Source organism: Miniopterus natalensis, chromosome 9 (assembly GCF_054644295.1).
Source record: "Miniopterus natalensis isolate mMinNat1 chromosome 9, mMinNat1.hap1, whole genome shotgun sequence".
Classification (NCBI taxonomy): domain Eukaryota; kingdom Metazoa; phylum Chordata; class Mammalia; order Chiroptera; family Miniopteridae; genus Miniopterus; species Miniopterus natalensis.
The window spans coordinates 25,067,841-25,348,046 of NC_142089.1; the positions used below are offsets into that span (position 1 = coordinate 25,067,841).

The 280,206-nt window shown below is 48.0% G+C and overlaps 14 protein-coding genes, 2 long non-coding RNA genes and 4 pseudogenes across 22 annotated transcripts in view; 11 read left to right on the forward strand and 9 right to left on the reverse strand.

The window, feature by feature from the left end:
- The first annotated feature begins 1,682 nt into the window (after positions 1-1,682).
- On the forward strand, positions 1,683-2,630 carry LOC107542713 (olfactory receptor 2A12-like). Its single transcript, XM_016220148.2, has one exon. The coding sequence runs from the start codon at positions 1,683-1,685 to the stop codon at positions 2,628-2,630; it is 948 nt and encodes a 315-aa protein (XP_016075634.2).
- A 7,547-nt stretch (positions 2,631-10,177) lies between these two features.
- Positions 10,178-11,118, reverse strand: LOC107542714 (olfactory receptor 2A12-like; annotated as a pseudogene).
- A 6,741-nt stretch (positions 11,119-17,859) lies between these two features.
- On the forward strand, positions 17,860-18,807 carry LOC107542711 (olfactory receptor 2A12-like). The gene has a single exon (XM_016220147.2). The coding sequence runs from the start codon at positions 17,860-17,862 to the stop codon at positions 18,805-18,807; it is 948 nt and encodes a 315-aa protein (XP_016075633.1).
- A 23,633-nt stretch (positions 18,808-42,440) lies between these two features.
- LOC107542712 (spermine synthase pseudogene) lies at positions 42,441-44,157 on the reverse strand (annotated as a pseudogene).
- Positions 44,158-44,355: 198 nt separating this feature from the next.
- On the forward strand, positions 44,356-51,149 carry CFAP144 (cilia and flagella associated protein 144). 2 transcript variants are annotated; one of them, XM_016220160.2, is made up of 4 exons: positions 44,356-44,511; positions 47,170-47,229; positions 47,693-47,796; positions 50,960-51,149. In XM_016220160.2, exons 1-4 carry the CDS (start codon positions 44,379-44,381, stop codon positions 51,068-51,070), a joined length of 408 nt encoding a protein of 135 aa, XP_016075646.1. In that variant the 5' UTR covers positions 44,356-44,378; the 3' UTR covers positions 51,071-51,149. The 2 variants fall into 2 exon arrangements, with proteins under 2 accessions (XP_016075646.1, XP_087676499.1); XM_087820373.1 differs by lacking the exon at positions 47,170-47,229.
- A 2,841-nt stretch (positions 51,150-53,990) lies between these two features.
- On the reverse strand, positions 53,991-60,715 carry EBNA1BP2 (EBNA1 binding protein 2). The gene is made up of 9 exons (XM_016220159.2): positions 60,534-60,715; positions 60,368-60,451; positions 59,966-60,135; positions 59,293-59,416; positions 58,116-58,205; positions 56,463-56,538; positions 56,163-56,256; positions 54,390-54,552; positions 53,991-54,247 (listed from the first exon to the last, which is right to left on the reverse strand). Exons 1-9 carry the CDS (start codon positions 60,597-60,599, stop codon positions 54,197-54,199), a joined length of 918 nt encoding a protein of 305 aa, XP_016075645.2. The 5' UTR covers positions 60,600-60,715; the 3' UTR covers positions 53,991-54,196.
- Positions 60,716-61,206: 491 nt separating this feature from the next.
- CFAP57 (cilia and flagella associated protein 57) lies at positions 61,207-114,407 on the forward strand. Its single transcript, XM_016220146.2, has 22 exons — positions 61,207-61,363; positions 64,202-64,518; positions 65,939-66,225; positions 67,997-68,204; positions 70,128-70,280; positions 72,579-72,718; positions 73,581-73,746; positions 74,272-74,385; positions 77,072-77,284; positions 78,703-78,876; positions 81,375-81,536; positions 85,296-85,451; positions 86,550-86,643; positions 87,250-87,440; positions 91,073-91,246; positions 92,175-92,333; positions 94,667-94,810; positions 97,933-98,049; positions 99,432-99,566; positions 99,642-99,785; positions 106,837-106,969; positions 114,172-114,407. Exons 1-22 carry the CDS (start codon positions 61,207-61,209, stop codon positions 114,405-114,407), a joined length of 3,774 nt encoding a protein of 1,257 aa, XP_016075632.2.
- A 5,966-nt stretch (positions 114,408-120,373) lies between these two features.
- Positions 120,374-121,030, forward strand: TMEM125 (transmembrane protein 125). Its single transcript, XM_016220150.2, has one exon. The coding sequence runs from the start codon at positions 120,374-120,376 to the stop codon at positions 121,028-121,030; it is 657 nt and encodes a 218-aa protein (XP_016075636.2).
- A 4,462-nt stretch (positions 121,031-125,492) lies between these two features.
- C9H1orf210 (chromosome 9 C1orf210 homolog) lies at positions 125,493-137,963 on the reverse strand. Its single transcript, XM_016220161.2, has 3 exons — positions 137,483-137,963; positions 126,426-126,541; positions 125,493-126,279 (listed from the first exon to the last, which is right to left on the reverse strand). Exons 2-3 carry the CDS (start codon positions 126,442-126,444, stop codon positions 125,957-125,959), a joined length of 342 nt encoding a protein of 113 aa, XP_016075647.2. The 5' UTR covers positions 126,445-126,541; positions 137,483-137,963; the 3' UTR covers positions 125,493-125,956.
- Positions 132,353-133,885, forward strand: LOC107542724 (eukaryotic initiation factor 4A-II pseudogene; annotated as a pseudogene).
- A 5,657-nt stretch (positions 137,964-143,620) lies between the features above and the next one.
- TIE1 (tyrosine kinase with immunoglobulin like and EGF like domains 1) lies at positions 143,621-161,809 on the forward strand. Of its 2 annotated transcripts, XM_087820374.1 has the most exons (23): positions 143,623-143,820; positions 146,586-146,903; positions 146,974-147,084; positions 148,480-148,635; positions 148,781-148,912; positions 149,077-149,217; positions 149,438-149,566; positions 150,373-150,518; positions 150,737-150,881; positions 151,984-152,142; positions 152,503-152,640; positions 152,810-153,106; positions 153,577-153,867; positions 154,182-154,372; positions 156,883-157,093; positions 157,259-157,369; positions 157,574-157,764; positions 158,642-158,755; positions 158,841-158,911; positions 160,004-160,044; positions 160,131-160,227; positions 160,310-160,409; positions 161,346-161,809. In XM_087820374.1, the coding sequence occupies exons 1-23, from the start codon at positions 143,763-143,765 to the stop codon at positions 161,415-161,417; spliced, it is 3,420 nt and encodes a 1,139-aa protein (XP_087676500.1). In that variant the 5' UTR covers positions 143,623-143,762; the 3' UTR covers positions 161,418-161,809. The 2 variants fall into 2 exon arrangements, 1 of the variants encoding a protein (XP_087676500.1); XR_015715027.1 differs by lacking the exons at positions 160,004-160,044; positions 161,346-161,809 and having other exon boundaries at positions 143,621-143,820; positions 160,310-160,399.
- A 7,614-nt stretch (positions 161,810-169,423) lies between these two features.
- MPL (MPL proto-oncogene, thrombopoietin receptor) lies at positions 169,424-183,027 on the forward strand. Of its 2 annotated transcripts, none has more exons than XM_087820375.1 (12): positions 169,424-169,502; positions 169,617-169,782; positions 170,056-170,234; positions 170,755-171,053; positions 171,460-171,622; positions 171,871-171,997; positions 175,813-175,994; positions 176,169-176,311; positions 178,638-178,797; positions 178,988-179,084; positions 181,034-181,121; positions 181,331-183,027. In XM_087820375.1, the coding sequence occupies exons 1-12, from the start codon at positions 169,424-169,426 to the stop codon at positions 181,616-181,618; spliced, it is 1,971 nt and encodes a 656-aa protein (XP_087676501.1). In that variant the 3' UTR covers positions 181,619-183,027. The 2 variants fall into 2 exon arrangements, with proteins under 2 accessions (XP_087676501.1, XP_087676502.1); XM_087820376.1 differs by having other exon boundaries at positions 169,650-169,782.
- A 2,957-nt stretch (positions 183,028-185,984) lies between these two features.
- CDC20 (cell division cycle 20) lies at positions 185,985-190,114 on the forward strand. Of its 2 annotated transcripts, XM_087820377.1 has the most exons (11): positions 185,985-186,226; positions 186,272-186,529; positions 186,648-186,796; positions 186,885-186,981; positions 187,165-187,293; positions 187,391-187,587; positions 187,701-187,795; positions 187,944-188,172; positions 188,326-188,451; positions 189,362-189,479; positions 189,869-190,114. In XM_087820377.1, exons 1-11 carry the CDS (start codon positions 186,067-186,069, stop codon positions 190,045-190,047), a joined length of 1,737 nt encoding a protein of 578 aa, XP_087676503.1. In that variant the 5' UTR covers positions 185,985-186,066; the 3' UTR covers positions 190,048-190,114. The 2 variants fall into 2 exon arrangements, with proteins under 2 accessions (XP_087676503.1, XP_016075642.1); XM_016220156.2 differs by lacking the exon at positions 185,985-186,226 and having other exon boundaries at positions 186,295-186,529.
- Positions 190,115-190,285: 171 nt separating this feature from the next.
- ELOVL1 (ELOVL fatty acid elongase 1) lies at positions 190,286-195,195 on the reverse strand. Of its 2 annotated transcripts, none has more exons than XM_016220157.2 (8): positions 195,089-195,195; positions 192,424-192,483; positions 192,049-192,239; positions 191,794-191,874; positions 191,599-191,655; positions 191,402-191,507; positions 191,176-191,312; positions 190,286-191,000 (listed from the first exon to the last, which is right to left on the reverse strand). In XM_016220157.2, the coding sequence occupies exons 1-8, from the start codon at positions 195,177-195,179 to the stop codon at positions 190,779-190,781; spliced, it is 945 nt and encodes a 314-aa protein (XP_016075643.1). In that variant the 5' UTR covers positions 195,180-195,195; the 3' UTR covers positions 190,286-190,778. The 2 variants fall into 2 exon arrangements, with proteins under 2 accessions (XP_016075643.1, XP_016075644.1); XM_016220158.2 differs by having other exon boundaries at positions 192,049-192,123; positions 195,089-195,118.
- A 420-nt stretch (positions 195,196-195,615) lies between these two features.
- MED8 (mediator complex subunit 8) lies at positions 195,616-211,988 on the reverse strand. Of its 2 annotated transcripts, XM_016220154.2 has the most exons (8): positions 211,947-211,988; positions 210,341-210,459; positions 209,525-209,669; positions 208,868-209,008; positions 208,596-208,677; positions 207,993-208,241; positions 207,096-207,156; positions 195,616-198,102 (listed from the first exon to the last, which is right to left on the reverse strand). In XM_016220154.2, the coding sequence occupies exons 1-8, from the start codon at positions 211,950-211,952 to the stop codon at positions 198,096-198,098; spliced, it is 810 nt and encodes a 269-aa protein (XP_016075640.1). In that variant the 5' UTR covers positions 211,953-211,988; the 3' UTR covers positions 195,616-198,095. The 2 variants fall into 2 exon arrangements, with proteins under 2 accessions (XP_016075640.1, XP_016075641.1); XM_016220155.2 differs by lacking the exon at positions 195,616-198,102 and having other exon boundaries at positions 200,054-207,156.
- Positions 211,989-212,076: 88 nt separating this feature from the next.
- On the forward strand, positions 212,077-263,464 carry SZT2 (SZT2 subunit of KICSTOR complex). The gene is made up of 72 exons (XM_016220151.2): positions 212,077-212,179; positions 220,290-220,415; positions 220,717-220,890; positions 221,187-221,357; positions 224,867-224,998; positions 225,748-225,889; positions 226,291-226,397; positions 230,247-230,457; positions 230,673-230,843; positions 231,288-231,522; positions 231,695-231,824; positions 232,584-232,726; positions 232,968-233,120; positions 233,261-233,375; positions 233,571-233,788; positions 233,864-234,079; positions 234,472-234,550; positions 234,740-234,834; positions 235,090-235,258; positions 235,447-235,561; positions 235,664-235,777; positions 235,992-236,162; positions 236,330-236,424; positions 236,654-236,777; positions 236,883-237,047; positions 237,134-237,338; positions 237,618-237,733; positions 237,852-238,098; positions 238,591-238,732; positions 238,862-238,954; positions 239,110-239,188; positions 239,292-239,585; positions 239,742-239,883; positions 240,062-240,169; positions 240,257-240,320; positions 240,551-240,736; positions 241,099-241,266; positions 241,353-241,440; positions 241,562-241,633; positions 241,814-242,015; positions 242,831-242,930; positions 243,644-243,773; positions 245,797-245,949; positions 246,033-246,135; positions 246,224-246,329; positions 246,416-246,527; positions 247,153-247,271; positions 247,382-247,546; positions 247,818-247,902; positions 248,054-248,218; positions 248,306-248,473; positions 248,831-248,964; positions 249,396-249,562; positions 249,684-249,781; positions 249,864-249,996; positions 250,119-250,249; positions 250,359-250,459; positions 250,533-250,709; positions 250,909-251,176; positions 251,279-251,358; positions 251,445-251,570; positions 251,697-251,896; positions 254,226-254,316; positions 254,555-254,635; positions 254,718-254,792; positions 257,005-257,218; positions 257,578-257,731; positions 257,882-258,004; positions 258,112-258,517; positions 258,639-258,755; positions 260,110-260,178; positions 260,322-263,464. Exons 1-72 carry the CDS (start codon positions 212,153-212,155, stop codon positions 260,463-260,465), a joined length of 10,299 nt encoding a protein of 3,432 aa, XP_016075637.2. The 5' UTR covers positions 212,077-212,152; the 3' UTR covers positions 260,466-263,464.
- Positions 217,268-217,843, reverse strand: LOC107542717 (DNA replication complex GINS protein PSF1 pseudogene; annotated as a pseudogene).
- LOC148092404 (uncharacterized) lies at positions 244,673-248,995 on the reverse strand. The gene is made up of 2 exons (XR_015715028.1): positions 248,760-248,995; positions 244,673-245,288 (listed from the first exon to the last, which is right to left on the reverse strand). It is a non-coding gene; the product is annotated as an uncharacterized LOC148092404 (long non-coding RNA).
- On the reverse strand, positions 261,145-263,862 carry HYI (hydroxypyruvate isomerase (putative)). Its single transcript, XM_087820378.1, has 8 exons — positions 263,610-263,862; positions 263,399-263,510; positions 262,298-262,412; positions 262,010-262,088; positions 261,872-261,921; positions 261,699-261,768; positions 261,430-261,564; positions 261,145-261,307 (listed from the first exon to the last, which is right to left on the reverse strand). The coding sequence occupies exons 1-8, from the start codon at positions 263,806-263,808 to the stop codon at positions 261,234-261,236; spliced, it is 834 nt and encodes a 277-aa protein (XP_087676504.1). The 5' UTR covers positions 263,809-263,862; the 3' UTR covers positions 261,145-261,233.
- Positions 263,863-264,075: 213 nt separating this feature from the next.
- The window catches only part of LOC107542726 (uncharacterized), a 79,472-nt gene continuing 63,341 nt past the window's right edge, over positions 264,076-280,206 (forward strand). The window contains exons 1-2 of the long non-coding RNA XR_015715030.1: positions 264,076-264,237; positions 264,906-265,583. This is a non-coding gene — a long non-coding RNA (uncharacterized LOC107542726). The remainder of the gene's footprint in view (positions 264,238-264,905; positions 265,584-280,206) is intronic.

The following is a 280,206-nucleotide window of genomic DNA, read 5'->3' on the forward strand; positions in this document are numbered from 1 at the left end:
ATAAATTTGTGTGCCATTTCATTATTTTCCACTCTTATCTTTATTATTTCATTCTTTCAACTTCCTTTTGGATTTGATTTGCAGTTCCTTTTCTAGCTTCTTGAGATAGGAGGCTAGCTAATTAATTTTTAGCCTTTCTTCTTTTCTAATATGCATTTCCGTCATGAAAGAAGGAAATAAATTCCCCCCAAGCAATGATAATGTTTTATTTTCATCATTATTTACTTCAAACTATATTAATTTCCATTTTTCTTTTTCTTTATCCAATACATTATTTAGCAGTGTATGCTAATTTCAAAGGAGCTGGGCACTTCCCCATTATGTTTATTTTGAAATTGATTTCTAGCCAATTTTATGGTAACCAGAGAATATAGTTTAAATGATTTCCATTTTTTGGATTTTTTTTTAACTTACATTTATGATGCAGCATCTGATTGATTTTGACAAATGTTTTATGAAGCTACAACTTGATTCTTTTAGCTAGTATTTACATGGCATATTTCTTCCATTCTTTCTTCTTAGTGTGTCTATGTCTTTCTATGAAGGAGTGTTTCTTTTCCTCCCAGCTTGACTGAGATGCAATTGAGACAGCATTGTGTCAGTTTAAGGTGTACAACATGTTGATTTGGTATATTTATATATTGCAAAGCGATTAAGGTGTATTTCTTGTAAGTAATATGTAAGGTTTTTTAAAGCATCTTGAAAATATGCATTTTATTAAAATATTTAGTCCATTTGCATTTAAAGTAGTTATCTACATACTAAAGTTCATATATACCATCTTCCCACTTAATTTCTTTTTCTTTTTTCTGAAGTTGCTTTATTTGTTAAATGGAAATACCTGTATGTTACCTACATGGCCAACAGCTAGAAAATTTATATTCTTTAAGATATAAATTACAATTACATATCATGCTTTGGCATTGACTATGTCAGATTTTAAATTTAGGATTTTGGAGCCGTAGTTCTACAATCATCCAGGACCCAGCCAGGCTCCTTCTATCTGCAGCCTTGAACATCCAGCTTCATCTAACGGTTCATGATGGCTGCTCGAGTTCTCAGGCGTTGTATGGTTCAACTCTTACTCTGCCCTGTAAATTTGTGTCTCTTTTTGACCGACTTGTTTTATGTTTGAAGTAACTTCCTTCTGCTATCACATCATAGTGTCCCTCTAGCACCCTCTATTGACAAAGCCTTACATTGTCAACTGGCAAAGGAGAAATGATTATAGGGTGACATGTAAAACATTCAGACAAAGGGTCTCTAAGGCAGACAGACACTCAACCTCTAAGAGTTTGGGGGCTGGAACTGATGTGATGTAAACTGATTGTTAGGCATGTGAGGGGCCAGTTTGTCCACTGTGGGATGTAAAGTAAGACCGGGGAGATTGCATATGAGCAGTTTTACTGTTATTTATTGTTTTAAGGTATTGTGTTAGATGTTTCATCTACAGTGCCTCTACTCATAAAAACCCTGAGAGATTAGTATTAATATTAGTATTAGTCACATTTTACAGATGAGGAGACTGAGACTCAGAGAGGTTAAGTAACTTGCTCAAGACAGCAGAGTAGTGGGGCCAGAATTTAAATCCTAGTCTACCTGCCCCCAGGGCAGATACTTTTATTAGACTACCATACTTTAGAAGGCAGTTAAATGAGTGTGATTCTCTTATAGACCCCACCATGTGGATGTCTCCAGTGAAGAACCAAAGTTGGGTTTCTGAATTTATCCTGCTTGGCTTCTCCAGCGACCCCACGTCCAACAGGATCCTCTTCGTTGCCTTCCTTCTCCTCTACCTGTGCTCAGTCCTGGGCAATGGGCTCATTGTCACCCTGATCTGCCTGGACCCGCACCTTCACACTCCCATGTACTTCTTCCTCTGTATCCTCTCTCTGCTGGACATGAGCTACGTCACCACCACCATGCCCCAGATGCTGGTGCATCTTCTCGCTCATTCTCAGACCATTTCCTTTGCTGGCTGTTGGCTACAGATGTACATGTTCGGTGCCCTGGGCCTGGCCGAGTGCATTTTCTTCGTAGTCATGGCTTATGACCGATACGTAGCCATCTGCTCCCCGCTGCGTTATACTGTGATCCTCAGCTGGAGCCTGTGCCGGCGGCTGGCAGCTGGGGCCTGGGCCTGCGGTTTCTTCTTCTCTCTGATCCATACTTTCTTCACCATGCGGCTGCCGTACTGTGGGCCCAACGTGGTCAACCACTACTTCTGTGAAGGCCCCGCAGTGCGAAGCTTGGCTTGCATGGATACCCACCTCATTGAGATTGTGGACCTGGTTATCAGTGTGCTCATGGTTGCTGCCCCACTTTCCCTCATTTTGGCCTCCTACATCCATATTGCCCGGGCCATTTTCAAGATCAAGTCCTTAAAGGGCCGCTGCAAGGCCTTCTCCACCTGTGCTTCCCACCTGACTGTGGTCTCACTCTTCTATGCTCCAGCCACCTACATCTACATGAGGCCCAACTCCAGCTATTCCCCTGAGCAAGACAAGCAGGTCTCACTCTTTTATAATGTCTTCACTGCCCTGCTCAACCCTGTGGTCTACAGTCTGAGGAACAAGGACATCAAAGGGGCTTTTCTCAAAGTGATGGGGCGGTGTAGGGTAGCCTGGTGAACTGGGAATCAGGAGAGTCCTGAGGTACAATATCCATTGACGATGAAAGAGACAACATCTATAATGTGTGTAACCAACATTGTGCATTTGAGCCAACATAGTACTTGGTCAGTGGAACAAATGTGGGATATGAAATGAACATGGATATTTTGATTAACTGGCTGCCTTGTGGCACAGTGACAGCTCCATAATCTCATTGGCTTACAAAAGCTGATTTACTGTTCATGTTTTATGTCAGTTGTAGGTGAATGAAAGCCTTCTTCCATTGAATTCTTGAATCCATCCCGAAGGAGGAAGCCCTTTGTGGAACATGGCGTTCTTATGACAGAGAAAAGGGAACACAGGCTGAAGTACACAATGACTCTTAAAGCGTCAGCTCAGAAGTGAAACACATCCCTTGGCTCGCATCCTATCAGCCAAAGCAAGTTAAATGTTCAAGCCTGGTGGCAAAAGGGCAGGAAGCATTTTCTTCTCCCAGAAAAGTAATGTCAGTCATTTGCCAGTGGGTATGGATGTATAACCCTCCTCAGTGAGAGCAGCAAATAACGGAGATAATACTATAATTCACTATAATGGCACTGGAACCAATAGATACATGTATAACCAACATGAAACATGGGAACTGTGAGTTACTTGGTATATGGACACAGTAGAGGGTCTAAGTAATGTAGGTAATCAGAGTGACATGTAAACAATAGATATCTGTAGACATTGAGAACAAAGCCAATGGTATATGGAACCAACGCAGCCCACAGACCTGACTTAGTGCATGGAGCCAATGTGGTTCATGGGGCTAACACGGTATACTCTGTATTGTGTTGTGGAAGGACACGGAACTTAACATTAGGTGACCAGGGTTCTAGTTTCAAGCTTGCTAACTTGTTTTGTGACTTTGGACTATTTGTCATGTGCAACAACATAATGGACCTAGAGGGCACTGTGCTGAGTGAAATAAGTCAGACAGAGAAAGACAAATGTCCTATGATTTCACTTGAATGTGCAATCTACAGAACAAAATAAATGAACAAGCAGAACAGAAACAGGCTCACAGATACAGAGAACATTTTTAACATTTGCCAGATGGGAGTTGGGGAGATATGTGAAAAACGTAAAGGTAATTAAGAAACACAAGTTGATAGTTACAAAATAGTCATGGAGATGTAAAATACAGCATAAGAAATATAGTCAATGATTACTGTAGTAACTATGTAAGGTGTCAAGTGAGTACTAGATTTATTGGGGTGATCACTTCATAAGATGTCTAATTACTGAGTTGTACACCTAAAATTAATATAACATTGTATGTCAACTGTAATTGAAAAATAAAAAAATATTAAAAAAATATTAAAGACAAAGAGAAAAAAAAAAGAATCACCCTTTTGAAAAGCTGCAAGGGATGTGGTGTTCCAGGGAGAATTCCAGATTGAAGTTGTTGGGAAGGGCAGCTGCTGATTATGGTGCTGAAGTTGAGATGACAAAGAGGGAGAACTGGGGAAAGAATTGGGAACTCTATGCTTAGAATATACATTTGTTTATTTGTACATAATCATTCTCTCCTTATTTCTTATCACTATTTTAAAATTATTTAACACACGTGTTACTGGAAGTTAACACAATAATGTTGTTGCTAGATAACAGAATATTCAGTGAGACTGGCACTGAATTTGAGGAGTAATTAATACACTCTATGATCTTCACTTGTAAGGAGAGATGTGTCTTACTAGGTAGAAATATAGAGTTGTTTTGTTTGCTGTAAGGGAGTTTGAATGTTGATAGAGGGTTGCACATGGAAGCTGAGTAGCCAAAAGGCTGGACTGTATCTGTTACTCATTTATTATCTCAGTTCTAAAGGCAGCTTTCAATATATGCTCTGTAATAAACGACACAAGTGCCTTAAGTATTTCTTTTTTTAAAGTGAACATGAAGTTAAACTTTCTCAGTGGGCACTGGAGGAACAGTGCAGCATGAATGAGATTTTCTGCTTTTCCAGCCTGGGCCACAGGCAGCCCATAATGCACAGTGACCTCGCAACTTCAGTCTGGCTGCCCTTTCATCATGGAAACCACAGCGCCCCACAGCCTGACACCCTCAGCATGCAGCCACCTGGTGGACTCCTTCAGTAAGCCCCACAAGTGTGCATGTAGCATCTGTAGCCTTCAGGGTCACAGAATGAGCTGTGCTATCTACAAGCCCACACACTATGGAGGCTTTCTGTCCCCATTGGCACCAGCATCTAACTGTATGTCCACACCACTGTTTGCTACTTGCCCTCTCCCTTACCTACACTCTGGAAGGTGACTTATAGTTTGCAACTCCAGACCAACTCTGGCGTGGCTAAACCAGTGAACTCTTCTGCAGTTCAGCACATGAACCACACCTTCTCCAATGAGGTCTGAACTCCTCCCAAGTCTGTCCCAACTTGGGTACTGTCCCTTGGTCCTTGGGTATTCCTTAGAGTTTCCTTACATCTGATAGTCACTCTCTTATATTATTTTTCAATTACAGTTGACATACAGTGTTATATTAGTTTCAAGTGTACAACTCAATAATTAGACATCTATATAACTTATGAAGTGATAGTTACTCTCTTAACACTTATTTATAAAATGACATCCTATAAAATGTGTTGATAAATATGATCTCATCAGATTATCATTACAACCTTTGAGGTATCAGTATTTTCACTTTGTAAAATCAGCCATCCAAGGTCAGTTAGAGAGTAAGTGATAGTCAGGACTCAAACTCCAAGTCCCAGCTTCTTACCACCACATTAAGCTGAAATGTGTCTCTCACAGCATCAAATTTCATGAAGGTTTTAACAGGTTACCAAGCACAAAATAGGTGCTCTTTAGGTGACATTGTGAGAGAAAACTAACCTGTGTACTAACACTTTTAGAGGGCAGAAAATGCATATTGTGCAGCATTGAAAATTGACAGGGTTGGTTTTTTTTGGTAGAGAATCCCAAAATCTTGGATCAGAATTTCAATATCTGAGATAGTGCACTGATCATGAAAAGACAAATAGCTATCTATTTGGGTTAAAATTATGCCACATAAAGCCATGGACAAGACTCAGTCTCAAATGGATGAGAAAAATGATATTATTACATTATTACTCATGTTATAGGCAGTATGCAATACTATTGGAGTTAGAAGGATCTGAATTTGGGTACAACCTAGGCTATAAATACTAGTATATGCTGATAAATCTGAAATATATCTCCATCCTGGATCTCTTAATTCATCTATTCAACTGCCCACTTGACACCTGTCTTCAAGTGCATATCTAATAAGAATATTAAAATTAACAGTTTATGAAAGCCAATTTCTAATCCTCTATAAACCTGCTCCTCTCACAGTCTTCCTCAACTCAGTTAATGGCAATGCCATCTTTTGATGTGGCTGAGGTTGAAAAAAGAACCTCAACGTCTTCCTAGCTTTTCTTTCTCCCACATCCCACATGCAGACACTGTCAGTTTCCTTTAAAAGATATATCCCCAAGATGATCACTTCTCATCTATGCCGTTGTTACCTGGTCCAAATCACTGTCTTCTCTTACCTGGAATATTGCAATAACTAGTGTCACGGCTTCCATTCTCTTCCTCTATAGTTTATTCTACTTTTTTTTTAACCCTCACTGAAGGATAAGTTTATTGATTTTAGAGAGAGAGGAAGGGAAAGAGAGAGAGAGAGAAACATCGATGTGAGAGAAAAACACCAATCAGTTGCCTCCCATATCTGCCCCAATGGGGGATCAAACTCACAACCTAGGTGTGTACCCTGACTGGGAGTCAAACCCGCAACCTTTTGGTGTACAGGATGACATTCCAACCAACTGAGCCACCCACCAGGGCCTCCAAAGCCTGTTTTGAGCACAGTAATTAGAATGATCCTATCATGATGTAAACACTATGTAAATCTCCCTATCAAAACAATCCAGTGGCTTCTTGTAGTGCTCAGAAGAAAAGCCAAAGTCCTGATGAGGGCTCTGAAGTCCCTCGTCACCTCCCTGGCCTTATATCTTACTTCTCACTTCTCACTCCAGCCATACAGCTGTTTGCTGCTTCTCACCCTAACTCAGAATCTTTTGACTTACTGTTCCCACTTCTAGAAAGTCTCTTTCCCCAGATATATTTATGGTTTACACCCTCACCTCCTTCAAGTATCTGCTCAAATGTCATTTTCTCAGGGAAGAATTGAGTCTTTCCTGACCATCCTGTTTAGCACTGAAATATCTCACATTCCATATCACTGTCTCCTGTTTTATCTTTCTTTGTGATAGCATCTTCTAATGTACTACATAATTTTTCCAATTATCGTTCACAAGAATGCAGAAATTTTCATCTTTTTTTGTTCATTGTATATCACTAGATTCTAGAACAGGGCCTGGCATATGGTGGACATTATATACATGTTGGGTAAATGAACTGAATCCAGAGCTGTGGCCCTGAGGGATGAGCGACTGGTGTTACATATGGTGGAACTGTCCGTGGTGCTGAACTTTGTTTCCCATGGAGTTAACCATTTCGCTGACTTGTTCAGAGCTTTCCCTTGGATTTACATAGCTCTCAAGATTTCTAAACAGAGAGCGATCCAGATCATTTACATTAACCATAACCATCCTTTAATGCTGCAAAAAATTAATACCTACTATTAACTGCATATTACAACCGAGAAAACTGATATTTATCAAAGTTAAGCAAGAGCCCAAGAGCTACCCAGAGCACTGTTTTTAGTTTTTATTTTATTTTATTTTATTTTTAAAATATATCTTTATTGATTTCAGAGAGAGGAAGGGAGAGGGAGAGAGAGAGATAGAAACATCAATGATGAGAGAGTCATTGATCGGCTGCAGCCTGCACACCCCCGACTGGGTGCCGAGCCTGCCACCCGGGCATGTGCCCTGACCGAGAATAGAACCGCGATCTCCTGGTCGATGCTCAACCTCTGAGCCATGCCCAGCCCAGCTCAGAGCACTGTTTTTAATTCCTGGACCTACAATTTAAGGGATAAATGACAAGCTAGAGTTTGTCTATACTGAGAAAAGATATTATCAGTAAAAACCTGTGAAACCATGTTATTTGAGGAGCAGTGGAAGAGACTGAGGAAGCAGAGCTTGAAGACTTAGGAACTTTAGAGATCTCATCAAATACTTCAACAGTTGTCATGCAAAAAAAAAAAAAAAAAAAGGTGGAAATGTGTATTGTATGTTGACAGGGGAAATAATTAGAAATAATTGGTGAAAGTTGCAGGAGGATGGGGCAAACTTTAAAGTCAATTTACAAAAAATACCTCTGGAGATTAATGCTGCCCAATAATGAAACATTCTGCTGTCAGGGAAAGAGTGAAATAGCAAGCAGATTTCATTTTTAGAAATGTTCAAGGAGTCCCTAAGGGTACAGCCAAATATATTCCAGTGTTACCTTAAGACGCCCCTAGTCCTGAGAGACCCCATTACTCAGGAGAAGATTCAGTAATTAAGGAGCAATTGGGATAGAGAGAAGAGCTGCATGTGCCTCCAAAGGAAATGTAAAGCTTTGGGGAACTAGAATTATATGAGAGTATTGGAAATTGGACTTTTAACTCACATTTCCCTTTTGGAGATCCTAGGTGAGTACAGCTAAGAGGTCAAAACCAGGACTCAAATTTTAGCTGCTCTGCTAGTCTGATTTGAACTTTATTTAAGTCCCTCATAAGGACAAAAATGTCAGAATTGGAAAGCTCTTAGGTATTGATTCCCAAACTCACATTTTAGAGGTGGAGAAACTGAGGCCTAGTGTCCTGAAATAACTGTTAAAAGTCACACAGACAGAACTAAGACTAGGAGTCAGGTATCCTGATCTCACTATGTAATGCTGTCTCACCTCTACAATATCAGTGTATCCCACTGAAGGCTGAGCTGCTGGCAAACCTGACTTTGGTCTCTTCCCATTTTTATGCCTGCCCCACCCACTTTGAGCTCTCTTTTCTGGGGCCCAGGAAAATCTCTTCCCATCTTTGTCCTTACTGACTAAAGCACAAAGTAAGTATTTGAACAAGGTGGGTATTGGATGGGAGTGGGGTCAGCAAAGGATTGGGGATGAAGCTAGAGAAGTTATTAAGGTCAGACCATGGAAGCTCTTGTAGGCCAGCCTGAAGAACTTACAGTATATCCTGAGGGCATCAAAGGTCTATCGGAATTTATGATTCATGATACATCTTGTTGAATGCTTTCCATTTGTTGATATTTTTATTAAATGAATATGTGTAAAATTCTTAACTGTATTGGCACATAAATGTTTAATCAATAGAGCCATAATTATTAGTATTATTACTATTCATTTAACAGATACATTGAGCCTCTGCTATGTGGAAGACACTGCTCTGGGAAGGTAGAACCAATTATATTTTTTTCAGCAAATGTGTGTGTCAGTATCACTACATCCTCCGCAGCATTAAGTATCAGCATTTTTCTAAACTTTGCTAGTTTGACAGGTGAAAAATTATATTCCAATAATTCAATTCATGTTGATTAACAACAAAAGAAAATATTTTTCTCATACGATTATAGATGAACAACACTTAACCCTCTTTATCCCCTCCCTCTTTTGTACCTGCTGCCACTTCTGCATTTGCTATACTTAATTTATCAACTCTCCCAGTCACAGCGGCCAACTGGACACCCATGGTCCCTGCCCAGTGAAACTTGCTATCAGAGAACTTAGATGCTGCACCACGTGTCTTTATTGCAATGAGAGAGAGGTACAGGGTGCTTTGGAAGGTTAACTCAACGCTGAGGGCTCAAGGAAAGGCTTCTCTGAGGAGCTGCAGTTGAAGCCAAGGCCTGACAATGAACAGGAGTTAATGGGATAATGGGGCAGGATGGAGGTGGGATGGGGTTAAGGGGGAAGAGAGAAGGAATAGCAAATATGGAATTCCTGAAATGGGAAAGAGTATGGCACATTCAAGGCAAAGACAGAGTTCAGTTTACCTGGAGTGAACGGAGAAACAGGGTGACCTAAGATGGGTCTGGGAAGGTCGGTGGGGACAGATTGCATGTGGCCTCAAGCCTTTCCAACTTGTCTCCCTCCTGCATGCCTGAAGCAAGCGCACAAAGTGACTGCAATGGCATTTACCCCTTCCTCCTCACTGCGCCAGGAATCCTCTGACATCAGTGCCCTTGCCATTCTCTCTACCTAACTTAATACCATGTGTGCCATCTCCAGAAGGTAATGAAACGTCCTCAAGATTCAGACACAAAGCATACCCCAAAGCTATTTGCTTTGTCTCAATAAAATATTTTAATGGCTAGATACCTCTTTTTTTTGTTGTTAACTACTAAGACTCTAGAACAAAAGGGAACTAAAAGACTGATGTGCCTGGAAGACATTTCATGGTGTCCATCTGTCACCCAAACCATGGGCTGTCCCCCAAGGACCAGTGTAGAGTTGAGATTGGGGCTGAGGAAGAGTGTGTACTGGTGCTACTGAGTCATGTGGATGGGTGTTCAGGGCACTGACTGCATTGTGAGTCTTGTTTCTCTGTCTCCCAGCTGTCCTCCGAGGGACTCATTCTGGGGCCCGGCTCCAGCCTGTCACCTTGAGGAAAGCCCTCTTCACATCCTTGTTTCAGAGGCTCTAGATGATGGGGTTGAGGAAAGCAGAGACCAAGCTGTAGAACAGAGCCAACTTTCTGTCCTCCTTTGGGGAGGCCTCAGAGCCTGGTTTCATGTACACGACCATGGCTGGCACACAGAACATGGTGACCACAGTGATATGGGAGGCACAGGTGGAGAAGGCCTTCAGCCGCCCCTGGACTGAACGGATCCTCCAGATGGCAATGAAAATGTTGATGTAAATGATGACAAGGATAAGGGAAAGTGGAACCAGGATGACACTAAAGCCGAGAATGAAGTCTTCCCTATCATTGACTGAGGTGTCTGCACAAGCCAGCTTTATACTTCTGGGACTTCACAGAAGAAGTGATTGATCTTGTTGGGGCCACAGTAGGGCAGACACATGGCAAACACAGTGTAGACAAGAGCCAAGATGACACCCCAGAGTACACAGAAAATGGCCATTACCCCACACAGCCATGGGTTCATGATGACCTTGTACCTGAGTGGGTGGCAGATGGCCACATACCTGTCTATAGACATGATGGCAAAGAGCCAGGACTTGGTGATGCCTAACACCAAAAAAATGTACATTTGGCCCACACATCTGGCAAAAGATATGGTCTTCTTCTGGTTGGCCATATGTGCCAACATCTGGGGCACAGTTGTAGTGGCATAGCCAAGATTCAACATGGAAAGGATGCCAATAAAAAAGTACATATGTGTGTGAAGGTGTGAGTCCAGGCAGATGAAGATGGTGATTAGGTTGTTGCCCAGAATAATCATCAGGTAGGTCATCAGGAAGTCTGAGAAGAACAGAGTCGTGGTCCTGGGACTGAAGGAGAAACCCAGAAGGATCAATTCAGTCACATAGGACTGGTTAGGCTTTTGCATTGTGCTCTACTTCTAAATGAAAAAGAAAGGCACCAATTCAGACAGAGGACTGGCTAAAGTGTGCACCAGCATGAGGGTTATTGATGAGGCTGGGGTAGTGGTCAATGTCCAGTTATTATGAAACACCATGATCCCCCTCAACATGACAGCCCATTTCACCTGCTCTTGACTATTGCCACCATTCCCAGGAAATTTATGAAGAAGAAAGGGCTTTCACATCTGGTCCAGGCTCTGCCTCTGACCCACCAGTAATTACCCATCTAAGCCTCAGTTTCCTCAGCTTTGAAATGAAAGCATTGGGCTAGCTGATCTCTACTTCCCCTTAGATCCTCTTCTCCTTAGTTAGGCAGCCAGGGGTTTAGAGATAAATATTAGCGTACATACTCTATGAAATTTAGCAAATTTTAGTGAGAGAAACTACTTGGTCCTGTTGAAGACATCAATTTATTTTTCCACTCTCATTTTACCCTCAGCTGTTGAGCATGGACCTAGGATCCAGGAGATCGCGGTTCGATTCCCGTTCAGGGAACATGCCCGGGTTGTGGGCTCGATCCCCAGTAGGGGGCTTGCAAGAGGCAGCCGATCAATGACTCTCTCATCATTGATGTTTCTCTTTCTCTCTCTCTCTCTCTCTCTCTCTCTCCCTTCCTCTCCCTGAAGTCAATAAAGATATTTTTTTAAATAAAATAAAATAAAAATATAGTGATTCAGCAATTTAATATCATATAATTATTTATAATAGTTATTTTAATAATTTGATACATTATATTATATTATTATTGTTGTTGTTGTAACAGCTTACTATGTGCCAGGCGCTATGACATATTTTACATGCATTATTTTATGAAAGATTTAACAATAGTTATGGGTACCCTCCAATTAGAGCAGACACTTGTTGTAGGAAACAGGAGAAGCTGTACCAGAACTCCTACAAGCTGAACATGAGGCCTGCACAGACCCACCCCGTGAAGCAGGTATTATTGCTATATCCATTTTACAGATAAGAAAAGCAGTGACACAACTTGCCCAGGGAAACAGCTGTAGCCAACTGAAGAGCCTGTGCTCATAACCACCAAGTGACACTGTCTCTCTGAGCATCTGTGATGAGAATGCGGTTGGACTGACCTGCCTGAACACAGGTCCTCCCTCTTCTTCCATCACTTACTTTCTCACTTGCTCTTTCATTTCCTGCCTCCTCCAGGACAGAAGCTGAAATAAAAGGGGGCAAGAGGAGCAAAAATCATGGCCAAAAAGTAAGTGAATGATGCTGGGGCAGACAGCTGACCAGGCCAAGGATATGCAAGGAGACAGTAATGCCAGGCTGCTGATGCCCACTCCCTGCACAGCGACACAGCCATATGCTGTGCTGACCCTCCCTGAGGCTGCACATCCCCCTTTTCCCTCCAGACCATGGTCTCCTTTTCTTTAGCAAACTGCATGAGGGGAAGGTCAGAGGCCAGGCTGGTGATGCCAGAGCTGGCTCTTCCCTATGTCCTGCCATATCCAGAAACCCCCGTAATTCTCAATGCTGCCTGGGAAGAGGAGAGAACACTGGCTCTAGGCCCAAGGGTAACCAGGTGTACCCTCCTCTGAGGGTCAGGGGTCTGCTGGGCCAGGGGATAAATGGGGTGAGCCCTAAAAGCCTGGTGGGGTCTGGAGACCCTGGGAGACTGAAGACAGAGTAGGGGTAAATGGGTCTGAGTCCCATTTCTGAGATGCAAGTCCCCATCTCTGAGCAGCAAAGATGGACCAGAACATAGGCCAGCTAGGCTCAGAGAGGGAGGGTGATTTGCCCAAGGTCATAGGGCAAGGAAGTGGTAGAGTCAGCATTCAACCACCAATCTGTCCGGCTTTTTTTTTTTCTGTATTGCACAACAAACACTGGCTCTGTGTCTTGGGGGTTTCAGAACCTCAGTCTGGTGAAGGGAATGATATAGAGAACAGACAAATAGTCACGAGAGAAAATCCAACAAAATCTCTGACCATCCTGGGCAATGTCTACTGCCTGTGGCCCTGGCAGGGGCTGTCCCACGTCAGGCAGTTACAGGGCTCACAGTCTCCATATCTAGGAGACCATATAGTGTCCAGATACATTTTGAGAGTGAAGGACAGTATTGAAAATAATTATAGGAGTTCATTGGTCTACAAGAAGAATAAATCAGAACTGTTCCATGAAAACTAGGATATGTGATCACCCTACCCAATCCCGTCCTTGGCTTCCCTGCTGTCTCCCAACAGTTGCAGCTGACCACTGTGGCTGATAGTTATCAGACCTAAAAACCCGAATGGCCTGAGTGACTGTGTTACGTCTCTGGTCACCTCAGCAGTCACAGTCCCATACTCTGCGACAGCATCCAGTCCTGCTCAGCTGCTGGCTTGTTCAACTTCCTGCTCCAGCTATACTAACAGGACTTCTTTGGACTTTGCCTTGAGAACCTGTCCTTTAAGATGACTTGATGTTTCCAGGACCTTCCCAGTTACCAGGACTCATCCAGTTCTGCCCCTCAGGTCCCATCTAGTGGCCCAGACCCTACTCCTGCACACACACACCGTTTAACCCTTAAGTATCACTTGACCTGGATTTTTCATCACTGATCTCCACCAAGGTAAAAGTATTCCCCCTTGGCCTTAAGTCCCCCGGTGCCCAAACTGAACTTCACCTTGCCTTAAACCTTCATCTCCATACCCTTCAGAAGTTAAGTTCTACCTTGCTGGACTGGACCACTGCTCACAGTTGGCCAGTGTCTCCCACCCATGAGGCAGGCTCTACCAGCGAGCTCAGTCCAGCAGCTGAGCCAGTCTCCCGCCTTTCTCTCTTGGAATTCCAGAAGGACCCAAGAGAACACTTAGGTAGGAGAAATGTCCTCCAAATGGGTCTGAGGAAGATTATACACCTGTCCTGGCCTTTGACCACCTGGCTCCTCTTTGGCCTGACTATACATACCCTGTAAACCAGCACTGCACCTTGATCCTAGAGATCCTGCAGTAGAATGACTTGGAATCTGACAGATCTAGGGTCAAGTTCAAACTATACAATATAACTGCTATGTGGTGTGAGCAGGCCACTTAATTCCCTGAAGCTCCCTGTGCCTCCTGATCTATATCACACGGCTTACTGAGCTTGTCGTGAGGCTTAATTACATAATATGTAGTGCCTGACACAGCATCTGATAAGGGTGAATGTTCAATAGTAGGTAGGTATGCTGTAGTAATTGGTTTGGTAGCATTTACACCACAATGAGGTGTGTGGCCATGGATAATAGGTTTCAATAAATGATAGTTATGAGGACATTGATAAGTATTAGCAGCATTTATATCGCCTATAGTCAAGTCTTAGTTTTACTTCTACTAGGTGTGTAGCCTTTGATAGAATCCTTGAGGACATAAAAGACACACAAAAGTGCTTTGAAAGGAAACAAAGCACATCTAAGTATTATCTTCGTCACACAGGGATGTGGCAGCTCAGCCATAGGACTCCTCCCTCTCCTAAGTCTCAGTGGGCAGAAATTTCAGTGCCCAAATGTAAACTTCACAAGGACGCCCAGCTCATTTGCTCCAGGGGCCACTCCTGAAATGTCTCGGGGGCATCAACTTCCTGGCTGTGTCTTTCATCTGCCCTGAAGCTCTGTCCTGCATTTACCAGCACAGACGGGACATCCTCAGGCCTTTTCAGGGACTGGAAATCCACTCTCCAACCCCATTTTGATAGAAGAGGACCCCGGATGCCCCTTGGAAGCCCTTCCCTCTGGAGCTGCTCTGTGTCCAACACACTTAGGAGAGGTGCACACCTCTCCATAGGGCCACCAAGCCAAGGAGCAGGGGTGAACTGCTTTCTACTGCATCGCACAAAACCAAGAGGAGCGAGGCTGCTGCTGCTGCAGGAGTGAAGGAGGCGACTCACGCAGAAGAACAGGGTGCTGGTCATTTATAGGTGGGACTGAGGGAGGGGCTGGGGGAGTTCGTTCCCTGGACATCCCCAAGAGTGGACAAAGGATCCCCAGCCTTGCCTCTGTCCACTCACTGGGGGAAGAGAGAAGGGTGCGCACCTGCCCTCACTGAGCAGGAGTGGGATCTCCAGTATACTTCCCAGACTTGCACCCCTGATGAGGCATGTGCTCCCCCTCTTCTCTACCAGGACTGCAGAGGCAGGTGGAGAAAGGAGAGTGAATGTGAATATGGCATTTTCCTGGTGCAAGGTTTTGACAATTGTTTCTTCATGGGTGCCTTTGAGGGAGGTGGCAGAGCACAGTGGTTAAGAGCCTGGCAGGCTACGCAGCCAGAGACCCAGGAGTTAGGCCTGGTCCTGCCACTTACTAGCTTGGTGGAAGGCAGAGCAGATTTGGTGTTAAAGCAGGAAAAACTAGCACTGGAGCAGGGCTGCAAAAGCAGTCTGCCAATCCCTACTAGATCCTGCGGAGAGATCTCAATGAGACAGCCTCTGCCTACAGCCTGGCTGGGAAGGTAATACACGAATCTGCAAGACTAGGCTGGCGGGTAAAGAGGAGGAAGCCCGAGCTGAGCCTTGAAGATTGCTGCGATGAGAAGAAGCAGAAAGGATTAGGGGAAGCATTTGAGCAGATAAATGCTTGAGGGAAGGGTGGTGGAGGCCTGCCTGGCACGTAGGGCAGATATGGAGAAAGTCACTTGGCTTGGAAGGTCTTTGGCTCAAGAGGAGACCACCCCAGCCCAGACTAGGATCCTTTTGGTAGTTGTGCTCTTAACAACATGGCTCAGAAGTTTCAGAGGTACTGGTGAGTCACAGACTTGAAAATTGGTTAGAACCAGATGGGAAAGACCTTAAATTCCAGTCTCAGGAGGCATGAGAAGAGAGGAAACAGTACCTGCTCATGGGCTCACCAGGAAGGGAGGCCAGTAGAAGGCAACTGAAAAAACCGAGGTGGGGTGTGAACTGGTGGACAGGAGGGTGTGAGCAGCCCTTACCAGCCTGGCTTCACCGTTTGCCATTTGCAATGCTGGCCGATCCTTATTTCTTGAAAGTCCCTCCTCTCAATGTCTAAGGCTCTGTGCTTCCCTACTCCTCTTCCCTTGACAAACATTTCTGATCTGGGACATTTTCCTTCTTCATCCAGTTATTGATGTTTCCTAAAGCTCAGCACAAAAATATCACACCATCTTCTTTTGCCCATACGTCCTCAGGCAACTTTTCCATCTCCCAAGCCTTCACCATCATCCTGCAGCAGTCAGTCCTCACAATCAGGTTTTTAACCCTGTCCTCCGGAACCCCAGAAACTTGAAAACACCACGATAGCTTCTCTCCCCTCCCTCTCCTCTTCCTTTCCCTCAGTTTCCCCTTACCTAAATTGCTGTCATTCATTGAGCACTTTCAATACACCAGGTATATTCCATGCACTCTTCACTATGGAGGTGCTGCAGATGGCAATCATGAGACTCTGAGAGGCTAGTGACTTGGGAGTAGGTAAAAAGGCTGCAAGATTCAGGTGTGTTGACATCTGAACCTACACTCTCTGCACTCTCCTATGCTCTGGTCTCATGTCTCCAGCTCCCAGAAGGAATCCTCTGCCAGCCCAATCCTGTTCAGCTGACAGCTCATGGCACCGATGCAATCATAGGGCTCTAGCCTGGCATTCCTGGTATTAAAGAACAGCAGAGAAGGAAGGGTCCTTTGGAGTGGTCAAGTCCAACAGCTTCAATTAAAAATGGGGCTTTGAAGTTCAGAGGGGTGTGGTGTTACCCAAGAATGCACAGCAAAATCAGGGCAGAGTCAGGACGAACCCCTCGCTCTTCTGATTTCCAGACTCATTCCACTTACACACTTATACTAACCCACTTTACTTGTCTAGTGTTTATATAAATATATATGTTGCACAATGTCTTGACCTACAGTATCTCATATGCTCCTTGCCATTACTCTGTGCCATAGATGTTTCATCTCTATCTAACAGATGGGGAGACTGAGGCCAACGCAGGTAAAGGGATTTGCCTGAGGTCACGCAGCTGGGTAAGTGACAGCCATGGGACATTCAGGAAGAGCTGGATTTAAAATAGGTTATGGAGTGGTAATTGTAAGGATTTAACAAAAAAATCCCACAGATATCCAAGCACAAGAAAGAAAATTCAGATAGGCTTCAGTGGGGCTGGAGGTAGCAAGTCGGGAAGCAGTCACTCTCTCTGCTGCTCAGGGCTGTGAGGTCTCTCTTCTCTGCTTCCCCGCATGTCTGCTCTTTTATTATCAATTCAAGGCCTCCCCTTTCCTTCTCTATAGCTTCAGCTCCCCTGTGACTGTGGTTGTGGGTTACCATCACACCAGCTCTGGGTTGACAATATCTCAGGCACCCATAGCCCACTGACAGACTTTCAGTGTCATTTTAAATTCTCAGCAGAGAATTGCCTTCTAGTTTGGGACAAGTGTACACCCTTGGTAGAATTTGACAGTGGCCAGAGGTTGGCTGGGTCCCCTGCTACAAACATGGTTACCTGATGCCTTCTGTGGGTGAGGGTGGTTTCCAGAGAAGTGCCTGTGGGCAGCCAGACAGCCTATATTCTATTACAGGTATGAACCCGGACCTTCCGACTTGTTTTCCGGTGCCAGGGCTGCCTTAGCTTCCTTCCCTTCTCATCCAACTCAACAAATGTTTGACCAAATCTGTGCAACTTTCTGTGCAAGGTGCTGTGCGTATGACTCCTGTCAACTCTGCCTCCCTCCCACAAGGCCAAGGACTGAGCAGGGAAGTCCTGCTTGTCTTCAGTAAGCAGCTCACCATGCAGAGCCTTGGCAAAGAGAACCACAGCTCCGTGTCCGAGTTCATCCTTCTTAGCTTCTCCAGTGAGTCACAGGTCCGAATGGCCCTGTTCACTTTCTTCCTCCTCCTCTACCTCACCACCCTTCTGGGCAATGGGCTCATCATCACCCTGATCTACCTGGATTCACACCTCCACACGCCCATGTACTTCTTTCTCAGTATCCTCTCCTTGGTGGACATGAGCTATGTCACCACCACCGTGCCCCAGATGTTGGTTAATATGGTGTGTCCAAGGAGGACTATCTCCTGGGGAGCTTGTGTAGCCCAAATGTTCATCTTCTTGGTCCTGGGCATTGCTGAATGTGTCCTCTATGCCATTATGGCCTATGACAGGTATGTGGCCATTTGTTTCCCCCTTCACTATACCCTACTCATGAGCCGTCCCATTTGTATCAAGATGGTCATGGTCTGTTGGTCCATTAGCATAGCCGGGGCCCTTATCTACACTGTCTTCACCATGCGTCTGCCTTATTGCGGCCCCCACGAGATAAATCACTTCTTCTGTGAGGTCCCTGCTGTCCTGAAGTTGGCCTGTGCAGACACCTCCCTCAATGACCGGTTGGATTTCATCTTGGGTTTCATCCTGCTTTTGGTCCCACTCTCCCTCATCTTGGCCTCTTACGTCCGCATCTTTGCCTCCATTTTAAGAATCCGTTCATCCCAGGGGAGGCTCAAGTCCTTCTCTACATGTGCTTCCCATGTCACTGTTGTCACCATGTTCTATGGGCCAGCCATGATCATGTACATGAGGCCTGGCTCCTGGTACGACCCAGAGCGGGACAAGAAGCTAGCCCTCTTCTACAATGTTGTCTCTGCCTTCCTCAACCCCATCATCTACAGCCTCCGGAACACGGATGTGAAGGGGGCCTTTCTGAAAGTACTTGGTGGCAGAGGGAGAGCTCAGTGACCTAGGATGTTTCATAGTTGTCCAGAGTCATGAGCAGATTTGAGGGGGCTCATTTGGTTTTATAAAAATCCATCAGTTCTGATCAATCTGGGCTTTCTTGGGGTTGTGAGCAGCTGGGAGAGAGTGTGGCCACCCCTAAACTGAAGGTTTCACCATTGGTTGGAAAACGTTCAGCTACCACCACCCAATGACTCAACTAGTTAAGTATTGAAAGCAAAGGATTTCTTCTACAAAGACTATGTCCTTATGGATCAAGCCATTGCTTTATTGTTTTTCCTGGGTTCTTTCCTCACCTTTGTAAGTTTGTCAGTACAGTAGGATTACAGCCAAATGTTTAACATGTGTACATGCTTTTCTACAGTGTGAAGGGTTTGGAGATGAAAATGGCATAAAGAGTAGACAGATTATTCAGGAAGGTAGTCTTGCGTTACTGTCTGCCATGCACTTATAGATAATATTTAGCATTGCTTTTAGCACTACATGCTATAAAATCTAAGCTACAATTATTGTAGACATAGCTGTGTAACAGTATGGCTAATAACTGATCTGGTCTGGACTCAACTGGTGAAACTGACTCTGACCTGGCTTTACATTTTAAATCTCACTTTAATTTTGAGAAAATAAATAAATAAATAATATTTCATAAAATAAAAATATATGTGTTTATATGTATATCTATATATCACCACATATGTCTGTATGCACATATCTATATCTCCATGTCTATATATAGAAAGAGACACATACAGAAGAGACAGAGACACATAGAGATTATAGAAAATAATATAACAAAGACTCCAGTTTTCCACATCCCAAATGAACACATTAATATTTTGCCATATTTAGTCTCTTTTTTAAAAGGCTTAAATAACTGCGAGAAACTGAAGCGTTCTTTGAATATTCCCAATTCCCCTGAATCAATCACTATGATTAAACTGAAGTTTATTCAGTGTTTTTTTAAGTTTTTGCTACATACAGTCAAATCAATGAATAATTTATAAAATTGTTCTTGTATAAGTTTAAATTGTTTTTAATGGTAGCATGTGTCAGTATCATTCTGACAAAATTTTAACTCAATATCATGTTTCTGACATCTACTCATTTAATAATTATAGGCCTCGCTCATTCCCTTTGATATGCATTTGAATATACCACATTTTATTTATCTACCATTGAACATTTGTTTATTTATAATTTTTCACTACTTAAGTAATTCTGCAACTAATGTTTTTGAACATTTCTCCATATATAAGTTTTTTCCCTAGGATTTATGTATATGTGGACTTTGCAGATTGTAGAATCAAAGAAATTTTAAATGTACTAAATACTCCTAAGTTATTCTTCCAAGTAGTTACACCAATCGGCACCTTTCATTCCCATCAGCACTTGATATTGTTTATGTATCTCAAACACCCTAGTGTTCTTACCTAGGGCATAGATGGAAAGTGGCAACATCATTTTTTGTTTCATTTGTAATTCTCTGGTCACTAGAGAATTTAACATCTTTTCATAAGGTTGTTGGTAGTATTTTGAAGTGAGTGTAGTAGGTTCTGAAGTCAGGCTTCTGGGCCCTAATCCCAGCTCCCTCTGCCCTCTACTAACTCGGGGGTGATGGGCAAGTTACTTCCTTTCTCTGAGTCTCAGTTTCCTCATCTGGTAGTGGAAAGAAAATAATACACTTCAGAGAGCTGTTGGGAGGAGCAAATAAGATAATAATGTGAAGCACTTATCACAGCGAGTACCGAACACTAGGTGTTCAATAGTGTAAGATAGTTAGCTTTTTCTTTTCTTGATTTGTAGTTTGTTATATATTTTGGGTATCAATTCTTTGTCTATTGCATTACACTCATTGACTATTTCTTCTTTCAGCTTATTATTTGTTTTCTTTATTGCAAAATCAGAGACAAACAAAAAGAAGAACATGAACCCCATCCATTACCTTAGACCTGGAGATAACTACTGTTAACGTTTTAGTGCCTATATCTCAGGGTTTTAAATCTTTAAAAGTGCTTTTATTAATGTTTTTGAAGATGTATATTATAACACAATTCTTAAACAATTTATCGTTTGTTTTTATAATTTTTAAAATTGAATTATACAGCATGGGGTTTTCTGTAGCTTGATTTAATCACTCAGTAATAGGTTTTGGCATGTATACACGTTGATTTGTTTTTATTGCTGAAGATTATTCTTTTCACTTTCTTTCAACAAACAGAATAGAATAATAACAATAAAACGATTTTTTTCTTGATGTTTTTTCTTTTTTTAAAAAAAAAAATATCTTTATTGATTTCAGAGAGGAGAAGAGAGAGATAGAAACATCAGTGATAAGAGAGTCATTGATCGGCTGCCTCCTGCATGCCCCCGACTGGGGATCTAGCCTGTTCCCCCAGCATGGGCCCTGACCGGGAATTGAACTGTGATCTCCTGGATCCTAGGTCCATGCTCAACTGCTGAGCCACACCCGCCCAGTTGGGTCAGGAAGAATCTGACTTCCAGAAAATTATGTTTTCTCCTAAACATTTGCATTGTTATGAATACGAGTCATTTGTATTCCTAGGGACAGAAATCACTTGCATTGCTCTGTTTTCTGTAACTTCACAGCCACACCTGCTGAGTTGTAAATATCTTCGTCCATAAAGGGTCAATGAAAGGAATGCACCCCTATAAAGTTAGATAATCCTCAGAGGATCTGCGAGACGACACCAAGAAGGCACTAAGAAATCTCTTTTGCTTTTTTGCAAGTCTTAGATGATGTTTTCTGACAATATCCACCCTTGTGATCTTAAATAATCTTCAAAGATTATTCCTAATCACAAAACAAAACTGGTCCTTGCAAACAAATTTCAAACAGGAGGAATGAAAAAGAAATCCACAGATGGGTGCCCCATAGAGAATCTTCAGAGCATTATAGTTAGAGACTATCCTAAATGCAGCCACAGGAGGGGGAAATGACAGATTTTCTTTAAAGAGTTGATAACAGTCAACATTCTTCTGAGCAGCAACATGGAAATGTGCTAAAAAAACAAACAAACAACCACAACTACCACACGTATCTTTTATTTATTTATTTATTTATTTTTGCCAAAATAAATTATTTTGAAAGTCATTTGAAAGATACTAAGACTCAATGGCTATGGATTCCAAATTCATATTCTGTCCAACCCCCACCCCTGGTCTCTGTCATGCCAAAAAGTTAATTCCTTTGGTAATTCCTATTTTTAGCTTCCTGGAAAAGAGACCTTTTTCCATAAGCCATCTTCTTTTTGGGGAGGGGGTGGGTAGCAGAGCTTTATTTCCAGGAAAGAGTGTCCTTGTGGGAGATAGGTATTTTTTAAAAAACATCAAGGCAGATCTAATATGTTCAACAGAGTGGGGGGCGAGGCCAGAGGAGAAGGGGGAAGGGTTTCTGTTATTTGCTTATCACCTTTTTAAAAATTTGATTTTAGCGAGAGAGAGAGAAACACCAGCTTGTTGTTCCACTTACCTTTGCATTCACCGGCGGAGGCGTGCGCGCCCTGACCAGGGACAGAGCCCTCAGCCCTGGCGCATAGGGACAGCGCTCTAACCACTGAGCCACGCCGCCGGGCTGTTTCTCATCACCGAGCAGCACGGAACCCACGCTGGAATGCGCCCCCCCCCCCAAGTTGTTCTGTCTTCGCCGCGTAAACGTTAGTCCCTGGTCCTCCTGGTGGCGCTCACACAGCGCGGCTCCTCTCCGGGCCTGATCTCGGCAGGGGCTCTATAAACCTCCAGTTTTAACATTGACGGCAATGCCATAGATTATTGGAAAGCGGTTTTCATTTTCTTCCCTGTCATTTAATTCTGTCGCACATGTTGTCACTAAGGGAACGTCATCGTCTTGTGTGCCAAACTCATGATGAAGCTGATGAGTAAGTTTTGGTGACAACTGCTGTCATCACTGAAGCCGCCACGAGGTGCACTTCTGAGCGTGGTGAGAAAAGGGTTTTTTGGAGTTCGTGATCAAGGGGACCTCAGCTTTGGTGCTGGTTCCATCATAATGAGTCACTTTAACTGAGTAAATTAAAATTTTAAAAACGATAACGTTTGTATCAGGAGTGGGATAAATGGAAAAATATTCTGAATTTCTTATATTATCTTGGAGGCTCTGCTCTGCTTTCTCCATTTATCAAATTCCTGTTCATCTTTCAAGGGCCACCTCAAATATTGCCTCTTCCATGAGCTCTGTCCCACATCCCCTGTTACCACGTAATCGCGTGTGTGCCCTTCCCCAGGCGCCAAGCACACCCGCTTCCATCTCCAGCCCTCCCAGCCCTCAGCCAGCTCGGGCAGGGGCACGGGCAGGACCAAGTGTGTTCATCATTTGTCTCCAGCGACTGGTAATGTCTGACACACCATCGGCACCTTGGAGTGTTTGTCGAATCCATCACTTTGTTAGTGAAACCATGGCACCAACAGAGAGGAATCGAGGAGCAATCCTGGAGGGATCTCATGAAGGGACAGCTGACAGGTGGGCACGGGTGTGTCCGGGAGGAGCTGTGCAAGGCAGGAGAGCGGGGTTGTCCAGGCAGCAGGCTGTGTCAGGGCGTCCTAGCTGTGTGAAGTGGGGTGTGTCTGGGGATCTACAGGTGGTTCAGGCTGCAGGAGAGCACAGGGTGCGAGACAGGATCGGAGGCTGGATCGGTGGGCAGAGTCAGCTCCAGAAGGACTTTGATGGCTGCACAGAGAAGCTGCTACTGAATTTCAGGGACGGGAACCATTGAAGGTTCTGGAGCAGGGGACAAGCAACGCCAGAGCTGCAGGTTAGACAGATGATTCTACCACCCATGTGGGCGATCACTTGCCACCTACAGAGCCTGGCTGTTGAATTCAGGCCCTGCCACTTGGAAGGGAGGTGGATCACAGACCTAGAGTCCCCGAGCTCTCAGGCAGGGCAGCCAGGGAGAGAGCGTCGCAGGCTGGGCCAGGGAAATGCTGGAAAAGGAACAGCCCTCCCGAAGGAGGGGGTTCCCTATGGGGGGGCAGAGGCCTCCAGCTCTGAGGGCCTCGGGGGGAACCTAAGTCAGATTCAGCTGGTTATGGACACCACCACGTCCCGAGCTCCCCTTGAGTGGAGAAAGAGGCCTCCATGGCCCCGTGAGTGCTGCCGTGGGCTCCATGCTGGGGTCAGGATCAGGAGAGGAGAGCAGGGAACAGGAGAGAGGCCCTGTCATGGAGGAGAAAGTGCCAAACCCCCAGTGTGGCCACAAGGATGGCCAGAGAGGGGGAGAGAGGGGGGACTTCATTCGGGCAGTGCAGGGTACATTGAGGCTCCAGGGCTTGCCGCCATCCTGCTGTACCCAGGAGGCAGGTCAGCATGAGCTGGGGTGGCCCAGTCTAAGGAGCCCCCCTGTCTCAGAAGCCAGGCTCCTGGGCTCAGCTCTCGCAGGCCTCTCCCCGGTGTGGCTCTTGACTTCTTGCCCAGGCCCCAGTCTGGGTCCTGCAGGGGTATATCTGGCCAAGTTCCAAATGTAACTCCACTCCCCCTGGGCTGGCTGTGTGGCCGTCTCAGGCTCAGAAAGGATGGGACCTGAAGTGCCTTCGCCCTCCAGGCAGGACCGAGCCCCTCCCTTTGGCCAGAGGGGACTCCAGAGTCTCTGCTGCTGTCTCGCTGTCTCAGGGTCGCAGGCTGCAGGTTCTATTACGTGTCAAGTCCTTGGTGCTACAGTCCTCGGGGAGCGTGGTGCCACAGCAAGAGCTTGGCCCCCTCTCTCCAGCTTGAGAAAAGCTTCTCGCCAAGGGATCTGAATGCCAGACAGAACACACCTCAAAGGGCCGAGACCTGAGAGGCCCCTGGGCAGTTAAAGACCACTATGGGTGCCGTCCTTCATAAGATACGTAATGTACCCATAACCACGTTCAATATAATTAATCTATCACTGTATAACTATATAGTAGCTTACATAATTATATACCTTTATATATAATCTTACAATTATATATCTTATATGCATGAGTTTCATGAGCTGCCATTGACTAACTGATAAAATGCCATATTAATAGTCATTTAAACATTTTCTAATTTTTATTTTGCGGGATCTCTATTTTTGAGGCAATAATCTTTTCTTTCAGGTCTCCAACATGTCTGTAGACTAGGAAAACTCAAGGGCCCTAGACACTTTGCCTAGAGTACCTACTGGGCAGAGGATGCCACCTGGCAGAGGAGGGGACAATTTCTTGGTCTTCATCATCCTAGACACCCCCCACCCCAGGGTGCTTTATTTTCTTTCCTGCAGCTGAGAAAAGATGCAGCGCACAAGCCCCCAGCATCCACACTCCACCCCCAGCCGATCCTTCCACAGCCCAGCCCAGCCCAGCCCACCCTGGGCCTCCAGAGGGCATGGCCTGGGCATCCTCGGGAACTGAGGTACCAGAGCTGGAGCCTGGTGTTTCCTCCCGGGCTAAGGGTGACTTCAGGAACTGTCTTGGCCAAGGCCCTGGGAGTGGCCCCTGAGTCTGAGGGAGCCCTGCCCACCCTGAAGGGTTGTAAGCTAGGGGCGGCAGTGCTCCCATCCTGGGGAGAAGGCTCAGCTGCTGGCTGCCAGCCCCGGCCAGGTCCAGTCTTGCAGGAGCTACGGGTAGGAGCCCAGCCTGCTCCGCGGCTCCCGCCCACTGTCTTTCTGTGTCCCTCGGTCTCCTTACCAATCTCCTTTTGTGCCTGTGTCTTGTTTTCCCCTGTGGCTCTCTCCCACTGAGTCTCCCGGCTCATTGACCTTTCCTATTCTTCCACAAAGAAAAGAATAAACGGCATTCCGCCCTCTGCCCTCCGCCTCCGCCTGAGGCCTCACCCTTCTCTTGCCCACGTCTTCTGAGCTCCCCACGGAGTCTGGCTCCTCTGCCCCTCTCTGGCCCCTCGTGGCTTGTGTGTGTCTCTCCCTTCTGGGTCCTTTTTTCTATTCTCTCTGCTTTTGTTGCTTTCTAGTTTTACCTGTTCTCTGGGTCATTCTTAGCCCCTGCAGGTCTCTGCCACTACTGTGTGTGTGTGTGTGTGTGTGTGAGAGAGAAGGGGGTTGGGGAAATGGAAGGGAGGAGAAAGCATATATCTTCAGAACCTGACAATTGGATATTATTGCAAGCAACCTCCCCCCCCCCCTTTTTTTTTTTACCAAAAAGAAACAATTCCCTGGCAGTAAATGGTAAAAGTGAAAATCCAAAACTGTCGTGAGTCTTTCATCTTGTAGCCTGCAGGAGAGTAGAAATGAGTGGAGATGAACATGAGGATTCAAAGCGAAAAAGCAATGAGTTTTCCCCGATTTGCACTACATGCTGACGACAGCTCCGAGCCTGGCCAACTTCAGGGCTAGAGGTTCCCCCCCCACCAGGACCTTGGGTTCACACAATCCCTTTCTGTCTTCTCATTGGTAACAGGGCATCATCAAAGCTGGCTGTGACAGAGTCAAAACCTAAGGCTCAGAGATGCCAAGCAACTGACCCTAAGACATTCAGCAAGCCAGCCAAGGAAAGCAAGAATGGAAAGCAAGACTGGATTCCTCTTTGGACAAAGGCATAACCTCATCAAAGGACAAGGGGTCCTGGCGGCCAGAGACCTATCACTCATATCTTCTCTGCTTCCCCTGCTCTCAGCCTGGAGGCACAAGCTGGAAGTAGGAGCTGGGCAGCCTCTCACACTGCACCCTCCTTTAAGGATCTCCATCGCAGGAGCTGGGGAGAGAATGCAGCTCGCAGCATCAGCTTCTCTCTGTCCCTAAGGCCCATTTTCTGGCTCATAGTTCATCTTTGAGAGCAGTGCTAGGTAGTGCAAGAGCCTGAACGAAGGGTCGTGGGAGAGCCCAGCTGCCTCAGCCTCTCTGACAATAGTCCCTCCTCCTTCCTGTGTCTCCACTGGCAACTGAAGGCCAAATGCCTTGAGGGAGATGCGTACACAAGTCAGATAAAGACAGAGAGGGACCAAGGGCAGTTGGACAGAGATAAGTAAACCAAAAAGCAAGTCGGAGAGACAGAGGTGAGCAGAGAATCAAAGGACAGAGCAAGAAGCACAGGCAGGGAGGGACACACAAATGTGAGGGTGAACAGACAGTAGAGGGAGCCCCTGCCACTCTGCCTGCTGTTGGACTCTCTAAGAGGTGGGTCTGGGGTCTGGGGAGCTCTCCTTTGAAACTCTGTGCCTAGGAGCCCTGATTCCCAGGGCGACAAACCCAATGACTTCCCAGTGAGCTCCCTGAGCCTTTGAATTCCCCAAGGTCTGAATATGAAGCATGAACTTCAACACCTAGTACTGAAGACAGTGTACAGTCAGACCCCCTGAGCCTCCCAGCCCAAGCCTCACCTGCCCCCGCAAGGTCCTTCTTGCTCTTGAAGGCTTGGTCAGGCCAGCCTTCTGCTGGCCCATGCCCTCCCATGCTCCATGTTTTCTCTGGGTTAGTGTCAGGCTGCATGGGTTGGGTCCCTGGTTTCACACAGCTACCAGCTGTGTGACTTTGGGCAAGTTTCAAAAACCTGTCTGCGCCTCTAGGCCTTTTGACAGTAAAACAAAACCTGCTTAATAGGGTCTTAGTGAAGGTAAAATGAGTTGACATGTATAAAGCTTTTAGGACTGTGCCTGGCTTATAGTAAGTGATCTGTAAAGTTATTAATGTCCCAATTTTGCACCTTCTGTGCTCCCCACCTGAAGATCCTCTTCCCTCATATCCCCTAAATTTCGGGTTCATATTCCTCAAGAAAGCAGCCGTGAACACTCTGACCCTTTCAGTCCTCCTGCTACCCTTCTTCTCCATCACTGCTCTTGGGATTCCTGGGTGACCTGTGAGGGCTCCGAGGAGCTCATCCCTCTGAGGGGTCCAGCTTCCCTAACGCAACCGAATGGCTCCTGTCTCACACACACCAGCTCCCTTGGGCACCTCCACTTTCTATCTTCCAGCACACATTTCACATCTCTCCCCTGGGCCAGGTCTTATGCTGGAGAAAGATAATTTAGAGCCAAGAGGAAATTTTTCCTCATAAATAAGCACTTACAAACCAGTTTCTTTAGGGTGTTCAATGAGGTTCGCACCCAATGCAAGGGTTCTGAAGAAGTAACAGCTGAATTTGTCAAAGGGAATGGCATTTACATTAGGCCTTTAGCATGCAGTAAAATATTCTATATGGAAAGAAATGGGAATCTTAGACACAGGCAAACAAAGATTGAGTAATGTCAAAGTACACAGCATGTTTGGGGAACAGAAAGTACTTTGGTGGGTTGATCTGAGAGTGTATATCTGAGTTGGAATTACGACATAAGTTGAAGAAGGAAGCAGGGCTAAGTTTAAAAAGACTCTTAACCATGATAAGAATCTAGCACTCTACCTGGGCAATCTAGCACTCTATCTGGAGCTCCTAGATTAAAAAATGAGTAAAGGGTCCGAATAGATATTTTTCCTTGAAGTCATACAAATGGTGAACAGGTGTATGAAAAGTTTCCTCAACATCACTAATAACCAGGGCAATGAAAACCAAAACCATAATGAGATAGCACCTCACACTTTTTAAAATAGCTATAATGAAAAAGACATGAGATGACAAGTATTGACAAGGATGTGAAGAAAAGGGGACCCTGGTGCACTGTTGGTGGAAATATAAATTGATGTCTCCACTAAGGAAAACAGTATGGAGTTTTCTCAAAAATTTTAAAATTTAGAAGAATATGATTCAACAATCCCACTTCTAACTGTATATTGAAAGGAAATGAAATTAGGATATTAAAAAGATATCTGTACTCCCACGTTCAATTCATGATAGCCAAGATATTGAAACAACCCAAATGTCCATCAGCACTTGAATAGGTAAAGGAGATGTGGTATATATACAATGGAATATTACTCAGCCACAAGAAAGAAGGGAATCCTGCCATTTGCAACAACATGGATGGACATTGAGGGCATTAAGTGAAATAAGATGAATACTATATGGTAGCACTAATATGTAGGATCTAAAAAAAAAAACAAAAAGAAAAAAATTCAAAATCATAGAAACAAAGGGTAGAGAAGTGGTTGCTAGGGTTGGAGAGTAGGAGAAATACGGAGAGTTTGGTAAAAGGGTAAAAAATTTTAGCTATTAGATGCATAAGGTCTGAGGAGCTAATGGAAAAGATAATAACTATAGTTGACAAGATAGTGTTGTAGAACTGAAATTTGCTAAGACATTAGAACTTAAATGCTGTCATCAAGAAAAAAAAAGATATGTGAGTTGATGGATATGTTAATTAACTAGTTGGGGGGAATCCTTCCACAGTGCATATGTATATCAAATCACCATGGTGTACACTTTAAATATTTTATAATTTTATGTCAATTATACCTCAATAAAGCTGAAAACAAATTTTAAGTATATATACCTTTGGACCTAAGAGTAAAAATGTCATTTATATCATTATTATGTTATGATATCACTATATCTCTCCCCCTTAAGAAAAGGAGAATACAATTATATTTCTGTATGTTCATATGTATGCAGAGTTAAAGCATAGTTTAAAAAATCTGCAAGCAGACTTAATTTCTGGTGTGGGGACTAGTATTGAAGAGAATCAAAGGGGACTTTTACTTATCTGTATTTTTAAATGTTTATAATGAGCATATTAATGTTTACTTGATAATTAGAACAAAATTTTTAAAAATTACAAGTAATAGCAATGAAAACACTTTAGGGGTTTCTGATGTAACCAGGCCATCACTATCACCTTTAAGGCTCCTAATAGCTCTGATCTTGAGTAACTGATTTGTATGTCAAGGCTAGTTCAAGGTGAAGAAAAGCTTCTCAGTCAGTGTAGCCACCTGAATTCAGGGCCTGCCTTAATATTGTGTATGTGGATTTCCAAGAGCAATCATAGACCCCAGACTTTAAGCTACTGAGGATTCCCCATAAGCTCTGCATTAGCTTGACACTTCCCAGGAGGGTATAAGAACTATCCATTATACAGAGAACTACTCTTCTTATCCCAATTAAGCTAGATATAATATCTTAATCACTTTTCCTCCCCCACCCCACTGTGAGTTTCCAAGTTTACTCCCCAGTTACTGGGAGCCACTCCTAAGTTCCTCTGCCCCAGAAGTCCTTCTTCCTGGCTGTGGCCCAATTAAGCCACAGGTGAACTACTCTAAAATGAAGTCCTAGGAGGCTTGTTAAATTCAGTGCTTAGGAATATGGAAGGATCATTAAGAACTTCAGCTTATTACTCAGCTGGGCCAATATCAGCAGCTAAGCAGGAAGATCAGAAGTGACTCAGTGTCCCTCAGAGGCATCTGAAAAAACTTGTTCTAACTTTTACCTAATTTTATCCCAAGTGTGTACACCAGCTACTAAGCACATACCCAAAGTACCTTCACATCACCACCACCATCGTCCTCTTATTTTCATCATACATTACATCACAATAACCTCATCACTTCATTAGTATTCTCATCATGTTCATTCATCATCAGCCCCGAATATCATCCTTTCCCTACTGCATTATCATTCTCGACATTACTGCCTAACTCATCTCACCACCATCATCAGTATCATCACCATCCCCCTTATCACTGCCAAATCACTCATGCCTTTCACCATTAAGTATAATTTCAGCTGTAGAGTTTTTATAGATGCTCTTTCTCAGGTTAAAGAAGTCCTATCTATTCCTGAGAGTTTTTGTGAGAATTGGATGTTGGATTTTGTCAATGCTTTTTCTGCATCTATTGAGATGATCATATGGTTTTTAGTTTGTTATTATGATGAATTACAGCGATTGATTTTCTAATGTCAAATCAACCTTGCATTCCTATAGTAAGTCCCACTTGTGGTCATGGTGTATTTACTTTTGTGGTAGGCAGTTAGACAGACATGAGCTGAGCAAGGATCATGGGCCAGGTACAGAGGTCACCAGGGTGGAAAGCCCTGGGCGCCTAGCAAAGAACAATTGTAGGGTGGGACATCACCCCAAGGTGACCTTTCTTCCCCTAGCATATTGCTGGTCATGCCGTTTGGATCCCCTGACCTTTCCTCCCTAGAGATAACATCTAGGCCTCAGTTGTATTTCAGCCCCAGGCCCAGAAATGCAGTAAAACCAGACCAGTGACCCAAAGGCTGAACTCAGGACCAGCTGCATTGGATAATCACCCCCTGCCTTGACGCTGACCAATCAGTGGAGACCCTGACCCTGAAAGGACACACCTGGAACGCTGCTAAATATTCTATTGAGATCTTCCGCAGGGGATCTCTCCTAAAATCTCCACCCTTAAAACCTTAGGACAGAGGACCCAGAGTGCTCTCCCTCCTGGGAGCAGCCACGCCTTTCCCTTCCCCCTCCCCTCTCCCCTCTATTCCCCCAGGTGTGTCACTTTTACCTTCTTCACTTTTAAGCTCCAAGGGCCCCTCCTTTGCCTCTATAACTTGTTTCCTAAGCCCATTTCTTCTACGAATTACTTCTTCTACCTCTGTGGTTTTATAAATAAATGTTCTCCTAAGTTTGAGTCTTGGCTCTGAATTCTTTCCCAGCCAGAACCTGAGTACTGAGGTTGCTGAACCCAGGCCCAGTCTGACTCTACCAGTCTAACACCTGGTGACATTCTCACCACCCCAACAATATGATTGTTTAACCACTATGCTGTACACTAGTATGTTAGAAAAAATATATAAATGGAGTATTATACTAACTGAAAAAAAAGAAAAGAATTCATTGTGTGTCCTGAATCAGGATTAATGAGCTTTACCATTTCTGGAACAGACTTATTTATTATCACTTCAAATATCTCTCTTCTCATTCTCTCTAGTTTCTCCTTTTTGGCCTCTTATTTGACATGCTAGACTTTTAAATTTTGTTCTACATGCATCTCAATATTACTTCCATGTTAAATGGTTCTTATCACCAAATTTTGATATGCGGGGTGGGGGCAGTGTTCACCACCAAGCAATTCAATGCCAGCTGGTGTCCTACCATTCAACTCAATTCTGACACCATCTACCCAGAGATAGCATCAAGCTCCACAGTAAAGTACTCAGTCCCACAAGACTGCCCTCCACGTCAGATGCCAATTGCTAGTCCAGGGTGTCACATGTACTTCTGACCCACTGGCTATAGATCAGAGGTTCCCACAAAACCCTTCTTGAGTTCAGTTAATTTGCTCAAGAGGCTCACAGAACTCAGAGAAACATTTTACTTATATGAGCACCAGTTTATTATAAAAGACATATAACTCAAGAACAGCCATATGAGAAAGGCCATGGAGCATTTATGTCCTCTCCAGGCATACTGCTCTCTCAGTACCTCATGTGTTCACCAGCTCAGAAGCTCTCTAAACCTGGTCCTTTTGGGTTTTTATGGAGGCTTCATTGCACAGGCACAACTTACTAAATCATTGGCCATTCATAACTGATTGAACCTCCAACTCCTCTCCCTTCCTCGGAGGACGGGGTGGGTGAGACTGAAAGCTCCAACCCTATAATCACATGGTTGATTCCTCTGAAAACCAGCCCCCATCCCAAGGTGCTTTCCCAAAAGTCACATCACTGATGAACAGCCAGTTGTTGTGGAAAGGGTTATCTTAAATAACAAGAAACCTACTTCACTTCTGTGGTTCTGAAGGGATTTCAGGAACTAAGGACAAGTCACCATATATAGAAAAAGGTGCTCCCATTGCTCTTATTGCTCAGGAAATTCCAATGGTTTTTGTTAGACTGGCCAGGTACAGAAACTCAGGTACAGAAACTTGGGGATGGAGACTCACCAGGGCAGGAAGCCCCAGTTGCCTAGCAAGTGGCAAAACTGGGAAAACAAGAACCTTGTTCTTGGGGTAATCTGTCCTCCCCTAGCTTACGGCTGGTCATGCAGTTTAGACCCCCTGAGCTCTCCTCCCTAAAGATAACATCTAGGCCTCGATTTCATTTCAGCTCCAGGCCGCCGAGAAAAGCAGCCAAAGAGTGTCAGATATTCTTCAGGTTGGTCTTCAGGAGCTGCTGAATGCCCTCTTTCCTAATCCTATGGATGATAACTTCCTTTGTGTGGTAAAATGACTGAAGTTGACAGGTCAGTTTGGGAAGATGACATGGAAGAAATTATTCAGAAGATCAAAAATGTTGTCCTGGGTGCACATTGCAGCAGAGATGTAAAACAGATGCTCTCAAAGCTTGTAGAACTCGGGTCAGTAACTGGGGTAGAGTCCATGTAACCTCAACACTTGAAAGTGATCCTATTTTTTGAATGAACCAACATTTTATACATCTGATGGTGTTCCTTTCACTGCAGTTGATCCAGATTACCAAGAGAAATATCAAGAGTTAGTTGAAAGAGAAGAATTTTTTCCAAATTATGAAGAAAACGGAACATATTTATCAGGGGCTAGTGATCCATACTTGGATGATATTGATGGTGAGATGGACCCAGAGATAGAAGCAGCTTATAAAAAATTCTCTTTGGAATCAGAGCATAAGCGAAAACAGTTAAGTTAAATTTCAACATACCAGTTTTATAAAGCAGTTTAGGTTATGGTGATTTAGCAGAACACAGGAAAGCAAGAAAATGTGTCACACTATGCCAAATCAAGAATGTTCAGTTATGTTACTAATGTATGCAACTTTAATTTTGTTTAACACTATCTGCCAAAATAAACTTTATTACCTATAATTTAAAATGTGTACATATTAAAAACAGTTTATTACATACAGTTGATTCTGCTGTTTTGACTGCAATAAAATCAATTTTGAAATAATCAATTCGAAGTAAATTTGAAAGTGAATTTTGCTAGCTGGTTAGAAGCTTATCTTTTAAATTCGGCTTTTCTTGAGGGAACGTCTTAGCCTGGAAATATATATGACTGAAAAGATGTAGCATCCCTTTTTAAAATATGAGTATATAGCTTTCATTTACTTTTATATCTAGTGTCTCAATAAGTTGGGTTTCAAATATGAATCACAATCATAAAAATATCTGGCACTAAAGTCTTAGAATATATCATTAACTGATTTACATATCCAGGAGTTATTTGATACCAAGGGCTTTTAAAATGCCTTTTTTAAAAAAAGTTAGAACTCCCAACTAAACAACCAAGATTCTTCATTGAGGATTTACTGCAATTCTAAGTAATTCAATTTTTTCACCTAACTTCATTACCCAAAAGCCTAGGACATTATTCTGCTCTATTTATATGGCTTCCTCATTTTTATTTGGTAGCATGAGTTACATTGACTTTTTTACTAGAGAATTTTGCTAGATCTTTGTCATTCAAGTTTTCATCTGCTCTATGATTGATACACCTTGAGATCACTTTTCTAATACTTTTACTATAATGTGGTACCACCTCAGTCCTATTTTTACCTAATGTCGAAAATCTTTTTCCAACTAACTAAAAATAAAACTTATGTACAAAAGTATTGCTTGTAAATATGGATGTAAGTAGTTCAGCTAATAACGCACTATTTTACACTTGGTGTACCTGCGTCTGCTAGTGCAGTTAGCTTTTGCAATTTTCTGCTTCTTTGTTCAGTCTGGATTAAAATTAGACTTTGAAAATAAAATTGAAATATTTTGTTTTCTCTAAAAAAAAAAGTACAGAAAAGAATAGGGGACCAAAGGGGCTTATGATTTGGGTGGTGCTCAAAGGAACCAGGGATTTTAAGGGGAGAGAATTCCTACATCAGACGAAATAGAGAGGGAGGGTGCAGTAGCCCCTAAACATCTGACATAAAGCCGGTGTCTCGAGTAGTGAGCAAGAAAGTAAAAAACTGGCCACTAGGCATCCGGAGTGGGCAGCCATCCCATCGGCTTTGGCCCTATGTTTCTGGTACCATCTTAAGGTCAGGCAGCAAATCTAGGAACCACAAGGACTAACCAGAAAGTATACTGTAAAATTCTGCTCTAAAGCAGCCCTATAACATCCTGCCCAGAAACGGGAAGGGGCCATGCTGACTCTCAGTGCTCTGAGCCATTTTCTGCCTCCTCCTACAATGTCCCCTACCTTCTGATCTGGGGCCCAAGTTCTAGCCCTACCTGCTTTGTCATCCACTGCCTTCCTATACACTTCCTTCTCTGGCTTCATAATGTGGACATCTCTTCTCTGATGCCTCATATTCATGGAGTGATATAAATGATAGGAAAGGCCTTTGAAAAATGTAAGTTAAATAAATGGAACACTGAGATCTCCCCATTTTGTCCAATCCTGCTTCAGATCCGTTCTCCTAGGTCCCAATCCCCTAAATCTATCCTAGCTCTTTGATCAATCTTTGCTAATTGAGGGGCATAGATACATGTTTTCCCAGGGAATGTGAACAAATATTACAGCCCCATTTCCACTGTTATTTCCCATGATCACTAGAAACTGGGACCATTTCCCTGGTTGGATGGGGCCTCACTGATTCGCCCAGTGGGTGGGGGTGTATGCATCATAATGGGCATTATGTCACAAGATGAGGGGAGGGCTAGCATGTGAGATAACTGTGGGACTAGGTCAGAGCTTACATCCAGTTACTCCTTTTGATAAGATGAGTAAGATTTTGGAAAAATGAGAATCAAACTGCCTCGCATTTCCTCATTTCAACCCCAGCCTCCAACTCCTCCTTACATTCCTAAAAGAATTCATCTTCTAAGCAACCTTCCAAACCTGGATCCTAACTCTTCTGGCCCTACTCCCGTGTGGCACTCGCCTCTTTGTGTTTTCTGCCCTACCGCTCTCCCTCCCCTGAACAGTAGCAACTCTTTCCACTACCCCACCCATGTTATTTACCTACCCAGTTCCTGTGTTCCTCCCAGACAGCCCACTTTCCCCCCTGTTCATCATGATCCCCTTTCCAGTGATTCCTCTATCTATGCCCCTTCTCAGCCCTACTAGCCCCTCTTTCTAGTATATAGGTCTCTGCTCCTCACCAACACTCCAGCCTGTCCCCACCATCCAGACCTGCTAATTCATAAATATTACCCTGGAGAGATAATTTCCCTATTAGTGGACAGTTTTTGCGCAGTTCAGAATTTCCAGGACTGTGAATTGCAGTAGCCTGACCTGGAAGACAAGGCATTCCAGATGATGGCCTACCAACATTCAGCTTGCAAGGTAAGCTCAGTTACTTACAGCACCCCCGTTTTCAGCCGTGACCTGATCCTTAATCTCATTTGTATTTTGCCTTCATCTGAGTCCTATCAATCCTCCTCAGACCCCAGAGACACCTTCAACAGGTTCCTGTTTCCAGGGAGTCTGTTTCTTTCTCTCTTGCCTGTGGAGGCCTCTGCCTTTGTCATTGGCTTCTCCATGGAACTGAGTCTGTGACCACAGAGAAAACAGCAAGAAAAGTGAAGAATGGAAAGCATCTAATCTGATCTCTAAAAGGGTAAATCCAATTGATTTACCCTGAGTTAAACTGAGTGCAAGAATGGGTGGCCCCCGAGAACTCACACACAGGGCACAAAAGTCCCTGTTATTGATACATAAGGACCCAAGGGGTTTTTTAGTCCAGTTCTTCTAAAATGCCTTTTTTTTTTTTGGCATCTTAATTCTTGAGCCTTGGAATTCTAAAAATTTCTGCCCTTAAAAAATGCCTACTGCAATAAAGGGGGGGCCCTCCAGTGTGTTCTCGTCACGGCTCTGGCTTGCTGCCTGTGCTGCAGAATGCGAGGCAGCAGAGTCTCTAAGGAAAGGACATGTTCAGGGTCTCCCAGATGATAGCATCAGAAGAACACTATATGTATTTTTTAAAGTACTCTCCTCAAAATGGTTTAAAGATTCAATATAATTGCAATCAAACTTCTAATATATAGTGTGTGGAACTTCACAAGCTGATCATAATTTATATGGAAAGGGAAAGTTTCAGAATAACCAAGACACTTTTAAGAACTAGTAGGAATAACTTCCCTACCAAATATCAGAATTTATCACAAAAATTACAGGAATTAACATAATGTAGTAATGGTGCCAGCATAGATAAAAGGCAAATGGCCTAGAAAAGAGTCCAGAAACAGACTCACACATATGTGAACATTTGCTTTAAGACAAAAGTAACAGTGAAACAATGGGGGTACAACTATCTTTTTGATAAATTGGTTCTGGGTCAATTGGAAACTCCCACAAAAAAACATTCACTTAGACTTCTAGATCACACTACTCTCAAAAGTCAATCTCATGTAAAACAGATCTTAATGTGAAAGGGTAAAAACAATAACTCTTCTAGAATTGCTGTGGTCATGTCTGACTGCTGAGTACTTGAGATGTGCTATTAAGTGTAAATTTTTCACTGGATTTTAAACACTCAGCATTTTAAAAATCTCAATAATTTTTATATTGAATTGTTGAAATAAGAATTTGGATATATTGGGTTAAAGAAAAAAGTTTGAAAGTTAATTTTCTGTTATTTTTGCTCTTTTATTTAGATATCAGAAATTTTTAAATTACATATGTGGCTTCCTTCATATTTCTGGTTAAACAGCACTGATCTAGAAGGTATTATAAAAAAAATCTTCACATATCAAATTAGGAAAAATGTCTTAAGTGGTATTTACAAAGCACTAACCATATAGGGAAAGACTGAGACATTTGGGAACAATTAAATGTTAAAAAGACAATATTAAGTATATTTTAGTTATCAAAATGCACTGTCCAGGGACTAAAATGGTAATGGGAAAAGAAATTTGCAGCACACTGAAAGGGCCTATATCAATATACAAAGAGCTCCAGCAAATTGATAAAGAACATACTATTTACTGGCTGGCTGGCATGGCTCAGCGGTTGAGCATCGACCTAGGATCCAGGAGATCTCGGTTCTATTCCCAGTCAGGGCACATGCCCGGGTTGCGGGCTCCATCCCCGGTGGGGAGGGGGGGTGCAGGAGGCAGTCGATCAATGACTCTCTCATCATTGATGTTTCTATCTCTCTCTCCCTGTCCCTTCCTCTCTGAAATCAATAAAGATATATTTAAAAGAAAAAAAAGAAAATACTATCAATCCAAGAGAAAAATAAGAAAATATTTGAAACAGGCACTTCACAAAAAGAAGCTACTTAATAAGCAATACATGTGCCAAAAAAACCTTTCCTAGTCAATAGGAAAAGGCAAGTTGAAACCATAATGAGCCCAGCCTGCTTGGCTCAGTGGTTGAGCATCCACTTGTGAACCAGGAGATCATGATTCGATTCCTTGTCAGGGCACATGCCCAGGTTGTGCGCTCGATCCCCAGTAGGGGACGTGCAGGAGGCAGCCGATCAATGACTCTCTCTCATCATTGATGTTTCTCTCTCTCCCTCACCCATCCTCTCTCTGAAATCAATAAAAACATGTTAACAAAAACACCAGAATGAGTTGTCACTCAGATGGCTGTGATTCAAAAGCCCTACAATGCCATGTGTTGGCAAGGATGTGGAACAACAAGAACCCTAGTGGTAGAGTATATTAGCTCCATCATTTTGCAAAACACTTGGTATCATTTACTAAAAGTCAACCATAGGCATTCCTTATAATCTAGCAGTTCCACTCCTAAGTATATAGCCAGCAAAATGTTTGTACATGTGCACCAAGAGACATCTACAAAAATGTTCATGCAGCATTTATAATAGCCCTTACTGAAGCAACCCAGTGCCATCTGTAGCAGCATGCATAAATAAGTTGTGGTTTAGTCAGGAAAGGGACAAAATGAAACCGCAGCTCTGTGCAACAGCACAGGTGAATTTCACAAACATCATGTTGATGAAAAGAAGCCAAACACAAAAGCATGTATAGTGTATGATTCCATTCATAGAAAGTAAAAGAGTTAAAGTATAATCCATGGAGCTGGAAATCAGGATAGCCCTTACATTTGAGGAGAAGGCAGTGTTTGGTAAGGGGCATGACAGAGGCTTCTGAAATGCAGTCGATGTTCTATTTCTGGGCTTATGTGATGGTTAAATATGTATACTTTGTGGTAAATCCATGTGAGCTACAGTTTGAAGGAAAGCACTTTTCTGTCTATGTGCCATATTTCACAATAAAAAGTTTGTGGGGTTTGTTGCTTTTGTGTTTTTTAAGTGCAAGTGCTTCCTAGGAATCCCTGACTTGTGACTGTAAGTTCTGACAAGTTGCAGTGTCAGGATGTAGGTGCAAAGATGTCCTGTAAACATCCCAGCAGTTCTCCCCTTTTCCCTTCCCTCCCCATCTGCCAAATGTAGAGAGGGTCATATGACTTTCTCCTTTATGTATTAATATGGTGATTGGGTATTTCCAAATATTAAACCAACCTGGCGTCTGTTTGTCAAACCTCATTGGATCATGATATAGTATTCTTTTTATACATTGCTGGATATCATTTTCTAATACATAGCTAAGGAATTTTGTATGTACGATCATGAGAAATATTTTAGTTGTGCATTTTGTAACAATTTTTCTGTTTCAGTATCAAGCTAATCCTGATCTCATAAAATGAGTTGGGAAATGTTCCCTCCACTTGCTTTCTGAAAGAATCATGTAGGATTGGTGTTTTCTTCATTATATGTTTGACAGATTAACCAGAAAAGCCATCAGGGCCTGGAGATTTTATATTGTGGGAAGTTTTTCATTAAAAATTAAATTTTTAAATAGATATAAACCATTGCAGATTTTCCACTTCTTTCAGTTCTGGAAATTTGTATTTTTACAGAAGTTACCCATTTTGTCTAAATTGTCAAATTTGTTGAAAAAACTCTTTGTAATATTTCTTTATTGTCCACTTACTGTCTGTATGGTATATAGTGATGTCCCATTTTTATTCATTATAATGGTCCTTTGTGTCTTCTTTTCTTTATTTTTCCTTAGTCTAGCTTATCCATGTTGTCAGTATTTTTTTTAAAAACCTGTTTTTGGTTTTCTTGGTTTTCCGTATTGGTTGCCTGTTTTCCATGTAATTGATTTCCACTCTTATCTTTATTATTTCTTCTACTTATTTTTTATTAAAATTTGCTCTCCTTTTTTCCAGCTTCCCATGGTAGGAGCCTGGTCCACCAATATTGTACTTTGGTTCTTTTCTTATACCAGTATTTAAAGCTATACATTTCCCTTCTCCTCTTCCCCCTCCCTTTCCCTCTCCCCCTCCCCAGTTTACTGCTCCACAGATTTTCAGCTGCCTCACAGTTCTTGAATCTCATATGTGCTGTCAACAATGCTCAGCTTGGGTTCCCCTCTCCTGCTTATTTCAGAGTCTCCAGGCAGAACTGTAAGGCAACTGTAGAGATCATTTCATTTCCCTTCGCTCTAGAAATCACAGCCCAGCACAGCTTGTTATCCAATGTTGTTATCCAACAGTTGCTTCATGTATTTCGTCTAGTTGTTTACAGCAGGAGGGAAACCCAGTCCCAGTTATTCTACTGAGGTTAGAAGTAAAAGTCTTGTTTTATTTTGTCACCCTATATTTTGTCTCCCCAATCTCCTTACCCAAACAGACATTAACTCTATACCATGTAGAATTGGTCTTATACAATCTAGATTGATCTATTTGTAGTTTGTTTTTTTTTAAATTACTGATTTGAGAGAGAGATCGAGAGAGAGAGAGAGAGAGATCAGTTTGTTGTTCCACTCATTTATGCATTCCTTAGTTGATTCTTGTATGTGCCCTGACTGGGGATCAAACCCACAACTTTAGTGTATGGGGATGACACTCTAACCAACTGAGCTACCCTGCCAAGGCTGTTTGTAGTTTTAATAGTATTATATTTTAAACCTTAGCCTTTTCTAGTTTTTTCAATCAACATTGTTTTTAAAGCTCTGTCCATAGTGCTGTAGTACATCTAGTTTGTGGTTCTAACTGTTGCAATGTTTATTTCCTTATTTATCAAGATCTTTTATGTTATGAAATTGTATTTTTTCTCATTCCTTGTTAGGTTAATTCCTAGATAATTCAGTTTGTTGCTAATGTGAATGGTATTTTATTTTCTGGTTGATTTCTCTGTTATCTGGGTGTCAGCATCTGATCCTAATTGAAAGGTAACCCAGAAGTTTCAAGAAAAATCTGCAACCTCAGACACTGGATGAGATAGAGGGTCAGGACAATTATGTTCTTCAGCTCTTCAGTATTTCTCAATACATAGTCTTGGAATTTAGAAGCAGTGATGGCCTGGAATGAACTAAGATAAGCAGAAACTAGCCCCAGAGGCACTAGAAAGGCCTGCACTGGGCTGGGCTGTTATATGTTTAGAGCTCATATCAGGTCGTCATATCAGGGAAACAAAAATGTGGAGCTGGGGTGGAGAGAAGATGAAGCTACAGCAATTCCAACCCCTCTTCCTCTGAGCCTCCACCTATCCCTAGCCCTGTGTGGAGGAAGGGCTAGACCACTGGGCCCAGGCTGAAAAATATGTCAGTTTGGCTGGGACATATAGCCTTGCTAGTTGTCTCAAAGCTAATAGTGTGGCTCCTTAGCAGAATGATGGTTCATTTTATCCTCAGTCTTAGGAAGTTAGTGAAGATTTCAGGAGAATATTTGAGCCTCACTAGGAAAAGGGACCCAGGCATGTCTCACAATGACAAGTAACAAAGGCACTTCTCCAGCTCAACCAGCATGTGATGAAATCAGTATCTGTTTCTGAACGTAAGAGTCTATGTAATGATGTAAACAGAAGAAAACCACAGTGCAAACTGGCCAGACATCCAGTCAGCCAGCAAACATTTAACAAATACCTATATCTGTCCATATTGTGCCAGGTACTAGTAATATAGAGATGGACCAGATATAGTTCTTGTTCTCAAGTAACTTAGATATAAACAAATTAGTTTAGTAAAGTATTCTAGTAATTGTAGATTTGGAGTAGAGCATGGCACAAAGAAAAACAAGACTAGGAGCTATAGATTCCAGAAAGGTTTTGAAAGATGATTACATGTGAGCTCATAAACACTGAGTACGTGTTCCCCAGAGAGACAACGTGGGAAAGAGCCTTCTAGGCCAAAGAGCAGGAGCTGGAGCAAGGAGTCATGAAGTCGCTTGCTGGGCTCAGGCAATTGCAGACATGTTCACACAACTGACATGTTCAACACTGTGTACTTAGACCTAAATACATCCTGGAACATAATGTGTCATGAATGTATGAGTGTGGGAAGGAAGGAAGAGAGAGAGGGAGGGAGGGAGGGAGGGAGGGAGGGAGCACAGGCTCTGGATTCAGTGTTTAGGTGCTTACTTTTAAAACCAGGTGAGGCTCCTTTCTTTATGGTAGGTCTATTTTTGTTCTTTTAAAATAAACTATATATATAAGGTATCTAGAGTCAAATTCATAAAAGACAAAGTAAAATGATGGTTGCCGGGAGCTGGGGGTAAGGGAAATGGGGAATTGCTGTTTAATGGGTATGAAAAGGTTCTGAAGGCTGGTGTCTCACACAATATGAATACACTTAACACCACTGAACTGTGTACTTAAGAATGGTTCAGATGGTAATTTTTTATATATATTTTACTACAATTAACATTTTAAAAAATAAACTATAAAGTCTCCCACTTACTTAAGTTAGGAAAGAGGTATTCGGTCTATACTATCACATGGATGATCTGGGTCAGAATGTCTTCTCAGATATGAGACCCTTGCTGTTTTGTGAGATTGAGAGATTTCTTTCATATTTTTTTCTCATTTGTAATTTTAATCAAAGCACTGCTAATTCATTCTTTTTTAACTCTGTCTTATAAGCACCAAATTTTAATATCTAAGTAAACTTTTTGGGAAAGAAACACCATAGAGACTTTTCTCTGGAACAAAACAATGATATTCATTCCTCCAAACATTCAAATACAAAGCCTAACAAAACAAAAACAAGAAAAGCCCACACATTTTTAAAAAGTAACAAAATCACATTCTAGGGGTTCAGTGTGCATTTAGCAGCCTTCTCCCAGCTGTCTCATTATCTTCAGCTGGCTTTCAAAAAAAAAATAAAAAATAGCACCCTACTTCATCAAAATATACATTTTCCATTTCCTTTCTTAAATTAAAAGTAATAATTAGAAAAAGAAAACTTGAAGAAATTCACCATCAATTGCCTGACTCAACTGGATGTCATGGCAGCATATGAAGATCAGGAAGGTTATTTGCAGCATACAGGATAACGGCATGCCGATCTTCAAGGTTGAGCTTTCTTCCAAACAGTGTAGAACACCCACAACTCCAAGTATGAAGGGACGCAGACGATCTCCTTCGAGAATTCCACAGGGCAATAGAGGCACCCAAGTTGTTGTTCATAGAGTGAGAGGGCTTCCGTCAGATTGACACCGTTGCCCTGTGTAAAATATTTCCCATCCTGCTTCATTACTTTCATTGAGAGGTCAAGAATCAGCCTGAGAAACTCCCATGTGGAATCTTCTTCCGGAGACGTGGAGATTGGAACAGCTGTCAAATCATTAATCACATAATCAAACTTTCTGCCTTCTCTGACGTACCTCTTCAGTACCGGAATACAGTCTTCCACGAGAACCTGGTAGCAGTCTCCGGTAAGGTTGTCTAAGACGTCGCCACACGTCTTTCGCATGTATTTCTTACATCCGTCAATCACCATTTGGTCAATCTCTACCATAGTGGCCATCTTGGGTTTCAGTTTGACTATTTCACATAATATGCCCCCGTCTCCGCCGCCCAGGATCAGCACGTCTTTGCCCGTGTAATCCTCCTTGCCACCGCCCATGATGGCGTGGGTATAAGCCCAGTCACTCTCCGCCAGGTTAACATCCCCACTCAGGATGAGGATATTTCCATACTGCTTCGAGTGTAGAATCTTAATATTCTGGTAAGGTGAATCTTCATCATATACCACTTCATCTATGTCGTACTCGACCAGGCGGCCGTCAGCAGTCGGCCAGTATCTGTCGATGGCCCCTCCTCGAACGATGGGTGGCAAATGCTTCACCCGCCCAGGTCTGTCCTGACTCAGTTCTTTCATTCTTTCTTCTACTTTGTTCAAAAGACTGTCAACTTCTTTGGCTGGCGCATCGCCATCGTAACTCTGAAGGTCCAGCGACACCAATCCATGTGGGTAAATTCTCAGGTTGGCGAAGCTGCCGTTTTTGTTGATGTAGGTCGCTAAATAGCCGTGGTCCTGCCAGGCGTGCAGCGCCTCCGTCATCCCCTGCCCCTGGAAAACTGGCCGGAGGCCCTGGAGAATGGTCTCGCCGTCCTCCTCGGCGCGGAGCAGGAAGTCGAGGGTGCGGTGCCGCGCGGCCGCCATAGTGCGGCCGAGGCCTGAGGGGGGCGGCGGGAACCCGGGGCCCTCGCAGCGGCTCAGGAGGCGGCCGGCGTGGGCTCCCTGCTCTGGGAGAGCTTTCGCATCCCGTCCAAAATCTCTGGTAGCAAATGACTGACCAGGGTGAAGTCCAATCGTAAGTCCACTACAGCCCCGTCGGCCACTGCGTGGCGAATCCATTTCCGGCCGTACCCAGGGGCGGCCCTAGTAACCAGGCAACGCCCAGAGAAGCGGCGGAAGGTACAGGCGAGCGCCCCAAGGGGGCGGAGCTTGGGTAAGATTCTGGGAGGCGACGGTGGGCGGGCCCGAGTGAGGCGGGTGGGAGGAGAGTAGCCCAGGACGCTGTTGCCTTGGAGACAGCCAGGGACTGCGGGGCAGAGCACAGCGGGTGGCCGGCGGCGGGGCGAGGGTCGCGAAGGCTGAGAGAGGAAGCAGGGCCGGACTCAAGGCCATGGCCGGACGCCAGAAGGAAAAGGAGATCCCGGATGAGGTGCATCAGAACCAGATCTTGCGGGAATTGTACCTCAAAGAGCTACGAACCCAGAAACTCTACACGAAGTACCACGTGAATCCCCTGCGCAAGGGTGAGGGGCGCCGTGGGTGGAGGAAGGGGACAGAGGCGCGGGGGGCGGGGGCGGGCGCAGGAGGCGCCGCCTGGGGGCGGGGCGGGGGGAGGCGGGGTTGGGGCGGGAGGCCTTCTCGGACCTCACCCCATTCCTAGACTTCGGGAACTAGAACTTTTACCCGGGGAGGAGGGTAGGGGGTGTCTCACCGCGCGTCACGTCAGATAGTAGATATATTTAAATAGTCGCGATGAGATGTTTTTGTTGTAAAAGAGTTAAAAGGCTTTTTATCATTTTGCTTTTGAAGTAATTATATTTGGCAGGGTTTTATGTATTTTTGTCTGTAGTTTTGGTCTGCTTTTAGCGAGCAAAGGTTTGGGGGGGGTTTAGGCTTCTAAATTGTCTTCGGAAAGTTCAGGGGTAGTAGACTCAGGGCCCATAGTGTCCCCCTAACAAAATATCGGTACCCTCTGCTCCTGACTTTGCACATTCCTTGGGTGGTTTCATCCGTCCTGTAACATCATCGCCCCATTGAGGCCCCAATGGAGTCCCAGACCCATTTGCCCAAACACCTGCCAGCTCCCACTTCCCCTGGTCAACCCAGGGGTGCCTCAAACGCACCAGTTCCAAAGTTAGGCACATCCTGCTCCCCTCCCTACCTGCTGCTACTGCAGAATATCCTTTCTTAGCAAAAGTCACCACAACCATTTGCTCTCCCAAGTTTGAAGCCTAGGAGTCATCCTCAATCACTCCCTCACCCCACACATATAAGTCCTCCCACTCCTGGTTGTTAACATTTCTCTCACCAGCCTCTTCCCATGTTCCTACCTCAGTGGAACACACCGTCATGCATGTGGAGGCATCTCCACCTCTCCTTGCTTAATTCTGCCCTCTAAATAGTGCTTGAGTCTGCCCCTCTCCATGCTCATCCCCAGGCCTCAACAGAGCCCTCCTCACTTCTGCCTGGATTGATCTCATGGACTCTTAACTACTATTTTCTTCCAAGCCCCACCCCCTCACCTCCTACGTTTACACTGCTGGCAGGCGTTTGATCCTGCCATCCCTCTGTAAAATCCTCAGTGGCCCCACAGCTTCTGAGCCGAGATTTGAACTGATGTGCAGACCCCTGTAGATCTGGCCCTGCTGCCCACCAACTTAACCCTCATTCCCCTCCCCACCCACACACTCTGCCTTGGAGAAATATTTTAGTGCCTGCTCTGCACCAGCCACATGCTCCCTTCTTTCCTGCCATCTAAATAAATGGATTTCCTAACACATCTGGTCATTCCCAACCTCTTTCCCTTTATAAACATTGTTCCTTCTTCCTGAACTTCTGCCCCAACTTCTAAACTAAATTAATTCTAGTCCACTGCAGCCCACCTCTACAGACAAAAATGTAATGTCATTTTTAACATAAAAAAAAATCATGTTTTTGATATACATAGTGAAATGATTACAACAGTCAAGCTAAGTAGCATAGCCGTCTCCTCACAGTTACCCACTGTGTGTGTGTGCGCACACATGTACGTGCATGGGTTTGTCTGTGTGCACGCACAAAAAATCTAATGCCTTCACTTTTCTTACAATTTAACCTGGTTTTCCACTAGAGTCCCTAACTGCTAATTTCAGGAAAACAACTTTATGTCCAATTTTGTTTAAGTTGGTCCATTCCAGCAATTTAATCCCTCAGCAGCCTCAGGCTTTCTAGGAAAAGTGCTGCTCTCCCAACTTGTGCCCCTTGAAATCATGATTAATATGATCCATTGTGGTCTAGTGAGAAAATATTAGAACTTGTATTTATGTTTACTTTTACGTAGAAAAAAAAGAAATTATGCTTTGTTAATATACTGGTAATCATAGGAATGCAAACTCGGAGGTTTTTTATTAGAAGTTTGACATAAAGTCACTTTGGAGACCAGTGGTTCCTTCTCGCCTCTGCTCATTTCTTCCCACTGTCTACCTAGGTCACTCCTCTTGAATTACTCTGGCATTTTAGGTACTTCTCAAACTCACCAGGATCAACCTTAGATTCTTTCCATATCCTCACCCAGCACAACCACTCACTTTATGCAGGACTCTGCTCTAATGTACCTCCCACCCCCACCCACCATCAACTCTCTATCCACAGAACCTGCTTTACTGTTGTGCATCTCACCTGTATTTGCCTGAAATGATATGATTGTATATTGTTGGTCACCTCAAATAGAATGGAAGCTCAGGGAGTATGGAGACCTTCTGTTTAAAGTCCTGCCAGTGCACCAGTAATTACAGGTTGAGTGGATGTCTGTGGATTCTGTACCTCTATTATCATGTGGCCACCTGGTATAGGTCACTCTCTGTCTAACCTCGTTTGGCTGACTGGTGTGTCTGCATCACTAAACACTAGTGCTGTCCAATAGAGATTCTGCCATGATGAAACTGTGCTGCCCAAAATGGTAGCCACTAGCCACATGTGTTATTGAGCACTTGAGATGTGCCTAGTGTGACTTTGGCCACAGAGCTGGACAGTGAAACTCTAGACTGTCAGGTCCTCGAGGGCCTTATTCCCTCATGTCCAGCACAATACCTGACATGTGACAGACACTGAGAAAATACTAAGTGGTTGTATGGCCTAAGGTGGGTCTTAGGGCAAGGAATTGGCGTTTTAACGGAAACTTGTGATGCTATTTTTTTCTCTAGTTCACACAATCACCAGAAAGCCCATGTCTTGGCACGATAACCTGGAGGAACCTGCAGATGGTAGGTTCTGGGGTTTGAGAACACCACTGAGATAGAACAAAGAGAGGCGGACAGCTGCACAGTCCTCTCGGGGTAGTCTGACCTTGGGGCAAGTAACAGTCCTCTGCTTTGATCATCTGAAAACTGGACTCAAACTAACCAAGCTCACAAGAGGCTGACATATTCCGCCATATTTTATTTATTAACTCTTAAGCCAACAAAAATGTTCCTAATGACCTGAACATTGCATTTATTCATTCACCAAACATTAGCTGTTACAAGCACACATCTTGAAATTATACTTAGTTTAAATCCTGGTTCTGCCACTCTGTGTGACTTTGGACACCCTTGGCATGAGGCCTAAGCAAGCCTCTGAGCCCAGGTACTCTGTCTCTAAGGAAGGAAGTGTCCAGAGTAAAAAGGGCACAGAACCACATGTTGTTTTCAAAGACTGACTCTTAATAACTCATGCCCCATCCTCCAGACAAGTTTCTGAATCTCGTTCACCATGCTGCCCAAGGACCCAGGAAGAAATACCCAGAGACACAGACTGAAAGCCAAGAAATTGGATGGTTCTCAGGGCCCTTGGTAAGTGTGTCTACTTGACTTAGGAAGCACAGAGGCAACAGGTGGGGGCTGAGATAGCAGAGTATGGACCTGATGCCTGATTCTGAACTCTGGCTACCACTTCCTAGCTGTGTGACGTTGAATAAGTGACCAAGCTGTTTTATGACTCAGTTTTCTCAGTGTAAACTGGAGATATTACAGTACATATCTCATAAGGTTATGAGGAATAAATGAGGTAGGATCTGTAAGGTGCAAGAACAGTGCCTGCCACATAGTAAGTACCATGTAAGTGTTAAATGAACAAAGTTAACTGATAACAGACTGCCTGAATTTGCTCTGCTAGTAATTAGTAGGCTGGTCTTGGCCACGCCACTTAACATCTCCAAGTTCTGTCCCCTTACCTGTAAAGTGGGAATGATAGCAACAGTACTCACCTCATTTGATTGGAAGGCCCCCACTACCTACAAGGAGCCTTTAGCACATCATCACCCTAAATGAAAAAGGGCTTCTGTTACTAAGGAAAAAATGTAGACTTCTAAATAGACATCTTGAAGAACTTTCTGCCACCCATGTCTTTCAACTGTGCCTTAATGTCTTTCATCACATAGGTTTTAGTTTTTAAGGAGGCATTGTGCCAATGTTTTCTATTATGGTTTCTGGGTTTTGTGCCTTGCTTAGGAAAACCTTCAACATCCTGAGTTACAAAACAGCTAACTTTTCTTCTACATTTTCCCCTAAATGTTCTGTTTTATAACACTAGGCTTTTAGTGCATCTGTATATTTTGTGAGTGATATGATGTTGGAGACCCTGTTCCACAGCTGTATCAGAACTTCCTTCATGGCCCCAAAGGCACTGCAATCTTACACACCCTGTACCTCCACATGTGCTGCTCCTGCAGCCCAGCCTTGGACCCCTAACCACTGCTCCTTGGGGAAGTCTTACTCATCCTTCAGGACAGCTCAGGAGTCACCTCTTTCATAAAGTCCCATTACGGGACTTCTGCCCCCCCACTCTCCACCAGGCAGAGTTGGGCACTGCCCCCTGTGCTTCTATAGTACCGTGTGCCTCCTGCTGTTACAGCTCCATTCAATTCAGTGTTTCAATATAATATGGTGGCTCTGGAGCCAGACAGCCTGAGTTCAAATCCTAGCTCCACCACTTTCTAGCTGTGTGAATGGAAACTCTGAATCTCCATTTATTTACTGTTAAGCGGGGATAAAAATATTGGTGCTTGAAGGTTTGTTGTGAGGATTAACCAGAAATGTATAAAACTTGCTAGGCTAGCACATAGTAAATGCTCAATAAGTGTGGGCTACTATACTGTCACTGAAGAATAGAAAGGGGGGCACATGGCCCTTCCAAGGGCCAGCAGGTGCCTCCCCTGGCCCCTTGGCTTGTGCTGGGTTGTCTTTGTCCATTGAGTAGTTACATAGTGTACACCCTTCCCACCAACTCCCCATACCATTCTCTTATTTTTACTATGGGGACCTGGCCTTCTCCCCCATTTTTCCAACTCCAGTCTGGGGCACAGGGCTCTGCTGCAGGGTGACTGCATGGACATTGGGTAAGTGTCTCAGTAAGTCAGCTCTTCCAGTGAGGAGAGCTAATAGCTGCACATTTTTAGCAGCTCCTCTTCAGACCCAGGGCATCGCCTTGGAGAGGGGAGACAGGGCAAGGGTCCCAACGGGAACCCCACCACTTTCACAGAGGAACTGAGTCCAAGAGGCAGAGGCCAGGTAGACAGCTGGGGAAGAGACAGATGTTCAAAGGGAAATGGGGAGGGGGGGTGCAGGCGGGGAGGGATTCACTTATAGTGAACAAAAGAAGAGGGTTGTGAAGGAAAGGTGAAGATGAATTAAAAATCATCCAAGTTAGATAACTTGGCAACTTCCAAAAGTATCACAAAGCACAATAATTTAGCTCATTGTTCATTTTCTTAAAAGCCTGACTGCCACAGGTACAAATTGTGCATGTGGAAATGTGGCAAGCACATCTCACAGCAGGCTCACCATGCCATGGCAGGAAGGACTAGTGTGACTGCCCTGGCCAGCCTGCCCTGCTCGACCCCCTGAGGCCTTGCAGGTAACTGCTGGGATGTCACATCAGGTATCCACCATGGAGTTGTAAATAAGCTCAGCATGTTCATCATTATAAACTGGGGGCACTGCTGCCACTAGACGGCGTTGGTGGCATAGTAAACTATACCACACTACCATTACATCCAGTTGTGCAAACATAAAAGTTAATTATGCTGGAGTTTCAGAGTGATGCGCTAGAGGGCAGAAAAGGTTTGGTCAATCCTAACTTCACTTAGGGTTCCCGGCCCCTGGCAGGACCTCAGCCTGCACAAGCAGAGAACCCCCAACCCCAGTAACAGGACACCGGGGAAGCACACTCAATGAATACCACTCAGCCTCTGGTCTCCTAGTAACATGTGCTAACAGTGTGTCCTTTAGGTTAATTGCACAGTGGAACTTCTACAAGATTTACAGGTCAGCCCTGGCTGGTTTGACTCAGTGATTAGAGCATAGGCCTGCGGACTAAAGGGTCCCAGGTTCAGTTTTGGCCAAGGGCACGTACCTTGGTTGCAGGCTCAACCCCTAGCCTGGTTGGGGCACGTGCAGGAGGCAACCAATCGATGTGTCTCTCTCACATCGATGCTTCTCTCTCTCCCCCCTCTCTCCCTTCCACTCTCTGTAAAGCAATGGAAAAAATATCCTCAGGTGTGGATTAAAAAAAAAAAAGGAAAAAGATTTACATGTCAGAGTTCTCATGCTTACTCAGCTCTCTGTGTAACTACAACACACTCATTCACAAATATGTACTGAGTCCCTAGTGTGTGCTGCATACTGTTCCAGGTGCAGGAATAAACAGTGACTAAGCAGACACAGCGCCTGCCCTCCTGGAGCTCACGGTCCAGTGGGGGAAAGAGTCCACAGGCCTCCAACTTAGGCAGTGGAAAGGGAAGGGCAGCAACTTTGCACAGGATCTTCTCATTCAGCCCTGCAACTCCTTTGATGTCAATGTAGTCATCTTAGTTTTGCAAACTGGGCTTAGCAAGGAAAAGAACCACCAGACATGCATCAGCGGAGTGGCGCCTGGTTCAGGTCCAGGACCATTGGCTTGAACCCAGGTCTTCCCCCTTCCCCACAGGCTGCTTTCTGACACTTCCATTCTGTTTAGATCAACCCAGAACGTGATGACCACAGGCTGAATCACTTCAAGGTCTACAATGACATCACTCTGTACAAGGCTAAGATGTGGAGCTTGGGAGAAGATGATCGCCACAAGTAGATTGCCAGCAGTGGTGTCTACCCATCTTTAATGCCCAAAGTGTGCTTCCCAGATAAATAAAGATACTTTAAAGCCCAAACTTCTCCTATATAGAGTATCACATTTCTCCTTTCTGCCCATGTGCACTGGTTCAAATCCTTCATCTTATAAACAAGTCAGAGAAGTTCCCTTAAAGATGGAAAACTAGCTGCAAACAGTATCTCCTCTGCCTCCCCAGGCCCTAATAAAGGGATGCAGAAGGTATGAATCCACATCAGAGAGAATAAGAGAACCATTAGCAACCAAGAAAACTGAAGACATTTAGAAGATGGAAAGCTGATGAGAGGGTGTAAGAAGCCACGAATGCAAGCTAAATGGGGACACCTCTCAGCATACAGCCCATGTCCCAGTCCTCCCTGGATTCAAAATGGAGTGTGAAGCAAGGAATGAAAGTGGACGTTGGTAGGGAGTCTGCAGGAAGGTCCACTCCACACACCAGCATCCAGGCATTTAACATCTCCCACACTGGAGGAAAAGCCCAGGGTTCAGGGAAATTAGGTAAAGCACAGGGTAGGAACGAGGTATGAGGCTGAAAACAATCAATTAAAATGCACCTATATTGCATTTTTACCCTGGGTTTGAAGCTAATGGAATCCTCTCTGAAAAAAATAAAACAGCTCTAAAAGAAAAGATCCCCACATAGACCCACTTAAGTCTTTTTTAAAAATAGCCAAGAAACATCCAGTCTGGGAACACATGGAGGTGTTGGGAGAGTGGTGTGCCCAAAGGGCATGGAAGCTCCATGCACAACTTTTCCCACATTTAAAGTTTTGTCAAAATTTATTAAGATCACTTTGCATGGTTTCAGCAAGTGGTAACTTTGTGGTCCTGCAATACTGTGCAAACTGAAGACTATATAATTTTTTAGATGAGTTGATGTACAAAGTAAAGCTCACTCACGCACACTCTCTGGTGACACTAGGAAGATGAAAACAGAAGAAATGTGGTTGCTCTAGTTAAAGAAACAGACAAACAGGAGTACCAAGAGCACTTCCCCTTTCAGAGCTAATGATGTAATGAAAAGGAATCCCGAACCTAATCTATTAATAATTCACACTAGATCATAAATAGCCTCACCTCTGTATACCAACGAATCCACTTTTTATGCTCTCCTCAAAATATATTCATGATGATAAATTTTTAAATTTTTGTCAAACTATTAAACATCTTACTGTTAAATGCATAAGAAAATAACATAAAACATTGAGAATCAAGTGTGTTTCTATAAAAAAAAAAAAAGGGCTTCCCTTTTTTTTCTTGTACATGGCATGGAGCAGGCATCATTTCTACACCTCTGCAAATTGCCTCACTCGTTTCTAAATTAGGATTGGCTTCCAACATTTTATCATTTCTACTTTCAATGTAAGAGTATCTCAGTCCCTTCAATGAGATTTTTGCCCATTGTTATTTCTGGGACACCTTCACCCTCTTCGTTTTCCTCATTATGTCCATAAATTCTCTGGCTTCACAGCTACTCTCTAGAAAGATAGTGCAGCCGTGCCCACCTCAGCTGACTTCAACTCCATTTGCATACTTCTGGCCTTACCACTTTTCATTTCTTTACTGTGCTTTCATCTTTGTTCATCAATTCTCTCAATTATCTACTTTTGTAAAATGCCATGTAGGTTCATTGCTGGACCAAAAAAAGGCATCACAATTCCACACGTTGCTGTCTGTGCAGTGACCAATCACCTAGAGACTTTAAAATCATTATGCATCTGTGATTCATTCCTGTAGTTTATAAAAGCTAAATTCATTCTTTTTTACTAGAAACTCAACATGAAAAAGAGGAACACAAATGTAGGAAAGAGACTTGCGGAATCCCAAGGTAATAGGATGAAGGCAACAGAAGAAACCTCTTTTCAAAACCAAAACTGTAATTCAGATTCTGAGAGAGATGACTAGAGACCATCTATAGAGTGAGAGTAAAATGATGTGAGAAAAGATCAATTAGGAAACAAAGACCTCTGGGTATAAAGTGAAAAATGAATCTAAAATAAGTATTCAATATGATGATTAGAAATAATCAAAGAAATCGTCCTCCACAGTAGAACAATACAAACACACAAACTTAGGTCATTAGGAGAGGTTCAACATCTAACAGAAATTGCAGAATGAGAACAAAGAAAATAGGGGGAAGCTACCCAATATAACTTACCAGAACTGAAGACCTCACATTCTTCCAAAAGCCCTAATCAAAGAGTGCAAACAGGCACCCGCCAAGGCATGGCCTCATGGCATTTCAGATGACAGGGAGAAGAAACGCTTCCAGAGACAATGAAACTGGAATGGCTCGGACTTCTCAGTGGCAAAACAGGAGCCGCAACACAAAGAAGCACGCCTGCAACATTCGCAGGGAAATTCCTACCTGCCATATGAAAGGCAATTCAAGAAATGCAAAGAGGTAAGAAAGTCACCTCCCATGTTCCCTTTCTTAGGAAGATACTAGAAAACAGTATAGAGCAAAAGGAGGCACAGGCTAAGACAGGAAAGTACAGGATCCAGGAAATCATGGATCCAACCTAGAAGGTCTAGAAAAGGGAAAAGGTGACAGTTGTATGACAGACCTCAGTTACGGTGGGAAAATTATAAGGTGGTTAAAATGACAAAGCATCTAGAATAAAATGATGTAGAAGGAAAACTGGCACACAGAAATATATAAGGAGTTAAATATATTAACTCAAGGAAAACCAAAAACAGTGCCACAAAGGAAATATCATAGTTCAACCAGCACTCCAGTGATTGTTATTTAAAGGATATTCATAATATAAACACTGATTATTGATATATCTAAAATGATATAACTATTTAGGAGGATAGGGAAGAATGGGGGGGCATTAAGTCATCTCTCATGAAAGGAAGACAATTTGGATTCAAAGTCTAAATTATCACTGTATAGAAGTATTATTTAATATGTAAAAGTAACTTCTAAATCTTTTAGTCTTAATTGAGTTTTTTGCCCAAGGGTGTATGTTTCTTTGAGAATTTCTTAGTTTATTGAAAAAATATTTTACAAAAAGAAACCAACATAAGGGATCAATTGCATTGTGAAATCCCAAGTCTTCAACTTTTTCTTGGAGATGCTGCTTAGCGTGTTCTGCTCTTCATTTTCTCTCTTGTCCGTTTTCCAGGTCTCTTCTACAGAAAAAGAAACACCAGCTGTGGTCACAGAGCAGCTTGGCCTTCCGCCCCATGACCAGGATGCACAGAGAGGAAGGAGGGCGGAGGTGGGTTGGAGGAGGCTGCTCCAGCGCCTCACCTGATCCCCAGGCCCACTTACATTTGATCCTTTCTTTCCAGGCCTCTTGAGGCCCTTGCCATGAGCTGTCTTGGCCCGGAAGCTGGATACATCATCGTAGCTCTCACGAGTGTTCCACTTGGAGCCTTTCTTCTTACCACCAAAGCCAAACTTCTGGTTTTTATAACGTCGTTTGGCACTGGGACTGGCAAAAAGGGCGTTTTACAGGTTACAAATCAGCACTGCAAATCCCGATGAATCTTATGGCCCAACAACACCCTCAGTATTCTGTCTGTAAGTAGACATTATGTTCCCTAGAATCTCATCCTTGGCCCAACATTCCTACTCAACAAACTCCCCAGGCAAGCTCATCTATTCACAGGTTTAACCACCAGAGCAGGACAACAAAGCAAGGACCAGGAAAGGATCCACATACATTTTGTTGCTCACCACTTATCTTTGAAAAGTTTTCTATTTTAACTAAATCTTGTGAAATCATCCTCAGTTGTTTCTATTCCTCTCGGGAATATATACATGCAGGTAACATTCAAATGTAATCTTAAAACTGGTCATCCCACAGGAATCTGACTCAGCATTCTGAAATCATGTTACCTCCCTTCCTACTCTGGTTTCACCTTCTGTGCACATGCTCTAAAGACGCTGGCAGTGCTGCCATCTACCCAGACATCAGGCTAAAACCAAAGGCAAACTAAAGCCTGGGCGTCAGCCTCAATCCTTCCTTTGCTCACTCTCCACACCCAACTCAATGATGGAATCCTGCTAACTGAGCTCCTGGATACTCCTTCAATCTATTGTCTCTTCTCTACTCCCATGACCACTTTCAGGCCATTATCATTGCTCAGCTGGACTTTACTGGTCCCCTAATTAACTTCCCCACCTCCCTCAAGACTATCATTTGCACAAGAACCCACTGTAACTTTTAAAAACATGAATATGACCTGCACATTATTTTGAGTAAAGCCCGTCAGTGTAACCCAGGCTTCTCAACAAGACAGACAAACTCTGCCTCTGTGACTCAGACAGAGTCCCCTCCAGCTACATCTCACCACTCCTTGCCTCACACGGTATTCCCAGTGATACCAAGTGCTGGCTGTTCTTCACACGCAAACCTGCTGCTCTCATCCCTAAGCTTTTGCTCATTCGTGTTCTTCTGGACTCCCCAGACCTGCATCTCTCCTATTCTATTAATTCTTACTCATCCTTCAGACTAAGCTCAGGTGGGATCCTCCTCCAGGAAGCCATCCCCAGACCCTGATCCCCAGACAGGTCAGATATTTCTACAATGTGCCTCCATACTACTCCCCAAATGCCACATCTTAGCATTTACTACATTACACAGAAATGATCATCCCCCTAGGCCTAGTGTCCAGGAATGCATAAAGGTGAACTAAAAAAAATAGTAATATCCAACATTACCTCTTTTAATCTTTATAATACTATGAGGCACACACGATTCATTTTAATAGATGAGGAAATTAACATTAAAAAGGTAAGGTAACTTGCTGAAAACTACCCTCCCAATGAGGGGCAGAATCTCTGGATCTGAACTCTTAACTGTACTCTTAACCATCACACTGTTTTACTAAACATTCACTCAAATGTGCCAAATCCTTAAATCACCTTCCTTTAATCTTCAAAGACTGACATGGCTAAAAGGACCATCACATAGCCTGGTCAGTCTTAGCTACAAGCAGCAGCAACCTTCTCTGAACCCTGCAGCTGCTCCTATGGCGGTCCCTGCCACACTCGTGACTGCTGCCCAGTATACACAAAACCAAACCGAACACTTCATACCCCTTCTTCATCTGCTGGCCTTTAGCTCCTTCCTTTGAGCTCCGTGCCACAGGTTTCTGATCTCCGTCAAGAAAATCCAGTTTATCTGAGAAGCCTAGGAGTGAATTGTATTTGATTTAGTGCCATCACATTTTAAGAAAAGCTTAAAATTCAAAAGATTGTTGCTTAATGAACTAATTTTAAGAGCCACATCTTCTTCCCTCACCTTCTCTAAGCTTAGGTCCAAATCAATCAAGGTTCCAGAGCAAGGTGTTAGAATTAGCAGGCACCCTGCTCCCTATATGAGAGAGAAATACTGACCTTTCTGATACTTCTTAATGGCACTCATCATGTGTGCTTTCTCCCGCTGCCTCTTCTGAAGGACCTCTGTTTGCACCTGGGACATGGACACAGGCCTGTTACACCCATTCCGAACCATTGCTGTGAGTGTCTATACTCTCCCAGTATCAACACTGTGATAATACCACCGCCACTGAACGTTTACTGAGTGCCAAAACTATGTGAAGGTTCTAAGGACATTATGAGTTTAGCTTCCCAACAAACCAGTGAGGCAGAAATTCTTAATATTCCTGAAACTGAAGCACAGAGAGGTAAAGTAACTTGCCCCAGTCACACAGCAGGAAAGTTCAGAGCTGAGATTCACACGCAGGCAATCTGCATTCTTCCTCCATTACACAATCCTGCCTACAAAACTGTAGTGAATCATGTTTAGGTCCACATTCAATTCTCCCCATTGATTGTATCTGTGCCAATTAAATACTTTATTGTTACTAGGCATGAAAGTACCAACAGAAAAAAAAATCTCCCCCCAAATCAAAAGAGAAAAGAAGCTTTAAGGACAAAAGGAAATGCATTTACTCTAAGGCAGGTTTCTCAATCTCAACACTACTCACAGATCAGGCAGGATAACTCCCTGTTGGGGGTGTGCAGCCTGTCCTGGGCATTGTGGGATGTTTAGCAGCCTTCCTGTCCTCTACCCACCAGATGCAGCTGCACACTCCCCACAAAGACGCAGCAACCAAAATGTCTCTGACATAACCAAAAAATCCCTGGGAAGCAAAATCATCCCTAGTTCAGAACCAGTGCCCTGAGATTCCTCAAATTAGAAAGAGTGAGATAATTGGCCTGAATGAATTTTTCTTTGCTTCTGATAATTTATGTTAAACCAACTGCCCATGTTTTTGAGTTGATCTCAGCCATCAACCACCAGATCAATCCAATAAATCCATAGCTCCCTGTTTGCAGAGGACAGGATGCTCATCTAGTCCTACTCCACTGAGGATTCCAAATGAGGACAGCAGCTCAACACCCCAGATCATGTTTATTCTCACCCACAATGAACCTCCCCACACGCATTTTTCCCCACAACCCTTTAATTTCTGTCACCTTTCTTAAGTGACCATGAAATAAAGAAGAAAAACCAAAAGTTTCAGGGTATGCCTGCTCTGATTTCACATTAGAACTCAGTCATAGTTCAAACTCACGGGTACCATTTTTTCCCCACTGATTAAATGACAATATGATTCTTTCAAGGACTTTACAATCATCTAGGCCAGTGATCATCTGAGAAGCTTTTGGGGGAAGGGAAGAAAACATACACCGATTCCCAGAGATACTGAAGCCTAGAAATCTGTTTTGAAAAACTTCTCCAGGTGGTTCTGCTGTGAGATCAGGTTTGGAAACCACTGATCTGGACCCCCCAACTCTTCACTGTATAGAAATACAAACTGGAGAGGTAAATGACTTGCTACAGTTACCACACTACTCCTGGTAACACACTGGCGTCAAGGGAAGATTGTGCTCATGAATACTAGCATACATGCGCACACTCCACTATGAGATAACAAACACATGATCGAACACATAAAGGTCATGGAACCAAATCAGACCGGGGCAATCTGGCCTGACAAACACACCCAGCATCATTCTATCCCGCGCCACTTTCCTTCTCACCTTCTTTCCGTATTTCCTAAGTGCTCGAAGTTGCTTAGCCTTTTCCGACTTCTCCATGGCAGCCTGTTTAGCCTGCAGCTTTTGTCGAATCTAAAACACAAATGTTAGTGTATGTTATTTGAATCTGGGATGACTGCTATTTTGGGTACATTGGAGCAGGAAACAGATATTCCCTGTTCTGCAAACTATGGAGCTCAAAGGAACCTTGTAAATCATCTATTCCAAGATGATTTACACATGAGGACAATGTGGCCCAAAGACTGAGCACTTCGTCCAAGATACCAAACATATCAGTAGTGAAGCTAGAACTTGAAAGCAACCTTCTCACTCCTAGTGTACCATTTGTTCCATTATACAAAACTGCTTGCTTGCAATTTTGCCAAGAGAAATTAACTTCTGTACATCTCTATTGTCTGCAGACTGAGGTTAAACCAGCAATGCAACCCCAGTTCCCTTCTCCAATATACCACATACACATTAAAACTCCAACAGATATCAGTCAGCCTTTTCCATGAAACATACACATTTCAGTTAAAAGATGAGCAGTTGTTAGTGTGAATGTACAGAGATGTGTCTGGGCCCATCTCTAGGTTAGCTTCCCTAAGTACCACCAAGATAAGAGCTCCCTAAAATCGAGCTTGAGACCCAAGGGAACTATTTCAATACATCTTGGATCAGATTTTGGCAATTCTCTTCCTCACAAAGTTAAACAAGGACCAAGTTCTACCTAACTCTAAATTATACTACATCTGAGCCATACCTGAATCCCTCATTTTATAGAAAACTGAAGCCCAGAGAAAATGAATTGTCTACAAGTTGTAGCACTGCCCCCTGGCAATAGGACAGGATCTGTATTTTTTCTACATACCATGCCATGATCATGCCAGCCAGGAAATGCAAAACACCATCTCTACCTTAGGGACCACACTTCTTCCAGTACTTTTCCTTCCCTTAACTGTTTAAATTAGGAAAAAGTCACCCTTATATTTATCTAACTGGTGGTGACTGACATGAGTCTGAAGTAGACAATAGAGATAATAATTGCCCTCTGACAACCACTTCCCTATTATTAGGCTTCGTCTTTTTTTAAACCTTTTAGGAGATTAGCCAGCTAAATATACTTAAAAGTACAAAGCCCCGGCTTTCCAGAAAAAAAAGAACCCTCCCTGTTTCTTACCTTCTGCATCTGCTGATCAGACTTGGCCATCTCAGCAAAATAATCAGTGGGCCGCTTAGTAGGGACTTTGAGCTGATGGAGACGAGGTAACACTGCAAGCACTGCAGCCTGGGCCTGACGGTAGCTGAGGATACAGGATAAAGTGTGAAACCAGCTAAGCGGGAGAGGGCTTACATTCCTTCTCACTGCCTCTCATGAGTTATCCGAGGTCAGAAGGGCTCTCTCTCAGCATCTGACCTCCGCTAGCAAGAAGATACACACAAAGACAAAAACGGTAATAAAACCTCATTAACTTGGTATCTGGACGAAATTTAACTGTACACTCTTTTAAAAGGGAGGTAAGGACTACTGAAAATTAGTAGTTTCAGAGAATGACCACTCTAAAAGTACCTATGAACTTCAAGCTAATGACAATCCAATTATGATTCTTATGTAGTCACTAAAAGAGTCTATATAAGAACTTTCTATAAGAAAAATCTTCTAATAATTGTCCACACAAGCAAAAAAACCCACAAAAAAACCTTCAACTCTTTTTAATCAAAAGAAGACTTCCTCCCTGCTCCCAGGCTTTTGATACCTTCTGAGGAGTACAGGCTCACCATTTTCTCCCTCCCCCATGTAGCACAGGGACCCCCAACTCCTCCCACATTTGAAATCAAATATACAAACATACAAGCTCATCTCCCGCTGGAAGTCATCTTCTGGATCAACAGCTTTCTGATCCTCGTTCTGAGGTGTTGACTGAGTTCCATTGATTTCTGGCACTGGACCGAGGGTGATATCAAGCCTTTCAACCCATTCCAGATCCCGCTTGAATTCTGCCAAACAGTGCTTCAGGCCATTCTAAGAAATTCAGACACTGAGCTCCTAAGAAGGGAACCCTTAATATGTCTCTCCCAAGCCCTGGGTGCCAGGCCAACCGACAAAGTGCTAACCCCCTGCACCCCAACAAGTAACTGACCCTCTTGGCAAGGCGCAGGCTGCGTCCTTCCTGGGACAGGACTCACCCACCCGAGCGCAACCGTCCCTGGCGCTCACCCCGTGCCCAGCACCCCGCCCTGGCGCCCCAGCTCACCACGTCGTTCACGGCTTTTTTCGGACCCTCTAGCACGACATTGAGGCCTGGCTTCAGGAGCCCTCGCGAAAACGCATCCTGCAACTGCGGGGAACGACTGGCCTCAGTGCCAGGGGAGTAAGGACGCCCCCCCTCCGGCCCAGCCGCGCGGGTCGGCTGCACCTACCTCTCGGTCAGTGACGAGAGATTCTTCAGAATCCGAGTCGGAGCCCGAGGGCAGGGGAGTGTCCATCTCGCGCGCACGCCCGACAACTACCGGAGGAAGCGGCGCAGGCCCAGGCCCCGCGGCTGGAAGAGGGCGCCTCCGCCGCCGCCCGCCTTCAGGCCCCGGCCCTCACCGCGCGGCTCCACGTGCACCAGAACCGCACCGGCGCTCACTACCCGCCGCGGCGGCTGCCGAACTCCTCGATCGGACTTCCGCTTCCGGTCGCAGACACACTTCCGGCTTCCCGTTGCTATAGGAACCGCTCAGGCGTCTGAAAGTGCCCAAGCGCTTGGGATCTGTAGGACTGCCCCTGGATACACGTGTAGTCCGCTGACTCCGAGAGGAAAAGCGTAAGGTGGGAGGGGTACCCCGGAGTCACCGAGGAGCAGGAAGCCTCGAGGGCGCAAGGAAGGGGAGAAGCTGGCAGCAGGGTGGGGGTGAGGGTGAGGGGCGCTGGGGATGTAGGGTGGGGCGGATGCGGTGGAGCCGGGCTCGGGTCAGGGGCGGGGCGACGCGGGGCGACGCGGGGCGACGCGCTTCTCCGGGCTCCTCCGGGCTCCTCCGGGCTCCTCCGGGCTCCTCCGGGCTCACCTGCTGCGCTCTGTCTTCACAGAGCAAACTCTGGCCGGGGACCATGTCGACCGTGGTGGCACAGTCGCTGCACGCTTTTGGTCTTCGATCCCACGTGGCCAACAATGTCTTCTTCTTCGATGAACAGATCATTATATTTCCTTCAGGAAATTACTGTGTGAAATACAATATGGATCAGAAATGGCAAAAATTCATTCCAGGTAAAAAAAACACACACAACCCTTTCTATCCTGACACATTAACCTTATGTGGCAAATATAACCTCATAATTCCAACATGACGATTGAAAGGAAAGTTTTCTGGCCAATTTGAATAAATGTATAGTTCTCTAAATGTAGAAGAAATACATGTCTACTAGCATTACATGTAAAAATCACATGTAAAATAATGTTAATTTAAAAGTACTTTTTCCAGTGTGATTTAATGAAAAAAAAATATTTTAGAGAGTCTCTTCGTGCTTCTTCAATTTCATTGCCCTTGTCATCACCAATGCCACTTTTTGAGCACACCACCCTCATTCCAGCACCTTTTGAATTCATGTATGATGAAGACAGTGGAGATTTTATCTCAAGTCACAAATATAACCATTTGTATAATGTTACATTTGTTTTGGGTCACATTGGTCCTGTTGATGATATACATGATTTCCACAACTTAATCACTTATTCTCTCTTCCTACTCTTTGTTGCATGTAGTTTTACCATATATGTGTAACTCCATGGGATATACTTTTGTTTTTGCCATTTACTACCTTTATAGAAATGGAATCATAGCATATACATTCTGTGACTTGCTTCTTTTGTTCAACATTATGCTTTTTAGATGGTGCATCATCATACATATTACATGCATCTTGAGTTCATTTTATTGCTACATAGTGTTCCATGGTATGAATCTAATGTCTCAAATATATCCATTCTGGTGTTAATGGGCATTTGGGAAACAACAGTTTTTTGCCATTACATGTCAGTATAAAATGTCTTGCATTCATGTATGCTCATCCACTGTGCAGAGATTCTCCAGGGCACACAGCCAGGACAAAAATTACTGGGTAATATGGTAGCACAAATTTACACTCCCACCAGGAGACCTGCCATTCTTCCACAACCTCATCAACCCTTGGTATTGTCCAACTTCCTAATTGTTTGCTAATCTAGTGGTTGAGAAAGGGTACCTTATTGGTCATAGTGTGTATTTCTCTATTACTAATGAGGATGAATATTTTTTCACATGTTTGCAGGCTATTCCTATTTAGTCTTCTGTGAAATGCCTTAGTCATGTCTTTTACCCATTTTTCTATGGGATTTTTTGGGTAATTTTCTTACTGACTTATGAGCATGCTTTCTATATTCTGTATACCAATCCATTCTCAGATATATGTATTGCAAATAATTTCTACCAGTTTGGGGCTTGTGTTTTCTCCCTCCTTATGGTATCTTGATGGACAGAAATTCTTAGTTTTAATGAAGTTCATCCACCTTTTCCTTTTTGTATCTTGCTCAGGAATTGCTCCCTAACCCAAGATTATTAATATATTCTCCTATATTATCTCTTTTGTGCATTATACTTCTGTCTTTCACCTTTGAGTTAGGAGGGTGCTCAGTGTGTTAAGGGAATAGCAGGGAAGCCAATGTGGCTGGAGTGGGGCGAATGGAGGAGTAGAGAGTGAGAGGTGAGGCAGAGCAGCATCGCATGGGGCTTTGTAGGTCATAGACTCTTCCTGTGAGTGAAATGAGAAGTCATGGGGCGATTCTGAGCAGAGAGAGTAAGATGATCTGACTTATGTTACAACAGGTTCATTTGGGCCACTGTATAGAGAATAGATTTAAGGAGGGAGCAGGAGACCAGTTGAGAAACTATTGCTATGATCCAGGTGAGAGAAAATGGTGTCACAGAGCAGGCTGTAGGTAACAGGCATGGTGAGAAAAAAATCAAATCCTGGGTATATTTTGAAAGTGGAGGTGACAGGTTTTCTCAGAGACCTAATGTGGGGTGGAAGAGAAAAAGCAAGATTTCTGGCCCAGTTAACCAGAAGGATGAAGTTGCTGTTAACTGAGACAGAGGACTTACCCATAAAGCACAGTAGACACAGAGCCTAAGGCCCATGATATATTTAGGGACCCCATAAAATGTTTTAATTTTAACTTACTTTAAAATCAGAAAAAAATAATACAATAATAATGAATATATCATAATGAATCCAGCCTGGATATATTTCTCTTTATACCAATGCAATCACAAAATGTACTTTTTAGCATTCTTTAATGGAGGAAGAGGCTCCTGAAAGCAATAGTACCATGAAAATCAGGTCCATGAACATCATAACATGGCCCTGATTGCATTTCCCAAATAAAGTATTTGCACTTTCATCTCTGCCTTAGGTGCTGTAGTGTAGAGGACCATAGCTTTCATTCTCATACTTCTTGCCTTGTGGTTGCAAGATGACTGCAGTATCTCCAGATATTACCTCTGTATTCCAGGGAAAGGGAGACAGAATCCATCCATCCCTGGTTTTCAGGAAAGCGCAAGCTTTACCATAAAGCCAGTCAGCAAACTTCTGCATCTATCTCATGGCCAGAATGTCACATAGATCTACCTAACTGCGAGGGAGGCTGAGGAATCCAGTAGGTAGCATCCCAGGCTTAAAAGCTGAGGAAGGGTATTGAGTGTTGCCCACTCAGGGCATAAAGACCTATGTGACCTGACCCTATTCCACCCCTCTAGACCTATCTGACAGTGGCCATTCCTGGCTCCAGCAACATCCCACTTTCTCACATCCACACCTTTGCTCTTCCTGCCACCTGCCCTGTCCCACCTTGTCCTCCTTCAGGTATCAGTCCCTGACTTCTCCTCCCACCTTGGCCTCAGGGAGGTGCCTATCCTAGTCATTTTCATGATATCCCAGATATACTTGTTTCAAGGATCTTCACGGGTTGATAATTACCTGTTTCTGCACTTTTCTCCTATTGCGTCAGCGGTGTCTGTTCATGTGGGATCTTGGCGATCTAGCCTCATTATTCCATTTTACCTGTTTGCAGGCTCAGACAAGAGTCAAGCCATGTTAGCCTTGTCCATCAGCCCCAATCGGCGATACCTCGCTATCTCTGAGATGGTGCAAGAGAAACCTGTCATCACCATTTATGAACTGTCATCCATGCCATGCCGGAAGCGCAAAATCCTTAATACTTTTGACTTCCCAGTTCAGAAATTTACTGGCATGGCTTTTTCTCCAGACTCCAAATACCTGTTGACTCAAACATCACCTCCAGAGTCCAACCTTGTCTATTGGCTGTGGGAAAAACAGAAAGTAATGGCCATTATTAAAACCGACTCTCAGAACAACACTGTCTACCAGGTATCTCCCCGGCATAAAAAGTTATCGTGCAAATTATAAAAAATAGCACAGGCTCTCTTTTATTGAATGCTTTCTATGTACTAGAAGCAGCATTAATTTCTTAACATGCATTTTTTAATTTAGTTTCACAATAAATGGTATGCATAATTATTATCCCTAATATACTGATGAGGGAACTGAGGCTTCAAAAGGTTAAGTTACCTAAGATCACAGAGATAGTGGATGGCAGGACCAGGAGTCCCTGACTCCAGTGCCTGTCTCCTTTACTCTGGCCTAGAACTGCTTTCTGGTCACAGGTCAGCCCAGAGACGAATTGATGAAACTCGCTCACTCTTTCTGGTTCTGGTCTATTTCCAGCAGCACTGCTAGGCAATGAGGAGACTTCGGGGATGTAATGTGAAGTGGTAGATCTTTAAGAAGCTGTCGATGAAATTGCAGTCATTTGGGGAGCAGAGTTCTCTATTGTGTTTTGAAGGCAAACTAAGGAGCACTTGTTAGGAAGATGGTTTACTGCTCAGGCAGTGGGTCCCAGGGAGTTTTATCCTGGTGCAGTCAACCCAATCTAGGGCCTAGAACTCAGTTTTACAGGTTTTCAGGAACTCAATTCTGTTCACTGTCTCAGGCATGGACTCAGTTATTCTCATAAGAAGCTGGTGTATAAACCAGCATGTCAGGACCAGAGCACTCACATTTACCCAGTGTATTTCCTCCCTAGGAATAGAGAACTTGGAAGGTGAAATTAGCAATCAGAAGGCTGCTTGGTGATCACAGAATCAGGTGGAGCCGATAGATCATTTCTTCCAGGTCACAGTGAGGCCTGTGCAGCGTCCCCATTCAGAGCAAAGCACCTTGGCTCCAATAGATTCAATGCACATTTATTGGATGCTTAATATGAACCCAGCACTGGGACTGCAGAGATGAAAAAACCACAGCCCCTCAAGTTGCTCGCCATCTAGTGGAGGTGACAGGTTGACTGCCCGTTACTGTATATTGGGAAAGGGAACGGATAAGGGAAGCTCATTTGGTAGAAGACCACGTAGCAGTCCCTGACATTTGTTCCTTCCCCCTGGACAGGGCACATAAACCTGCCACACCCTCATGTTTCTGTGTTTCCAGCTGAGCCTTCCTTCATTCCGTTTTGTTGACACAGTATTTGGCCGTTGTCCAGACCTGCTCATTTTGCTTTTGGCCTTTGTAAAATGACTTTTGTAGGTTTCCCTGTTTAAACACAACTGGCCCCACAAATATAATGGCTATAGATCTGTGCTCTTATCAAATATGGTATTAAAATTATATGATTTAGTGATAGTTCAAGGGTACTCTGAGCTACCTGAAATAAATATTAATTAGTAAAATGAGAAATAATTCCAAAAAGATGAGTTTTATAAATCTTTGTTTTTCATTCTTTCACATTTTACAGGTGAGCTTCAGTCCTCAGGACAACACACAGGTTTGTATCACCGGAAATGGAATGTTTAAGCTTCTCCGCTTTGGCGAGGGAACCCTGAAGCAAACCAACTTTCAGAGGGGAGAACCCCAGAACTACCTAGCCCATACCTGGGTGTCTGAGGACAAGATTGTTGTTGGCACTGATACAGGCAGGCTCTTCCTCTTTGAATCTGGAGATCAGCGCTGGGAGACCAGTATAGTGGTCAAGGAGTCCGGCAGTGAGATGAAGAACCTGGAGATGATGCAGGAATCGGAAAGGTAATGGCACCCCTCTGGGCTGCGCTCTTATAAAAATACGCTCCTTGTACTAATAGCACTACACTAAGACCAGCATTCTTTAAAAGTCACTCATAACCTCTCTGCCTTCAACATCAACCCTTCACTTTCCTTCTGCCTTTCTAGTGTTCCTCTGTATTCAAGCACAAACTTGACAGTTATGACCATAGCCTAGATACAGTTCTGTTTACTTTTCTACCTAACCTCATTTTATAAGCATTTTAGTATGACTAGTCTTCAAAGCTACAGATTTTCCAAAATATATTTTCTAATGGCTGCCTAATTTACCGAATCAATGTCCACCGAGTGCTTGCAGTGTGCAAGGCATCTTGCAAGGTGCCGAGGACACAGATCCTCCAGGAACTTACAATTTGGTAGGAGGCAACAGATCAACAAAAAGGTGCAAGGAAATGTCATCAGTAAGTCCGACAGAAGCATATGGGCTAAAGTGGGAGCTCAGGAGGGCACTGTCAATTTTACCTCTACTACAGCCAATAATCTGTCACCCACATTGGACTGTACCATTGTATGTACTAGGCACTGCCTTGAGCACTTTATATATATTCTCATTTGAGTCTTACCCTATATAGTACATATTAGTGTCATGCCCATTTTATAGACACAGAAACTGATACTCAAAGAGGTTAGCTGGCTCACCCAAGATCACAGCACTAAGAAGTGGCATGGCCAGAATTCAAACCCAGGTCTGTGTCATTCCAGAGCCTGAGCCCGCAACCACGTGGCATAGATCCTTCTTCCTCAGTAATTTTCAGTCCACCATTTTCACCATCCCCCATGCCAATGACATCTCTTCTTTTGTGATTCGGTTAAGGGCTTCCTAATAAGTCCCTATGCCCTCCAGTTGGCTGAGTTCACAATCCTTCATTGGGTCCAAGGCTCTAAGAATAAAGCCCAGACTCCTGAACTTGGTCCACACATCTGCTCCTCTGACCCTTCTTTACATCTAGAGCCTTGGCTCTGGCCTCTAGGGACTGTGCTCTTGCCTCTGGGCTTGGTCATGTTTAGTTCCCCTGCCCCCCCCCCCCCCGACTACCCCACTCCCACGGACACATGCACTTACAGGTCGTACTGTTGCTCGTTCTTCAGGTCTCAGCTGGGAGCACTCAGCCTCCCATCTGGTCCCTGATAGGTGCACCTTCCCTGGGGCTATCCTCAGAAAATCCTCGCTACCCGCTGACCAGCCGCCCTGTCCTATTCAGCTGCCCCCTCACAGCCCTTATTACATGCACCCGAGACTGTAGCCTTCTGAAGGCAGGAACTGCATCAGTCTTATTTACCATTGTCTCACAGAGTTGTTAACAGTATAACACCAGCACATATTGTTCTGTGCATGCATGGTTTGAATGAATGAATGAATGAATGAATGAATGAATGAATGAATGAATGAGGGGGATAGAGAGGGAGGGAGGGAGGAAATGGACACCTTGATTCAAATATCAGCTCTTCCACTTTTAATTGTCTGATTTTAGAAAACTCAATCCCTTGAGCCACTTTTTTCTAAACACCAAAACGAGGATAATAGTAATAACATAATAAATGTGTAACCTTCCAGTCCTCCTTTGGAGTTTGTGTAGCATTCCCAGGGCAAAGGGTGGCGTTTGAGCTATGGGGAAAGGGCTTACACTGGGTGGTTTCTCCCATACCCAGGGACAGCCCTTCTTTCTCATTCCTGGCAGAATTAATCTCCTTGGGATTGTCTCTGTAAATTTTACATGCTATTTTCTTTTTCTAGCTTGATCGAATTTCCAACACTCAGTTCCCCAGCCCCTTCCTATGAACAGGTCTTGGAGAACAGTGGCCACAGCCAGCAGGCCATGCCCCAGGTGTTGGCCATTGCAGCCTACTCTAAGGGATTTGCCTGTTCTGCTGGGCCAGGGCGAGTCCTACTGTTTGAGAAGGTGGAAGACAAGGACTTTTATCATGAGAGCAGAGAAATCCGGGTAAGGAGGGGAGGGAGAAGCAAAACGGGGTCCTCCTGACATTTGCTCTCCAGCAGCTGAGTACTGACAAGGAGTTTGATGTGGGGGTGGGGGGTGGGGGGGGGAGTTGCTATAGCGCTGAGCAGAAATGGGGACTTGAGCCATTTGTCCTGAGGAAGTTTTAGGGTAGGTTGGGCAGAATTAGGGTTTAGAACTGGAAAGACCTGGATTCGAATCTTGGGAGAGAACTTTGGCAAATTCTATTTTCTCTTTGAAGCTTAGCGCTCCCATAAAAAATTGTATTTTTATGATATGTATTGATATGTAATGTCCAGCATCCTACCCTGCACACAGTAAGCGTTCAGTAAATGTGTGTGGAATAAACGATACACACTGCTTGGAGAAAGAGCATATCTGGTTGGGGAAGAACCAGGGAAGGCTCCTGGGTGTTTAATGATAATCTTTGAGGAAAGGCCCTAGAGGGTGGGCAACATTTAACAGAAAGAAACAGATTAGGAGTTCCAGATGGAAGGAACAAATTAAACAAAGGCACCACTGACGGGGGCAGGTGGTGCATGTGGGGTACCTTCTGTTCCCCAGTAGAGAGGGACTAGAGTCACTCGAAGGGAAGGGATAAGAGCTCAGGCGGGTGAAAGATCTTCGGCGCCAACCTGAGGAGTGTGTGTAACTCACAGACAACCTGCTCTCAAGAGGACAGTGCTCTGCCTAGGAGAGACAGAGGGGCCCGGAGGGGCCCTGGACACGAAGCAGCTAAAAACACATTGAACGAGTTAGACTTTACTGCGGCTTATTGGCTGAGCGGCTTGAAATGAGCGGCTGAATCTAGCAGAACCTGTGTATCTTCAACTTCTGTGGGAGACAGTGGCAGGACAGTGCAGACAAGGTCCTCCGTCTGTGGGCCCCCATTCTACTCTGCACAGCGTGACACATGTGACAGCAGAGGGAGCTCTGGGATGCTGTGGGCACAGTGAGGGAATGTCAGTGCCCGCCCAGCCTGGGCAGGTCAGAGGGTGTCCCAGAGCCTTCGTTGTCCTAGGGAGCAGGGGGAGTTGACCACGTGAAGAAGGGTGAAGGGGTATGTAGAAGACAGAACTCCGGGCACAGGGAGGGAAACACGAGAGCCCAGGGTCCTGGACCTCAGGGAGGCGGTTCCTCCATCACTGCTGCAGGGTCTAGAGAAGTCAAGAAGATGAGAACCAGGCAGGGGCGTCTGGCTCTGGTGACAGGACATTTCTAATGTGTATGAGGATAGCTTCAGTGAATGATTCAGTGGAAGGAAAATTCATCTATCAAATTAGAAGGAATTAAGAAGTGAGTGGGTGATAAGGAAGTGGAGATGGTATGTGCAGGCCAACCTTTCAAGAAGTTTGGTCGATAATAGAAGAAAAACAGTAGCAGGGAAAAGGGAACCTAGTTTTATAATGTCTCCTTGGGAACTCCAGGCCCTCTCGGAGACTGCTGGCAGGAGCTGTGTGACCCCTTCCCTTTTCTCTGCCCTGGCACCCACCCGTGTGGAGGAAGGGCCGTCACCTTCCCCTCTGCCGCCTGGAGCGCGTGCTGCGCTGGGTGCAGGTGGGCGCCTGCACCGGGCTCTGTGGCATATCCCACGCGAATATGGGAGTGGGAGGGAGTGGGAGTTAGATGAACACTTGTTTTCAGAGGAGAGCTCAACTGGGCATGTGCAGATCGATCATTTTTACATACGCTGCTGTCTTATTATTCAGCCACTAATCACTTACAGGCGAGTACAAAACCTGTAGAAACAGAGGCAACTCAAGCCCTCCCTTCCCCATGTCCGAGGTGGATCCGGAATCGTGCTGGTCTGGGCGTCCCTAGTTCATAGCCCCTGCGAGGACTCCGCAAGCCCAGGGACCCACTGATGAGGCAGGCACGTCACTCATAGCTGTCTTGCGTCTTGGGCAGATTCCTGTGGACCCACAGAGCAATGATCCCAGTCAGTCCGACAAACAGGACATCCTCTGCTTGTGCTTCAGCCCCTCGGAGGAAACCTTGATTGCCAGCACCAGTAAGAACCAACTCTACAGCATCACCATGTCCCTGACGGAGATCAGCAAGGTGGGGCCCTTCTGGCCGCCTATACTCAGGGTCACCATGAATCCAAGGCTGTTTTAAACCTGCAGGTTTAGAAACTATTTTTATCATTTTTCCTGAGGCAACTGATTCACATAGACTCAAAATAGACTAATTTGATGGCTGGATCTCTAGTTTGTTCGCCTTCTCTGTCTGGAGGGGTGAGCTCATTGCAGAGCCTCTCCCCTCCAGATGTGGGGCCTCTGAGAAGGAAGCCTGCAAGGGGAGGAGAGAACTAGGCCAGAGCAGTTGGCTCTTCTGTGGAGGGAAGTGTTTCCACTCTCTCTCCTCGGCTGTGATAGTCTTCCCATCTCTGCACATACACTCTGCCTTCCTGCCCCTGAGTTATACTCCAATTTGATGTCAAAGTGGTGGTTTGTTTTTTTAAAATATATTTTTATTGACTTCAGAGAGAGGAAGGAAGAGGGAGAAAGAGAGAGAAACATCAATGAATTCTCATCATTCGGCTGCCTCCTAAAGGCCCCCTGCTGGGGACCGAGCCCACAACTCGGGCATATTGCCCTGACCGGGAATCCATCCGGGATCTCCTGGATCCTAGGGCGATGCTCAACCGATGGGCCATGCTGGCCTGGCCAAAGTGGTGTTTTCAAAACCCATACCTGGTCGCTGCAAGATACACATCCTCCACCACCACCACCATCACAGCTGCGATCCTTCTGTGGCCTCCCTGTGCTCCGAGAGGAACCAAACTTGGGTGCCCAGGGCTGGGTGTGGTCTGGCCCTGGCTGCCCCAGCCTCATCCCATCATCCCACCTAGTGGGGTTGACCTTTCCAGCCACCGTGGACCTGCATGTTCCTTCCTGCCAGGAGGCTTGTGCAAACACTGCCCTGTCTGCCTGGAACACTCTGCCCCACATTAGTTCTTGCTCACCCTTCAGGGAACAAATAAAGCTAACAGGAGTGTGCTGACAGAGGCAGGGAGTTTGACGGTATTGGAGAAAGGAGGGGTAACAGATGCAGAATGGAGATAATCTGTGCCTGCCCCCGCCCCAGTGCAGCACCTCTTTTTCTGAGATAGTAGAAAAGGGTGGAGCGATGCGGAATTTGAAGGAATTCGCACCTCAGCCTTTGCCTTGTCTTGTGAACAGACTCAAAATATGTATACACCTCATTAAATTTCCCAGTCATCACTCCTCATTCAGGTGTCCCAGGTATAACGCCCCTGGAACCTACACAAGCAGTGTAATAGGATACGTTTTAACTTAAAGTCATTCACCCGAGTCTCATTGCTGCGGGAGGTAGGGTAACATGGCCTCCCTGGGGAGAAGTTTGGCAGCATTATCAAGATCCTTAAAATCACTCATACCATGTTTCCCTGCATTCCACTCTACAACTGTATCTGTTGTGTCCGTCCCAGCCAATCGATAGTCATGCTGTCAGCTAGGAGAGCCCACCACACTGGCCCAGGCCCACATGTTCCCCCCCAAGGCCAGTGTTGTGGCTGGAACTGGCCTTTATGGTTTTTATTATGATTGCAGGATGCACTTCAGAGAAAAAACATCAGGGAACTTTGAGGGACAAGACTTATTACTCACAGGTCCTGGTAGGTACATAGCATGCATGCCCAAGGGCCACACAGAGAGGTCACAGGTAGAGAGCACAGACCTGGGGCTCTGCCTTTATTGGGGCCCATGGGTGGGGTGTCTAGGGTTTTTTGGGTTCATTCTTTACTCCCTAATTTATAGCCTAAGAGTGGAAATTGGGGCACAGGAAGAGAGAAGCAGGGCCACTGAGGCCATCGGTTATCTAGGCTATCCAGGGTTTTCTGGAAGAAGGGGGCAGCCTAAGTCCTTATCTGGCTGTTTTGCTGTGCCATGCAGCTGACCATATGTTTATTCAAGATAGATGTCTTAAAACGTATGCCTCGGCCATCACAGCTGACTCTCACGCTCTTATGTAACAATAAAAAAGCTTAACCTTGGCAGTATCTAAGGATGTAATCAGAGGGGTACACAGACTTACCTGCAAAGAAATTTAGTTTTTCCTAAATAACAAAAATCAAAGACCACTTCAATGTTCCCACAGTAGAGGAATGGCTAAATTAAACTCTGCCATATTTGGGGGGTAAAATACTTTATTGCCATTGAAATGTTTTAAAATAATAGTGGCTTAGGAAAATATGCGTAATATTAAAACAATTTGTTCGCAGTCTGATTTCTGTGCACCAGGGCTAATTAATGCCCATTGGTAGTAAAAAGTGCTGAAGTGCACAGCCAGCCTTTTGCTAACTCTGCCAGGTCTCATTCTGTATGATTTCTCCAGGGGGAGCCGGCACACTTTGAGTATCTGATGTACCCATTACACTCAGCATCCATCACTGGTCTGGCTACTTGCATCCGCAAACCCCTCATTGCCACCTGTTCTCTGGATCGATCCATTCGCATCTGGAATTACGAGTCCAAGTAAGGAATGGAAAGGTTTTGCTACTTTAATATGCAGAATTTGGGTTGTTAAATTTTTCATGTGAGTTATTTTAGAGAGTTTTAAATTTTAATTACTTAGAAGCTTTCCATTGGAAAAAAAAATTTAATCAAGTCAGTCATCCTACCTTCTTTTTCACTTTTGCATAAGCTAGAAAATTACTTTGTGATTTATTAAATGCTTGCTCGATGCCAGACATTGCACTAGACTCTAGGGACACAGAGATAACACTCTAGTGTCTCACCTTCTTCCACGACCTCCGGTGTCCTTCCAGCTTTCCTACCCCCTCACGCCCTCTAGATCCGCTTTTGACCTCAGAGAGTTTGCCAGACTGTTCATCTGTTTTCTGCCCATCATTGCCTGCAACCCCCCTCCACTCCCTAGTGCTATTTTTCCCTCCAAGCATAGCTTCCCTGAGAATCTCTGACCTTGATTGGCCCCACCCTGTAATTCCTTTGTTCTTGCACACAGTTGCTGGGGTTGCTGAAAGATAAAATGTGCGATCCTTCTGACTTGGGGAATCTAAATGGAGCTGTGCGTTCAACATCCCTAGACAAACCCCCCACCCCGATCAGTCCCCTGCTCGCCATACTTATTGCTCATATCTTCAAATAACCAAAATCTAGAAAAGAGGGGAAGCAATCATTGCAAGTAACAAAGTATCTCTCAAATGCTCTGATAAAAATACATACCAGAAAAGGGACATCTGTAATATTTTAAACAAAAATAAACAAAAAAAGGGAAACATTTAAAATTTTTAAAAAAATACAGACCAGCCACAGCAGAGGGCTCGAGGGATTTAGCAGGCTGCACTTATGGTTCAGTGATTGACCTTTCTCGCAGCAATCTGGAGCTCTATAAGGAATACCAGGAAGAGGCCTATACAGTCAGCCTCCACCCATCTGGCCACTTCATCGTGGTGGGGTTTGCCGACAAACTCCGCCTCATGAATCTGCTCATTGACGATATACGTGCGTTCAAAGAATACTCCATCAGGGGATGCAGAGAGGTAGGAACTGCTGGGGGTAAAGGCCCCGTTTCTTGAAAAGCGGGGCTGAGATATCAACTCACATGCTCTAGGGAGGTGGGACCAAATGTGTCTTAGAAGACTTTAGTGGCTTATGGTTGTGGAGTAATACAGAAGCACTGAAAAGGGAAAGTTACCAAAGAGTCAGAGCCACAGCTGGGAAAGTGAGGCTGGAGACTGGGAGAAGCCAGGGAAAACGAGCGAGGGGCAATAAGCAGCGAGGACCTGCAGAAACGAGACGGTGACTCCAGGAGTCACTGCCCCACTGAAACTTCTCCCACGGACAAAGCGAGTGTTCCACTCTGTGATCCAAGCAGCTTCCTACTTGGCGCGCGTGTGGCAGTGTGAGCTACATGAATAGTGACAGGGCCTGAAGGTCGTGCTTTCCCCCCATTCCCACCTCCACACATGGCTTCGGCCTGAGCTGAGGAAAGGAGCTCTCGGTGGTGACCTCCAGTGCAACTGCTCTTTCCTTTCACGCTTGCTCTCCGCTGTATTTCCTCGCAGTGCGCCTTCAGCAATGGGGGTCACCTGTTTGCTGCAGTCAATGGAAACGTGATTCACGTCTTTACCACCACAAGCCTGGAGAACGTCTCGAACCTGAAAGGACACACAGGGAAGGTGAGTGAGGAGCGTGCAGGGGCACAGAGCCAAGGGTTGTGCTGGCCAGCGGCACACGAGCAGAGAAAGAGAAGTGCTTCCTTTCCTTGGAAGCCACTGTCCACTTGCGGGAAGGGACAATAAAATAAATGCACAGACAAGTTTAATTTAATTACTAATTGCAATAAACTCCATGAAAGAAAAACATGAGGTGTTATGAGAGGAAACAATGAAGGAATTGGCATAATGCAGGAGACCGGGGTGTTCACAGAGGCTGGGTCCTAAAGGAATGGGTAGGGATTAACCAACCAGCTGGGGGGATAATCGTTGCAGATGGGTCTCCAAAGACCTGAGGGGGCAGATCGCATGGGGTGTCAGAGGAACTGAACTGTCTGGGGCTGGAACATGGGTGTCAGGATAAAACTTGAGGTGAGCTGAGATTGACGAGGTTAGCAGAGGCCCAGCTACATGGAACCTTGTAGGCTTTTAAGGATTTTTATACGTTATCCTTGTTCCTCAAAATCACTGAAGACTTTCAGGGCAGAGAATGATATGACCAGATTTGCATTTTAAAAGATCACTTTAGCTACAGAGTAAAGAACGTGTTGAAAGAAGTAAGGAGACTATTGTAGATGTCTGCACAATAGAAGACAGTATTTTGGACCAGGGTGGAGGTGGTAGAGGGTCGGGAGAAGGGGGTGCATTCTAAAGATACTCAGGAAGTAAAACCAATAGTTGCTGAAGAGAGAGGGGACATGGGGCATGAAGAAAAGGGAGGGGCCGAAGATTGAGAGGCGTCAGAGGATGTCAGCAGATGATTTTGGAGAGAAAAAGCAATTGAAAAAGAAGGCATTCTAGGCAGAAGGACATGATATAGGTGATGGAACTGGAGTATAAAACAGGCATGTTATGGTTGACATGTCCAGGAAGGACATGGACATGGAGGCCAGGAAAAAAGGGCTGGAAATTAAGATCCAGGGGATTAGGTCACAGTGGAAGTCAGAGGCATGGATTATTAGATCAGCAGGGGCCTGTGCAGAACCTGAGAAGAATCTGAGGAGACAGGTGGCCAACATTTAAAGACTGTTAAGGAAGGTACAGAGAGAACCGGGAACCAGGGACTTGTACCAAAGAGGTCAGGAAGCTAGTTTCCATAGAGGCAAAGTGGTTGCTGGTATTGTTAGAGAGAGGTCCTGTCAGGACTAACAACTGACACTGCCTTTAGCAATGAGCAGGTCGTGAGTGTAAGCGCTGCACAGACACAAGTGTTACTGAGAGCCGCCTCGCAGTGGAATTATCAGTCTCCAAGCCTTCAGGCGACTGTGGAGACCCAGATGAGAGCACACCGCGCTCTGCTCCAAATAAGTCAGTCCCCTAGCAGAGCTATAGAACTCTTATTTTATGGCCTGACTGCCCCCTGGGCAGAATCCCAGCTCCACATTTCCAGGAGTGACGTCCCCACTCTGAGTGACATTTGCAGAGGGGAGAGGATGGAAGCCCCTGGTCTTTTCAGCTCTCCCCTCATGGCATGGAACCAGTATTCTCAAGCCATCGATATTCTTGGCCTCCTACACTGGGAGTAGAGCTTCCACCAATAGTGGGGACTGGCTGGGGGAAGGGAGGCCAGGTCCTCTTGGTCATGCCTGCCTGGAATAGAGCTTCTGAGTGGGGGTAAGTAACACCAGCAGTCTGCCCTTCCCGGGGTGAAACCGTAGCCAGAGACTGAGAGCTGAGGGAGAGGGAGCCCCATCGTTTGGTCACACCTACCCAGAGTGCACAGGAATAAAATTCTTGGAGCAGAAGAGGTTTATAAAGGAGCAGGTCATGACTCATATGCCACAGATTCTGTTCTTACTGAGACTGAGTAGATTTTTCTTGAATGAATGTTTCTACATTTGCTATATGCCCTTAGAATAATTTCCAGAGACTTTAAATAATGGCTTGTATTATTATTTTTTAAATAGGTAATATTTATGGGGCAGAGTTTGTGTGATAGGTACCATGTCCTTTATTTATTTATTTATTTATTTATTTATTTATTTATTTATTTATTTATTTATTTAAATCCTCACCTGAGGATATTTTTTCCATTGCTTTTCAGAGAGGGCGGAAAGAAGAAATAGAGAGAGAGAAACATCAGTGTGAGAGAGACTCATTGATTGGTTACCTCCCTCATGCCCCCAAACTGGGGGCCGGGGATTGAACCTGGAACCCTTCAGTCCGCCGGCCAATGCTCTAACCACTGAGCCAAACTGACTAGGGCTTGCTTGTATTATTTTTAACAGTTAACTTATTTTGTTGGGAAAAAGGCCAGCTAAGACCCTTACTCTGCTATTCCAGAGGTTCCCCCCCTTACTATTTTTACAGCTTCCTGTGAGTATGTAATTATTCCCCCCCAAAAGTGTTTTTGTTAAACAAACCATAATTGAATGGTTATAGCATATGGGAACCATTACAATTCAGTTCTTGCCATTCTAAGGTAAAAAGGAAATGGGAGCATTTCATCTTCCATATTTTGCAAGCACCTTGGAAAACAGAATATTAATAGTCCCAAGAAGCTATGTTTTGTGCTTGCTGGAGGGGGCGTACCAGGAAAGGACATTCTGTCTTCGTCTAGCGGAACACGGAAGAGTTCATCTGCCTTTTCCATGGGGGGGGGGTGCATGTGTGTGTGCGCTGCTCACTGGGCATCTCTCATCCCCTGTAGATTCGTTCCATTGCGTGGAATGCCGATGACAGCAAACTGATTTCTTGTGGCACAGACGGTGCTGTGTATGAGTGGAGTGTGTCCATGGGAAAGAGAGAGACAGAATGTGTGCTCAAGTCCTGCAGCTACAACTGTGTAACCGTCTCCCCTGATGGCAAAGTTATCTTTGCTGTCGGATCTGACCATACCCTCAAGGAGATTGCAGATTCTTCCGTGAGTCCACCCCTGTCCTGCCTCTGGGCTGCTACAGTGATCTGCAGGGGACAGCCCCTGGGTTTCCAGCAGAAGGTGTAGCGGAAAGAGGGCCTGTGAGAACAGAACAGGGTCCCTTCTTCATGGGGTAACACCTGGCTCCCTATTCCTTTTCGGTCATCTCAGTTACTGTAACTTCTGGAATTTTCTGCCCAGTGCCCTACCTGGCTGGACTAAATTGTGGTGGCCTTTTCACTTTGATTTTGCTTGCTGTCTAGAACTTCTCTCCGCCCTCCAGGCAAGGAGCTCAGCAGCATCTCTAAACTGCACTCGTATGCTTGATCTACACTTACTTTCCTGGGGTAAAAACAGAACTATAGTTATTGCTGTCACCTAGGCTTGCCACTGTATTCGCTTGACACCCTCAAACTCTGAAATTGTAGAATTAGCTCCAAATAGTTGAGGGAGGAGAGAAGAGTTCAGCAAGGACACTTCATGCACACGTGGCTGTGTCCTCCAGGAGCCCAGCAGCAGCTGGTCTTCATTGGTTTCTCTCGCTTTCCTTTGGTGCTTGTCACTCTCCTGGTGCTGGTACCTGGGGAAGTACAGAGATACCATGGCAGCAAACTGACCTGAGGCAGGTTTCCCCATGATTGGAACACAGCTTGGAGTAGAGTGTCTCACCGTTGTGCCCCCAGGCAGCTTAGGCCTGGTTCTGGGGTGGCTTTCACAGTGCTGCACCAGGACAAAGCTGGGTAGGGCAGGGCCATGGTTCTCCCCTCTTGATGTGCCTACCAGCTAGCTTCCACTGCATGGCCCAACGCACACATTAGGTCAATGTCTGGTGGGTAGGCACATGGGTGGGTCGGTGATTTAATATATGAAGGAATGAGTTCCCTGATAGTATAGTTTTGTTTATATAATGGACATTAATTAATGTTTGCTGAATAAATTTATGATCCACATCCCGTTCTGCATTTGAGATGCATGGTAATATAGCAGCCAAGAGCAAATACTCCGGAGCCTGACTGCCACTTTCTAGGTGGATGAGTTGAGGCAAATTACCTGCCATCTCTGTGACTGTGTTTCAGGGGTAACAGTAACTCCCTCAAAGGGGTTTTTGAGGATTTAATGAGTTACGACGTATAAAAACCATAGAATGGTCCTTGGCACCTAGTAGGTGCTTTTTGAAGGTTTCCCTTTATTAGTGTTATTCCTAACTTGTAGAACTGTTTGTTATCTGTCAATCAAGCAGTCAAGAAATGTTTAGTTTGTGCGTTTTATGTGCTGAGCACTATTGCAGATGCTGTCAGGAACAGGAGGCACCATTAAACAGGGAACTTGCTCTAGTGTTGCTAGTAGAAGAGAGGAAGAGAGTGGCTTGGGAGCCTGGGGACATGGCTCAGCCCTCACACTGAGCAGAGCTGTCTTTTCTCCAGGTCCTTCGAGAGATGTCAGCATTTGATGTCACCTACACAGCCATTGTCATTTCTCACTCGGGGCGCATGATATTTGTGGGTACCTCCATGGGAACCATTCGTGCCATGAAGTACCCTCTGCCTTTGCCCAAAGAGTTCAATGACTACCAGGCCCATGGTGGTCCTATCACTAAGGTGAGAGGGGGCCCTCCCTTCAGGGGCCCAGCCCCAGAACTGGCCGTCGAGAGGTCCATTTGATCCTGCCCCACATACCTTCTTCACCCCCATCAACCCCCCAGTGTCTTTTCTGTCTCCTTATTTATTCATCTAGCCATCCATTCAGTAGACATTTATTGGCTATTAATATTCGTTGTTTAAACTATTCCCAGGAATTTATTCTAGAAAATCATCAGAGATGCACCTAAAGATTTATGCGCACAATTGTTCACCACAGCATTATGGAAAATAAAGGGCCGTTTGAGAGATGCTGTAGGTGCCCCACCAAGACCTTCTCTCCCGTCCATCCCAGCTCTGAGTGTTGGCTGATCACAGCTTTCCTTCTCCTCCTCAGAAGTGCCCTGGACTGGAAGGAGTCCTAGCCCAGGAGATGAGCCCCTCTCCCGTCCTGAGACTTTCCTGGGTGTAGCAATATGAGCACACATCTGTAAACTTTCCCTTCTAAAATAATAGTGTTTCTGTTTACATGGAGTTCCGAAGAGCAGGCACTGGGAAAATGTGTACCTCCTTCCCCACTCCTCTCTTATTCCAGATTGAACAAGACCAACGTCTGAGGCTTTTGATTATGTCCCAAACCCTCCTGGCTTACCTGAGGACACTATCCTTATTAAGAAAGGACTTTTCATTATAAACTGGAACATTCCTGTGCTAAGCCTGGCTCTTGGGTCCAAAGTAAATTACTATGACAGATTCCCTCCCACCTTCCCTTCAGATCTCCTAAGTTTTGTGGATAAGAAGTTTACTTTTCTGATTATAAAAGCAATGCATGTTTATTTTAGAAATAGAAATCCTTATAATAATATCATCATTAATAATTTGGTGATATTAAACTTCTACTCTTTTATGTATAAGGTGTGTGTTTTACATAAATTGAGGTTATACCCATATGTACGCTCTTTTGTAGCCTTTTTTAAACTTAATGCTATTACAAGCACTTTGCCATATTCAGTAATTAAATAGTCCTGAAAAGCATGATTTTAGTAGCTACACAAGTATTCTGCCATGTAATGGACCATATAACTGGGCATTTGAATTATCTTATAAACTCTAATGAATGTCCTAGTCTACGGATTTCCAAGGACATCTTTGACTATTCCCTGAGGCTAAATCCCTGCGCAGAGAGAGAATTCCTGAGGGAAAGAGCATTGCCATCTTTAAGGTTTTTGACACATACTATTAATTGTGGCAAGATATTTTCACAGTTAGCTTTTTTGTTTTTTTGTGTTTCATTTTGAAATAATAATAGATTCGCAGGAAATTTTAAAGACAGCATAGAGGTCCTGTGTTCCCTTCACCCAGTTTCCCCCAGGAATTACATCTAATGCAACTATAGTATGATACCAAACCAGAAAGTTGACATTGGTACAATATATGGGTGTATAAGCCTCTGTCATTTTATCTCCTGCATAGATCTGCGTACCCACTGCTGCACTCAAGATACAGAACTATGCCACCACCACAAAGAGCTCCCTCACACTGCCCTTTTGGAGTCACTCCCAGCCCCTCTCCACCCCCGTCCGGAGTCCTTGGCAGCCACTCATTGAGTTTCCATTTCTAACATTGTATCATCTTGAGAATGTCGTATAAATGGAATCATACAGTATGTGACCTTCTGAGAGTGGCTTTTCCCACTCAGCATAATATCCTCAAGATCCATCTAAGTTATTTCACGTATCAATAGTTTATTCCTTTTCATTGCCGAGTAGCATGGTAAGGCCTTACCATAGTCCTTCTAACTATCTACCTATTGTAGGATATGCTTATTTTCTCCCAGTTTTTGGCTATTACAAATAAAGTTGCTATGAGCAATCACGTACAAGCTTCTGTGGGGACCTAAGCTCTCGTTTCTCTGGGGTAAATGCCCAGGAGTACGATTGCTGGATCATATTATATGTTTCATTTAAGAGCCTGTCAAGTTATTTTCCATTCCCACCAGCAGAGCACAAGAGAGCCAATTTCTCCACATCACTGCCAGCATTTGGTATTGTCACTATTTATTTTAGCTGTTCTAATGGACGTGCAGTGATATCCCATCATGGTCTTAGTCTGCAGATCCCTATTGGCTAATAATGTTGAATGCCTTTCATGTCCTTATTTGCCATCTCTGTTCATTCTCTTCTGTGAAATGTCTCCATAACTTTTGCCCATTTTCTATTTGGATGGTTTGGGGTTTTTACTGTTGAGTTTTGAGTAAAGTCTAGATAATACTTGACTCTTTGTATAGTCTAGATAATAACTGACTCTTAAGATTCCAAATCCATAGAATGTAGACATAGTCTGGCTTCCTTTCTTCCTTACGAGAAACCCGTGAGGGCTCCTGTGTCATTCTTACCCAGGGTCGAGTCTCCCTCCCCACGCAGCTGTGCCTGGGCTTGCACAGAGGGAGGCCTTGCACAGTCGCGAGTCCTGGCCATCCAGGGCCTCAGAAAGCCTCCTCTCCATGGTGTGTTCCTCAGATGTTGCTCACCTTTGATGACCAGTTCCTGCTGACGGTCTCCGAGGACGGCTGCCTGTTCACCTGGAAGGTCTTTGACAAGGACGGTCGGGGAATCAAGCGAGAGAGGGAGGTGGGCTTTGCCGAAGAGGTGCTCGTCACTAAAACAGACATGGAAGAGAAGGTAAGAATCGGACCTGACAAAGAGGGGTGTGGGAATTCCTTACGGCCGCGTCCAAGCTCCTGGGCCGGCATTCCAGGCCCTCTGCAGCCCCGCGCGTTTTCTCGGCCCGCGTGGCCCGCCGCCCTGCTCCCTGCCGCCTGGTCTGTTCCATCGCACCCCGCCTGCCGTTCGGCCACGCGGTCATCTCGTGCTGCGCTTGGCTACTGGCCCGCGCTCTAGCTCTTCTCTTCCTGCCCTTTGAGGGCGGGACCCAGGACATACTGTTCTCTTGTATGACCAACAGTATCTAGCCCATGGAAGACAATCAGTGAATATTGATAAAACTGGACTGACACACTGAATATCCCAGTTATATCTGTGAAACTTAATGATTGCTAGTATATGGAGCCTTCTTCAAAAAAAAAAAGGTATTTTGAAAACATTCCTGAAAACCATTTCTCTTAATAATGAAACAATAAAAGTAATAACCAACCATTTTTTAGGTTTGCCACAAACCAGGCACTGTGCTAATTACAAGCATTTTCTCATTTAAAGCTCACATAGTATCTGTGAAGAAATACTATTATTCTCACATGTTTCAAGAAATGGTTTCAGACAGGTTGAGTGGTGTGTCTGACATCACTGAGCAAATAGGTGGCAGGACGAGAGTTCTGATCCAGATTTAGTCTAGAGCCCACTCTCTATCCCAAGGGCCTTCCCTCCTGTGTTCTCACCTCCTCTCCCCCCGTTCATGTAGTAAACATTTTGTCCAGATGCGTTTTGAGGGTTTCGAGTGCATAGCTCTGTGCTTTACTCCGTAAGGGAGAAGTTGAGTGGATGATAAACTGAAGCAGCTTGCAGCAGATGGCAAAAGTATACACTCAGTGCTGTTCACCCAGAATCCAAAGTGCATTTACTGAATACCTACTGTTTACTAGGCCCTGGGGATGCACGTGTAAAACTGGCCTGGGGCCTGTGATCAGGAAGCTCACAGTCAAATGAGGGATGGAGACAGGTAAAACCATCAAACCAGCAATGCCAGAATGGCCCTACAGCAGGAAGATGGGCCCCTGGCATTTCCTGGGGGTCCCTCCTCGAGCTCCCTGGAACTTTCTGCAGGAAAGGCACAGTGGGAGGAAAGGAGGAGGGAGAGCCTTTGAGAGTTGGGGTCTGACCTACTGCAGGCAGGCAAATATGTCTCCTCTCCCTTCTCTGCTTTCTTCTCTCTTCCTCCCAGAGGGTAGGGGAGGAGACCAAATAGGATACCAGGCTGCCCCAAAAGCCTGAGGTGTCTGGGCTACCTCCTGCCCCTGCCCCCAGTGGGCCCGACAAAGTGCTGGAAGTGACTAGTGTATGCATCACTCATGCCGGACCTCCCTTCTCTCCCGGTGTCCATGAGATTATTCCCTGTGAGCCTCTGACTGCTCCTCCCGGGCTCTTCCTCCTCCTGACCTTTAAAAGCCACATTCCCCAGAATCCCTAGCTCCTTTCTTCCTTTATATTCTATGACATTCTGTGTCACTCTCTCTCAGGCCATGATTTACCCACTCATTCAGCTGTTCGTTCATTCATTCATTCATTCACTCATCCAGCTGGCACTTACAGAGGGGTCTGCTGTGTACCATACACTGTAGTAAGGTCTGCGATCACAGAAATGAAGGACATAGAGGGCCCTTTAGCCTATAGCCTGGGAGGAAGTACAGGTGAAATTTAAAAAGGGAATTAAGGGTGTAAAATATGTGCTATGAAGGAACAGTGCCATGGGGCACAGGGGACGGTCCCTGACCCAGGCCAGGTGGTGCCAGTGGAAGTGCGCCTTGGATGGAGGCTTCAGAACAAATGGGAAAGGATCTTAACACCGAGGAATAGGGTGTACAGGGGGGTGAGAGAGGGTTGCTCTGGGAAGATGCTCCTGGCAGGTGGGGCTGGAGGAGAGGGTATGTGGGAGGGAGGGGTTGGAGGTGCTAGAGAGAGATTGCAAGGGGCCTTCTGCACCATGTTTTGGACTTTGGGCATTATTCCTAAGGCCCCCTGGATAGACTTAGGTTGGGGAATGACTTGATAAGAGTTGTGTCTTGGAGAGACTACTCTGCAGCAGCAAAGAGAAGGGGCTGAGGAAGGGTGGTGAGCAAGTACTTAAAGCACATGCCAAACACCAGATCATCTCCACAATAAGTGTATATGCTAGTCCAAGGCAGATCTCAGGGTCATTTATTTACTTGATAGATATTTATTTAGTGCTGACAGTGTTGTGGTCCTGTGCCCGGCTCCCAGGACAAAGCAGGGAAGCAAGACAGACCAAGTGCACCCACAGGGAACAATCTAGCCGAGAAACAGCCTCCATCCTCAGTCCTGTCACCTTCACCCAGCACCCAGTCAGGCCCCACAGGCCCTAAAGGCCCTGTCTCGAATCTTTCCATTACCCTCTGCTCCCCCTCCCCACCTCTGATCACGCCCCTGCCGTCGCCCACCTGGCCTGTGCAGTAACCCTGCCCTCAGTCCTCTCACTGAGCCCGTGCTTCCCACTGCCATCACAGAGATCTTTTTAAGGCCACAGTCAGCTTAATCAGGTTAGACAAGCGCCTTCATAGGCCCTCTACAGTAAAATCCAAATTTCTTAGCATGGCCTACAGGGACCTTGATGGTCTGACCCACTCTCAGCCTCCTTTCTCGCCCTCTGCCTCCTACCTACACCAAATCACCGGACATCCTTGCTCTTACCTTTCTGACTTTGCACATGCAACTTGTGTTCATCTCTCGTCTCAATACTACCTGTCTGCCAGATTCACACTAGTCCACTGGCCAGGAACTCAGAACTGTGCATAACATGTTCCTTGTGCTCTGGTCATCCTCGGCAGTAGGGGGGACAGATCAGAAAAGATGAATGGAGATGCAGAGTGTATCCACTGGTGAGCAAGAAAACACCTGTGTTCTCACCTCCTCTGCCATCAACATTAACTTTTTATCTTAATGAAGAGTGTATGCAGTACAGTATTTTCATAAAACTGGAGCAATGGTGAATACTATGGTTGGAGGAAGAAGACACTAGACATAGAAAGACTTAGGACCTAAATTAAACTAATAACAGTGAGCCAGACAAGGCATAACAGACACTGAGAGGGACGAATGAAATGCCTGGCTTTGGGCACTTAGCACAGTTTATGATGCTATGTTTATTTTCTGACTGTACGTTCCATGGGGCAGGAATCATGGTTCAAATATTTCCAAGTGTCTGCTAAGTGTTGGACACTGTTCTGGGTACTTGGGATATATCAGTGTACACGCCCAATGAAGATCTCAGCCTTCTTGGAGCTTAAATTCCAGTGGGGCAAGAAGGCAAAGACAATAAACAAAATAATAAAGTATGTATTAGAAAGCACCAAGATCTAAAGAAATAATGAAAAGCAGAACAGAGTGGGGATGGGTGGTCACGAGTGCTGGGAATAAGAAGGGGAGAGTGGCAGGGTTAAGTAGTGTGGTCCACACAGACCTCACTGAGCAGGTGACATTTATGTATGTTTGAACGAGATGAGTTAGTAGCATAACGCCTGGCACACAGTAGGGCTCACTAACTATATGTTGTGAAGGTAGAGGCAGAAGCTCATGTGTCTCCTAGTCTTTAGTCTGTGTGTCTTGTGGGAGACAGACACCAAGTTCTAGCTGAGACACGGGTCGGAGGCTGCGCAGAGCTGCGGTCTCAGAGAGGTCAAGGCTGCCGGTGGGAACAGGCCGAGTGACCCACACTGCAAACGCTCTTGACTCAGTGCTCTTCTCCCCAAGGCCCAGGTCATGCTGGAGCTGAAGACCCGTGTGGAAGAACTGAAGATGGAGAATGAGTACCAGCTGCGACTGAAGGACATGAACTATTCTGAGAAGATTAAGGAGCTAACCGACAAGTTCATCCAGGAGATGGAGTCCTTGAAAACCAAAAACCAGGTCTGTCTGAGACAAAACCAGCGACCACAAGTGCCAAGACATTCTCTGTTTACTCGGGCATGTGCTCACACACTAAATGTGAAGATGTGTCACTCGAAAGCATAGCTGGTAACGTCAGAAATGATCCAACAAAGTGCTAAGCGAAAAAAAGGCAGAATATAAAACTCGGTAGTAAATAGAATTAAGTGAAATAAATGCACATGGAACAATTTTTAAGAAAATAGCTAACAGTGTGATTATCCCTGGAAATTGGAATTATGGGTAATTTAAATGTTGTTCTTTACACATTTATATAATTTCCAAATTCTCTACAATGAGAATATATTACCTTTGTAATAAAGAGAAACTTATTTAAAAATAAAATGGAAAGGTCACAAGAGAAACTAAGTATAGAAAGAAAAAAGTTAACCGAGTATTGATCTCTGAGTTGTCAGTAGGTTAAATAAAATTAGTCTACGTGGTCCTTCCTGTAATCAGATTTGGCCTAGGACTCTCTCAGAATAATTTCCTTGTTCTGCACTAATCTGCCTGGACCTTCATCCAAAACTCCCTATTTTTGGTTCAAGGGATATGTGTTATTTTATGTTATCTCCATGGGTCACAGAGTTCGGCAAAAACAAAACCCCTGGCTGTTAATTTTTTATTTCATTCCTCAGCTTAGTACAAACTTAGGTCCTGGAGATGGCACCTCCCCTGCCTGTAAGGAGCCTCCCTGCTCCATCAAAGGAAATATTCCTTCCTTCCAAGCTGACACATTAACACATCCAAGGATTTTGTTAACAAAAGTGTGCTGACAACAACGGATTCCACTGAATCCTTACTGTTTTCACCCAAAAGTGCATTTGCCACATGTCCCAAACTGAACTCATCATTAAGACTCACCTAGAAGAAGCTTATAAACAGTGAAAATATAGAACTTTTAGAGCAGAAAATAATGTAAATACAAAGTGGTAGCTTGGTTGTTGCTTACAGAACAGTGCTTGGTACAAAATACGGGCTTGAGAAATGCTTGTGAGTGAGGGTGGATGTCACTTGTAAAGTGTGTTGTGTGCCTTCAGCAGATATGTAGAAATGAGAACATTTTACCCTGTGTTTTAGGTTTTAAAAACAGAAAAAGAAAAGCAGGATATATTTCACCGTGAACGCATGGACGACCTCCTAGACAAACAAAGCCGGGAGCTGCAGGACCTGGGTGAGTCCACAGTGGAGCACGTGGGCAGAGGGTGGCTGGTTAGGGACAGAGATCTGAGAGTCCCCAGACCTGGAAAAAGTCCCAGGTGATATGGCTTCATCTATAAACAGGCTGCACTTACCCCCTAGAACTCACCGTGGTCTTTACTCCTGTGTATTTTACTCATTCACTAAACACAGATTAAACACAAGCCAGGAGGAGATATGGAAAGTGCAGGTTTGGAGCCTGAGAGACTGTCCCAGACTCAACATGTACTCGCTAGGAGCTCTAGGAAGTCACCTAACCTCACCGGCCTCAGTTAAATGAGGATACTACCACCTATTTTGCCACACTCAGGACATTCTTCTTGGCCCTGAGCCCCCAAGCATCCCCTCTTCATTTTCTTTGAAACCTTTCTGCCTAGATAGCAAGGGGGAGGGACCTGGGTGACTGATGAGACGATGGAGTTGTGGGTAGGTGAAGAAGACCGTCAGGCATCTGAATCTTGGCTTCGGAGAGATGTTCTAGCTGATGCCAGAAGGGGGTGGGAAAGCACCCAAGGCTCCTAGGTGTCCCCAAGGTTGGTGCTACTGTCCCCCCTTAAACACCTTCCTTGCTTCTCTTCAGAATGTTGCAACAACCAAAAGTTGCTTCTGGAATATGAGAAGTATCAGGAATTGCAGCTCAAGTCCCAGAGGATGCAGGAGGAGTATGAAAAACAGCTTCGGGATAACGACGAGACCAAGAGCCAGGCCCTGGAGGAGCTGACCGAGTTTTACGAGGCCAAACTGCAGGAGAAAACCACCCTTCTGGAAGAGGTGCTCACAGGGAGCCAAACCATGCCCCCCTCCCTCAGTGCAGCCTGCAGGCCCGGCCTGTGAGCCCCCCAGAGCCGTGGGAAATCTCGCTTGACCTTCCCCAACTCCCTCAGCATGGGTGCCCTTGCACCTGACCTCTGTTTCGTACACTTGTTTCTCTGGAGACCAGGGGACTCCCTGAGCTAGGAGGGGCTCTGGTTTTGAGACAAATTCCTTGGATAGATTGAGTTCATACCTATTGTTCTTTCTTTTTTTAAAAAAAATATGTCTTTATTGATTTCAGAGAGAGGAAGGGAGAGGGAGAGAGAGATAGAAACATCGATGATGAGAGAGAGATAGAAACATCGATGATGAGAGAGTCATTGATCAGCCACCTCCTGCACACCCCCAACTGGGGATCAAGCCCACAACCCGGGCATGTGCCCCGACCAGGAATTGAACTGGGATCTCCTGGATCCTAGGTCGATGCTCAACTGCTGAGCCATGCCTGGCCGGGCCCTATTGTTCTTTCTTAGCTGTACCCTCAGGCCTTAAGAACTGGGGAGGTACTAGGGCCCTGAATGATGGGGAAGGTGGTTGCCTGAAACCCCTTAGTAATGTCTTATGTCTTACAAGATGAAGTCGTTCCCTTACTGGGTTAGCAAACATGGTGTCTTGCTGGTTTACCAGCCAGAGTGCTGGGTGACAGAGAGAAATAAAACAGGCCTAGTTCACAGCTGGGTGAGGGAGGCGGTCACACACAGTGACACTCAACAGTGTGCACACAGACAAAGGGCAACAACCAAGGGCCTGGGAGGTCAGGGAAGGATTGCAGGAGCCAATGCAATCCAGGAGGAACATAAGTTAGCACAAACCAGGAGATGAGAAATGCAGGGGCGAAGGGCATCCAGCAGAGTGATGATAGAATGTTCGAGCAGTTCGGGTTGCCAAAATACCTAGTTTCCCAAGATGAAGAGGAAATGGAGAGAGTCCAGATGGGCTCCTTTTCAGCATGAAATTGTGGCAGATGGTGTGCTGAGAGTGAGGGGGCAGGAGAGTCACGAAGGTGCGGAGTAATTCTTGAAGGGACCGAGGAACAAGGAAGGGAGCAACCAAGAAGAGGACTGGCAGGTGTGTGGCCAAGAGCCCAGCGCAGGTTTGAGACATGAATTCTCAACATTAATCCACCAGTCTGTGCGCTTTTCCACAGCCCGGCGCAGCAAGTAGGTGTGTGGGTGAGGGAGACAGCAACCTGATTCGTGGCTGGGTTTTTATCGAGTGGTGCCACAGAAAAGAAAGGTCAGCCGGTGACCAGCCACTTGGTCCAGGCTGGAGAGGGGCCAGTAAAGGAGACATTATAGGATCCTCTATAACGAGCCCCAGTTATGGCAGTGAAGACCGGATTGGCATCCGAAAGTCTTTGGTGGACTGGGAAGGTGACCAGACAGTGAGAGATAATCGTGGTGAGGAGTGGGGCTGGAGACCTCCCAATGTCAGGACCCTCAGAGCAGGCTGAGCCCTGACACGGCTGGCAGCAGGAATTCCACCCCATCTGAGCCCCACATGGTTCATTTCGATTCCGCCGTGTGAGGGGTGCTCCCTGGCACAGCTGGCACAGCCTCTCTGACTCGGATCTGCCCACCTTCCTGGCTCCATTTCCAGCCGTCCCTGGCCAGCTGCCTCCCATCTAACAATGTGGAGCAGCTGGGAGTTTCCCACACAACCTCCGAGCCTCTGGTCAGCGTGACCTCTCTTCCCAGGGCTCCCTCCCCTTCCTCTCCTGGCCACTGTGCTCGCCTTACAGACTCGGGACAAGAGCCAGCTCCTTGAGGAATTCTTCCCTAACCCTCCGCCCCTCTCACAGGCTGAGCAGCCTTCCTTTGTGATCTCAGGGCCCAGACCGCTTTCTCCCACGTGGCTGACACAGTGGCATCCTGCAGTCAGAGCTCTGCCTTCGGGGATACTGAATCTATCCAGAGGGAAGAGAGGCTGGAACTTCCTCCTAGGGCCTCCCACAGTGATCACAATGCATTTCTTCTTTTGAATCAGTAAGATTTCAACTCAGAGTTTTCCTAGGGAGCTTTCACCTGACATTGCCATCTTAACTAGCCTGGCCGGGCTGCTTTTATTTTTTAGCAACATCTACCAGAAAAAGAGCAGGCGTTTGTGGGCCACTTTAGGCTTCAGACAGAGCTGACCTAGCCAGGCTTCTCTCTGGCAGGGGTGTGGTGAGGTGTGATGGGCAAGGAGAGAAGCCTTTCTCAGGAGGCCATTGAGCCCATTTTTAAAATCATCTTGTCTCTCTTAACCCTCGAAACACACAGTCCAGGGATGGCACACACAGCCTGGGAGAGTGCCAGGATTGGCGTGAGAGGAAAGCAATGGATTCTGACATAATCTGACATTTCCACCACTTGGTGGCAGTGAGCAAAGAGGAATCATGCCCTAGTCACCTGCCGAACTCCACCGGGCAGAGCGCGTTTTCCAGCATCAGGGCTCTCTGGGCTTTCGTTCAGCACCAGTTATGGACCAGATGTGCAGGGTGTTTGCAGTGGTGAGCAGAGAGAGGTGGTCCTGCTATGGAGGAGTTTCCATTCCCGTGGAGGGGTCCGCCAAGCAGGCAATTACAACGTAACAGCGCGATGGGGAATGGCCAGAAATGATAGCTGAGCAAGAGCTGAGGAAGAAGAGTAGAGAGCCGGGGGAAGAGGGCTGCAGACAGGCACAGCGCGTCGCCGAGGAGCAAGCACGTTTGGGGAGCTGGGGTTAGTTTGCTCTGGCAAGAGCCTGGGGTGGAAGTGGGGGCTGAGGCTGAGAAGCGAGCCTGTGCTGACTCCTGCGCAGCCTTGTAGACCCAGCTCAAGAGTCTGGACTCTGTCCTGAGGACAAGGGTGAGCCCAGGAAGGCTTTCAAGTTGTGGGGGGCATGATCGGGTGTGTGAGTTAGAAAGCTCCCCGTGAGTAGAGAGTGGGAACAGACTGGAGGGAGGCATGGCTGGAGACGGGAGACTGGTTGGGAGGCTGAGATGGCAGCCCAGGCGGGAGGTGACAGTGGCTTGGGCAGTGATGGAGGCCTAAAGGGAAGTGGATGGGTTCAAGAACTACGTGGGGGGTGAAAGACCAGGATTGGTTGAGTTAAGGATCCGGAAGACAGAATTAAAGATTCCCATGCGTGCAGGTATTCAGTGCGCACCTGCTGTGTGCTGGTGTGTGTTGTACACTGGGCGCTCAGTGGTGGGCGTGACAGGGTTTCTACCCTCGGGGAACTTACATCTCATGAGAGAGACACTCAAGTAATTTCGCAAATAAATGTAAAAGTACGAGTGTCCCAAGTTTAGTGAAGGAAAACTAGAGGAGGCCTGGGTGTCCGTGTGAAGGCTAGGGTGTGGGGGTGTTGGTCAGTGTGAAGAACAGGGTCTGGGGGTGTTGGTAAGGCAGTGGTTGAAGGGATGGAGCCTGAGGCCTAATCTGGTAGGAATAGAAGGAAAGGTAGAAGGACAGACAGGACGAACGGCCTCGGTTTCCATCTCTGTGATAACACTCAGTCTCCCATTCCCCGAGCGGGGCCCCACGTGCCACCTCGCCCCAGGCCCCGGTAGCACAAAGGTGCCGTGTGCCCCTTACCCGCACGCGCACTCCCTCTCTCCGGGCCAGGCGCAGGAAGATGTCAGGCAGCAGCTCCGGGAGTTTGAAGAGACCAAGAAACAGATTGAAGAAGATGAAGACCGAGAAATCCAAGATATCAAAATGAAGTACGAGAAGAAGCTTCGAGATGAAAAGGAGTCGAACCTTCGGCTCAAAGGAGAAACAGGCATCATGAGGAAGAAGGTATCGGGCTGTGCCCTGAGGGGCCTGGCGTGGGCGAGGGCAGCACTGCCCGGGGGGGGGGGGGGGGGGGGGGGGGGCAGGCAGCGGGGCCCTGAATGGTAAGCGGGCCAGGAGAGGAGCGCAGCCTGGGGTCAGGGCTCTCGCTGCACCGTCAGGCACACAGATCCTTACCACACCCCCTAAAGGGGTGCCCACCGGGGCTTCCCCTTCTCTTCTGGGCATTCATTTAGTGACAAGTAGGATTTAGTCAGTTCTCAGAGCTAAACCCTGATAGGAATGGAAATGAGGCCTGGGGGTGAGAGAGTCCTCACCTGGGGGTGTCCTCAGGCTCCTGGTAGGGAGTCCTGGGTGGCTCCTGTTCAGACTCCATGGGTGGGAGAGGGCTTGGGGGTGGAGGATGCTTCGCTTACAGGGCAGGGCACATGTGCCTAGTTACTGATGGCTGGGGTGAGGAGGGACTCAATTTGCAGGTCCTTATAGAATTGCCACAGTTTTCCCAAAACAGCGACAGAGAAGCCAAGTTCAAAGCAGGCCCCCATTCCTTCCTAGTAGAAATCATGCTACTACTAGTCAATCCAGGGAACAGCCATGTCTCCCCTTCTTGGACACGGCTAAGTAAACTCATCAGTTAGAGCTCAATCTCTGTGACCTTGGTGGAGCATGGGGTCCAACCTTTCAAGGCCGGCTGGTGGTGGGAAACTCTGGGTCCAGTTGGGGAGCTGGTCTCCGGAGCCTCTTGATGCAGACAGTCCATCCTCACGTAGGGGATGGGGCTGGATCTTATCGACAGAATACTACAGCATCCATTTGGCCTGGGAAATTCCTGACTGTCCCCAATTCTGATGGGGAGCCCCTTAAATCTACAGCCAGTTGGGAGGAATGGAGATGAAGACTTTGTGGTCTTTGTTGTTGCCATTTGTATCTTTAGTTCAGCAGCCTGCAGAAGGAGATTGAAGAGCGAGCCAATGACATCGAGTCCCTGAAGGGAGAGCAGGTGAAGCTGCAAGGAGTCATCAAGTCCCTGGAGAAGGACATCCTGGGCCTCAAGCGGGAGATCCAGGAGAGGGACGAGACGATTCAAGATAAGGTGAAGGCTCATCTCCTGTCCGCCCTCATCTGCAGCTAGATGGACCCAGGCAATGAGGCCAAAGCCCAAGAGGGAGGGTCCCTGGCTTCTCAGACATATTTATTTAACTTGATGAGGGATAAGTGGTCAGTGAAGTGCCTACTGTGTGCTTGGCACTGGGCTGATTGCTGCAAACACATCACAACCCAAGGGGACATGAGTGACCCAGTTGTAAAGCTCAGGAAACTGAGTTCCAAGTGGTTAAGTATCTTGCCCAAGGTCATACAGCTAACAGGTGACGGACTTGGGATAAGATCCTGAGTCAGCAACTGCAAGGTCCCTGCTCTCCACTGCTCCAGGTATCCCAGAGTGACCGTCCCCGTGGACTAGAGCAGCTAACTGGCCCCACTGCCCACATGGCGACCCTGGTCAGAGAGGAACTCCCCTCTGTTGGCCCCATAACTGCTGGGCACCTGGAAGGCTGGTATTATTCAGGATGCCTTTTCTCACAAATGCTTAGAAGACAGACACATTGTGTTTTGTGAGACATATTGCTTGAATATCCAGAATTTTGTGTTTTCCTCCTGAGCGAATCCACGCTCCACTGTTACTGCCTTAGGCCGAATTCTCCATGTTGAGAACACATGGGCTTTAGCCTAGTTAACTAGGTTCCAGCACAGGCTCTTCCATTCATCAGCCAAGGGACCTTAGGCAAGTTCTCTAAGCCTCTGTTTTCTCACCTGTAAAATGGGGCCCGGCCCCTCGGGGCATCTGATAGGATGAAATGAGACAGTGCCTGTATGTAATGTCTACATGTGAGCGTTTATGTGTATATCTGGGCATTTTTTAAGGGAAGATGTAAAGCTCTCTTCAGATTCTCAAAGGGAGGGTTTGACAAGAAAGAGGTTTATACATACTGACCTAGAAAACTGCAACAGCCTCCTGATCAGTCGAAAGGCCTTTCTTCCCACCTCCCACCCCTGCTCTCTGCCACCATACTCTGTAATTACATCACTCTCCCACTTAAGATTCTTCTCCAGCTCCCATTGCCTATGGCAGGGGTCAGCGAACATTTTTCTATAAAGGGCTATGTAGGAAATATCTTACTCTTTGCATGCAGTATGGTCTCTGTCACAACTACTCAACTCTGCCATTGTAAAATCAGCCTTAGACAACACCTAAATGAACTGGCTTGGCTATGTTGCAATAAAATTTTACAAAAACAGGCAACAGGTCAGAATTGATCGGAGCACTGTAGTTTACCAACTCTTAGCCTCCTGGATAAATTATGAACGTTTTATCCAACACACAAGACCCTTGCCTCCTTCCCCTACTCCCCCCCAGCCTCATTCGTCACTTCCCCCATGAATCATCACCTTATTTTCAGCACCCTCAACACACACTGCGCCTTCCATGCCTCCCTCTTCTGCAACACCTATCACAGCATAGGGTACATTTGTTGACACCCCAGCTTCCCCAACTAGTGTTTTCTCCTCAAGAGCAGGGGCTGTGTCATATCTTATTTAGTACTGCAGACCTTGATAAAAGGTCTTCATTTAGTAAATGTTTGATGGATAGATAGACCTACATTTTAGTTACTATTGCCTTGCAACAAATGATCCCAAAACTTAGTGTTGAAAGATAACTCTTTTATTATGCTCACAGATTCTACGGGTCTGGAATTTAGGCTGGGTACAACAGGATGGGTTGTCTTTGTCTCCAGTGTCTGGTGCCTACCAGGGCCTCAGTCAGGGGGACTCAAGCAGCTGGGGGTGGGAAGATCAGCATACAAGGTAGCTTCTTCATCCACATGCCCAGCCCCTTGGCAGGGACAGCTGGGAGGCTGGGATCAGCTAGGACCGTCCGCCAGAGCACCTAACGTGTTCTCCAGCCTGGAGGTCTCAGCGCAGTGGGACTGCTTACATAGCAGATGGCCTCCCCCAGAGAACCAGGTGGGAGCTGCTTGGGCTTTTCTGAGCTAGCCAGGGAAGCCACCCAGCATCGTGTGAGCTGCATTCTGTGGGTTACAAGTGAGCCGTAAGTCCAGCCAGATGCAAGGGGACGAATCAGATCCTCCCTCCTGATGGAGGAGCCTAAGGTCATGGTGTACAAGAGCATGTGGGATGAGAAATGCTGTCGAGGCGACCTTTGGGAAACAGCCGGCCACGGCCTGTACATGAGTGAGCGAGTGAATGCGTGGAGCCCTGGCACAGAAGCCAGGGAGTCAGAGCCACAGCCTCGTATTCCCATCGAGGAGAGCTGTCTGTGGCCTCATCAATCAGGAGGGCACGGGATGCGTGTTCTTTGCCAAAAGGGCCTCCCAACATCTCCTTCCTCCCTTGTGTCGCCTGCAGGAGAAGAGGATTTATGACCTGAAAAAGAAAAACCAAGAGCTAGAGAAATTCAAGTTTGTGCTTGACTACAAAATAAAGGAGCTAAAGAAGCAAATAGAACCTCGAGAGAATGAGATCAAGGTGATGAAGGAACAGATTCAGGAGGTGAGACAGCACCTGCCACACCCTGCCCTCTCCAGCCCACAGCCGCCTGCCAGGCTATTCCTGGCTGCCCCCGGGGGAGGTGGGCTGGGAGCTAAATGCTTTGGGATCTGGCTTGCCCGGGGCCCTCGGGGGTGGGCTCCAGCTCTGCTGGCACCTCAAGGTGCATGCTCTGGGCCCTCCAGGGGAAACTGCGGCTGTTGGGCCTTCAGCCACCAGGGGGCGACATGTGCTCAGTCACCGGCCTTGGGCACCCGGAAGCACAACCCTCCAATTCAACCTTTTTCCTCGGACTGGAAATGTTGGTTGGGACCCTATACAAGGTTTGGACTCCATCTGATAAGGAATGGGAGGTCATCAAGGGCCCTTGAGCAGGGGAGCAGCATAATTAAGTGTGTGTTTTAGGAAGCAAACAGGATGAAGGCAGCTAAGAGATTAGAAGCAGAGCAACTGGAAGAGGGCTGCTGAGAGTCCTGGGAGGTACAAGTGTTCCCACTTGGCCCCTCTGCCCCTTACAGTGCATTTCCTTCCTTATGACATGTGTTTACCTGTCAGCCCGCCCTCACTAGGCAGAGCCGCTGGCATTAGGGTTCATGGTTGATTGAAAACTAAATCCCTGACTTCCCCCTTCCTTGTCTCCCGTTTTAGTAAATGGCACCATTACCCACCCAGGTGCTTAAGGCAGAGATGTGGAAGTCTCGTTGGTCCTTCTCTGCCTTTAACCCGTATATCCAAATCATCACCAATGCCTATCTGATCGATTTCCAAAAGATACCTCAAATCCAACCCTCCTTCCTTTCTACGGGCATCCCCCTGGTCCAAGCCTCCATCATCTCTGGTCTGGACTCGATTCCAGCCTCCAGTATACTCTCCACCTAGAGGCCACAGCGAACCCCCATGGTGTGCCATGAATAAAATACAAACTGCCTACGAAGGCCCAGGAGGCCTCTACCAGCCTCTCCAGCCTCATCTCAGGGCCCTGTCCCCTTCTCCAGCCCGCAGACTTTCTGTCAGTTTTAAAGATAAACCAAGCTTTTCCCATCTCAGGACCTTTACAGTGTTCCTTCCTCTGCCCAGGAGGCTCCAGGTCTTCACATGATTGGCTTCTTTGAGTCTTTCAAGGCTTCAGCTCCTAGGTCACCTCTTCAAGGAGGCCTTCCCTGACCACCCTATCCAAAATCACCTCCTGCTCCCCCTCCAGTTTCTCTAAGTGTGCTGAGCAAGGATAATAGGGTGTCAGAGCATTGGTGACCCAGCTGGAATTGGATGCACAAGAGCTATGGTGTAGAAAGGCAAAGCCTTTTCTCCAGGAAGCCCAAGAAAGAAGCCAGGTATAGGATCAGTCCAGGGCTAGGGCGGTCCAGAGAAGGTACATCTTTTTGTCAATTACTTTCTCCTTGGCCTGTGGGATAAGAAAGGATGTCCTCAGCTGACCACAGAGCTGCCTCCTCTGGGCCTCTTGCCATTCTTGAGTAACTTTGGGGCCCAAAAATGGTAGCCAGAGAATATGAAAGAGAGAGCAGAGGTTCCCCCTGCCTGGAATCAATGTGCTGCAGGCCCCTGGAGATCACTGCCCCACTCTCCCTCTTCATTTGACATATTTGTCAACTGGATTTAAGATTGGGTCAATTGCCCTGGCCAGTGTGGCTAAATGGTTAGAGCGTGGACCCTAGTACCAAAGGGTAACAGGTTTGATTCCCAGTCAAGGGCACATACCTGGGTTGCAGGTTCGATCCCCGTGTGGAAGGCAACCAATCAAAGTGTCTCTCTTACATCAATGTTTCTCTCTCTCTACCTTCCCTCCCTTTCACTCTCTCTAAAAAAATCAGTGGAAAAACTATTCTCAGGTGAGGGTTAAGAAGAAAAAAAATTGGGTTGGTTACTTTCTACCCCAACATACCTGAGAGCTTATTCATTTCCCTTCAGTAACTGGGGCCAACCATGGTATTGATTCTCAGCAGGGGATGTGCCCAAACCTGGGGAGCAATCAAACAGGGCCCCTCCTACCCCACCCTGGTACCAGTTGCTGCCAGGGCTGATAGCTGGGCCTTACTGCTTCCGCAGAGGCCTCTGACCTCAGGGCTTCCCTCTGGGGTTCAAAGACACATTTGGGCTTCTCTTTCTATACTAAATGCTTTCAATGACTGGGATAATGTTCTTCTAACACCTTTCCCTTTGTGTTTAGAATATGAGTGTGGCTCATGTTCAGACATCCTGATGCCCCAGAGGGTGGCCCAGAGCATTGAAATCTGAGCAGAGGGCCTGAAATAGACTAGAGGGGCTACTCCAGCCAACCATGAACAAAACCAGTGACTGTCCCACCTCCCCAAATGGTGAACCTCTCTATTAACAGGAACACTAGAGCCCACCAGATCTAGTATGTAAATCAACATCATTCCTCCCCTTTGGAAGGACTTAGATCAACTGAGAGTTTAGCTGCAGCTGGTCTCACCCTGACCAGATGCCAGTCACATCTTTGGTTAATACAAATGCAACAACAAATTAAAAAATCCTTCAGAAGCTCCTTGTGGCTTCTGCTTCTTCTTTTGAAGATGGGACACTCTCCTCAGTTGTACTTTTTAAGACCTTTTCAACAGAGCAGTGAGGCAGAGGTTCCTTCCCAGCTTCCTCTTTCCTGTCTTATGCCTTTGACTGGGGATGCGGGGACCCCCTTTTCCACTTTAGAATCCACTCTGATGGGTTGTGGCTCCGGAGAGTCAAGAGCCACTCACACAACGTCACGAAGTGGGCAAGGAAGCTGCTTCCCTGCGGGACCCCACCTCAGGTTGAAGTTGAGGTTCCGGTGCTTGACAGTGATCGATTTATAAGGAATGTAAGCAAAGAAGGTTACCAGCATGGCTGAAGGAACAAGGCAACTCGGAGGGGAAAATTCATAGCCCGGCTACAGCCACACATGACCTGGGTTAACATGTCAGCCATAGGGGGTGGGGGCCTTGGTGGGTGGCAAGGAGTAAGAAGAAAGGTTTTGCTCCAGAGAACAGGCAGGAGCTAGAAAAGACATGTCCTGGTATCAGGGGAGACACTCCCATGGAAAGACTTCGGTTCAAACCTAATTTTCATTCTCTCGCTTTCTTATTCCTGACTCTGTCCCTTGTTCTCCACAGATGGAAGCTGAACTGGAGCGTTTCTATAAGCAGAACACGCAGCTGGAACTGAACATCACGGAACTGTGGCAGAAGTTACGAGCCACTGACCAGGAGATGCGCAGAGAGAGACAGAAGGTGTGAGGATTTGCGGCATCTGGCGGGTGTCGAGTTCAGGAGCTGGCCCCTGTCCACAGTGAGCAGCTGGCTTCCAAGAGGCAGAACCAGCCCATTGCTAAGATACATCCTCCCCCCCCCCCCTTTTTCTTTTAATCCTTACCCGAGGATATTTTTTCCATTGCTTTACAGAGTGGAAGGGACAGAAAGAGAGAGAAACATCAGTGTGAGAGAGACACATTGATTGGTTGCCTCCACATGAGCCCCTGATGTGGGCCAGGGATCAAGCCTGCAACTGAGGTACATGCCCTTGGCCAGAATCGTACCCAGGACCCTGCAGTCCCAGGGTTGGAGACCAGTTTTGTGGGAATCATCTCAGCATTGGCTTGTTCGTCCTGGGAAGGAGCATGCTCAGAGAGGTCATTTGTAGTCGGTGGTTAAAGGCCTTGATTACCAAATCAATGCTGAGGCTGAGAAGACCTCAGATCACCTATTCCAGTCTCTATGTAAGAAAGAAGGAAAGCAGGGCCAGAAGGATTAGGAAGTTAAGAAATTTCACCTGGCACCCATAGTTAGTTAGAGCCAGTACTGGGAACCAGGTCTCCTGGCCCTGGGCCAGGACTTGGCTGCACCTTCACCCACTGGCACAGGGTTGGATTGTGTTGTTTGGATCAGACTGAATTTTTCTATCCCCCGCATTAAGCACTGGCCCTGTACTAGGTAATGCTAGAAGCTGCCACACAGCTACAAATGTGAACAGACACAGATCCTGCTCTTCACAAACTTGAAAGGTTGACAGGTGATTAGTGGCATGTGCATAATTATAATGCACAATGGAAATTATGGAATGTGAATAAAGGGCTATGGGAGCCAGGAGGAAGGAGGGACTCTCTATGCCTGGGGTAGGGGAAGGTGGGTACCAGAGAAAGCAGGATGGAAGACGGAGGGTCTAGCCCAATTCTGTCATTTTCCCCCTCCCACTCCGGGCAGCCCTCAGGAAACATAAACCCTGGGGTGAACTCTTATAACAAGGGGGCCTGGAAGCCCTGGTGCAGGGCCCTGCGGGAGAGATTCGGTGCTCCAGCTTGGCTGAGAAAGGAGTAATAAGGGTGGCTACTGCGCTTCCTTCACCCTTTAAGGCCTGTGGTCCTGAAAGGAACCCAGAGCCCATAAAGGAGTCAGCCTGTGTGGCCTCTTAAAGATGACCTGTTCAGGCCAGGTGCACGGAGTTTTAGGGCCTCCACCTCCGGGCTGTGTGCACATCTAGGTCTCTGTGCCCAGTGTGGTCAGCTGTGCGTCCCAGATGAGGTGCCTCTCATCCCTTTCTGCAGCCATTAGCCTGCAGCCTCTGCCCCTGGAGAATTCATCCCTTCAGTGCCAGGAGTAAGCACCTCTGATTGCAGGAGCGGGACTTGGAGGCGCTGGTCAAGCGGTTTAAGACGGACCTTCACAACTGCGTGGCATACATCCAGGAGGGCCGGGCCCTGAAGGAGAAGGTCCGCGGCCTCTTTGAGAAGTACGTGCAGCGGGCAGACATGGTGAGCTCTGCCTCCCTCCCCGCCCTCCCCGCCCTCCTGGTCCCCCTTCACTCAGAGAGCCCTCGTGCCCATCAGGTGGAGATCGCAGGGCTGAACACAGACCTGCAGGTGGAGTACAGCCGCCAGCGGGAGCACCTGGAGAGGAACCTGGCCACTCTCAAGAAGAAGGTGGTCAAGGAGAGCGAGCTGCACCGCACCGATTACGTCCGCATCATGCAGGTACCTGCACGCTCCCGGTCAGCTCCCAGGAGGCTCACAGACGGGAGAGCCTGTCAAGGGCCCCTCGGAGACCACCCGATACTCAGGGCTCCCCAAGTGTCCAGGGGGCCCACCAGCTTTCCCCCAAATGTTCTCTTTGACTCCTCTCCTCTGACCTCCCAGAGCTGGTCCGTGGCCCAGAGTCTGCCCTGTCGAGGAGGTTTCCTAGGCATCTCTGCGCCAGGCCTGCCCCACCCATGCCCGTGCATTTCTCCCCCCTCGCTTCACCCGTTTCCTTTTCTGCCCCATCTTTATCTGAAGCACTGCTGTGTCCTGCCTCACTCCTCCCGTTGCCCCTGTCCCCTCTGGACCCTCATCCATGTGCTTTTAGCTCCCTCGAGTCACACTCTCCTTTTCCTTTCCCGTTTCCAACTCTTATTTCACCGGACTTTGTTCGGCTGCTTTTTATTGTGCTCCTCGAATCACATGGTCCCTGCTGGCCAGGTTCTCTCCTCTGAACACACCTGTCTCCACCCACCTCATCTGACTTTTCTGGTGCCTCAGGTCCCTACCCTTATCTCTTGGGTGCAGAGCTAACCACACCTACCCTAAGAGTTGGCCTCACTCTGATTTAATGTGCTCCCCACACCCACCTCCCGAATTCTCCATAGGCCATGCAGAGAGCCTGACCCCATTACTGCCGCCTCCACGTAAGCGAGTTATCAGGACTTCAACCAGATTTCTGTTTGGGCATCAGTATCGTCTGAGGCAATTAATGTGAATTAATCAGAATCCCATTTATAAGGCACATACCTTTTTATGCTTATATTTCTTCAATGCCATAATTAAAATACTGGAGTGGGGATGGGCTGCAGTTGGATTGAAACAAACCAGCGGCCAGCTTGGCCAGCCCATACACCACTGGGCAGAGCGCACTGCAATTCAGGCCAGGCCCAGGTAGGTCTCATGCCATCTTACAACCAACCCCTGCTTAAAAGCAGCCCATGCCATCTATAACCACTGCCCACTGCAGAGCCATGAAAGCAGCTAGAGACAGGAGTGGATCCAATTGGTGGGACCCTTAGGCATGAGCAGCTGGTACACAGAGCCATGGCTAAGGGTCTCAAGCGCCCCCAAGCAGGAAGAGCCCACCAGGGAATGCAGCATGCTGAACAGTGGGACCAGTGGGACTGCAGGAGCAGTTGTCAGCAGGTGACATTGCTGAGTTCCTGTCTGTGCCCTGCTACCAGAGCACAGGCCTGAGGGGGCTCCTGGAGCTGGGTGTCTCTCTCCATGCCAAGCAGACATGCCGAAGCAAATGTCAGTCCTAGGAGAAGGAAAAGGAAAGAAAGTGGAGACCTCAGGCTGGCAGAAGGTGCCAGCATCAGCCTGAGGCTGCTCAGGGCAGACATAATGTCCTCTTTTGTTCCTCAATACCCCAGAGGCTTTGGGCCCACTCCTGCTGGGCCGGGGTGCAAGTTGAGGTAGAAGGGGAAGAGGAGACCCAGGCAGGACTCCTGCCCAACCCTGCCACTCCCTGATGGCTGGCAGACAGAAATCCCTGGAAGAGTGTTTTCCTGAGCAGCATTGCAAACCTGTGAGCTATGGAGTGGAGCCCGTAGAAGTGCCCAGCAAGAGGGGGCCCGGGAAGCAGGGCTCTGCCACCCCCAACCAGGGGGACTCCTTGCTTATTACAGCAGGCTCTGTGTAAGCTTTTGTTTGGAAGATTTTTTTAAAAAAGGAAAACTTTCAATACCACTGGTCTGGGTTTTAAAAATGGTTCCTTTTTTTGATCTTGAGTTGAAGCAGAGGGGCTGGGCCAGGGCCAGGCACTGACATTGTGCAGACCCCATTTGTCCCACCTTAGCTACTCTTGGAGGACACCTTGAATAAATTCCTTAACTTCTTCAGGAGCTGCCTTCCCTGTCTATAAAATGGGGGGGGGGGGGGGAACCGCCAACTTCAACAAGTTAATGTGAGGTTTGAGTGAGAGAACTAATATAAAGCATTCAGCACTGTCACAAAGCAAAAGATCTACTTAAGAACCAAGGTGTAAGTCCAGTGGGAGAGCCTGGAAGGCTACCACAACACAAACCAGGGGTACCTGTGGGCTGAGAGGACAGGAGAAGGGACCACTCAACTGGTCCCAGACCCCCCCAGCTAGTGGCTGCGGCACCTGATGCCTTGGTATGCATCAGTAAGGAGCTGTGTCTGCACGTTCCAAAGCCCTGACACTTGAGTCCAAAAAAGGCCAAGGAAGGCCAGGGCGGATGTGGCATCCAAGAGAAGCTCATTAGGAAACAGAAAATGAGGCCACTGTCTCATTTGTATGTTCAGATGGGAGCGTGGGGCCTCCCTGCTCACTCTCCAGCATGCTCGCAGATATGAAAACCAGAGTTGCTATGGAACACAAGCATCTAGGACACATACTTGGTTCACTCAGTATACGTGCTTTGAGGGCTTCTTACGTGGCAAGTTCTGTGCTGTCCATGGAGGATTCCGAAATGAGTGTGATAGCATGCCTGCCCTCAGGGAGCTCACCTAGGGAGCTCGAGCAAGGCCCAAGTCAGCAGTGTACCTGGTGCTGTGAGCTCCCCGGGAAGGTGGGCTTCAGTTAGGGGGCGTGGTTTTAGAGCTGGGCCAGGAAGGCGAGTAGAGGGTGGACTGGGAGCAAATGGGGGAAAAGCCTTTCAGGCAGAGGGCACAGGCTGAGGACAGGCAGAGAAAAGGAAGGCCTGTGGGGTGTTTGGGGACCCAGGAGTCCACAGACCTTACTTTATTGCCCAGCGTGGGGGCAGAGAGAGAGGGCCCCCTGGAACAGTAGGTAGCTTAGGGTCCCATTGAAAGGGCTTTCCTTGCCATACCAAGAAGCATAAAGCTTATCTTATAAGCAGGTGCCATCTAAGGTTTCTTAAGTAGGAAAGTTATCTGTTCCCAAAAGGTTAAGTCAGTTGGCAGGTGGGAAGGCTGGTAGGGAAATACAGTGGCAGGAAAACCCGTGCTAAAGGGGGATGAGAAGGACTTGGAAGTGGGAAATGTCAAAAGACGTTTCAGAGTAGAAATGATTGATAGAAATGTCAGGTTAGAAGTGTGAAGGCTGAAAGAAGAGCATAGAAATGGCTCATTTGTTCAACTAGGCAGATGACAAGACCTGTGGGTTCCAGAAAAACGCCACTGATGCAGGACTTCCAAGTTCACAGAATAAATCAGTTGCCTGTTCTTTCCACACAGCCATATTCTTAAAGAAAAAGCCAGTAGGGGGTGCTATAGGCATTCTTTCCCTTCCCTGCCAACCGTGGGTGTTATTTCTGCCAGTCAGTTCCCATCTGTGGCTCTCTGGTGCCAGTCTCCACGAAAGGCAAACCTGGACAGCTTGGTGTAGCCCCTGCATGTAGAAGGCTTTTTATATAAACAGACGTTAGCATTCCCAGCCAGTCTCTCTTACATACCCAATGACTTGGCACCTGATGAATCCCCAGCCAGCTTCTCCCTGCCACACAGTTGCTAAGTGCGCATCTGGAGAAGTGGAGGGCCAACCTGACTGAGGAGGGATATGAAATAGAAGGTTCAACAAACCTGTTGTGTTCACATTTTAAATTCACAAAGCTACCCAAAGCACATACAGGCATACCTCACTTTATTGAGCCTCACAGATACTGTGTTTTTTACAAACTGAAAGGAACCCTGCATCAGACAAGTCTGTCAGTGCCATGTTACCAACAGTTCAGGTGGTGGCTAGCATTTTTGAGCAAAGTATTTTTTACTTAAGGTCTGTACATTGTTTTTAGACATAATGCGATTGCACACTTAATAAACTCCAGCGTAGTGTAAAAATAACTTTTATATGCACTAGGAAACCAAAAAAGTCATGCGACTTGCGTTGTATTATTTGCTTTACTGTGGTGGTCTGGAGCCGAACCCATATCTCTCCGAGGCACGCCTGCCTGTACAGTTGACTTCTGTGTGACCTCTGGACCCCTCGGAGCACGAACCACCCCAGAAAGTACTCTTTAGGGAGCCCAATTGACCCTTGAAGTTATGATTCCTCTTGTTATTATTGTCATCAAGTCTTTAGTGCCTCAACTCCTGCTTGTCCCCTCTTGACTCTGGACCTAAAATATTCTTCCCTGTCCCCTGCCACCCCATGGAGCCTTCCTCACACGGGGTGAGCACCCCTCTTCGAGCTCTCAGGGCATCTCTTGGCATTAGATCCAAGCTAGACCTCCTAGATCTAGCACCATGACCAGTGCCAAGTAGGCTTTTAGGAACTGGTCCTTAAATGATTTTTTACAAATGAATGAATGTATGAATGAACTACCGAACGAAAGAATGAACACAAGACAGGAATCAGGCTGCACTGAGTCATGGGTCTCACTCTAATGCGGACTGAGCCGTGTCCTGGAGGTCCATTAGGTGACCAGCATCATGGAGGTGTCCAAGGCTGGTAGTGGGGTCAGAAACGGGCATTCACACCAAAAGGTAGCAGGAGCCAGAAGTCCCAGTCATGTGACAGGGTTGTAGAGGGTGGAGTGGGGGAAGAAAATGAGAGCAGCGTCCGCTTGGGGTCTTTGCTGTAGCAGGGGGACAGATACCGGGAGCTGGTTACGAATCACAGCAGGAAGGGTAGATGAGACATTCAGTTCGGACACAAAATCCACAGGATTCAGTGACCAAGCAGATGGAGATGACCAAGAAAGAGTAACTGAAGATGTTTATGGAGAGAACTGGGGGAATGGACTCTCAGCCTCTGGTTTTTGTTCTGATTACTATGCCTGCGCTGAGTGGGGCAGGAGAGTGAAGCCGCGTGATGGCCACTAAGGGGAGTGGAGAGCGGCCCTGCGCCTGCCGGCTGCCCACGTACTCGCTGCAGCTCTCCTGAGACTCCTTTCTGGGCTCCCCAGCCCGACCTTTACCCCCTGGTTTATAATTTCCTCGTTAGTAAGAATCTCGTCTTACTCAGCTCGGTATCCACAGCATTCGTTATTCATTCCACAAATATTTACAGAGCGCCTCTTACAGGCAAGGCAGAGTCCAAGGTCTTAGAACCCCATAAATATGCATTTAATTGATCGTGTCATGATACCAAGTTGGCATGGAGAAGGTCCAGGGCGAGGAAACCCGCAGAGAGTTTTACTGGAGAGCGTCCGGAAAGGAAATGTGGGCAATTCATCACCCAGGCCTGGGTGGGTTGAAAGGGTAAAAGATCAGATGGAGAAAAGCTGCTGACTTTATACCAAAACAGGCACAGGGCCCAGCCAAAAGCAAGGGATTGGCAATGATCGGGCATTTCCTCCTAGAAGGCAGAATGAGGAATACTGAAATGAAGTGATGCACTGAAAATCTGAAGGGGCATCTGACATGCCCAGACAAGGAGGCCTGGAGGGAAAGAATATTATGGGAGCTCCCTGTTGGGCTCCCCGGGCATGCCCCATAACCCAGAAGTGCCTGTCAGGACTCAGAACAGTGCTTGGGACCAGCCCATTGTCTGGGCTCAGGCTCCACACTCACCACTCCGGAGACCATGTCCCATGTGGAAGCACAGCTCGTTCCAGGCACGAGCCTGCTTCATGTAGGCTTGGCCCGCGTTTGCCTTTTTTGGTAGTCAGACCCTCAAGGCTTTGCCCACTAATGGCCCAGCTCACAGACAGCATCTCTCAGGAGCTGGTTAGAGATGCAGGACCAGCTCCAGACCTACTGCATCAGAAGCCACATTTACCAGGATCCTCAGGTGATTCTTTTGCATGATCATAAGGGAGGTGCCACTGTAGACAAGCCGAGTACAGAGGCTTCGGACTGAGAGCAAAGTGATCAGGTCTCTCTGAGCCTAAGGTGAAGGGGACACCTCCACAGAGCCCTCGTGCTGACTCTGAAAAGGAAGCAGTGATTCAAGGTGTGGTTAAGGAAGAGTGTTCCCAGAGTGCAGAGCCCCCCTACCTAGCATCCAGCAGGCTCTTCACCCTCACTCCCCTTCACTCCCCTCTCGCACTTGGCGTTCCATACAGAACTGCCTGTCATACTTCTGTGCCTTTATCCTGCTGTTCCAGTTGTCTGGGACCCCTTTTCCTTCTTCCTTCAAGCCTCAGCCCAAGGACCAATTCCTAGTAATCCATCCTGGTCATTCAGGCAGAGCTAAGCCCCCTCCTGCATCACAGCAGGGCAACCACCATGCTAAACTGTGCCCAGATCCCCCATGAAACCCTAAACCCCTCAAGAGCAGGGGCCAGGCCTTACTTTCTATATACCTCAGGGTCAGCACAGTGCCTGGCACATTACTCAGTATATTTTGGATGGATGCTGCATTGATGGATTGATGGATGGTTGGATGGTTGGATGGATGGATGGATGGATGGATGGATGGGTGGATGGATGGATGGATGGATATTGTCAAACACAAGAGAATCAAACTTCCAGTGGGTGTCATGAATGTTAATTATCCATTTACTCCTCTGTGTTCCTCACTAAACAGTGTGCTATTGGAGGCAGAAACCATGTATTTTTTCTGCCCACCTCTCAGGGACATGGCAGATACCCTATAAATGTAGGTTCAACGGTTAGTGAAAAAAATAATAAAGTATAGAGCAGTACTTAAGAGCTTGGAGCTCTGGAGCCAGGCTGTCAGACAGAATCCTGGCTCTGTCACTTGCTATCTATGTAATTTGGGAAAGTTACATAACCTCTCTGTGCCTCCATTTCCACTTTTGTAAAATTGTGATTATAATAGAATCTGCTTATAGGGTTATTATGCTTCTTCAATGCATTAAATTCATATGAAGGTCTTAGAAAAGTGTTATTGCTGTTGATGTCAGGAAGAGCCTGGGTGGTTGGAAACAGTCTGCAGAGTCTATATCTTATGTTGCCAGAGTTCACTTGAAGGTAAGTTAGCTGGTACCTCGCGAGGCTGAGCCATGAGCTAGGATAAAGACTCTTGCCCTAGTAGAGGAACCAGAGAATTAATCTGGGTCCAGGACCAACCCACCCATTCCCCACACCCTCAGCCCCTGGCCAGGGCAGGCCCTGTGCCCACTGATCACTCATCCATCCATACTCACTCTCTTTTCCTCCTTTTCTGCAGGAAAACGTCTGTCTCATCAAGGAGATTAATGAGCTCCGCAGGGAGCTCAAGCTCACCCGCTCCCAAGTCTATGACCTTGAAGCAGCTCTGAAACTGTCCAAGAAATTCCAGCCACAAGAGTTTCCAGAGACAGGTACTGTCACCAGTGGCTAAAGGAGAAGGGCATTGGGACAAAGAGACCAATGGCAGCAAAGAGCAGGCCTCCCTTCGGCTTCTGAGGTTGCCTCTCCCACGTGTGTTCCTGTATCAGGTCACATCCACCCTGTGGCCTTCTGGGGGCCTCTTCATGCCACACGCCTGTGCTCTAAAGTGTCTGCAAGGACCCTGTCACATTCAAATATATGCAGGTCCAAAACCCTTGGGGTTAGCTACAGTGTCAGAATTTAGAATCTTTCAGATCTCAGAGCAGCGATTTTCAACCTTTTTCATCTCGTGGCACACAAAGTAATTACTAAAATTCTGTGGCCCATCAAAATACATATATATATTTTGCTGATCTGACAAAAAAATAGGTATAATTTTGATTCATTCACACTGGACAGCTATTGTGTTAGCTGTTGTCATTTTTTAATTTCACAGTCTAAGGGAAAAGAGGTCAGCGCCCCTGACTAAAGTCAGATACTGCATGTTTTAAAAATCCTCATGGCACAGCAGGTGAAAATCACTGTCTTAGAGCATCCTGTGTACTATCTAGTACATGACAGCCCTAGAGGGGTCTAGGGCAGTGCCCTGAAATCAAACACATTAGTATTTCTGTTGTGAAACAGATGAATACTCACATTAAACTTCATAATTTAAAAATGCTTTTCATTTTTAGAGCTGTTTGCCTTTTAGAACTTTGGATAAGGGATTGTGGACCTGTACAATTAACGACAAAAAAAAAATCAGAAGTTATTTAAAAGGAAAGGAGAAAAATGATATCAGCAATTGTAAATGAGTTATGATTGCAATTATATCCTGAAGATCCTCTGCATTTCTGTCAGGCAAGGCAAAAAAGGAAACAAAGAAATATGATTATTTACATAGTTTTCATTTGTAGAAAAGGAAGTTTCTTCTTTTGGAGAAACCAACCTTTCCCTGTCACTAAATTCCATGAAAAACATCACATGATGCTCATGAAAGGGATGTTGAATAACATCATTGATAGTCTGTAACTGTAGGTCTTCAGACAATAAAAAAAACATTCTTCAGGTGTCCGTTTCTTATCTGGACACTCAATAAAAACCAAGAGTGAAAGGTATTTCTATGGAAAGTTAAGCTGACATGGTTCAAGTATATTGTTTTTTGGTGATTTACATTCAGAAATCAAGCAGAGAAACCTTTTTTTTTTTTTTTAATTTTATTTTTGTTTAAAATATTACAGATGTCCCTTTTTCTCCCCAATGACCCGTTCCACACCTTCCATCCCCCTCCCCAGTCTCTCTCCCCACCATTGTCCGTGTCCTTGGGTTGTGCATATATGCATATGAATTCTTTGGTTACTCTCTCCCCCTCCACCCACCCGCCCTCCTCCATCCCTCTGACATTCGTCAGTCTCATCTATGCTTCCATGTCACTGAATCTATTCTGTTCATCAGTTTATTAAGTTCTTTAGATTCCACGTATAAGCGAGATCATGTGATGTTTGTCTTTCTCTGCCTGGTTTATTTTGCTTAGCATAATACTCTCCAGGTCCATCCATGCTGTCCCAAAGGGTACAAGATCCTTCTTCTTTACAGCTGCACAGTACTCCGTGGTGTAAATGCCCCACAGCTTTTTTATCCACTCATCTACCGATGGGCACTTGGGCTGCTTCCAGATTTAGCTATTGTAAACTGTGCTGCTATGAACATCAGGGTGCATGTATTCTTTCTGATTAGTGTTTCAGGATTCTTAGGATACATTCCTAGGAGTGGAATCACTGGGTCAAAAGGCAGCTCCATTTCTGATTTTTTGAGGAATCTCCCTACTGTTTTCCATAGTGGCTGCACCAGTCTGCATTCCCACCAGCAGTGTACCAGGGTTCCCCTGTCTCCACACCCTCGCCAGCACATGTTGTTTGTTGATTTGTTGATGGAGCCATTCTGACAGGTGTGAAGTGATACCTCATTGTGGTTTTAATTTGCATCTCTCTGATGGTTAGCAACATTGAACATTTTCTCATGTGTCTCTTGGCCATCCGTATGTCCTCTTTGGAGAAGCATCTATTTAAGTCCTTTGCCCATTTCTTAATTGGGTTGTTTGTCTTCCTCTTGCTGAGTAATATGAGTTCTTTATACACTTTGGAAATTAGCCCCTTATCAGATACATCCTTGGCAAATATGTTTTCCCAGACTGTGGGGTTCCTTTGTATTTTGAGGCTAAGCTTAGAAACCTTGATGAAACATCCCATGCCTGAGGACTGGGTCTTTCAGATATCAGCTGTCTCACGCACTGTGGTTATGTAAGATGCTGTCACTGGGGGGAGGTGGCAGAAGGATGCAGAAGAACTCTCCGTACTATTTTCATGACTTCTTGTGAGTCTTAAACATATATATGTATGTGTGCATATATGTATAATTTTGTTGTCTCCTGTGCCCTTTTCGTTAGCACTGAAGAGAAATTGACACAGTGGTAAACTCTCTGAGTAGTACCTGAAGTGGCAATATCAGGCACACAGAATGACATAAGAGCACAACTTGTGTTATAAATACCCAGATACTTGACTGCTTGGAGGTGAAACCATCTCCAGCAGGAGCTGAAGTATAGATGTGCCTGTGAACAACTACAAAACTTCTCTTTAAAAAATATTTCGAATATGCCCAAGGATCCTAGCAAAAAATTAATTGAGACCTCCCCAGGATGATGGATGATGCACCTAGGTTCTTCTTATTACAATCATGGAAATTTTCAGATATATTCAAAAATTGAGAGAAAAGTCTAATGAATCCATCCCCCAACTTCAACAAGTATCAGTTTCTGTCACTATTGTTTTATCAGTATCCATACCCCCCAGTTACTTCCCTCCACATCTGCCATGGATTATTTTTAAACAAACCAAACATCATATCACTCCTGTGCTATAGTTTTCTCGTGGGAGATATGTATTGTTCACAACTGTTGAAGACATATATTACCAATTGTCTGCTCTGATCACAAAGAACCTAAGTCAGACCTCTGATTTTGAACATGGGCCCACCAAGACAAGTTAGTTCAAACCTGTTTGAAGAGATGATGGTAGAAAACTTCCCTAACCTGGTCAAGGAAAAAGTCACACAAGTTCAGGAGGCACAGAGGGTCCCAAGCAAGAAGAATCCAAAAAGGCCCAGGCACAGACACATCATAATTAAAACGCCCAAAATTCAAGTCAAAGAGAGAATATTGAAGGCAGCAAGAGAAAAGCAATCTGTTACCTACAAAGGATCTCCCATAAGGCTGTCAGCTGACGTCTCTTCAGGAACTCTACAGGCCAGAAGGGAATGGCATGAAGTATTCAAGGTACTGAAAAACAAGTATCTGAAACCAAGACTACTCTATCCAGCAAGGCTATCATTCAAAATGGATGGTGAAATAAAGAACTTCCCAGACAAAAAAAGGCTAAAGGAGTTTATCACCACCAAGCCAGCATTGCAAGCAATGTTAAAGGGACTGCTGCAATAAGAAGAAGAGATAGAGAAACATAGGCATAAATAATTAAAATGGCAATAAATAAGGACCTGTCAATAATACATGTAACCTTAAGGACTTCAAGGGAGAGATCAACAGCAATACAGTCATAGTCGTGGACTTTAACACCCCACTGACTTCACTGGATAGATCTTTCAGACAAAAAGTCAACACAGAAACAGTGACTAAATGGCACACTAGATCAGATGGATTTAATTGATACTTACAGAACATTTCACCCCAGAGCTGCAGAATATACATTCCTCTCAAGTGCACATGGGTCATTCTCAAAGATAGACCACAAGTTAGGTCACAAAACCAGTCTCTACAAGTTCAAGAAGACTGAAATCATATCAAGCATCTCAGATCACAAGGGCATGAAATTAGAAATCAACTACAGTAAAAACACTCAAAAACATTCAAACACATGGAGGCTAAATAACATGTTATTAAACAATGAATGGGTTAATAAAAACTTCCTGGGAACAAATGAAAATGAACACACAACAACCCAAAATCTATGGGACACAGCAAAAGCAGCCCTAAGAGGGAAGTTCCTAGCACTACAGGCCTACCTCAAAAAGCAAGAAAAATTTTTAGTAAACTATCTAACCCTACAACTTAAAGAATTAGAAAGCTCCCCTGTGAAGCCATCTGGACCAGGGCTTTTGTTTGCTGGAAGTTTTTTTATTACTGCTTCAATTTCATCAGTTGTTACTGGCCTATTCAGGTTTTTCTGACTCTTCCTGATTCCATTTTACATGATCTCACTCACATGTGAAATCTAATAAACAAAATAGACTGAGGAACAAAATAGATCCAGAGACACAGAAGCATGTAACAAACTGATGATTCTCAGTGGGAAGGCGGGGCTTGGGGAGTGGGTGGGGAGAGATTAATCAATAACTTATATGCATATATGCATAACCCATGGACACAGACAATAGTGTGGTGAAGGCCTGGGGGGGGGGGTAGATGTGGGTTGGAGGGGATCAATGGAGAAAAAAGGGAGGATATCTGTAATACTTTCAACAATAAAGATAAATTTAAAAATAAAATAATAAAAATAAAAATAAAAGATGTCAATACTACCCAAAGCAATATACTGATTCAGTGCCGTACTTATCAAAAGCTCAGTAATGTTTTTTGAAAGAAATAGAAAATCCATTCTGAAATTTATATGGAATCTCAAATTACCCCAAATAGCCAAAACAATCTTGAAAAAGAATGAAGTTGGAGTCTCATACTCACACTGATTTTCAAAATTTATGCAAAGCTATAGTAATTAAAATAGTGTGAAACTGGCATGAAAACAGATGTACAGATCAATGGAATAGAATAGAGAGCCCAGGAATAAATCCTCACATACATGATCAGATGATTTTCAACATGGGCACCAAGACAATCTTTTCAACAAATGGTGCTGGGAAAACAGGATATCCACATGCAAAAGGATGAAGTTGATCCTTACCTTATATCATATACAAAAATTAACTCAAAGTGGAACAAAAGATCTATACATAAGAGCTAAAACTATAAAGCTTGTAGAAGAAAATATAGGGGGAAATATGGCAATGGATTTGGCAATGATTTCTTAGGCATGACATTAAAGACACAGGCAACAAAAAGAAAAATAGATACTCTGGACTCCATCAAAATTTAAAACTTTTGTGCATTAAAGAAGAAGAGTGAAAAGGCAACCTACCAAATAGGAGAAAAATGTTTACAAACCATATATCTAATGATACCCAGAATATATAAAGAACTTCTACAACTCAACAACAACGAAAAAAAAAAAAAAAAAGATTAAAAAATGGGCAAAGGACTTGAATAGATATTTCTCCAAAGAAGTATATACAAATGGCCAACAAGCACATAAAAAGGTGTTCAACATTACTAATGATTAGGGAAATGCAAATCAAAACTACAATGAGATACCACCTCACACCCGTTACAATGGCTACTATCAAAATAAACCAAACAAAAACAAACAAACAAAAGAAAATAACAGATATCATCAAGGATCTGGAGAAACTGGAAGCCTCGTGTACTATGTTACAATGGCATAGCCACTATGGAAAACCGAATGGCAGTTTCTCAGAAAGTTCAAAATAGAATTACCATTTAAACCAGAAATTTCACTTCTGAGTATACACCAAAAGAATTAAAAGTAGGGTCTCGAAGAGATGTTTGTACACCCATGTTCATAGCAGCCTTTTTCACAGTAGCCAAAGGTGGAAGCAGCCCAAGTGTGCACCACAGATGACCAAATAAGCAAAATGTGGTATATACATACAATAGAATATTATTGCATCAGAAAGGAAGGGAATTTTGAAATATGATACAACATAGATGAACCTTGAGGACACCATGCTATGAAATAAGCCAGTAGTAAAAAAAAGACAGACACTGCATGATTCCACTTACCTGATGTGCCACTAGAGTAGTCAAATTCATAGAGACAGAAAGTAGAATTGTGGCTGCCAGGGGCTGGGGGAAGAGGAGGGTGGGGAGGTGCTGTTCAGTGAATGTGGAGTTTCAATTCTGCAAGATAAGAGGAGTTCCAGGGTTTGGTTGCAGGACAATGTGAATATACTCAACATTGCTAAACTATACACTTAAAACTGGTTAAGATGGTAACTTTTATGTTATATATATTTTACCACAACTTTTTTACAAGAGTGGGGGAGAGGAGTTAGAGATTGACATTTGGAAGTGCTGCTGTGGAGGGTGAGTTTGCAGACTATGGACATAAAGTCCGTCTGGGGCTGGAAAGCAGGAATTTGAATCTCACGTGTTGCTTTCTCAGTAGCGCACATCAGGCCAGATGTACAAGTGGAGACACTGGATGGTTGCGTCATCTCAGGCTTGAGCTATGCGGGGCACATGGGCAGAGGGATAAGGCATCTGGAGTACCGAGGGTGCTGCAAGAAAATGGTGCAAGAAATTTACTGTGGGTCTAACTGGACAGAGAAGGGAGTGGATGTAAAAGGATCCCATTTGGTAGGGAAAAAATGGAGTTGTCCAGGACGAAGAGGTCCAAAGTCATGAAAGAATAGGTGTCTTGAGCACAAGGCTGTAAGAAAGGTCATGATAGGAAAGCAGAGTCCTCGTGTGCAACGAGGGAGGGGAAGCCACAGGAGTGGGTGCTGACACAGCGTGAATGCCAAGGACATTCGTGCTGAGGGTCTGGCCTTGTGAGGCTAGGTAATGGCTGAGCCCTGGACCCTGGTGGACACCAGCGTTGCCCAGTATGATGGTAGCACCCAAGGATGATGGGGGGTCGCGGGAAAGTCCTCAAGCAACATGAACGAGCGGTCACACCAGGAGGGGTGGAAAGGGATCTGTCTTCAGGAGCAGGGGTTTACCTGAGAAGGAGCACTGGCAGTCTGGAAGCCAACCAAAGTCAACAGGAGAGTGCCACCCTGCTCGGGACATGGGGGGTGGGAGAATGAGCAGCCTGCACTGGAGGGGGCCTCAAGGCCGGCAGATTGGGGGGCTCAGGAGAGGGGCTGAGCTAAGGTCATGCTCAGCTCAGCATTCGTCTATCACTCTCAAGTGTGTCTCTCCACCTCTCCATCTCTATATCCGTAGCATCTGGGACTGAGTGTCTACCCCCCTAGTAGATGCTCAATAAAAGCCTGAGGAGGGAGGGAGGATATGATGCAGTCCAATGACAGGCCCACACTTGTCCCGCTCTGTCCCTTACAGTACCCCATGAGGACAAGCTCCGCATTGCTCCCACCATGAGACTAAATGAGCAAGAAGAAACCGGGAGAATTATTGAAATGCAACGCCTAGAAATCCAGCACCTCAGAGACCAGATCCAAGAACAGGAGCAGGTCCCAGGGTTCCACCCCATCTCTGGCGTTCGGCTTCCCTCCCTCGGAGTTCGGTTTTCCTCCCTCATCAAGGCAGAATCGGACTCTCAGGTGCCGACCAAGTGACCCCCTCCAATGAGCCAGCTCCAGCCACACTAGAAGAAGCATTGCTCATCTGCCCCCAGGACGACGCGGGGCTGCAGTTCCTGCGGCCCGCCGCACCAGCCTCTTTCTCCTGCCCTGGGGAATTTGAGACTTGGGCAGAATAAAGGTGTTTGCCCACACTGTGTCCAACTCTTTGCTTAGACAGGGAGCTGGGGAAGGAGGAAGGGAAACGGGACCCTGAGGACTGGGGTGGGGGAGCGGGGGCTCCAGCTCATCCAAAGCCACTGCTGCCGGTCCCTGCGGAAATCACACAGACCTTGGAGCTGGCTTCCTGCCACTCCCGCTCCTCTTGTCCTCATGGGCGGGCTGCCTGCTCCCACTTTCAGAGTCACTGCCCACAGGCTGACCTGGCTTTCCTCTCCGCCTGCCAAGACAGGACCAGATAAAGCCTCCTCCATTTGTGTAAAGATCAGAGCAAAAGAAAGAACAAGGCAAAGTTTCCCCGAGCCTCCCCGATCTGCTGACCCTCTTAGAACTATAAGCAGAGCCCTGCCCTTCTCTCTCTTACCTCCAGGACACTCTAGACTTGTCATCCTTGTTCCGCAGGGTCTTGCCCAGCCCCTCCATTTCTGGGGGAAGGGGGTAGCAACACTCAAATGACACACTTTTCAACTTAAAAACACCTTAGAATCAAAACATCACATTTCACCTACAAGATGGGCCTTTGATTACAGATGAGGAAACCAAAGCCAAGTCACTAACCCAGGGCCATCTACCCAATGGCCTCCACAAAGCCTGCTCTGGAGAGGTGACCAAACAGCACCAGGCCAAGTGCTGGTGGTGCGAGGAGTATGACGTCTGGAGAGTCGAACCAGAAGTAAAAGGAGCTGACACCGGCCAGCTAAGCTCACCTAAGCCAGAGGCTGGCTGCGGCCCAGCTGGTAAGGTGGAGGTGGAAGAGAGAGCCCAGCCAAGGACAGCCGCACCCAAGCAGAGCCTGGCCCTGTGGCCAGCAGGTCAGCAGGGTGTTTTCTCAGCTGCACAGGGTGAGCAAAGCTCCTTGCTAGCAAATCCGGGGCCAGAGGAACAGTCTTGTTTACCTCTCCATGTCCTGTCTTGCGTATTACTACACAGACCTGTCGTTGGCGTTGATGGGGTAGCTGCTGCCCCTGAGACCTCCTTCCACTTTGCCTCTGCTGACCCCATGGGAGGTTTTCACCTCACAGTGCCACCTGCTCCTTCACAGGGTCCCTTTAGCCAGTTGACTCCTCACTGATGAAGTGGGCCTGGCAGTCACCTCCTCCTGCAGCAGCCTCAGGAAACTTGCTGGTCGCTCAAGTGGCCAGGCGCTGGCATATGGGCTCCACTCTTACTCTTCTGGTTACAGGCCATCATTGAGCTCTCAGGCTCATTCAGTTCTGGTGTGACCGCTGGTGCCTCTGGAGGCTGCCCTCTCTCTGGGCCCAGACATCCATTGGCTCCCGTGCCCTTCTTCTAGAGTCAGCATCGGCTCTGGCCAGACGATGTGAGCTCCTAGCTGAGCCTCTTCTGCCACCCTGTTCTCCCAGCACCAAAGACCCTGCCCTGTAGGAGGTTCTGGCATCAGCATCTACCTTTCCCCATATAAAGCGTGACTGGTCATTACCAACCAGCTGCTCCCAAGTAGTAAGTACCTGAGGGACCCTGGTGGGCCTCGGAATATCCATGTGTCCAGGTAAGACCCCCCTTGAGCTCATTGCTCTGGATTTGGAGTGAGAGGTGAGAAAGGAGGCATGTCAGGACTAGGAGTGGGGAAAGGGAGGGGAAACCTCATGAGTTCCCTGCCTCAACTCTATCTGGGACAGCTGGACCATGGGTCTGCCTGGGACTGGCCCCTCCTTGGGACCTCGCAGATAAATAAATGTCAGACATGTGCAAGAGGAATACACAGCCAGCGAGCCTGCCAGGACCCCTGCTCTCCTGCTCCTCCCAGGGAAAGGGACACCTTTATAGTGCTTTGCAAAGTGGCAACCCCACATGGTTTTCCCCCTGAGACCCAGCCTGCCCCATAGCAGTCATCCTACCCTGACTTTTTCTTGAGGGAGAGAACCACCCAGAGATGCATTGTCTAGTAAGGGAGCTGCGAGCCACATGTGGCAATTGAGCATTTGAAACATGGCTAGTGTGAACTGAAATGCACTCCAAGTACAAGATACACAACTCATTTGCAAAACTTCATACAAAATGAAAGACTGAAATAGCTCATTTAATCATTTGTATATTAAAATGAAAATATTTAGGGGTTAAATAAAAATTTTAATGTAGTTATATCTCTTTCTTTTCACCTTTTTAACATGGCTACTGGAAATTTTAAATTACATATGTGGCTCATGTTCTATTCCTACTGGACAGCACTGCTCTAGAGTCAGGACTGGCCCCCAATTGTCTCCACAGTACAGAGCAAAGAGAAGCATGGACAGGTCAAGCATACTTTCTTTGTGGGCTGCTAGTGGGAAGATAACTGATTTTGCTTTTCTTGTCTCTTTCAGACACATCAGGAGGAGAGAGAGCAAGAGGCATTCTTTATAACGGCCCAATCCAGGAGATGGGTGACGGCCTACAGCCATCTGCAACCAGCAACACCATTAGCCCATCCAGACCACGTGTGGTGTGTGGTGTCCAGTCCACCTGTTAGAAGCAGAGCCTTGGCCATGTCCCAGTTATATTTCAGGACCCTCCACGGGTGCCTCAAATGAGACCCAGTGCCTCACCACGGCATTCAAGGCCCAGTGCAGCCTGAGCCACACTTGTTTTTCAAGCTTCATCTCACATGCTCCCTGTTCAAAACCCACATACCTGTCAGTTCACACTTCTGTTCACTCAACAAACATTTATTGATTACTTCCCATGTACCAGGCACAGTGCTGGCTGCTGAGCTTGTTAGCAAAATGGGCATAAACCTGTACCCTCTGAGGACCGACCACATGTCTAGTGGGGAGTGATAGGTAACTAAATAAGGAAAATTATAGCACATGCAGCATGAGCTGTTGTGGAGGAAGGACAGGGACCATGGGTGCACAACAGAGGCACTTAAAGCAGCCTTGAGGTCAGGAAGGGCTTCCTGGAGGAGGTAACATCTCAGTTAAAGAATTCATGTTGGCCAGAGTGAGGCTGGGGTGGTAAATATCCCAGACAGAGGGAACTCTGGGTTCAAGAACCAACAGAAAGGGCAGATCAGGGGTGCGGAGCATGCTGAACTGAAGGGCATGAGTTCTGGCTGGAGGGCAGGGACCAGTGGCAATTAGCTGGCCTGGTGTGTATGACAGGGGCCTGTGAGCCCTGTGAAGGAGGGTGGCATTTATCTGGAAGTTTATTCTGCAAGTATTTTAAGCAAAGGACTCCTGTTTCCCACAGGAAGTGCCTTTACCCCTCCTCCCTATGTGCTCAAATCCTGCCTCGGGAGGTTTCGGAGGTTTTGCAGGAGAGTGAGCAAGGGCCTGTGGGGGCCTCGGCCCAGGGGAAAGTGCCACAGGATGGAGGGAGTGGGGCTTGGAGACCAGCTGTGGAATTTGGGGCTGAGGCACAGTCTGAGTCTGGATTTAGGATTTGGGGGGCTGCATTCAAGAACAGGAGGCAAGGTTGGCAGTGAGGATGGGTGAGGTCCAGGACCGAATCCCAGGAAGTGGAGCTGAGGTTTCAAGCCAGATATGGGGTTGGGATTTGGAGCTGGGACAGGAATCGAGTTTGGAAATGAGACTGGGGGTTGAGATTGGGATTCGAGAGCTTCGGGGGTTGAGGCTAAGATGGGGGGTAAGATCTGGGGTTGGAGCTGGGAGTTCTAGTTAGGGTTTGACACTGCAGCTGGGGCTAAAGCTAAGATGGGGTTGGGGCTGGGGGAATGGCTTAGGGCCCAGGCGCTGGGGCGGAAAGACGGCAATTCCGCTGCCCAGGTCTGGGAATCCTGCGGGAGCCCTGGGAGCAGCTGAGAGAAGCCCCTCCCCCAGGAATGCCTCTGCCGGCAGGAGCGCCACGTCGGCCAATGGGCTGGGCGCTGACTAGGAAACACCTGTCGTTGCTCTCCCGCCCCACAGGGCTCGCGGGGTGCGGGTTCGGCAGGTGAAGCACCTCCCCGGAAACGGAGCTGGAGCGCTCCAGGTGCCCGGCTCGGATTGGATCCAGCACCTCCAGGCTCCTGGTGAGTGCCCCTTCACCCCCCTACCCCCAGCCGCCCCACCTTCTCCCACTGGCTCACCACCTGGAACCTCGCCTCACCCCTAGCCTGGACCCATGGTCCCAGCACACCTGTGCAAGCACTTTCAGGCCGGTGAAGTCACCGCCTGGAAAAGTGGGACTGACTCCAGGGCCCCTCCCACGGCCCCTTCTCCACCTCCCTTAGGGGCGTTTGCACCTGCCCCTCCTACCCGGTTGCCAGGCAGCCCCAGCAGAGGGGATGTGGAGGACAGATCCCTCATCAGGGGTGTGACCCACGTACAGCCTCATAGTCGCATTCCTGGAATGATCCAGGACCTGCGTCCTACGTACACAGCAGGAGTCCTGTCCTGAATTGGAGGGGAGAATGAACATTGTCTTTCATTCAAAAAGCATGCTTTGGGCATCCATGCAGGCCCCAGAATCCCCACTGAAATTCTGAAATGGAGATATCAAATGCCCCCCCCCCCAGATGGATGTTTTTGCCCTCCATTTTAAGATAAGGAGCCTGGGCTCCAAGAAGGGATTCTCCCCCAAACCCCTCTTCTGACTAACCCACACCAGCATTCATCACATGAACCACGAATGTACCTGCTGTAACTGGGGCTCCTTGAGGGCAGGGACCCTGGCTGCTTTATTTTGCCCAGTTCTGCTGACTGGCTTCTCCAGCACACATTAAATGAGTAACCACTCTGAGGTCCCTCACCCAAGCTCCCATGGGTGGTAAGGACTGCAGCTGGGGTTCAAATCCAGAGCCCTCCTTTCCCTTTGCACAACTTTAGAAAAATCTTGGAGGAGGACAGCATGGGGGTGGTGAGAGGGAGGAGAGCTGGGGGACAGGAGGACCTGTGAGGAGGTGGGGTCAGGAGGGTGAAGAGTCAAGAAGCAGTGGTGACGAGGGCAGGGAATGGGATGGAGAAATGTTTAGAGGTGGCCTCGCCGGGATGTGCACAAGTGAGGAACACAAGAGGAGGAGCAGGTTTGGGTGAGATGACGAGCTTGGGTTGGACCTGTTGCATCAGAGGTGACTATAGGGCATTAACGTGACAGTTGACTTATGGGCCTGGAGCTTGGGAGGAGATCGGGGTTTGGGGGGCCTGCGGTGACTTAGGAACCAGCAGCCATGGATGTGAGATTGGATGAGGTGTTAGGGGAAGGAGGGTGTTAGGGATTAGGTCCTAACCTGCAGAGAAGGAGCCACAGCCCTAAGAGAGAAGATTCAGGGTCTGGCTGCTGGTTGCAGAGGGTTAAGTCATCGCCCCCTCCCTCCCCACCACCCTCCCCCCAGGAGCTAGCGGTGACAGCTGAAGCCATGTGAGTTGGATCCTGAATGAGGCTTTATCTCCGGCCTTTCGTCATCGTCCACCATGGCACCAGCTCCCTCGGCCAGCCGGGATGGGACAGGCAACTGAGAGAGCCAGAGAGGTCAGAGGCTGGGCAAGGGGGGTTCCCTGGAGGGGTGGGGGTACTTTATATGGGGAAACTCTCTGGGGTCATTGGGTTGGCATTCCCAAGTGGCAGCGCTAGGGAGGGGGCTTTCCTGGGGCGTGTTCCAGGGGACACAGGAGGATTCCCAGGGATCGTCACCACAGCCCCCAGGAGAGACCATGGGGGCAGGTGGGCTGGGGAGGTAACAACTGTGATTCTCCCCCTCAGGTGATGGTGACATCACCCTGGACTGTGAGAGGACTAGGACTCTGGGCTTCCAGCTGCCAAGCAGGTGGTAGGGGCTCCGGGCCATGATCCGCACCCTCTAACCGCTGGTGCTGCCCTCTGCCCTCACTTCCACCAGACCGGCCATGTCTGAGGCAGAGGCTCAAGCCCCGGGTCGGGGGCTGCCCCCAGATGTGCTGGCAGAGCAGGTGGAGTTATGGTGGTCCCAGCAGCCGCGGCGCTCGGCGCTCTGCTTTGCCATGGCGGTGGGCCTGGTGGCTGGCTGTGGGGCCGGGGGCGTGGCACTGCTCGCCTCCACCAGCAGTCGCTCGGGCGAGTGGCGGCTGGCCGCGGGCACTGTGCTCTGCCTCCTGGCCCTGCTGGTGCTGGTTAAGCAGCTGATGAGCTCAGCCGTGCAGGACATGAACTGCATACGCCAGCCCCAACATGTGGCCCTGCTGCGCAGCGGTGGCGGTGCCGATGCCCTTGTGGTGCTGCTCAGCGGCCTGGTGCTGCTGGTCACCGGCCTGGCACTGGCTGGCCTGGCCACCGCCCCTGCCCCTGCCCGGCCACTGGCCGCCATGCTGTCCGTGGGCGTTGCCCTAGCTGCCTCTGGCTCACTCTTGCTCCTGGGCCTGCTGCTGTATCAGGTGGGTGTGAGCGGACACTGCCCTCCCGTCCGCGCAGCCACCCCCTCCAGCCACAGGGATCACAGCGGCAGTGGCAGCATCTTCAGCATCTCAGGACGGCTGTCTGCTGGCCGGCGTCACGAGACCACGTCCAGCATCGCCAGCCTCATCTGACCACGCCGGAGCCCTTGCCACAGCCTGCCTCGGCCTCCACAGCGCTGCCGGGGCACGCGGGAGTGAGCGTGCGTGCCACTGCATGTGCACGTGTCCCAGGACCGTCCAGCCCTTCTGGGGGATTATGTGATGCGTGATGAGACACTGAGTGTCCCCACACAGCCACACCGTGGGAAGGGGAGTGTCTTCTTGGAACTGGGTGCTGTGTCCATGGAACTGTCAGAGGCTGCCTGTCTGTATCTGGGTCTCCAGGCATAGAAGTGTCTGGGATTCCTGGAGATTCTTGGCTCCTATTTCCAACACCCCTCCAAGGCAACCCTGCCCTCCAACACTCATCAGGGGCTTCCCCAGGAGTGACTATTTCCCACCCCAGAGACTGCACCAAGTCTTCACTGAGGAGAGTCACTGGTGACAAAGTAGAGAGAACACAGGCCCTAGAATGTGACAAGCCTTGATTGAAATCCCCCCTCTGCCACTTCCCAGCTGGGAAACTTGGGCAAGTGACTTAACCTCTCTGAGCCTCAGTTTTTGAGTCATGGTCATGGTCATGAGGATCAAGTGACATGTATGGAACTGGTACGGTACAGATGTGCAATAAAAGTGGTGGCTGCTATTATTGTTACTGTCTTTACATCCGCATCCCACCTAGAGACCCTTCCTTCCTTTTCCCCACACCCGCCCCATCCAGAGTGAACACTCCATGCCTTTCTCCGTGACAAAAGCACCTTGAAGGTGTCTTCAGTAAGGCCTGTGGTTTCTCCTCTCAGGTACTATGAAGCCAAAGGGGAGATGGCGGTTGGGGGAGCTCAGCTTCAGGAAGGTGGTGGGTTTCTGGTCCCAGGGAGGGAAGTGAGCTGAGTCCTTGGCATTTGTTCACGTGCTGGTTCAAGATGAAGCCTTGCCCAGCAAGGCGTGGCTCAGCAGTTGAGCACCGACCTAGGATTCAGGAGATCGCGGTTCAATTCCCAGTCAGGGCACATGCCCTGGTTGTGGCTTGATCCCCAGTCGAGGGCGTACAGAAGGCAGCCAATCAATGACAACTCTCTCATCATTGATGTTTCAACTCTCTCTCTCAAATCAATAAAGATATATTTTTTAAAAAAAGAAAAAGATGAAGCCTCAAGTATTGGGGTTTTTATCTGCTGGTTGCTCGAAAGGCCGCAGCTCCCCACCCCACCTCTGAAACCAGAACATCCTGGTCCCTGTAGTTGCTGCACTGGCTGGCCTGCCTCTGGGTTCCTGGGCATGAGAGGGCTATTCAAAACCCCTTGGGTGGTAAGAGTCACTTCCTGAGGTGCACCCTGGAAGGGATCTCCCCTTCTATGGCGCAGGAGCACTTCCTGGGTGCCCAGGGCAAAGTTCCACGGGGAGAGTGCTCTGTGCTCAAGAGCATTTCATCACTTCCTGCTTCACAAGGTGCAGATTACATGCAGCCCCTCAGCAGATAGCAAGGTCTGGACCAGAGGTGTCTCCTAAGAGGTGTTAAATGTAGACCTACAAAGGTCCAGCAAGAGAATATTGCTTTCAGCTGCCAAGGTCAAGGGCCTTAGGATTAAGACTGGTTGTGGGAGGAACCATTGTGGGGAGCTATTGCCCACAGGCAAACAGCTAACAGTTGTACATGCTGGCTCTGGTCCACTTCACTTATATAACTCGTTTAATCCGTCTAACAACCTGTGAGGCAAGTACTCTTATGATCCCCATTTTACTAAGTAGAAAATATAGCGCTGAGGGAGTAAATAACTCGCCTAAGATCACACGGCCCATAAATGCAGAGCTGGGATTTGAATCCAGGGACTCTCAGCTCTCAACTCACCTGCTATGCTGCTGGGGCTTCTTAAACTTCATATCTGTGGCTTGTGTGACCCCTGTCTTCGGCCTCCAGATATGGACAAGGGATCTGGCTCTGCTTTGGGGACAGCAGGACAAGGCAGCCGGGAGCTGGGTTGTCCTCTGCAGTCAGGTCTGGGTTGGGGTTCCCAGGACAGAGTGGGTAGTGGCAGCTGCTGGGGGATACAGTTCAGGGTGCAAGGCCAGAGCAGAGGCAGGCTGGGGCCAGGTCCTAAGCCAGGGGAGGGCAGACCATAGCCAGTGCTGGCTGAGTCCCAGGCTTCCCAGCACTTTCAGCATCCCTGGGCTCTTGAGCCTGTGGACCCAGGTCACGTGCCCTATTTGTGCACGGGGCCAGGCATGTGGAGCACAATGGCAATGATTCCTCAGAGGAATCCAGCAAGGCCACTCAGGCCAAGGTCCAAGGTACTCATGACCCCAGGGTCCTGCTCAGCCAGGCTTGCCCCCAGCAGGTTCTGGGAGGGAGCCCTCACTGCCGACCCTGGCTGGGTGCAGGGTTTAGGAAAAACAAATGCTCATCTGGGATCAGGCCCATACCTGGATCCCTCACATTCTGACTCAGTTCCCAAATAATGCATGAAAACGGGGCCAGCTAAGCTGCTTTCTGGCCCAGAACTGCAGGTGAGACAGCCCTTCCAGGTGGGCCTTTGGGAGCATTAGGTCAGGGACAGACCCACTGCAATTGCAACAGCTCTTCCCTCAGAGGCCAGAAGATGTCCTTGGTCCCTTAGTTCATCTGCTCAGGATCGTTTTCCAGGTCTCAGGCTGGGGCAGGTCCGACCATCTCTGGACTCAGGAGAAAACGCTGGAGTTGGGGCTGTGTGTGCTGGGCTCCCCTCCTCCCTGGCTGCCTCTCACTTGCTGACAAACCCTTAGATGTCAGCATTTCCCTATTCAGTTCTCATTGCCTCTCAACTCCACTCCCATGACCTAAATCACTCCCAGAGTTTCAGTGATCCTATCAGGGATGACTATTCCCAAGCCCAGATCTACAGATGGGACTTCTCCCCTGTGAATCCCAGCTGCCCCTGGGCACCTTTCCCTAGAAATCCCACATCCGGCACTGAATGCTCATTTCCCAGAAACCTGTTCCTCCAGCCATCAACCCCGAAACCAGGGCAGGTCCATGGAATCCTTCCTGCCCCACACCTAGCAGCCAAGCAGTACTGTCAGCCCCACCTCCTTCAAATGTCTGGAATCTGTTCCCTGCACATTAGTTGCCTCTTAGTCACCTCTCTCTCTTGGTCTCTGCCCTCCAACCCATCACTATGCATCCAGAATGACTTTTCTGTCATGATTACATTGCTCCCTTGCCCAAGAAGTTCACAGATGAGCCTAGGTTGCTCCCAGACTAAAGTGCAAGCTCTCTATCTTGGCACCAAGGTGTTAGCTAACCTGGTCCACTCTTCAGCTTCAGCACTGTCATGGGCACCCCTCAGGCCCTATGCTCCAGCTCCAGCCCCCCTTGACCTCCTGCCTTTTTCTCAAGCACCTCCCTACATTAGTCATCCCTCACTTTCCTTCTCTGCTGGCTCTTTCCTCAAAGGCTAACACGGCATCCAGGTGGACACAATGTGGGGTGGTTGCCTGACTCATAACTATCCCTTGTCTGGGAATGACCTGGAACAAACAGGTGGGCTCCCCAAATCACATATGGGCTATAGGAGGCTGCTCCCACTGGTCACAGCTGGCAGGGCCTGTGGTGGATACTGGACCCAAACTGGGCCAATCAGATTCTCTCGCCTGTGTTACTTGAAACTTAGAATTGAGAGTGTAGGCCCTGGCCGGTGTGGTTCAGTTGGTTGGACACTGTCTTGTGCAAGGAGGGGTTGCTGATCAGATTCCTGGTCCGGGCGCATGCTCAGGTTTAATCCCGTTGGTGGGTGTGCAGGAGGCAGCCAATTAATGTTTCGCTCACTCTCACATTGATGTTTCTCTATCTCTCTCTCTCTCTCTCTAAAAAAAAAAAAAAAAAAAAAAATTGGGAGTTTAGGAGTCCCAGGCATGGAGTCTTATTGATACCCATAAATGACAGGGCATTAGAGGTACCATGACTGACCTCAGGCTACTGGGACCACCTGCTTCCTGATCTTCCTGAGCCAGCTGTCCCTTTAATTCTTTCCATTGCTTGCAAAAGAAGCAAAGAACCAAGCAAGCTTAACTGACTCCCTTGACCCAGTATCTGCACCAGCAGCTGTGAGCCTATTCTCCTGTCAAGTTCTTAAGTCTTTCACAGTCGACACCACTCCCTTAACTTTTACCTACTTACTCCTGAGCCCACAGTAATCCAACAAATTTTACAAATACTTATTTAACATCTGCCTTGTGCAAGACTCTGGGGACACAAATAAGACATAGCCTGTGGCCTCAGGGAGTTCACAGTCTAAGTTGCAAGGACAGGCACAGTAAGGGACAAGTGCAAATTGCAATAAAGATTAAGGTGAAATGTGGCAAGGGTAATGGGAGAGAAGCTCACAGGGTTTTATGAGAGGGAGGGACTCATTGGCAGCTGGGCAATTCCAAGCAGCAGCATCCAGCTATGTGACAAGGAACACTTTTATGCACAAGTTCCAGTTCAGGAAAATAAATATTAGCAACTTTTAATTTTTATTTGAAATGAAAATAGATTTTTTAATACCTGTGAAAAACAGAGTATGTTATAACTATTTAGATTACCCACTTTATTGATAGGAAAAAATTTCAATAAGAAACTTGGCACACTGATTTTTATCTGCTAAAATGTTGTCTCCTGGTATATAATAATAACTAGTTAAGTAGGGAGAATAGTAGGGAAAGGTAAGGATGGAAACGAAGAGGCTGACAGAGGCCTTATTTACATAGTTAGGTCCTTGGTAGGCTTTATCCTGAGAATAGCAGGGAGCCATTGAGGGTTATTGAGCAAGAGAGGGTCATTGTCACTTTGGTGGCTAGTGTCAGCAAAGCAAAAATTGCTCAACCCTTGGTCAGCTCTTAAACCTTAGCCACCTCCATCCCTGAGGTTCATGGCTTCCATGTAGTATTCACAATCCTTAGCTGTCAGGCATGAGGGGGCAGGGAATATCCAAAGACTGGGGCTCAGAGGGAGAATTGGTGCCTGCTACCTTCCGTCTCCAGCCCGCTGGCCCCAGGCTGAATGTAATTGTCCTCAATGAAGCCATCATCATCCTCATCTTCACCCACCTCTGGACAGATCCCCTTCCTTGTCCTGGAGAGCCGGCGGTGCTGGTAGCTGATACGGTATTTGCGACAAAGGTGGCATCTGGCAGCAAGTGCAATGAGGAGAGAGAGGACCACAGCTCCCAGCACAACCCCTACAAGCACAGGCCATGGCCGGGCCATGGTGCTTGGTCCAGGGGACGTGGCTGATGCCGTGGGGAGGTCCGAGGGCCCCACAATGGCTGCAGAGAGAGGGACAGCATTATGAATGGGGCTCCAGATGGGCTCCCTAGGGAAACCAAGAGGAGTGGGGGCAGGGTCCTTCCCCCAACCCCAGCATCTAAGGGGAAACCACCCCCTCTTCAGTTTCCCTCTCACTGCCACTCACTTTGGTTTGTGTCACTCATGGAGTAGCTGGAAGACACCTGTGAGCCTCAGCCTTGGCCAGAAGAGCCCTGGCTCCAAGCAGATCCCCAGGTGCCAGGCAGCCCTGGGGCACAGATCCTGAAACATACACATACATGTGGCTGTCAGGGGTGGCCACAGGGCACGTGTTGCAGGCCACACTCACAGCCATGTTAGGGTGCTGCACAAACACTGAGACTGGACAACTGTCCATAACCAGTTGTTCAGAGAAGAGAAACAAGCTGAGAAACTATTTGTAAGGAAATATTGTAGGATCCAGTTCTGGAAGCAGCTGAAAAAATAAATCAATGCTGGAACTTACGCTGAGCACACCTTATGATTCAGACACCAGGCACCATGCTCACAGCAATCTGTAAGGTGGGCGTAAACATAACCCACCTTTACCCTCAGCCCTTCAGGCGCATCTCTGTCCATTCACCTGTGCCCTCAGAGGGAGGCTGTATTCAGGGAGTACCCAAATACAGGTCACTTGAGTCAGGAAATCATCTGGGTGAGAGTCGCTAAGGCTGGAGAGGATCTGGAGAAGGGGCACCTGAATTAAGGGAGTATCTGGAGGAAGATCATGTAGGCTCGGATACCAGGAGGAGCATCACCTGAATCAGAGGAGTTGGGGTGGGGGCAACACCTGAATCCGGGGAGTACCTAGAGGAAGAGCAGCTAGGTTAAGGAAGTACCTGCTGGAGAACCGCAGGTGGAGCACCTGAATTAGAGGACTACCTGGGGAGGAGTATCCAGGGTGAGAAAGCACCTAGGAGAGAAGTGCCTAGTTTAGGGAAGTACTGCACCAGTCTTTATACTGATGCCTTAAGGAGACCTTCCCTCCGCACTGCCATTTTGTCACCAAGTCCGTCAGTTCTTCCTCTAAATATCTCTGGAATATTTCCCTCTAAATATTCCCCTCCTTTGCACCCCACTGCTACTTCCCCAGCCTAAGCCACTTTCATCTTGTACCTTAACTCTTACAATAGCCTCCCAGCTGGTCTCTCCCCATCTCTAGCCTGTTCCCCAGAGGGATGGGCCTAAAGTCCAGATCTGACCCCATCACTCCCGTTCAAAAATCCTTCAAGAGCTCCCCATACCAGTGCTGCAAGCAAATTCCTCAGCCTCACGATCCAGCACGTGACCCTCAGGCCAAACCCTTCTTCCTCTTTCCACAGTCCCCTCCCCCCGCCTCCCCACCCCCCACACAGCCGCCTCTCACCTCAACGCCCCTCCTTCCCAGCCACCCCTCCCTCCTCAGTTTTTGGAGTCACCATCCCTCACGACCAAATCGGACCATGCCAGCCTAGGAGGTTGTCCCAGGACCCTCTGGATGACCCCCTTCACTGTCCTACCCCATGAACTACCAGTCAGAATTGGCCAGTTACTAGATGGGCAGGGCCCTGGGGGCAAAGACTGGGCTGATTAACCTGTGCCCTGGGACTGCCAGAGAGCTTGGCACTTGGCTGCTCAGTGCCAGTTAGTGAGCTGAGTGAGGAAGAGAGCTGAGAGTGAATACGGGAGTGGGGGTGGGCAGGAGACATTAGAAAGGAGAGGTAAACGAGTAACGCTCATGAGCGCCTGCTGTGGGCCCCACGCTGTACGCTGAGTCCTCAAAAACTAAGATTTTGTTAAACTGAAATGAACAGAATTCAGTTTTACCTTTCTTTTACCCCTATTCCTTTCCTTCCTGCCCTGTCCCAGTGAATTCTTCCCAAGGACACAAACCCACGCCCACAGGCTGTCGCCCCACCCCCTCAGGTCACATTTCTCCCAACAAACACTCCCCCCCCCCCCGATCTTCACAGACGTGCCCACCCACCGTGACCTGTAGCTCCTTTCCTGCTCCCAGGGGCCCTCAGGGACTTGTGGGCCCCTCCCAGCCCCCCAATCCTTCCCTCTGCTCCCCACCTGTCAGAGCTGTGCACAGCCGGCGGGGGAGGCTTCCGGCGGGCGGGCAGCGGGGCGGGCCCGAGCTGCGGCCTGACGCACCTGGGGAGCCGCAGGTGGGCCGAGGCTGCAGGTGAGGCGGCGGGCGGGAGCCAACCCCACCTCTCCCGCGTCTGCGCAGAACCTTGGGGGCCCGGGACTGGGCCGGGGTGGGCCGGGATCCTTAGAGGGCGGGGGTGGTCCAGCGCGCCCCAGAGGGCGGGCACCGCCGCGGGCTGCGGCAGATGCTGATAAGCAATGAATTTCCGGCGACAGGTACAGAGTCCGGGGCTGAGCGGGGAGCTTTGCAGGTGTGAAGGCGGGGGCCGCCACCGGGGGCGGGGTAGGGCATGCTTCCCGGGCGCAGCCAGAGGGACCCAGGGCACTTACAATTGCCTGCAAATGTGTGTGTAAGCGCTCCTGTGTGTGTGCAGGGGGGATGTGCAGGTCAATGGCGGGTGTGAGTTCAGAGGCCTTTTGAGGAGTGCATGTGTGTCTTTGGGGGGGTTATGGTGTGTATGTGTATTTACCTGGGTAGAGGGTTCAAGCCTTCATCCAGAGCTCAAGGATCCTGTGACCCCACAAAGCTGGCTCTGAAGCCCCCTTTTGTTCTACTCCCTGTCCTTGAAGACCCAGTTCAGGAGTCACTTTCCCTGAGCCCTCAGTCTACCCGCAAGCCCCGCCTCCTCCGTGCCCTGTGCACCCTTCATCGCAGCATTTCTCTATCTGCTAATGATTTCCTCTGCTGCCTCCCCCATTAACCCAGGAGCTCTCCCAGGGTGGAGCCAAGTTTTGAGTCTCTGGGTTGCCAGCACTTGGCACAGGGCAGGCTCTCGGTGAACATCTAAGGGGGGAAGTTGCATGAGCTCAGCCTCACAGGCATGGGAATTCACAGGGTCCCTCGGGCCACAGCCTGAGCAAGAACTGCGCCAAACCTGTGGTGCAAAGTGGAGGACCTTGCAGGGCCTTGGATGTCTTAGTGTGGAATCTGAACTCTTACTACCAATGGCTCCTTCCTACGTCTCCCACCTCATCTGGTAGCTACCTTTCGTACTTTCTCCTCCAGCCACACCAAGCTGTTCTCTACTCCTAGAACCCACCATGCTCTCATCTCCCAGGCTCTAAATGCCCTGTTCCTGGGACCCCTGATTTCCCCCAACCCTCACTTCCAGCCCCTCCCCCTGCTTGTCCATCACCCACCTGGCTGATTTTCCTCCCAGGCCTACTCGTAGCTCAGGCCCAAGTTTCAGTGCCTCTTTATATAGATGGCCTCCCCTAACTCTCCCTAGTCTGGGTCCCTCCTCCCACTCTCTGTGTCCCTGCAGACCTGGCACTTCTCCCCCATTGCCCTGATCACAGGTATTGTGGTTTTCTATTTATTTGGCAGGGCCTCTTCTGAGCCTGGAAACTCTGGGGATAGGGTCTGCATCTGTCTCATTCCCTTTCAAATCCCCAATGTCTAAAACAGCAGCAAGAAATCCTGAAATAAATGAATGAGAGGAAAGTGAATCCTGCCCAGGGTGGAACAGTGAAGAGTCAGGAAGTTTGGGGATTTTGCTTTGATTTTGAAGCAAGGAAACCATAGGATTCAAAGGATATTCACTGAACACCTACCATGTCCCAGACCCTGTGCTGCTTTTTGGTTTTTTTTTTATTTATTTTTTAAATTTATATATATATAAATATATATTTATATATATATATCTTTATTGATTTCAGAGAAAGGAAAGGAGAGGGAGAGAGAGATAGAAACACCCATGATGAGAGAGTCATTGGGGATCGAGCCCGCAACCCGGGAATGTGCCCTGACTGGAAATCGAACCTCGATCTCCTGGATCCTAGGTCGACGCTCAACCACTGAGCCACGCCCGGCCAGGCTGTTTTGTTTTTTTTAATTGAGGTATTTATATAATATAACCTAATTCACATCACCAAAAATTCACCATTTTTAGACATTTTAGTACACAGTTTAGTGGCATTTAGTATATTCAAAAGGTTGTACAACCATCACTGTGTCTAGTTCTAAAATATTTTCATCACACCAAAAGGATACGCCCTACCCATTAAGCAGCCACTCATTGCCCCCTACCTCAGGCTCCAGCAACGACAAATTTGCTTTCTGTCTCTACGGATTTGCATACTCTGGACATTTTATACAAATGAAATCCTATCTGTGCCAGCTTTTGAATGAACTATTTCATTTAATCCTCATAGCTGCACTATTAGATATTAACTAGCCCCTTAACAGATGAAGGAATAAGGCCATAAGAAGGGAATTAGCATGAAATCCCACAGAAGAAAGCAAATAAAGGTCTGCACATCTATTGGTGAATTATTCAATGAGTGTTTATGGAACACCCATCACAGAGCCACAGCCCCCCACAGGCATGCATCCAAATACGGCAGAGGACAACCTACTAGGCGCCCCCGTGGCATGGAGAGCAGAGAGCAGGCTGGATCGCAGCACCCACTGGCCTTCAGCCCAGGGCTCTGGTGCAGTGAACAACCTTTACAACCTCCCATGGCAGCCCTGGCAACCATGTGGTAGGCACTGTGCTAGCTGCTGGCGACAGAGTTCCCACCACCATACAGCTTTCATTCTGGTGGGGAAGACAGAAAATACACAAGTAAAGAAAGAAATAAGATCATTTCCGATAATGGCGAGTGCTATGAAGAAAAGAAAATAGCTTCAGATGATAGGGAGCTGTGGAGGGGGCTGCTATTCTACATGAGTCAGAAAAAGAGGGGACTCACTGAAGAGGGGATGTTTGAGCTGAGGTCTAAATAAGGGTGAGATAGCGACCATGCTTTTCTGGGGGAAGAGCATTCCAGAAAGAGGAAGCAGCCAAGACAAAGACTGAGATGTTGGCTCGCTTGTTCAAGCAACATCAGAAGGCCGGCTGGATGGAGTACAGTAAGTGGGAAAACGTGGGAGGAGCTGTACTGGGGGGGGGCTGTCAGCTCACATGGGTCCTCATCAGGTCCTTCCTTCCATGAGATAGGAAACCATTGATGATCTAAGCAGAGGACTGAGGGATTCTCCTTCTATGGCTTCTGTGAAAAGAATGGATGAGAGGAGGCCAGGGTAGAAGCAGGGAGGCCAACTGGGAAGCTGTTGCTATCATCCAGGAGAGAGGGAGCATAGCCTCAGGGTGCTCAGGTAGAAATGGGGAGAAATGCTCAGGTTCTAGATATATATTAAAGGTGAAAATCTCCAAAGTTTTGTCCTGGGCAGCTAGTAGGATGGCGTTGTCATTTATTTAAGTAGGAAGACTCCGGAAGGGACAGTTTTGGGAGGGCAATCAGGACCTCAGTTTTGGACGTTAGATGTGAGATGTCTATGAGACATCCAGGCAGCATCCTAAGTAGGCAGTAGCATAAATTTGGCCAGAATGCAGGGGGAGATAAAGTCTTGAAATATAAATTTGGGAAGCCGCAAAATGTGGATGATTTTTAAAGCTAGTCATCTAGGTGTAGAGAGAGAGGGCTGAGGCTGAGCCCTGGAGCACAGCTGGAGGAGAAGGGGGAGAAGCAGGACAGGAGACTGAGGCATGGCCAGCAGCATGGTGGGAGGGAGACATGTGAGAGAGGTTTCCTAGAGGCCAGAGAAGAAAGTATTTCAAGGGCAAGGGCTTGGTCAGCTACATCAAATGCTAGTGATAAGTCAACTGAGATACAGACTGAGAACTGACTTTGAAATTGGCCACAAAGAAGTCACTGGTGACTCTGGCAAGAGCAGTTTCACTGGTGTTGGGGACAAATGCCTGACTGGACAATGCACCAAGTATGGGAACAGAGGAAGTGGTGACCACTTCTTCAAAGAATTTTGCTATAAAAGGAGCAGAGAGACTCTGGCCAGGTAGCTCAGTTGGTTAGAGCATCGCCCCAATATGCCAAGGTTACAGGTTTGATTCCCAGTGAGGGCACATACAAGAAGCAACCAATGGTTTTTCAGTCGGGCGCTGAGTGGTTTTTCAAAACATGTCTGGTGGCTCTGCAGATTATAACAGAGAACGTGGTGGCCCAGAGGGAATAGACCCTGATGGTGTCATCAAGAGCAACTGGAATGAGATTGTTGATAACTTTGATGATATGAATTTAAAGGAGTCTCTTCTTCCAGGCATCTATGCTAATGGTTTTGAGAAGCCTTCAGCTATTCAGCAGAGAGCTATTATTCCGTGTATTGAAGATCCAAAAGGTAATTCTGGCACTTGGAGACTACATGGGAGCAACTTATCATGCCTGCATTGGTGGAACCAATGTTCGCAATGAAATGCAAAAACTGGAAGCAGAAGTACCACATGTTGTTGTTGGTAAACAGGGAGAGTGTTTGATATGTTAAACAGAAAATATCTTTCTCCAAAATGGATCAAAATGTTTGTTTTGGATGAAGCAGATAAAATGTTCAGGCAGGGATTTAAGGATCAAATCTACAAGATTTTCCAAAAATTAAATACAAGTATTCAGGTTGTGTTGCTTTCTGCCAAGATGCCAACTGATGTGTTGGAAGTGACCAAGAAAATTCATGAGAGATCCAATTCGAATTCCGGTGAAAAAGGAAGAATTGACCCTTGAAGGAATCAAACAGTTTTATATTAATGTTGAAAGAGAGGAATGAAAGTTGGACACTCTTTGTGACTTGTACGAGAAACGATTATATTGTTTTTCTCAATATAGGGCCCAAGGTGGACTGGCTCACTGAGAAAATGCATGCCAGGGACTTCACAGTTTCTGCTCTGCATGGTGACATGGACCAGAAGGAAAGAGATATTATCATGAAAGAATTCTGATCAGGGTCAAGCTGTGTTCTGATCACTACTGACTTGTTGGCTTGTGGGAATGATGTACAACAAGTGTCATTGGTTATAAACTATGATCTACCTACCAATCGTGAAAACCACATTCACAGAATTGGCAGAGGAGTCAATTTGGGAGGAAAGGTGTCGCTATAAACTTTGTTACTGAAGAAGACAAGAGGATTCCTCATGACATCGAGACTTTCTACAGTACTGCAGTGGAGGAAATGCCAATGAATGTGGCTGACCTTATATAATTCCTGGGATGAGATGGTTTTGGATGCAGTGCTCGCTATTGCTGAATAGGTGATCCAAAATGCATTGTGCTTCTCTCTTTGGGAATATTTGAATCTTGTCTCAATGCTCATAACGGATCAGAAATGCAGATTTTTATAGCATATCGACTTTAGCTATGAGCTCTTGTGAAGGATGTCATTGGCTTTATGCTCTTTAGAGTTAGACTGCTGGGGCTGGATATAAAAGATGGAGTCTGTAAAATCAATCTTTTTAGAAAATTAGTTTCTAGTTTTGTAGAAATGGTTGTATTAGATGTTCTCTATCATTTAATAATATACTTGTGGACTAAAAGATATAAGTGCTGTATAAAATCAGCCAATTATGTTAAGCTAGCTTATCTCTCTTTATTGTATTTGTCATTAGCCTGAATAGAAGGCCTTTAAAATTGATTTTTTTTTTTTAAAGAAAGTATTTGAATGCATTTTGTTTGGTATTGTATTTATTCAGTTTGTTCTCTAGCCAATTCAGGTGCAGGTGGGGAGAAGATGGTTAGAGGGATTTAACCAGGATGGGGATTTGCTGGGCAAACCTGATGAAGGCAGAGAGGTAAAAGGGAGCCAGCTTTGTAGGCAAGGGAGTGGTTGCCACGATAGCCAGTGAAATCTGGGCTCAGTAAAGATGGAAGTGAGGACAAGGTGGGGAGGTGTGAGAAGCCCTGAAAAAAGCGTAGGATCAATGGACTTTAGGAGCAATTGCTGGTGGACTAGAGATAGTAAGTTGAATAAATAGGAAACGGTGAGCAGATGGTGGCATACAGAAATGGAGGTTACCAGGGGATGCCATCTTGATAAAGACAAGCCCGGGGATATGAACCATGGAGTGGTTCTGAGGTGGGGGTTTTAACTATTATCTGAAGCGCCTAATTAACTCAACCTTCTGCATCAGAGGTCTCAGGATAACATGCTAATCGCTCTACTAATAAATGGCGGAGGCAGGATTCGAACCCAGGTCTTCTGACTCTAGGTCCAGCATCTTTCCAGTTATATATCCCAACTACATCCCTCTGCTCTGTTAAACTGAAAATTTTTAACTTCCATGTTACCTGAAAGTCTTTTTGTAGGTAAGGTTTTCCTCAGCCAGAATTGCTAGTCAAAGACCGGCCTTGGGGCAGGGAGTCCAAACCACCAGGAGCATGGCTGCGTGGAATGGACAGCACCCCCCTGCCCAGAGTCTTGCAAGCTTTTTATTGATCGAGTAGGGGGGAGGGAGAAGAAAGAGGCAGTCTGAAAGAAGTTACCTGAGCTACAGGGGAAGGGGTGGGGGAAGGTAAGGAGGGCCTGCTCTGGGACGGCTGAGCCCACATAAAGAAATGCCCACTCCTATAGGCTGGCTGGGAGCAGCAGCCCGGAAAGCCCTCTTGTAAACAAGCAGGGGGAGGGTGCGCGCTCCTGGAGTGAGAGGGGGCCTGACCGAAATAACCTGCGGAAACAGCCACCTGGAAATCATTACAAAATTCCAACTAGCAAAACAGGAACATGAGAGGTCTTACGCTAGCCGGTCAGCAGCCATTAATAGACTAACAGTTCCGTCTCTTTCTCTCTCTCTGGCCACTGTGAATTAATTTAGAACATCTCAGAATTTTTTTCTTCTCAGCTCCTATGAGTAAAATTTGCCGTCGAGGTATTCGATTCCTCACAATCACTGCCTTTGAAAGATTTGATTATATTTCCCAAAGGAAATGAATGCTGAGCAAGCAAAAGAAGGGGGTGTCTGGGTCCCCACCTCGCCCCACTTCCTTCTCCATCTGACCCAACCCCTTCCTGTGGCAAACAGGGGGGGGGCGGAGGTTCTTAGCCTTGGGGGAGTTGTAGTCCCCTTTTGAGAAGCTGATGAGAACAGGGAAATGCATATGTACATCCAGTCACACATATGCTCACAGTCCTGGCATGTAGTAGGTGCCTGATAGAGGCCTGTCCCATGAATGGTTAGATTTCCAAGGGGCTCACTTGCTCCCTCCAGGTTAAGAATTGATGTTAGATTTAAAACAACAACAACAACAAAACCCACAAAACACAAAACAAAACAAAAAACAGCCCTGGCCTGTGTGGCTCAGGAGTTAGAGTGTTGGCCTAGCACCAGAGGGTCATAGGTTCGATTCCCAGCCAAGGTTACATACCTGGATTGCAGGTTGCATACCTGTCCAGGTGTGTGCAGGAGGCAACCGACTGATGTCTCTCTCTCTCTCCCTCTCTCTCTCTCTCTCCCCCTCCCCTAACCCTTTGCACTCTAAGTGCAGGAACCTCTCTTCTATTGTAACCAGATGCCTCTTTGAATAGGCAGAAGACTCCTTCTTTGCAAGCCTCTGGAGGGAGGCTGCCCATTTCCTCTTTCCAGTCACTTCCAGCCTCCTGGATGTAGAGTCAGCACCTCTGTAGGACACCCTCCATTCCTCCTCCTTTATTCAGCCCTCGCCTTCCCCGGAGGTTGGTCTTTCCCCACTCCTGGCCTGCCATTGATGCCATCCTGGAGATGCCCCAGCATTCAGAACATGGTGGGATTAGTCCCAGAGGGGACTGGGCTTGAAGCTTGGCGAAAACAAGCCCCCTGACGCAGCCACCACTGAGAAGTCACCCCTCACTAAGGTAAGTTCAGAGGTCACATCCCCAGAGGAGCTTCCCAGACCCAGGCTGAGACGAAGGCAATGCCTCAAGATTGCAGCTTCTGGGGTTTCCTCACTTCCTCAAGGTGGACGAGTCGGTCAGGTATTCCATGAAGCCCTGAGGGAGAGATCACCGAGCCTCCTACATTCCCAAACACACCACCCTGAAACTCCAGTATAATTACCTCATGTGGCCACCTTATCAGATCCAGCAGCCAGGCTCATGGGATATCGTTCCGAGCCGCCAGCTCCATCTTGCCGCCTTGTCAATATATTCAGACATCGCGCGCACCCAGTGTGATTAGGCAGCAGCCTGTGCCCCCGTCTGTTCAGTTATCTCTGGGGTAACTGGGTCTGGGAGAACAGAGCACAGCAGACCTGGCAGGGAGCCCCAAACCCTCTCCTGAGGGGTGTCATGCCGGGCAAGTGGTCAGAGGTGGCAGGCCAGGGGACAAAGTGGCCCCATCAGGGTGCCCCCTCCTGGTCCCGCCTCCCCACGCAATGGAAATAGTCGTCTCTCCCACACTCCTGCTTTCTCATGGGTATCAGAAAAGTTGTTGCCCACCTGAGGCCCCTGCGTTCCTCTGGTGGCAGGCCCCACTGACGCCTGGAAGGAGGCGTCTCTCGCCGTGGGGACTAGAAGCCCACCAGCATCCCTTCCGCAGGGTCCAGCAAGAGTGGGGGTGGCAAAACCCCAACATGCCTTCAGGTAAAAAGGGTTAACGAAATGGTGGGAGTTGGGGGGCCCTGCCCTCAAAAGTTTCCCTGTCATCCCTGTGTCAGATGAATGAATCACAAGGTTCATTGTGCTGTTGCTGCTTTTTATCCTCAAACATTTAAAGTGAGATTGACCAACCAGGAAGCAATCCTGTGATTCACCCAGGCTGCAGGAATGTGTGGCTGTGGCCTGGGGTGGCAGCTTTCTCTCATAAAATGTGCTTTGTATTCTAAGTAGGCTTGCTGTGGTTGAAGCAGAAAAACAATGAGTCATTTGTGTCCTATGCTATGGGTTCTAGGATTTCTGAGTGACCTGGGGTGAAGCAATGACCTGGTGTACCTTATTGGTGCCTGCCCATCTCTGCTGGTCCATCTTTGCCTTTTAAAGAGGCCCCACTCGATCATAACACAGCACAGAATTGATCTTATTATTTTTCCAGAATAAAATCTCTAATGCTTTTTAAGTACATAATGATTGGCCTTCTTAAATCATTTTAAGAGTTTGGGGGGTGACATTCATAGCCACCCACCTATAAATGCTGGCAGAGACTTTTAACCTGCTTGCTATCTGGGTAGGACCATCTAGCAGGCCTGGTTATGGGTCAAATTATCTGGGTCGGAGTTGAGCTCTACCACTCAGCTAACCTTAGAAAGCACTGATGTCCTCATCTGTAAAATGAATATAATAATAATGAAACCTACCTCAAAAGGCGGAGAGTCCATGAAGGCGGCATGAGCACCGTTTCCTGCCACCTGCAAATGTTCCATAACTGTTCTTCATTGCGGGTGAGGTGTGTCGGTGCTCTTCAGAAGGCCGCTGCTTGCGTGATCAGGTAAATCTCATTCTGCTCAAGTTCAGTAAGAGTCTGTTATGTTTTAAGTAGGGCCTGAGTTTTGAACTGTCTGAGCCCTCTGTGGGGTGTTGATTCCAGCTTCTGGCCTCAATGGGCTCCTTGGGGCCAAATGGTTTTTGTCAAGCAGTTTGTATGAAAGGGAATTTATTCAAAGCTTTGTTGGATTAACTGGGGCTTCCTTTAAATAAGGGCTTGTTTTCAGGAGCTTTCTTTTTCCAACAAGGAAAAAGAATACAATGGATTCCAAGTAATCTACAGTCCTCATCGCAGCCCTTGTTTAAACACCTGGCACATCTCACAGGCCCAGAGTGAAAAACACGCTTGCTCGCTTGCTCACCTCAGGAACATAGCTCAGCCCGATGCTCGAAGAGCATCTGCTGACAGCTTCCTCTCACTATGGAAGTGTTTCCGGGAAGAACAACAAAAACTGTTTTTGAATTGACAGGTGGCTTTAGTTGCTACTGGAGTTAAGTGAAAGTACCATTGTTGCCAACTCTTAACCTAAAAAAAAAGGAAAAGTATTACTTTTTCTTTTATTTTCCTTTGCTGATCAACATGAACAATGACTTATTGGTAAAGTGATTTCAGGCAAAGAGAGAACTTAGGAATTGGGTCAACATGTTGCTTATTTCAACCAGAAGAAAATTTTGTAATGTTTGGGCAACATTTTACTTGGTTCTTCAAAAAGCAATCGTGACAAACAGTAGAGAGTTAAAGCACTTATGAAATATATAAAGACACCCGCATTTGGGGTTACACATAACAAAGAAATATCTTAAATACTTTTCAAAATATTCTAGGAGCCAAGACACAAGGGCATGCTTTAGGAGAACATAGGAATGTAAAGGGGGTGGGGGAGGCATATTGGAACTACCCATTTCCTTTAAAATCACTGAGGAAAACAAAGCAGCATTCAACTTCACATACTGACTTTACGGTTTATATATAATAGCTTGACTGAAACCCACAAAGCAAAGATGGAGCTCTCACTCTGTTTATTTTGAGAAATAACTGCAGGGACACCCAGGTAGTCCACCCTTGTCTGGCAGGCTTCCTTAGAAGGAGTCTCTGCTACTTAGAAGAGGAACCACTTCACACCTCTATCCAGATGGCCTTGATGTCAATTTGGAGGGGCAGTTGGAGAGCATAATTGCCTTCCCCTAAGTCAACCCAGCCTTAAATTTCACCAGTGGTTGTGTGTGCGCATTATTTGCATAACAATTTCACTCAAATGGGTCTCAATTCCACCACCATATCTGCAAGACTAAAAAGGCCATTTGTATTTACTTTTCTATAAACTTTCCATAATCATAAAACTGTGTTAACATGTTATCTTTTTCATCATCTTTGTCCATTCATCCATTGGATTTTATGTTTTTATTGATTCCTAATCTGTAAAATGAGTTATAAATATTTTTTACATTTGTCTCTTACTGTTGCCTTTCAGGGTTTTTTTTTAAATATATAGTAAATTTCATTAATCTTTTCTTTTAAGGACTGTGGATTTTGAGGCTTAGTTAGAGATGTTACCCCCTCCAAAGTTATAAGGTAGTTCACCCATGTTTTCTTCTAGTTCTTTTGTGGGTTTGACTTTTTTGTTTAAATCTTAGATCCATTTGGAGTTTATCTTAATATGCATGATGTAAACTATAGATCCAACTTTATGTTTTATAGACTGGCACCAGTTGTTGCAACATCATTTATTAAAAAGACCAATTTTTCCCGCTGATTTGAAATGCCACTTTTTATGTATGCTAAATCCCTATGTGCATTTGGGTCCATTTCTGTTTTTTCTCTTCTATTGGTCTATTTCAGTGCAAGTACCACAATGTTTTAATTATTGAGACTTTATATATAATATGTTTTATGTTCCAGCAAATATTACTGTGAAATAAATCACCCCAGAGCTTAGTCATTTAAAACAACAATTGTTTGATTATATCGCACAGTCTCCTTAAGTCAAGAATTCAGGAAACTCTTGGTGGGGAGCATCTCTTTCTCCTCTCGTAGCTTCGGCGTTTCTTGATGTGGCCTCTCTGTATGAGCTAGTTTGGGCTTCCTCTCAGCAGGTGGCTTCAGAGACATTGGACTGTTTACATGGCAGCTCAGAGTTACAGTGCAAGTGTTTCCAAGAACAAACTAGAAGCTGCCTCATCTTTCTGACCCATGCAGCATCACATCCTCTGCCTTCATTTGATGACAAGTGAGTCAATGCCATGCAAATCCTCTCAGTGGGACAAATGTCAAGGTCACACTGTAAGAAAAACGTGGCACAGAACAGACTGTCTTGGCCGATTTGGGAAAATACAATCTGCCATATTTTACTTTCTGATGGGGCTGACACATCCTTCATTGATCTATTTCAGAGTTTTCCTGGCTAGTCTTTACCAGGAGAAAACACTTCTCTTTCAAGTAGCCTTTTTATAAATCTGATACTTGAGGTGAATTCACTGATAATCATGTGTTAACATTTTTTCATTTACTTTTAGCATTAAAAAATAAACTTTTTTCATTTTCAAGAAGTACATTTAGGTCTAATTATGGGTAAGCTCTCACTATCAGATGTGACTCATTTCTGAAAATATGCTTCCAAAAAACCAAACAATAGGGATGAATGTTGTGTTTGGTGCGGGAGAGGATGGTTCTGAGATAAAAAGCACTGCCCCTGACCCATGTGGTAATGAATTAGAGTTGAAGACATCCTTTTGAACTCATGCCCCGCTTAATATAAATTGTTAAATAAATAAGTATTTATAGATATGTGTATATGCATGCATTGGTGTAAACACACATATTTCCTTGCTCTATCAGCTGAGAGGGCCTAGAAGCAATGACACCCCAACAGCAATGAGCACACCTGGCACCCTGCTCTTGGTTTCTAATGTAATTTTCAAAAGAAGCCAGAGGGCCTCGGAGATATGGTTGATTCTAGGATTGGAGCAGGAAATAGACAAGACGAGCCTGGAGTGTCTTGTTAGTGCCAGGAAGTAAGGCACAAACAACAACAAACCTACATTGGTGGGATATGTCAAAAGCACACAGGAGCCAAATGAAAGAGTTACTGTTGGCCAAAGGTGGAACAGTATGAGCAACAAAATAAAGTCTGAGGAACTGTTATGCTAAGAAGAGCCCAGGAGAAGTGACAATTAAATGTAATACGGCGTCGGAGATAAGATGCTGGAACAGGGAAAAGACAGAAGGGAAAATGGAGGAAATCTAAAGAAACTATGGACTTCAGTTAATAACGTGTCAATAGTGGTCCATTACTTATGACAAATTTATCATACTAGTGAAAGTTGTTAATAACAGGGGAGACTGGGTGTGGGGTATATGGGAACTCTCTGTACTACCTTCTCAATTTTTCTATAAATCTAAAAATGTTGTAAAAAAAAAAAATCTATTAAAAAAAGAATAAAGGCCTGCCCCCTCCCGCTCAGGAGAACAAGATTCACAGAAACCTGTAAGCTGTGGCCATGGGTTGTACAGCCATTGCCCCATTGCTTGCCCTGGGCCTGAGGAAGTCCAGCCAGACACCGCCAGCCCTATCCCTGACTTCTCATAGGGTCAAGGTGAAAGGATGAGGAAAAGGGAATTTCTCCCAGGACCACCACAACCTAAAGCACAAACTAGGTGCAGCTTTGGCCGGCCAGCCCTCATCCCTAAGAGCGAGCTCCCATCTAGCCTCCTGCCCACTGCCCAGCAATGTCTGCTGCTCCCTATTTTCCCCAGGTTCTCCCCTTGCCTGTCCCCAACCTCCATTCACAGAAATGAATGGTAGAGGCCAGATGGAAGTTGGGGGATGGTCCAACCTGGAGAAAAGCAGTCCTCAGCCCCAAATAAGCAAATACAGCAGGTCTCCCGTGGTCTGGGGTCCTCTGAGCGCCCCAAGGTCAAGTAAGACACACATTGATCATACCTAGCAAAGGAGGCCAGCACTGCCACCCTAATGCTCATCATTTTAGAGGAGGTCTGTCCTTCCCATCACCACACTAAGAAAGCTTAGAATCACTCTGAAGAATTGACAGAACTCCATTTTGAGGGAGTTTAAGAGTCTTGATGTGTTACAGCTAAAGTGCAAATCATACACAGGTCAGGAAGGCCAGTGTCGGGAAGGCCCAGTGTAGAGCCTCTATATGCCTGCGTGTGTTCTGAATGGTGTGGTGTCACAGAGTCTCAAAGTTTATCTAGAGCAAAAACCTCCGCCATTATCTGTCATTTTCTTTCTTTTTTTTTTTTGGTAACTTTTAAAGAAATTATTGTTTTTTCTTAGAGAGAAACATGGATTTGTTGTTCCACTTATTTATGCACTCATTAGTTGCTTTTTGTATGTGCCCTGACCAGAGATCAAACCAGCAACCTTGGTGTATGGGGACGATGCTCTAATCAACTGAGCTACCAGCCAGGGCTGAAGTATCTGTCATTTTCAAGAAGAGATGCTCATGCCCAAGTGCTCTCTGTACTTTTCCAAAATGATATCAGGCCCTCCAGAACCAAGGAGGAAGTTCCATAAATGTGTACTCTGCCTACAGCCCTGCCAGAAAAACTGCCCCAGCATTTCCCTTCTCCTTTTCTTGTGCCGGATTCAAAGATCTTGGCACCAAAATAAGCTCAAGTCTAAGGAATAAACCACATCCTCCCTATTCCCACTCCCACCTGAGTCTTGTCCAGAGAAAGCTCTTCCCAGCCTTGGACCTAGGAATGGGGTGTCTTTAGGCCTCTACAGTGAGGGTCTTCCCTGATCTTTTTTCATGCTGTCCCAGGAGTCCCGGGGCTTCCCAAGGTTTTTTGGAAGAGCCCCAGGACTAAGCCAGCTCAACCCCCTGTAGGGATTCAGCTTCCTCAGGACAGTGAATTGGAACCTGGCAGGTCCAAAGGAGAGTCAGTCTTCACCCAGGAACAGACTCTGGGGAATATGTTCCAGCCCCAGAGGGAAGGTTTGGGTTTCTAAACCCAAGTCATCTAAGCTGGCATCAGGTTTCATCCCCGCCCCAACCATCCACTCCAGGCCAGGGGGTCACAGATCTCACCAGCAAGCCCTGGACATCTGATGGCTCCAAGACCTCTCACCCTGCTCCCTGGGAGGACACATACACCCTGTGGGCATTCCACACTTGCAGGTCATGATGTGCTCTAGAAATTGCCATTGGTGGTGCCAGGTGGAACAGTGGTGCCAGGATAGCGAGAGATGAGGGGGCACAGCAAAGGCGAGATCCACAAGGCTTTGCCAAGGGGCTGGGACTGCCCCGGGCTGTGGTCAGCCCTCAAGAGTGAGCCCACTCCCTGGGCAGACTTCTGCATCCCAGCACTCGGGCACAGGCAGGGTTTGCTGCAAAACAAATGACATCAGGCAAAGAGCTGAAGCCTCCGTTAGTGGCTGGGCTGAAGACTAAATGCAAGACTCCCTGGGTCTGCTTAACTCATGCCCTTGAGGAGCGACTAAGAAGTTCTCGTCCCAGCTTTGCCTTGACCGCAGAGTGCCCTCAAGCACTGCAGCCTCAGTTTCCCATCTGTAAAATGAGAGTTACACAAGATAGAATCGAAGGTCCTTTTTGCCCCAGTGTGAGTTGTTTTGCTCCTCTCAGTGCATACATTCCTGGGCCCACAAAGATCCCTGTGTTACATACGTGAACTGCTCTCCAGGACACCCATGTAACTGTGTCCTGGGGCACATGAGGAATCAGTGGGCTGTACTGTGTGCATGCGCTGAGTGGGAGGGGAGACCCCAGAACAATATCCTCCCCCATCCCTCCTCAATAGGCGGAAACCACCGGCTCCCTCCCTTTCCTGCCTCCTGTGTGCTGGCAGGACTGAGGATTGAGAAGAGGAAAACTCAGCCCAACAGCCTCCACGTCTGTCTTCACCACAACCTCCCCCCACCTTGACTGACACCCATTCCCCCCTTCCCCGCCACCCCCTGCCTGTGGAGATCACACTGGGGGCCTAGAGGCCCAGAAGCAGGATCAGTCCTTCCTACCCCTGTCCCCTGCCACCCCTCCCACCCAAGACACCTCATTTCCTTTTCCTCCCCAGCAGCAACACTCACTGACCAGCACAGGCTGAGCAGCCAGACCCAGAGTCACTGACCACGGGCCTGGCTTGTCCTGGTTGGCCTGGTCAGCCTCCAGAGTATGGTCTGGCTGGGGCCCCCTTTGCTGCTCCCCATCGTCTTCCTGGCTTCTCATGTTGGTAAGTCTCCCCCAGGCCATCCCGCCCCCCAAGGCCCTCATTCTCCCCCCAGTAAACTCTATCATCACTCATCACTTTTGTCCATATTGCAATCAGCTAGAAAGTGGGATCAGGCTAGAAATCACTGCAGCCTGGGGTTGAAGGCCGGGAGGGGAGGGGAGAGGAGGGGAGCGAAGGGGGGGAAATTGACTGTGCTGGATCTTAGGATCAGTGCGGTACAGGAGGGCCTACAAAGTTTTCACCGAGTGCTCCTCTGGTCATTGTGTTGTATTCATTTAATTATTCACTTGACAAACATTCGTCAAGAACCAACAGTATTCCAGGAGCTGTGCTAAGTGGTGGGCCATTAGTTGAGAGGCAGGCAGCCTCCAGATCTGCACAGTGAGATAAACCGATGCTGACCTCCTATGGATTAGAACACAGAGGCTGCCTTTGAGTGGTTCACAGTCTGGTGGGGGACACAGGACATGGGGTGAGGGCTAAACACACAGGCATAAGGAGCTCCAGAGTAGCACTACTCCACCTCGGGCAGTAGATAAAAAGGGGTCATGAAAAACTTCACTAAGACCAGCAGACTTTGTTCTAGACAGCCAGAAACAGATGCAAGTTTCAGAGGCATGGATGTGCCTGGGAGAGAGGGTTCCTAAAGGGAACACAGCAGGAGGGGCAGTGTGTGAGCAGCAAGGGGTCCGAGAGCATGCACTCTATCCTGAGGGCAATAGGGAGCCAAGGGAGGTTGTAGGCTAGAGAGCCACAAGGTCTTAGACAGACGACTATGGAGAATGAGTTGAGAAAGGAGGGGTGTGGCTGTTGGGATGGCCCAGGTGAATGTGGGTGCAGTCTAGGCAAGGGCAGACTTGGAGATGAGAATGAAGTCAGGAGGCTTTGAGGAAAAAGGATTTGCAAAATTTTGTGACTGATTAGAGCAGCCACAATGCTTAAAGGTGTGGACTTTAGAGTCCAACAACCTGGCTCTGCCAGTTACTAACTGTATGACCTTGGGCAAGTACTTCTCTGAGTCTTCCTTCCCTGGCTATAAAATTGGGGTAATAACACCCTCCCCCCCAAGATTAGGATGATAAATTGAGAGAACATAAGTAAAGTGCCTGGCGTACAACTGACCTCCAATAAACATTAATTATTATGACAACAGGAGTATGCAATGACTCCGAAGTTTGTGTCTCAGGTGGCTGGTGTCATCCGCTGAGTCAGGGAGCACTGAAAAGAAGCAGGTTTGCCCTGGTCAGGTGGCTCAGCTGGTTGGAGGATCATCTCCAATCAAAAGGTTGTGGGTTTGATTCTTGTTGAGGGCACATACCTAGGTTGCAGGTTCCATCCCCAGTTGGGGCATATACTGGGCACATAATGTTTCTCTCACACATCGATGTTTCTCTCCCCCCAATTCCAAAAATCAATAATATATATGTATATCCTCAGTGAGGATTAAAAATATATATATTTACCCAAAAAAAAGCAGGTTTGAGGAAAGCTGATGGACAAGCAGGCCCAGGCTGAGAGGCTGTCCCAGGGTTATTGACCCAGAGGTGATAACAAAGCCAAGGGAGTGAATGAACTTGCTCAAGGAAGCCTGTAGGGTTATTATCACCCTCCTCTGTGAACGGAAAGTATGAGGATCCCTTGGAAACCAGGTGCTCGGCACATGGCAGGTGGTCATCAAATGCTAGCTTCATTTACTCCCGGTAGACTTTCGAAAAACGTTAATTGATAAGCTAAGAGGCATTTAAACTAATTACTTGGCAGTTCGCAGGCAGGGTCAGAGAAGGAAGGGCTCAGAAAGGTGGGGGGTCATGGGGCTGCGGAGTCTCGCAGGGCCAAACGTGGTGAGGCCTGGACTCCAGCTCTGCGTGGCCTGTCCTATGCTCTGCCTTACATCGTATGCCCGGCCACACTGAACTTGGACATGGCCCTGTCGCGCCGCGGTATTTTTCATTCCATGTCTCTGCTCAGGCTGTGCCCTCTGCCTAGAATACCCTTTCCTACCACTGACCTCTCCCCTTCGGAGTCTCCTCACCCTTCCGCGTCATCCTGCTCAGCTTTAGGGCCCTCCGGGGGGTCTCCATCTCCCAAAAGGCCTCTCTCCGTCCCCCGCGCTGGGTCAGGCCCGCGCCCTCCGTGCTCCCCGCAAGGAGCCCTGCCCCTGACAGGAGGGTCCAGGTCCGTCCTCCAGCGAGGCCGGGCCTACGGCAGGCGACGCCCCAGGGACGCGTGCCTGCGCCCGCGCAGCGCCTGCCCGGCCTACCCTCGGCCTCTGGCTTTTCGGGGGCCCACGGCCCTCTTCCTTCCTGCCCCGCAGCCACCGAGCCGCAGACCTCGGCCTCTCGGCCTTAAACCCCAGCCCAGCAAACATGTCTCGGTTTCTGGGGTGGCGGGGCAGGGTCCCTGCGAGGCCCCGCTCCCCTCGGCTCTGGCGGCCCGGCCTCGCAGTGGGGGCAGGGGAGCCGCTCCCTTGGCAGAGCGGTTTAGGAGACAGGTGGGGGGGCAGGCAGGGTGAAAAGGAAGCGGAGACAGGGGCGTCCGTCATTCTTTCCGAAGCCGCGCCGCAAAGGGAAGCCATCTGGCCGGGGGAGGGCGCCGGAGAAGGGGCGTCGCGTTTGTTTTGCTCTTTCGGGACGGAGGGGCCTGAGGAAGAGGGGTCGGCGCGCCCGCCCCGGAAGGGGCAGGAAGGGACGGAACGGAGAGGCCGCTGCGGTGCGGTGCGGACCCTGGGGGGGGGACCCCGAGACCTGAGGACTGCGCCCCCGCAGGCGCGGCGGTGGACCTGACGCTGCTGGCGGACCTGCGCCGCCCGGAGCCGCAGCGCTTCTACCTGACGTGCGTGTCCGGGGAGGCGGGCGCGGGCCGGGGCGCGGCCGCCTGGGGCCAGGCGCTGCAGCTGGAGAAGGACGACCGCATCGTGCGCACGCCCCCGCCCTGGCCGCCGCGCCAGCTGGCGCTCAACGGCTCGCGGCGCGTGACGCTGCGCGGCTTCGCGCGGCCCGCGGACCTGGTGGGCGTCTTCTCCTGCGCGGGCGGCGCGGGCGCGCGGCGCGCCAGCGTCCTCTACGTGCACAACAGCCCCGGAGGTGAGCGCCCCGGCGGGGGGCGGGGGGGGCGGGGCTGCCCGTGACCTCTGACCGCGCCCTCCGCCCGCAGCCCAGCTGCTCCCCGACAAAGTCACGCACACGGTGAACAAGGGCGACACGGCTGTGCTTTCGGCGCGGGTGCTCAAGGAGAAGCAGATGGACGTGATCTGGAAGAGCAACGGTGAGGGGAGCCTTTGAGCTGGTTGGGCAGGTAAACCCACAGATCCGACGCCCAACACCTCCACGGCCGTGGGCATCCCCAGCTTTGGCCCCTTACATACCTGTCGTTCCCATACACCTGTTACACACACACACCCTTAGTCCAGGGTCTCCTCTGTCCCGGACTAAGTCCATGGAAGCACCCGCATCCATCCATAGCTCCGAGCTGTCCTCCTCCTGCACCCAGAAGACCAGTGGCACCGTGGTCACCTACCTACCACCCTGTCACCCCCAAATTAGCACTGTGTTAAACCTTCACCTTTGACTCTCCCCAGGGAGCTAGCAGGTGCATTGCCCACATGGCGGGAGCAGCAGTCCCCCTGGGGAAGAAGAGAACTGGAACCAAGTCCCTGCGCAGACAGGGAAAGTCTAGATCAGTCCAGGTGTGCTGGGGCCTGGCCAGACCTGGGGAGCTCAGCCACCCCATGGGAGGAAGCTGTTCTCCTCTGTGGTCCCAGACATTCCTGCCTCAGCCCTCAGACCTGCGGCCCTTTTGGGTCCCTGGGCTCCTGAGGGAGGAGGACTCTTCCCTTGGGCCAAAGGGGCTTGTCTCCTGAGCTCCAAGCCCTCTGAAGTGATGTGGAGAGTCAGGTAGACCTGGGCTCCCTAGAGTCTCCATTCAGCCCTGAGCAAAGAGCCAAGCAGGACATGAGGCAGGCACAGGGACAATCGTCTAATATCACTGTCTGCAGGTACTGAAGGGAGACCTGGGAGAAATTCCAGAGTAGATGACAACCAAACTGTGCCCCAAAGAAGGAATGAGAATTAGACAAAGGAGGGACAGCAAAGGCAGGAAGAGAAACCAGCAGTTCAGGAATCCAGGAACGTTAGGTGTCAGGCAGGCTGTGGAGAGGTAGGGGCTAGAGAGCTGTGCAGCAGCCAAAGGGTGAAGATGAAATGATGTGCTAGGGTGTTAGTTGGATGTGGTCCTGAGGGCAGTGGAAAGCTACTGAAAAGGTGAAGCCGGGAGCTGCAGAGGAGTCTGCAGCAGGAAAAAAAACACTGGCTGCTGAGTAGAGGGTGGATGGGGTGGGGGGAGACTGGAAGTAGAGAGACCAACCACTTAGGAGGTGGGGACCAGGGTGGCGGGTGGCAGTGGGCCTGGAGAGAAGACGATGCTGTAGGAGATGAGCGGAGCAGACTGAGCAGGACCTGTGATTTACTGAGCGGCTGGTGGGTTGTGGAGAGAGGATGCTTCCCATCTTCCTGGTTTGGGTACAAACACTCACTGGTGCTTTCCCCCAGGTCGGATCACAGTGCATGATGCACATCGATGTGACCTGGGCAGAGATGAGCAGAGGGAGGGGACACCAGCTCTCACATGGTGCTGAGGCCCCTGACCTGCTTATGCCCCCAGGATCCTACTTCTATACCCTGGACTGGCACGAGGCCCAGAATGGGCGGTTCCTCCTGCAGCTCCCAAACGCACAGCCCCAAATGAGCGGCATCTACAGTGCCACCTACCTGGAAGCCAGCCCCCTGGACAGCGCCTTCTTTCGGCTCATCGTGAGAGGTTAGAGGCAGAGAGCAGAGGTGGTGGGTGGTGTGGGAGGTTGGGAGCCCTGTGAGTACTTCCTGTGGGTCCCTAGGGCTGCCCCACTCCTGGGCAGCAGTGGTCAGGTGGGTGAGGGTCATCCGCTGAAAGCCCATTCCTCCAGGCTGTGGGGCAGGGCGCTGGGGACCAGGCTGTACCAAGGAATGCCCAGGCTGCCTACATGGAGGTGTCTGCCATGACCAGGATGGCGAGTGTGTGTGCCCCCCTGGATTCACCGGTACCCGCTGTGAGAAGGGTAAGGAGGAGGGGAAGCTAGGGCCTAGGCAGGAGAGGATGCCTGGCTAGGGGAAGGCCCTTGAACCATGGGGATCGAGAAACCATCTTTAAAAATGAGAGTGCCAGGTAGGTCCGGACCTTGAGACCCAACAGAGGCCCCTACACCACATGCCCTCTTTCCAGCCTGCAGAGAGGGCCATTTTGGGCAGAGCTGCCAGGAGCAGTGCCCAAGTACATCAGGCTGCCGGGGCCTCACCTTCTGCCTCCCAGACCCTTATGGCTGTTCCTGTGGCTCTGGCTGGAGAGGAAGCCAGTGCCAGGATGGTATGCACTAACCTACCCTCCATGGTCCCTGACCCAGAGAGCTGGCCACAGGCTTGACCTGGACCCTTAACTCTGGCCCTGACTTGCATGCCAGGCCTTCCACAGTACCCTGCTCACCTGACCAGTGCCCTCTCCACCCTGCCTGTTATTACCCAGTCCCCAGTGTGCCTGTGTTGCCCCCTGGCCTGTGCCCTTCTAACCACACCCCTTCTGTTCCCAGCCTGTGCCCCTGGTCATTTTGGGGCTGACTGCAGCCTCCAGTGCCAGTGTCAGAATGGCGGCACTTGTGACCGCTTCAGCGGCTGTGTCTGCCCGTCCGGGTGGCATGGAGTGCACTGTGAGAAGTCAGGTATGAACACAGGGGTCTCAGATCCTTCAAGACAAGCCAACTTTCACCAGACACATCTCCCTCTTAATGCTCTAAGTCCTGCCCTAAGGGAGCTCATGGTCTGGAAGGAGTTCTCACCACCCAGCCTATACTATCCGTACAGAGGTGAACAGCAGCCCAGAGTGGGTGGTAGCCCAGAGGAGGCCCTGACCAGTCTGAGGCGGTCAGAGAGGGCTTCTCAGAAGAGGCGAGATCTGAGATGAAATATGAAGGACAGAAAGAGATGGCGGGGAAAAGACATGGGCAAAGGCTCGGGTATGAGACAGAGTAAGGGGAGGCTGGGGAGTGGTCAGGAGAGGTCACATCTTGAGGACTTTGAGTGGCAGGCCAAATGGCTTGCACTTAATATTATAGGGGCAGGAAGGAATTGTTGAAGAGGCACAAGGTAGGCAGAGTTATTTGAGAAAGGACCCTGGCTGCCGGTAAAGAGTGAAATGGGAAGCCCCAGGTGGTCTTTGGCAAGGCCCAGGAACAAATGAGGCCTGAACTGGTGTTCTGGCCACGAGGCTGAGGCTGTGAGGGCCCCGGTTTCGGTACGAAAGGATCTTAGGAGGTGAGGGGTGCAGGAGTTAGACTCTGTGGCTGATCAGGGGTGGGGCATGAGGGCCTCAGAGGCCTCACATTGGACTTCGCTGGCCTTCAGGCTTGAGTGACTGGGCAGATGGCAATGCCTCCACTGAGGTGCATGACACAGGACAAAGGGCACTTTGGTGGTCATGTGTCTGCCCCCGTGATGGCTCTAGAATGAGTGTCCTTTCTCTCCCCAGACCGGATCCCCCAGATCCTAGATGTGGCCTCAGAACTGGAGTTCAACGTGGGGACGATGCCCCGTATCAACTGTGCAGCTGCTGGGAACCCCTTCCCAGTACCAGGCAACATGGAGCTCCACAAGCCGGATGGCACTGTCCTCCTGGTCAGCCCTATGAGCCCAACCCAGGTTCCCCTGACCACCCACTTCATAGTTGGTCCCTCAGGGCTTTCTGCAAGCTTTACCCATGGCTCAAATGGGGTCTAGATGATTGTTGAAGGGTTGCCTCCTGTCCTCTGTCCCCTCATCAGTCTAGACAGATGTGCATCTGCCACATGGATATACATTGTCTTTGGTTTGTCCCTTACCCCTGTCCCTCTTAGTCTACCAAGGCCATTGTGGAGCCAGATAGGACTACAGCCGAGTTTGAGGTGCCACGTTTGGCTCTTGGGGACAGTGGGCTCTGGGAATGCCGCGTGTCCACGTCTGGTGGTCAAGACAGCCGGAGCTTCAAGGTCAATGTCAAAGGTCAGTGAAATCCATGGAGGATGGGCAGCAGGCAGAGTAGGCACTAGCCAATGCTGCTCAGACTGGGAATCATAGCAGGAAGAGCAAGTCTAAGGTCACAGCCCAGCACCAGGCAAAGAAGAAGGCATATGGTCCACCAGAGGTCTGGGCTGGGCAGTGTCAGGGTGGGGGCACCACTCAGTCCCACCTGGAAAGGACATTGGTGCCCAAGAAACGGGACACCCTCTGGCCTCACCCAGCCTCCTGTCTGGCTGTGCCTGTCCTCTCCACCTTCCACAGACACACACAGTGGCCTTTAGCTCTGCCTCTGGATGCTACTTCCCCCCCCCGACCCACGCATCAGGGCACTCAGTGCCAGGACAGGGTGACGTGCTCAACTTCCCAGAGGTGAAATGAGGAGGGAGCTGCCAGTGCCTAGGACTGCTCGGAACAGAGCATGCCCACCTGGTCTAGGTGTCCCTTTACCTTCTCCAGCACCGGGAGCCTTGGCCATGCACAGCCCCTGCCACCTCTTGGTTCCTCTGTCCCTCTGCTGCCCGCACTCCCTCCCCCACGTAAGCCCAGGCTTCCCTCTCATTCCTCTTTCTCCCTCTTCCCACCTGCTCACATCCTCCCCCCACCGCTCAGCACCTCCCCAACCCCCCCCCAGGAAATATCAGGTGGCCCCAGGGCTCCACCTCCAGCCTTTCTCTTCTCACCCTCCCCATGCTTTGGACCCAGATGACCTGGGTTCTAATCCTCACTCTACAAATTCCTAGCGTCATCACCTTAAGTGGGTTACTTAGCCCTCATAGCTTGTCTCTCTGTAAAATGAAGATATCAGTGCTCACTTGATAGGGTTGCTATGAAGAGTAAATTAGATGACGCACTTAAACGTGTATCATAGTGCTAGATCCTCGTGCCGATGCTGCCCGGGGCAGAACTCTGTCCTCCTTGGGCCCTGGCCACTCTTGTCATCTGTTGAAGTTGGTCTTCCCAGTCTACGTCCAAACCAAGACCCAAGGGTCTTTGTCAGCCAGAACACAGAGTCCTCTCGCATTTCCAAGGACTGGGGGGGGGGGGGGGCTTTCTGGGCTATGCCTTACTCTGAGTCTCTTGGCAGTGCCCCCGGTGCCCCTGACTGCTCCTGGGCTCCTGGCCAAGCAGAGCCGCCAGCTTGTGGTGTCCCCGCTGGTCTCTTACTCTGGGGATGGACCCATTACCTCTGTCCGCCTGCACTACCAGCCCCAGGACAGCACCATGGCCTGGTCTGCCATTGTGGGTGAGTGGGGAGAGAGCTGGGGTGCGACAGGGGTGTTGGGTAATAATGAGGAGAGCCCGGCTGGGCATGGCTCAGCAGTTGAGCGTTGACCTGGGATCCAGGTGATCCGGGTTCGATTCCCAGTCAGGGCACATGCCCGGGTTGTGGACTCAATCAATGACTCCCTCATCATTGATGTTTCTCTTTTCCTCTCCTTTCCTCTCTCTGGAATCAATAAAGATATTTAAAAATATAATAATAATAATAATGAGGAGAGAATTGAGGGGAGGGAGAGTGGAATAAGGGCAAGAGAGGGCTGAAGGGAGAATGGTTGCTTCTGGAAAAGACTGAACGATGTATATTGCTGCACCCCACCCTCAGTGGACCCCAGTGAGAATGTCACGTTAATGAACCTGAGGCCGAAGACAGGATACAAAGTCCGAGTACAGCTGAGCCGACCAGGGGAAGGAGGGGAGGGGGCCTGGGGGCCTCCCACCCTCATGACCACAGACTGTCCTGGTGAGAGGCCAAGAGTCATCCTTTCCTGTCCCCCAGGGGTTACTGTCCTGTGCACTCAGGGGTTGTCAAGCTTATCCACCCCACGGGCCCCTGCCTTTCCACTGGAGGTTGTCCCACCCTGTCCCCTGAGGATCACTGTACCGTTCTAACCCCTCACCTCTGGCCCCAGAGCCCTTGTTGCAGCCATGGCTGGAGAGCTGGCATGTGGAGGGCCCTGACCGGTTGCGAGTGAGCTGGTCCTTACCCTCGGTGCCTGGGCCACTGGTGGGCGATGGTTTCCTGCTGCGCCTGTGGGACGGGGCACGGGGACAGGAACGGCGGGAGAATGTCTCATCCCCCCATGCCCGCACCGCCCTCCTGACTGGACTCACGCCTGGCATCCATTACCAGCTGGATGTGCGGCTCTACCACTGCACCCTCCTGGGCCCTGCCTCGCCTCCCGCACGCGTGTTTCTGCCCCTCAGCGGTATGCTCAAGAAGGGGGGAAGTGCTCAGAATGAGGGGAGGACAGGAGACAGGGGACACATGAGACCCAAAAGGACACGAGAGGTTAGAGGAGACTGGATGGATGTGGAGAAAACCCAGGGCACATGGAAAACATGGGCATAGGAGGACCTACAACTTCAGGCAGACATGGGCACAGGGAAGACATGGGACAGGGCAACACAGGGCATGGGGGGGGGCACAAGGAAGACCTAGGACACTGGGAGGATCTGGAACACCAGGAGGACTTGGGATATAAGGAGAATAGGGGAAGCTGAAGCTTCAAGGGTGAAGAAGACCATAGGGAGAGGAGGAGGGAAAGAGGAGTTTGGCAGGGTAGCTCCCTTTCTGGGGTCCCAGAGGGGACACCACTAGAGTGGATGATCTGTCTGACCCCACAGCTCCATAACTTGGTTCTGTCTGAGCCCTGCCTTTCCATCCCCATCTCTTCAGGGCCCCCAGCCCCCCGACACCTCCATGCTCAGGCCCTCTCGGACTCTGAGATCCAGCTGACGTGGCAGCGCCCAGAGGCTCCGGCTGGGCCTATATCCAAGTATATCGTGGAGGTGCAGGTAGCTGGGGGCTCAGGAGACCCACTGTGGATGGATGTGGACAGGCCCGAGGAGACAAGCACCATCGTCCACGGCCTCAATGCCAGCACACGCTACCTCTTCCGTGTGCGGGCCAGTGTCCAGGGGCCTGGTGATTGGAGCAATATGGTAGAAGAGTCTACCCTGGGCAACGGTGAGAGAGCAGGACCCTTGGGGACTCCTGGACCCTGGGGTCAGTCTCAGTAATCCCTCCCTTCACATGATCCCCTGCCTTGGAGCTAGGGCATCCCAGGCCCCTCCCAACAAGTGACATGAGTCCTGGTACTGGGGACCTTGGCCCTTCCCTTCTTATGACCTGCTATCCTAGTGCTGGGAAAATCCTGTCGCTCTAGTTGCCCATTGTCCCTAGGCCTGACATCCCTGATCCATCCCTGGGACTGGGATCTCTGACCTCTCCCTCTGATGTCCTGACCCAGATGTCTCTATGATTTGTCTTATTGTGTCCAGGGCTACAGAGCGAGGGCCCAGTCCAAGAGATCCGGGCAGCTAAAGAGGGCCTAGATCAACAGCTGATCCTGGCCGTGGTGGGCTCCATGTCCGCCACCTGCCTTACCATCCTAGCAGCTCTCTTAACCCTGGTGTGCATCCGCAGAAGCTGCCTACACCGCAGACGCACCTTCACCTACCAGTCAGGATCGGTCAGTCACCTACCTGGACCAGCCCTGGGGCACATGCATGCAGACCCTATGTATATATGTTTGTGGGTGTGTGTGTGCATGTTTGTCACAGGTATAAAACTACACCTAATGATACTCAAGGGCATAAAATACAGTTTTCTTTATTTCTCTAAAACTAAACTCAGTTTATGAGCCCATTGCTATTAGTAGTGAAATATTTCATATTCCTAGTTTAAAATAACTCGGTTGTGTCTGTTTCACTATGATCAATTCAGGATCTCCCCCTTCTCTATGGAGGTGATCTAAGCCTACACAGCATGGTGATATCATGGAGGGGCACGGGGCTTCATGCTCGCCTCTGTCCTGGCAGGCCCTCCCCAAATTGGGGGCTGACTTCCATCTGCATACAGCTGTGGCTGATGGTCTCAGCCCTTCTCTGGCCTCCTGCCTACAGGCTACTCATTCTGCGAGCTACTCATCCCATCCTCCATCTTTGCAAATCCCAGGACTTCCTTGGAGAGACTTAAGGACTCTGCGGTGCTTCCCTGTACCTTGCGGAGGAAAACATAGCCTATGCCCCTCAGACACATTGCTACAACCCCTTATATAGCCGTTTCTACCACGCTAGAGTTGTGCTGGGCCTGCAGCCTCACCCATAGCTCCTTGAGAAAGGAAACACAAGCCTCCACTCTTCCTGGCTTCCCTGCAAACCTGCGTTTACTGTACTTCTGTCATCCTTAGGTGTGAGGACAGGGGGCTGGTTCATCTTTCTGCACCCAGGGTCACTTCATCTTGTCACCTCCCATTTCTCACCTCCCCCCACCTGTCTCTCCCACCCCCTGGTCCTCTGAGACCTGCACTACTTTTGCAACTTATGACCTGAACTCTGCCCTTGGTCCTCCATGCCTGGGCTCTTGATTTTTACAACCAAGCTTTGGCATTTCAAAAAAAGACCCTCTTCTCTCTCAAGGGCTGATCCTTGTGATAGAAAGCCTAGTGTCCAAAGCTATTGTCTCTGCCATGCCTTTAAAAACTCCTTTCAGAGATTCAATTGGCGTCTTTGTTCGGGCTGCGTGGGTCCTCCCTCTGCTGCCAGTGTGCACAGAAAGCTGCCACTGCTATGGTGGGGGAGGGTAATGGGTACAAATGTTGGGAAAAGGAGGAGGGAAAGCAGCCTTTAATATATATATATATATATATATATATATATATATACATACACACACACACATATATATACATATGTATATATATATATTTGCTGATATATATAAAGATATACCTCTGCGACATGTGCCTGCATGTGGGTGTGTGCCAAGTGTGTGTGCACATGTATATCCCTGTGAGCACCCCCATGTGTGCATGCCTCTGTCCCTCTGCTTGTGCTCCTCCATGTGCACATGTCCATGTGGACCTCTACATGGATGCGCCTGCATGGGGTACCATGGCTAGAACATGCATGTGCACCCTGGTGTGTGCCTTCAGCTGTCCGTGTCTCATGCAAATCCAACTCATCCTCATCAAACTGGGCTCACTTAGGAAGCCTCACCATCCTGGCTGTCTTAGCACCTCTTCCAGTTCTCATATTAGCAGCTAACCTTGTCCTGTTCTACTATTTCTTTTTTCTTCTGTCAACCTTGCCCAGGTGGCCAGCCCTTACTCAGTTTCGAGGAATGGACATTCCTCTTTGTTATGGTCTTTCTATCTTTAGGCCCCAGGGTGGTTTTAGAGCTATGGGTAAATGCCAAGTGGGTAGACGGTGGTAACTCCGCTTCTGCTATTTTGGAGAAGTCCCTCCACTGGCTCTCAGCAGCTCAGAACTTAGCATGTAGTAGGTGCTCAATAAATGAACCCTAGCCCTGGCCATTGTGGCTCTGTTGGTTAGGCATTGTCCCAAGCACCAAAGGCTTGCCTGTTTGATTCCCAGTCAGGGCACATGCCTGGGTTGTGGGCTCCATCCCTGGCAGGGGGAGTGCAGGAGGCAGCCAATCGATGTTTCAATCTCACATCTATGTTTCTCTCTCTTTCTTCTCTCTCTAAAAATCAATTTTTTTAAAAAAATTAAAATAATAACTAAATGAACCCTAGCCCACTGCCCAAGGCAGGAATCCTCTCCAGGGCATCCCTGGTGACCAAAAAAAAAAAAAAAAAAGCCTGGTGGTGGGGTCAGCTCCCTGCTTCCCATCACAATTCATTCCAATTCCTTTCTATTTTAAATGTTAGAAATATCATCCTCTCATTGACTCAGATTGTGGCTCCTAGGGACATTACACATTCCTTGTTTTTCCGTACACCTGACCCCCAGCCTACAGCCTCTCTCCCTGGACATCTGTCTACCCAGTGGCCCACCCATGGCCCATCTCCTATGATTCTGCCTCAGTATGTGTCCTCTGCTGTGTGTGTGTCCCTGGCTGACCACCGGGATGCCTTCTGAGTCTCCATTTGTCTGATCACTCTTTGCCTATCTGTGCCTCTTACTGACCCCATGTCTCTTACATGGACGGTCTGCCCACCTGTCCCATCCTGTGAAGGGCGAGGAGACCATCTTGCAGTTCAGCTCAGGCACGTTGACGCTGACCCGGCGACCAAAACCACAGCCCGAGCCTCTGAGTTACCCAGTGCTGGAGTGGGAGGACATCACCTTCGAGGACCTCATCGGGGAAGGGAACTTTGGCCAGGTCATCCGGGCCATGATCAAGAAGGACGGGCTCAAGATGAATGCAGCCATCAAGATGCTGAAAGGTCTGCTGGGAGTGACCTTTGACCCCAGCCCTGACCCTCTCCTTTGTCCCACAGATCCCAGGCCCCACCTGGCTACCCCCAGTAACTGACCTCAGCCCTTACCAGCTCATGCCCTTTCTCCAGAATTGTTTCTGGAGCAAAAGTGATACTGGATTCTTCACACAGAATATGCCTCTGAAAATGACCATCGTGACTTTGCGGGAGAACTGGAAGTTCTGTGCAAACTGGGGCATCACCCCAATATCATCAACCTCTTAGGAGCCTGTGAGAACCGAGGTGAGCCCCCAACCGGTCACCTACTCCTTCTTCGGAATCCCCATCACCAGCCATGTCCTCCTCCACATCGGTACCTCTTCGGGCGCTCCCGGTCACCTAAACATCACTACTCGTTCTCTCGTGCTTTAGGCTCTGTTTCTGGGTGCCTGCTGCCGCCAGGCTGCCTGTACCTAACCTACCTCCGTGCATCTCCCCACCTGCCAGGTTACTTGTATATTGCTATTGAATACGCCCCCTATGGGAACCTGCTAGATTTTCTGCGGAAAAGCCGCGTTCTGGAAACAGACCCAGTTTTTGCCCGAGAACATGGAACGGCCTCCACCCTCAGCTCCCGGCAGCTGCTGCGCTTTGCCAGCGATGCCGCCAACGGCATGCAGTACCTGAGTGAGAAGCAGGTGTGCGCGGGTGCGAGGGCAGGGCGGGGGCGCGCCGGGGGGCCTCGGCAGAGAGAAAGCAGCCCTCTGATGGGATGTGGGATTGAGGAATCCAGAGAACATGACCCCAGGGTGCTGGCCTGGGCGAGTGGGTGAGAGGACAGGACGAGAAGTTTGAAACAGTTGAGAAACATCTTGGTGGAGGTGTCACCCCACAGGAGGTGACGCTAATGGTGAGGGAAGGGGTGAGACTCACCAGGAGAAGGTCAAGGAGGAGCAGAGAGTGGAGGCTGGAACCCAAGTCTAAGGCTACTCTGCCTGAGTGAAGGGAGAGAGGGACAGCAGTAGTAGGGGAACATGAGTCTGAGGGAAGGCACTTTGAAGGCAGTAAAGTTTTGCATCTTTGAAAGCAGAGGGGTGCAGCTCAGAGGGAGGAGTTGATGGCTAGAGGTCTCTGAGGAAGGTGGAAGGTCGAGTGGAGAGCACTTGGAACTCAAGGGAGAGCGTCAGTTTAGGCAAGAGAAGGGCCTTCCGCACTCTCGTCAATTAAGGGAGAGGAGAGGTTGGGAAAGAGGAAGGTAGGGAGCATGTGAAGAGGGGGAGGTGCAATAAGGTCACCAGGGGAAAGCCCACCATTGCCCTAGCAAGAGGGTTACAACTGAGCTTGGCCATGGCCATATCACAGAAAGAAGGGATGACAGCAGCCAGCACTGTGATTTTTCTCAGGCAGGAGTCGCTGTTCCAGGAGGAGGCCCGGGTGGGTGGGAAGAAGAGTAAAGGGCTGCTAAAGAATTGAGGGCGGCCATGCAAACTGGCTGTGGGATCAGACCCCTCACTGGCTCAGGAGTCCCAGGCTCCCCCATCCCCAGTCTTCCCTGACTTCTGACTGTGCCTGCAGTTCATCCACAGGGACCTGGCTGCCCGAAATGTGCTGGTCGGGGAGAACCTGGCCTCCAAGATTGCCGACTTTGGCCTTTCCCGAGGGGAAGAGGTCTATGTGAAGAAGACAATGGTAAGTTTCAGTCCTCCCTGCTCCCCAGAGCCCTCTAAACAGGCCCTTCCTCCTCACCTAACCCCTCAAACCCACTCTCTCCCAGGGGCGTCTCCCTGTGCGCTGGATGGCCATTGAGTCCCTGAACTACAGTGTCTACACCACCAAGAGTGATGTGTGAGTGTGGAGCAAGAAGGGGTAGGAGGGCTTGGTCTCCAAAGGATGAACACAGACATGCCTGGACACATCTTAGACATGTGTCAGGTAGCCCAAGGCATGGCTTAGATGTCCCTAGGGTGTGTTCCAGGTGTGGCACAAGTGTGATGCAGGTGTATCTTGGGTATGCCTTGGTGATGCCCAGCATCTTAGTCAGAAGGTAGGGGAGCTAGCTGGAAGGACGTTTCGTCTTAGAAGGTGTTTCAGGGGTAGAATTAGGGTAGGGGTAGTTTAGAGCAGTTTGTCTGAGAGACTGGGGGATGCCTTAAAGAGGTTTGGGGATGCAGTTCAGGAATGCTCTCACCTTCCTCTCTAAAGGACAATGTCATCCCCATATGAGGACCTAACCAGAACATGACCCCTAAGACTCCTTCTCTGTGCTCCCCATCCTCAGACAACCTTCTTGGTACACCCCTCCCCCTCTCTGGGAAACCTAGCCTGCCCCACCCTCCAGCCCTGGCTCTGCCTATTTGTTCCAAGCCCTGGCCTACCCTGCTCACTGTCAACCACACTGACCACCCCTCTGACTATCACTTGCCTACTTCCTTCTTTTGCTCCCAAACCTCCTGGATGCCCTCCCCCCAGGAGAACTCCTATCCTGGCCTCTCCTGACTCTCACATGCGTGGAGGTTGTTACACTGTAAGAACCAGAACCATTTAAGAGCAAGGGCCTTGGAATCAGATTGCCAGGGTTTGAATCCCAGTTCTGTTACTTACTAGCCATGTGACCTTGGGCAGATAGCTAGCCTCTCATTGCCTCAGTGTCTCCATTGACAAAATGGGGATGACAGTAACTATGTGTGAGGGTTAGATGTATTAAATGATTGGTGCCTGGCCCACAGTAAATGTACGATAAAAATGTTGGCTATGATTACATTGAGCCTGGGAGGAACCATGAAGAAGGTTCAATGGAGCAGAGACCACAGCTGGCCAAGGCCAGATACTGAGAGAATAGACACATGCAGGGGCTGGGCTGGGCTGCAGACCTGGGGTAGGTGGACACTAAAATGCTGGCCGTGGGCCAAAAGGTAACTAAGTGCATCCTCATTTCAGCTGGTCCTTTGGGGTCCTCCTCTGGGAGATTGTGAGCCTTGGTGAGTCCCACATCCCCACTCCCCAGGGTGCCCCCACCTTACCCTTCGGGGGTGCTGGGCTGAGGGAGCTCTGTTCCCTCCTGCAGGGGGCACACCCTACTGTGGTATGACCTGTGCTGAGCTCTATGAGAAGCTGCCTCAGGGCTACCGCATGGAGCAGCCTCGGAACTGTGATGATGAAGTGTGAGTTGCCTCAGCCTTGAGCCCTGGGACCCCATCAGCCCAACTGGCCCGACCCCTCATCTCAGCAATGCCCCATCTGCAGGTACGAGCTGATGCGTCAGTGCTGGCGAGACCGTCCGTACGAGCGACCCCCCTTTGCCCAGATTGCGCTGCAGCTGGGCCGAATGCTGGAAGCCAGGAAGGTGAGGAGACTGGGGGTGAGGAAGACTGCTGCTCACCCTGCATGGGAGCCAGCATCAGCCGCTGGGGCCCTGTCCTTACCACTAGTTGCCACTACAGCTAGGCCAGGCCTCAGGATGCAGCCCCCCTTTCCAACTCTCAATAGGTTGGATATTAGGTCCTTCTGAACTTTTCCATGGCCATTGCTAGCCTCAGCAGCAAATCCCTCTCCAGGTCCCAGGTCCCAAACTGCTTGCCTGTCCTCTGCTGGAGGCATCAACCCATTCTCATCTAGGACACCTCTCCTCACCTATCACAGAGCCAGAGTGCAATGCATGAGTGGTCAGCTAACAATATAGGTGGGTGGATGGATGGATGGATGGATGGTACAAGAACTGAATGAATGAAGAGAATTCGTGGATGGATGATATAGTCACATGATATAAACATATGAATAAACACATAATTAAACAACTGAATCTAATAGCCAAGTGAATAAACGAATTATCAAATAAACAAATGAAGAAATATATAAAAATAAATGTATACATTTGTAAATGCAAAGAGTTCTTCATATGAATTAATGGCTAAGTATCTATAGGAATTAGTAAAGTATCTTAAGAATTAAGGAATGATCAAATAAATAACCATATAAATGGGTAAATTGCCAAAAATAGCTTTATAAATGAATGAATGTGTGAATGAGCAAACAATCCACTGGATGAGTGCGTGAAAAAGCTCCTAACAATTGTGTCAAGGGCCTCTCACCCAAGCCTCCAACTGTGGTGTAATGCCCCGCTGCTCTGTGCTGGTGAGGGCTGCCCTTGGCGGTGGGGCCATCCTGAGTTTCCAGCACAAACCAGCGTCTTTTCAGATACCCCAACCACATGGGAGTCAGGGACCTCCAGCCAGAGCTGCCCCCCTCCCTGGCCCCCACTAAAGCTTGCTCTGCTCCCCAGGCCTATGTGAACATGTCGCTGTTTGAGAACTTCACTTACGCTGGCATCGACGCCACAGCTGAGGAGGCTTGAGCCACCGCCCGGGCAGAACCCGGCTCTGCTGGCCAGAGCAAACCCCGCTCTCCAACCTGTGACTTCTGACCCTTGTGGCCTCTGACCTGAGCTGCCTCAAGGATTTTTTTTTTAACTTAAGGAAGAAACGAGGGGATCGAGGGAAGGGGTGGGCTTAGGGGAATTGGGTCCTCACCCTTTGAAGTTGCCCCCCTGCCTTCTGCATGACTCTTCAGCTACCTTCACACTCTTCCTTCTCGTTAACCTGCCCCACATGTCTTCTCCTCTTCTGCTCCCCACGCTCAAACCCCTACTCCGCCCCTCCACCGAGCCAGCACTCATACCGCTAACACGCCCTGTTCAGCTACTCCCCACTCCCGGCCTTGTAATCAGGAAAAATAAATGCTCTGAGAAGCTCCACCCAGTCTTCCTTTTACTGCTGGCCGATCCCAGGGAAAAGTTGAACCAAAGACAGAGGAACTAGACTTTCCAGGAAAAGAAATGCTGTTCCTAGTTAATGTTGTAGACCCAGTCCCTCTGTTGGGGTCGCCTCTCCATGATGGGTGGGGTTCTGGGAGAACCATTTGACACCTACACCACCCCTACACCTTGATCATATGAGAAGTCCAGTTTCCCCAGGTCTCTTCGCTACTCTCCAGCCCCAACACCAACATGTCTCCCTATATCTCCAGGTAGCTGCCAGCCTAGCATCCTTTGCTCTGTCCAAACAGAACATGCCAGGATCAGCTGTAGCCCAGCCTCAGCTCAAACTGACACCTCAGCACCAGACAGATTCTGGCCTGTCTGGAGCTCCCACTTTTCTTCTGTCTCTAGGCAGCCTTTCCTGGCTTGGTAGCCACCTTACTGCCCAGCTTGTGAGCAGAAGAAGGCAGAGGTTTCTCCCATCTTCAGCCAGCCACGGTAGGATTCCTGCACCTTCCTCAGGGTCCCAGAGCATGCTGGGAGGTGCTCCCTTCCCTGAAAGCTAGTCCCACATCCGACTCTATGCCATGTGGCCTTCAGGTTTGCCTATCCTTTTGGTTTGTCACTGCTGGCCTCTCCCACTGGTCCTTAGGAAACAACACTTGTCTGCTTCACACAAATTTTTTTTCAGTGAATCAGATGAAATAAAAGAATACACAACATGGCGATATAGTTAAGAGCACAGACTCCAAAATCACACAGACCTGTGTCTAAGTCCTTGCTATATCACTTACTTCCGTGTGACCTTGGTCATGTCACTTAACCTCTCTGAAAAATGAGGTTGGTGATAGCTACATCACTGTTATTAGCACTAAATGAGGTTACACAGGCACATTTTTCATGGCACTGGGCCTGGTACATAGTGCTCGGTGTCAGCAGCTAATACATACAAATGCAGGAAGATGAATGGGGGGGGGGGAGTTATCAGAACCTGTATTCCAAAAAGACCTGCATGGCTGGCATGCGGAGCTGCATTTAAGAAGAAATTAACTAGAGTAATTTGGAGGCTATGCAGGATGAGGGAGATGGGATTTGCTAAAATAAAATTTCATTTCAGATACACTGCAGGGATATTGCCAGGCGCAGGATGTGGGGATTACAAAGTTGTCCCTGCTGGGGACCAATATATAAACAAAAATGCCCCTGTGGGGTGAGAGATATGTAAACAAACAGAAAAATAGGAGAGTATGCTGTAAGAGAGGGAGGGTACCTGGGTAACACATATAGGAAGGAGATGGAGTCAGGAAAGCTTTCCCAAAGAAAGTGACATTTTGATCTGGGCCATGAAGAAGAAGTGGAGGCTCACCAGAGGAAGAGATCCTGGCAGGGGAGACAGCACCTGTGACGTGTGGATGTTCAGGAGCTGCAATGAGTTCCATGTGGCTGGAGCAAAGGGAGAACACAAAGAGGTGACGGGCCGGCCCGTGCTGGACCATATAGGCAGCACGAAGGATACAGGTCTTTATCCTAAGGGCAGAGAGCAGCTGCGGAAGAGCTGAAGCAGGGCTATGTCAGGGTCAGATCTGTACTTTTTGAAAGGTCACTCGGGCCCCTGTGTGGAGAATGGATGATAGAGTAAGAGTGAAGGCTAGGGAGTATGGCCGTAAATTAGATACCTGAGGTGAAACTGACAAATTCCTAGAAAGAAAGGAACTACCAAAATTGACTAAAAAAATAGGCAAACTGCATAGACCTATGACAAGTAAAGAGATTAACTTAGCAACTTTAAAAAACTACCCACAAAATAGCCCAGGCCCAGATGACTTCACTGGTGAGTTCTACCAAACATTTAAATAAGAATAAATATAAATTCTTCCCAAAAATAGAAGAGGAGAGAATAGTTCTCAATTCATTCTGTGAGGCCAGTATTGCCCTGATACAGCAGACAAAAACATCGCAAGGAAACTACACATCAATATATCTTATGAACAAAAATTCTCATGAAAATCTTAGCAGACAGAATCCAACAACATATAAAAAGAATTACATACCATAACAAAGTGGAATTTACCCCAGAAATACAAGGTTAGTTTAACATCCAAAAGTCAATTAATGTAATATATCATAGCAATAGAGTAAAAAACCAAAACCATATGATCATCTCAACAGACACAAAAAAGGCATTTGACAAAATCCAACACCCTTTCATAATTTAAAAAATAAATAAACTAGGAATAGAAAGAAACCTCATTGACCTGAATCAAAAACCCACAGCTAACGTCATACTTCATAGTGAAAGACTGAATCCTTTCCCCTTGTGATCAAAAACAAGACAAGGATATCTTCTCTCCCCACTTTTATTCAACATTGTACTGGAGGTTCTATCCAGGGGATTTAGGCAAGAAAAAACAATAAACAACATTCAGAATGGAAAGGAAGAAGCAGAACTATCTCTATTTGCAGATAACATTATTGTATATATATAAAGTCCTAAGGAATCTACTAAAAAACTATTAAAACGAATACATGAGCCCTGGCCAGTGTGGCTCAGTCGGTTAGCATCCTCCTGTGCACCAAAAGGTCACCAGTTCGATTCCTGGTCAGGGCATATGGCCAGGTTGCCGGCTCAATCCCCAGGAAGGGGGCTTAAGGGAGGCAGCCAATCAATGCCTCTCTCACATCGATATTTTGCTTTCTTTCTCTCCCCCCACCCTCTCTAAAAGTAAAAACATTTTTAAAAATCTTTAAAAAAAAAAAGAAAATACCATGCTAAGTGACAGAAGCTAGGAACAAATGACCTCATATTATTTGCATATAATTTATATGAAATGTCCAGAATAGGAAAACCTGCTGCATTGGGGCTGGGAGGAAGATGGGGGGCTAAGAGGACAAGAGTTAAAAGATATGGATTTCTTTCTGAGGTAATAAAAAAAAATCTAAAATTGACTCTGGTTGCCTATATCTGTGAATATATTAAAAACCACTGAATTGTACACTTTAAATGGGTGAATCATATGATATGTGAATTATATCTCAATAAAGCTATTAGAGAAAGATAGAGTGAAGGCAAGGAGATCAGTGAGAAACTATTCCAGTAGTGCTGGTGAGAAATGACGGTGTGGTGGCGAACTGGAAGAAATACACCGGTAAAAAAATGGACAGGTTGAATATGGGAATGTAGAGTCCATCTAGGATTACTACCAAGCTTCTGCTTAGATAACTGGGTTGCTGGAGATGCCAGTCACTAAAAGAACAAAAGCATCTAATACTTACAGGGCACTTAATTGCCAGGTGCTATTCCAAGCACTTAGCATGTATTAATTCCTTCAGTCTTCAACAATGTATTAAGTGGTACTATTATTATGATCCCCATTTTACAAAAGAGCAAACAAGCTCAGAGAGGTTAAGTAATGTAGCCAAAGTGTGACAGCTAGTAAATGGCAGAGCTGGGATTCAAACCTAGATACTCTGGCTTCAGAGTCCCTCTCTTAGCCATAGTGCCATGCTGCTTCTCTGGCACAGTGAAAAGGGTCAGGTTGGAGTAAAATACAACTTCCAAATTCAGCACAAATACATTGGTCTCATACTACATGCCAGGTCCTGGGCTAAGGGCAGGACCCAAGGGGCACCCTTGCCCAACAGAAGATCCCCACATTTCCACTGTGGCCCCATCGCACCCACAGCTCCCTACAAACAAGGCCCAACCTGCAGGCACAGAGCACCTAAAGACTCAGCCTGGCTGCCCCACACCTGTCTGCTTCTGTTCCCACTGCTTCTCTCTACAGCTATATTTTCACAGGGGATGGCCCGGGTGGGGCAGGGGTTGGAGCAAGAGACCAGTCCAGCAGCACAAACTTGCATCCAGAGAAATGATGGAAAAGAGAAGAGGAAAGGCCAAGACACATCTCTCCAGGCCTCATTAGGCAGGCAGCTGGGGAAGGCGACCCTGAGCTTGCTGCCCAAGGCGCCTCACTGCAGCCGGCCGCAGAAACGGAACTCCCACCAGCCAGCCCTGAGTCATTCCCTCTGGGCCCCCCAGGAAGGAGTGATTTCCTGCCTGGCCCTCCAGGCAGCTCAGGCTCCTCCTAGGGGCTGTGCATCCTCTTATCTCACCCGGCCCTCTCCCGGGGTGGGACAGGCCAGAGTCTGGCTGTAGTAGGCTGGTCCTCATGTTTCCGCAACAGGAAACATGGATCCAGGGGTCAGAGGGAGCCTGGCAGCTCAGTAAAAGCAGCTCAGAAACCGAACTGGGTCCCTGCAACTGTCTCGCTTGGCGTCACTGCTGGGCAGCTAGCTACTGGTCCTTTTCCCATTTAATTAAATTAAGTCTCTCCTGATGCCTGTTTTGAACTTCAGACCCTGCAAGAGATTCACGTCAGGTCCTGTGCCAAGCACACGACGTTGAATCAATGAATAAAATGGAGGAATCGGAGGTCTGGTCAGGGGTGTCTGTATAGTAGCTAAAGAACAGACTTTGCAGTCAACCAGGCCTGAATTCAAATCTCAGCTCTGCTCCTTAATAATGACTTTAGACGACTCATTTAATCCATCTCAGCCTCTATTTTCTCTTCTATAAGTAAGGAAAAGGGCACCTAATAGAGTCATTGCATGAAGAAATGAGACATGCAAGTCTCAATGGTAGCTGGTCGGATAGGGAATCAGGGAGGCCCACTCCCACCCAACTTTTACCCCAGGAGGAGGAGTGTTAAGATAACAATCCCACTTGGCAGGGTTCACCTCTTGTCTAGCTAAAGGTGGAGTCAGCGTGGCTGTTTATGCACCCCAACAGAGGCACAAAATTTTGGGGCACTTAGAGGAAGGATGGATTATAAGTATGCAACCCAAATATCCTCAAGGCAGCCCTTTGGAGTAACCTTTTCCATTTATATTCAATTAGAACAGCTCAGTCCCTATTCCACATTCTCAGGGAAGTCCACGCCCTCCTCTGTTTCTACTAGGACTCTGCCAGGGTTTGTATCCTCATGATCACCTCTCAATCTGAATCCCTGCTCTTGCTAAATTCTTTTCTTTTCTTTTTTTATTTATTGTTGACAGTATTACAGATGTCCTCCCCTTTGCCCCCTTCACCAAGCCCCCACCCCACCCCACCCCAGGCCTTCTCCACACTATTGTCTGTGTCGATGGGCTTTGCATATATGCATATATGTCCTTTGGTTAATCTTTTCCTGTCCCCCCACCCCCTTCCCTCTGAGATCTGTCAGTCTCATGCTTCCACCGCCTCTTGCTACATTCTTGATCACTGGGTTGCTCACTTTCCATGGCTGCAACCCTCTCTCAACTCCACAGGTGTCAGAAAAGGCATTTCTCCCTTTATTCCCCAACCACCACAAATATCAGGTTTTGTGTAGAGGACACTTTTACTGAATATCTGGGGTGCTATAGGGAAGCTAAGCATTTACAGAATAGGGTGTAAACTTAAAACTGAATATTAGGCATCACTGTTCTAAAATTTTCCCCCAACAGCCCTCTTACTGGAATTTCTCCCTGGTGAAGCCTCTCCTCAGATCCCTGTCTGTCACTTACTAGCCCTCCTCCTTTTTCTCAGGAGTTAGCATAGAACATGCCAAAATTCCCATCAATTCTATATTCAGCAAATTTAGCTCTCTAATGTCTTCCCATCAAGGTCATGCCCAAAGGCTCACCAAGTTGTTTCTGATCACAAGAGAGCCACTAAAGCCTCTGAAAGGAATGTGGGATTGCATTTCTCTTTGTAAAATTAGCTTTTTCCTCCATTACGTATAGTTGGGAGATAAGAAAAGTCTCCCCAAGAAGTGACTTGGGGACAAACCTTGAATCACAAAGAAAGTTCCAGCAGGCTAAGAGGTTGGAGGGTTCTGTGCCTGGGGAAGCAAGGAAACAAGGCTCTGTGGCAGGAAAGGGGAGAGAGCCCAAGAGCTGGAAGATGAAAGGTCAAAGGGCTGTGTTCTAGCATTAAGAGGTGAGTCTTGGGCCAAAGGAACATGTAGACACGTGAAAGGATTTCAAGCAGGGAAAGAATAAAAGCAAATTCGAGCTTCAGAAAAACACTGAACTCTGAGAATGGCAGACTTAAAACAGCGCTGATACAGGTGTGGGGGAGGCAGAGGGCTCTAACACGCTGCTAGAGGTGTAAATGGAGCCATCATTTTGGAGAGAAGTCGGGCAGTGCTGGGAAAGCGACGGGGAGATGGAGACTCAAGTGCCTGGAGCTACCTATCTTAGACTTTCTGACTGGATAAAAACACAGATGTTGGAAATCTGGGGAAATGGTGAGACAAGGGCAAGGGCATAAGGGAGCCAACTCTCTTCCCAATCACTGCTCAGTGACATCCTGTTAGTAGCTTGAAATTGGCCATGGTTGGGTATTTCCATCACAAAAAGCAGCAAATGCAACAAATGCAACAAACCAAGACTTCCCCTCTCCCTGCCCCGAGAGAGCAGTTTTAACACCACTCTACATCCTGCCTGAGCCAGTCCCCATCCAGCAGCCCCTTGAGTTCCTTCAGCAACGGATGCACTGCGATCTTACATGCGGACAGCAAAGCCTAGGCCTGCTGCCTGGGCCGGACCTTAGAAGCCTACTGGACTATTTGGCCAAAGAGTAGATGGACCTAAGTGGTCTCCCTAAGCGTGTTCCAGTTCCTGCTTGATATCCTAAAGAAGTGAAGGACTGGGGGAAGCACCTCTCTCCAGCTGTGTGGGAGCAGAGAAAAATGGGGAAATGGCAGGGACAGGTAGCTGAACCTCTTTCCATGAAGGAGCAGAAAGCCCTCATCTCAACCCTCTGCCAGCCATGGGCAAACCTCTTGTCTTGTGGGCTCTGCACCCTTAACCACTATTATACCACCTCCCTGTAGAAGTCACAGGACCTGGTAAAACTTGAATGTAGAAGTGGAGGGAGAGAGAAACTGGGGGTGGGGAGGGTCACTGTTACGAGAGTAGGAGGAACCAGGAGAATGTGACACATTGTAGGATCCAAACAAGGAGAAGAATATCAAATGCTGCAGAAAGGCTGAGCATGATAAGGGTTAAGATGAGAGACACAATGAGGTTATTGTGGCTGGGCCAGAGTGAGGACAGCGGTAGGAGATGAGATTTGAGTAGGCAGGGGCCAGTCGGGCAGGACCTTGTGCATCTGGATTAGGAGGAGTCTGGGTTTTATTACTCTAATGGGAGCAATAAGACTATTGTGAAGATTAGCTGAGTCAACAGATAGAAAGCCCTTAAAGCATGGCAGCATAGTAAGTGTTCAGTAAATGCTACTATTCTTGTTGATAATACACCCTTCTAGAATAGTCAACGTAGACACACATGGAAGCTTGTCTCTTTCTGGTACATGGTCAAAAATACAACCCTCATCTCCCTCCCACCAAAAGGCCTGCCTCCTCTCTTTCAAATTCCTCCTACCCTCCTGTCCCACTCCCCCTCCCCTGGCCTCTGGCCCCTGGCCCCAGTGTGGTCTAGATGGGCCCCACAAGGGCAGGGACAGGGACAGGACGTGGGGCTGTATCTGACAGGAACCTGAGGGGCTGGCCCGGGAGGGGATTGGGGCCCGGCTTCCTGAAGGGAGGATGGGCTAAGGCAGGCACACAGTGCCGGAGAAGATGCCCTCCTGGGCCCTCTTGGTGGTCACCTCCTGCCTCCTCCTGGTCCCCCAAAACCTGGCACAAGTCACCAGCCAAGGTGAGGTGTGTGGAGGGTGGAGCTGACCTACAGCCAGAAAGAGGGAGCCCTGGGAGGGGTGCAAGTTAGGAGGCTCCCACTGGTCCCCTACTCTTTCTCAAACATGCCTGGAAGGACCCAGAGCCCAACTCACCAGCTGTTCCTCAGATGCCTCCTTGCTGGCCTCGGACCCAGAGCCCCTGAACTGTTTTTCTCGAACATTTGAGGACCTCACTTGCTTCTGGGATGAGGAAGGGGCAGCACCCAGTGGAACATACCAGCTGCTGTATGCCTACCCAGGGTATGTGCTGGGCTGTGCCCCACTCGCCTGCGTCTGTCCTGTTCTACCTTTGGCCCCATAAGAGAATTACTGGAAGTGCATGCCCTAAGGAGCCACTTAATGAACCGGTGTGCTTTGAACAGACCCAGCTCAAGCCCCTACATAAACCTTCATCCCACCTATCCCAGGCATGGAGAAGAGCAAGGCAGAAATGGAAAGAAAAGTAGGGCTTGGGGCCAGCCTGGGTCCTGAGGGTGGTCGGGTAGGTAGGATGGACTTTTCCTATGCCCACAGGGAGGAGCCCCGTGCCTGCCCCCTGAGTTCCCAGAATATGTCCCCCTTTGGAACTCGATATGTGTGCCAGTTTCCAGCCCTGGATGATGTTCGTCTCTTCTTTCCACTGCGCCTCTGGGTGAAGAACGTGTTCCTGAACCTCAACCTGACCCAGCGGGTGCTCTTTGTGGATCATGTGGGTAAGGGCCATCCCCATCACCCTGGCCCCTCTGTTTGCTGCCCCCAGGCTAGATCATAGAGTCATACTGGTTGGTGCTCCTTCAGGACAACATGCGTGTGCTCCATCCCTAGGCCCCCAGAGATACCTCAAGATGACCTTATCATTCCTCCCAGCCTTGGCATCGAGACCTAGACTTCATTTCACATCAGAGACACCTGGCCCTCCTGCCATTAACCTACTCATTTATACACTCATTCAACAGTTGCAGAATACCTACTATGTGCCAGGCACTGTGGTAGGTGACAAGGATACAGAGGTCCTTGCTCTTGATGAAAAGAAGTCCCTGTTCTTGAGGATCACTGAGTCTGACTAAGCTAGAATGAGGTCACTGTCCATATGAGGAAAGGAGAACAGGATGAGGCCCTGCCCTGCCCTCCAAGAGAGCCAATCCAGCCTCTAGCACCCCTCTCTACAATCCACAGATTGAATTGTAGACTGTGGCACTCAGAGAGTTTTGATGTGCCTTGTCTTGCCCTCAGGCCTACCAGCTCCCCCCAATATCATCAAAGCCATGGGTGGGAGCCAACCAGGGGAACTTCAGATCAGCTGGAAGGCCCCAACTCCTGAAATCAGTGATTTCCTGAGGCACCAACTCCGCTATGGTCCCAAGGATCCCAGGAACTCCACTGGTTCCACAGTCATGCAGTTGCTGTCCACAGAAACTTGCTGCCCAGCTCTGCGGAGGCCAAACCCAGCCCCAGCTCTGGATCAGCCTGCATGTGCACAGCCCATGAGGCCCCAACAAGACAGACCAGAACAGACCTTCCCAACTAGAGAAGTATCCTGGCCTTCTTCCACTCCACTTCCTATCTCCTACCCCTAATTTTGCCCCAAGAAAGGACAGGCCATGCTTTGGGGATTCCAGACTGGGTTGGTCCTTGGGGAATTAGTACAAACTCTGATTAGTCCCCAGGAACTATGTCTATTTAAGGATCTCCCACTTTGTGTCATTCATACCAACAGAATTGAGAGTTTCAGGTCTCCAAATTAATGGGGATTTCCCTAAAAACCCTTGAACACCACCTGAAACCCACTGACTTGGCCCCCAGTCTGTGTGCATATCCATCCAGTAAGGAATTGAGCATCTCTCCACAAGAATGCTGTGGGGCTTCAAATGTAAGAGATGGAGGCTGCCTTGGCTGAGAGGTAGACCTAGATTCTGAGGCTGGAATTCTTCTCTCAAGGCTCCATCTCTGACAGTGATGAGTGGAAGCTGCCTCATCTCAGGGCTCCAGCCTGGGAATTCCTACTGGCTCCAGCTGCGCAGCCAACCTGATGGGGTCTCCCTCCATGGCTCCTGGGGACCCTGGTCCCACTCTGCAACCGTGGACCTGCCTGGAGATGCAGGTGAGTCAATAAAGGAATGAGGAGATGAAGTAAAAAGATCTCTAGGGAGGCCTGGGCTAGACATGGAAGCTCTGATAACCATGGTCCTTCCTGATGACCTTGAACCTGCCACCGGACAGAGGGAACTATGTTCGTGGAGAAAACAAAGAGTAGGAGTAAATGTTCCAAGTTATGAGTGTAAAGATGATCTGGATACCCTATAGAGTAGGAGCCTGTGGGCCCTGATGGGACTTCCTTCTCTGATTCAGTGGAAATTGGACTGCAATGCTTCACCCTGGACTTGAAGAATGTTACCTGTCAGTGGCAGCAACAGGACCACGCTAGCTCCCAAGGCTTCTTCTATCACGGCAGGCCATGGTGCTGTCCCAGAGACAGGTGAGCATTAAACTGGTGATTGAGTTTGATGTCATGGGAGAGAGGCACAAACTTGCAGAAAGAGGGGAGAGATTGTTCTTGGTCTTCTTTACTCCACTCCCTGTCCCACAACCAAATGGCCTCCATGCTCTCATCTTCCAAAGGGTGTTTTATCTTCTCAGCTTCTCTCCATTCCCACGGGGAATGCCTTGGTCTAGTTCAGCTTTAATCATGTCACCTGGAGCACTGCAACAGCCTGTATTCTCATTCATCTCCAACTTATGCCTGGTGCTGCTGACCGAGTTAAACTCAGACTTTGCCTGGCCTTCCCCCACTCGGACACATCCTGCAACTTTCCACTATCTGCCACATCCAATGAAAACTTTGCCTGGTCTTCAAGAATCTCCACTAAACACCTCACTGATTTGTCACCCCCACCGTGTCCAATCTATAACCAAACCTTGTTGATCTTACCTATTAAATATCTCTAGAATCCGTCTTTTTGTTCACCTCTGGCATTATCCTAGTACAGGCCATTGCCACCTCTCACTTGGGTGACTGAGAATACTTAACTGGTCACTTCTTGAATCCTCAAATCATTCTCCACACAGGAGCTGGAGTGATCTTTTAAAAGTAAAAAGAGGAACATAACACTCCCTACTTTAAAATCTTCAATAGTGTCCCATTGATCTTAGGGTAAGGAACTCTGTCATGGCCTTGCAAAGTTCTGAAAGACTCAGCCCTTACCTCGGCCTTCAGCCTCGTGTTACACTGCGCTGCCCTTTGCTCTCTACGCTCCAGTACTGGTCTTCTTCGGTTCCCTCTTATCTGCCATAGTCCCTCCTGCCTCTGGGTCTTTGCCTGTGCTGTTTACCCAGCTCTTCTGTCTCTACTTAACTTTTACTTATCCTTCAGATAGACCTCAACTCAACTGTCGCCTCCTCAGGGAACCCTCCCCTGACCTTCCAATAGTACTACTATACATCCTTGTTGTACCACGTGACTTTCTTTCTTAAGTACTTATCATAGTTAGAATTTTACATTTATAATGTGTGGTTACTTGATTGATAATAAAATTTTCTCTCAGCCCTGGCCAGGTGGCTCAATTGGTTAGAGCGTACACCAAAAGGTTGCAGGTTTGATTCCCAATCAGGGCACATACAGGAGGCAACTGATCGATGTTTCTCTCTCACATCAGTGCCCCCCCCTTCTCCTTCCTATCTCTCTAAAATCAATAAACATATCCTCGGCTGAGGATTAAAAAAATCTTTTCTCTCAGAATTCCAGTTGGAAAAGGCTGATCTTGACTAAACATGATCCATGAGGGCAAAGTCAGTGTCTGTCTTTACTCACCAACGTATTTTCACCCATCACAGTGCCTGGAACATAGCAGGTGCTCAGTAAAAAACTGCTGAATGAGTGATGAAAGAAAACACTATGCACAGTTTTAATGTATTCTTTCAGTTTTCTAAGCATTTATATATGTCTATACATAATACTTTTCAGCATAAATTGCGTGTGTGTGTGTGTGTGTGAACTCACTTTTTTACTTAAAAATATGCCTTGGAGGTCATTTTAAAAATGCAACTGATTGTTCTTAATAACTGCATAGATTTCCATAGTACAGAGGTGCCTTGAATGGGTTAAACGGTGGCAAAACTGGAGTTATCATTCCCTCTTTCAAAACCTGCTCCTTTTCTTATTGCCCTCCATCCTACCACCAGCTCAGATTTTCAGACCTGAAACATGGAAATTGCCCTGGACTTCTGCCATTTCTACATCCTCGGGGTCCAGTCTTGTCATTTCTACCTCTTCAGCATCCCTTGAATCTATCTATGCCCCTCTACCCCCATTGCCGCAACCCTATTTCAGATCCTCATCACTTTGCACGTGGGAACCATAACAGTGTCCTAATGGATTTCTCTCCTTCTACTTTACCCTCACAAATCCTTCCCTACAAACTAGTTAGAGTGGTCTTCCTAAAGTACAAAGCCAATTATGATAATTCCCTGTTTAAAATCTTTTAATGTCTCCATAATTACTACAAGATTGAGTTCAAGCCCCTTAGAAAGGCCACAGGGCCACCCGTGACCTTGGTCTGCCCTCTCACATTTACCACTCACCACCAGGCCCTGTGTGCTAAAAGCATTCTGCACCACTTCAAACTTCCCACAAAGCACCATATCTCTTATCTGTGCCCAAGCATGTGCCTCGGATGCCCATTTCTCCCCTTTGCCTCCTATTTATAGTCCAAAACTCAGTTTAAGCAATGCCTTGTTCAGGAAGTATTCGCTGACCCTCCCATTCTGGGTAAGATCATCCTTCTTGATATTCCTGAATCAGTCTGTGCACAGCACAGAAAAATACCATCCATTTGTTTTCTGCCTCTCCCCTGAAATGAGAGCTCCTTAAAGATTTTTCCTCTATGTATTCCTAGGGCCTAGCACAGTGCCAGGCACATAGTGTCAATAATTTGGTGAATAAATGAGTAAACATATAAATACATAAAATGATAAATAATTTTAGTAATAACAAGCCATTTACGGACTATAATCAGGAAGGCGACACAATTCATTTGTTTAATAAACAATATCGAAGGTGACTATGCCAAGCACTGGAGATAGAGTGACAAATAAAACAGAAAATTTTCCAGCATTTGGGGGGCTTACATTTTAGTGGAAGAGAGGAGGTGACAAACAATAAATAAAAAAACTAGGTTATGTAATAGAGGCTGTGTGGGAGGATAGGGCAGGGTTGCTAATTTAGACTGAGTGATCAGAGAAAGCCTCACCAAGGAGGTGACAAATGAGCTAAAACCTAAGTGGCAAGAAGGAATAAGTCACGTGAAAATCTAGAGTCAGAGCAATCCAGGGCAAAGTGAAGTGCAAAGACAGTGCATCTGGCCTAACTGTAGGACAGAAAGAAGGCCCGTGTGGATGAAGGGTGGGAAACTGGTATGAGAATTGTGGGACAAGGAAATGGTGAGGTAGGGAGGAGCTAAATCATATAGAGTACTGAAGGTCCTGGTACGGAGATTGGATTTTATTCCAAGTGGGATGGAGAGCCATTAAAAGATTTTAAGCTGAAGAGTGACATGATATGATTTACATTTTCAAAAGATATGTTTCTTTGTGAAATTATAAAGAGGTAAGAGTAGAAGCAGGATCACCAGTTAGAAATTTGCATTAATCCAGGTAAGAGATAATGGTGGTTGCATCTAATGTGGCAGTGTTCAAGATCAAAATAAATGGACAGATTTGTGATATATTCTGGACATCATTAGATCAACATTTTGGAAGCAAATTTCAGTTGCTGTGTGGAGAATAAATTGAAGGGAGTGGCGAAAATGGAGGCAGAAAAGCTAGTTAGGAGGCTGATGATTAAATAACATATGGAGGTGACTATGAGGGTTGCTGTATGAGAACAGATTTAAAACATAAGGATGTTTTTCTGCAGAATGATGAGGCTTTTTGACCTTTGAAACAATCCTGTGAAGTAGGTACTATTAACCCATTTTACAAATGAGGAAATCAGGACAGAGATAAACCAAGTAATTTGCCCAGAGTTATACGCCAACAAGCCAAGACCCGAACTCTATACTCCATGCTATTTTCATGTATTATCTAGCTCCTTCCTTAAGGGGAAGAAGCTGGACATCAAAGCAAACTTCAGAAAACAAAACATTATGGAATGAAGACAGAGAAAGCTCTGGTGGCCCATCCAAAAGAGGAGTTAGATTATAATCCATGCAGTGCATAGCCCCTGTGGGATGGAGAATGTCAGGATTGGTCTCTGAGGCAACCCTGATTCAATGATTCTATGGGGCTGATTCTTAGGGACCCCATCTGGGAGAAGTGTGAAACGGAGGAGAAAAATCCAGGATTACAACCCTCCCAGTTCTCCCGCTGCCACTTCAAGTCACAAAATGACAGCGTTATTCACATCCTTGTGGAGGTGACCACAGCCCAGGGTGCCTTTCACAGCTACCTGGGCTCCCCTTTCTGGATCCACCAGGCTGGTAAGAACTTTCCTCCTTTCTCTTCCCACATACTCTCCCCCTCTCCCACCCACCACTGCATCTGACCCTATGCCCAGAATCACCACCAACTCTGACACTTCTGACCCACGGCCCTGGTGGCATGATGTCTCATGCACAGAGGGCTTAGGCCAATCCCTGATGACATCCCTGCAGTGCTTATCCCCACGCCAAACTTGCACTGGAGGGAGGTCTCCAGCGGGCAGCTGGAATTGGAATGGCAGCACCCATCATCCTGGGCAGCCCGAGAGACCTGCTATCAGCTCCGATACACAGGAGAAGGCCATCAGGACTGGAAGGTAAGGCCAAGGAACATATGCCCACAGACCTCACCACACAGGGTATTCCTGAGTTTCACCATGCCTGTTACCAGGGGTGAGGGTGTCATGTGTCCATGTCTAGGCTTGTATATCTGTGTTTATGAAGCAGCTGGTATCTTAACTTCTCTTTGGCATCTCCCACTTAATATTTTCTCTTCCCTTTGTCGCTGGGATATCAGTCTCTTCTGATTACCCTACTAACTCTCTGACAGAACCTTCTCACTCTCCTTTCCTGGCTCTTCCTTTTCCACTCTACCTTAATATGTTGTGCTTCCTACAGGCCCATCCTAGATTCTTTTCTAGATAAATATACGCCTTCCCTAGGTGAGTGCTTCAACTCCATGGTTTTAATAATCATACATTAACCATCCCAGACTTACCATATGGAAAGGAACGTCTATACCACAGGCAAATTACTTAAACTTTTGAAGTCCCAGTTTCCTCATTGGTGAAATTAGAATAAAGCTATCTACCTTCCAGAGTTACAGGAAAGGTTAATTATATAAATATCTAGCATACTGCCTGACAGATAGAAGGTACTCAAATACATTAGTTAAATCTTTCTTTCTGTACTTTTATTCTTATTTATCACATATACAGTATATACAACTTCTTACCAGATAGATCTACATAAAGCCCCCAGGGGCATTTCAGACTCATACAGTAGTCCCCCCTTATCTGTGGGGATACATTTTAAGACCCCTAGTTGGAGGCCTTAAAAACCATGGATAGTACCAAAGCCTATATATATTATGTTTTTTCCTATAAATACATACATATACTTTATGGCTTCTCTTCAGCATATCCAAATTACCAGCATCACTACTCTTGCACTTTGGGGCTATTATTAAGTAAAATAAGGGTTACTTGGACACAAGGATTGTGATACCTTGACAGCTACATAGAAACTATCAGGCAGGACAAAGGGATGATTTGAGTCCTGGGTGGGATGGAGCGGGGCAGTGTGAGTTCTCATCATGCTACTCAGAATGGCAGGCATTTAAAAACTTACAAGTTGTTTATTTCTGTAATTTTCCATTCAATATTTTTAGAATACGGTTGACTGTGGGTAACTGAAACCAGTAACTGAAACCATGGAAAGCGAGACCGTGGATAAGGAGGGACTACTATATATCCAAAACTTAATTCATCCACAGTAAAGTACACAAATCTTAAGTATGCAGTTGAATAATTTGTAAATGCGTATACACCCATGTAACCATTATCCAGATTACAGTGCTATTTTTAGCAGCCCTGAAGCTCCCCCTGCCCCTACAGTAGCACACCTCCCTTCCAAGGTAACCACTATTCCGACATTACCATTGATAAGTCTGACTGTTGATGAACTTAATAAAGTGGAACTATACAGTGCTTACTCCTCAAACTTACTTCTCCTCTGTACCCTGTTTCTGACAATGGCACCACTGCTTACCAGTTACCCAAGCCTGGAATCCTTGACTCTTCTTCCTTTTGCCTTGTCTCTTCTCCTTAATTATCAACAAGCAAGTTTAATTTATTGTACTAACAGTCCTCCAGTCCCTCCTACCATTGTCTTAGCCTCATCTTTGACCATCCAGCCTGCCTATCCAGCCTGCCTGCTAAACTACTCTGTAGTCCCCAACAAGCAATTCAGGCAGCACTAAATGCTCCTTGGTGCTCCTGGTGCCTTACTTATATTACTATAGCACTAATTACTTGTAATTATTTACTTGTTTGCATGTCTTCCTTATTAGACATGAGAGAGACCATGTTTCATTTCCCCTTTTCCCCAACGCCTATAAATGCTTGCTAAATTATTCAGTTAATAGTTTCCCTGCTTGTACCCGCGATGCTTGTACCCTCTACTTGGAATCTGCCCTTGTGGCGCCAGCACCTGGCATAATCCTGGCATCCTCTGCTGGGTGCGCGTGATTTTCAAAGGGCCCTGAGTATCTGAGCGTCTGGGATTTCACTGCTTCTGCGGGATGTCCGTGTGTCCGGGTCAGGGGGCATCGTACATATGTGTGTCGGGACGAGCAGCTCCCGCGCCGATGAGGCCTGTGTGTCGGCGCGTGGGGCCCGTTTCCCCGGAGCTGGGCTCGCCTCGGCAGGGGAGGCCGCGGGTGCAGCGAGCCGCTCTGTCCCTGTCGCTGTTCTCGCTCTCGTTCCCGCCGCGAGGCGTGCTTTCCGTCAGTGAGGCTCTTTGAGGTTCCCCTGGGATTCACAGTGGTCGGCTTTAGGTGCAAAAGCTGCCGCTCTCTGGAGGACCCGGTGCCCGCCCATCCACACCCGGCGCCGGTCCACCCGCTCGCTTCCCTCTGCGCAGGTGCTGGAGCCGCCCCTGGGCGCGCTGGGGGAGACTCTGGAGCTGCGCCCGCGCTCCCGCTACCGCCTGCAGCTGCGCGCGAGGCTCCACGGCCCCACCTTCCAAGGCCCGTGGAGCGCCTGGTCCGACCCGGTGCGGGTGGAGACCGCCTCGGAGACCGGTGAGGGCCCGCGGCTGCGCGGACGGAGCGCGCGGGCGCAGCCGGGGCGGGGCCCCGACCGCGCGGGTCTGCGGCTGCGCGGCCGGACGCGGCGCCGAGGGGCGGAGGGGCGGGACCGAGGCGGGGTTCGCGGGCCTGGGGGCGGGCTCCGGCCGGGGGCGGGCGGGGTCTGACTTGTCCCGTCCCTCAGCCTGGATCTCCCTGGTGGCCGCTCTGCTGCTGGTGCTGGGCCTCAGCGCCCTCCTGGGCCTGCTGCTGCTGAGGTGGCAGTTTCCCGCGCACTACAGGTACCGCCGGGCCCCCAGGGCCGGGCCCGAGGCCTCTAAATAAGCGTTCCGGGCGCTCGCACGCGGTCCCCAGCTGCAAGTCCACGCCTGAGGCTCCAGCCGCTTCCCGCAGGGCTTCCTCGGGGTCGCACCGCTTCCTAACGCGCTGACGTGCCCGCTGTGCTGAACGCCTCAGACGCCCACCCCCGGCTCCGCGTGGCGGGAGGAAGCCGCCGCCCGCCCGCCGCCCGCCGCCCGCCCGCCGCCGGACCACTGAGGCGCCCCGCTCGCCTGGCCCGGCCCGGCCAGCTCCCAGGCCTCGCTCCCACGCCGCGCTCCGCGCCCTGCCGGACTCGCGGACGCTGAGCCTCCTCCTCCAGTTTGCCTCACACACCACCAGAAAAGTCTTTCTAAAATGCGCCCATAAATCTCCTTGTTAGCGGCCCAGGATAGAGTTCAGATTATGGAAGGACAGGCAAAGCTCTGCAAAGTCCGGCCCTGCCAGCATTTCCACCGTCTTCCTCCCCGTGCGTCAGCCTTGCCACATTGTTGGCGATCTTCTCCGTGTCTTCTTTCCTCCACAGGCTTTATTTCCCAGTGCCTTTGCGCAGAATGTCCCCTCGGTCAGGAATATCCTCCCTGGGTGACTAATACCCACTTATCTTTAAATAACTTCCTCTACCAACTGCTGGGAAACCCTTCCCAACCCTCCCATGTTGGCTACTCTCTTTGTGTCCCTATCATAGTACCAGCAGCATTTTACTGCATTTACTTCTTTATATGTCTTCCCTATACCTCACTTGGTCATCTTTAAATCCTCAGCGCAGAGTATGCCAAATAGCATGCCCTTAAACAAATGTTACTAATGAGTGACTTATGTGGGAAGACTGAAGTTGAGGAGAATGTCATTGGAAGTTACTAACAGAAAGGCTGGAATCCATACCATCTTAGTCCTTCAGCTGGTGACATCTCTTGATTCTTGAAGACTCAGAAGGCAACTCCTCCAGGCAGCCTCTTTTGACTGCCCCAGGCTGTCATCTCTCTTTCAACATGTCTGTCTTTGGACTTTTAACCTGCTCACATATATGAGCTGACTGGAATGTAGTCTCTATGCACGTAGCCAGGACCAACAAAAAAGTTAGGGGGGAAGGATGTGATGCTGCTGAACCTTTTCCCCAGTTTACCAGGTAACTCACTCCTCTTCCCCTGGAGAGAGATGAGTGAGGTCACAGAAGAGGCCCGAAGTGTTGTTCAGCTAAAGTCCCTCCATGTGGAAGTATGAACCTGAAGAACTGGGGGTTCCCCAACATATCTTAAATCCATTCTCTTCCCAGATAGATCACCTTCCCAGTAACTTAATAATAAGTCCCACTGGCTCTCTTCATTCATTCATCGAGCTAATTATTGAGCACCTATTATGGGCCACACACTGTTCTACACACTGGAGATACAGCAGTGAGCAAATACACAAACTCTTTGCTCTCATGGAGCTTACATTCTAGTGGGATGAGACAGACAAAAACAAATATATATAATAATAGTAAATATATAATAGGTCAAGTGTTACAAAGAAAAATAAAGCAGAGCAAGAGAAAGAGTGACAGGGAGGTGGTACGATTTTAGACAGGGTAGTCATGGAAGACCTCTGTTACGATGGCGTTTGAGCAGAGACCTAAATGCAGTGAGGGAGTCAATTGAGTGTCCCAGACAGAAACTATAAAGATCCTGAAGCAGAATGTTTGAGAACACTGTAGCACTCCTGTTTTGAACCTCCCACCACTAACTTCCCTTCCCCACCTGAGGTTTCCTTTGCACCTATGCTCTTACATTATTACCTTGACTACGCTCTCACCTCTCCAAGCTTTACTCACCCACCTCACTGCCTTCCCCACTGCCCCACTTCAGTGTTCTCCCCCCCCCCCCCCAACACACTCCCATGACTCAGTCTCCTTCTCTCCCTTCTCTCCAAGGAACCTGAGGCATGCCCTGTGGCCCTCACTTCCAGACCTGCACCGGGTCCTAGGCCAGTACCTTAGGGATACTGCAGCCCTGAGTCCGGTGAGTGCACTCCCCTCCCTACTACCCGCCACTAGTCCTATGAGGAGCTGGATCTTTGCCCCTATAACACAACTTTTCCAAGGCCATTGCCCACCAGCATTCCATTGCCCTGGGCCCTACCCCCAGCCAAACCCTTCTTCCTATACAATCTGTGTCTTCCTCCCATAGGACCTGCTAATCCAGACTCCTTTCCCTCCCATCTTTCCCAGCCCAAGCCTGCAGTCTCAGATGTCTATGAGGAAGTGGAACCCAGCCTCCTTGAAATTCTACCTAAGTCCTCAGAGAAGACTCCATTGCCCCTATGTTCCTCCCAGACCCAGATGGACTACCGAGGATTACAGCCCTCTTGCCTGGGGACCATGCCCCTGTCTGTGTGCCCACCCATGACTGAGTCGGGATCCTACTGCACTACTCACATTGCCAACCATTCCTACTTACCGCTGACCTGTTGGCAGGCCCCTCATTCCCAGTACCCTGGCCAGATCCAAACTCTCTAGACCTTTCTTCCCATTCTCTCTACCCACCCTACCCCATCCCATCCCACCCCACCCCAACACCATACACATCTCAGACCTCACTTTCATCCCCCTTGTTGACCCTCATAGCTGGGCTTCACAACACTGATCTTGCAGTATTGCTGCTGACATAAATCCAGGACCCTCTTTCCTCAGGAGACTCATTTATTTGACTAAGCTCTAACTTCCACCTTCTTTCTCTCTCCTCTTTAATGCCACGCTCCTTGAAAAGAAGTCTTCATGCTTCCCCACTTTTCATTTGCTCTTTAGACTACTTCAGTTAGTTCTTCTACCACTTTGCTAATTAAACTGCTCAGAGTTCACCTCAAACTCTCTAATTGCAAGATCCAATAGGAACCTTGTTAACCCTCCATTTATTTGATCTCTCTGTGGCATTTGTCATGGTGACTACTTGTTTCTGCTTTAAATTCTCTCCTACCTTGGCTTCCATAACATCACAGTCTCTCCTGGTTTTGCTCCTCCAGTGCTTAAGAGCATAAACTCTGAAGTCAGCACTGAGTTCAATTCCTGTCATCTCACTTACTAGCTGTGGGCAAATAAAGTCTTTGAACCTTAGTTCCTCACCTATAAAATAGGGGCAGTGAAACCCTACAGAGAGTTGTGAATAGGATTAAGTGAGATAATCTAAGGAAAGCACAGTGCCCAGGACATAGTGTTTAATATACCTGAATGGTTAGAATTATTCTTTCTTGTTCTCTTATCATGGCATCTTATTTATAGCAGTCCCTCAAGAGTCCATTCTTAACAGTCTCCAGTTCCATCCATTTTCATGGCTTTATCCTGACCATCCCAAAATTCTTGTCTCCAGCCCAGACTTCTACTACAGCACCTGTGATGCCTTATGCAAGTAACTGTTTACATGTCTGTCTCCCACTACTAGATTGTGAGTTCTTTGAAGGCAAGGGCTCTGATTTGTCTTTTCTCCCCTGAGTAGTGCTTGGTGCACGGCAGTAAGCCTCCAATAAATGTTTTCTAAATGAATGAAATATTTCTGGACACTACTACCTTAACTTCATGCCAACCTCCCTCATCCAGTAAGCCATTCACATACAGCAGTAAATGTGCTTTGGCCATTCTAGCTATGGATTCCCCTGACAAAAGTGTTTTTGTTTTTTGCTTCTTTTTTTTTTCCTGGCTCCAAACATACCCACTGTACCAGTCAGGGTCTTGGCAGAAATAGATGGCACACCCAAACTGGGTATCTTGATGAGAGTTTAATAAAGGGAATATTTATAAAGATAAGGCAGGATTTAGGAAAACTCTCAAGGAATAGTGCAGTACCCCAGGGCTAACAACAGCTTGGGGCCAGTTCCACCCCTAGGCATCAAAGGGTAAGGTTAGAGAGTGGTTACTATATCTAGGGAGAGTCGCTGTGAGAGAGGGCTGCCTGGCAGGAGCTGTGGCCTTAGGTAGAGAGATAGGGCAGGGCAGGGAGGGAGCCAGGGGAATAAATAACTCAAGCGCACTCTTTTCCCACCCTCTCATCTCTGTATTGGTTTGCTAGTGTTGCTGTAACAAAGTACCACAAACTTGGTAGCTCAAACAACAGAAATGTATTGTCTCACAGTTCTGGAGGTTAGGAGTTCAAGGTGTCAGGCAGGGTTTGTTCCTTCTGAGGGCTGTGAGAAAGAATCTGTTCCATGCCTCTCCCCTAGCTTCCAGGGGTTTCCTGACAATCTTTTCTGGAACAGCACCGTTATCCCTGCCTTCATTTTCACAGGGCATTCTCCCAGTGTGTCTCTGTGCCTAAATTTCCCCATTTTATAAGGACCCAAATGACTTCATCTTAACTAATTACATCTGCAATGTCCCTATTTCCAAATAAGGTCACACTCTGAGGTACTGGGGCTTAGGAATCCAACATAGGAATTTGGGGGCACACAATTCAACCTATAATATCCTCCTATGGGTGGAACCCAAACAGAAACCAGAGCCCAAGGGAACCCATTGATACAGGCACATGAATCAACCTCACAGGGCACAGGGCAGGGTAGAGAGGGATGCGTCTGGGTGGGACAAATAGGTGGCATCCAGTATAGTCATTTTCCATCATTCTATGCTCAAGGCTCCAACTTCACTCCTAGGGATTCAAGACGAGGATTGACACCCAAACCCCTGAACCTCTCACCTTTCCAGCCACTTAGCCATCATGTCCTGATCACTTTTACTTCCTAAATTCCATCTCTATCTCCACTGAACTACGACCTTTTAACTAAAATCTCTGCCTCTAGTCTCTCTTCATTTCTCTCCAGTCTCAACCTGTATGTTGCCTCCAGATTATCTCCCTATTAATCTCACTCCTGACCTCTAAATCTTTAGTTTGACTCTTCAGAACCTTTCTTTCTCTTCCATGATTTGCCAATGTGAGGATTACAAATGTTAACACAATGCCAAGCATAGAGTGACTACTCAGTGTTTCCTGAGCTATTTTTATTATTATCCCAACTAAGTTGTTCCACCCCCTGAGTATTACCTATATTTTATTCCTTCCATGTCCTTTGCTTCCCTAGATTCAAGTCCTTCATGTGGGAGTTCCCCCATCTAACCAGCTCCTCGGCCTCTATCCATCTCAAGAGCCTTGTTTTCCTTCCCTCAAGCCTAAGAGGAAGTGGTCTTTCTTTCCTAGACTGGAAAGGCTCCCTGTGTTTTCTATCCCATTTCTTTCTGTCAGCTGGCTCATTCACCTCCCCTGACTCTTTTGCCTTCACCTTCAAATAGACATAGGCCTCCTGGCGCTAGTATTCCCTCAGGCTCCCATGCACTGTCCCTGTCTCACTCCCAGGTTTCTCACCCAAGGAGCCCGTGCTTGCTGCCTCCACATTCTCCCCACCCTTCCTTCTGCAACCCTTTCAAATGGAACCCGAACACCCACTCTCCTGATCCCACTCTCTCCAAGGTCACCCATGATTTGTTTCCCAGTGGCCAAATCTGACCTCTTCTGTCATCATTCTGCTTAACTTGTTGGCATCATATTAGAATTCCTCCCACTTCAAAGTCCATGTCAGTATAATTTGGCTTCTTTCTTTCCTTTTTTAAAAAATGTACGAATTCCCTGAGGTTGTACCCCTATTTACCCTATCCTTTTACTCTGCAGTTAATCCTGTTCCAGAAGCTGCAAACTGCTAGCCATGTCCCACCCTCAGATAGGTTTTGTTCACCCCTTCCCTATACAGAAACTCTCACTGATTCCACAATGCCTAGCTTCTGGCCAAGGCCCTGACCAGCCTGACTCTAGACTACATTTTCTGCATAAATGGGACTCCCCATTTACAACCCTAGGGCATCCAACTCCTTGTTTTCCAAGGAAATTGGAAATAGAGAGCATAAACACTTCAAAATCAACAATAATAACAATATTAAATTTGGGCTCAGAGCCCCAGAGTTTTCTCTGTCATCATCAGAGTTCATGCCACTATTTATTATTATTGGCTATGTGCCTTTGGGAAAGTTTCTAACCTTTTTCTGACCCAGTTTCTTTTTCTGTAAAAGATGACAGAGTGTCTGCCTTAGAGGAGGAAGGATTAAATGCAACAATGTATGCAAACTGTTTAAACAGAGCAGTTAGCGCATGGTCAATAAACGGTTCCCGTTATTTTTTTTTATTATTGCTTCTTCACCTTTAAGGATATTCACACAATTCATTCAGTTCATTATTACAGCACTGGACTGAATGGGTTTCAGACCTGGAGGTGTGCTGCCAGGATAGGGGGGTGCCTCACTGCAGATTATACTAGGGGATCTCTAAAATTCCTGACACCGCTAAAGCCCCCACGGGGTAAGCCACAGACCCCCTCGGGGCAGTCCACCCTTATCTTCCAGGCAGGGCTGAATCCTGACCCTTTTTCTGGACTATAAGGAATTCACCCCTTTCAGCTTCATTTTCCCTGCTTGTAAAACAACCACCACCAAAACAATTTTAAAAAGCTAACAAACGTTAGCTTTGCTCCTACACTGTTTCCAGCAGTGCTCCTACAGGCACCAGGCAAACAGCGGATTCACCCTAACTAGTTCTGGCCTCCTCTCCGCTCTTAAGCTTCCCAACCCTTTCAAACCCTCCCACCCCTGCCCGCCGGCCGCCCGGCGCCCGCTGCCTTTCTGTTCTCTAAAGGGCTCAAAAGCTTTAGGTCGCTCCACGGAGTTCTGCGCTTAGGTATCATAAATACAATACAAACGCAGGATTTAGATGTGAAGGCGGGTGGGGAACCTGAGGAATGAATGGGAGAGAGCCGGGCGGGCGGAGGAGCGCCAGCCCCGCCCCCGGTGCTCCCGCCCCGCCCTCTCGCTTTCAGACGCAGGTTCTCAGGCGCTGGCTGAAGGCCCCTTACCCTTCAAATCGCGCTCCACTGCTGGACTCTCGTGAGATCTGTACGTTGCCCCGGAAGACCCGCCCCCCAGTGCCGTAGAGGCCAATGGGAGAAGGCGACGGTTACGACGGTTGGGTTTTGAAGAAGCCAATGAGTGCCGGGAGCGGAGAGTTTAAGCAACTCGGGCCGGCGTTTCTAAGGGCTGTCCGGGATCGCTACCTGCTCCGAGCTGAAGGCAAGAGGCGGCTGGGCCCGACCGGGGTGGGTTCGCGGCCGGGGGGGCCCTGGCTGTGGGCCGGCTTTTCCTGAGCACGGTCGCCTGTCTTCTTCCAGGGCTCGGCGGGCACCCACTCCAAAGACCCTTTCCCCTCCGGACGCTTCGCTCCCATGGCGCAGTTCGTGTTCGACAGTGACCTGCACTCGCTGCTGCAGCTGGACACACCCATCCCCAATGCGCCCCCCGCGCGCTGGCAGCGCAAAGCTAAGGAAGCCGTGGGGCCGGCCCCCTCACCCATGCGGGCCGCGAATCGATCCCACAGCGCCGGCAGGACCCCTGGCCGAACCCCCGGTCAGTGGGGTGCGGCGGGACACGGGGAGGGAGAAGGAACGGCTGGCGGCAGCCCGCGTGCCCCCTCACTCCCGCGGGACACTAGGCAGACTGTCTGGCTTTCCTCTCTCCACCCCAGGCAAATCCAGCTCCAAGGCTCAGACCACTCCCAGCAAACCTGGCGGGGACCGCTATATCCCCCATCGCAGTGCTTCCCAGATGGAGGTGGCCAGCTTCCTCCTGAGCAAGGAGAACCACCCCGAAAACAGCCAGACGCCCACCAAGAAGGTATGTGCCCCAGAGGAACGTAAGGCAGGGACCCGTCTGTGTACTTTGCATAAGGCCGTCCTGCCTCACCACCACCCTTATGTGCCAGGAACATCAGAAAGCCTGGGCTTTGAACCTGAACGGCTTTGATGTGGAGGAAGCCAAGATCCTTCGTCTCAGTGGAAAACCACAAAAAGTTCCAGAGGGTAAGACCTTAAGTTCATGGGTTTTGGAGGGAGGTGTCAGCCCATCCCCAGAGCTGAGGGGAGATTCCCGTCTGCTCTTCCCACCTGAGACTGAGGGGAGGGAAGCGTTTATCTGGCCTTCCAGGCTAGGGCCAGGGGGAGGTTTCAATTCTCCCAGTGTCTAGACTCACTCCACTGCCACAGGTTACCAGAACAGGCTGAAAGTACTCTATAGCCAGAAGGCTACCCCTGGCTCCAGCAGGAAGACCTGCCGCTACATTCCTTCTCTGCCAGACAGGATCCTGGATGCCCCTGAAATTCGTAATGACTATTGTAAGTGCAGCCTGTTCCTTGCTGCGTGGATGGGAAAGAGGGCTTTGGGACCAGGCAAACAAGGAAGCTTATATTCTCCCCTTTGTCCCTCTGGCAGACCTGAACCTGGTGGATTGGAGCTCAGGGAATGTACTGGCTGTGGCGTTGGACAACTGTGTGTACTTGTGGAGTGCTAGCTCTGGTGACATCTTGCAGCTGCTGCAGATGGAGCAGCCTGGGGACTATGTATCTTCTGTGTCCTGGATCAAAGAGGGCAACTACCTGGCTGTGGGCACCAGCAGTGCTGAGGTTCAGGTGAGACTTGTCCCTGTGCTGCAGCTCTATTGTTCCCCAGACCCCGGGAGCTTGCCTGGCAGGAGGATGTTATGCCAAGGCCCAATCTCTGACTGTAGTGGTTCTCTCTCTAGCTATGGGATGTGCAACAGCAGAAGCGGCTTCGGAATATGACCAGTCATTCTGCCCGAGTGAGCTCCCTATGTTGGAATAGCTATATCCTTTCCAGGTCAGTGGTTTTTGCCAATCTGTTGCAAAGTCAGGCTATGATTTTTGCCCTTTTCCCCAGACTGTACACCTCTGAAGTGAAGCAACTCTGGCCTACTGGTGGCATGTGACGCTGCCACAGAACCTGATTCCCTTCTTCCTTCTTGCAGTGGCTCACGCTCTGGCCACATCCACCACCATGATGTTCGGGTAGCAGAACACCATGTGGCCACACTGAGTGGTCATAGCCAGGAAGTGTGTGGGCTGCGCTGGGCCCCAGATGGACGACATTTGGCCAGTGGTGGCAATGATAACTTGGTCAATGTGTGGCCTAATGCTCCTGGAGAGGGCGGCTGGGTTCCCCTGCAGACATTCACCCAGCATCAAGGGGCTGTCAAGGTGAGAGAGCCTGGGCTGGGGCCTCTGCAGACCCTCACCCAGAACCTGGGGAATATTACAGGGAGATGGGATGCTGGGATTGGACTAGATTAGTCTGGGACCCTCTATAGCTCCTTGTGTAGTACCTGGTGATCCCACTTTTCTCCCATCTAGGCTGTAGCTTGGTGTCCCTGGCAGTCCAATATCCTGGCAACTGGAGGGGGCACCAGTGATCGACACATTCGCATCTGGAACGTCTGCTCTGGGGCCTGTCTGAATGCTGTGGATGCCCACTCCCAGGTAGTCTTTTACCTATTCTAGCCTCTCACTCCCAGATAAGTTCTTACTCTTTATTTTTTTCTGGGCAACCATGTCCTCTTCAATGGCTTCACCAAGTCTGTACCCTGATGATTTCCAAACTTCTATGTCAGCTCTCACTCAGAAGCTCCAAACCCGTATTTCCAACAGTTTGTGGCTTATCTCCTACCCCATGTCCTATAGGTAGCATCACCCTAATATGTCCCAAATTAAACTTGCTACTTCCCCTTGCTTCCCTAAAATGTGTTCCTTCTCCTCTTCTTATATTCTTTGAGGGGACAGAGCCTACTCAGAAATCTGAAAAACCTTCTAGAATCCCTTATCCTCATCTAGTCACCAAGATACCAGCTTTAACCTCAAAATGTCATTCACATGTGTTCCCTTCCCTCAGTCTCATCCTTCTTCCCGGCAGAGGCCCAGTGCACTGGTCTCAGCATTCTTAGCTCCTCCAGGCTGTCCTCTATACTGTGTTCTGGGTGGTATGTTACTGTTCTCCTTAAACCCTGCATAGCTCCCCATCACCTACAGCATTTAACCCAAATCCATTAGAATTTGAGGACCTTGCTGGTGAGCATCCCTGCAACTACTCCAGCTGCTTCTCCTTCCATTTACTACCCTTCCCCCAACCTTCACTCTAGATTTGGGCTTTTGAGCCAGAGTTCAAATTCTGGCTCTGTCACCTACTAACTTAATTTGCATGTGATCTTAGGCAACTTGTTGAACTTCCTTCTGCTTGACTCCTCATCTGTAAAATGGATAACGATTATAACTCTCAAAAGGCTTTTGTTAGGACTATGGTCACTCAAGCCTGAGTCCATAGAATAGAATAGACTTAGTTCTGATTTGAGTAGCATTGGCTCTATGTCATACCAACGCCATCCCCTTTCCACAGGTGTGCTCCATCCTCTGGTCTTCCCACTACAAGGAGCTCATCTCAGGCCATGGCTTTGCCCAGAACCAGCTGGTTATTTGGAAGTACCCAACCATGGCCAAGGTGGCTGAGCTCAAAGGTAAGTGCTAAATGACAGAAGCCAGACACAAAAGACTTCATATTGTATGACTTTTTATATGAAATATCCAGAAGAGGCAAATGCAAGAGACAAAACAGACTGATGGTTGTCAGGGGCTGGAGGGGAAGGGTAATGAGTGACTTTCTTTATGGAGTGATGAAAATGTTCTGGAGTTATAGTTGTGATGATGGCACAACTTTGTGACTACACTAAAAGCTAAGGAATTGTATACTTTAAAAGAATAAATTTTATGGTATGTAAATTATCTCAATAAAGCTGTTATAAAAAACAAAATCCAAAAAAGGTAGGTTGCCCTGAAAATTGGGAGAGTAGTAGTAGTATGTCTACATTCAGGTGCTGCTCTCACTTTTCCCCTCCTCATGCCCCAGGTCACACAGCCCGGGTCCTAAGTCTGGCCATGAGTCCAGATGGGGCCACAGTGGCATCAGCAGCAGCAGATGAGACCCTTCGGATATGGCGCTGCTTTGAGTTGGACCCTGCACGGCGGCGGGAGCGGGAGAAGGCTAGTGCAGTCAAAAGCAGCCTCATCCATCAAGGCATCCGTTGAGGACCAACTCATCACTTCAGTTTTTTGTTTGCTTATTTTATTTTTCTAATAAAGTCATGTCTCCCTCTCTTGTCCTTTCGTGACCTCTGTCCCAGTAGTTTTCCCCAGGGGCTCCTCTCCTGTGTTTGAGAGCTAGAAACGTCCATCCTGTGGGAGCCTTGACTGTACCTCCTGTTCTTAGACAGGGCTAGCAGGCTTTGTACCCACCTCCTCCATTTATATACACGTACACACAGCCTCAGTGGTTTCCTCTGTCACTTTTAATGAAGACATAAGTGAGTGAGCAGCCTCTACAGGCTGTATTCCCAGGCCTCCCACCCACTCTGACCTGTGGGGTGGAAAAGGAGGGAGCCTGAGTCCACTGTGACAGATTATTGCTGACCTCTTCAGAGTGAGGAAAAAGGCAACAAGACCCTGGTGGGGGCCAGCCCTGAGTGCTCCTCTCCCAAGTTTAAGGCAGGGAGGGGGAAGTGAGCGTCCAGCCCTTTCAGCCCCCAGCTCGAGTGGCAGAGGGCAATGAGGCCATGTCCCTGGGGCTGGCTGGGAGAAGTGGGTAAGGAACGGAAGCTGTGGTCCCTGTGTACCAGCTGTGGGGAGCGGAAGGCTTGTCCCCTGCTCAGTCCTGACCACATAAGCCCTGGTCACAGGTATAATTGGGGAGGACAATGACGGATGCTGCCCAAGGTGCAGTCCTGAGGCACTTAGGTGGGCGCCTAGCAAGAGCATGTTTCTCAGTTGGCCTTGACTTTGGCAGTACCTGGAACTCCATTTTGCTGAACTGCCCGGGGCAGTCGTTTGCCTTTGGTGTAAGAATGATACCAGAAATTGGAGAAGAGCACGAAGAAGATGGTACCGTACATCCAGATGAGGTGGATGATGACTGGGTACTGGTAGTTACAGTTGGGCATGAAGTAGTACTGGGAGATGTGCAGTGAGACCAGGACAAACTGGATCTAGAATAGAGAAAGGCAAGGGTCAGAGGGAATACTGAGAGGACTGGAGGGAAAGAGGGTAGAGAGACTGAACACAGACAGGGAACAGTGTCAAACATGAGAGCGGTTGGATAAAAGAAGGATCCAGACTAGGAATGTTGGGGGGATGGTTATAGACCAGGTTCAGGCCCCTTACCAGCTGGATGGCTGTCATGTGCTTTTTCCACCAAAGGTAGGGTTGAGCCACAGGGCCAAGGGCAGACAATCCATAGTACAGGTACATGATGACATGCACAGAGGAGTTGACCATGGCATGGAAAGAACCCATTCCTCCTGTGAGTGGACAATAAACCGGGTCAGGAGAGTGGAACCTTTGATCCCCAGTGCCTGCCCCTCTTTCCCCAATGGCCTTCATCACTCACCTGGAGCAATATTTACTCCCCACCACCAGCTCCAGGGAAGCACTGAGTGGTGGAAGACATGTAGGAAGGTCACCTGTCCATCTTTTTTCCGGAGAATAAAGATCACCTGAGAGAAAAGTGGGGAAAGGAGTTTCAGAGTCAGGGCCTCTCATTTGTTTCTCCCCCACTCCAAGTTCTCATATTTCATATACTCTCACCGTGTCCATCAGCTCAATGAACTTGGAGAAGAGGAAGAGCCAGGCCACTCGAACCATCTGCAAGAAGTCAGGGAAGCCTTAGGAACCCCACACTACTAGAGCCTCCTTAAACTGGCCCATGAGCACAGGTCACACCCAAATTGCTCCTATCCCCAGGTTGCTTATGACTTGCCCCCCATCCCCGCTCCTACTTACCCTCAGTGCCTCAGGGTTGTTGGAAAAGTCCACAGGGTCACAGCGCCAGGTGTAGCTACTCAGCCAGCCAGACATCAGGAACTAGGATGGGGTGTGGATTAGACCACCAGAATTTCCTCCCTCCCCCCAGTCCCTCCCACTTTCTAGTTGAAGAAATGGATCTGAGCCTCTGGAAAGGAGATGCATGCTCTGGCTCTAAGGCCTGCCCCTTATCCTGCCTGCAGGAATTAAAGCCTAGGCATCCCAGGATCCCACCTCATAGACAATGTAGAGGGAGAGTGCCACCAGTGAGAAGTTGTAGACAACCATGAAGCCACGCAGCTGGAAGGGCTTCCGATTGGCCATGATTCGAGGCCCAAGTGAGAGAACGAAGTACACATAAGTCAGGAGAATGGAGGTCATTAGCAAGGGGGACCCCATCAAAGGGTAGCCCTGTATCCGGGGATCTGTAATAAGGATCAAAGGAGTCAGGAGGTGCCACAGGGTTCAAAGGGTCCCCATCAGATGTACAGATATAAGATCAGATCACAAAGGGTCAAAGGGGTTCACAGGGACTTTCCATTAGGAGACAGCCCTAGATCCAGAGATCTCAGGACAGGAGGTAGGAAGGGCAGGTGGACAGCATCTTACCTCCATGCTTCAACATGTTCTGGTACAAGTTCACCACAGCCTCCATCCCGGCTAAGGTCTCTGGGGAGGTGTGGAAGGTGGGTGTCAGCCAGAGCTATGTCCTCCCATCTCACCCGACCCACAGATAGGACACAGACCAGAGAACTCCTGATGCCTCATTGCAAAAAGGATAGAACAGTGAGGGGGAGGAATAGCTGGGGACTAGGGGTAGGAGGAGGCAGTTTGGCGGGGGCATCTGCTTCCCACATATCCTGCCTGCCTGGGAAGGGCTGTTCCGCCCTTCCTTTCCACACCTTCCTCTCCTCTCTTAACTCTCATCTCTCCTCTGGAGATTTTTAATTCGTAACCTCCTCTCCCCTCTTCCTCCACAAGAAAACTCTCAATTTGATCTCATTCTAGAAAGTCTTACCTCTCACTAACAGAGAATTCATCACCAGAATGAACTGTCTTTCACCTCTCCAGCTTTCGGTCTTTCTTCTTCCCCAGGATCCTCCCCTTCAACCTCTCCTGGCCCATTCCTCCTGTCCTTTCCAGGACTCTCCTCTTCCCAGGGTCCCTCCTCTCCCCTGCTGGGACTCTCACTTCCCAGCCCGTCCAGTCCCTTCCCAATGGTCCCTCTGGCCCCTTCTAGGACACTCACCTCCCAACTCCTTCTGCCCCTTCCTCTTCTCTGCTGGGATACTCCCTAGGGCTCTCCTCTGCCCTCCTGAGTTCTCACCTCCAGCCTCTTGGCTCCTCTCCTCTCCGGTGCTCTCCTCTTGCCCTTCCTCTCTGGGAGCCTGGCTCTTTGAGACTCCTGCCCTGGCAGCTCCACCTGTCTGACTAGATCTGGCAGCAGCTCCGCCCTCCGCCCACCCCCACTGCACTGCACATGGGGTGGAGGGTGGGTCCAGGCCACAGGTCAGTGCCTGGAGGAGCAGGAGCCACGAGGATTGAGAAAGCCAAGTAAAGCTAGGACTCACCATCCACCCACCCACCCTTGACCAGCCAGATGGTCTAAGGTTCTAGGTTTTAAACCACAAACCTGCTGAGGCTCCAGCCCCAGCCCAAACCTTGGAACAAAGAGAATTGCAGAAAACCAACACCCAGCACCTGCTAAACTAGCCATAAATTCTCAGTTTGTCCTACTTCAGAATGGGTACAATCACCCTTCTCTCCCAGGGAGGGGCACGGAAGCCAGTGGCATGTGAGGAGGTGGGGAAGTGGAGGAGGTCTCAGGAATCTTCCCCTCCCACAGGGAGGGGTCTAATGATCTAGGCCCTCTCCTCCTCAGGCCCTCCAGGAATGACGGGGGAGGGCTCACTGGGACACAAAAGCCAGACCCAGGGGAGCCTGGGGCTCTGAGGCAGTCCCAGAAGGACAAGGCAGTCCTTGAACGGCCCGGCTGCAGACGCTCTGAGAGCCAGCACTCCAGTCCACCAGGTTCCTTCTATCCAGAGAACACTCTATGCAGATACTGAGTGAAGAACACACTTTATGACACATCCACAGAGGCTGCACATCACAGAGGCTGCACATGCACCCCTCACACACACTGACTGGGCACACATCTCACAGATGCTCCCTCAACCTCCATGTCAACCCCTAAGTGCCCCACCATGGTCAGGCTGTCCTCCCATACACACGCACCATCTCATACACACCTGCCTCTCATGCAGCTCTCCCCTCACCCACCCAAAGACCCATTCACCAATGGCTAGTATACATATGCATACACGGAGCCCACACACCTCCTGCTGGCTGCAATTGCCCTTCTCTGCCACACCACCCAAACAAGCCTCCGTGGACTCTGACATGCATAGTTTCTAATACTCAGACCTGCTCCAAACTACATTCACACTAGTGAACACACCCAAAACACACATCCTCCTTCATAGGTCCCGCATTACCATGTGCAAATACTTATGCGCACACATATGTGAGTCACAGATAAATGTGGTCATATACATAAACTCATACAGCCCACTTAGCAGGGAATGAATATAAAATCACCCACAACACATGCAGATCCACACCTGCCCTCGGTCAAGCACACAGATCTCTTTTCACAGATGACAACCACCATTCACTCATTCATTCATTGACAATCATATTTTTGTTGGTTGCCTATTCTGTGGGAGGGCCTAGCAGAGGAGGGGTAGCATGTGCTCTAACACACAGTTCCTTCCTGACTCATGTGAGTTTGCCAGCTTGTTATCTCTCCCAACCACCATTCTCGCAAGCACTCTGGAGGTCAGGAGCCGCTCAAGGCTTCTGGAAAGGACCTCTCTCCAAGCTAGAGAAGAATCTGGGTGTGTCCTGGGTAGGGGAAGTCAGTCCAATCCTTCCTTCCTTTAAGATGGATGGAAGGGGAAAGGAAACAGGCAGAGGAAGGGGGAGGGGAAGAGAGGAGGGCAGAGGAGGGAGGAGAGAGGGAGGGGCCAAGAGGGAAGAGGGGTAAGACCTGGAGGTAGGGGAGGAAGGCCTCGGTTTGAGTAAATGGGGTCCATGGACCGGAGGGAGGTTGCTGGAGAGGCCCTGCCCCAGAGAGCTGGGACCTCCCACTCACTCTCCCCTGGAACAGCCTCGCCCACACCCAGGGCTGGGCAGGGCAGGGCTGGGCCGGGCCACCAGGCAGGGGGCCCAGGGCACGTGGAGCGCCCGCCCAGGGAGGGTCCAGACTCACCAGTGGGAGGCCAGGCAGGCAGCAGTGGAGGGCTCGGAGCGAGCAGGGCCAGAGAGAAGTCCCCAGGGCAGCCTGCCTGCCACTTCCTCATCTGCTGGGCCGACTTTCTGTCACCAGAGGGGGCGGGGGCGGGCCGGGTGGGGGGCGCCTGCTGATTGGGCCTTCGGTGCGGCAGGAGGGGCCGTGCGGCCTCGCCGCCGGCCCAGGGCGGGAGCAGGGCGGGCCGCGCGCTCCGCGCAGGAAGCGCGCCCCGCCGACTCCCGGCCCTTCCTCGCATCTCGCCCGCGCAGTCGGAGCGCGCGCGCAGCCCGGTCCGGGCCAGGGTTGCACCCAGCTCCTTCCTGACATTCAGCCCCCGGATGGCATTCTGGGCCCGCCGGTGATTAACCCACCAGCACCGCCGACACATCCGTGCGGGCAGGCAGCCCACCCAGCTTAGGACCCTGGGAGAAGTTCCAGGGCTCAGCCCCCCTCCAGAGGGCGTGAGACCTGAGAGGTGGGCCAAGGAGCTGGGAGGTCTCTGGAGGAGGGAGCAACTGAGCATGGAAGCCTTCCCTACGAGCCTATAAATCTGGATCAGCCCCAGCACTAGGAGTCGCTGAGAGGATTTCGGGACATGGAGCTGGGAAAATACAAGTGGTTGGTGCGCAGCCGCTCTGCCTGGAATATGCCCAGTGGGAGGTGGTATGGTCAGAAGTGCTGAGTATTAGACGTCCGAGTGAACCCTTGTTACATGCTCTGCACATGTGTGCTTTGTGTCTGTTTGATATATTTATTTAAGAGCACTAAACTGTAACAAAGTAATTTGCTTTTTATTTAAATACACATGGGCGCGCGCGCGCGCGCATACACACGTGGCCTGGGGCAGGAACCGTGAGTCACTGGCTACACTGGCCTTCCAGGTAGTGAAAGCAGAAAAAAGGAAGTGAAGCTGGCTGCGACTGAATGTAGTATGAAGGCCAAATGGGACTGTTTGATTTTATTCTGGAAGCAGAAGGGAAACTGAAGATTTTTGAGGATACTATAATCAGGCTTGTATTATCAAATAATTCATCAAATATTTATTGACCACCTACCACCTGCAAGACTCTACTAAGTGCTGGTGACACATCAATGAATAAGGCAGAGCTGTCCCTGCATGGGGTCTACGATCTAGCCCAATCACTTCTCTCTGGCAGCCAGTATGAAGAGGGCATTTGGAGGGAGACCAGTGAGAGATACAGCCTGGCCTAGGAAGGTTTGGAAACTGATGGAAATGAAGAGGCAGACACTGTGGAGAGTTCCCCAAGTCAGGTGTCTATCTAGCTTTCCCTCTCACACACTCATCAACTGGACTGAATTCCTGGGGGTGAGGAATAGGTTTTAGTGAGATGCAATCTTTATCTCCAGTAGCTCCTGGAATAGTGCTTTGCATATAAGATCCAATAACTACTTATAGGATTGGATGGTATAAATGTGGATAGAATAAGGAATTCAAGGAGATGGTGGTTTGGGAGAAATAGTATGTTCATAAATGGTCAGACGTAGCTATATGGAAGCTCAGTCTTAGAGGTAAGAGATCAGAGCCAAAGTACACCTATGATCCATCCCATTAGTACCTGCCCTTAACAGAAAATGACAGAAGAATTCAACTATTCTAAAGGCTCAAACTTCACATTGTACTCTAAGGCATGCCCTCAGTCTCCCATTCTACCTGTGCCATTCTCCTCGGCCACGTCCTATGCTTTAACCATTCCCCAAGGATGTCAGCATCTTTCATACTCCCCACTTCTCTAAGCCTTGTCTCTTGACTCAATACAAGATAGAAGCAGCTCTCCCAGGCAGTAAATCATTCCCTCTCTCTTTTATCATAATCTTACTGCAGTGTAATTATCTGTATGCCCCCCATAAGTTCTTCTCAGCAGAGGCTATGTTTTAGTTGTCTCCGTCTCTAGCATCTGATCCATCATCCATCTGGGTCATTTGATCCTCCATAATGTTTGTTGAGTGAATATTAGAGTGAATGAGACAATGCAAGTAAAGTAAGGAGGTCAAGGGGCCCAGAGTCAAGTGAGAGGTTAGTAAGAATTCAAAAGCCAGAGGAGGGCGGGTGGGTGGAGGGGGAGAGATTAACCAAAGAACTTATATGCATATATGCACAACCCCAGGACACGGACAATGGTGTGGAGAGGGACTGGGGAGGGGGCTGGGATGGGGTGGAATGGGTCATTGGGGAGAAAAAGGGACATTTGTAATATTTTGAACAGAAGTAAATAATAAAAAATACAAAGAATTCAAAAGCCTTTCTACTTCCCTTAGAATAGCAGTATTGAGTCAATAAATATTTATTGAAAGCCTAATGTGTTTCACAAATACTTTCGTGGCTTCAGGGTCAGACCTGGCTCCAAAGGCCTGAGTTTAAATCTTCCAGTTAGTGCCTGTGTGACCTTCTGTAAGCTGCTGACCCTCTATAAAATGGGAAGGACAGCAGTCCCTATCTCATAGGATTGCTGTCAAGATGAAAGGAAATAACTCACATGAAGTGCTTAGCACTGTTTCTATCTCAACGTTTAGTAGACAAGGTGGGAGGTAAGCAATGTATCAAGGAGGTATACACTTGTATGTAGATTCATGAGCATTCATTTAACAAATGTTTCTGAAATGCTTACTGTGTACAAAGCACGATTCTGAGAGTGCTATTGAGAGGTTTTGGATTCATTGTCTATCTAGAGAGGAACTAGAGAAGAACAAAGCAGACCATTATAGACAATGAAACTGTCCCCGAGGCCCAATCGTAGCGATAGGGAACTTCAGCTATCCATGTATTCACCTGTATTCACCACATTGGCAAAAGACTATGGCAAGCCTTCAATCAGTGTTGAACATGAATGAACATGCCCGAAGACTTACTTTGTTCGGTTCCTGTCCTAGTCCTGGGAGAAAGCATCTTCAGCTATCTGATACAGACCACTTAGACCCAAGTCCTACCAAATGGCATCCCCATGGCTGTGGGACTTCTGTAAAACACTCACAGTCTAGTGGAGAAGACAGACACATGAATGAACAATTAGAGCAGCATGTGTTGAGCATTCCCATTGAGATAAATCCAGAGAGTTATGAAAGCATGAGGGTGGGGGTTAGTTCTTGAAGGCTTCACAGGAATGACACCTACACTGAGCATTAAAGGACACTTTATAGAAGGCAGGAAAAGGTATTCCAGGCAGAGGGAAGCATGTATGTGATGGTAATAGATGCTAGAGATGTGGCAGGTCTGGGGAGCTCTAGGTAGTTTGGTGTGGCTCCAGCTCGGAGGGCATATGGGTAAGGGCAGGAAACCTAGGCAGGAGTCAGTTTATGAAGAGCCCTGTATTCCAAGGTTCGAATTTTATTGTTTATCTTTTTCAGCCCTGGCTGTACACTAGAATCACCTGGGGAGCTTTTAAAATATTAACGCCTGGCTCTCACCTCCAGATTGATTTTAATGGTTGTTTTAATGGGAAGAGGCTTGAGCGTGTTTATGTGCTGTGAGGAAGGAAACAATGGGCTCCAGCATACACCTCACAGACTGAGATGTGTGGAAAAGAAGAGTAACTTTGTCAATGGACTGGAAGGAAATGGAACAGTGGGACTTGCCAGGAAGTTAGGCTGAAGGCCTTGGAGGTCAGAGGGTTCAGTGAAGGGTCCCCACATCAGGGGCAGGCTGATAAACTGGAGAAACTGGAGGGGTCCACGAACTCACAGTCTTTTTTTGTTATTATTTTAAAAAATTTATTGATTTAGAGAGGGAGGGAGAGAGAGAAACATCGATTTGTTGTTCCACTTATTTATGCATTCATTGGTTGATTCTTGTATGTGCCCCAACCAGAGATTAAACCCACAACCTTGGCGTATTGGAACAACGCTCTAACCAACTGAGCTACCTAGCCAGGGCCAGTAACTCACAATCTTGATAAGGATAAAGGTCCAGTGTTGCAGAGAAAGTATAGCTGGTCCAATAACTAAAATACCCCTTCCTTCCTGATAGGATGTGAGGTGACAATTTCCCCTGGGCCCCACCCTGACTCCCCTCCTCATGCACTGCTCTCTAAGGGGCCCTTCTCCACCCTCTTTCCCCAGAAGGCACAGATTTACTTTTTCCATGGGTTTGGTCTGAAAACTATCATCTGTATAAACTCTAACGACTCTATTCCCATCATTATTTTAGGTTTTATATGTTTCAGCAGAAAAATTAAAGGAAAGTAGGATCAAAGAAACAGGAATGGTAATAAGTAAAAAATAGAGTATGCCTGTATGCAAGTGAGTGAGCAGGTGGAGCAGAGTATGGGAGAGGGGGAGGGGGCATGGGGGATGGGGTGGGGGTGTATCCATCTAAGAACAATAGAAACTAAGAGTCTAGGCTGAGGGACAACGGGAGTGGCAGGTAGAGATGGAAGCAGCCTCCTAGGGGCTGTGTCAAGCTTCCCCATCCCCATTCTGTAAAGGACAAAGGGTACTTTCTACACAGTATTCACACAGGGGAGTTGAGAGGAGTGCCAAGTCTGTGAGGACAAGGGAGCGAAGATGAGGGTGAAGGGTTTGCCAGTTAATCATTCTACATGTCCCTGGGCCTTAGCCAGCTAGAAAATATTCACTGCCTAAGGCTGTGGGACCATGGCTTAAGAAACTGGAGCTGGAAAGACACCTGGCTGGCAGAAGGGAGAGACTGCAAACACTCATCATATCATCTGGAATTTGGGGGTTTGCCTGGATTCTTGAGAGGTCAGGGACAAGAGTGGGTAGCCAATATCATGGGTATCATAGTGTCCGCTGAACTGAAGAAACTCAGGTAGGGGGAAGAGGGTTGCGATAAAACCTGCAGGAAGAGCTCTGGAGAGAGAAAAGGGGAAGCTTTTGGGTAGGGGACAAACCAGGGGAAGTTATTAAAATGGAAAAAAGAGAGGGGGGAAAGAGAAAATGTAGCTTACTATGCAATACTTTCTCTGGAAAGCATGGGGCCAGTTGCTTTCCATGTGTTCTTATGGTTCAGTCCTGTAAGGTACTATTATCACTGCTTATCAGATGAAAAGAAGGGAATCAGAAAGGGTGAAGGATCTTCTAAAGGTCACATAGCAAGTGAGGTGGAAGCAAACAGGTGTTCTAGGCTGAGGGAAAAGTGTGAAGGGATGGATAGAGGAAAGCACAGGACTGGAATAGAGAACAGCAAGTGAATATGTTTGGCTAAAGGATAAGGTGAATGAAAGGCCTCTGTATGACAGAAGGTTAAAAAGTAGGTTGGCCCCATATCTTAAGTATTTTGAATGAGAGAATGAGGTGCTTCATTTGTATTGGGAGTGTCCCTGAAAATTTTTAAGAAAGGGCGTTGGTATAATCCCTATTGTTCTTTACAAAGATAAACCCAATGACAGTAAGCTCTATTATCAAGAGGAAAAGGAGACCAACTGAGAGAATAGCTCAGAAGCACACATGTGACGCAGTGAAGGCCTGATCTAAGCGATCAGAGTGAGAAGGAAGAAGAGGGGATAGAACAGAGAGGATCCAGAACTGACAGCAATGCTAAGTTGGTAATCCAGGTGAAGCAGGATGGAGGAAATGAATGCAGTTTGGGACATGCTCAGTTCAAGGTAAGACAGCACATTCAGCAGGCAATCTGAAACAAGTACAGTAAGCTCAGGAGAAAGGACAGGGCTTCAGAAAAACCCCAAGGACTCTCTGTAGAGATAAAACAATACAAAGTGGACTATGGGAGCTCTAATTTGGGTTGTATTCAGACATTTTCCCATCCCCCTACTTTCATTTCCTTTAAGGAATTCCTGCCCAACCCCACTGGTCCATGAATCATGCTGTTCTCCCCCTTCCCCCAGCCCAAGCTCCTAATGGCACAGTATCCGGGCAGGAACAATCAGGGTTTTTCCATGAGGTGAGCTATCCTGCTGTAGAGAAATGCAGCAACAGAGAACATAGAAATAGGAGCCCCAAGCCCCACTAGAGCCAGTCACCCTTTCCCTTCACATCTGCATAACCCAAATACAATTGGGTCCTCTTTTTTGTTTTTGGTTGAGCTAGTTTTATTGTGATGTGTTGCAATCAAAACAGTTTAATATACCATTCAATAAAAATGATATTGCTTAGGAAAGTAGAGGAAGAGGGGGATAGCAGTCAGCATCTGAGTGTTGACTATATGCCTGAGAGGCCTTGTATGCCCTTCAAAGAAGCTTGGACCTGATCCTATAAAAAATTAAGGTTAAATTTAATTTTAAATATGCTCAGTTGAAGGTAGCCTTTGAGGTGGAAACTGAGGTTCTTGGAAGTAAAGTAACTTGCCTAAGGCCACACAATAAGTAAGTGTCCTGGTCAGGATTTAAACTTGTAAATAAATAAACTGCAATGGCTAGGTACTGTAACGGAGGTTTGTGGAGGGTAAGGGAGAGGTATGATTTTAAGACTGGTCAATTGTACAGGGGTGGAGATAGTACTTGAACTGGAAGGATGAATTGTTCACTAGGGGAACACGGGGTTTGGAGCAGGAAAAAGAAAGGGCAGGCATTCCAGGTGGAGGGCAAAGTGTGTGTAAGCCACTGAGGTGTGAGACAGTACCTGACCCCCAGGTATTTCCTTATGGCTCTAGCTGAGAGTACTTATAGTTTAGTGGCAAGAACAGTGGGGTGTGCCATAAGAAAACAAGGCCTGAAGGTTGGGTGGTGAGTGTGAAGGGAAGAGAAGCTTGCATGGAGCTCTGGTTGTGATACTCAGTGAATTATACACAGCCACCCATGAAGGCCTGAGCCCAGGCCAAATAAGTAAGGACAATCAAGGAGAGAACTGATCATAGCTGCACAGAGAGATCTATGAGTGAAGGCCCTGTTTAGGGACAGAATGTAGGCAGGCCATGGAACTGAGTCTTTAGCTGGTTTGGACAGGGAAGAGATAGAGTATAGGAGGGATGAAATAGAACATTTCAGGTGAGGGAGTTTGTCATTTGGTCTCAAATAAAAATGATGCAATTTAAGAGACCAAACTGGGCTCTAATGGAGCCGTATAGGTGACAACTAAGTGGGAGAAAGAAAATTCACAAAACTAGATTTGAAAATGTCTTATCACATCAGGCAAGTCAGTGCCTGCTCCGCACTAGGTTCTAAGGAGACACTATGAGGTATGAAATGGTCATAAAGGATGCTTCCTGAGGCCAAGCTCCTGAGATGTGAGCACAGACAAGTCACAGAGGGGAAAAAAGGTTGCTTCTTCAGAGATATTGATCAATCATTGATTTAAGCAACAATTACTGAGAGCCGAGTTCTAGACACTACCTTGAGGATAGGTAATATTTACCAAGCTTCTACTATTATCAGGCACTATTCTAAGCACTCTGTATTAATCTGTTTAAACTTCACAGCAAACTATGAAATAGCATTATTATTTTATTCTCAAGAATAAAAAACCCCCTGGAGCTCAGAGAAGTAAATTAACTTGCTTAAAACCACACAGCTAGTTAAGTGGCACAGCTAGGATTCAAACCCAGGCAGTCTGGCTCTAGAACCTGCTTCTAACCCACATGCTACATTACAAATGCTGTAGTACATGACACACGTTATTTGTCAAAGATCACAACAACTCTTGGTTGGAAAAACTGGGATTCAAACCCTGACAGTTTAGTGTGCTTGAACTTGGGGGACAGTAAAGGGCAGCAGGAGCTAGAGTTAGTATGTACAAGGTACAAATGTGGAACATAAAAGAGGAGGTAACTGACCTTACCTGGTGGGAATGGCACTGAGTTGAGGACAGACTGGTTGTTGGAAAAGTTCAAAGAGCAGTGACTTGTGAGCTGAATTTTGAAGGATGATTGGGTATTCATCAGACAGAATGATGGGGCAGTGTTCCATGCAGAGGGACCAGTGGGAATAAAGAAATGGAGGCTACAAAGAGTCTGCTGCTTTCAGGAAACTTCGAGAAGTTTGTGTCTTGGGAATGGAGTGGGTGGCTGGGCAATACATAAAATAAGTCAGGGGGCTAGATCATACAGATTCTTTTTTGCCTTTCCAGGAAATTTGAGTTCTTTTCCAAACTTTTCCAGTGAAGTAAATGTAATGGCAAAAAAGAAAAAAAGGTAAATAAATATCCCCAGGGAATCTGGCGGCTTAGTCTGAAGCCTTTCAGACCATAGTCATTTGCCACACAATGACGTCTCTGAAAACAACAGACTGCATGTACAACAGTGGTCCCATAAGATTACAACAGAGCTGAAAAATTCCTTTCGCCCAGTAATGTCATAGCCATCATGATGTCACAGTGCAATGCATTACTCGCATGGTGTTTGTGGTAATGCTGGAGTCCAGTGTTTGTAAACTCTACAGTAGTGTACGGTAATGTCCTAGGCCTTCACATTCACTCACCACTCCCTCACTGACTCACTAAGAGCAAATCGCAGTCCTGCAAGCTCCATTCACTGTAAGTGCACTATGAAGGTGAACCATTTTTTATCTTTTATACTATATTTCTACTGCACCTTTTCTATGTTTAGATATACAAATACTTACCATTGTTACAACTGCCTACCATATTTAGTACAGTAACATGTTGTACAGGCTTGTAGCCATACAGGGTGGCAAATCCTTTCCAAATGTTAGCCCCTGTGTGTTCAAGGTCCTCAGGCCAGAGCCACATCAAGCCTCCCAATTAGGAACGTTGAACCCTCAGGGCTGAACCGAAAAGGGACCAAAGCCCCTGTCCCTACATCTGGCCTGTTGCTAAACTTGAATTGGTTATCCCCCCAAATCTGGAGCATATGGAAGACAATGTACATCCTTTACTAGTTTCTCTGGACAGTAATCAGGAGTTGACCCAGGGTGGGCGTTTGGAAGGATTCAGCCTCCGTCCTGACTGGTGCTGGGATCAGCTCATACGGCTCCTGTGTCCACAGGGCACAGAGAACACATTGTCCATAGGAGGATTATTCTGTATGAGAAGCTCAGACAAAGGGAGAGGTTGTTCTCAGCTGCCTGGGGGAGGTGAAAAGGGGGTGGGAAAAGGGACCAGCCTTACACTAGGGCATTCCTACAGAGTTCAGCTTCTTTCCTCCAGCTTAGCCCTAGTGCTAGGACCCCTTATGAAATTGGAAAGAGTACTTAGCTACAACGTACCTATCTTGGCTGTTTCCCAAGAAAGTACAGGTTAACTAAAGTAAGCTTGCTAAGTATACAGCAATAAACACCAGAAGCGGAAGAAAGTGGGGTGACTGGGGCAAAGAATAAAAGGGAGGTTCAACAATGACCTAATCACAGCCTTAGGACAGAACGCGAGGAGAAGTCCTAAGCAATGGGTGTCACAGACATTGATCCAGTATGCTCCCACCTTCAGCAGGATGAACCCAGTGTTGTAGTAGGATCTCAAGATTTCACAGCTTCTGTTCTTTCTCCAGATTAGACATAAAGCTGGAAGACAATCTCATTCTCCAGGGGCCCCAAGAGTAGGAGAAAGCAGAGCAGTCAGAAACTGAGGAATATTACCAGAATAGGGCAAGAGAGCCATCTTTTGCAAATCCTAAGTTTGAGCAAGTAAGCAGGTCATGTCTGCTTCTTCAAAGGAAACTCCATATATAGGGTGTTCCCCTAAAATGTATACACCCTTTGAATAATTATAAAGGCAGTGTTTATTAAAGTACATTTCATTTTCAAAATTGAGCTATCAGCTGTTAAAGTGTGTATACATTTTTTTGGGACACCCTGTATGTTCCTTCCTGAGGGAATGAGTTAGGAGTGGGATATACATACTCTCCACTGAGGTGGTTACTGGGTTGTATGGGCCCCAAAGTTGGAGATGCTACATAGGTTTGTGTGCTCCAGAGGATTTGGAGGTGGGGTGGGCTTAGAAATGAGAGTATGTGCTTTCAAAGTTTAGAATATAGAGATGTGAATGCCTCCAGGATAAGGGGTATTAGCTTATGGTCACAAGACATAGCTCAGGTCCTACATATGTTCCTGTTGGGGCAGAGGGATATTTCCATTCTTGGAGGAATCCATTTGAAATAGTATGGTGGGATGAAGTCACTATTAACCATAGACAACAAAAAAATGTGGGTTTGGTGCCTTTCAGCAGGAAGGAATCTTTTGGTGGAATAAAGGATAGCAGTTGCCAAAAGATGCTCCAGGGTTTAAAGCAGCACAGCATAAACCCTGGGCAATATAACAGCTCTGACATCACCAGTAAGAAGGGAAGGAATAAGAAGATAACATCTGAGTGAGCTGACAGAGCAGTAAGGCAGTACTGCTAAAGCGGAGAAAGGTCCGGCATTGCCTCAGAGCCAATGACAGGATTCCTCGTGCTGCTGTGTAACATGGTCAGTGTACTTTGGGGATACCATTTCTTGTCTTGATGGAACAAGAATGAATGTGACATCGGGGTCCACTTTTCCAGTCCTTTGCTGCCACAGACTGGCAGAATTCGCCTGCACTGAACAAATGCTGAAGTACTAGCGTGTGATGAAAGAAAACAGAAAAAAGGCAGCTGGAAGGCTGTCCTCATACCTCAGGACTTTTAGATAAAAGCTAATCAAAGATAAAACTTTTTAGGGAGAACAAATCAGAATTACCTTGAAGCAACCTTGACAGTCTCTGATATGGTCTCTGATCCCCATATAGCTCTCTCATAAATTGCTGTCAGATAAGCCTGACACAATGATCATTGAAATTTAAATAACTTTATCAGAGAAATCTCTTGGTTCCCTTCTGCTGACTCAACCCCGGCCTTTGCCTACAAAGGAGCAAGGAAAGCAGCTTAGACTGGAGACCCAAACTCACTCTGCTCTTCAGCTTTAAAAAAGCAGATATCCTGGCTGGTGTTGCTCAGTGGTTGAGTGTCCACCCACAAACCAAGAGGTCGCCGGCTCAGTTCCCAGTCAGGGCATATGCCCGGGTTGCGGGCTCAATCCCCAGAGGGGATGGCGTGTAGGAGGCAGTCAATCAATGTTTCTCTCTCACATCGATGTTTCTCTATCCCTCATCCTTCCTCTCTCCAAAATCAATAAAAACATATTTTTTATAAAAAGCAGGCAAAGGTACTGGTGGCTGGTGGCTGCCCCCTCCCACCATCAATCTGGCTCTTACTTGAGGCACAGGTTCAATGGTCTGGAGGAAAGCCATCCTGGCTGGAGTCTAGCAACTAGGCACATGATGAGGATAACCAAACCCCGAGGACAGTGTGAAGTGAAATTCCCCCTACCTCCAAAGTAAGAAAAATGAGTCTGGGGAAGAAGAGACTTTTCAGGTGCTAAGGAAAACACAGTCCTGCCTGATAAAGCCACTTTCTAAGGAAGTGCCCACCTACTGGCCTTCTACATCTTCTTTCATGTGTGCAGGGTAAGATAACGGACAGAAGACTTTGTGACTATTTCTCAGGTAAGAGCTAAACTGGCTTCTGAAAGGATGGAGAGCAGAGAAGGCCCAAGCTTTAGCGGAGTTTCAGGTAGACAGTTCATTTCAGCCCAGAAGTCTTATCACTTAGCTTGGAGAGATGGCCAGAATGGAACCTGGGCAGAGACAGTGTGGCTCTAAGACATAGAGGCTGCCACAGTTTCTAGCAGCATAAAATAAGCACAGGCTTTCAAACAGAACAGAGTGGTCCATGATCTTGTGTTCATCAGCTCACCACTGACATGAAGCAGTATCAGATCAGGGTCAATTCTGGATCAAGGATTGAGGAGGGCTGTAGGGGGAAGTGGCTGTAGAAACTATCATTTATTGAATACCAATAATTTTGTGTACTGTGCTAAGTGCTTTACATTAATTTTCTCGTTTTAATCCCCATAACAACCCTATGAGGTAGGCATTATTACCATTTACAAATAAGAAAACAGGCTCAGAAAAATTAGGTCACTTGCCCAAGGCCATACAGTTAGTCAGTGATAGAGCTGGGATTTGTATGTTGCTGAAAGCCCATGTTCTTTTATTGTACCTAGCTATGTCAGCTTTGCGCAAAATGCATTACTGCCCAAATCTGCAAAGAGCACGTGGGAGTGGAGGTTGTTGGCCACACTCACCGCTGGTAGGGATGCATTGAAGCTGACTTGATGTTGGTTTTTATTCCACTTGGCATTTTCCCTAAAAGGAACATGAAGAAAGACGCCTGAAGCATGGTAAGACTTTTATGATAATTCAGAAATGTGGTCTCTCAGGTTTCCTTCTGCCACCCCCTCTATCATCTCAGAACCTCTGTGGCATCTGACCCTGGATGGCAAAGCTCAGAGGTGTGGTTCCTCACCAAGCTCTCTACCTGAAGGTATCTAGGAGGAAAGGACTGATGGGGAGAAGAAGGGAAGGAGAGTAGAAGTGATCAGACTCCTGCTCACCTACTCCTAGAAGACATAGCTAAACCTGTGTGACCCCCATTTAATGTCACAGGTAAAAGAATATGTCCTTAATTTAATTGCCCCTTTTCTCAGACAGCTTGGAAGAAAATATCTCTTCTAGTTACTTGTATCTGAACTCCTCCAGACTGTTCTCATCATCACTAAAAGTGAACAGGAGAGACAGAATACAGAGAATACATGTAGCACTGGGAAACTTGCCTGCTTGTCATTTTCCAACCCATTTACCAAATGGTCTTAATTAAGGTCTGACCATCAGTTTCTCTAAGAAAAAACCCTGACAACACATCTAATATCCAGAGTAAATGGAACAGAAGAGTAGTTGAGACAGAGCTCTGAGATGGGGGTTGGAGGTGAGAGCAGTTTTTGTAATTCAAAGTTATTCTTCATTCTCTGGTGTCTGTTAGAGTCACAAATGAGACTTTTACTCCTAAAAATTGTTTTCTGGGCCACAGTCCAGGAGAACAGAAGAAAATCTTCAGCATTGGGGATGCTGGAGGCTCAGACAATTCAGCTTATTCCCACTTCCCTGCTCAGGGTCTGTCACCATGTCAATCCCTACCACCTTACCTGGTTGACCTGCCTGGGCCATTTGCACCCCACTGAGCATTGACTGCTGCTGGCTTGGAGCACCTGTCATCTGCACCTGCTGTAATCCAGAGGCTCCTGCAAGGATTGTTCCAGTTCCTGGCTGGCCTGGCTGGCCAGGTCCACTGCTGCCTGAGGGTCTCCAATTAGACAGTCCTTTTCCAAAGGCAACAGCTGCCACCAAGGCATTGGTGTCTGTAGGATTAAAGGTCTGCTTGTTTGGCCGGAGACCTGAAGAAAAAGGTAAATGAGGACCTTGAAGTATGCCTTTGGCCCTGGATTGAACCTAGCAGTAGGAAGACCATTATGAGTACCAGGGCTTAGAGTTCTGACTTCAGCAGCATCTAGACTCCCTGGTAGCCCAGAGGAAGAGCCAGAGGACGCCCATGGCTATCTTAGAATTCTCCCTTCTCATTTTGCCCATTTCTTCCATCTACTCCAGAGGTGGACTTAAACACAAAAGGCTAACAGAGTGGATGTCAGCTCATTCTTACGTCCTCACTTTACTATTATCAAAACCACCATTCCCATAAAAGTGATCTTATCCCTCTTTCCCTCTCCATTTTGCAGCCGATCCCTCCATACCTCCACCCTCTGATTCTCGTTCCTCTTTGTTGATTTTCTCCAGAAGGTTTGAGCACATTTTATTCAAGCTCTGGATCTGCTTCTGTAACACAAATTGGTACAGAGATTAGGGAAAGCAAGAAACGATTGTGGGGAAGTTGCTTTCTTGTGCTCTTCTAGGGGCAATTTACATGCAATCAATCATGTATCCCTACCAGACAGCAACTGTGAAGCCTAGCTTCTCATGATGGGACTTGGGGAATGGGGGGCAGCAGGCAGTGAATCAGTCCAACCTGAGCTACATCAGCACCAATGCGGGCAGCATCTGTTGTCAGTTGCTTCTCTTGCTCTTCGACCTCAGGGTCAGGCTTGGTTCTCAGATGGTCAGGGACCACCTCATGGCTGAAAACAGGTACTCGTCCTTCAGTCTGCCGCTGTAAAACACAGATTTTATTAATCATCCTAGGCATTCCAAGAAGATTCAATCTGGCCTGATATATAGTTCCTGCCATAGGCAAACAGTACATTTTCAGGGAAGATACAGCCTAAGACTTACAATATTTAGTTTCCTAAGACACTACACCCCTCATTCCACCTTTCATTTCTGTCTCCTCACACCCCTATCTCTACCAGACACTGGGGCAAATCTCTCTGCTATGTTTTCATCAGACACTAAAATATACAAAGTCACAAAAGAACATACTTTTTGCTCAAGATAGGTGTTGGATGAGAAAGGTCTTTGCCTTGGTGACATAGTCCTCAGGTTTATTTGGGAGTAGCTCCCCAACTCCAGAAGGACAAAAAGCATGGCCTTTAAAATACAGCCCTCACTTTTTATTGCCACACACTACTCCACATTCAGAACTTCTAGAATAATCAACCAACAACTGTGTTCTAGGTCCTTATCGAAGGACTTAATTTCCCAGGTTGTACCCTTTTCCTCCTCTTACCATGAGATCTTCATCACGGTCTGGGGACAACACCAGAGGGATGATGACCTGGTTACGGAACAGTGGTGTCTTTTCATGCTTCAAGACCTTGTTCAGAGTGTTCAACTGTCCAGAGAGCAAGGCAAAGCTGTCCAGGACAGAGGGCCTGGTAGAGTAAGAAGGTGTCAGAATGTTCTCAGTAACAGAATCTCAAAGGGGTCCCTCAGATTAGGAATACCCAGGCTCACCCCCAAAAGACTCAGCCCTATGGATGGACTGGGTAGGAACCAGGGTGGCTTATAGGGATTATGGGGTTAGGAAAGATGGACATACTTTCAGTTTCTGACACAGATGGAGAAAAAAGGCAGTTCATTATTTGAATGGGGTGAGGAACAGTGGCAAATAGGAACCATGGCTACACTGTTATCACTAAAAATACAGAAACTGAATAAAAGCCCTCAGTTTACTCAGACTTCCACACTTCATACTTCCACAGCAGGCTGGACTTAAAAAGACTCACCAACATCTATGGCAAGAGATCCAGTATGACCTTTGTATTCCTATTGTAGTGGGAGGACTTCTTCTCAGAGAAGTCAAAGGGTGAGACTCAAAAGCTAGAAAGAACCAAGGTTGGGAAACTAGGCATTTCTCTACTTCCTTGCCAGGGAGGCCCTAAATTACACTTCATTTGTTAAATGGTGGGAAACCCAGCTCATACCAAATCATAAGATGTTTGCAAACTGATAAATGGTTATATCACTGGAGGTGTCCTATTCACCAGGAGGCCTGGCCCCTCCACCCATGGAGCCCTCCCCAGATTACCCTGGCCACCCTTACCAGGTCAACCGGTCATACTCGTTCTCCAACTTGTAAATGAAACTCCCCAGTGAGTTCTTCAGATCAGCCACTTGACTCAGCAGTGCATCTAATGATGCCTCAAGCTGCTTCTCCTCCCTCTGCACCAATGGGAACAGATTGGTTACTCAGGTGAGTGCGAGTATGACACATACAAAGGAAGGCTGAAAAGTCAGGATGACAGTAACACTATTAAGTAACACAGGATCTCGTTGACATAGGAGAGTCAGGTTGTTTTCTATCTTTGGTATTTGGGTTACAGAGAACATCAACCCTTAGACCTTTCAACTCATTCACCTGACCTCAATTCCTCTTACCAACTGATTCCTTTCTCCATCAATCCATGCCTGGTTTTTCTCTGTATTAGGTACACTCTATTCTCTTTTATTGAGGAGTTTTCTCCAGACTTAATGTCTGGGTTTATTCTCTTTTGTGTACTTCTGCAACATATGCACTCCTCTGTCCCAGAACTTGCCTTGTGAGCCAGGCTGTTCTTGTCAATGGCACACAATCTCTGAGAAATCTACCTACACATTAAGGTTTCTCTGGACACTGGCTGGCCGTGAACTACCACCACACCCCCTGCCCCAACTCTTCATTTGCCCTCAGCATTTGATGTTTCAATCTCCTCCTTGCTGAATTAATCTGCACTCATTTTATCTCTGTGCAGCATTCCTGTGCCCCTTTCACAGGCTTCGTCAACCTGTAAACATTTACTGACAGGCTAAGGGGGTACAAGAAACTAAATGACAAATGAAAAACAAACAAAATGCATGGGGAAGGCTTGGGCTGGGGTGGGGATGGGATGGAGGGGGACAAAAAGGGAGAAAATGGGACACATCTATAATACTGTCAACAATAAACTACAATAAAATGAGCATGTCCTAAGCACGAGACAAACAACTGTTAATGCTGGGGGGTCTGGAAAGCAATTTCTTTCCATCTGTGGCCTCCAGGTTTACTTAATATCTTCATCCTTAACTACTATGGTGCACAGGTTAGGAAATCATGTGGCAAACTGGCCAATGTGCAGGGCAGGAGCCTTGATCTGGGTTCCACCCACGGCCTCAGATTATAATTAGCTTTTGGCGACTGAAGTCCCACAATTTCTTCATCCCTCAGGCTTCTCTCCAATTACAAATCCCCTGTTATTTCTGCATCCAACAGCGCCCATCCAACAGCCGAGGATGGGGCCGGGCTTGGGCTAACCCGCCACTTTCTTGAGTTGTCTTCCTTAGAATGCATCTCAACCTTCCCAAATTATAACTTGATCCTTTCCCTCAGCCCAGCAAATCAGTGCTGCTTCCTGCCTCCCGATTTAGCCATAGTCTATGTTTCCAGTCAGCTGGGTTTCCAACCCAGGTCATCTCCTCCCCCCTCCCCCCCTCCCCCCCTTCCCTTCCCTCCCCTCCCTTCTTCTCCCCTCTCCAGTAGGCCTCCCACCTCCACCCCACGTTCCCTGATGCGTCAGCCTCGGGCCCTGCCCCCTCCTCTCAGCCCCAACTCCTCATTCTCTCTTCTGTCAGGCTACTTTCCGCCCGGTTACCCTAAGCTAACTGGCAGTCAATAGCCCCAAACCGCTACTCACCTGCATCGTTGCAGCCGAGTCGGCGACAACAACCGCCTCTTCCGGTTTCCAAATCGACCGGTCACGCTGAGAGGGCTCCTTCGACCAATCAGAGAGCTCACAACTCGTCCCGCCCACCTACTTCCTGTTCCTGCCAGGTGCGGGGTGGCCGGGTCAAAGGTCACAAGCGGAACCTCTTTTGGCCCGGGCGGCGCGGGAGCAGTGTGATGGCCTCGGAGCGCCCGGAGCCGGAGGTGAGGGGCAGGCGGGCGCCGCGCTGGTCCCCGTCCGAGGGGGCGGGTCCGGCGGCCTGGAGCGGCCGTGGCCTCCTCCGAGCCCGGGGACACCGGGCCTCGGAGCCTGGGCGGAGACCGGCCCGGCCCCGAAGGCCCGTCGGGTGAACCGCCTTCCCGAGGTCCGCAGTTTCCTTCGGGGCTAGAAGAGAAACCCGTTGCTCTGTTTTGCTTACTGAAATTCCATCCACGTCGCCGACTCTAGGGCCCTCGGGTTCTCTGACCTGATAGTGGTATTAACAAAACCTGTGTTTTGATTTTCTGTTGCAGTTTCAGCGGGCAGCAGGGCGATAGACTGACTTTACCGGTTTCTGCATTTCTGCAAACATTGGAATCCCATTAACAGCATGAAATAACTTATTTCTAGCGCTCATGCTTAGGGAAAGCAGCTTTGGCTTCCTGAAAAGATTTTTGACTCAGAGTGAAACTCCGTTCCAGTATTGCACGGATAGCTAACTTGCACAGATAGCAAGTTTTGACTTCCCTGGTCCTGTTTCCTTCTTCGTAAAATACCTGTCTTATGGTGTGTTGTGAGGATCTCATGTGTTAAACCAGAAAGCACATTTGAGGTATCCATTAGGTGGTAAGGACCACGAAGGAACTTCATATATATACTTTGTGTTTATTACAAGGAAGGTGGCAATACTCTCCTATTCTCATTTACAGATGAGGAAACTGAAAAGTGAGGGAGGTGAATTACCCAAGCGCTACTCAGCTGGGAGTAGCAGAATTCTGGAGTTAGAAGGTCTGAGCATAAAATTGCTCAGATTTGGAAGGAACAACATCACTGGAAGTGTCCAATATTACGAGAGAATATATGAGGAGATGGGAAGAGTGAGGGGTGTGTATGATGACACAAATAGTAGTCATTACTTACTGAATGCTTGCTGCATACCAGGCACCATTCTAAGCACTTTGCCAATACCAATTAATGCTCTCAACCCTATGAAGTAGACATTGTTATCATCCCCAATTTTCAGTTGTGGAAACAAGCACAGAGATATTCAGAGAAACAAAGTTACACAGCTAGTAACTAGTAGAGCCAGGACTCCAAAGGACAGGTGGCCTGGCTCCAGATCTTATGTTCTTAACCATAATGTTTATGGTATAAATAATAAAATAGCCACAGGATGGTAAATTTCCAGTTCATTGGGATTTGATGTGATGAGTCCCAAGATTAAGTAGGAAACTGTGCCTTATTTAAAATAATCAGACATGTTCACAGGGATGGTGGAATAGCCTATGCATCAGAAATACCAGTATTGAGAAAAAAACAAGAATTTGTAGTCTATTTTGTTATGGATTAAAATGCAAGGGGAAAAAATGGGGAAATACAACATACTTTCTAGGCAGACAGTCTAAAACAGCACTGTCCAATAGAAATCTAATGCAAACCATATATGCAAACTTTCTAGTAGCCACATTTAAAAAGTTAAAAAGAAAAAAATTTTAGTAATACATTTATTTAACCCTATATTTCCAAAATATTACTTCAACTTAAATATTTTTAAATTATGAGATATTTAACATTCTTTTTTTTGGTACCAAATCTTTAAAGTGCAGTGTGTATGTTGCACTTCAGCACTTGTCATTTTGGACTAGCAACACTTCAAGTGCTCAGTAGCCCTATATAGTAGTAGCTACCATGTTGAATAGTGCAGATCTAAAGTAACTTGGAGTCAAAACACTCCTGGGAGTCTCATTCGGTCAACAGTTAAGCATTTGTTAAGTTCTTGATTTGCATTTCTGAAAATTTTATCTCAGGAAGTAAAGAGAGTGAAAAGTTCTTGTGCCCCTGGGCAGAAAAGTGACCGACTTTTAGGGTTGTTACAATCCCAGGAGAGAAAGATTGGACGTGTATTTAAGAAAGCGTTCATTCTGGAAATACTTAAAATACTTTGAGTGCTGTTATGGACTTAGAATTGTGCTAATTATCAGGGTGGATATGGAGCAGTGTAAGACATGTTCCCTGTTTTAATGGAGTAAACAAACACTGAATTGTGATAAGTGCTGCAAAGGAAAAATACAGAGTGAATGAGTAAATTTAACAGTGGTTCTTAACCTACTTTTGAAAGAAGAGGTCGGGGCTGGGGTGAATCAGGAAGTCACTTCAGAGGAATGACATTTAAGCCTTAAGAAGGAGAATTTAGCCATGAGAAGAGGCAGAATGCATTACAGGCAGAGGGAATAGTGAAAATCCTAAGGTGAGAAGGAGCTTAGAGCCTTCAGAGACTGAGAGGAAGCAGCTGCTAGTGTGGGTACAGTGTGACAATGAGAATAACTAACAAAGTGCTTACTAAATGTCATCTAATACTTTAAAAAAATCCCCATGAAATAGGTACTTTTATTACTCCCATTTCACAGATGAGGAAACTAAGGCACAGAGAATCTAACTTCACCAAGACCTTATACTAATAAGCAGCAGAACCAGCGTTTGATCCTAGGGACTCTAACTCAGGGGGAGATGGGTGAGAGATGAGGCTGGAGCAGATTCAGGTTGAGGCCATGCTAGAGTTTCAGGACTTTATCATATGTGTAGTGGTAAGGAAGCTTCAGTTCAAGGTAGGGAAAGTCTACATTTTTCATGGGGCTCTTAACAGAAAACAGCACAAGGCTTGGATTACATCTTAACCACAAAGAGATGGATGCAAAAAACAACAAATTAGTGAGACGGGAATGTTTCCTTTATGCTGATATACATGATATGCAGCGCAGTACCTGATAATGTTTTATTCATCTTGTCATAAATGGTATGTAGGCCTCAGTAAATGGTCCAAAGAATGATAGGCTTCCTCTATCATTGTTCTGACTCTCCTGTTTAATTGCAACAGTATCTTTATGAAGTAGATATTCTTATCTACATGTTATCAATGAAAAAAAACTGAGGCCTGGAAAAATTAAGTAACTTGTTCAAGCTCACCCAGATAGTACTAGTAGAACCAGATTTGATTCCAGATCTCTTGACTCCAAAACCCTGCTTTCTCTTTGCCAAACTACTCCAAGAGTAATGCACTTCAGACTCGGGGATTAAATGTTAAGGACTTGAAGCTCTGTGAGTGTAGACACTGTGAGAACACAACTCATTCAGGGATTCTCAAACATTAAAATGGAAGAATCACTTGGGGAGCTTGTTAAATGTAGATTCCTGAACCCTATCAACTCTAATTGGTTTGGTTTGGACTGGTGCCCAGGAATCTGCATTCTAATAAGCTCCTCAGGTAATCCTGGTGCAGCTGGCCCTTGGATCACACTTTGAAAAATAACATTTGAGCTGCTTAATCTTTTTAAGTCTTCTGGTTCTGACAAATTACATCTTGAATGTGAAGAAAACGTAAAGATATTTTGAAAATGTGGTTGTTGACTTTGAAGGATCACCTCTACTACCTCTGTAGCTTTCTAAAGAAACTTTCTCTTGTAATTTGAATAAGTAAATAAATAAAATTAAAAGCACATAAATTCTATATTGTAAACTGGTGGGTGCTATGAAGAACTATAGACTGCTTTGTGAATGCCCAACAGAGATCCCTAACAGTGCAGGAAATCATGGAATTGCCAAGATTTTAGTCCTAGAAGATAGAGTGACCAAATGTCCCCAACAGTCCTTATAATGTTGACCTGTGGACATTGCTCTCCACTCTTATAATTCTGGCTCAGAATAGGCCACAACTCCTTCCCTTAGTGTCCTCTTGCATAGCTGAAACAAGCTGGCATTTAAAAAAATTCTTTACTAACTACCAAAGAAGAACAAAAGGAAAATGGTATCGAGATTAGTGTTAAGATTTTCTCACTCTGAGAACAATTGTACTGATTATGATTAGTTCTAAATATCAAGTTTGCTTTGCTTAGAACATAGAGTGAATTCACTTATTCAGCAAAATTGCCAGGCACTGTACTAGGCTCTGGGGATAGGGTGATAAGCAGAAAGGACTGCTAAATTGGGATATTCTTCCTGTTGTTATGTGTTTTTTTGTTTTGTTGTTTTAATTGATTTGGGTGGGGGGGAGACATCAGTTTGTTGCTCTGCCCATCCATGCATTCATTGATTGATTCTTTTATGTGCCCCGACCTGCAATCAAAGCCACAACCTTGGTTCATCAGGATAGCTCTCCAACCAACAGCTACCTGGCCAGGGCGGGACATTCTTCCTGTTCTGATAATACTCTGAGCCCCAGCCTATCCTTTTTTAGATAAGAACCTCAGCATAGTCAATTCATGCACAAGAGTGGTGGCTAATATCACACCCACACCAGCTCAGTTGATCCTCCGGGAGAGGTTGCCTGGGTTAAGAGTGTATCCCACTCTGAGACCCTGGATCAGAGAAAGAGAGGGCAAACAATTGCTTCAATTTCTTCATTGCCAGTAGACCGCTTTTCTGATTTTAGGGGCTTGGCAATAAAACTAATTTGATGGGACCTTTTGAGGAGGTTGTGGTTAGGCGTGATGGTAAATAATTATGTCAATTTTTTCTAGCTAATTTGGAAATCATTATGCCACTTACTGGTTTTTGATGCTACCTTTGTCACCCTTGACACCTTTTTGTCACTTTCCTCCTCCCTCCTCACTTCTGATTAATCACCAGTTCTTATCTGTCTTATTCTAAAGATCCCTTAAAATACAACTAAGCTCACTTGTCTCAAAGATTAGTTCAAGCTGACTTTTGTTTGTTTTTCATAACAAGACTTTCTCAATGAAAGGCAGTGGTGGTTTTACATTGTAGCACAACTCCTGTCTGGGACCATTCTCAAGCAGTTCACAGAATGGTTGCTTTGAGTAGCTCTGGCCTAGACTAGTATCATTTCCCATGGTCAGTAGGGAAACTTTTTGAGTCACATAGTAGCCAGAGGGAAACTTTTTTTGTAACTGTAGGAATGTTATAGATTACAAAAAAAGAGAAGGAATCCATTCTCAGCCCAGTATTCCTGGTTATAGTAAGAATGTCTATAACTTTGAAAACCAAAGGGGTGGGGGCAAGGGTGAGTGGAGAAGTTTGTATGGGTGGGTTCAGCCTCATGCCACAGGGAAGCTTGGCAGTGCCTCTGTGTTAGGTTACTACAGGACGTGCTCCAGGACACCTTGTCTAATCAGCTGCTCACGCTTCCATCCAGGTAGAAAGTGCTGGTGGTTGTTTTTTTAATAGAACTGAAGTACCATTATCAACTTCAAATTCTCCATAGCCTTTTAGACATCATACTTCAGTATACAGGCTTTTGGGAGATTTCATATCCTGTGTAATATCCAAACCTTCATCTCCTCTCAATGACCTCATATAAGTAGCAAGGGACTTTTTATAATGATTGAACCAGGCCATTTCTTCAGCAGACATGTGATATCGTAAAGCATTGGCAAAACTGCTATATTTCCACCTGAGTGGATCATACAGGTATGCTACAATGCAGCATCAATTTCTTAGCAAAGAACTGTCGAAATTTGATAGTTGGTATCAAATCACTTCGTCCACCTGACTTCATTTCATTGGTTTTGTTCATGTAAAGCTTTCCTCTGCGGAACTTGCCTGAGCCCGTCCTCCTTTTTCTTTTTGTTTCTATAAACCTTCATAAGGGCATTTTCAGGGTGTGATCCAGATTGGGTTTCCAGCCTTAGTGGAAAGTCAGAAAGCCTGGTGTGGGAGCAGAGGGAACTAACTTTCTGCTGCGGTTCTGGCTTGGTGGATGCTCCCTTTCTGGCCAGCGTCCTTGCGGGTTCAGGACACTCATCTTTGAGAAGACGCTGGCTGGCTCCTCAGGCGAAGGACGCCCCACCCTGGGTCCAAGCCCAGACCCCAGCACAACGAGAGTCAGCCACTCAGCCTTGCCACAACCTTGACACATGGTGCAGTTATGTCTTGCTCCAAGATCCACAGGGAGTTGTGTGTGTTTTTAATACTTTTTATCGATTTTTAGAGAGAGGAGAGAGAGAAACATTGATGTGAGAGAGAACATTGATTGGCTGCCTCCTGCGTGACCCCTGCTGGGGACCAAGCCTGAAACCTGGGCAGGTGCTGTGGCCAGGAATCGAACTGGCAACCCTTTGGTGCATGGGGACGACGCTTAACCAACCGAGTCGCACCAGCCAGGGCCAGAGGGAATTTTTTGAAGCAGATACGTTACTGCCCTACTGAAAAAAAGAGTTGGGTAGCTTGACCTAACTCAGGATAAAAGCCAGAATCCTAGCCAGGGTCTACTTCAGCCCAGAGTAGGGAAGCAGTGTGATAGAGAGTAGACTTTCCCAGCGTGTGATCCTAGATGGTGTACAGACAACACAGAATAACGCTGAGTCACAGCAAAGCATTGTGTAAATTAGCATTTTGTCTTTCTGATTGTGTCAGAGTATCCTTTCGGCTTGTAAACTGTCAGGTTCCTTCTTGTGACCACTCTAAACCTTTTCTGCTCTTAAGTCCCTAGTTTAATCCATTTATCACTCTCAGATGGGCTTTGCAACTCCTCAGGCCCGAGTTTGACTTCTGACCCTGTACCTACTAATGATGTTAAGTCACTTAACTTTTTTAGGTCTCCGTTTTCTGTTAAGTGTATTGTGTGAAGCCTGAATGGGCTTACCTATGTAAAGACCCTAGTGTTGTGCGTCTGGTAATAACCTGTAATAGTTAAATTGTGTTCTATTCTTACTAAGTACCAGGCACTGTGCTGAGTATTTCATATATATTACTTCACTTAATCTACAGAACAGAACTATTAGATTAGTATTAGGATTATCTCCATTTGACAGATGAGTACACCGAGGTTTAAAGAGGTTAACTAATAAGTGGCTGAATTGGGATTCAAACCTAGGCTGTCTGAATCTGAAATTCTTGCACTTAACCTCTACAGTTTTACTATTGAATATATTTTAGGTGCTCAATAAATATGAGTCCCTCTCCTCTTTTTGCCTTCTACTTTCATCCCTGCCACTTCCCAGTATCTGTTTCTGTATCTTTTTATGCTTGCCCTCTGTCTTAGAGAAGACTTCCTTCATCTTTAGTCATTGCATCTCCGTTCTCCATACTCTTCTCTGACATTAGGCACCCTCTATTTTTGCTTCTCCAGAGCTATTTCGATCTGTCCTCCATGCATATTTCCCTATTTTGGGGCAGGAGAGGGGGCCACTTTCTTTCAACACCACATTTCTCAATAGGCAGTCATTAACTTCTTTCTGTTTATTTCTCTACCACTCTCTCCAATCCTCACAGCCTGGCATTTTCCCCTTCACCAGTCAGGGACACAGGAGGAGAAATTTTCAATTTGTCTAGAACAGGAGGAGAGTAATCTCTTCATCTGAGGCAAGAGGAAGGGAGTAAAGCAGTGTTACATATAAAGATTAATCAGGAAGAAATGTTGGGGGAGTTCAGACCATTTGACCCTTATTTTCTCTGTGAAACAATAGGCACATTTATCTGCCAGGACTACAGGAGCTGAGGGATTGGAAAACCCTCTAAGAGGAATAGGAAAGGTTGCTGACCAGGGAGAAGTAAAAGGATTGGTAAAGGCCTGCCAGAGGTGGCAGCTTTCTCTCTGTCAGAGCAGCTGGTGTGGCACATGTACGGACAAGGGAGAATGTCCACTTCAGCCCAAGTCAGCATTTGGCAGGGCTCACGGAGTAAGGACAAGACATGGGCAAGGGAGCTGATGCTTGTCAGGACATTGAACCAACTGTCCATAAGGCAGTGGAGGGAAGGAACTAGAGTGCTGATAGCTGGCAGGTGTGGGGGTGGGAGATTGTGACCCACAGAAGTTTGATTTTGAGGTACTCATTCAGCAGGCTTACCATTTACCAGTGACGGTTCCCCTAGTTCCTGCTGTCGTCAGGGATTATCAGGAGGAGCTATCTGGCATTATTGAGTGTCTGCTCTATTTTAAGCAATTTGCCAAGCACAGGGACACCCAAAGAGAACAAGATACAATTCCTGCTCTCGGGGAGCTTATAGTTCATAGGAGAAACACATAAACATTTGCTAATGTGTAAAGGTCAGTCCATCTACATAGATTGTGAGCTCCTTGGACAAGTTATTTGCACAGTGATTTGTATGTATGAGAACTCAGTGAATTTTTATAAATTTATTAATGTCTCTTTGTCCCAGGTGGAAGAAGCTGGACAGGTGTTCCTGTTGATGAAAAAGGACTATCGGATCTCTCGAAATGTTCGCCTGGCTTGGTTTCTCAATCACCTGCATCAAACTGTGCAAGCCACACCCCAGGAGATGCTGGTGAGGCCCAGAGATACGCAGGATGCGAGGGGCTGGCTCAGAAGATCTGTTTTTTTAAGAGGATACTGAAAAGAGGCAGTAGGGGAGACTAACTCTGGGTGGGGCAAGTCACTTTGACTTTGCCACAAGATGATTCCACAGGGGAAATTTTGTTTCATAATTTTCCAGATAGGAGGAGTATATGTTGGGTTGCAGCAGGTGGAGCCAATGGTGTTTCATTTTGGTTATGGAAGTTCAGGTCCTGGGAAGAAAGGGGTGACTCTTCCTGACCCTTTCCTTTTCTCTTCATCCCAATTGCCAGCTTCAGTCTGAGCAGGAGTTGGAAGTCCTCAGTGTCCTGCCCCCTGGGTGGCAGCCAGATGAACCAGTGGTCCCAAGGCCATTCCTCCTTGTACCTTCCACTCAGGTCACCTTCTTGGCTTGGCAATATCGATTTGTCATTGAGCTGGACCTTAGCCCATCTACTGGCATTGTGGTAAGGGGCTGTGGGGAGACAGTGGGAGAAAGGATGGGGTGGGGGTGAGGAGGAGAGAGAAGGAAAGGCTTGGGAGAAATGAAAAATGGCCTTATCCTACCATTGTGGAAGGAGACAGGCCGTGAAGGAATGATGGGTGTTTAAAGACAGATCCCATTCCAGCGGTGGCACTGTGTTTGGGAGTGTGACCAACTGAAGATAAGAGTCCCGCTGACCCATGGAAGCTGCTTGTCTCTCGCCTCTGTCCATGGCTACTTTGCTCACTCTTGAGAGATCTTTGTGTGCATTGCCCTCAGGATGACTCCACAGGGGAGATCTTGTTTGATGAAGTTTTCCATGCCCTCTCCCGCTTCCTCCGTGGGCTGCTCCAGCCCCTCCGAGTGCCTGGATCCTGCATCGACTTCCAGCCTGAGATCTATGTAACTATCCAGGCCTACTCGTCAATTATTGGCCTGCAGTCCCACCAGGTATTGCATCCTTTCTCCAAGTTTGTACCTCAGACCTCATTTCTGATAGCCCTGTGACCAAGTCCTTATCCTGTCTCCACTGCCTGCACCCACAGTCCCCAGCTCTGCGAGTTTCTTAAACTTGTTTCTTAGTCATCTCTATGAGCCTCTCTCCTCTTGGAAAGAATCAATTCCTCTGGTCTTAAAGAGCCTTCCCATAAGCTTTAGGTCAGTTGGCATTGATTGGACAAATTCCTCTCACCCCTCCTGTAAATCTCTGGCTCTGGCCACTGGATTTCTGTTTTCTGCGTGTCTCTCCCCCCACCTTCAGTTTCATCAGGTTTGTTGGTGTCCTGACTCCTGGAACTAACCCCAGAAGATGGTCTTTAGGAATAGTTTTATGATTTTGAAATATAGCTAATATCCAGGAACATAATTTCTTCCAAGGACTGAGGTGGGTCATTTCCCCCGAGAGCCCTATAAAGTGTCGGGTGTAATGCTGACCATACAGATGATTACAAGGCTTATCCCACACCCAAGCAGGCTATCACAAAACACTGCTTTTGGAGAATGGCCAAGTCCCTTACTGGAATAGCTGTTTTGGGCTTAGATAAGCATGGCCCAGTTTCCCCTCATCTGCTCTTAACTACCCTCGACTCGCTGGTAGGGGCTTCCTCTGAAACTGTGCCTGATGGCTACATTGTCACCTTAGCTGTCCAACTGGCTTTGAAAGACAAGGATGCAAGTCACAGCATCTGAGTGTGAAATATACAGGGCAATTGGTGCTCACCTGGATCCAAGCTCTCTGCCCTGGATTAAAGGGCTCTCCTGGTACAGCTGTTAGGACTGCTGGTCGTGGGCTCCGTCCCCAGAGAGAGGACAGACTTTGTAGGGGCTGATAGCCTAGCCAGGGAAAACATGGGTTTTAGGTAATCACTTAACACTTTGGTTGCGTTTGGCAAACACTTGCTGAAGCCTGATCTATTCCAGGCCTAAGCTAAGTCCTGGAGACACAGATGAATCAGACTCTGTCCCTACCTGATGGGAGGAAGAGTTAAGAGTTTAGTGGAGGACACTGATATTGAAGGAGGTAATTTCAGTGGAATGTGATAAAGACACTGATAAGTTATGACTCAGGGGCTTTGGGAGCACTGTGAGGGAGCATCCAGCCAGACCTGGGGCAGAAACTGAAGACTTTGGGACAAAGAGGCATTTAAACTGTATCTTGAAGGAAGTATTGAAGTTATCCATTCAAAGACACTGAAATGGGCTTTCTAGTCAGAGGGACCAGCAAAAGCAAAGACATAGAGCTATGAAACTGCTCTCAGGTACAGGTGTTCTAGGGGACCAAATGTTACTTAGTTTGACACAGTAAAGTCTGTGGAGGTGAGGGGGTAAAGAAGAGACTAGAGAGATAACAGGGTGCAGAATTATGAAAGACCTTGAATGTCATGGCTAAGAACTAGTACTTGATTCTTTCGGGGAATTTGGTGTGGTAGTGGAGAGCGCTGGATCTAGAATCACATTGCCTGTATTTGCTTCCTGGCTGTATCACTTGTTGGCTGTGTGCCCTTGGGCAAGTTACTTAACGTCTTTGTGCGTCTGTGTCTTTTCTCCAAAATGGGGATGTTAACAGTACTAATATTATATGGTGATTGAATGAATACATGTCAAGCACTTAAAACAGTGCCTGCCACATAGAAAACATGCAGATGAAAACTATTAGCCATAACTACTAGGGAGACTTTGAAGGTTTTAAATGGATGGTAACAGGATCAGATTTGTACACAAGGAAGATCACACGTGTTTGTGGCCAGTGAGGAAGATGGATTAGGGGACAAATTCTGGATTGGGGAGAACAGAAGATTATTACAGCATGGGAGAAGAGATGAGGCTTAAACAAGGACAGCAGCTGTGGAGAGGAGAGGACTTAGTTAAGCCCCCAGGGCCACTTGGCTGAGTCAGCTCCCTTACCATGGCTACAGCTCCCTCAAGATGTATTCTGCTCTTAAAAAAAAAAAAGGTAAATCACTTTATAATACATGTCCATTGAAGGAGATTTGAAAAATAATAGAATTAAAAGAAAAACAAAACATTCTTTAGAAACATGTCTTTTAATGGCTGTTTGACTTTATCATATTTTATTATTATGTATTTAACGAAACCTTTATTGTTGGACCCTAGTTGACCCAATTTTCACTCTTCTCAATAATACAGCTCTGAACATCTCTCTCGCCTTTTTATATTCCTCTCATTCTATTTTGCTTCTCACAGTCTGGCATGTAGAGTGGCACAGAGTCCCCCTCTCACCTCTTTGGGCTGTGCCCACCCACTTCCCCAGTTCTGAGTAGGGAATGAGGAGGTAGCTGTTGCACAGGAGGGCAGGGGTTGGGAGAAGTGGGCATGTGGGACAGGTTGAAGGAGTCTGATAGGGAGAAAAAAAGGAGAGATCCCAAGGGCCACCACAGGGGTCAGTGGCCCTATGTAACATTTTTAGGATAGGGGCACTTATTATTTTTTTCCCCAAATTATAAGAGAAAGTTTATTTAGAAAGTTACAAAGGTAGTAGAAATGAGACAGCTGGGCTGCGTAGGCTCAGGAGACAAGGTATAGAAGCAAAAGAAGGACCCTTGGAGCTTAGGCGAGAGAAAGACAAAAGTAATGGGCCTGGGGGAAGAAGAGGGGAACAGGAAAAGGCTAAGGGGCGGGGGAGCTCAGGATCTGGGCACTTATTTATGTTGGAAGTAGAAGAAAAGAAACCCCATGGAGAAAGAATGAAAATATTAGAGAGACAAAAGATCTAAGATTAGATGGAGAGATTAGCTTTAGGGAAAAAGGGGAGGAGAAATATTTTCTTCAGAGCCTGGAAGGAAGCACAAGAACACCCTAGGTATAACATCTAGCAAAAGCTGAGAGCGCTATCCGTGGGTTGGAGAGCCGTGTACCCTCAGGGTTAGAGTAAGCTAGGAGTTCCTGTAGACCAATTGACGGGGAAGTTATCACTGAGGGTAAAGGGAAGGAAGGAGCATTCATTGGGGGAATAAGATGATTTTGAACTTAAAAAAGAGAAAAGTTCCAGACAGCCTCTGAGTAGTGCTTATAAAGCAACGAGAATTTATATATATATATGTATGTATGTATGTGTGTATGTATGTATGTATATAAGTTAGAATGAAAAGGGCTTTGCCAGGCTAAGGTGGAGCAGTCTGGTAGCCCAGGATCGAAGGAGCTGGAAGATCTTTTGGCGCCCCCATGTGGGCATGTGGGGAAACGCAGCGTGGAGGCCGATGCAGAGGAAGGTTGTGAACCCAAATTAAGGTGACTAATGACCTGGGGGCAGGGAGCAGGAATACTTGGGTTGAGGACTGGTGGAGTAGATGCTCTGACGAGGGAGGAACTGGCTGTGGAATTAGCCTGCTTGGGTGGGAAGTCAGGATTGCCTAGAGGGAGAATAAATAGGGAAACTAGGAGGGGTACTGACCAATGTCCCCCTGACCTTCATGTCTTGGTCTTTGCCTTGTGCTTCTCAGGTGCTGGTCCAGGGCTGCCTTTTAGACCCTTCCCAGCGGGAAGTGTTCCTGCAGCAGGTATATGAGCAGCTCTGTCTCTTTGAGGATAAGGTGGCCACCATGCTGCAGCAGCAGTATGACCCCCAGAGCCAGGTATGTGGGAGACAAAGTAGGTAGAGACCATTTAGAAAGAGCAGCTGTTAAGGTACAGAGGGGAGAGAGGAGGCACAATCAAATACAGAGGGGAAAGAGGGCAGAAAAAAGGCGTAAGAGCCAGAGGCAGAGCGAGCCAGGGATAGAAGTGCTAGTTAGTACCCACGGCAGGTTCCCTATTGGGAGGAGGGCTCCAGCACTCTCGCCAGGACAGAGTCTCGCTGGGAAAAAATGTGAAGGCTGTTTGATGTGTTTTTATAGTCCTGGATCTTCTCCCCTGATGGATCTGAGAAGGTGATCATGAGTGGCTTTGATTTCTAGTTAGTATTTTATACAATTGAGGATAAAGCTCTTTGGGCTTACTATAATGCACTCTCATTCCTTTCGATATCCTAGAAGTAGCCAGAAGGTGGCAGTTCTCTATGTCTGAAACTTAGTGTCATTGGTGTATAAAATATTTCATAATGGCAGTGGAAAATATAGAAAGGGGGCATTATTGGCAAAAGGTGGGAAACCCTGCTCTAGTACAATCTAATGCTTCATATGGTACTGGACTCCCTGTCCATCTGTGGGCAAGTGTTTGAACACACACTGGGAGGGGGAGCACAGTCAGGGCTCATAGTCATGGGATTAGGGTCTTCACATAATTGGGCCTGTCTGGCCTGGGCAGTGCTGCGGTAAATTTGGGCTTTGCTATGGATACGACAATGCTGTCTGTCCCATTCTGTCTTTTCTGTAACTTGGACCAGGCAGAGGACCAGTCCCCAGACTCAGGGGAGCCCCCCAGCCGGAAAATGGGAGTCTCCATGGTGACAGCTGATCTTGGGCTGGTCAGTATGATTCGTCAGGGCATCTTGGCGCTGCAGTTGCTCCCTTCAAACTCTAGTGCAGGTCAGTAGAAGGAATGCTGGTGGGATTGGGGAAATAGAATTCAGGAAGGGTATTGAGGGAGCATTACCAGCAAAGCTAGTTTCCAGGGAATCAGAGGAGAGGGTCTGCTTTCTTGTTTGTAGGAGTTAAATGTGTGTTAGTGGATATCTCGAGTATCCACAGCTCTAACAACTATCAGGATCCCAGTGGGAAGGGATAGTGCTCCAAGGACATCACTCAGGAAGAGCCTGGGATCCAGGACTCAAGAGGAAGAAGCAGGAGGGGAGGACAGAGGAAAGGTGTTGAGACTTATAAAGCACATTTGTTGGCAGACACTGAGGTCTTCAGGGCTTCAGCCAGTTGAGTGCCTGGCTTTGATGGGTCAGTGTCCCTGGGTCTGAGTCTGATGTTTCCTGCTGCAGGTATCATTGTGATCACAGATGGGGTGACCAGCGTCCCTGATGTTGCTGTCTGTGAGACGTTGCTGAACCAGCTTCGCAGTGGCACTGTGGCTTGTTCCTTTGTACAGGTGAGGACTTCCTAGGATGGAGGAGAGGGAAGAGTGGCATCTCACAAAGTGGGATGTTATTTTTTTTTGCAGGCGATGATTTCCCGGGGAAAGCCAGTAGTATAATGACGTGTGTGGTGGGGAGAGGTGCCATGTCTAGAACAAGACAGGTGTCAGTGGTGGGAGAGGACTCGTCTCTGTCCTCTTTCCTGAGGATGTGGGAGACAACGTATTACAGTACAAAGGATGCAGCACTTGAAGTCCGGCGGTCAGCTCCAGCCCCATTAGATTAGTTATTACTGTTTTGTTTGCCAGGGTCAGGAAACCCAGCGCAAACTAGCTTAAGCAGAGGAGGAAAGTGGTATATTCAGGGAACTGCAGTCGATTTGGATTGATAGACTGTGGGGTAGGAGGCAAAGAGCTGTGGGAAACAAGGCTGGAGGGGAAGCATAGCCAGAGCATGAAAAGCTGGTTCTGCTGTATTAAGGAGCTTCAGCATAATTCTGTGGATGACACAGATAAATAGAAGGAAAGTCAGTAGTTGGGTTTGTGTTTAATTAAGGTCATTCTTGATGCTGGGTAAAGGGCAGGAATGGATGCAAGAAGACTATTCATTGCGAAGGTGGGTGAGAGGATTAGGGCTTAAGCTAGGGGAATTAGGGTAAGAGAGAAAAGGACAGGATTGAGAAAATGAAGAGAGAGGTCCCCATGACTTACCATTCGCAAGGGGCGAGGAGAAGGGGAAAGAAGAGTCAAGGATGTCTCCAGGCCTCTGACTTCAGTGGTGGTCGGGTAGCTGGCAGAGCAGACAGAGGAGAAGCGGTTGGGGTGCGCTGAGGACAAGATGAATCCAGGTTTGAGCATGTTGCATTTGATGGGTCAACAGGACTGCAGTTAAGAACATGGCCTTTGGAGTGAGGCATGCCTGGCCTGATCCTGGCTCTACTTACTAGTGATGTGACACTGGGCACATAACTTCACTTCTTGATTGGATTTATTTGTAAATGGAGATTATAATAGTACCTACCTCATTGGGTGAGAGGATGCATTTAAAGTGCTTAATGTAGTGCATAATTACTTGATAAATGGCTGCTATTCATAGCAGTTAGCAGTTGGATATGCAGATCTGATACTCAGGAGACAGCACCAGTTGAGAGATAGATAGAATTTGTCAGCCTACAGATGATAATTGAGTAGAGAAGAGGGTCCCTGAAGAACCTTGGGGAACACTAGTATTTAAAGGTCTTTCATAGGTAGAGGGCTCAGCATACAATGAAGGGAAATAATCAGATGAGAACCAGGAGAGTCTGGTGTCAGAGAATTATGAGTTTTGGGAGGAAAGGAGTAGTTAACAGTGTGAGTTGCAGCAGAAAGATTATGTAAAATGAGGAATGAAAAGTGCTCTTTGGACTTGGTGACTAGGAGGTCACAGGGATCTTTTTTAGGCCATTTCAGTGAAGAGGTGGTGAGGGAAATGATTGCAGTGGGCTGAAGAGTGGATAGACGAGAAGGAAGTAGAGACAAGTGTTGACCCAAGGAATTTGGCTATTCAGATCATGTGGGGAGTGAGAGGCAATGATAGCCAGAGGGAAGTACAGGGTGGAAGGAGGGGGAGTTTTACTGTGGCTTGTTTATTTGTTTGTTTGTTTTGATTTTTAAGCTAGAGACTTAAGCACGTTTCTGAGGATCCATAGTAAACCGGGCTTGAAAATAAGGGAAAGAAAAGGAAGCCTGATGGAGTAAAAACCCTAAACTGACAGGAGGGCAGTTGGTTTAAGAAACATTTGAGGAGCAGGAGAAGGTCAGGTCTTTCTTGGAAACTAGAAGAATTGAAGTGAAGCTGTAGATAAATTCTACCAAAGGCCTGCGACTTCTCTCTGAAGTAGAAGGTGAAGATGAGTACTGCATGTGCAGGGAGGCCAGAGTGGGAGGGAGGCATAGTGCTGAGGACGGCACTGAAGGACTAGCTGGGTTCCGTGTGTCACGTTTTGTTTTTCTCCCATTTAGGATCCATTGGAATCCACTTTGGGGACATAGATCCTACTTGGGTTTTTGAGACAGAAGCAGAAAAAAAGTGAAGAGGGCCAGGGAATTGAAAATGTTACTGATGAAATTGCTTGAACATAGGGTCCCGCTGGTTGAAAAAGGAGGATGAGGCGGCTGCTGAGACGCTTGAGGAGAGCAGAGGTTCAAGGCCTGGCAACCTTAGTAAGGTCAAAGAGCAGCAGGAGGAGGGTGGATGGAATCTAAAGGGATAAGGTTGTGTGTAATCAGTGGGATGTCCCAAATGTAATTGCAAAGTACAGAAGCCCCCCCTTATCCACAGGGGATGTGTTCCAAGACCCTCAGTTGGTGTCTGAAACCACAGAGAGTACTGAATCCTATATATAGTATGTTTTTCTCTATACATACAAACCTTTTCACTTAGAGGAAGCACCTTACAGCTTCTCTTTGGCATACCTGAATTGCTGGCATCACTATTTTTGATCTTTGAGGCTATTATTAAGTAAAATAAGGGTTACTTGAGCACAAGGACTTCAGTACTGAACCACTAGACCTGACTGTTGATCTGATAACCATGATGGCTACTAAGTGACTAACGGCAGGTAGCATACGCAGCATAGATACGCTGGACAAAGGGATGGTTCACGTCCTGAGTGGGACAGAGCAAGATTTCCTCACACTACTCAGAGCAGCACACAATTTAAAACTTAAGAATTGTTCATTTCTGGAATTTTCCATTTAATATTTTCAGACCATAGTTGACTGTGGGTAACTGAAACTGCGGAAAGCAAAACCACAGATAAGGGGGGACTCCTGTAACTTCAGGTAAAGCCAAGGGTCAGCATTTAGCCAGCAGGCAGGTGAGTGGAATGAAGTTCCAGGAAACGAGGGTTAAGGAACTGAGAGGCCAGAGAATTGCATGAATCATCTAAAGTAGGTCTGCAAACATTTCTCTAAAGGTCCAGCTAGTAAGTATTTTAAGCTATGCAAATCATAGGGTTGTCTCAGCTACTCAGCTCTGCTCTTATAGTATGAATGCAGCCATAGACAATATGGAAATGAATGGACGTGGCTGCATTCCAATAAAACTTTATTTACAAAAATAGGTGTTGGGCTAAATTTGGCCCATGGGTCGTATTTAGTTTTTCAGTCTCTGATCTATAGCCTTGGTATTCAAAATATGGTCCACAGACTAGCAGCATTGGCTTCACCAGGGAGCTTGTTAGAAATGCAGAATCTCAGGCCACACCCCAGCCCTGCTACATTTTAACAAAATCCCCAGGTGTGTTTATGCACCCTAAAGTTTGGGAAGACACTTTGTTAGGGAGTCACTGAAGTCTCTCAGGATGGTGGCACAAAGCCAGTGAACCAGTTGCCAAAATCTTTAATGAATTTGAGCAGGCTGGAATTTGATTGAGGAAGAATGGTATAACCAGATGGCACAGGCCTCAGGCAGAAAGGCCCAGGGAAGGAAAGTTACAGTGGTCTGTCCTGTGAGAACAGTGGCCCACTTTCCACACTGTGGTCCAAGGCATGGGAGCAGCCACCATGTATAAGCCACTCTTATACTTCTTTCTCTGGTGCCTCTTTTTAAAAATTTTTTAAAAAATATGTTTTTATTGATTTCAGAGAGAGGAAGGGAGAGGGAGAGAGAGATAGGAACATCAATGATGAGAGAGAGTCACTGATCGGCTGCCTCCTGCACACCCCTACTGGGGATTGAGCCCGCAACCTGGGCATGTGCCCTGACCAGAAATTGAACCGAGATCTCCTGGATCATAGGTTAGTGCTCAACCACTGAGCCCCGCTGGCTGGACCTCTGGTGCATCTTTTTGAGCGAGATCTCCAGTTGCTCACTTTTTCCAGGTGGGAGGAGTTTACTCTTATGACTGCAGTTTTGGCCACGTACCCAATGTGGAATTGATGAAGTTCATCGCAATGGCAACATTTGGCTCCTACCTGTCCACTTGTCCCGAGCCCGAGCCAGGCAACTTGGGTCTGACTGTCTACCACCGGGCATTTCTCCTCTACTCCTTCCTGCGCAGTGGGGAAGCCCTGAACCCTGAGTATTATTGCGGTGAGAGGCAGACTGGGGCAGGTGTGGGAATGGGGACGTGTAAGATGGGCCAAGATGATACAGGAATCTATTTAGGGTTTGGGTCCCTGGGGGACTGAAAGTGTAACTGGGGCTAACTACCCTGGTACTGTTCTCCCCATGATTTCAGCATAGCCCCTGCCCCATATCTCCCTCTACTTACGGGTAACCACTGTCCCCTTCCCCATCCTCACTAGGCTCTCAGCACCGCCTATTTAATGAGCACCTGGTCTCCGCCAGCAGCAACCCTGCCTTGGCCCTGCGACGGAAGAAGCACACTGAGAAGGAGGTGCCAGCTGACTTGGTCAGCACCGTGTCTGTACGGCTTCGAGAGGGTTACAGTGTCCGAGAGGTCACACTAGCCAAAGGTAAGGGTTACTAGGCCCTGCTGTATCCCACAAATCTCTCAGACTTTATGTGTGGGAACACCTGCTGAACAAAGCAGAGGATACATGTATCACACACAGAAGTGTCACAGTGAAATATCTGCTTGTCATTTGAGATAAGTGGGTTTTGAGCTGCCTTCAGGACTTGGTTCTCTTAGCATTTATCTGCCCAGTTCCATCTCCTTTTGCCTAGGGCGAGTCACCTGAGAGTGGTGTGATATCCTGAACTTGGCTTTGTTTCAGATTACTGCAAAATTCTGTTTGTGTCAGTTGGCAGGCTGTGGGCCTGAAATCTATGGAACCATGCTTGGAACCTTTGGCCAGGCTAGAGTTCCATGAGGTAGGTGGGGGTTTCAGATAGGACTCAGTCCCAGGCCCGGAGTCCTGTGCCTGCTTCTCCTAACTAGTCCTCTGCTTCCCCTGCAGGAGGGTCTCAGTTGGAGGTGAAGCTGGTGCTCCTGTGGAAACACAACATGCGCATTGAGTATGTGGCTATGGCTCCCTGGCCCCTGGAGCCTGAGGGCTCTCGAGGAACACGGGTGGAAGTCACAATGGAAGGTGGCTATGACATTTTACATGACGTGTCCTGTGCACTAAGGCAACCCATTCGCTCACTGTATCGCACCCACGTTATCCGGCGGTTCTGGAACACGCTTCAGAGGTGAGTGAGGTCACTGCTCAATGAGTGATGCCCCATATGTTGTGTGGAGGGACAGATATATGAACTTGGGGGATGAAAAGGGTCACTCTGAGCACCAGCCTTGTATGCAGGGCTCCCCTCTGTACTCTGGACCAGAGTTAGGTCTGGCTCAGGATTGGCCCTTGTCCTACAGCATTAACCAGACGGACCAGATGCTAGCCCACCTCCAGTCCTTCTCTTCAGTCCCAGAACATTTCACACTTCCGGACAGCACCAAGAGTGGAGTGCCACTCTTCTACATTCCTCCTGGCTCCACCACCCCGGTGAGTGGCTCTGATCTCATTAGCCCCATTTTGTGCCCACCCAGACTTGAGTTGGCACAGCATTTTCCTTCCCTTTCAAGTCTGAGGCACCCAAACCAGAACCTGATAGCTTTGAGAGCAATTTTCCTCCCTCCTTCCAAGCCCCCGGGGGAGGAGAAGGATGTGTAGAGAGGCTGGCTGTCCTCAACAGACCAAAGTGTGAGAGGTAAAGACTTATAGAATGTCTAGGTGGTGGTATCCCAGCTGACTGTGAGCACCCCTGCCCCATCACCATCTGGCATACTCTGGCCTCCCCCTGCCACCTTCACCTATTTCCCACCATTAACAACCACCCTGAATTGCATTTCCTGAGGACCATAGCTTCCTTTGTCCTGTGCTTTCTTCACATTCAGCCCCCTGCTGTCAGCCTGATATTGCTAGCCTGGGGGGCTTGTGCTGGTGAGCAATTGTTTCATCTCAGGACTTGCCAACACTCAGTGGCTTTGCTCCAAAGTCAGTGATAGAAGCATGGCAGGTCTCATCCTTTGCCTGGAATTAGCTTTAAAAGGCTACACAGTCTGTCCTTGGGCTCATTCATCCTAATCTAGCCTTTATATTGGAGGAAGTTTGTGCCTCCAGCCCAGGCTGGATTATAGGTTCCTTGAGCCTTAAGCCACTGCCGTCTCTGACCCTCTGAACCCCATGGTTCTGTACACTGCCTGGAGGCTGTACCCTGGTTTTCTGCAAATGCTCCTATAGGGCTGTCCTTCCCATCCCCAGGTGCTCTCCCTTCAACACAGTGGGTCCGACTCATCCCATGCCCAGTTTGCTGCCTACTGGAAGCCAGTGCTGTCCATGGATGCTAATTCATGGCAGCGTTGGCTGCATATGCATCGCCTAGTGCTAATCCTGGAGCACGACACGTGGGTATCCTCTTAGGGCCATAGTAGGGATGGAGGAGCAGGGGCGAGGGGTCGGGGAAGATGGGGAAGGGGAGCAACAGATGAGCCCTTATCAACCTTGGCCAAGAAAAACTATACCCTTTCTTCCTGCCTTAGCCCCCATATACTCAAACAGGTCCTAGAAGAAAGAGGTTGCAGTCTCTTCTTTTCCCCCAAGATTGGAGCTGGGAGGTCTGACCTCAGTACTTACCCCTCTTTCCAGACCAATCCCCAAGCATTTGCACACCCCGGGCAGCAATGGGCGCTACAGCACTGTCCAGTGCAGGATCTCACACTCCTCGCTCACCTCTCTGCTTCGGGACTGGAGCAGCTTCGTGCTAGTCGAGGGCTACTCCTATGTGAAACTGCTCTCCAGGTGGGCAGTGATGTCCCCTCACTCCTCCCCCACCACCTCAGCTTGTGTCTCTTCCCCTAACCCCAGACTGCATCCCTTCTTCCTCCTAAACTCATTTACAGCCAACCTAGGGCTGCTCAATGACTCCCATTTCTCCCCAGTGCCCCAGACCAGCCCCCCTCCTCCTTCTACATGGTTCGCATCATCTCCAAGGCCCCATGCATGGTTCTTCGCCTGGGTTTTCCTATCGGCACACCAGCACAGTCCCGGCACAAGGTGAGCTGGGCCCCGACTGACTCCCAGCCCAAGGAGCCTAGAGTGTAGACTGGCTCCTCCCCAAACCCACAGGGCCAGGCCAATAGAGAGAAGAGCACCCAGATTAAGTAAGGTTCTCTCACCTTGTCTGTGGGCCCCTTCTCCCAGATCTGGATGATTTGGGAGTAGGAGAATCTAATCACATTTCCCCCTCAGATTGTGTCTGGCTTGCGGGAAGAGATCCTGCGGCTGCGTTTCCCCCACCGGGTACAAAGCAAGGAGCCAACACCCAAAGTGAAACGAAAAGGGTTGGGGGGTATTGGGGGGGGAAACTCTCCCTCCAAGTCCCCCCCGCTGCTGGGGCCACAGCAGGCCCTCTCTGACCGGCCCTGCCTTGTGGTCCTGCATAAGCCACTGGACAAGCTACTCATCAGGTTGGTACAGAGGGTCGGATTGGGGCTTAGTTGTGTATAAGTAGCGATTAACTGGGAGTTGCTCCTGTTTCCCAGGTATGAGAAGCTACCCCTGGACTACCGGGCACCCTTCTTGCTGACACTGGAGCCACCAGGGCCACTGCCCTTGGTATCGGGCCGCTCAGCCTCTTCTAGCCTAGCGTCACTGTCCCGCTACCTCTACCATCAGCGCTGGCTCTGGAGTGTCCCATCAGGACTGGCCCCTGCACTGCCACTCAGCGCCATTGCCCAGCTCCTCTCTATCCTTACTGAGTATGTTACCTGAACCTGTCAGACAATGTGGGGGGAGGGAAAGAGCTAGTGTAGACTCTGGGTTTGGACCCTGACAGAAATCCTACCCTAGACACTGCCCCTCTCTAAGGCCCAGTCCCTTTGCTGCTGCTGTTATGCAGAGTATCCAGCACAGAGCAGGGCCTGCCACTGCCCTCTACCCTCCTCCCTCCACTCTACTTATTTAGGCCTCTGGTTCTAATTTGACCTGTTACAATCAAGGGACCACTGGTCCTAGCAAGGCCACCAGCACTGAAGTGTGCCTGGATGGCTGCTGGAAGGTGGGTGCCTAAGTGGCATGGGGTCAGGGATGTACTCTGACCGTCTCTCCCCCATCTCATCCTGGCCCTGCCTCCACCTTTATGGGCCTTCAGAGTCCGACTCTCTGAAGGGTTCCACTTTGCCTGCAGCGGGGAAGGAATCATCAACATGGTGCTGGAGCTTCCCATTCAGGTAGGTACCATCCCCCATGACACCTCCCACCAAGGTTCGTCACCATCCCAGAGGCACTGACCTCTAGCTGGGTTGGGACTGCTGGGCCTGAGGCTAGTTCCAGGGCAGTGTGGCAAGAGGACTGAAGTTCTGAGTGCCAGACCCCTGCCTTGGCTGGGGTTTGCCCAGGTTCTCCCATTCTGCCCTCAGCACGCGCCACCAGGGCAGGCTGCGGTGGAAGAGAGGCACACCTGTGTTGTCCAGTACGTCCTCTTCCCCCCCCACGCCACCTCCACCAAGGACAGGTGAGACCGACCCCTCAGAATTGCCTCCTCTCCCCTACTGTCGCCCGAAGTTCTGTCTCCCAGACCTGAGGGAGGTGGGGCAGGGCGTGCTGTTTTTATGTGCTTCATCAGGCAGGCGCAGGTCTAGTAAGGGTGTATGTGACTTGTGCTGCCTTGTGTGTCTACTGCCTTCCCACCTTCCATGGACTGACTCCGGCCATGGGGTTGTGGATCGGACTCTCCTCATTCCCAGGCTCAGGGCCCTTTCTCCTTTAGTTTCTCAACAGATGATGACAATGATGTGGAGGTGGAAGCCCTGGAGGGAGATGCAGAGCTCAATCTGGTCACTGAGGTGTGGGTGGAGCCACAGTATGGGCGAGTAGGGCCCGGCCCTGAGAGCTGGAAGCATCTCCAGGACTTGACATATTCTGAGATCCCTAAAGCTGTGAGTGACCTCAGCAGTATCCCCACCCCTTACCAGCTGGGGTGCCATCCCTTTGAGAGTACCACAGCCTTTGGGCTCTGATCCCTCTGTGTGTTCTGAGTGACTGTGTGGGCTTCCTTGAGAGCTAGAGGCCCCTGCCTCTGGGGCTGGGAGGGACTTACCCCTGACCTCTGCCATCCCTCCCCTAGCTCCACCCTCGGGATGCTGCCTGCATACGCTCCATGCTGAGCTTTGAATACCTGATACAGCTGTGCCAGAGCAAGGAATGGAGTCCCCTGCCCCCAGAGCCAAGGGTCTCTGATGGTCAGTGGGGAAGGGGTCCCTAAAGGGAGAGGAGAAAGCAGCCAGAGAGAGAAAATCTGGTCTCAATTTGGGTCTTGTCTTCTTTCCTTCCTTTCCTCTTAGGATTGGACCAGGGAGGAGACACCTGTGTCCATGAGATCCCTTTCCATTTTGACCTAATGGGACTGTTGCCTCAGTGCCAGCAGCTCCAGATGTTCTTCCTTCTGCTTTATAGAGGTGGGTGAACTTCATACTCACCCCACACCTCTAGAGGGCCAGCAAGCCTGGGTGAATTAGAGTATAGAAAGAAGATGAGTCTGCGAACCAGCAGATGAGTGATGGGGGCCAGAGGAGGCTTGGGAGCTGCAGGAGGGGCTGTGCTGGTCAGGGCTGAGCCGGGGCACTGGGCAGCAGGAGGCTCTTGGTGCTGAGTGGAGTGTGTGTCGGGCAGAGCCAGAGGGTGTCCCTCTCACCGAGGGGCCTTGTCCCGCCAACGACATGGTGCTGTGCCTGCTGCACAGCTGCCTGGGGCAGGAGCTAAGTGACCGGGAGATCCCGCTGAGCACCGCTGACCAGACTACCTTCCTGAGTGAGGTGCTGCGGCGGACCCACTACGGTCCAGGTAAGCTCCCCATCTGTTTCCAAAAATCAGACTCTGGCCCAGCCCCTTTTCTCTCACCCCACAAGGTGCTTTCTGTCTTTGGCTTTTGGCCTTCCCATCTCTTTACCTCAGAGCCCTGCCTCTCTGCTGGCTCTGCCCTCTTCCACTCATCTCTACCCTCATTGTAGGTCCAGAGGGACCACCAGTGGGGGGCCATGGGATCCTGAAGGATCCGTCAGCCAGCAACACTCAGGCCACTGGAGATTCGGCACTTCCTACCCTGGTCAGCACTGATTCATCTCCTTGATCCCTTTTTCGTACTGACCTCCTTCTGTCACCACGTATTCATACTCTAGCTTTCCATCACTTGGGATACTAGATGCCTCCTGCCAATGACAGGATACTGTCTTTCCCCTTTGTTCTGGATCTTACAAGCTATACCCTCTAAGGTGGAGGAAGGGAGGAGTTGTTTGCTTCCTTATAGATTGCTCTAATTTATGTGTCTCTTATAGAATGTAGACCCTCCTGAAACTCTCAAGCCTCTCATCTCGGCCCAGCCCCCTCATTGGCACTGCTATGCAAGGCTTGTGACCCCCCAGCATGTGTTTCTTACATTCCTCCCAGCTACCTTCTCAGGTACCAACCGCTGACCTTCCTCACTAGCCCCTCAGATGCAAACCCCTGAGCTCCCTCACAGGCCCACCAGGTTGCTCTGATTTATACCTCTCTTTTACTTTTCAGATGTCCAGCATCTGGTCACCTATGGCCTAGAGGGACCCTCTCAAGAGGACACAAAACCCAAGTTCAGTGATTCGAGCGGTGCTTCCAGCCTGAAAGACCTGGGAGAAACTGGGGTCAGGGCTCCAAAGGCCCAGGTTCCTGTCCTCAGTGTCACACCAGCCTGTGGTAAGGCTGCTGACTCTTAAGTCAGTTAAGCAGGAGCAGGAATGGGAATGGAGGGCTTGAAGACCATGTGACACCTCTTCCCACAGACAGTGCCCAGAATCCAGGAGAGCTGAGCCCACCCTTCCATCGGGACTTACAGGTTTACACTGGGCGTCAGGCTCCACAGACAGAGGGTTCAGATGGGCCCCGGACCCGATGTCCTGTCTTCATCTATAGCTGTGCCCTGGATGCTCTGAGAGAGCAAATGGTTGGCATGCAGCCCCCTCAGGCACCCCGAGATCTCATCTTCCGGTGAGTGCCCTCAACGTTGATCTGGGTCCTCCCCCAGCCAGGGCTCAGGTACACACTCAGGTGTGGACAGACAGGTTGGTGGTCAGTGGCAGGAGCTCAGCTGCTTAGCCATGTCCTGACAGCTCCTTGCTGGGCTTCCTTCAGCAAATCAGTTGAACTTGTGGACCATGAATACATTCAGTGGGAACCTGTGGATGATCCATTGGAGTTAGGTGGATGGTGAGTCTGGAGTGTCACTTAGGGAAGTTGGCCAAGCTCCCTCTTTCCTCTCATTCTTAGGACTCAGTTTCTTGACCAGACCTCCCCCTCCTCAGCCTGGATGGAGCCCAGGTACAAGGAGGCAGCCAACCATTGTGCCTTGCTGCAGGAGCATGCTCAGCGATGCTACGTCCGTGGTGAGCAGGTGGCCACAGGAGGGAGTGTTAAGGAGGAGACAGGATTACCAGGACAGGGACTGGGACTGGGGAGGCAATCCCAGATCTTGACCTTCATGGCCCCTTCTTCTGCTATTAGGGCTGTTCCGGAGCTTGCAGCAAGCACAGACTGTGACCTCCCAGGACCTGCTGATGGCAGTGGATGCCTGTGAGGAGCTACTACAAGAAGTAGACATCACCCCTTTTCTGCTCGCACTTTGTGGACACACTCGGGGTTTGCCTCATGTACCCCCAAGCCCTGGCCCTCTCAGCCCTGGTCCCTTCAGCAGCAGCATCGAGGAGGGCCCTGAACCTCGGGAACGAGCTGTCTTGGCTTCTGAGTCCAGGTTAGGATTGTCCTGGAATAACGTAGAAGGGGGCATACAAAGTCCCAATAAAGTGGGACCTTCCGACCCCAGGGAATGGCTGTGCAAGGTGGCACCCAAGCACCGGACAGGCAGTAGTGCTTTGTCGCTGGCTTCCTGCCTCCTGCCCAGACTTCTTTCTTCCATTTGGCTTGGGGAGCATTCTCCCTCCTGGCTCTCCCCATCTCCTATTCTGTTGTGGAGTACTGAGCTGGGCTAGGGGTAGGGAGTTGCCAGTTGCTATCAGTGAAAGTAGAAGCTGTTCCGACCATATTCATATAATAGTAATGATTCCCCAAACTAATTTGAGTTTCATGGAGACAAAAATTGTATTTTGCCCACTGCTGAGTCCCCAGCTCACCTTCCTAGAGACAAAGAGAGACAGGTGTGTGCTGCTTCCATTTGGGAAGCAGCAGGCTCCTCTAGGACTTGGTGGTTCTTAAAACTTTAATGCCCCCCACCCCAACCACTCAGCATAGAGACCGAGGACCTGAGCGAACCTGAGTTTCAGAGCACCCGTGTCCCTGGCAATCCAGACCCTGGCCTGGAGATCTCTCTGACAGACGTCTGCCAGCACAGAGGAGAGGCGCATGATGCCCTTCATAGCCTCATCCAGGTGAGGGTAGAAGAGGAGCAGAGTCTTGCCTCTGCAGGGGGTTAATGTTTTCTCCTGGGTTATGAGTGTATAGATGTCTGTTGTGTTTTGAGGGATGACTGACATTATAGCCTCCTAACCCCCAAACAGGAGAAGTTCCTGGAGATCAGTGGTCTCCACTTCCGCACAGTGCCCTCCAATCCCCACTATTTCTTCTACTGCCCTCCATCCAGCAGGCGAGAGGTGAGTAGCTTTCTTCTTTACCTTTCTCCTAACCCCAACCTGTAGCCCCGGAGGCTCCACTTGGCCCACTTGGATCCTCTTGACTCTTGGCTCCCTGAGGCTGGGTTGTGGCTCTTGCTCTGCCTTGGATCAAGCTGTCTCTTTTTTTTGCCTAGGATGAGGGCCCCCGGGACACTGTAGACAGAAAAATCAGTGACCTGGAGTTTTCAGAGGCTGAGCTCATGGGAGAAGAAGGTGTGTGGGCAACTGGCTCAAGGTGGGGAAGGCTGCTTCGAGCCAGAATTCAGGGGCCCTCACTGCCAGCCTCTCCTACTAACCATGAGACATGTATTTCTAGGAGACACATCTGCCTGCTGTGTGGTCACTGAGAGTGACCCAGAACTGGAGGTGGAATACTGTGAGAGCCGTGAACCGGACCTAGGGCCTGCTGGGCTGGACTCCACCTCGCTGTCAGACGCAGACACTGTGAACCCTGATGAAGACTCCTTCAGTATCCTGGGGGGTGACTCACCCACAGGGCCTGAGAGCCTTGTACATGACCTGCCACCACTCTTCCTGCACCTCACATGCTCCGTGCGGCTGCGTGGGCAGCACAGCTCAGTGCCTGTGTGCAGCCTGCCCACGTGCCTGGGTGAGTTGGGGGTGCCCAGGGGAGGGCCCCAGGTCCCAGTGCAGCCTGTCTACCTGCTTGGGCAAGAGTCTTTGGGTATAACTCTTTAGCACAGAGAACTTGAAATCTGCTTATCCTAGGGTTCCCAGTAACCCCTAACTTTCCCCCGTTTCCCAGGCCAGGTGCTTTCCAGTCTGGAGGGTCCCCCGATTGGGGGCCGAGTTCCCCTGAGGGACCTCAGTGTCACTTTGGATGTCTTTGTGCTGACCTTGCCGCTGGAAGTGGAGCTTCCTCCAACCTCAGACCCTCAGCACCACCGGTATGGTGACATGTTTGTTGGGGGGACCTGGGAACCTTGTTGGGGCAGGGGAACCATTAAGGAATCTAGGGACACTTGAGGACTAAGGACGCCTGAAATATTTCAAGAAAGGAGAGCTGAGGAGGTCTTGGGAGGATATTAGCTGCTAACCTTCAACCTTTGCTCCTACTCTGTTCAGGTCAACATCTGAGAGTAGTGCTTCATTCCCACGATCCCCAGGGCAACCATCATCTTTAAGGTCAGATGATGGCCTGGGGCCCCCCCTGCCACCCCCAGAAGAAGACAGGTATTTCCTTTTCTCTCTCTCAGAGTTCCTTGCTTCCCTTCAGTTTCCTTTTCTGGAAACCAGTATCTAAACTTTTCTTCCACTTAGGCACCCAGGGCTATCTAATTTGGCCACACCTCACAGATTGGCCATTGAGACCACCATGAGTGAGGTGAGAGCCTTCCCTCCCCCAACCTAAGCGACAGCCCCTCAACCATGTAACTGATGCCCTTTTCATCATATCAGTGGGGTAAGGCACCCCCTTTTATCCTGGGATCAAAATGAGGCCTTCTTCAGTCTGTGAGGCAGAGTATTTTCTAGTGTCTTCTAGTCTTGGAGTGAGGTGATGCCCCAGTCAGCAGGGGAGGTGCCCTTTGCCACTTTCTGGATTGTCCTCTGTAGATCCGCTGGTTGCTGGAGGATGAGATGGTGGGGGCACTCCGAAGAGGGGGCATCCCCCAGAGCCCTGCCCTGCACCGAGTGGCTGCCCACATCCATAGCTCTCCTGGACGTTCCACCTGCCTTCGCCAAACTCTGCCACTGAGTTTTGTGTTTGGGCCAGAGCGTTCCCTCACACAATTCAAGGAGGTAGGCTGCCCTCAGAACACTCCCTGGTCACCTTTGCACCATTCTTCCCTGGACTCCAGATACAGAACTGGAAGTCCCTCTCTTGGTTTGAATCCATTGATTAACCTTTTGCCCACCCCGTTACCATATCGTCTGCCCCTTACCCCACACCTAGTGGCCCAAGTGGGAAGAGACCCAGCTCCCAACCTTGCCACTGGGCCACTGAACCTTAGACAAGTCAGTGAGCCTCTTCGTACCGCAGCAGTGGGGATGCTAGTGCCTGCTCATGAGGCAGCTGTGAGGGTCTGATAAGGAAGTGTGGGAAGCCACGAATAAGGTGGGATGCTCCTGCCTAAATTGTGACCTCGGCCCCTGCTCTTCAGGAGTTCCGCCGCCTCCACCTTCCTGGCCATGTTCTTCTTGAGGACCCTGATAGTGGCTTCTTCTTTGTGGCAGCTGGCCAACAGCCAGGTGGGTCCCATGGGGTGCCCCCTTCAGCGGCCTGGGCTTGGCACAGCCATGAGGATAAGGCTGAAGGCGTCGAAGGGGAGGTGAGTCTTTCCTGGGCTGACCTGGGAATGGCAGAGGGGTAGGGTGGGTGTGGGGCCTTGACTCAGTCCTGATTTCCTCCCCTCAGGCCCTGATAGCCAGTCCCCAAGTCCCTGGCTCCCCAGAGGATTCTGAGGGACCCTCCATCATCAGTCTGCCCAGCCTGCCACAGGGAGGTAAGAGAAGTCTGGGGACAACCCAGGATTTGTACATCCCTGGACCTGCTTCCGTTTTTGAAAGGCTGTCCTAAGTGGGATTGAGAGGGGCTTCAGGTATTTATTTTCCTTATCTTCCCAGGAAGCCAGCCTAGGCCCAGCCGGGGACTAAGCCTCATGTCCAGTCAGGGCAGTGTGGACTCAGACCACCTAGGTAAGCTGGGGCAGGGTCAAGGACTCTGAGCTGATGGGAAGTGGACTTAGGGCCACACAGGGGAAGGTCTGGGAATGGGGCATCAGAAGGGACTAACCTGAAGGAGCCATCAAGCCTGATATACTTTGGAGGCTCAGATGAGCCTAAGAATGGGGTTGAACTTCAGCACATTTGACACAGGTTATGATGGTGGCAGCAGTGGCTCTGACAGTGAGGGTCCCAATGAGACCCTGGGTGAGAAGGCCCCCTTCACATTGCGGACCGCAACTGGACCAACACCTCCACAGCCTTCGCTCTCAGGCCTCCTTGGGCCCTGCCTGCCTGACTTCTGGCTCATCGTCCGGATACTGCAGGATCGTGTGGAAGTGTATGCACATGCACGGTATGCAGGAGCTAGGGCCCGCACCCTGACTCTGTTAGCCTTTTGTCCCTGGTCCTACATATCCCCCCTTGAAGGTTGTTAAAGGGTAAGACAGGGGACTGAAGGTTTGGGTAGGGGTCTGACTTTTATTTTAAGTTTGGGGGATCCTGACCACTTCCCACAGCTAGTAGCAAAGGATGTCACTCTACTTTCCTAAATGGGGATTTTGGCTCCTCGCTGGGTATTAAAAGAATCTTCTGTTCAAAACAGCTTCAGAAAGTTGATATATAAAAATAAGGACTAATAGGCAATATTTAACAAGTGCTTACTAAGTGACCGGCACCGTTAAGTGTTTTATCTGGATCAGCTTACTTAATCTATATAATAGCCCTACAAAATATTAGTATGCTTATAGTATTACTATGAATGAAGAAACTCAAGCACAGATAAGTTAAATACTTCCCCAAGGTCAGAGTAGGTGGCAGAGCTTGGATTCATACCTAGGCCTCTGGTTAAATACTGCTCTGATCGCAGAAGTGGGGTTGAGAGAGGGGAAGGCCATTGTTCTGATAAAGAAGATTGGAGAATAAAGAAAGGGTGAGCCGCATGACAGAAGCCTCAGGGTGGTACCCATATGGAGGCTGTTGAGGAGGCATGGAGCTAGGCTTCCAGAATTGCTACTGAGAATTCCATGTTTCCCATTTCCTATCATATTTACTTTCCTTTGTTCAATCCTACTTCCTTTTCATGGTTCCTCTTGGCTCAGCTCCCATGACCCTCCCCCCACAATTTCCTCCTCACTACAGTTCTGTGTCTGATCCATTCCTTCTTCCTAGGAGCCTTGTTCGGGAAGACGGGGGGCCAGGCACCGAGTGCCGCCACCTTCAGCAGTTCCTGGTGAGGCGAGTTGGGGAGATCTGCAGGGAGGTCAACCAGGTAAGGGGCAGGGCTCTCCAGGCATGGTCACAGCCCCAGTGAGGAAGGAATTTTCAGGACCTTGACTTTCAGAGGCTGTTGATCCATCTTGGATGTTTTCTTTGACCGCCCCCCCCCCCCCCCATTTATTGGGATGCCTCCTCTCCCCAGACTCCTCACAAACTAGGTAACTCTCCCTAATCCCCATCCCCAGTACTATGGGTTCCTCTCATACCCTCCCAGGGACTATGAGGTGTTCCCTCTCATTGCGGTGTGATATAATGATGAGCAGGAGAGAAAGCTGACTCCCTGGGGCTTGTATCCAGTGGGGCTTGTATCCATTGAGCAACTAAATCACACAAATTATTTTCATTACAATTGTGAAGACTTCTGCAGAGGAAAAGTAGAGATGGCTATAAAACCATATAACAGGATCTGACCATCTGAAGTGTCAGGGAAAGCTTCTTAGAAGAAGTGATTTTTAAGCTAGGACCTGAAGGATGGTGAACAGATTCTGGCAAAAAGGAGGAACAAGTGTTCCTAACTGGGGTCCAGTGCTCAGAGCCCTGAGCCCGGTGACTTAGATACCATCTCTGACCTCCCAGTGATTACTGATGCCCTTTTTGACCTCTGACCCCCGTGATAATGAGCATTCTCTCTGGCCTTCAATCACCTTTCACCACCAGTTTATGAGGGACTATTCCAGTTCCTTGATACCTTGCTCCTTCTCCTAGCGGCTGCTTCTTCAGGACCTTCATGACAGTCACGTGTGTAACTCTCTTCTGGTGGCTGAGAGTGAAGAAGACCTGTGGCGCAGTGAGACCCCCTTCCACTCCCGTCAGCGGGCACCACTGACCAGCGATGGTGAGGTTCCACCCAGGAGTCTTCCTGTCCTTTATCAGAGACTTTGGTGAGAAGCTGAGGGCAGAGTCACTATTACTTGCTCATCGGTGCCAAGTAGTACAGAGAGCGAGGAGGAGAGGACCCAAAAGGATCACTAGATATGGCTATTTCAAGTTCCTCAGTGACTTTCAGTGGAGAGATGGGAATACAAATCAGAGGAAATGGAAAAGTGAACGGATGTTAGATAGGTGGAACACAGAATAACTGCTCTTTCAAGTGGCTTGGCAGTGAAGGGAGAGATGAAATAGATATGGCAGGCACTAAGGGAAATGGGGGTCAAGGCAGCAAATTTAAAATATGGTAGGGAGACTTGAGCACATTTATGTTCCACAGGGAAAGAGCCAGTAGAAAGGGAGAGGTTGAAGAATACTGGAGAGAGGGGCCTTTGAAGGGGCACCGGCTGTCACCTGTCTTCCTAAGGGCCTGGCCCTGCCTTGTTTCCCAAAATGACCGTCTTTCTCCTGCAGGGTAATAGAAGTGCCAAAGGGTAGGGGGTGGGGGACAGTAGGCCAGTTGACAGGTGAGAGAAGACCAGACGAGCAGAGCCTGAGGCCCCAGGGAGGATTTGCCTTCTGATTGGCTGTCCCTCCAGACAGGCAGGCACAGGACCCCTTTGGGATTTCTGTTCATGGTTAGGAAACATGGTAATCCACTGAGATGGTAACCGAAGTCTCCGCACTTCTGCTCCCTTCTTTTACTCCTGGGCACTTCTCACCCCAACTCATAGAGCAGTGATTTTCAACTGATGTGCCACAAGTTTTTAAAACATGGGATACCTGACTATCTAGTCAGAGGCACTGACCTCTTTTCCCTTAGATTATCAAACTAAAAACTGACAAGAACCAACACAACAATAGCCATCTGGTGTGAATGAGTCAAAATTATACCTATTATTTTTTGTCAGATCATAAAAAAAATATTTTTTGGTGTGCCACAGAATTTTAGTAATTAGTTTAAGTGTCCCATGAGATGAAAAAGGTTGAAAATTCGCTGTCTTAGAGGAAAGCCAAATCTTGCCATTCCTTTGCAGTTCTCCCTTCTGGTTAAAAGTAAAATCAGACCACTTCTTATTTTTAACATTCTCAGCAAGTCTGTAGACGAACCTTCCTGACAGCTCCAGAGTGCATCTCTCAGCACATCCTGGGATGTATTCCATATCAAAGCAGAATTCCTGCAATTAGAGGGCTTCCCAGGGTTTTGACAGTGTCTTCTGCAAATTGAGCGTGAGTTAGGGCAGCCCAGCACTTTTACTTCTCAGTGACTTCCAGCAGCCTGAGATGTAAGACCAGGCAAAGCTAGGCAGAGCCCTTTCTCATTTTAGTCTCTCCATGTGGTTTTGCTGAAACCCATAGCAACCAGCATTCCATTCCAGACTCTGCAGCCTCCTGGGTTTCCTGTGCACTGCTCACATCTGACAGCAGCTTCTCTGGGAAGCCAAATTGCCACCTTTGGGCTACTGGAAGGTTCCATGGCAACCTGGAAAGGGTCAGACAAGGCATTAGACTGTGGTTGTGGGCTCTTGTATACTGCTTTGGGATAGCTGTCCTCCAAAAGCACAGGACACAGTTTTCCCCACTCTGCAGCGTGTGTGTGTAAGCAGTCATACTCTTGCTTTAATGGGGTTATTGTTGCAACTCCCAATGGGTACACAGATGGGATGTGTATTACGTACGATGTATATTGTGACAGGATCAAGGTGTTATGGCATTATCTACAGGATTTTCTCATGCTTTGCCTCTGCTGACACCTCTTGGGTCCTTCTCCACATCTCCCTAGCATAGTTCTGAAAACCTCTGTGCTATGACCTGTCTTCCTAAGAGCATAGTCCTGCCTTAATACCCAAAAGACCATCTTTCCCCTGCAGGGTAACAGGGCCGAGGAACCAGGGGAGTGAGAATGAGTAGATCAGTTCACAGGTGAGAAGTCTATGAGGGCAGAGGGCTGTATCCCATTTCTGATCCACTGTCTCCCTCTTCCGTATCAGATTATGCTGCTGATGAGAGCTGTGCACCCCGAGGGTACCTAGCAGCCACAATGCAGTTTGTGCCTGGCCATTTCTCCTGTGACGTTGTGTGGGGAACCGTGATTCGAGTCCATTCACGCCTCAAAATGGGGCCCAGCATGGGGGTGTCTCGTGGTATGTGATGGCATGAGAGGGCAGGTGGAGTGTGGAGGGGGATCTGGAGAAGGGAGTTCCCTGAGCCCTCGTCACTCCCACAGCCATCCAGGCCCTGCGCTCTGTGCTCAATGCCTTTTCCGTGGTGAACCGGAAGAATATGTTTGTTTATCAGGAGCGAGCAACGAAGGCCGTGTATTATCTTCGGTATGTGGGCCCTGAGAAGACGGGTAAAGCGTGAGTCATGGATGGCGCAGAAGGAGATATGTCCAAAGACTTTGCCTCTCTTTTCCAGGCTCCTGGAGACGTCCTGCAGTGAGCGGCCATGGGAAGGTGATACTCTGCCGCCCTCTCTAGCTCTGTCCCGAAGCCAGGAGCCCATCTACTCTGAGGAAGCCTCGGCACGTATCACCTTCACTCCCTGACGCCCTGTGCTCCCTCAGACTTTGCTCCCTGGAGCCAGGCCCTGACCAGAATTTTCCTACAGGGTCCTCGTTCTCCCCTCGACTTGGCTTCCAGCCGCGGTGCAGATGCTGCTCGTCCTGTGGGCCAGGTGGACAGACATATCCAGCTGCTGGTGCACGGGGTAGGGCAGGCTGGTAAGGACTGCAAGGAGAGGCTAGGAGTGACCAGATGAGGTTCCAGAATTCTTTGGGACTTCTCCTGGAGCGCTCATGCTGTGCTCTGGGCTTTCTTCAAGTAGGAACTGGATGGGAAAGGATAGGCTGCTGTAATACTCGGGGGTGGACCTATAGCTGATTGAAATGCAGCTTGGGGAAGGGGGGGGTCATTAAAGTTGACATTCGGGTATCTATTCTGGGTGACTAGGGATAGATGGTGGCCCCACTGGCTGGACACCAGGGGCAAGTTGGGGGTGAAGATGATGGGTTTGATTTGAGATATGTCAAGCCTGAGGAGTCTATTAGGCAAATGGATTTTCCAACTAATATTTATGGCTCAATCAGTGTGTACTAGGTCTTGGGCTAAGCTTGTTACATATGAGGTAGATGCTGTTATTATTCCCATTTTATGGCTAAGGGAACTGAGGCTTTGAGAGGTAAAACTTACTTGTCCGTAGTCACACAATGAGTAGCTTGGCAGAACTAGAACCTAGTGCTGGCTTCTTAAGCGTGTGGGAGAATGTTTGAGTCTGGGTTTAAGGGCTGGTTGGGGGTAGCCAGATCCTTCACAGGGTCTCCACTGTCCCACCACGGCTGTTTCAAGGTCCGGAGATCACAGATGAGCTGGTGCGGGTTCTGTGTCGGCGCCTGGATGAGGCCACTCTGGACGTCATCACAGTCATGCTTGTTCGGAACTGCAAGCTGACACCAGCTGATGTGGAGGTCAGCTCCCTCCCAGACTCCAACATCCTCCTTGGCACAGCCGCAGGTGCAGGACAGTCATGGCCAGAACCTCTTCATCCAGCTATGACTCCCTTTCCCACTCTCTGCAGTTCATCCAGCCCCCTGGAAGTCTCCCCTCAGAGGTGTTGCACCTGGCCCTACCCCTCTTCTGCAGGCCCTGGCTTCCTGCCTTGGCCTGGTACCTGCGGCAAAACCTGCTCATCTTCCTGCACTCCCCCAAGTACACAGACAGCAATGGCCGGAACCACTTTCAGGTGAGGTTTCACCCACTTCTTTCCACACCCACATGCACCCAAGCCCCCCCACCACACACACACACCCTTACTGTGTAACTGTTTTATGCAGATGCCCCATGTATACCTTTGCCCATGGACCTGTGTATACCCCCTTCTCCCTCCCCTATGTACACCTTTGTTATTTGCCTGCGTCTTTCTGTGCTCCCCATTTCCCACTGTGGACACCCATTCCCTGATGGCTTTTGTCCATTTGCCTAGTCTTAGTTCTCTGTGGCTGTTCTCTCCCCAGCATCCACTCCCACCACAGGGCAGCCTCCCCGACTTGGACATTTACTTGTATAACAAGCCTGGTGGACAGGGGACTGGTGGCAAAGGTACAGTGTAGGGCACTACCAGGTGTGGGAACGCCCTTTCCTGTCTGGTGGCTCAGAGGGCGTTTCCCATCCTTGCTGTTAAGGGGGGTTGAGGGTAGGAAAGGGGGTCTGGAAGTCCCAGACCTGAGTTGTCCTGTGGATTTCTACCCAGGAGTCGCCTGCATCACTCTAGCCTTTGTGGATGAGGGAGGGGCCCCCATCTCACTGGTGTCGTGGCCCCCCTCTTCTCCGGGGCCCCCAGATCTACTGCAAGAGGAGGAATTTGAGCAACTGACCCAGGTCACTCGCTGCCCAGTTATGCCGGACAGTTCTTCAGGTGGGGCAGCTTTGTCAGGGGAGAGGTGTTCAGTTAATGCTGTAGGAAACAGGGACACTCTCAATTGACCCCCATTCTTTCCTCCAGCTCAGAGTGGGGCCCCACGGCTTCGACTGGATGTGTGGGAAAAAGGGAATATCAGTATAGTGCAGCTGGAAGAGAAGCTCCGAGGAGCAGCTCGCCAGGCCCTGGCTGATGCCGTCATGGAGCTGCGGCTGCTGCCAGCCTCCCTGTGCACAGAAGACATGTCCCCAGGTATGTGGGGGCCAGAGAATGTCACAGATCCAGGCAAGATGGTGGTTCAGTGAGGGTACAAAGGTGGGAAGACATCACAGAGGCCCCATCTGAAATACACATTCACAGTTGTCCCTTCCCTTCCCTGTGCCAGCAAGTCACCAGCAGAAATGTACCCATGCTTAGGGTCACCCACTTAGAGAGGGAAATATCAGGAACTCACTTCATACAAACACCTGCAGCCACGCTCAATTGCACATACTGCCATTCACTAACTGGTAGAGAAAGTGTCAAGTCACTGTCATACCTTGGGGCTAGGTTGTCTGGAATGGGGATTGATGGTTAGTAACAGAAGTCTGTATTGTCTGGTGTCCACAGGAAGTCTCAGGAGTGGGACGTTGGACACCAAGAGCCCTGCAGGCCGAGCAAGCACCTTTCCCCCTGGGCCTGTCCCTGGGGAGCCTGTGACTCCTCCCAGCAAAGCTAGCCGGCGTAGCTTCTGGGATATGCTGGTAATGGGAGAATAGGAGGAAGTGATGAAGTTGGCCTCTATACTTTCTTGCCTGCCTCCTAACTTCCCCTGCACTCCCCTGCAGGCCTTGCCTCACATTTTATACAAAACTACTCTGTCCTTGGCTAGGAGTTTACACAGTGTGACCAGTTCTCACTGATAGAGAGCCTCAGCTTATTAAGTGCCTTCACTTCTACTTTTCTTACCATATGCCTACAACCTGCAAGATAAGCAGGGCTTTACCAGTGAGGCAGCTGGGCTCAGAGAAGTTGAGTATCCTGCCCAGGGCTGCTTAGTCAGCCATCAGTGAAGCCAGGGCCTGAACCTGGGCCTCCAAATCCTCCCGGCTCTTGTTACCATCCCATGATGCCTCCATCCTCTACCCTCTTCCCCTTCCCAGTAGCCCCTCCTCATTCACTGCATTGCCTCCAGAATAAAACAGAATCTGGGGACTTGGGTTCCCCAAAAACAACTGATGACATTGTCCTGGATCGGCCAGAAGACACTAGAGGCCGGAGGCGTCACAAAACTGAAAATGTTCGGACTCCAGGTGGAACTGAGCGGGCATCAGGCCCAGATTCTGGAGCCCCGAGACAGAGGTGTGTTTGTGTGTGCTGTGTCAGGGGAGGGTGTGGTGTGAAATCACAGATGGGTGTTGAGTTTATATAAACACCTATATGTCAAGTATCTGTGTGGTTCTTATTTCTGCTGTGTCTTCAGACGCCGGACCACACAGCTAGAGGAGGGCGAGGTGGGAACCCTGCAGCCTGTGTTCGCTCAGGTTACTCAGCGCTGGATGGAGTTCATGGTTCAGATTGGTGAGACCCCAGCTTCCCACTCCCATCCTCAACCTGGTCCCCACCCTGCAGCTCCACTGTGACTTCTTTGCCCTGCATCCAGGTTGTGCCTCAGTGTCCAGGAGCTCCACTCACATGGTGTCCCGGTTCCTCCTTCCATCCATCTTGTCTGAGTTTACCACTCTGGTCACCTCAATGGCTGGAGACACCAGTGTCCGGGTCTTTGAGCAGCATTTGTGAGTTTGGGATTTCATGGAGGCTGAGCTAGGAGAGGTGGGGGCCTAGGCTTAGGGAGGTGATGGCCAAGGGGATGAGACCATGGATGGTCTGCTTTCTGTGCATCCCTCCCTCCCTCTAGGAGTTCAGAGCCAGACAGGTTCAGTCCTTGTTCCCTTGGACAGTTGGGCCCAACGCCTCGCCCAGCAGCAGAGCGGCATCTGCTGCTTCTGGGAAGGAGCTTCTTGCAGTGGAGGAGACCAACCCAGCAGGGTGAGGGCATGGCCTAGGGGAGGGTAGGTTTATAGTGACTGAAGGGGGACAGGACTGGATTGAGGGGGATCTACCTCCAGACCCCCATGTGGCCCCCCCCTCCCTGTAGCTGCCAAAGCCTTGCAGCGCTTCGAGCCAGGAGGCGACGGGAGCTCAGGACGAAATGCTCCTCGGCAGAGGTTCTTGCTACTGGAGGTCGTGGATAAGAAGGTAGATATGGGACCAAAGACTGGGTGGGAGAACAGATTCTGTGATCCCACTGACCCTGACCCCTGACTTCCAGCTGCAGCTGCTGACTTACAACTGGGCTCCAGACCTAGGGGCAGCACTGGGCCGAGCGCTGGTTCGCCTGGTGCAGTGGCAGAATGCACGTGCCCATCTCATCTTCTGCCTCCTCAGCCAGAAGCTTGGACTCTTCCATCATTATGGGCACTTGGACTTCCCAGTGCGGGATGAAAAGGTGCCTACTGCTCGGGCTCCCTCCTCTAGTTCTAGCCCCTGAGGGTTTTAAGGAAGAACCAGCTTAGAAGCAGGGGGAGGGGACAGAAGAGGGAGCAGAGATAGTGGGGAGGGAGAGTCTGAGAGAGAAGGCCATGGGCTAGGAGAGAAGGTCTGAGGACAAAGGCCATGCACCCATTGTGAGGCTCCATCTTTCTCAGGAGCCAAACCCATTCCTACTGCCGACCGTGGAAGCAGAGACCCTCATCCGGAGTGCAAGCCCCCCGCTGAGCCGAGAGCAAGGCCGGCTGAGTGGGTCCTCTCGGGGTGGGGGCCCCCTTCCCCTGGACACATTCCCCTTTGATGAGGCCCTGAGGGATATCACTGCTGCCCGCCCCAGCTCCTCACTTGGCCCTGTGCCCAGACTCCCCGATCCCGTCACCTACCACGGACAACAGTTCCTGGAGATAAAGATGACAGAGCGCAGAGGTGAGGGCACTGTGCTGGACAGTGGGCAGGGGCAATCTGTGGAGTCTGGGAGGGAAAGGGGCGGCAGGTCCGGGGGCCACTACTAATGCTTCCAACCCCCAGAGCTGGAGCGCCAGATGAAGATGGAGAACCTGTTTGTAACCTGGCAGCAGCGTTCCACCCCAGCCAGCATGCCTATCAGTGTGAGTCACCTGACCCGCATCTTCCAGAAGCATCCTGTGACCCTTCCCTGGCCACCACTCCAGTGTTCACTGCTCCATTTCCTCAGGCTGGGGAGCTGGAGACCCTGAAGCAGTCATCCCGCCTGGTGCATTACTGTGCAACAGCCTTGCTTTTCGACCCAGCTGCCTGGCTGCATGGGCCCCCGGAGACCTGTGGGCCCCCTGAGGGGCAGGTGAGCCTCAAGACTCCTGGATTTCTCCCCTGGGACCTCCCTTTAACCCACAGCAACCTCCATTCCTCCACCCCCTGCAGGGTGGTTAACAGTGGGTAGAGCCTTCCTTAATTTCCACTTCCACAGCGGCGCCATCGCCCTGAGTCAGGGCCTGGGAGCCGAGAGGCCCCTGCAAGCTGTGAGGCCTTGGATATGCCTCCATCGGGCGCCCGTGAGGAGCCTTGGCTGAAGGAGCTGAGTCTGGCTTTCCTGCAGCAGTACATGCAATATCTGCAGAGCATGGGCTTTGTGCTGGTGCCGCTGCGGCCCCCCTCGCCCGCCCGAAGGTGAGGCCCCACCTGCCCTTCCTCTCTTTACATGAGTCCCAAGAGGACAACTCAGGCCTTGTGCATGTTCACCCCATTAGGCCAGCACACATACATGAGGATCTTGGACACTTCCATGCAGCCCTCAGGCGTGTCCTGTAAACCTCACACATCTCATGGAATTCACAGAACTGTGTACATTCTCACAGAGCTCGTGCCTATTTCCATCTCATATGCTTTACATGCTTACATGCTCACACACACACATAAATCTGGTACACGCTCCTAAGCTTCTGGACCTGGGCCTTAATGATTGCTGTCCCAATCACCCCACTGACCTCTCCTGAGATTTTACATGGTTCATGACTCAGGAAGTCCTTTTCTCATCAAGGTTAGCTATCTTTTTCACCAAGGACCCCTGCACTGGGCCTACTTGCATCACTGCACTCTGGCCTGTTCTTGGTCATGTTCATTCACTGGCCACTAGTGACAGGTCTGAGTCTTGGAAAGTAGGCAGCCCCTCTCTCACCACCTTCCATCTCCCTGGAGCTCAGTGACAAGTCCACAGCCACCTTTCCTCCTGAATCAAATCTCAAATTCCCATTTCTGTGACCCTGCTCTATGCTTTTCTCAACATCTGAACCTCCGGATTCTGTGTTCCCAGCTTCTTCCCAGTGGCTGATGGGAAAGTATTTGTTCATGTTACACAGTTACTTACGCGTCTCTGGATTTGTGAGTTTATTTTCTCCCTCCTCTCTATTTTAAGTTTGAAGCCCTTTCAAGCTAGTAAATATAATTGTGTTTCCTTAATCAAGACACCACCTTGGACCAGAAAGCCAATTCCAACTCCTTAGCATTTTGTAACCAGCTTTCCACCTCCCAGGCTGCCCCTCTTTTCCAGGCCTTAGGAAGAGAGGACAAGCCTGTGCCTTTGGGATGCCACCCCTCATTTCTCAGTGACAACTGGAAGAGTAGCTGCTCGGTTTGGCCAGGTCCCAGCTGTAGGAGCTTCTCTGAGAGACTAGTTTGCTTACTTTCTATTTATTTGTCAAAAATCTGAATTCCTCTTTAAAACAAAGGATACACTAGGTTAAAAAATGTGTTTCTAGCCCGGCCAGGCCTGGCTCAGCGGTTGAGCATCAACCTAGGATCCAGGCGATCGGGGTTCAATTCCTGGTCAGGGCACATGCCCGGGTTGCAGGCTCCATCCCCAGTCGGAGGCACGCAGGAGGCAGCCGATCAATGACTCTCTCATTGATATTTCTATATCTCTCTCTTCCTCTCCTTTCCTTTCTCTGAAATCAATAAAGACATATTTATTTTTTAAATATACCTAGTTTTTAAATATATCTTTATTGATTTCAGAGAGAGGAAAGGAGAGGGAGGGAGAGAGAGAAATAGAAACATCAATGATGAGAGAGTCATTGATCGAGCCTGCAACCCCGGCATGTGCCCTGACCGGGAATCGAACCCCGATCACCTGGATCCTAGGTCGATGCTCAACCACTGAGCCACACCCGGCCAGGCAAGATATAATTTTTTAAAGAGTGTTTCTAGAGCAGAATTCAGAGTCAGGCCTTCCTTTGTCACCTGTCTTAATTGCCAGTCACTAGTTAGGTCTTGTCCCTATTTCCCTAAGGATGAAATGGGACATTTCTTTTCACCAGAGGCTTAGACAGCCCCTCCCCACCACCCACAAGAGTTTTGGTGGTTTGTACCTCGAAGTATAACGATTGGGTCCCACTGGCCCTTTCTGTTTGGTCTTGTTCACAGTCCTTTCCCTGCTGCTCTTCTCTCCTTGCCTCTGGGTTGAGAAATGAAGAAGAGTGGGCCTGTGGAATGCTGCGAGTACCATTCCCCAGTCAAAAGAGCCCCTTTTCCCTCTCGGGACAGTACTGAACCAGGGCATCAAGCATCTCCTTGAATTTTCCTAATGAATCTTAGACGTACAGTATCCTGCCCCCTCCCACCCTCCCCTGTGGCCCCCAGTAAGCAGACATTTCCATGCCCTCATGGGCGTCTCCCCACATTATCAGCAACCTCTCTGGCCCTACCCTCATCCTCTCACTGGTAGGGAAAGGCCTGGTCTCTACCTCTGCACTGAGCACTGCTCACACTTCCCCTTAAAGCAGCAGTTACCGTGGATAGAGCCCTGCCCCGCAGTCTCAACCTGGACTCCAGTCCCATCCTTGCCACTTACTCACCATGGTGCCCTGAGCAGGTCCTTCCCTCTCTGCACCTGTCTCCTCTCCTGCAAAATGATTCCACGTGAAACAGATGGAGTCTGATAACCGTAATCCTTCACCCTGCTGACCTGCCGCATCGTCTTGTCCCTCTTCCTTTTCTGCAGCACCAGCCGGCTGCGGGCCATGGCCATCCTTGGAACAGAGGGTCGGAGCTCCTTCTCCTGCCCCAAAACCAAGACTGATGGGAGCCCCAAGGTAACACATCGTCATGTACCTTCCCCGACACTGAAATCAGTGATGCCCCAGACACCAGTGTCACTAAGCCTGAGTTATTTCCCCAAGGCCAGAGGTCAGGGACCCTGGGTGATGACTGAGGTTGTTGATCCCAGCCTGACACCATTAAAGTCACCCACCCAAGAGACTTCTTCCCTGCTGATCTGAAGCCGGTGTACCCCCAACTCTGCCCTGAAGCCATCTTTTTTTCTTTCTTCAGAGCACTGGTTCTCTGGTTACCACCTACCACCTCCAGCGGGCACTGCCCGGAGGCATCATCCTCATGGAGCTGGCTTTCCAGGTTAGCAGGGGGAACATTGAGTGGGGAGAGCCAGACCCACCTGTCTCTTGTCCTCCTGACCTCATCTTCACCCTCTCTCCAGGGCTGTTACTTCTGTGTCAAACAGTTTGCCCTGGAATGTTCCCGAATCCCCATGGGGCAAGCCGTCAACTCTCAGGTAAGTAGTAGGGATGGGAATATGGGGTCTCAGGCGTGGTCCATGCATCCCTGTTGTGCTGTAGCCAGTAAAAGTGATGCATGGACAGTCTGGCTTAGGAATGATCTGGTGCTGTGGGCTGGCCAGGTCAGTGACCATTCTGGTGACCACCAATGTCACTCTGCAGGTGGTCCGGAGCTGTATTCAGCTGTAGCATGAGGGCAGCAGGCAGTCCAGCCCAGTGGCTGGTCTGGCTCCGGTCACTCGGCACTGACAGCCTAGCACTGTGGTCATTCCATAATCATAGATGGTTAAACAGTGCAGACATTTGAGCATAGTGAGTAATGACACATGGGTAGGTCAGTGCCATCGGCAGCCTGGCCTAATCTAGAGCTGGCGATAGCCTGGCATTGTCAGTAGACTAATTTAGAATGTGGACTAGAGCTCCCACCCACACAGCATACCTGTCACTTAGTTGTTATTTATGCCTGTCTGTCTGCCTCAAGGCAGGGCCTCTGTACCCTGTGAGGGCCAAGCACTCAGGAGTTCTCAGATGAGAGAAGTTCGAGTGAGGTCAGGGATGTGAAACCCTCTGTACTTCAGTGAGTTCAGCTCTGTCAGTTGCCCCACATATCACGTGAAGGCTTGTGCCTTCCTTGTACCTCTCGTTTAGTTTCTTAGAGATCAGGATCTGCCTGGGCCCAGTCTGTCACCCTTCAGCACAGACAACATAGACTCTCCTACCTGGATAGCTCATATCCTGCCCATAGACTGTTGCCCTTGACTTGGGTGTGGATGCCTAGACCAGTCGTCACAGGTTAGTGTGATCCAGAAAAGCTTGGTGACTGTGCAGGAACCTACTTGAGCCTGAATGCTCAGAAGAGTGCTGTGGACAGGCAGGTGCTCTTTCACACTGGGCTGTAGTATTGGTGTGAAGGAGCTACCCTCATTATTCTCTCGAGCTTCCAGAAGTCCTGGCTTCCCTGCCCCCTGATCTCCATCCAGCTTGGCTTATTGCCTCTACATATCTAATCTCTAACCCTACTTAGATTTCCAAATTGCTTTATTATTGTTATTTATTAAGTGCTTAGTATATGTACTAAGTGAAGAGGAGTTTTGTTTCTACTGTACAAGTCAGGAAACATGGAGGTTCAGTAATTTGCCCTAGGGCACAGAGCTAGTTGGGGGCAGTACTGACACTGAGGCTCATCCTTGGTTACTGAAGTTTTTCACACTGCCTCTAACTTTATGGAGACCTTTACTTTATCTCCATGGTAGATAGGAAACTAAAGCAGACAGATTGTGACTTACCCAAGATCAAAGAGCTTCTTCTACAGTCATTTCTTTCCTACTAACTCCTCTGCCCAGGGCCCCCAAGGAAGTGCTCAGGTAGATTCTGCCATTCTGGCACCACAGATCCAGTTGTTAACCATAACTTTCAGTAATGGTGATTTCCACCAGGAAAAGCATCAGCTCAATCTCTCTGCCATCCTTCCTTCCTTCATTCACAGATCAGTTAGAGGAGGCCCAGCCTGGCCTAGCCTTGTCAAGATGTCCCAGACCAAGCTTTACCAATGAGAAGTTAGCCAGGTTTGAGGATCAGGGAGAGCAGCATCCAGGCAAAGAGAACAGCAGGTATAGAAGGATAGAGAGAATATGTGATGTACTTGGGAAGAGTGAGTACTTTGATGGGAAAATAAAGCTGGAGAGATGGGAAGGGGCCCACAAAATCTTTCTAATAGTAAGTAAGTATATATCTGACCTACCCTGACCACCCTGTTTAAAATGGCAACTGCTTTACTTCTTGATTTTCCATAACACTGTCTTCTACTGTGTACTCACTCTAATGTTTATTGTCTTATCTCCCCACTACTCAAATGTAAGCTTGAGGGCAGAGATTTGTTGTCCAGTGTGTCCCCTGCACCTAAAATGTACTAGGTAGGCTCTCAGCAAGTATTTGTTGCATCAGTGAATCTGTGCCAGACTTTAGTGGAACCTGGGCTACAGAGTAAAAAGTCCCATCTCTCAAAATGGTCAGTTTCATGTAAACAGGGTTATGATACAGTATGAAAAAGAATATAACGAGGAGGGCTTCCCAGAGCTGTCTGGCAGAGGGGGCCCACAGCAACAGGATGAATCTTGAGCTGTCTTTCCCATGCAAGAGGAGGGAAATGGGAATGTGCTGGGCAGCCTGGGCTACCGTGTCCTAACCCAGCCCCTGCCACCTCCCCAGCTGTCCATGCTGTTCACTGAGGAGTGCGACAAGGTGCGGGACCTGATGCACGTGCACTCATTCAGCTATGACTTTCACCTGCGCCTCGTGCACCAGCACGTGCTGGGCGCCCACCTGGTGCTGCGGCACGGCTACCACCTCACCACCTTCCTGCGGCACTTCCTGGCCCACCACCCTGATGGGCCCCACTTTGGTCGTAATCACATCTACCAAGGTTGGTGCCCAAGGGCAAGCCAGTGAACCTGAAAGAGAATCGGCCACAAGCTGTGGGCCGGTGGGACCATTTCCCGGGGCCAGACCTTGTCTTTCTATCCCATATTAATTGTCTCATATCACTTGGACCCTGTCCCCATATCTCTGTCCTAACTTCTTCACAGTCTGTTTCCTACCAAAGTTTAGATCCTATGTCGTGTACCCTGCCCTGTCTGTCCTGAGCCACTTTGTCCCATCTCAGTGTTCCACAGGCAGGGCCAGTCTACCTGTCAGTCAGAGTCCTGGGGACTCCTAATTCCCCAATCTACTAGATCAGTGTGTCTAGCCCAGGCTCACTAATTCCTGTAACTTGCCCCTTAGGGACCCTGGAGCTCCCCACACCACTCATTGCCGCCCACCAGCTGTACAATTATGTGGCTGACCATGCCAGCTCCTACCACATGAAGCCATTGCGAATGGCCCGGCCAGGGGGCCCAGAACACAATGAATATGCCCTGGTGTCAGCATGGCATAGGTAAGGAGGAAAGGGGACACCAGCATGTTCTCTGGTGGAACTGTGGTCAGGGCCATCCTTGCAGTAGGGAGACCTGTCTTTTCTTGGGCAGAAGGGGTGAGGTTGATTTCACTGAAATCTCGGGGTTGACATCTCATCCCCACTGCACAGCTCTGGCTCCTACCTGGACTCTGAGGGACTTCGTCACCAGGATGACTTTGATGTGTCTCTGCTTGTCTGTCATTGTGCTGCACCTTTTGAGGAGCAAGGAGAGGCTGAGCGGCATGTTCTGCGGTCAGCAGATCCCCCACCTTGAACATGCCCATTGCCCAGCCTGCCCCCTGCCCTTGCTATGTGTCTCCTGCTATAACCACCACTTTCTTGCCCCCTCCCCACCCCAGGCTGCAGTTCTTTGTGGTGCTTACCAGCCAGCGAGAGCTTTTTCCCAGACTAACTGCTGACTTGCGCCGGTTCCGGAAGCCACCCAGACTTCCCCCTGAGCCAGAGGCTCCTGGGAGCTCAGCTAGTAGCCCTAGGGAGGCCTCAGGGTTTGGTCTGGCCCCTGGCCCCACTCCTCTGTTCCCCCCACTGGCTACAGAGGTGGGTGTGGCACGGGCCCGGCTGGCTCAGCTGGTGCGGCTAGCTGGAGGGCACTGCCGCCGGGATACCCTCTGGAAGCGCCTCTTCTTGCTGGAGCCACCAGGGCCTGATCGACTGCGGCTAGGGGGGCGCTTGGCCCTGGCTGAGCTGGAGGAGCTCCTAGAAGCAGTCCATGCCAAATCCATTGCGGACATTGACCCCCAGCTGGTAAGGAACTGTGGGTTCCAGAAGGGGCTGAGATGGATGTTAGGAATTCCACGGGCATCCAGGGTGGAGGGTGCAAGGGTGGCTCTGGGACAGCAGATCCAGGCCTCTGGACCCTCCCCAGGACTGCTTCCTGTCTATGACGGTCTCCTGGTACCAGAGCCTGATCAAGGTTCTCCTGAGCCGCTTTCCCCAGAGCTGTCGCCATTTCCAGAGCCCAGACTTGGGAACTCAGTACCTGGTAAGTTCCTTCGACCCTCCTCTGGAAAGGGACACTCACCAGAAATCCTCATTGGAGTAATGACAGGTGTCTCCCTCAGAGAACCCCAGCCTGACCAAGCTCTGCTCTAGAGAGGCCTAGACTGCTCAGACAGAACATGTAAAAACCCTCTGAGCACTGAGTACAAAGCTGTAAAAGCACAAACCTTCCTTGGCTGGAGATCCTGAGGGCCAAGTTCTGGAACCTCATCGGTGGTTGGTCTTAGAGGCTGTAGTCCCAGAAAGGACTTCTTGGGCTTTAAAGCTTTATTTCCGCCACAGTGCAGCCCTCACACAGCTGTACCAGCATGACCTGGGAGCGTACCAAAGTGCACTCAGGCCCCTCCAAACCCACTGACTCAGAATCTGCTTTTAGCCAGATCCACAGGTGACTGGTGTACACAGTAGAGGTTGAATGCACTGCTGAGAAGGACAGTAGAGAAGAGCTGTGGTGGTAGACACACGCATGGGGGGATTAAGAAGCTAGAGAGATGGGCCCAATGAGAGCAGTGGTCCAGGAAAGGAAACATTAAATGGAAGACTTCACCAGAAAAAGTAGGAGTTGGTTGGTGGTGATACAGGTCCTACAACCTAGTACTTATGGGGAATATTAGGTTAGGTCTTCTGAACGGTCATCCAGAGAAGCCAGGGTCCCTTAGGGTAAGGCTGCAGTACTGTGGATGGCTGTGCACAGATGAGGGGGCTCCTGGAGGTGGTGGGAGTGCTAATCAGGAATGAGCTTGGGAAGGGTGATGAGTTGAGTCTGAGGTCCATAAGGACCTACTAGGACCACAGTTTAAAAGGATCATGTGGACATAAGGGGTTGAAACTCAGGAGAGAGATCTGGGTAGCATCTGTATGAACAGGTGGTCCCTGCAGCCCTGGGAATGCAAGAGATCACCCGGGAGAAACTGCAAAACTGAGCCTCAGGGGCAGAGATATGTGGGGATGGCCCAGGGGAGGTCAGAGAGATAAAGACCTGGGACAGGACAGGAGGCAAGGAGAGGTCCTATCAGGGGCAGAGAACTCCCCTTCATTGTTGGGCTGCAGTACCAGCTTTGTGCAGGGCTGCTAGACTTCAGGAACCTTCTAGTCACGCCCCCTCCCCTTGACTTGGATGAGGCTGGACAGGCTGACCAGGGTCCAGTGAGGATGAAGACAGGTTCAGTTTGGAGATGAGGTTCTGGGTGACTGTGGAGTACAGATGGGGTCTGGTGTAGTGACGGAAGCAGTCCTTCTTTAGACTGGTCCCACCCACTCCCAGGTTGCCCTCCAGGTCTGTGCTTCCTCAGGTGAGACAAACCTCACTCCCCATCTCATTTTGTCTTTTGCTGCAGGTTGTGCTAAATCAGAAGTTCACTGACTGTTTTGTGCTAGTGTTTCTGGATTCCCACTTGGGAAAGACGGTGAGAACGGGGGGGGGGGAAGGGGGGGCTTTGTGTCAGCCTGGTGGGAGGCTGTACCCCAAATGTTCTACTCCAGAGCTTGCTGAGGTTGGGATGCCTACCCTGCCTTCCTCTCACCAGTGTACTCCCACTGTGTTCCCCAGTCTCTCACAGTGGTTTTCCGAGAGCCCTTCCCAGTACAGCCTCAGGACAGTGAGAGTCCCCCTGCCCAGCTGGTCTCCACCTACCATCACCTTGAGTCTGTCATCAACACAGCCTGTTTTACCCTCTGGACCCGTCTCCTCTAAGGAATGGACCACTGAGTGTCACTGTTCCTCGAATCGTGATCTGTAAGATTACCCACGTGAAGCAGGACTGACCGGCTCTTCTGTGCCCAGCATGAGCCTAGACACTGAGGGATACCAAAACCTTTGTGCATTTACCTGGGGAGTCTGCAGCCCAGCCTGGCAACAGGGACTACCTTCCCTAAATACTCACAGCTGCTTACCAGCCCAGGGTGCTAGTGGGTCAGGTCAACTCCCTGAGGTTCCCATCTCCTCTCAGGCCCCTGGGCCCTTCCAGAAAGGGACTCCATCCTGCTCACGTAGTGGAGTCCAGGAATTCTTCACACCAGGTGGTTAGCACTCACTGGAGAACTCTACCTGAATCCTGCCTCCCTCCTTGAGCTCTTTGGTCTTCATTTCCCCCGGGGCATTATTGCTGGACATTGCCATTGAGAGAAGACACCTTGGTCCAACCCCAGCTCTGCCTCTGAAGCACCTGAGCATGGGCCAGTCCCTTTGCTCTTGGTGTTCCCATCTGTACATGAGAAGGTAGACTTAAAGCTCTCCCTTCTCCACAGCAATGCCGCAGACTGGAAGACTTGAGCATGAGCTGTGTGTCCCTTCTCAACAGGAGGGAAGCGATCCAGAGAAAGTGAAGGGTTAGACACTGTGTCCCCCTGCCCCCAATAACATACGTGTATGAAAATGTTCAGCAGGTTGTCTTTAATTCAGAGGGTACTCAGGATGCTCAACTCACTGCCCCAGAGAAGCATATGGGTGGACTGCAGGGCCTCACTGGCCAGCCTGTGGGCGGCCCCGCCTGTCCCAGTAGGAACGGAGCCAACTCAAGCTCTCCACTGTGTCTCCTGAGGGGAGAAGGAGGCAGTGGCATCTCAACCCATGAGGAGGAAAACGTCTCCTGTTCAATACCTGTCCACGCAATTCTCCCTTCCCCAGGGCAGGCCTGGAGCCTGAGCCCACCCTTTACCTTGAGGCTGGTATTCACAGCCCACAAAGCCTTTGTAGCCTTCGTCTTCAAGCAGTTGGAATAGGTAGGAGAAATTTAGCTCTCCAGGGCTGCCAGGGTCCCCCCGGCCTGGGACCTGTGCCACCTGCACATGCCCTGGGGACAGATGTAGCAGATGTGAGCCCAGGCTCCTGCTGAGGCCTGAGGGACAGATGCAGGAGGCCTGGAGGGGTGGGAGGACAGAAGCAGCACAGCAGATGAGGAAGGAGCAGAGAGAGGGACCCTCTCACCAACAATGGGCAGGAACTCCCGGATGTTTCCTGTCAGATTTCCATCCATGATCTGCCAGTGGAATATGTCCTGGGCAGAGATTACTGCAGTCAGAGACCTCTCAGGCCACACCATTCTTCCCAGGTTCGGAGAACATGGGACCTCTGAGAGCACTCCTTTTTTTCCCACGTACCATTTGTAACTGGAGGTTGGGTCTTCCAACCTTCTGTAAGATGGCTGCCGCTAGGAGAGAAACCAGGAGGGGCGCGTGACCCTCAAGGAGAGCACAAGAATCCAAGGGACAGGAGGCAGCACAGGGCTGGGGTCCTACCCTGCTGGGGCGAGTCCAGGAAGTACTGGGGGTCAGTGATGCGGGTGTTAATGGGCTCCAGCAGTCCCACGAGGTTCTCCTAGCACCATGTTGGATCTGTGAATAGAGCTCTTCCCCCCAGGTTTTCCTCTGTCTTTCAGTCACTGGTCAATCCCCTCACCAGCCCCTGTCCTAGGCCAGTGCCCAGCCTTATGCCTGGCTGCTCGCTCTGTGCACCCTCTTCCTTGCACACTCAGATACATTTCATGTAAGTATGTTTGTCTATATGTATTTCCACTGTCATCTCACCCGAGCCAAAACCCCAGCTGCGTGCCTCAGGTTCTCCAGAAAAACTGTCTCCATTTCACCCCTGACTGCTGCCCGATCAGCACCCTGGGGTACTCGGCCGGCCATCAGGTGAATCCTGTGAGGGAAAATGGGACTGGAGGGGACTGTGGAGTCCATTCCAGAAACAGGGCCTTTGCTCCCTCAGCTCCCCATGTGCACCTCTTCCAGCTGCCCTTCTACCATGCCAACCCTCCCATCCCTCCAGGTCTCTAGTCCATACCACCTGGCCCTGACGCTCAGGCCTCAGGCGGCTCAGGCCAAGCCCTGTCCCGCAGTCCTGAGGGCCTCAGAGACCAGTCCCTCACTTAGCCCCTCCTGTACTTTCAACCTCTCCTTTCCAGTGACCCTTCTCCTCAGCCTATAACATGCTTAAGTCTCACCTATTAGAAATTATTTGGACCCTTCTTGAGAATTCCATGCTGCTTGTCTCTACTTCTTCTTAGCTTCTTCCCCTAATTTCTGTATCCCCTCTCGCACCAATAACAACCCCTTGTTGCCAGTTCCTTCTCAGCCTATTTAGAGCTACAGGATTTGACATTCATTTGATCAGCCCCACTTTGAGCCTTCCACCTCCCATCACCAACTGATCTTTATCAGCCACATCCAGCCCCAGCAAGCTACCTCTCCAGCCTCTTGAACTCTGCTGAACACACCAAGCTGCCTCTTGCCCCTGGCCACTGCATCCCTGCCTGGAAAGCTCCTTACATCAAGCCAGTGCTCACTCCTTAAGACCCAGTTCAACATCAGTACCTGTAGGAAGCGGTCTCTGATGAGCCCAGACAGGTGCCTACTCTGCTCCCACCGCCTCCGTGAACTGCCCCATTCTCAAATGCATCCATCCTCCGCTTTCTGTTTACTTTGCTATCTCCCCGGTCAGACTGAGCTCCCAGCATGGGATCCCAGCAGGAGAGAAGCATGAAAGAGTTGCCAACTGAGAATGACACACAACAAATACGAAAGGCAATTTACGAAGCACCAGGACTGCAGGGTGCGGACGTGCCAGTGCGCTCGGCCTCCCACCCCGCGCGGGCGTCCCGGCGCAGCGGGAGGAAAGGACGGTACCTGGGACAGCCCAGAGCCCGGGCGTACAGCACGGCCTGCTCCAGCCCCTCTCGGAAGTCCGCCTGCCTCCCGGGGACGGCCGCCAGCCCCATGTCCCCCTGCTCTCGATCTCCTGCAGCGAGAACAGGCCTCAGCCCCGGGTCCCCGCCGGCCCCCCTCCCGGCCCCGGCCCCGGCCCCGGCCCCGGCCCCGGCCCCGGCCCCGCGCGCACCGGGGGGCGTGTTGATCAGCACCAGCCGCAGCCCCGCTTCCCGCGCCGCGCGCGCCAGCGCCTCCGGCGGCTCCGCGTACGGCCAGGCGACCTCGGCAGCCTCGAAGCCCGAGCTGCCCGCCGCCCGCAACCGCGCGGGGAGGCCGGGGAGCTCGGGGAACAGCCACGACACGTTGGCCGAGAAGCGCAGCTGAGCCATGCCCGGCGGGGAGCTTAGGCGCCGGGCAGAGTCCGCGGCGGCCGGAAGGCGGAAGCGGGGGCGGGGCGGGGCGCCGTGCCCGGGCCGGCCGAGCGGGGGCGCGCTGGCCCGCGTCGGGGGCGAGCGGTGTGCGGGCGCCTTTGGTAAGAACAGCCGTGCGCGGTGAAACCTCGGGCAGCGGGAAGCGAAGTGTTTCCGAGGAGAGGGCGGGGGGCCGGGGGCCGGGGGGCCGGGCGGCCCGCGCGCAGGCAGGGCCCGCGGAGCCCGCGCCCCTTCGGCTGCGGTCGGGGGCCTCCTCCAGGGCCCAGTCAGAATGAAGGAATGCGACTTGAGCGAACACTGAAGTATTTTTCCTCGTTATAAAAATAGCGTTTGTTCGCTACAGAACAAGGGAAAGCTTGTGACCGAATAAAGAACACTTACCACCAGGTATCGCACCGCTCACCCCTTAACTTTCCCTTACAGATGAAAACAATAAATGTGCAGGTTTTTTCTTAGAAAATGTTGACCGTAAGTTATATGTGGTTTTATAGCCTGCTTTTCATTTAATATTATTTTGTGAGCATTTCTCATGCTAAAAAAAAATAAAATTCGTTTTAGTAAATTTGAAGAACTAGTTGGCTTTATTAAACAATTCATGGATCAGGCAGCGTCTCATCTAGCAAGGAGAGATACTCAGGAGTTACACAAGATAGAAGGCCTTTCCCCGCCGGGCTGGCTCAGCCGGTGAGCGTGGACCGAGGAGCCAGGCGACCGGGGTTCGATTCCCGGTCGGGCACTTGCCGGGGCTGCGGGCTCCATCCCCAGTCGCGGGCGTGCAGGAGGCAGCCGATCAATGACTCTCTCAGCATGGATGTTTCTATCTCTCTCTCTCCCTCTCCCTTCCTCTCTCTGAAATCAATAAAGATATATTTTTAAAAAAACAAAAAATGGAAGGCTTTTATAGAAAGGACGGTGGGACAGGGAAGTGTTGACCCTGAGAAAAACATACTTGCCAAAAAGAACTCATCCTTAATTGGGCTCAAATTTGTAACTAGAGTCTAGCAAATTCATAACCAGAGTCTAGCAGTCATTGTTTTGTTTCTGCTGCATTTCAGGGAAAAACCACAGACCCCACTGCCAAGCAGTGTGCTCCTCTCACCTGAATCAACCCTTATAAGAGACCTAGGATCGAAATTCAACCAATAGAACTGAAATTTTCCCCATCCAATCTTAACTAAGCAATCAGAGTGGCTCCATCAGTCAGGACAGTGCTTTTTGCACCAATCAAACTATGATGATTTGAAGTCCTCATTTCCATGAGAACAACCAATCCTGGACTGGTGGTGGGAACTCTTCTCTTTATAATCCAGCTTTCCCTCTGTCTCCCTTGAGTGCACTTTCAGTTTCCAGCGAACACTGCGTTTTCCCCTGCTGAGCTGCAACGCCAGAACTGTAACACCAAAGTGGACTCACAGTCACGCTGTTTCATGATTGAGCTGTCACAGCCGAAGCCGAGTTCTTTCACAATTGAGCTGTTTTCACTGAATAAAGTCTCTCCCTTCACCACACCCCAAATTGGAAACTCCTATTGGCGTTGAACTGGTGATGATGACCTTTGATTGACCAAAGTCATTAGCAGAAGAAAAATGAAAGTTCCTTGAAGGAAAGTACAAGTTCAGAGTGACCATGACTTATTGGCCTTTTCCGTTGACTGGGCTTGTTGCTGGGCAAGAAGAAAATCTTCCTCCTTCTGGGGTAGTAAAGGAGATACAGCTTCCTCTTGGAGACACAAGGTATGTCTTTTCCTGTTTGGGATAATTGATGAGAAGTGGTAGAGGGTGAGAGCTTTCTCTACAGGCCTTCCCCACACCAGTTTTAACTGTTTCCCTAATGTTTATGCCTGTATTTTTCAATGTTCTTCAAAACCATTGCATTAGCTGCTCATTGTTCCACACCTAGACAACCCAGAATTTATCATTACTGCTTTGTTGACGGACATTAGAGTTTTTCAATATGTGTGCACATTGTAAAAGCACTTTAATGCACCTCTCATTTCGATCTCTGCATTGTTTCCTTAGGTTCCTCTTGTACAGATGTTCATTACAGTGTTTGCCTGCCCAAAGTCCTTTACAGTCATGTGCTACATAATGATATTTAGGTCAACGAGGAACCACATATAAGACAGTGGTCCCCTATGATTGTGATGGATTATAGGCAGTAGGTTACTTTGCAATGCTGAAAGAAAATGCTGGACCCAGCTACAATGTTGAATTTACTACTAGCTCTTCGTGATCTGAGGAGGCTCAGCATCCTATCCACCCTCCATGCGCCCCTCTGAAGCTGGGGCCCAGAGCTGGCAAGGGAATAGGGAAGGGGTCTAAGGAGGAGGGGAGCTAGGAGGCCACTGCCCATCCACACTTGGCTGCGCGTCCTTGCACTCATGGGCACAGACTCACTTCCCTTCCCTCCGTTTCTCTTTCTCTCTCTTTCCTCCTAGTCTGAGTCCCCTCTCCCCGGCCTCTCCCCTCCCCCTCTGACTGGGCAGATTCCTAAGGTTGGAATTACAAGGTCGAAAAATAGTAATACGTTTAAATTCTTCATGGCTGTGCTAAATTGCTTTTCAAAATGTTGTACGTATATTCTCCAACAATCCATGAGTAGAAGTCCTCTTGGTCTTCTGTGCTAGCTTGGTCTATTTTCTGTGCTAGCTTTGACAGAAGGAAGCTTAAAGTGCAACATTAGGAGCGCTCGCCCGGCCGGGCGTGGCTCAGCGGTTGAGCGTCAACCTAGGATCCAGGAGATCGGGGTTCGATTCCCGCTTAGGGCACATGCCCGGGTTGCCGGCTGCAGCTGATCAATGACTCTCATCATTGATGTTTCTGTCTCTCTCCCTCTCCTTTCCTCTCTCTGAAATCAATAAAGATATATTTTTTAAAAAAATAGAAAAAAAACATTAGGAGCACTCAACTTCCACTGTCTTCTGTCACTGCTGGCCTCCATCCGGAGGCGGCCCTGTCGGACACCTGGCCGTCAGGCTGGTCTCATAGTGACTCCAAATGCTTGGCAGTTTCCATTTCAATTCCGCCTCTAAGAACAGGCTGCCATCAGCTATGACGGATCACCTGATTTCTTGCCCATTTGAGCTGGCTTTATACTTGGCACTTTGACTTGTCCTGGAACGTGTTTCTTGGGTGTAGTCCAATCAGGATATGACCTCACTGAGGTTAACAGTTTAATCAATCCAAACTTCAACATGTTTACAATCCAATGTTGACCAGAGTACTATCCCAGGAAAGTAATTTCTCTATTAATACGTCACTGTAAATCTCTGAGCGTGAAAATTCTAAGACTTTAAAAGCACCATCATCTGCTGGGGTTTGTAATAGGAACAAAATTTGTCCACCCCCAGTGGTCCACTCCCTCTTTGCTGTATACCCTTTAGGGGAGCAGAGGTGGTGTATGAGCTAGACAGGTATCACTCGCTTTCCCCCTAATTCCCTTAAAACACCTTCATTTAATATAGCAAAACAAAGACAGGAAAACAATGCCCATTAAAATTATTTTTTTTCCATTGCTTTTCAGAGAGAGTGGAAGGAAGAGAAAGAAGAGAGAGAGAGAGAGAGAAACATCAATGTGAGAGAGACACATTGACTGGTGGCCTCCTGCACTCGCCCCAGTGGTGGCCGGGGATCTAGCCTGCAACCGAGGTATGTGCCCTTGGCAGGAATTGAACCCGGGACCCTTCAGTCCACAGGCTGACACTCCAACCACTGAGCCAAACTGGCCATCGTGAAAATTATTTCTTTTTATTCACTGTTTGACTGTCTTTATACCACTTTGCCACATAGGCATTACACTAAGTTATTATTACAAATCTTGATTCTTTGCAGTTAACTCTTAACTAAGGAATTTGCACAGGTATGACAATTAGTTAAGGTAACGATGATTTGTAAATAATTACATGGGTAATGGCTAGAATGTGAGTGTGCAGTTGATCACTGGATTGCACTTGCCAATGGGGTAAAAAATATATATATTTATTTTAACCCATATGAAATAGGAATAAGAGCCTCAATGAGCCCTGGCCAGTTGTGCTCAGTGGTTAGAGCATTGGCCCGAGGCCTGGGTTCAGTTCCAGCCAAGGGCATGTACCTCAGTTGCAGGCTCAATCCCTGGCCCTAGTTGGGGCACATGCAGAGGCAACCAATGGATGTGTCTCTCTCACATTGATGTTTCTCTCTCTCTCTCTCTCTCTCCCCATTCCACTCTCTCTGAAAAGCAATGGAAAAAATATCCTTGGGTGAGGATTAATAAAACAAAACCAAAAAACCTTAATGAAATTCTATTTTATACCTCCCAGATTGGCAAAAAAAAATTTTAAAGACAATATCAAATATTGGGTAGAACTGGAAACAACTAGAACATTTATTTATTGGAGATAGAAGTGTAAATCACTCAACCATTTTGGAGGACAATGTGGCATGATCTCTTAAAGCTGGACATTCATGTGCCCTTGATCCAGCAGTTCCTCTCCTAGGTGTATTCCCTGGATAAACTTTTGCACAAGTGTACCAGGAAACAAGTTTAGTGATGTTCATAGCAGCACTATTTATGTAGCAAAAATATGGAACCAACCCAAATCATTCATAGATGAGTCACGATAAAGCCATACATTGTTGTATATAAAAGTAAGGAGAGAGCTGGTGGCTGAAAGGATAAATTGAGTTTGCTTTTGTATTAGAGTAATACACGAAGAGCCTAGTGATGTTTGGGTCAGATTGAAAACATCGGTGTGAACACAACAAATGGATAAATCTCAGAAACGTAATCTTGAATGAAAGATTCAGTATGATTCCATTTCTCAGTCGAGCAGGGAAAACCGAACAATATCCTGTGTAAGAGGTCTGTAAGACAAATACATCAGTAAAACTATGAAGGAAAGCCAGTGAGTAATGGTCACAAAATTAGGGTGGTGGTGACCTCTGGAGGGGGAGGAGGGTGATATTGGAAACTTCAAAAGCAATGACCATCCTGTCTGTCTTCTACTGGATGCTGTGGTCGTGTATCTTCATTTTATCACTATTCTTTGTGTCTTATATGTTATAAATATCATTTCGTATCTGTTTCATATTTCTAAAAACAGATTTTAAAACCTGTATGTATCACTACCACCTGTTAGCACATTTTTTGTTAACATCCCTGTTGTAGTATCGTCATAATCCCAACGTTTTTGTACAGACTCAGCTTGTTTATATTAAGCTGTAACTACCACTTTTTAGATTCAACGTGTCACTGCTCAGTCTAGTGGTCTTTTGTTGCATGACCTGCTCAGGACCTCTGGTAGGCAGCCTGTAAAATGGTCCCCAGCGATCTCTACCTCCTGGTCTTCACATCCCCTCCTCTTGAATGTGGGCTGGACCTAGCAACTCATTTCTCACAAATACAGTAGAGCAAAAGTGGCACAGTGTCAGCTCAGAGATGAGTTACCAAAAGGCCGCACCTGTGCCTTAGGCGCCCTCGCTTTCGCTCCCTTGCTCTAAGGAGAACCAGCTGCCGTACTGTGAGACCTGCTTGTCAAGGGGCTCATGTCTCTGGCCAACAGCCATGTGAGTGAGCTTAGAAGCAGATCAGCTCCTATTGAGCCTTGAGAAGACTGTACCCTGGCCAGCACCTTGATTGCAGTCTTGTGGCAGACAAGGCTTGAGACAGAGACAGCTGAGCCACACCCAGTTCCTGACCTATGGAAACTTTGATAGTAAATGTTCGTTGTTTCAAGCCATCGAGTTTTTGGGGTAGTTTGTTAGCAGCAACAGATAACTAATAGGGGATCTCTTTGTTCTTCTGGGTGCAGCTCCCTTGTTTGGGGGACTGTGTCACTTTCACCGCTTACTCGCCTTAAGATGGAGGGGGAGAGAGTAACCAAAGAATTTATATGCATATATGTACAACCCAAGGACACGGACAATGGTGGGGAGAGGGACTGGGGAGGGGGAAGGAACGGGGGGGGGGAAGGGTCATTGGGGAGAAAAAGGGACATCTGTAATACTTTAAACAAAAATAAAAATTATAAAAAAAAAAATTAAAAAAAAAAAAGATGTAAATGAGTGCTGCCATCTCATGTGCTGCTGTCTTCGGAGACACAGTGACAATCAACAAGTAGACCCCAGACCCATGATGGACCAGCACGGCAGCTGTTACAGACAGTGTAGGGTGCCGACCCAACATCTGTTCCCTCCTTTCTCCTTCCTGATAGAACCTTACCTCGTGGCAGCGGCCAGCCAGAGAAAATAAAGCTAACGTACCAGCAAGGTGGCAGAGAAAACCCAAAAGAGGCATCGTGCTTGGCACCGGGAACCTCTGGCAGGGAACAGGCAAGGCTGGCCTTCGCTGCTTCACCTTAACTCTTTCCAAAAACAGCATGTACAAGAACGAACTTGCTTTTCTCAGCCCAACGTCCAGAGTTGTGCGCATTTCAAGAAACACTTGGTTCTCTGGGCAAAAAACACACAATGATTTAAAGATCTGAACCCTGGACACTGGGACTATGTACTTAAATAATTTCATGCATTTATATAATTTCATATAGCTTGTAGGACGAGGCTGGATGACCCCACAGCAACTTAAGGATTTCAGTGTCTAAGAGGGAGTCTTTCTCTTTCCAAGTCATGAGTTTCTGCTGATGTTTTTTATTTCACCTAATCTTCATTAAGTACTTCTCTACCTTGCTCTATTATGAGAGCATTTTCCTTTCAATTTCACTTTCTTTTTTGAGCTACCAGTCTTTTTATCATTTTTATACAGCATGTTCAAATTAGATCTTATATATCATGTGATATATTTTCACATCCAGCCATGTGTTCAGTTACAGCTGCCTAGATTTAAGAATATCAACACTCAAGTGTCACTCTATTATGTATTTTTTTGAGCCATTGAGCCTGCATTTCTAAGGCTTTGCAATTTAACTCTCCTACTTTACTCAGTTTTACCAGTAATAGTCTATATCACATGGATTCATGAGAGCTTGTAACTGTGTCAAGAAGGAGACTAAATCTTTGGTTAAATTTTTCTTTCATAGTTTCTCTTGTATTCGAGCATGTCAGAGAGGAATATCTGTGGTTCGTCTCCATTAGGACTCTGTAACTAAAATTTCAGCACATTTAAACAGAATCATCTCACACACGGGATATTGAATAACGTCATTATACAAAACAGCACTGAATGGCTTTACGAAATTTGTGCTTGCATGAGCGATCATCTGTATTCTTGGAAGAATATTATAATATTTGCTGTCCCATGTTATACAGCCTTATCTTTAAAAGGAAGTGCCTATAACTGGCTCTTTATCTTTCGTTTCTATTCTATTACTGGGTGGTTGGAATCCAGAGGCTCTTCTTGTGCCCCTCCCTTGTACGTGCATGCTGTTAGTGACTCAAGAAAGCTCCTGCAGCCTTGACTAATGGAGTGTTAACTGATTACACACCCAGGCACACATGCAAACTTTAAACTGAGTTAAGTACAACCAGTGTTGTATGACTCAAAGGGTATAAGTGTGACTATTCAGAAAGTTGGATTTCTTTTTTACATTTGGAATTTTGAAAAATCTCAGTAACCCTGACTATGGAATCTTCTTCCCTTGTTTAATTTTTACCCTCAGGAATTCTACCATCGACGTTATGTATACATTTTTTGCAACTTACCTTTTTCCATATAGCTGTATATATAGGAAGTCTTTCCTTAGGGGAAAAAAATTTATGTAAACTCAGTCTATCTTACGGTTCTTTCTCCCATTCTGTGGCCATTCTTTAACTGCATTTTATTCCAGAATATGAAGATTTTGTCATTCCCCTGTTGATGGACAACAAGATCATTTCCAATTTGTCACTGTTACAGACAGTAAGCACCCTTACATAAGCTGCTTTGTGTGTGTACACATATGAGTATTTCTCCAGCACAGATCCTTACACGTGGACTCGCTGGGCCAAAGACTATGCGCAAAGTTCTAATTCGTGGCTAAATTGCCCTCCAAAAGGCTTTGTCAGTTTACATTTCTACTAACAGTCTATGAGTGCCTGCTTCCCTACACCGTCATCGACACCGGATAGCATCAGTCTTTAAGGTTTTTGCCAATCTGAAGGGGAAAAACATTTTAAAAAGCAAATTCTTGATAATTACTGAGGTTGAACTTTTTTCCAGATGTCTATTTGCCATTAATACCTCTTTTGTGAATTGCTTCTCTGTAGCCTTTTTCTCAATTGGATTCTTGATGTTTTAATTAATCAGTTTGTAGGTGTCCTTTATCGAAATTCTGGATATTAAGTCTTTGGCTGTTTTTGCTTGTCTTTGACTTTATTTAAAGTAGCATTTGCTGGTCGAGGTATTGGAGGAATGCTGCCTTTCTGTCAAGCTTATGTCTCCCTGTGGAAGGAGGTCTGCCCTCTCATGTGGAGGGCTCCCGGCCTCCTGCCCCACTCCTCAGTCTTCCCCAAGGCAAGGAGAATGACTCAGCTTGTTGGTAACTGGCAGAAAGAAGGAGCCAAAGTGCTCGGCTCAGCCCGGCCTCCGTCCTGTCTGTGAAAAGGCACACACCCTTCTCTGCCCCTCCGCTCCACCAGTGGAACAGGGGCAAGCCCTCCAGGGCTGACCTCGGCCTTAAGTATTAGCAAACCTGCTTGCCTAGCAGACCTCAGCCATATGGTCCAGTATCAGTTGTGGTGGTAATAAGAGGAATATTTATATCTCCATCTGCCATACTCCTGTGTCTGTCTCTTAATAGGTTCTTGTGTCAGTTAGAGTCCAAACAGAAAACAGAAGGCACATTCAAATTAGAATAATTCAGGAGATTTAATAAAAGGACTATTTACAAAGGTGTGGGCAGGGTGTGGGGAAGATAAACAGGAGAGTGCCCCAACCTAGGGCTAGTAACAGCAGAGCTTTTACCACTCCGAGGTCTAAGAGGGTGCAGGGGATGGGGGCTTGGCTACTGAAATCCAGGAGAAGAGGGTCCCATAGAGCTTCCTGCCCTCAGCCTACAGGGAGGAAGCCTGAGAAATAAACCCTGACCGTTCTCTCCTTCCCCTCTCTAATCTCCTGCTCCCCACTAGACAAACCAACCAGAGCCAGAGGACAAGGAAACCCATTGCTGTAATCAGTATAGATCCTTCTACTTGGACAGAGAGCAAGGAGGAAAAGAGATCCGGAGGGACAAACAGAATATCTCTGGCACCTCTTTCCTCCCTCAGAATACACTGTCATCCTTCAGCTGGGTGAGAAACTCGTGTCCCCATCAATGGGATGCACAACACCCCATTGGCTACCATTTTATCACGAGGCAGTCTCAGACTGGCTTCATCCCTGTTGGAGGTGTGGTAGGCAGAATTCAGAGATGGCTTCCCAAAATTCCTGCCCACTGGTACACACACAGCTTCTCCCAGTTATTCAATCAAACACTAATCTAGATACTGGAGGACTTTTGCAAATGTAATTAAGGTCCCAAATCAGTAATGAAAGTATTCTGGGTGAGCCTGACCTAATCAGGTGAGCTCCCAAAAGGGCCAGGGCTCTTCCTGATTAAAGAGGTTTGAATTTAATGCATGAGAAATTCTCCATTGCTGCCTTTAAGGATGGAGAAGGAAAGTGGCTGACAGCCAGCAAAGATATGGAGGCCTCAACCCATGGCCACAGGGAACTGAATTCTGCCACAGCCGTGTGAGCCTGAAAGAGGACCCTGGACTCCAGATGGGAATGCAGCCCAACACCTTGGTTTCAGCCTTTTGAAACTTCGAGTAGAGAACCCATCCAGCCATGTGCACTGGGCCTGGGCGTCTGACCTATAGAACTGTGAGCTAACACATGGATGTGGTTTTAAGCTGCTAAATTTGTGATGCTTTGTCAAATAGTAATAGAAACCGATACCAGGGGACAAAAAGTAACATAAAACACAGGTGTTAAAGTCCCCGTTCTGTAGCTGGTAAGAGAGCGTAAATTGGTAATCACGGCTGTCTCCTTTCATCGCTCAGCCCAAGTTATTGTCCTCACGTAGCACCTCAGCTGGATAAGTTTCTTGACCTGGTGGAATGACTCAGACCTTCATTCCTATAGGATCTGAGTCTTTGTGCTCTTGACATTGAGTTGTCAATTTTCCACTGACCCAAACTTTAGAGCAGGAGAGAACTCAGAGGTGCCCTGAACAAAGTCCTCCTCACCCGATTGTGTAGCAGCCACACAACCTCCCCCTGGTGATCAGGGTCGATTACCCAGCCAAGCTAGAGAACACCTTCCCTGTTTGTTTGTTTAGTGGCATGAGAAGCCTAAAATGCACAGGGTGAATCTCAGCTTCCAGTTTATTTAGGAACCATGACCGTGCTTCCTGGTGGAAGAATTACTACTCTGGACACTAGAAACTTCGTATCTACTGAGCCTAGGGTTTCAAGGATGGAAACAAAAAGCCGTCTGGTGAATGACTAGGTGTAACAGTGAGAGGGACACTCCTAGTGCCGGCCCTTTGTTCAGGACACATGCACGCTGGCCTTCGGCGAGATGGCAGCATGTATTGGCCTCAGGTTTAAAGCTTGTACTGTTTGGAGGGTGGTGTCTTCCCCGGCGCTGTAACTGAGCCTTTAGTAATCTGCTTCACCATTCTCTCAGGCTACTTGATTCTAGGCGCACGGTCACACCAGTGGATTTCATAGGGAGGAACCTACTGCCACACTTGTCATGCTATAATATGTGTCCCGTCATCAGAGGTGATGTTGACTTTGATGCCATGGGAAGGATAAGGCATTCTGTAAGTTTACGAATGATGCTGAATGAAGCACTTCAGGCAGAGAAGACAAATAACTGTGCATGTATTTACCCTATGAGGAGAGAGCTTGGTTCCCTCCAAGATAGAGGGGTCCAAGGTGGCTTCCCTCCAACTCTAGCGTGTCTCTTTCTTCGTGGTGCGAAATTCAAGATGCAGCAACTTGTGTTGCACTTCAGGAGGATGCCCCAGACCGCCGAGCCCCTGGAAATTTTACCTACATGGTTGGCTCTCGGCCTCAGGCATGTATATCTTACAAAGGCATCTGGAGCACTAGGCACGTCCCACGCACCAGGTCCAGTTAGCATAAATGCCATCCATGTAATGAACCAGGATGTTGTGTAGGCTATCGAAATAATTGAGTTCCCCCCACACAATATTATGATGGCGAGGAGGAGACTTGACATTGTCCTGGTGTGAGATGGTAAAGGCATTCTATTTGCCCTGCTGCGTAAATGCAAATTGCTCCAGGTTGTCATGGAAAGAAAATGGTTTTCAGGTCAAAAGCTGAATGCCAGGGGCCATGGGCTGTGTCGAATTGCCGCAGTAAAAATTCCCCAATTTGGTTCTTGAGTTGTGATTGGCATCACTACCTGACTGTGCTTGCAAAGATTTACTGTCTTTCTCCATTTCCCACCTGGCTTCTGCACTAGCCAGATAAGTGAGATAAACAGGAATGTGTTGGGAATCACTACTCTTCCATATATCCAGTTTTTGATGGTCACACTAATCTCTGTAATTTCCCCCAGGATTGAAGTATTATTACTTTTGACTTACTTTCTTGGTGTGCCAGGGGTGTGGGCAAGGGGGTCCTTTCTGGAGGGTTCCCTTTGCCCTTCTCTTCATGATGGCCTTCATTTTATGGTAAAAGAATCAATATAAGAATTCTGCCAGTCATCAGGTATCTTTCTTTTCACTGTATATTCTTGGAATGGAGAGAAAATACAGGGTGGGTACATAAGCCCACCGACACTGTATTAGATAGACTTTGTCTAGGTCTCCATACACCATCTGACTTCCACAAGTTCTCAGTTTCACTGGTGGGTCATGGTGGCAGTTGGGGGCTCTGGGGATCAGAGTGAATTCAGAGCCAACATCTGTTAACCTCAGGAAGATCTAGTATTTCCCTTTCACTAGTGCATGGTTACCCTGGAAATGGCTGCAGGTCCTTTAGGGGAAGACACACAGTATCTGTGGCCACATTGCAAGATACTTCCTCAGGTGAGGGTCTCAGCCAGTGAACTGACTTAATTAGGTCTGGTATTGAGTAAAAGGCTATGAATATCCCCTCCAGTTTCTACCCAGAGACTTAGAATTTTTCATCTGTGTTTGGCAAGCAGCACCTTCATAGGCTGCCCAACTATTTCATTTCTAGAAACCTTTGCCACAGTTCCCTACAGATCAAAGCACCCTGGCTGTCATTCTGTTTCTGTGGCTTATTGTTGGCCTGCCTCTCCTCTGACTTTCCAACTCTGGCATCCCACATTCCCATTGAGATCAAGGAACCCGATTCCTTTGTGTCATCCCCAACTGTCACCTCCAGTCGATAGATGACAGTCACCACAAGCTTTTCAAGCACAGTGAGGGGAGTGTCCTCTAGGCCTTCCTGGGGGCTTTGGAGAGGAATAAGTGAGCAGGTCTACACAGCACAGTCATTCTCAAAGTGTATTGATTCTGATACATGCCATAGTTTGAGAACCACTGTTGTAGAACAGGGCTTCTCAAATTTTAAAGAGGGTTTTTTCTTTCTGCTTTTGTTTTCTCACGGGAGGATATGCTTTTTATTGATTTTAGAGAGAGGAAGGGAGAGGGAGAGAAAAAAAATTGATGCGAGAGAGAAATATCAATCGATTGCCTCCCACATGCACCCCAACCAGGGATCAAACAAGCAAGCCAGGTGTGTGCCCTGACCAGGAATTGAACCGGCCACCTTTCAGTACACGGGACACACTCCAACCAGCTGAGTCACACTGGCCAGGGCAGGCTTCTCAAACTTTAAGGTGCTTGCAAATCACCTGGGGATCTTTTAAAACACACAATCTGATTCAGTAAATCTAGGGTAGGGCCCAAGATTCTGCATTTTGTAACAAGCTCTTTCATGATGCCGGTGCTTCTGATCTGAGACCACAGCCTTGAGCAATGACGCTGTAGAGGAGGGTGTCTAGAGACTCAGGAAATGGAAATATAATGGATCTTTTATATCGGTGGTTCTCAAACTTAAGGGTGCATCAAAATCACCTGGAGAGCTTGTTAAACATAGCTTTCTGGGCCTTCTTCCCAGAGTTTATGATTCTATAGATCTAAGGCGGGGCCCAAGAATTTGAATTTCGAACGTGTTCACAAGTGATGCTGATGCTGTTGGTCCAGGGACCACACCTTGAGAACCACTTGTCTGTCACCCTTATAATCCACTCCCACACTTTCCCCTAGATTCTTGACTCTACACCGTGGCAAGGTTTTGCAGCTCTTTAAGTGCACAAGCCATATTCTTGTGGAGCAGGCCTTTTAGTGATAAGAGGCAAGGAGATGGGACCTAAGAACTGACCTCAGCTTGTAAGGCAACCACCCTGAGTGAAATTATTGTTAGGCTTTTATGCAAAGGAGAGCGAGCCCCTTCAGCCAGCGGAAGCGGTTTGAAGGAATATGGAGGGTCAGAATTCTCAGCCTCGTTGTCTGATCTTTGGGCATCATGTGTCCCCTTCCCATGTCTGAAGACTTCACTGTTCCCACCAGTAACCTTGCCTGGGTGTGAGCGACTTGGCAGAGTTAAGCATTTCATTGGTGCTGCAAATCTGCAAGCCTTACAATCGGACCCTGGGCTTGGTTCTTAGCCACATTTGCTCTGCAGTTACTGGAAATGAGACTCTTTCAGTGCCACCATGGAGGTATCCTGGTTTTCCATGTGTCTTTTACATTGTATTTCCATAGCTTTTGTTTTCTCTTTTCCCCTGTGCATACTTTCCCAATGTGGCAGAAAGAATCCAGTTGATTCCACTGTTTTATAACCACTGTTGTTGCCATAGCAATTAAGTGTCAGAGCCACTTGATCTCTTTACTGTCTTACCCTCCATCTGCATTTCATCACTGCTGCCACCGCTGATGATTGGGGTAATGATGATGCCACCACATGCCATGGATTACCTATTTCCTAATTCTCCCCAGCAAGGTTATCACTGCTTCTCAAATATATGAGCAGCTGAATTCTAAAATCCCATTTTGAGAGAGTATTTCCTGATTCCACAATTACTGTATTAGTCCGAGTCCAAATAAGAAACAGATGGCACACTGAAATTAGTGTAACTCAAGGAGGGTTTCATGAAGAGACCATTTATTGAGGCTTGGGCAGTGTACAGGGGACACGCAAGAGATAATGCGGTAACCCAAAACTAATAAAAGCAGAACTATTAGTACCTCTAGGCCTGAAGTGGTAAAGAGGGAGTGGCTTCTGGAATCCAGAAGGAAATTCCTATAGAGTGGGCCAGTTGGAGAGAAAGCAATGGTTTTTGGTCAAAGAGCATGGCCAGCCCAAGTGGGCTCCTAAGGGAGATGTCTTGCTGGGGATCTTCATTGGCTGAACCCAACAAGAAGCCAGAAGGGGAGGAATCCATTGACATAGTGCATGCAGGTTGGCCCCCAGCAAAGAGCAGGGTGGAAGAGGGTGGGCAGTAGATCTGGAGAGGTGAATGTCCTAATTTTTTTCTGACACTCTCACAATTTTGTTTTACATTTAAATCTACCATTTTGTTCTTTGTTTTCTACTTGTCTCATCAAATTTTTGTTCCTTTATCTCTCCTTTCTTGCCTTCTTTGGGACTAATTATTTTGTATTTTTCCATTTTTCCCCTCTATTACCTTGTTAGTTTCACATTTTTTTTCTTTAAGTGACTACCATAGAGATTGAATACATTTCTTACATCAGTATAAACTCATGTCTAGCTTTATATAGATACTGATGGTTACATATATAAATATATACAAATACATAGACACATATACCTATTGTGCATGTACATGAGCTAGTACACACATATATATTTTTTTTGCTCTGTCAGCTGAGAGGGCTTGGAAGGAGTGATACCCCATTAGCAAGAAACACACCTAACACCCAGACTTTGGTTTCTAATACCATTCTAAAGTCAAAGAGACCAGGGCTCCTTGGAGAAATGGCTGACTAAAACTGGCAAAGAAAATATACAAGATGAGTCTATATTATCTTATAGTGCCAGAAAGTGAAGAGGTGCTTTCTAAAAAAAGAAAGATGAGTGGAGGGGATGCCAAAAGGACACAGAAATCAAATGAAGAGCTCCCAATGGCCAAAGGTAGAACCATTTGAGCAAAATAATAATAATAAGATGGTACTAGATTATAACCCAAAGAATAAAATAATTATCCATAAGTTCATGCTGATGTAAATAAATGAATAAATAAATTAGGGAGAAGAAAGAAATCTCCCTTGCACAAAAATTCCAAATAATTTATATAAATATTCCACCTTCAAGGAGGTAGAAAATAATTACCCACTCCTTAAATATAAACCATACATAGTCATTTCCTTTCAAAAAAAATACAGAAAGGAAAAGAGTAAGTTTACAGTAGAGAAATCTGACAAACACTACCTTAGCCAGGTAATCACGGTTAATGTCAACAGTGGTAAGTCATGTTGATAGTAGGTTCCCTTTGATATGTGAAAAAAATGAGACTCTACCATTGTGTTCTTCCACTCCAAAACAGACAACTCCAGTCTAATCACGATAAAAAATAGACAAATCTCCATTGAGGGTCATTTTATAAAATACTGACCAGTGCTCCTCTGAACTGTCAAGGTCATCAAAAACAAGGGAAGTCTGAGAGACTGTCACAGACAAGAGTTGCCTAAGGAGATGTGAAACGTTAAGGTAAGGTGGTATCCTAGGTCACATCCTGGACAGAAGAAGGACATTAGGTTAAAACTGAAGAAATGTAAATAAAATGTGAACTTCAGTTAATAACAATGTGTCCATATTGGTTCATTAATTTTGACAAATGTACCAGAATAATGTAAGATGTTGATAATAGGGAGACACGGTGAGGGGTTTATGGGAACTCTCTGAACTATCTTCTCAGCTTTTCTGTAAACCTAAAACTATTTTAAATTTAAAACTACATTTAGAAAATATGACCCCTTGGCTGAGTAAAGTCTACCTTAAATTAATACTTTTGTTACTTAACAAACAATAGAACTTAACGACAGTTTAACTCCATTTACCTCTCCCTCCCAACCTTTGGTGCAATTTTTGTCATTCATTTTATTTCTACAACTGTTTAAATTCCACAAGACATTATTGCTGTTGTTTTAAACAATCACTGTTCATTTAAACACACACACTAATATATATATATATATTTAACCCTTTCTAGTGTTTTACTTTCCTTCCTGCAATGCTATGCTTCCGTCCTGGATCGTTTTCCTTCAGCCTGACACTCTCTTTAGTAACCGGCCGGGCGTGGCTCAGCTGTTGAGCGTAGACCTAGGATCTAGGAGATCGCTGTTGGCTTCCCGGTCGGGGCACATGCCCGGGTTGCGGGCTCCATGCCCAATTGCGGGCGTGCAGGAGGCAGCCGATCAATGAATCTCATGAT

What these genes read in the sequence shown, in the direction of transcription:
- CDC20 (XM_087820377.1), top strand. Translation starts at nt 186,067, where the DNA reads ATGGGAGAAGGCGACGGTTACGACGGTTGGGTTTTGAAGAAGCCAATG. An exon ending in GCTGGGCCCGACCGGGGTGG is followed by an intron (nt 186,227 to 186,271) that starts GTTCGCGGCCGG and finishes GCTTTTCCTGAG; the next exon opens with CACGGTCGCCTGTCTTCTTC. An exon ending in CCAGCAGTGCTGAGGTTCAG is followed by an intron (nt 187,588 to 187,700) that starts GTGAGACTTGTC and finishes TTCTCTCTCTAG; the next exon opens with CTATGGGATGTGCAACAGCA.
- MPL (XM_087820375.1), top strand. Translation starts at nt 169,424, where the DNA reads ATGCCCTCCTGGGCCCTCTTGGTGGTCACCTCCTGCCTCCTCCTGGTC. An exon ending in AGACCTTCCCAACTAGAGAA is followed by an intron (nt 171,054 to 171,459) that starts GTATCCTGGCCT and finishes TCTTCTCTCAAG; the next exon opens with GCTCCATCTCTGACAGTGAT. An exon ending in ATACTGCAGCCCTGAGTCCG is followed by an intron (nt 181,122 to 181,330) that starts GTGAGTGCACTC and finishes CATCTTTCCCAG; the next exon opens with CCCAAGCCTGCAGTCTCAGA.
- EBNA1BP2 (XM_016220159.2), bottom strand. Translation starts at nt 60,599, where the DNA reads ATGGACACTCCCCTGCCCTCGGGCTCCGACTCGGATTCTGAAGAATCT. An exon ending in CTCTCGTCACTGACCGAGAG is followed by an intron (nt 60,452 to 60,533) that starts GTAGGTGCAGCC and finishes CGTTCCCCGCAG; the next exon opens with TTGCAGGATGCGTTTTCGCG. An exon ending in AAAAAGCCGTGAACGACGTG is followed by an intron (nt 60,136 to 60,367) that starts GTGAGCTGGGGC and finishes TGAATTTCTTAG; the next exon opens with AATGGCCTGAAGCACTGTTT.
- CFAP57 (XM_016220146.2), top strand. Translation starts at nt 61,207, where the DNA reads ATGTCGACCGTGGTGGCACAGTCGCTGCACGCTTTTGGTCTTCGATCC. An exon ending in CCATCAGGGGATGCAGAGAG is followed by an intron (nt 73,747 to 74,271) that starts GTAGGAACTGCT and finishes ATTTCCTCGCAG; the next exon opens with TGCGCCTTCAGCAATGGGGG. An exon ending in CCGGGAGCTGCAGGACCTGG is followed by an intron (nt 86,644 to 87,249) that starts GTGAGTCCACAG and finishes GCTTCTCTTCAG; the next exon opens with AATGTTGCAACAACCAAAAG.
- SZT2 (XM_016220151.2), top strand. Translation starts at nt 212,153, where the DNA reads ATGGCCTCGGAGCGCCCGGAGCCGGAG. An exon ending in CTAATCCTGGAGCACGACAC is followed by an intron (nt 232,727 to 232,967) that starts GTGGGTATCCTC and finishes CCCTCTTTCCAG; the next exon opens with ACCAATCCCCAAGCATTTGC. An exon ending in GCCACCTCCACCAAGGACAG is followed by an intron (nt 234,835 to 235,089) that starts GTGAGACCGACC and finishes TTTCTCCTTTAG; the next exon opens with TTTCTCAACAGATGATGACA.
- ELOVL1 (XM_016220157.2), bottom strand. Translation starts at nt 195,179, where the DNA reads ATGAGGAAGTGGCAGGCAGGCTGCCCTGGGGACTTCTCTCTGGCCCTG. An exon ending in CCCTCTACATTGTCTATGAG is followed by an intron (nt 191,875 to 192,048) that starts GTGGGATCCTGG and finishes ACCCCATCCTAG; the next exon opens with TTCCTGATGTCTGGCTGGCT. An exon ending in GGGAGTAAATATTGCTCCAG is followed by an intron (nt 191,313 to 191,401) that starts GTGAGTGATGAA and finishes GTCCACTCACAG; the next exon opens with GAGGAATGGGTTCTTTCCAT.
- LOC107542713 (XM_016220148.2), top strand. Translation starts at nt 1,683, where the DNA reads ATGTGGATGTCTCCAGTGAAGAACCAAAGTTGGGTTTCTGAATTTATC.
- CFAP144 (XM_016220160.2), top strand. Translation starts at nt 44,379, where the DNA reads ATGGCCGGACGCCAGAAGGAAAAGGAGATCCCGGATGAGGTGCATCAG. An exon ending in CGTGAATCCCCTGCGCAAGG is followed by an intron (nt 44,512 to 47,169) that starts GTGAGGGGCGCC and finishes TTTTTTCTCTAG; the next exon opens with TTCACACAATCACCAGAAAG. An exon ending in GATGGTTCTCAGGGCCCTTG is followed by an intron (nt 47,797 to 50,959) that starts GTAAGTGTGTCT and finishes CATTCTGTTTAG; the next exon opens with ATCAACCCAGAACGTGATGA.
- LOC107542711 (XM_016220147.2), top strand. Translation starts at nt 17,860, where the DNA reads ATGCAGAGCCTTGGCAAAGAGAACCACAGCTCCGTGTCCGAGTTCATC.
- HYI (XM_087820378.1), bottom strand. Translation starts at nt 263,808, where the DNA reads ATGGCTCAGCTGCGCTTCTCGGCCAACGTGTCGTGGCTGTTCCCCGAG. An exon ending in CGGGCTCTGGGCTGTCCCAG is followed by an intron (nt 262,413 to 263,398) that starts GTACCGTCCTTT and finishes TTTCCCTCACAG; the next exon opens with GATTCACCTGATGGCCGGCC. An exon ending in CCTGGACTCGCCCCAGCAGG is followed by an intron (nt 261,922 to 262,009) that starts GTAGGACCCCAG and finishes TTTCTCTCCTAG; the next exon opens with CGGCAGCCATCTTACAGAAG.
- TMEM125 (XM_016220150.2), top strand. Translation starts at nt 120,374, where the DNA reads ATGTCTGAGGCAGAGGCTCAAGCCCCGGGTCGGGGGCTGCCCCCAGAT.
- TIE1 (XM_087820374.1), top strand. Translation starts at nt 143,763, where the DNA reads ATGGTCTGGCTGGGGCCCCCTTTGCTGCTCCCCATCGTCTTCCTGGCT. An exon ending in CGGATGGCACTGTCCTCCTG is followed by an intron (nt 150,519 to 150,736) that starts GTCAGCCCTATG and finishes TGTCCCTCTTAG; the next exon opens with TCTACCAAGGCCATTGTGGA. An exon ending in CGGAACTGTGATGATGAAGT is followed by an intron (nt 160,228 to 160,309) that starts GTGAGTTGCCTC and finishes CCCCATCTGCAG; the next exon opens with GTACGAGCTGATGCGTCAGT.
- MED8 (XM_016220154.2), bottom strand. An exon ending in GAGTATGACCGGTTGACCTG is followed by an intron (nt 209,670 to 210,340) that starts GTAAGGGTGGCC and finishes TTACTCTACCAG; the next exon opens with GCCCTCTGTCCTGGACAGCT. An exon ending in ACGAGAATCAGAGGGTGGAG is followed by an intron (nt 208,242 to 208,595) that starts GTATGGAGGGAT and finishes CTTTTTCTTCAG; the next exon opens with GTCTCCGGCCAAACAAGCAG.